General features: G+C 38.7%; 1 protein-coding gene across 1 annotated transcript; it reads right to left on the bottom strand.

Moving 5' to 3' along the window:
- Positions 1–1237: 1237 nt before the first annotated feature.
- Positions 1238–187231, bottom strand: ST6GALNAC3 (ST6 N-acetylgalactosaminide alpha-2,6-sialyltransferase 3; the record flags this gene model as incomplete). The annotated part of the gene is made up of 5 exons (XM_082287493.1): positions 1238–1424; positions 3632–3739; positions 70135–70544; positions 111862–112056; positions 187181–187231. 5 exons carry the CDS (start codon positions 187229–187231, stop codon positions 1238–1240), a joined length of 951 nt encoding a protein of 316 aa, XP_082143619.1.
- Positions 187232–242034: the final 54803 nt, after the last annotated feature.

Below are 242034 nucleotides of genomic sequence, written 5' to 3' on the forward strand. Positions count from 1 at the left end.
GGATTTCTTTCAACTTCATCTGACGCAATGCAAGCTGATAGAACTCAGTATCACAAATTATCCTCAGCAGGAAAGCGGATGCACAGAACAATTTGCCGTCAGATCCAGACACATTGTCACTTTCTTCAAATACCCAACAGACAAGAATAAATGACAGGTACCATTGTTTTTGTGTTAAGAAAAAATGATATGTAGCATTCTTCATCAGGAAAGTGCTTAAATTAAATTAAATTAGTCCTCACAACTCCCTTGTGAGGTAGACAGACACTATCCTTGTTTTTAAAGATGGAGAAACTGGAGATCTAAAATAAATTATGATGGCTGCATGGGAAATACTGTCAAAATGCTGTTATTTGGATGTTGGAGCAAGTCAAAGGCACAAGTGGAGTAAATGGAGATATTCACGAATGAGACAACTTTACACTCACCAGCTTGGGTACTGACAGCAGGCTTGGTACAACAGCCAAAGGTTCATAATGGGCTGCAGAACACAATCTTTGCCAAGTGTCATTCTGCTGGAGCTGAACTGTGGGACAACAGCTTCAAGAAGTACAAACTACATCGTCCCAGATGGTGCAGCCTGACCAGGGCGGAAGGAAGCTGCATTTCAGAAGTTAGGAATTAATCAGGAGTCTTGAGTAGGTAATATCTTCTCATTCAAGAGTTGGGTGCAGTTCAAGAACCATGCTTAGCTCATCTCTAATTTTACCACATATGCAAGTGCTCACAATATAGTGTATCAATATATTCAGGTGTTTTTTAAAATTTACTCACTCATGAACCTTTGAGGTCTGTATTTTCCCTTACACTTCTCTTGTTGATCTACTGATACCACAAATGGAACTAGTGCTTCAGTACAGCAAATGAGCTGCAAATAATAATTTAAAATATCTGAGATGATGGACAATTTTCAAAGGACCACCAAGTTCTCTGTGTGTGTTCTCTGTGTGCACCTGTATATACAGAAAATCTCGTCTGTCTTTAACTGCTCCTGTCTTGAAGTAAAATCCAGTTAAAGTGCATAGTGTGGATTAAAACCCTAAGAAATAACAAACAATGTGTCTGCCTTCCACAGATGACTAATTTTGCTTAACAGCTGAACCACCACCCTCTTTGTCCTCTGGTTTTTAGTTTAGTGTTACCTAGGCTGAGAAAGGCCAGCCAGATGTAAGCAAAACTATTGTAAACGGAGACATTTTTGTAATATGCTGTTAAGGGAGAGTTAAGTAAACCAGTATCAAGACACTGTCCAGTTGGGATGTGTAAATACTATTGTGTGCTTCTTGGCCCATTTAGCAAATACTTTCTTTTCTGTGATAAACCTATGGCCTCCATATGGAGCATTTTCATGGAGAAAGTATTCCTCACACTCATCTCTTCCTGGCTCATAATAGTGATAGGGAACTTTACGGAAGTCTTCTGACCTAGGGAAAAAAAAAGATACACTTAAGTACTATTTTCAAGAAAAACATAAATATATAATGTACCTGAATACAGGACGCAAGCATCCTGGCTTGGATCAGCAATAGTGTGGCCAGCAGGAGCAGGGCAGTTATTGGGCCCCGTACTTGACACTAGTGAGGCCACACCTCGAATTCTGTGCTCAGTTTTGTGCCTCTCACTACAACACAGACACTGAGGTGCTGGAGTGAGTCTAGAGAAGGGCAATGGAGCCAGTGAAGGGTCTGGAGCACAAGTCCCATGAGGAACAGCTGAGGGAGCTGGGGGTGCTCAGCCTGGAGAGAAGGAGGCTCAGGTGGGACCTTATCACTCTTTACAACTGCTTGAAAGGGAGTTGTAAGAAGGAGGAGGTTGGTCTCTTCCCTCAGGCAACAAGTGACAGGACATAAGGGAATTGCCTCAGGCTGCACCATGGGAGGTTCAGACTGGATAGCTGGAAAAATTTCTTAACCAAAAGGGTTGTCAAGCACTGGAACAGGCTGCCCAGGGAAGGGGTTGACTCACCACCCCTGGATGTATTTAAAAGATGTGCAAATGTGGCATTTGGGACGTGGTTTAGTGCAGACTTGGCAGTGCTGGGTTAATGACTGAAGTCCATGCTCTTAAAGGTCTTTTCCACTCTAAACAATTCTATGAATGATCTGAAATGCTTTCCATGTGCCACCACTTGAACTCCTTTGCTAAACTGTATAAGGGCTTTCACTACATCATGGTTTCTAGGAATTTTCCTAAGGAAGAAGCTCAGTGTATCTCTCAGCATACACTGTCCTCATCAGTCAGTAAGAAGATGATAGGCTGGCTCTTACAGGCACTGCACGTTTTGTTTAACCTGTGATAATTCAGCCCACAAGCGTCCCTCCCTAAGTAGTCTTCTCATTGGATGGTCCCAGCTGTTGAAACTGGTTCTTGAACTGGCCAAACAAGGCAGTTGTAAGAGTAATATCCAATATAAGTAGGTAATCCAGTCAGAATTACAGCTTTAAGGAAACCCACCCTTCTCTGCTGCCAGCAGTGCTATCATGTTGTTGACTGGTTTTACATCAGGGCTAGGCAATGCCAGCTTGGCTGAGCTCTCTGAGGACAACCTTAGCCCTGTCACCCCTCATCTCAGGGTGCCTACTGTGTGTTTTCATAAACAAAGAACAACATATGTTAATTCTGTTCATTCCATCTGGATGACTCAATCAGTGAGATCTGCAAGTTCTAAAAAGTCAGCCTCTAATGTTAGGATATCCTAATTAAACAGCTGTGACTCAAATTCTGTTTGTGAGGTTTTTTTAGGTTCTGCCAAGAATGAGTCTCACACTGAAGTGACACAGAACATGGAGTGAGAATCTGCACAAAGATTTGACTTTAGGAGCTCATGACCCTCTGGACTGGTTACATGCAGGACTTGAACCAGCTTAGATACAGTAGCTGTGTATGTGCTAGTATCATGCATTGTTCACGACATTTCCTGCTTTTCTGAAAGAATGAGGAGTGGTTCCATTTTAAATTTTTCTACCATACACAGTAGATTAAAGTATTTAACTTTGACTTTTAAAAACTGTGTTTAGAGTTATGCTTCTGACAACAGGATTAATCCACTGTCACTGTAAGGTTACCAACAGTAGTTGGTTGGAATTTATGTTGGTTTATGGTGATAGAGCTCACAGGACTTGTTTTATTATCTAATTAGAAACCTCTACTACTCAAAACAAGCCATATATAACCTAGAAAGTTCAAGTAGGTTGCTCAATGGTGGTGAAATGTAATTTCAGGTAACTATCCTGGGCTAATCAGTTTATTTCACTTCCAGGTGTATTTGGTATTCAGAAAATAATATATTAGTTTTTTCCTCTATAGATTTGTTTTAGCAGTGGAAGCAAGTACATTTTATCAAAAGAGTATGAGAATACTTTGTTTCCAGCTAATTCAGAAATGGCAAAAGACCTTTCATTAAAAATAGTTCCTTATGACATCTGATGTTAGATTTTGTAAATGTTTTTATTTTATCAAAGCAAATGCCATATCAGGAGTGAATATGCTGACAATAGTGTTGCATCAATGCAAAACACTGGGAAATGACAGCCTGATCCATTTTTTGGATTTATGATATTAAAATCAATTGTGAAATTTTGACAAGACATCAGAACTGTAGATGCATGAAAATAATTTTCTATGATCTTACTTGCAGTAGGTGTCATTTATCATCCCATAGACGTGAATTCCATAGCAGGCATCCATAGCCAAAATTAAGGTAAACCAACCCGTGCTGAGATATGAACCTGACTGGACTCTGTAAAAATACAACATACACAAAACAAATTGCAATGAGAAATTATCAACGTTTTATCAAAGAAATACAATCTATTTCCCGGGACAAAAGGCATTAAGCAGCTTGACAATCTGTCAAAACCATACAATTACTTTGAATTATTTATAGATATGCTCTCATTCTTCCTAGCTTGGGGCCTCCAGCTATTGTCCACAGAAAAAAATACCATGTTAAATATTTGAAGTCAAACAATGCATCTCCCGTAAGACAGAAAATAATTTATTTTCACATCTGAAAGATAGCAATTAGTGGAGTTTGTAAAATGAGATAAAGTTTACCAAAATACAAAATAGTGTCAGAATTTGTGGTGTGTGCATGTCAGTAGGCACCATCTTGTTCTGCAAGCAAAATCTTGATCTGCAGTAGGCTATCCTCAACCTGAAAATTCACACAGTAATGAAACTTCCAAGGATATTTTGGTACAAAACCATCTAATATAAGGTTCTGAAAACCAAAATTCTGTGCACATCCCTTTACATAATTTTGTGTTATCATTCTTTGAGATGATACAGCAGAGACTAAAGCACAAGGGGATAGTGCCCAGATTGACAGTCTTTGCTCAAATGACTAGATATGTTCAATCAGCCCAAAAGTATTACCTGCACCAGTGAGAAAAATTACATGTGTAAGGATATGGCTCACAGACTGGCTATCTGAGCAAACACATGAATTGTTAACCACAAACCAAATCCTGTTTGCTCTGCTCACACAAATGTTATCAATGGGGGACTGGGAGTCAAGAGAGCTACCCAGATAACCTGGGCATGCAAGAGTCACTGCTTTCAAACCTCACGAGTAGTGAGAACACACTCAGCCCTTGCTGCTTACAAACTGGCTGAAGTCCAGCTTTGTCCATGTATTGCTTTCAGTTTGACTGAAATCAGTGAAAAGAATTATCTTTAAATTATTTAAAAATTCCCAGTTTCCAAAGATATATATCAGAAAACTCGTAAAACCATCTTAAGAGAGCACCTTAATAGAGCTGGATATGAGTCAGAGGAGGTGATATATGAGCTTTCCGACACACCTGTAAGCTCTTAGCTTTTTGGTATGGCAGGGAGCAGTCTGTTCTCCATCCTAAGTTACAGCAGCCTAAGGTTTGCACACAATTCAGTTTTGCTGTAAAAGAACTCCCAAGTAAGCCTTTGTGCAAATCAGTTATTGCCACCAACAAAATCTTTTGAAAACATTTTCATCCTGGGGTAGGAATAAAACTTCCATGTGGAAAAAAAAATCCTATAGCAACTTACCCAGCCTATAAGCCACAACTTCCCTGTGAGACAGAAGAACCAATCTCAGGTGCTTCTTCCTGGTTCACAACAAGAATGTACTAAGGTTTCCTGCCTCCCTCCTCCTGAATAAATATACCAATCAGTGGCTTTTGGCACAGATTCTGTGTTACTTCCTTGCTCAAGTTGAATTAAATACTATTTAAGACAATGGGTGAAAAAGTAGTTGTACAACCTTTATCATGATAATTACCTGGCACATACAGGTCTGAGATTCAAATTCCTTCTCTGATTAATACCTTTTATTATGGATAGAAGAAAAGCTCCAAGAGCTTTACATTCCTAAAGAAACTCCAGTGCACTCCAGTTTAAATAAACCTTTGATTTTTTTAGTGAAAAACAAATACCTCAACTCCCAGAGTTGAGTCCAAGAACACTGAAAGTAGTTAAATATTCTCTTCCTTGTGCATGTATGTCATCCTTCATGGGTGAGCTGGTGTGAACTTCTATCCCTACCTTTCCTGAAATGTCCTTTTCCTTGGGGAAACAGCTAAGTATCTGTTTAGCTGCTTTTGTAGAGGACCATACTGGAAACAATAAATAAAGGGTTAACTTAAACTGAAGAAGGACAAGTGGGAACCAAAGGCAGGGTGTCAAACACTCACATTTCATTGGGTGGATACCAACTGTAATTGTGCTTCTTTTTTTGACACCTTTATAGCCATGAAACTGTACATCTGTTTATCTGCCCCATCAGGATCTTCATCTCTTCAACCAGAATGTTCTGCAACTGTCTAGCAGGGAGAATTCCCAATCCAATTCGTGTTATTTCAGAGTAACATTCTGCCATGATAAAAGGCTGCATTGCTTCTAACTTGCTTTCAGCACTTGCACCAGGAAAACACTGGCCTTGAGCTTTTAAAGCGTTTTAGGATCATAATAACCATTTATAAGAACACGGTGAAGATCAGGACCCTTCCAATAATGGAGGTTTATTGGACAGCACTATATTGACAGTAGCATCTGAAATTTTCTATACTCAGGAGGAAAAAGGAATTTAAAAAAAGAATTAATCAATATTTCATGTCTTGTTTTAACACCATTGGACCTTAGTCCTCTCATCTATATACTGCACTGGCAGGATAAATAAAAACAGCAGAGTGAGTTCCAAGGTACCTTCCCTGGGAGATGAAGTACATGACAGAATACAGATTATATACTTTAAACCAAAGCACTTACATCAATCCCATTTTTTCCTCTGAAGATACACAAGGATACAAGGGAATATACTTAAGCAGTGGGGATTCTGGATGATTTGGTAACACCTTAGAATTCAATCTGATACCATAAACATACTTTCAACATTCTAATGAAAGCAATATTTGAAATGTGAAAACAATTTTAGCTGTCCCTAAAAAGCCATAAATCTCTGAATACCTTTTAAAATATCATCCCATAAAACTGTAGTGCAAAGCAATGTCTCAGTCCTTGCTATTATGCTAACACTGTGCACTCAATTTCCCTCTCTACAGGAGAGTTTTACATGTTTCTTGGTCAGGGGCTTTTGAGACTCATTAGAAAAAGAGTTCCTCTTGTTACTGTAATTGCACTCAAATTTCAAATTTTACACATTGAAAGAAAAAAATCCTCCATTTCTAGGAGGATAAGGCTATAGCATAAGGCTATGTTACTGCACAAACGTGGGGGAATGAGGATATTAATCTCAAAATAGGGTAAACAGGAGATTGTTAAATATCATCTGTAGAACTACAGCAGGCAGATCTATTGTGATATATGTGTGTGCAACAATCCCAAAATTGTTTCCTATGGATCAAAGTGACTTTTTTTTAATAGTCTAAAATTAATGGGGTACCAGATCTAGACAGGAAATTGTCTCAACAGCTCAGGAGAAAATAGTGCACTATTTTTCAAAAAACACTTTTTAAGAGATGGCTTTGCTTTCAAGACATGATTTACAGCTGAATGCAGCAATAAAAAGGCAATGCTCACAAAAAGTTACTTGGTTTATCTTAAAAATGAAAGCCTATTTTGCATACTTCCTACTTTATTAGGGATTCTTAAAGAAATGTTAGTTATTGGTTGTAATTTACTTAGCTAAATACCATCTGCCATTTCAGAAAAGTACATAGGCATATGCTTAACATTAAAGACCAGTGAATGAACATGAAAAGACCAGTGGAATCATCTTAGTTAAAATGCTTGAAATGAAGTATATGCTTGCTTATCTTGCTCTTAGTGAAGGTTTAAGTGCTTAAAATGTCATTATTTAATCTCAGAATATAAAAGTAAGCTCCAAGATTAATAGTTACTTGAAAGTTTCAAGTCTCAAAACATAGAATTGCATTTTAGTAATGCCTTCCATAAGCTCCAGCAGGAAGAACTGACTACAGTTTCTCACAATGTGTTACAAAAGGCACTTGCATTCTGAATTTTAGAAGAAAATGGTAAAAGGCACTTTTAGGATTGCAAGAATTGTAATATGTGATACATAAAGCTTTAATTAAAAATTAACTTAAAATAAAAGAAATTAGGGCTCCTTAGCTTTAACTTTCTACTTTTTTATAGAAAGAGTAAGAAATTGATATAAAGAAGATGGAACAGAGAATGCACCCAAAAAAATGTTGGCAACTGAAATTCATCTTCTTTGACATCTATAACCATGCTTTGATGTAGGCTAAATGAAGGAAAAGCTAATTCTTTCTGTCACTGAGGGCAAATGGAGGAACATAAAATATTTCCTTAGTGATCCAGGGCAGGTGAGTTCAAACCGGGTAAAAGTTTTGTTGTCACTTGAGTTCTGATTTCACCAGAGAATTCCAGGAAGTTCTTTTCTTCATCCAATTGTTCCAGGATTTTTTATGTGCACAATCAATTTTAGCTCTATGGTCCAATGGACTGTAATTTCCAGTGGGGACTCCAGTGGTAAAAAATAAAAATGAAAAAAACGCTTGTGAAGGCAAAGATGTGTAGACAAGCAATTGCATGTCAATCTGACTGCAGAAAAGAACTTAGAAGCCTATTTTTAAATTCTTTTGGAAGAAACTAGAGATCACAGAAGGTCAATTAAGAGTGTTAATTAAGATAAAAAGCGGGGAAATTTAGTACTTCAAAAAGCTATTAATTAACAGAGAGCTTGCCAAAAGCATTAGATAGACACTTTTCCTTTTTGACTTAATTTCAAAATATTGCAGTAAAGTAAAATTCAACAATGACAGATTGAAATGACAAAATTCTTCAGGCCAATTAATTGACAAAAAAAGTATCTTTTCATAAAGGTTGTTTATAGAATTAATCCTCAGATGACTCTCCTACCAAACAACTGAATCAGCAGCAGCTTTATTTGCAGCAGCTTGTCAGGCCTCTTGATTAATAGATAAGTATAAATAAGAGTATTGGTCTAAACAAAGAGACCTATAATCCAAAAAGCAGAGGCTTTATAATGTGAGATGCCCTTCCAACAAAAAGGTTTTTTTAAAATTATTCAAAATAAACAGAAGTATTTTCAAAACTATGCCAGGATTAACTTAGACTGTGTTCAGGTAGAATTGTCTCTGGTACTTATTTGTATGTGGTGCATCAAGAGACCATTAATCCTCTGGGAGGGGGTCAGGGTACTCTAGGTTTGCCAGGCACTCTGTCACATGCCCTGTGTCAGCCTCATCTGTGACAGGTCCTCAGGAATGAGGATAGAATGTACACATCCCCTCTGCACTCCCTTGTTCAAGACAACCAGCTCTTTTTCTCCCTGGGTTTCTCTGGGTTTTTGCATTGCTGAATCATGGTATATTTCCTTACAACTAAAAATACAGGAAATTTATCTGCCAGTGCATACTGGTGATCCACTATGCAATTCTGTACTAACCAAATTAATGCTACCATTGAACTTATGTTGACTGAGGCTTCCCCTTTTTTTTTTTCTTTTTTTTTCCTCTGAGGAAGCATCTCTGAGTACAGCTGCTGAAAAACTCTCTGCTTTGCCAAATTAAACACCCACATTCCCCAAGTCACGGTTTTGGTCTATGCCTTCCTCTTCACATCAGATGTAGATTTGTAAATGACAGATTGGAATGAGTTGACAGAAAAATGCACCCACCACTGAGAGAACAGCAAGGCTCTCACCTCTCCCCTGAGGAGCACATACACTTCTCTTGCCAGAGAGCTGGTTTTTTGAGAGGAGAAAAGGAAGTATATTTGGTACAGGAGAAGGGCAAGACTCTAAATCTTGAAGAATATCAGCCCCAGCCTGGATTTATTTCTGTTTTCTCTAAGACATGGTGCTTTGTTGCTAATTATTTCATTACATACTTTCTGCAGAAAAAATAGCACAAGAAGAGTAAAGAAGACACAAACACAGAGAATTGATTTCGCCTGGTAAAAATGGTTGTTATTTCTGCATTATAAAGATACCTGTTAGGCAGCCATTTATCATAATTATTCATTCTTTTGTACGTGTCTGTGTGTGTGTGTACACACATGTGCTTGCTCTGCACTCCATAATGGTGCAAGACATCTAATAATAAACAGCCATGCCCCTCTAGCAGTGAGCAGGCTGCCTCACACATCGTGCTTCAGGTCATTCTGAAAAGTGAAACATTTATACACGGACAGATATTTTATTGTCCATCATGTATAGTTTTATGCAAAGCTTAAACAAGTGGAATGCATTATGAACAGCACAGACCACGTTCCAGATTCAGGCAGGGACTGTGCCCAGCAAGATGTACGTGGGTATGGAGAAGTGATGCACTCCTGCCAGCCCAAACTCTTGGTAGATCATCCTTACTGTGAATCCTGAAAATAAACTGCAGTTGGGTGGCACACTGTTCAATTAATCTCCAGAAATATTAGCTTTCTGTTTATATTAATACTGCAGAGTATTAATTAATTAATTAAGAGTTTATTTCAGTTGAGTTTGCTATAAACCTGCAGTAAAGGCTACTCCTAAGTCACAAACTAGCCCATGAGAATCTCTCCCCACAATCTGATTTTAAAAGAGATGTAATGATTAATAAATCCCATGTCAAAATGGCATCAAAAAAAAGATAGGAAGGACACTTCTGAATGATCACAAAAGGTAGCAGAGAAATGAGGGTTTTGTATTTAACTGCATCTAATTAAAAAACCACCAAAACTATTTGACTTACTCTTTACAATTTTGGGCAAGACAGGCAAAACCAACATTAGAAATAAGGACTAATCTGTTACTCCAAGTACTGAAATACCTGAGGCATCTGCTTGGGTATTTAATTTATGGATATATTTCCAATCTTTGTGTTATGTACATTTTTAAAAATTTGCTTCCTTTCTTTCTTTGGTCTATTCAATACAGTCATGGAAACCTGAAACAAAGAGGGGGAAAAAAGGCAGCAGCCTAAGAAAATTTAATTCTGCTGTCCAGGCTTCTGTAGTTTCCTTATTTCTGATTCCTTGACCTGACTTTGATGTATCTCAGTTCAGTTGTGAACTCAGGCAACAAGAGAAGGAAGTTATTTCACTCAGTCAGAGAATGCTCCTTCAGATGCCTCTGCTGCTGAGCTTAGAGAAGAAAATCAGAACTCCTGTTTAGCAAGGGTGATCATAGAGGTTCAGCTTGCTGCAAAGCACACAGAAGAGAAACCAGACTAAAGAATTATAATCGTAAACTCTGCCTTCCAGCCTATATATTGCACATATATATTATTTCGAGGTGATTCTCATGCATTCTCAAACCTGTACTAATCTCTTCAATCTGAATGGCATCCCCTGTAGAGAGCACGAATTGGTAGCTAAATTTCTTACAGCTACTGGGCTTCTGCAGGTTGCACTGAGTCTTCAGGTACGAATTGTGGTCTCGGTGCAAACCGTTCACAGAACAGTAAATCCCAATTCCAGTCTTTTTTCCTTCTCCACTCTCTTCTCTAATCATTCTGTTTCCAGAAATACATATTCTCTTGATTTCTCTTGAGATTGTTTATTTCTCTTAATCAAGATTCTTTATTTTGCTTTCTTAACTACAGACTGTGGTCTGAGCCACAGCCCATGCTACTGCATGCACTCAAGTTATTAGTAGAAGATGCCTTTTGTGAGTCCCTGGGTTGCACTTGTCCCCTGGGGTCTGAAGTTGAGCAGTTTATGCTCAACAACCTTGACCTGCTGGAGCTGCACTGTGCAGAAAGAAGCACATGGCTCCACTCATCTCCATTTGCACTTGGATTTTGTTGATGAGCAAATGTATGTTTAAATCAGGACAGGATGCACAGAAATGTTGCCCATTACAAAAATGCAAGTATGTTTAGGATGAAGGAGAACTAAATTCACATAAGCAGGTTTGAGGGCTAAGCTGTTGGCATCTTTACACGGCCATTCTACTCTTCAAAAATCACCTGAGTGAAATTCACTCCATGGTTAGGGAGACTGAGTTTATTGGGAAATGCAATTCTTCTGGTCTGTGCCAGCAGAGCACTTGCTCCACAGGACAATTACTTATGCTTGCAGTGGTTGAAGCAAATGGGAGGTAATGCCAAAATATCCATTGTGGCACCACAGTGTGCCCTTGTCCCACTGTTCCCCACTTTCTATTGGACTATGCTAGGCCAAAGACTTACTGCAACCCCTGGTGGCTGTGACAAAGGGAGTGACAGCTGAAACTCTGACTCAGGTTTCAGGGCTGGTGCCACAGTCCTCTGCAGGGCAGCTTTATGTGCTCTTCCCTTCACCAGTAGCTGCATCCAGTTTGTTGAGTCCTAGTTCAATATTTTCACACAGCGTGGAAGGGAGTAGAGAAGGACTTAGATTTTCATCCTTTGTAACCAAAAATCAATCAAAATTAAAAACTGTGCCAAGTGGAAGAAAAAAAGACAACAGGGCCTTTTCCCTGCATCTATATTTAAATCAGTATTTGCTGTCTTGGGTCTGCACATTTTTCTACAGGGACAATATAAACTAAACAGAGCTGCAGTTAATCCAGGATCCCTGAAGAGATTTAATTAAGGAGGCTTTCCCACCCTTTTCTTTTGGTATTAAAGGGCACTCACTATCCCTAGTTGCATATTTTAGTGAAACGTATTGTAGGCGAACACAGAAGAAATTTCTTGATTAGCTCTTACCTTCTCAATACGAGATACTGGAAAGAGTTCACCTAACCTTGTCTGAAAGCAGCTTAAATTTTTCATAAAAACATTTTCTATTAGGTTGGGTCTTTTTTATGTTTAAATCAAAAATATGATAAAACTTTGTAAAGGTGTACATTGGATGTCTGCGACATTGGGATGTGAACAAAAACTTTTATAAAGATATTTTGTTTTATTGCTATGGTGAAAATGAAAGAATAGCTAGCATGAGATTGTACGCTAACTCTGTCCGTTTAAGTGGGAATATACTCAGCTAACAGAACCCACACTGATCTACATCAGCTGATACCCTTTCAAATTTTCCACAGTCTGTAGTCATTGTGGTAGTTCAAGCACTACTTCTTTGATATTGACATGGAGGGGAAGGTGATGTTACATTGTTCTCCCTACATTTCACATTTATCTGAGAACTTTGCTTTTTACCAGGATGGATGCCCATACAAAAAGAAAAGGCTTATGGAGGGCCAGAATATTAACTGTAAGTTTTATTTCTGAACAGATAATATTCACCAGAAAAAGAGAATTCAAACTCTACAGATTAGACCTTCATTGGTGCACATTCCTCTATCAACAACTCGTCTGTCCCAGCTGTGGTATTCAGAAGAGTGTTTCCAGGTATTCTAAAATTAATTCCTAATTTGTTGCTAAATTACTAACTGATTATTTGCATTACAGTAGCACTGTGAATCCTCACTGAGCAAGGCACTGTACACACACGACAGTTCTTGAACCAAAGAGCTGAACTGTCAAATACCCAAGAAAACCAGATTCTTTGGAGGAAGTACATGTACTTATCCCTAACACCACATCACGTCATTAAGCCATGTGCTCTGGAATTGCATCCAGAGCCACAGAGCTCTTCTCTACACTGTCTATTTGCACTAACCCAAAGTTCATCTTAGATTATGGAACATCAATATTTTTAGCAAAAAATAAGTCTTAAATCCAGACAAATTATTCTGATACGGAAAAAGGAGGTAAAAATAGAACTTGCATGTGTCTGAATTTTAATTCAATTGCAAGAGGCCATAATGTAACCCATCAGTCAAGCTTTGAAGACGAATTGCTAATTAACACAGATGTTGCCTTCTCTTTTACTACTGTAACTTTCTCCAGATTAACTTTTCCTTAAAGTATAAAAGGAACAAAATATTTCTCTTTCCTTTTCTTCTGTTTTTTTCTTTTTGTAACATACATTTTAATGAAGCACACTCACATATATAGGTATCACATTACAGTTTAATATCAATATTAGGGTCTTGCTTATTTATATTCCATCCAAATGGATCAAGTCTTTCACTGCTTTCTTAATTAACTCACCTCTGTCCAACTATCAAGAAAGAAAGAAATAATGCTCACATCTGAGCTACTGAAACTTCCTCTAACCCCTCCTGGCTTACATAGTAGCTGGTTTTCTGATGGGCATCTTTTGCTCATGCACATTGTGGGCAGAAGAGGTTGAAGCCTAATTAAAGCCCCACTTAAAATATAGGGTCCCAAATCCTCAGGAGACACAGGATTAGCTTTTGTCGTTCCCCTTCTGTTCCCCCAGAGTCACTACATTTATTCAGTACATGCCTGCAGCCAGTGGCTCAAATATTTACATTGGAGGCAGCACCGTGATTGCAGGCAGAGCAAGAATGGCAAAACGTTCTTCTCTCAGATGGCAGCCCTCAGAAAAAGCAAGATACAGCAAACAGTTCAGAAAAGCAGGAGACTGCCACAGGGAAGCTCACAGGAAGAGAAACTATGGGTCACAGAAGATTTCCTTCTATCCCACTGAACAGTTTCTTCAACACTGGACAATTTCAGAATATTTTCTTCCAATATTCATTGAATAGTCTGCAGGAGGTTAATAATACAAGTAGAAGCCTTGAGAAAAATCTCCTTACTTATTAGAATGGCAGTGAAATGCTTTAAACACGAATTTTTATGGCTTCTCTGCTATCAACTGAAGTAGCAAATTAGTTAATTTTCCGAGTCTTTCACAATCCAGCTTTGTGAGAATAGTAAACACAAGAATCATCACACTAATCATCTAGCCAGCTCACTGTCAGTCTAAGCTAATGCTCAGGTATCAAGAACGGTGAGGACTTCAGTTAGTACCAGGAATATGATACTTTCAGTGAAGCCAAGTTACTAGAACACATTCATGAAGTGTGACAGTGGTCCTTTGCTTTATAAATAAATGCTCTGATTTGTCTTCCACATTATATTTCTCTTAGTAACATCATCTTTTCAGTGATTCCCAGTATCACCTAGGTAAGGCTTGGCTATGCTGCCACAGAATTCTGCAGGCAAGCAGCTCCTCGAGAAGGCCATACATGTGACAGGATCCATCAGAGGAGCCTGTGGCTGCTCCCCTAGCACCAAATTCAGGACATCACAGTTAAGTGATTTCGTATCTACCAGATTTGCATAACAAACATCAAAACAAGCTAATTCATTACAATTAGAAACTGCAACCCACTTGCCACAATTTAGCTGACTCAAGTCTAGACTACATCCTTTTGGCACCAAACTGCAAAATCTAGAACTGACAATGGTTATATTGCAGAGAACCTCAGGTAACACTAGGAGCTACACTGCTGGAAGGAACACCAGATTAAAAATTAAGAGTTCAATCACACACAATAGCAGAGATAGTGTCACAATTAGCTTTACAAAACAACATCATTCTTTATAAAGCTTTTTCTTTGCCTCTTCATGCTATGTTCCTGATAAGCTCTTGCCAACAAAGACATTATACTAATTACAATTAGTTATACAAAGTGTGGGACAACTTAAATGATTTATTGATTTTGCCTCACAAAATAAATGTTATTTTGAATTCCAAATTTACAGTAAGAAAAATAAAGCAGAAGCCACAGATGGCATGTTCAGTCCAGACACGTATGAATGTGAATATACTTACACGGACGCTCAATCCATTTAAAACTTTAATCTTTTCCCTGGAAAAATCAGTGCAGAGTAGGTTTTATGCAATTAAATTCATTTTTCCCCTGAGCAGAGACATTTAAGGTACAAAACCAAGAGCTAAGCTGTTTAAAAAAAAATGCTTAGAATAAAGAGGATCTTCCAACAATTTTTTTTTTTAAATGTCTTCAGGCCAACAAATAAAGTATGCACATTTCTCATGCAATATTAATGTGGCACTATGTTTGCATTTGATATAATCTATTATCTACATGCAATCTGAAGACATAAAATAATCTGAAGTTGTGTTAAGTATCTTTCTGTGTTAACTACCAAACTGTGGTAATGCCCACTTCATACCTAGGCATGGAAATAACAAAGGAAATCTTTTTGCTTCAGTTATTTGGGAAATCTTTCTAAGAATTACTACAAGACCCTCCTTTGTCCTCCATCTTGCAACATCATGAAGGTCCTGTAATCATACTGAGAATTTGCTTCTCTTGTGAATGTCCTCAGTGTTCAAGTGTATTTCCAGGAAGGATGTGCAGCACTGAGAGTCTGAGCAGAACACAGCACTTGATCCTTCGGGGGACCCTCTCGCAAGTCCATTTTGAATTCCTCTGAAGTTTAAAAAAAAATACCTAAACTCACTGAAAAATGAAGAGCTGATCCAGCCTGATGTTCTCCCAGTCCTTTTTACATGCCCCATCTCCAGAGTGCCAATGCACTCAAGCACTTAAGATGTAAACCTTCCGTGACACAGACCATGAACGTACACAAGAAGAAAGGCTTAGACGCAACAGCCACCCCCAGGAACCAGCAGGTTTACTCCCTGCTCTCTGCAGTGCCTTTTGCCACTACACCAACCATTTTGTCCTCAGTCTTGTCAAGTGAAGGCATAGCACTTAGGAAAATACATCTCTCTTTTTTTCTGGTCTGCAAGTCAGCATTATCTGATTAGGTCTACTTCCTACAGCTTGTTCAGTCTCGCTTATCAGACACACTGGAAAATATTTCCAATAATAAGCCAGTAGAAATCTGCCTTCATATCTGGTGTCAGGCTACATATAACAGAAATCTTTTCATTTTAGTTTTAAAGTATTGCTTCATTCAACAAGCCGACTGCTGGCTGACACACAATCTAACCTAAAGGCTATGGATCAGCCGGTAAATGCAGAAATTCTATTAGTTTCCAGACCTGAGGTTTACGCCTTTCATTTCAAATGAAATCAAAATCCTACACATGAATAGGTAAAGCACAGAGTAAAGATCCTTTCTTGAAACCATCCACTACATATTACATGAGTGCAAGGAAGAAAGCAGTTTCTGCATCTTGTAGATACTGTATTTCTTGTGCTCAATGACTCTGGCAAGGATGGTAAATAGCAGACATAAAAGAGATCCATTTTGAGGAAAAATTAAAACCATGACGAACATTATATTAGGCAACGTGAAATCCTGCAAAGGTACAAAGACAGGCATATTCAGATATGCTTGGTATTAACAAAACCTCTCTAAGCTTGGATAAATTTGACTTTCTTACCTAAATCCGATTTTAAAAGTCATAATCAAACTTGTCTATGCTTTAAACGTTTTGGAAATGAGCATCCTCATTTAGGACCAGTAGAAGGAAATAGTGCAAAAGTGCATATTACAAAGTATCCAGAATATTGAGAAGAGTATTTCTTTTTCCAAACTGAAAGAAACACCACCAACAAAAAGAGATTTAATTCCTTTGTCCTTTCTAGAAGTGAACATATCCAGCTTTATATATAAATACAAGAGATTTAGGAGTGATTGACTCCTAACTTCATTTTGCTGTTAGCTCTAAAGATATATGTTCACTGGAAGTTCCCAGAGCACAGGCATCAGCATTTTGACACAGTATATGGAATGAATCCCCAAATTAATAGCAGAGAGTATAATTCACTTCTGGTGTGGTTTTCCTTCACAATGGTGGATCATGATAATCTTAGAGCAAGAAAATCAATTGTGATTACATGATCACACTAATAGTGGTTTGATTATTTTTGCTGTAGGTCTTATTCTGTGCATTCAGTTAAGGAAATTGTTCCATGGCTTTGCTATTTATTCAGGAAAAGAAATACAGAATAAAAGCATGACTTTTTGTTCCTTGAAAATTTAGCTGTAATATTTGTCTTTGGAGTATGTCATTAAACAGTAAAGAAGCTTGTTGGGCTCCCTCTTTTTCATTATATAAGCCTATTCACATCTTTCATTTATACTTTGTGTTTATCTGTATTTAATCTGCATTTTCTCCTGACAATAGGTTTGATAGCCTTTTGTCTCATTTTGTGCTGATGTTATCTTACAGCTTGATGAGAATAAGTGAGTTTGTATTCTTTATCATAGCTCTTAGCCATTATAATATACAGTTCTCAGGCGTAGATATCCCATACATTTTTTCCAAGAGAGGTAGAACTGTAGGTGTTACACAAATATAAAGAAATGTTACGTCAGCTAGCTTAGACTGAAAGCAAACAGAAACATCAAGATGCAATGTACAGGTCAGCTCTCCCTTAAGTCCCATAAGTCAATTAAATCTCAGCTTATGAAGAAATAAAAAAAAGAACCACAAACATGATAATTCTTGTTTATCTCACAGACGATAGCAGAAGTGCTGCTTTATCTTGTCCTTTTGACAGGTATATGCCAGCACTTCTGATTCTGCACAAGTATTTTTGACAAGGAAACGGTGCTCTGTACTCTTCAGTCAAAGGCTGACCTAAATGGTGCTTTAAAAATAACATTCTGTTGGGTTTTACTAAACCAGGGCTGCACAAGGCTAATATAAAAGATAAAATATAAAATATAAAGTCTGAGCGGGCACCATTGCTTATGTAGTACCTTTCATCACAAAAGGTTTTTGGCAGAATACATGCACATTGACAAATGCAGCCCTTAGTGCATGGCAATGATAGAGGATAATTTAGGATGAGGATGAAGAACCACGTATCAAGTGAACTCCCCAAAAAAATGGGAGATGCTTGTTCAATGCTGGCAGGAGAGGAATACTGCTATGGAGAGTTTCCCAATGCATTCTTGAATTACCTTGGAAATTGTTCACCTAAGTACTGACTGGATCTGACTACATTTAACTTGTTTCATCTGATGAGACCAGGTTTTATGGCTGAAAGTTTGTGATAAGAAGCCAGTGTTAGAAACTGCATTATCTCAGAAAAGCAAAGCACAACCCTAAACCATTCATACGGAAATTATTCAGTATAAACAGGTAGTTTCTTCTTGAACTGCTCATATAATAGTCTGTACCCATGGATCATTAGGAAAACCACGTGCATACACAGATTATTACCATATGAAACAATGAAGACGTCCTACATCCCCTCACAGGTTTGCCAGCATTGCTCAGGGGTTCGTTATTTGAGAGCATTGTCATTATCCTTTATCTTTATGCTGTGTAGTATTGTCCTCCATTGTGCAGTATTCATTATTACACACTTTGTCATGCACTGCCTCAGCAGATCTATGTAACACACACAGATTACACCAACTGATTTACAGATACCACAGACATACACTGCACTCACATCCATCAGAGTATTCCTTACCCTTACAAGGCAAAGAGCAGAGTTACACTAGTTTATACACTGGAAGATCACACTCTGTAAATATTGAATGATTTTAGAGGTGACATTATGACTTTGTTTTCCTTCTGTTTGTTCCTAAGAGGATGTAAGAAATAAAAATGCACTTGTGGGGGAAGGACTATAAACTAAACTATTTTATAGATTTCAGCAATTGTTCAAAAGCTTGAGAACAATAATACAGGTGGAGGAACAAGAGAGAACATCTTTAACTGAGATCATTCAAGTTTGCCACTTACTTATACAAGTATAACCAGAGAACTGCTCTTCAAACAGGGAGCTGTCACTTCTCCTCTAAACATGAGTGAAGCTTTGTTCTTTTTTACCTTTGTATTTTTATTTGATTTTTCTGAGTGCAGGCAAAGGATTAGCTTGAAATAATGGTTTTTTTCCCTGCACTGTGAAATGAGTTTCCCACCTCTAACTTGCAAAATACAATGTATCAGACTCCATAACATTTAAACAGAGTTAACAGAGGCATGCAACTGGAGTGGAAGTATTTTGGGCAGAGCAGCGTTTGAAAAGATGCTAGATATTATCTCCCTCAGTCCTCAAATACCACAGTAAATGAGCACATAAGTCAGACCTCATTTCTCCCTGGAACATTTTTTAAAACTGTCTTTCCGACAGATTTCTGGAGTTTCCCCTTAAGAAGGGAGTCTGGGATGAAGGCTACAAATATAAGTTTATCTCTTCTTGGTAACTTATTTTGCTATTGCATAAATCATATGAAACGTGATTCTGAATTGCATGAACGCATGAAAATTAACCATGGGAAAACACATTGCAATCCAGAGGTGAAATCTACATTGGCAACATGTTCCTTTTTAAGCAGTTTGATGCTGCACGTAAACAAGCCCTCACAGTTTTATGCAAGGTGTGTAAGGGGAAATATTATCAACAAGCAGAAAAGCTGAACCTGGAGTGGGCAAAGCCAGGTCTGTGCAGCTCAGTTCCATCTATGCTGAGCTCATGTACCATCCCCACTCATGCTCAGCAGCCTGTCAGACCCTGCCTGAGTCAAGCTGTGTGGTACAGGATGTTACTGCTCCAATTTGTCAACACCAAACAGCTGGAGGTGGCTGATCCCACACAGTTCTGGAGCACATGGTGCAGGTGTCTAACCTGCTGCAAGCAAAATAACCAGACTAGACCAACTCATGGACATTGGAAGCACAACAGCAGGCACAGCACAGTTAGGAAGTGGCCGTGTCTTACAGCAGCGCGGCCATGAATGTGTATCTTGGCCCTCCAAGAATGTGCATTCATGAGGCCTGGTAAAGCAGCTTCCCAGAATTCTATTAATAGGAAACTGGAAAAAATAAATCCACCAGAAGAGAGCAAAATATCTGATCTTTTGATTATGGATAAGTAAAAAGCTCCAAAACGGCCTTGTGCCTATAAAGACAATTATTGGAACCACGTCTTTTCCAGCCTGGATTGAAACATGCCTGATATTCATGTACAAAGTTCATTGTTGTAATGGTAATTTCTTTGCCACTCTAGGAGCCTGAGTAGCAGACTCAGCTATGATTAAATCATTCAATTCACCTCTTTGTATCTTTTACCTGGCATGACATCGTTATTTACCTGAACAGCAGCTACAAACCCCCACAATTCAAATATTATACAGTGCAGCAGACTATTGCCAACCTGAGACAAGAGCACTAGTAAAGCACTCCTCCCTAAGCAAATAATGCTGTGAGCTTTTCAGTACTTTTCCTTAGGTGCTTAGCTTTCTTCAAAAATAACCATGAGGAGAGGCAGAAAAGATATTTGACAAAGTGGTTAGGTGGAGGCTTACATTTAAGATGGATTTTCATTCAGTAGCAGCAGGTAGAAGAGGCATGTTACAGAAAATAATATATTTTTTCTTTCCTCCTCTTCATAAGAGAAGAAGAAAGTTTCAATCCAAATTAATTTGTATCAAAATTCCATTAAAATGAAGTAAAATTATTTATGTTCGTTGTGATCTCTTTTGGTTTTTGGTCTGACATCAAACTGTAGTGTGCTTATATCCAAATGACTGTGTGGATAAAGGGCTTCAACTGCCCAAGAAATAAGAAATAGAATTTGCACAAAGTTGCATGGAATTATTATTACATTCCTTCACATTTTGGAGTGCTCCAAAATAAACAACAACCCTTTAGGGCTTTGTTCCAAGTACTTCTGCAGAATTATTAAACTGTTCACACACCTGTGAATCCAGCAGGCATTGGTTGGTTAGAGCGTGGTGCTGGTAATGCCAAGGTTGTGGGTTTGATCCCTGTATGGGATGCTCACGTAAGAGTCCCTTCCAACTCAGAATATTCTGTGATTCTGTGATTCTGAGATTCTGACTTAGTAACTGAAGCACGTGGAAGCTGTGTGAGATATCAAAATGGACTACTCATGGATAACACAGTTGTACTATCACTGTCTCCAGAATCATAGTATCAAGCCCAGAGCAAGCTGCAAATCAACAGAAGATAAATCTCAGTTGCCCTGACAATGCACCATAGACCACAGGACAACAGGAAAACAATGTGTTTGCAAAATACAAGTTACACAGACAAGTTGTGGGATATCCCACAAGGCATACACAGGCATTGGCAACATGACTACCTGTATGGAATTTGTCCTAGCAGCTCCTGAATGACTCCCTTACCGGGTGGGCAATGTGCCAGCAATATGCAATTGTGATGGCAAAGCAAATGGAGGTCCATCTAAAAAGTGAAAACCACTGTCTGCTTCTGCTCCCGAATCTCATAACTAAGTGGGATGTAGGCTTAGTTTTTGTATGCAAAGAAAAACCGTCATCCTTGCCTGAATGCTTGGAGAACTTTCCAAAGTACAGAATTTCAAACAAGATTAAACCCCAGTAAATCCTCTTTTGCTGTGCAGTCTGTCCTTTCACTGAACACGTTTGAAATATGGGGAAGCTGATTTCCCAGAGTGCCATCCTTCATTGGCTCAAATTCTCACAGAGGTTTGTTTTCTCACCCAGCCCTGCATATTCCTCCCTCTAACGAGTGCAACTGTACTACGAAACAGCCAACAAAATGACTGCCTTGTCACAGGATCCAGGCTCCTACAAACAGGAAACAGAAAAGAGACAGATATTGTTCAACCCCATCTCCCCAGATGGTGCAAAATTCCTGTCAATAAATTGACCTAATGTTCCTGAGGGTTTTGCAATTCTTGTTCTCCGTATTTTACAAAACGTTCTTTTCAATGAAGTTTGAGTAGATCTTCAAAAATTTAAATGAACTGGCCTGGAAAGGGCAAGCAATCAACTTTGAAGGCAAAAGAAATAACCAGTTTTCATTACAGAATTTATATATCATATAGAAATAGCATCCTAAATTTAACCTAAATGGCACCCACTAATCAGCATGAGCCTCACCTGGAGTAACAATATCTTGATGAAAGAAAAAAAGTACTGATGGCCTTTTTCTAAATTCTAGGAAGAGACAGAAATTATTTAGAAGAAAAACAGTGCAAGTGTTGTAAATATTGCAAATATTTCTTTAGCATGAAGCAGAAATTATTTTATAGATTTCCTGTTAGAAAGTCTGAAACCCATTTTCTTTTCCTGCAAAGAGAATTAAAATATTCTGGAAGTGTTTAACTATAATGCTCTAAAATATGTATTAGGTACAGAGATAAACTCTCCTAAGAAAATAGTAAGAAAAAAATCTATTCATGAAACTGTACATCATTTACCCTTCTGGTTTCTTCTGGAATAAAAATTAGTATTACAGCAATTAAAAGGATGAAAACCGCAATTAATTAATTGGTTTGTAAGGGCAAAGGAATAAAATCCTAGATGTATTCCCATGGGATTTGCTGAGCCATTTTACACCGAGTCATCTGCCAAGAAGAGGTCACTTGAACTAATCCATGCTTACACCTTGGCATCTCCATTGAAACATGTCATCTCTCCACTGTAGAGGTATTACTCACTGCCTGTGACACTAAGTCTCAGAAACAGGCCAGACTTGATCTGAATGGAGGTGTGACTGATGCGCATTTCACAAGCCAACGAAATCCATACACTGGGTGTCTCAGGAGACTAACAGTCCAACTTCCTTTGGAGTGTTTTCCTCTTCTACCTTTCAAAGCATTCCTTCTCCTGATACAGTAACTGCAGTGTGGAAAAGGAACCATCAATAAAAATTCAACATCAAACAATTAACTTTGTGGGACAAAACTCAAAGGAAAGTTAAATGTATTTGCTTATGTTCATTTTCCTGAAAATCAGAGCTTAAACATTCACTACTAGTTGAAAATTCATCTTCTCTAACTGTGAAACCACAGCTTTCCTGGTCTCCCAGGCTTACCTCACACAAAGCCATCTCTTCATAAACTGGGAATCCTGAAATCTCACAGTGCCTGGCAGCAAACAAACAAATGAAACAACACATCACAGAATAAAAGCAGCCATAAAAAAACCCTCATGTATAAAAATTAGTTGTCAGATAGCTGACAACTCCATTCTGTCTTCCTGTAACTTGTAATATGCACAAAACAACCCCTTCACATTTATCACTATTTACCAATACTACTCTCTCAGGTCTCAAAGCTTGGACCAGCTACAATTGCCACCCACTCCATATTCATGGAATCCATCTCCTTCTCATGCCATCTGTTCTTTGTCCTGGATTAATCATGATATATAGGGCAATACAGTTGCTACCTGTTCTGAGCACTGCTCCGAGCACTGCTCCCAGTATCACAGCAGAGGTTTCAGCAGAATCCCAGCTCTGAGGCTGTGTGTATCATCTCCAAATGCTTGGTGTGAACCACTGGAGCCCAGAGACAAGTTTTAGGACTAGTACTACTTCTGATGCTGTTATCACTCCTTATTCAATAGTGGAGGATAGTTTCTCTCATATTTCTTAGCACTACCATGCTCCAAAGCTACATTTGTTGCAAACAAATCTAGTTGGTAGTGGCCTCTGATGGATAACACATGATCACATTTTAAATTTGGACTTCAAAAGGATTCTAAGATTTACCTCTGAAAATCAGGCTTTGATTGGTCTGTTTGTAAATGTGATAATACACGCATTTTAGACTCTTGAAGAAACCTGACGTGCTAGATATAGAAATTGTAATTTTCCTCTGTGAGTATGGCTCCATTACACACACGTTCAGATCCCATTTTTTAAGCAAAAGCCCTGTTTAAAAAATAATTTTACAGGTTTTAAGATGCCTGTAGTCATTTATTCAGAATTTTTTCTTTTTCTTTCAGTCAGATATTAATAGAACAGCAAAGAAAAATCTTCCTGTGGTTCAAAGAAATAATTTTTCTCTATATCTGTCTTTGCTTACATGTGAGGGGGGAAAGGCTCTGATAACCTACAGCACAAGCAAGAAATGTGACAAAGGAAAACTTATCTTTTAAAATGCTCTCCCATTTTACTTCAGGTGAAACAGGCAGTTAATATGCTAGAGGCTGCTTTCTGTGTAGCCTGGAACAGCAAAGAGACACAGCATGCTAAATATCACATATAGAGCCTGAATCATAACACAGCAGTTTAGTTACTATTGGAAAATCTGTGACAACTTGAGACAGATGGACAAGAATAGAAGTTTTACCAGGTTTGAAGTTAAAAATTAAATACCAGTGAGACTATTTCTTATTATTCCCAATATTAAGAATGCCAAATAATTTTACAGAATCACAGAATTTGAAAAATTAGTGTGAGGGTAACATATGCAGCAAACCAAACAAGACTTTACCCTTGCAAACAAAGTTGGTGAGCATTTTTGCTCACAGGAAAAGCATCTTTGAATTTGTATGATAAGTAAATATTCCCACTTCTCTGCTGGTTTGGAAGAGAGGTTAATAGAGGTGAAACATTCAACCAACATCTCTAACATACACATTTTTCTGTGCAGGAAATCATTATTATTCCTGCTTCATGATTTTATCATCCTGGATGTAAGATCTGCAAAATGGAGAAAGGTTTAGAATTGTAAAAATTCCTTTTAGAGCAAAATAGAATTACATATTTATGTTCCTGGTCAGAAAGTAAGCTAGGGCAGTAATTTCATTGAATAAACAGAGACCAAGTCATCACCCCTCTCTTTATAGAGATCATAGCTGGGATTTGCAGATCTCATCCACTGAGGCTTGGATCTTCAGACCTATCAAGGCTGGTAAGATTCAATCCAAGCAGTAGTAACATTTAAGTGGATTCTATTTTTGTTCAGCTTGAATTAACTGTCTGAAAGATTCATTACTTACATTGTTCAAGGCTCTGAACAAATCTGAATTAACTTTAGTGGTTCATTTTCATAGGACAGAGATAGTTTGTACACACGTACAAGGTGAATTTTACCACTGACCTAGGTGGGTTTGAGATGCACAAGACAAAGAAAACTCAAGGTACTTGAGCATGTTAGAATCTGATTTCCTTAATTCACATTAATACCAACTATATGGAGTATTGTAGTTTAAAAAATCTTTGATGTTAATAGTGTGAGTGATAAAATATGGGTCTAATCAAAATGACTCAGTATTGCACATTAAACCCTGCAGTACCCAATTACTCATTGCTGTTTCTGGTGAGAAATGTGATATTCAAGGGTATAACCTAACCTGCAGCCATAAATAACACATATATTAAAAAGAACAGACTGATGGCAGGGCTACTAAATGCTGTTCTTTAACTTTGCGATCCTAGCTTTGAATCCAGTGGCAACAGTAGCAGTACAGTAGTTACATGGCACGATCAGGTCCACGGACCCAACAAAATCATAAAGTGGTTGTGCTTGTCAGAATGCAACATTAATAAGCTTGGGCTTGTTATGGAGATGATCTTTCTTTAAAAGAGGGATCACATGTTTTGAACTTGTCATTTTGATTTATCTAGGAGTCTCTTCTTGATTTGCCTTGAAAAACCTTACAAGGGACAGCAAGAGACTTTTTTGGGATGTCTTGTCACAGAAAAAGGCTTAATCTTACTGTCCATCCAGTTTGCTAAACAAGCAACCTGTCATGCTCGTATTAATTCAATCAGGCCAAAGCTGAAATTCATTTTGAAGCTCATATATCAGCATTTTTGTCTTGAACCAATTGAGCTTTTTGTGTACGAACACGAAGCAGCCTGTCATAGACAGGAAAAACAATATTTAAAAAAAAGAAGAAAAAAACCTCCTTGTCAAATACTTTGGGTTAGGATTTTTTCCCCCTTTCAGTTCAAACAAGTGTCTGTTTTGGGCTGCAGAGATTGGTACAACACTTCATCCATTTCAAACGAGAGGCTGCTTTATGAACTCATGGAAAATGGTTATTTTATACAGCAACTTGCAGATATGATCCTCTGACAAGCAGCGCTCATTAAAAGAGCATCAGCTGGCTCAAGCAGTAGTCTTGGTCGTTATTGAAGTAAGTCAGAGCCTTGGGGATTTTAACACCATTTGTTCAACAAACAGTCTCATTCTGCCCAGCTGAAAAAAAAATTTCCAATTTAGAAATAAATCTTTTGTAATGGGCTCAAGGAAATGTATGGTATGGGAGGATTGAGAAGTTATCTTTTATACAGGCATTCTGTTCACATCCAGGATGATTCTGCCTTGATAAACGAACAGTGACACTATTGGCAAACCTGGGATTTGAAGCAATGGTTCATTAATGCAACTGCACACTAAGTAATGTACTTGGGTGTCAGCATTTTGCTGGGTTTTCTTCCTCATTGTAATGCTCTTTTTACTTCTGGATATGCTTAGAAAATATCCTGGCACTCCTGTCAATATATTAGTTTGAAAAATGTCACCATGGGCCTGTAACCGTGGTATATATGTAACTGTGCATTGACACATGCATTGGCTTGATGCATTCTGGTGATGTGAGTTCAGTCTCCTGTAGAGATCCAAATTATGATACGATTGCACTGAGCTTACAGACTTCTCTCATGCTGGGATGGAGATGGTGCGAGGAGCTAAATTCACAAAACAGAGCAACATGCTCCTACTGCATGGTTTGAATAGCTCTTTCAGCTGCACACAGTGAACATCTTGCTTTTCCTTAGAGGAGTTTGCAGATTAGATATGGCTGAACTGGGGGATGTGGGGTATTCAGTTCTTCCCCCTCACTAATACAATCCTTCTCCTTCTGAATGGAGCTTCCACCCTCCCTTCCTTCCCTCTTGGTTTTTTCAAATCGTATTCAACAGCTCCCACACCTACCTGTCAGGGACCAAATGTTTAATGCAATGGTTTGTATAGTCCATGGCTCTGCTCCAAGAGGTTGAGTGCTCAAAGGCCCTGGCAAGAATATTTTGATATATCATTTAGAATTTAGGATCTATTTGAAAAAAAAAACCAATCGGAATTGGTACTGTTGGTATGGCAAGGTGTTAGAGTGCAAACAGAGTAAGGCAGGCTTTAATATCAAGGGGAATGACATACAAAAGGGACAGACATTAATTCCTTCCATCTGCTACCTATAGATGACAGAAGGTTGATCAAGACATCTTTGTGTTATCAGAGGGGAAAAGCACATTTTCAGCACAATTATGTAGCACCAATTTTAACTATTATCATATTTGTCAGCAAGAATTGCTTGCTAGTCATTGGATGGCTTACATAAATTTATTTTGTGAAGAACTCAGAAAAGGTGTGTGTAATTGTTTTAAACATGTTTCATTAGTTTTTAATTTGTGGACTGATGTGACTGGTGTGGAATAAAGCAGCCTCATGCTTCCTGCCCCAGGAAATTCTTGGAAATTAGATATTTCACCTCAGTGGGATTCACATTCAATGTATTTTAAATTACAAGAATCGAGTCTTTTGCTTGCTTCTGTCCATCTGTGTTATAGTCTTGGATTTACTCCTATACACAGAATGTATAGATTGCTTCTTATCTACATAGCTTAGTGCAGCTTACACAGAAAAATCAGGAAGGAAATCTCAAAGGCAATTATGTTGGAATTAAACAGCTGCAAGGAATTGTCAAATGCATTCTGGCCAGACCCAGCAGGAGTGTTTGAAATTGAGTTTATGTGAAAACTCACCTCACATGGACTTTCTGAAGGAAGACATAAGTCTCTGGTCAGGACTCTGTGAAATTTTACAGAATTGCTCAGTTTTCCCTAGTCCTATAAAGACATTACTGACAGTCAGCAGACCTCTTCTTTGCTAGTGGCTACTGATTGTAATCCCTTTTCCCCCTGCCCCCATAGGTAGGGAATGTGAACAAATATACATTGCAGTTAATGGGATCATCCTAAATCCTTCAGAGGAAGCTATCCTACTCCATTAACCCACTGGGGACTGGCTGTAACAGAGGCAGAGTGTGGTTTAGCTCCAAACCTGTCCCAATTGTCACAGTTTCTTAGGATGCCCTGTACCAGCGTATCTGTGTACACAGACAGGGCTGACTGCACTGAGCCAACAAGGATGACCTACTGTTCAAGCTGGAAAGCACATCAAGGAGCAGTCCTGACTGATTCCACCACCAGGCTAACATCATGCTGTATATTTGATGGATCTTTCCAGCTTGCCCAGGGGAATCTCCATTCTTATAATTTTGGCTTTTGAAGTGCAGCACCTAAGGAACAAAAATACTTAGCAAGTTGCAAACATTAAGGGTGCACTTGAAAGCTTCTTCTTCCAAGCCCACATATCTGATATTGAAGGTGCCCGTTGGCACATTCCAAGCAAGAGCAATTTTAAAAGCTGAACTAAACATACTATTATTGATCTGATTTTGTCTGCTGTGCGAGGTGCAGCCCTTCCCCCTGAGGTACCTATGCAGTTCCACAGCTGACGGCCACTTAGAGCACAAGTTGATTGATTTCCTATTTGTATCCAACAGCACTTTAGTGGCATTAAATATTTTTTAATGGCACTGATTAAATTTTAATGAAATTACAAAAAAATCTCACAACCAAAAATAACTGCAACCACGACTCCTTAACTGTAGCACTGTTCCAGCTCTGAAACAAGCACACTGTCTGGTTGCATTGGAGGGTCACATCTTGATTAAGCAGAGTGTCAAGAGTATTGATAGCATCTTTTCAGTATTCTGGGGAGCAGCCATCAACAAAACCCTAACAGAGTACAATGGCTTCTACTCTCTCTTTATTAATCATGAAAATATATTTACCATTGGAGCAGAAGTGCACTGTATGGATGCATCAGTCCTCTTTGCCCACATCCACATTGCAATCCCCTTTCATTTCACAGGAACTATGTTTAAAATGGAAGTCAGTTCACATGAATCTTCCTGTTGCAAACAATTATTGTTGCTAGAAATCTTCAAGAAAAATCAAAACAAAACTCACAGGCAAATAAAAATGACAAGTTCAAAACAAAAGCACATTAAAGCTTACAGAAAGAAAAAAATCTTTTTGCCTTACCAACTCCAACTTAATTAAAAAAAAGATTCTGACAAGCACAGTCCTGTTACATACAGGGATGCCAGAATCCACATTCCTGATTGTTTTATATGAGTGGTGTCAGGAAACTGCCCTTTCAATAGTACTAAATGGGAAACATATCAAATGTATTTACTTTAAAAATCAAATGCAGGTGAGCAGGACCCTAATTTAATTTCTTCTTTTATGGTAAAATTTCTCTCTCCTTTCTGGGCTGCAGCTGTCTGTTTGCAGATTGTTTGACTTGTCCAGAGAATGCAGAACGTGGACAGAATCTCAAATTGTCAGGGCAGAGCAGAAGGGAGAAATCTTCTGCTATAGATCAGCAGTATGTGGTGTGGGGTCAGATAAGCAAGTTTGCCTGTTCACAAAAACCACGCAAATGAAAATATTTCCCCTCGCAATATGGAGAAAATCTTTCTGGAAAGAATTCACTGCAGCTGCTCACTGCCTGATCTCTGAGTTACTTGTTTTACCAATCCCAAGAGGTGCAAATTGTCTCCTGGGATATGTCAAACTGCCCATGTCCTGCTAGGGCATGCAGCTCCCCATGGGAGATAGTCAGCATCTCATGTGATTTGGCCCTTTCACACACAGAGGCAAAAGAAGAGAAAGGAGAAAACTAACATGCCTGCATGGTTCATGTCCATGAAATTGAGAATGCTCCTGAATACACACAGGAGAGGGGAGCATTGAGGTGGGGCTCCTGCCCAGACTGGGAAAATGTTCTATTTCCTATGTCAATCCTATGGCAAATATTTGCAAGGACTAAGAAAGCACACTTAATTGGCTACTCTTTTTTGCAAGCAGAAGCCACAGAAGATGTTTATCTTCAAATCTGATTTCATACCTTAGCTGTCACTGTGGAAATTAAACATTCTGCAAGTCACTTTTGCTGTCAAATATGGAGACAGTTGGCAAATGAGGCCATAAAGCTAGAGATTAATTACTGGTTGCATGAATTGTTGCTGTTTTCCTCTGTCAATTACGTCACAGTTAATCACAGAGTGAACTCCTGAGAGTTTTGTATCACTCCTCCCTGCATTTTTCACAAATAAAAAGTAAACTAATGTAACCAGAGGCCAGGCTAAACTGTCTCTATTCATGGGCAGGAAAAAGTTCTGAGAATTGCAGCATCTCTCTCCCTCAAGACTAATTTAAAAGTTCTAATTTCATAAGATAATATAAAACTAGCAGATCAAGAGGTCACAATTTATGTTATGAATTTAAACAATATTTAGGCACATATTTACTCCTGGTAAAGCATTTTCTGGTTACTATATTTAGTCACTTCTTGCTCTTTTGGGCTCAGAGCTGCTTACATTAGGCTACATAAGATTTGTCATAACTGGTTGGGAGCAAAGAGTGAAATAAAAGAGAAGAATAGAAGGAATGTACATAATGTAGGTCAGTCTCCTTCGTCATAATTACTGAGCTAAGTATTTCTCCCTATGAGGCCACTGTGGACTGAGTTTTCCCTAGAAGGACTAGCTATAATAGATAAAAGCTAAATTTCATAGAAAGGTAGAAATACAATTTACTATTAAAGAAGGCAATATACCTGCCTATGTTGGGCAGCCAGCAGCCTATCAGTACTCCTCTAGTACTTTAGAAAAGACAAGCATCCCAGCTGCCTCCACAGGTTGTTTTTTTAGAAAATGTGTTATTACAGCTGAATTCATTAAATAAGCCTAGATATCAGCATTAGCCCATATTCACACAGAATTTCCCACAGGAGACAAGGTGAAAAGAAGATTGTAAGGATGTCATTAAGGCATGTAGATAGGTGAGGGAATGAAATCTTCCTAAATACTGATGTAGGACACCACAAAAGCACAGTTTGAGTTGTTTTCCTTGGATTGCAGGGAGAGTCAAATCCAATTCCCATATGAGTTAAGGAGTCTTCTTCCACCAACTTCAACATGTAGGACTAAAACCACCATAAGCAGGAACAGGACATTATTCACACCTGCATCAGTTCATTCCTCCCTACAGGTAGGTATGGCCACACTGTAATTAGCATAATGTCTGTGAATATTCATAAAAGGACTCTGTAAGAACAAGAATTATTCTCACTTCTACCTTACAGGACCATAAATACCTTTACCAATTTTCTTCCTTTCATTTGACACTAAGAAATAGAAAGTTAAAAACCTTGCTCTGGATCAAATTACAACTCTTGCTGACAAAACGAAAAAAAGACCTCAGTAGTTTTTATTTCAAATACAGGAAAGAAGCCCTATGGATGACAATTCACAAAAATTATTAAGACTGAGCATTAACTAAGGAAAAAACACGAACAATTGCATCTAACTACTTGACCAAAATTATCTTTGAATGGGGAAGTTGGTTGTAATTTGCACTTAGCACTGCTCAGTGATACAGCATGGGTAGAAGAGAAGAGTCTCCACACAGTTCTGTGTCAAAACGAGCCATTTGTATAATGTGAATCATTTGAGTTGACTAAGATAACAGCATCTGAGTCTTACACTGGAAGATTTGCAATGTGTGAGATAAACAAGACACGCTGCTCAGATAAAGGAATAAAACTTAGCAATTATTGAGGGGTTACCACTTGAGTTTGCTAGACATAAAACTGATTAAGGGCATCACCATCTATCTTTTCTGCATCACAGAGGTTGGCTGGTGTGAGATGTCTGATGTTTCTTGCCAACTGATCCAGGAATACTGTATTTCCAAACAGTTGTGGGAACAGAGGCCAGCAAATATATCTGCCTTCACCTGGAAGGTGAGCGTACTCAAATATGTAAAATATGTCAGGATATTACAGTGATTATACCAGTTCTGCTGAGCAAAAAAGGAGGTTAAAGAGGAGACTTTCTTTGTGTAAATATACAGAAGAAAGAGGCTCAAAAAGTAACACAATATCAGTGACATTTTGACACAGATTCACCATATACAGATACACAACTCCTATGTGCTTTGCTACTTAAGTTTCATTTCAGCTCCGTATCACAAGCTCCCCTGCCCTGTGTGGGACTGGCACCTGTTTCCACTGAAGGGAACTGTGGCCTTACATGAACCTCCTTTTCACACCTACATTCTTTATGTGATTACAATTAGATCTAAACCTTCCTACAGCTGTTGCAGAAATTCAAACCTTAGCATAGATATTCAAAATTTTATACAGAATCTTTTGTTAAAGTCTGTAATTTCTGCCTCCACAGAGATGGATAACATCAATTTATAGATACATACAACTTAAAGAACATAATTAATTTAATTCTTCACTAGAGTAACGAATAACTAAACAAATTATGGATAATAATGTGTTTGTCAGAATAAAGAGGCTGTGAGGGATATGGTGACATCCAGTCACTCCTGTGAACTGCATTTCTCCAACCTGGTGTGGCACAAACTACATGTCATTCAGGCTACAGCCAAATGAAGACTGGAGTATTGCCATGCACACTGTTAACACTGTAAAAATAATTAGTGGCTTATTAACCTAAAAAGGATTAAACTTGAACCAATAAGATTCTGCTAGTTGGACTGGAGCTGTTTGATTACCTACTATTTCTGTTTGGAGGGAATTGGGGACTACTGCTATTCACTCTATCACTCATTATGAGAAAATTACTACTTCCAATCAAGCCATTATGGTTACATGGTTTTACCTTTCCTATTTACTGATAGTATGAATTAATAAAATAGAGACTTTTTTTTTTGGTCTTATTTTATTTTAACAATTGGTCAGCTTTCAGGTTTGGCCATAGGGCTGTTAAAATTAACTGCAATATGACAATAGATGTCAAGAAACATCCTGACACGACCAAAAGAAAACCACAATAATATCAGGTAAGAAGGACGAATTATTGCAGTGGTAAATTAATATCTGAATCTGAAAGCAATACTTAGCTGGTTACATTCCTGACAGGCTTATGCTTGACAAATCTTCAGTCCATGGTGGAGAGCAGTACACTGATTATTTCCAATTCATGTCAAATTCTGGACTAGATCCATACAAATATTTGAAAACTGTGTCTGAAATAAGCTGATTGGTTCAGCATCTAATTTTCATATAACAAAAATGAAGAGTGAAAAAAAAAAAAAAGCCAAACAACATAGAAATGAGAATTTTATGGGATTGCGAGTTTACTCAGCCATCACATTTCAGGATGCCTGAAAGGCCAAGCACCTAGATTTCCTTGGTACAGATTAATTAGCTAGCTGTGACTCCCAGATCTCTATTTTTAAATAACGACTTGCATAAATCTCTGAAGACAAGAAGACTGCTACATTACACACAACCATGGCTGCAAGCTATTACTATCACTGGAGATTCAAGTTTGCAGGAAATGGATGCAATGTTTTTTCCATGAAGAGTAAGAAAATTAACCCTGACACCTATATAATTCCACTTGGGCTCACCTCGATTTCCAATAAAACACTACAACAAATTGCATCCTCATACTTCTTATACAACCACAGAGTTGGTAATATTAAAAAATCTGGCAGGGTGCCTGTGTTTTAGCTAGAATTAATACTTGTGAAAAGGGAAACGTTTGGGAAACATTGCAGTAAGCAGTGGCTGGTGCATTTGTTCCAAGACTGCATTACAAACATTCATACACGGACACTTTTACCTTCAATGAAGGTAAGCAGAACTGTTTTGCCATTTTTTTGGATTGTTTTTATATGTTTGTGCTTATTACCATAGGGCTCACAACTCTCTCTCATTCTGAGCAGATGCACTGAAGTAGGTTTAACTACCTGCAGGTTTCAGATAAGAGTTGTTCCTTTTTCCAACTCAGGTTCTGAATTCTCGCAATTCATGCAGAATTTCTGTCTGCAGTCATGGTAAAGACAAAGAGCAGGATGAAAGGAAGAGCTGCCTGCAGAGTGATCCTTGATAATTGCATACCCCAGGATACTGTCATCAGCTGGCAGGATGCAGGTGTCATTCATAAATGTGATTTTTAACAGAATGATAGTCAATAGAATTGCTATAACATTGCAGTGAGAAGAGAGAGGAGACATGAAACACTCCAAAGTTGATCTATGCTGCAATATTAAGTGAATTACCAACATTTTGCAGTAGGTTTATCTCAAGAACACAAAAATAACACAGCTTTGAAACATCCCAGTAGTTATTTAACAGGCGCAAAAGATCAACAGATAATTACAGGGTATTTTGTTAATTACAGTGGATACAATTTATGGTGTATTTTAATTACCACAGAGAACCTAGCATGAAGGATGAACACTTAAAAGTCAAGACAAATATATTAACACATCGCCTATAAAAATAAGCCTATTAGGTAACATGTACTTCACTGATCTTTGCAAGAAACTGCGAAGCTACGTAAGAACAGCCCTTTCCTGTTTGTTATGTAAAGGGCCAGTGAGTTACAGAACCAGCTCTCACTGTTTGCCAGATTCAGTAGGACAAGTTTTGTTCCCCATCATAAGCATATGCCTTTAAGAAGTCCAAAGGAAAGAAAACACCCAGTGCTTCAGTTTAAATAGGTGACATCAAATGCTATTTTCTTAGCATTATTTCAGCCTTATGCTAATGAATTTCAGCACTGCTGTAGGTGAGTCTCTCCTCAATTATGCAAACTTTGGTCTTCAGTATAGAGGTCATTATGTGACACACAGAATTTGTATAGTAATGAGGTTATTCACATTCTGTTACAGTACATAAGAATTGGAAACCAAAAGTGAAATTAGCTTTCTTCCTCATCGTTTTTGGCTTCATAGATTTAGGCTAATAACACAGTGGTATGGTATAACTGGGGTATGAGTATTTTAGAACACAGCATCGAACCAATATCACAAAGCAAACACCATAGTGGGGAGCATGGCATTAACGCCCCGCTCCTGAGCTCTGGGAAATGAATTTCATATGTAATACAGCGTGATGTTTACCAATTCATTACAATGACCTCGCTTGCTGCTTCCCCTGAAAACAGCAAAAATGGAAATGTCACACATATTTGCATTCAGGAGGTTACTGTGTATCACTGCACACTTCTCATGCTGTCTAAACACAAGTCTGTTTTCTGCTGTCAGTCCAACGGGTTGCCTGTGACCCTGCAGAACTGCCTTTGGGGGCACCAGGGCCCTGGTAGCTTGTGGCATGAAAGAGATGAGGCACTTTGTTTCCGAAAGAGAGAAACTACAGTCAGGACAACCCATATCCCACAGGATCTTCTGGAAATTTTTGGAATAGGCTGGAAGTGTGACTACAAGCAAGGGGATGTGGCAGAGGATGGCTGGTGTGAGAAGCTGGAACTAGCTTGTGCATTGGAAAGGGATTTGAATGGATGAGAGCAGGATTTCAGACTGGGAAGCTGCCTTAGTTCAAGGTGGTGCAGAATACATCTTCAAGGATATATTAGGTACATACAGGGATAAGGACATCCACACACAGCTATCCCAGCTCAAACTTCCTCTTTAAGCTCTCTATGTTGTTGGATCTTTTCATACTAAAAAATAACTTTATGAAATCTGTGTATAACATATGGTCCCAATGTCTTTAAAACAGATCTTATGCTAGCTACAAGAGTGGCTAGATCAAGACAGAAAAAAGGGTTTGGGGTTTTTTCTCCCCTTAAATGCTCATTAGGAATCTGATGAAATCTACAAAGCCAAGCAAAGCAAATTACTTCTGAGTGACATTCCAGTCTTGACAAGGCAAACTGCCCAGCACCCTAACTTTGTGGAATATCAAGAGTGATGTAGAACACTTAGTTCCCAGCAGAAAGAGAAGAGCTATGGCCAGGGCAGCTCATATCCCACAGGGTGTCTTTCTCGTAGTGATGAGGATGAGCTGGAACAAAAAAAAGAGGGCCAGAATGTGTTTTCCCTTTTATGGCAATTATCGATGGTTCAAAATTCAATCTCATTTCAAATTAATAATTTCCAAAGTAGAACTATACAAGCCGTGTCACTGGCCATTTTTAATCCTTAAGTTTCAATTTAAAGATGAGGTTTGAATTTTGATTTATTATTTTTTCAATAAAACAGCAGTAATCTCTGTTATGCACTACTTTGAGTTTAATGCAAATATGACCTATAAGAATCATGCTATATTCAGAAAACTGACATGGCTGATTAATACTCAGTGTTCTTCTGCTTTTCTGAATTAAGGATATACCTGTGTAGAACAAAGCAGTGCAACACAAAATATATTTAACTTTAGCTAGAGGAGTGAAGTGCAAACAAGTTCCATGTCTCCTGTCTACATAGTAATAAAACAATTCAAGAAATGTCTATCCAAATAGCCTGACCTTCTAAAGTAATAACTACCCAGCAGCTACCAGTGAAGTTGCTGTACTTCAGAATTAATTTAAACTAAAGCTATTTATTAAGTGGAAGATTTTCACAAGGAAAACATGTAGACATGGGAACAGAAATTCCAGATGCACCTTGGGAAATCTAATCACTGTCAGACCTTGGAGTGAACATCTAACTTTTGGTACCTAAGTGTGTAAATCTTAGTTTTATTTTCACTGTGTTTTACACACAATGGCTGACAAATGAAAGTAATTATGAATTTGTGGTGACACTTACTAACTCTTCTGGGCTATGCTAAAGTCAGAACTTCTAACCCGGCATTTACTCTCTTGCCTGTCTTTTGCTCTTGCAGCAGATCTGTGGCCTTGCCAGTATGTGCAAACACCAGCATGACATAATCCTATTATGAAAAGTGTTCTTTAAAAGTTAGTTCTTCCAAAACAGTATCTTTTGTGACTTTCTGGGAGGCGCAAGTGGAAGGATCCCATCATGTCTTAATGCACCTTCCAGAATTTCTCAGCTTTTGGGAGATAATAGCTGTTCTCTGATTCCTTTGTGTGAAACGCCAACATATTTATATTGCGATCCAGGGTCTGAGGTTGAAGCATTATTACAAAAGCAGCGAAGCAGGCAACAAGTTCTAAATGCAATTTTCTGTGAGACAGAAGTACATTCTGTTCCACGTTTACATTCAATGATCTTTACATGCTGAATGCAATACCATTATCACATCTATTTGAAATCTTTTTCTGCTACGGCACAAAAGAAATCATTCTTAATCACACAGTCTGGCAAGTCATTAGGAGACCAAAGTTTCCCCACGAGCTGAAAGGGCTGCATCAGGAGAGATGGGGAGGTGAAAGACAGCTATTGTTCAGCTGCAGGACAAATCCTGTACTCTACACCCTGCAGACTGGCAGTATCCAGCACTGGGCTGCTCTGCTCACTGGGTCAGCTCAATACACCTTCAGCCTGGAAGAATTACTCCGGATCCAGAAAAAGGAACTTCTTGTTAAGACTGTGGCAATTGTTTAGCATCCTGCTAATGGTGCTGAATGTGCCACTAGTGAGCATTTGAGATGTGGAGCAACAGCATGTTGATGAGGTTACAAAATTAGCTGGCTCACTTAAATGTATTCTTTACCTTTACTTGGCCTGGGCAGCTAATACGAGGACTCTACCTGTTGTATTTGCAAGAAAGCCTCAGCTTCCATTAGGAAATAATGTCTGAGATTTGCAAGCTTGTTTACCCAAATGCAGATGCAGCTGAAATTTGGCAATGAGAGAATTGTTGTAATTGCATTCAACACTGAGGGTGGGTTGTCCAGGGAAGTCTCTGCCTGTGCTCTTTCTTCCAGGGAAACATCAGTGAGATTCTCATTGCTTTCATCCCTCAGAGTTTTTGTGCAGGACGCGGAGAAGGGAGAGGGCCTCTGTTCAGCACAGGGAAGCAAACACAGCTTCACTGGGACAAGATCCTGGTATAATCATGCTGTGCTGTAAAAAGTAACTTGGATCAATGTGGCTTTCTGTACTGTCAGATACCAGCAGTACTGCAATGCACCATTTTCTCTGCGTGATCCAGTGCACGCCAGATGCTATTTCAAGACTACCAAAGGTAGAACTAAAGCTGATGGGCCATACTGGTATTGTGGAGGGAAGTGAAACAGTGGGGACAGAGCGGTCCCATGAGTGACTTTAGAGCTTTTGGATGTAGATCCTTTCCCTGAATCCATGAGACTGGGAGGTACAAAACTCATCTATTCAGAAATTAAGGTAGCTTCCTCATCACAGAACTGAGTTATAAATTATCTGTTCAGTGATTTCTTGGCTGCCCTCCATCTAAGACACTCCCCATTCCCTTCCTGTACCTAGAGCTGAAGTTTCAGCCTTAAGTTGTCCTTAGTATTTTTAATTACAGGCTTTGGGTTAAGTAGCTCCTGAACCTAAAAAATTCTTAGCTCAAACTATATTCCAAATTTTCCTAACCATTCACTTTTTCATTCAAATACACATAAACATATATTTGTGTATGTAATCTGAAGCACTTCTTCTGTAAATTACTGTGATGATATTTCCAGTATCTTCACTACAATTAAAGAAACTTTAAAGTTATTCCATCGTATGAGAAGTGAAAGAATCTAGACATGAGACTCAAACATGAACCCTCTTTTTTTCAAGACCATGCTTGTGGGGCAGTTTCACTATGTGACTATAAGACTGCAACCCTGAAACCTCTGAGATGAACTCTTTGCCATCAATTCTGAATTCTACCCCACTGGTGGCATTAACATGCAAAAAATCTGCTGGAACATGCAATTTTTATCACAACTATTAATGAAATGCAACATCATAAACAATAAAGCCTAATTAGTAACTAGAGTGTCTATGGCAATTAAGTAAGAAGGAAGCGTTCTGGAACACAGCAGGATACTTGGGAGTCATTTACATTGCAAATGGATTTCAAAGTTGCTATTGATGGAAGTTTGGGGGAAGTTAAGATTTTTAGAAAATGAGACATTGACTCTATGAGAGTCAAATACTTACCTTGGTTTAACACGAACTTGGGAACTGGAACTGCAGGTGGAATTAATAGGACCAGCCAATAATATGAAGTGCAATGAAGAAGTATGAAAAAAAAGGTTAAGAAAATCTAGTGCAATCTAATGCAATGACATGACTCATTAGTGTCAGGCCAAAGGAAAACTTAAAATGAAAGAATACATGTTCAGTAATACAGTAAGGAAAAATTGTTAATGTATTTCATGCCTGATTATTTAAAACTGAACACGGCTGCTTACTATACTACACAGTCATAAGTCGACCTGGAACACTTGTAACCTTTTAAGATACAGAGAAAAGGTCCTATTTCAGGACAGTTTGCAAATAACTTAAATGGACAAGTGGTGGAACACTGTCCACTTGTTTCAACTCACAGTTCATTCCACCTGAATTATTTAACCTACAACAGCAAAGCTGGATAATTGTCGGAAGAAGGCTGGGCAAGAAGAAAAATAAAGAGGAAAAGAGCGAGGCAATCTGAGATCTGAGGCCAAGATTTCTCCTCTGCAATAGGAAGGTAAAGCATGAGTGCTCTCTCTTTCTCAGAAAGAGTCAGTGAAAGCTACATGGGGAAAGAATTATGGCTGATTCACTAGGCAAGTGAGGTTTCAGTTTTGCACAGGCAGCTCTGAAAGCAAGCAAATCCTCCTGGGTTTGCAAAAGGACAGGTCACCTCCAAACCAGACTTGTCCTCAAGCACCTCACCACTGTCTGCACCAAGACTCTCTGTGTTGCCCCTGGGAATGTGCACTCAAGCGTGCTGAAACATCGCTGGTCTTGGTACAGCGGCTGTGACTGTGCAAACTGCACCTGAGAGCCTCTCAAGGGCCATCCAGCTTTTCAGCTGTCCATGAGGATATATTGAGGAAGAGGCAATTTGGGGTTCTTTATCTGCAGGGTACAGGAATTTGAATTGTTCCCACTGACGGTAGCCATAATATGCCCAGTCAAAGATTCATTTTTATGATAGAAAGAACGGAAAAATAATGGCTTTAGATTCCTTCATTTCACAGGTTACCATGAACTTGAAGTGCTTTAATTTTCAGACCTATCTAAATCTGAAAACACTGCCTACCATCTCTAATTGGCCTGCAGGACCCCTTCAAGGCTTTTTTCTATCTCTGTTTTTTTCCTGTCTCCTCCACTATCCCATGTCCAGCATATCAATCTTAGCGAAATTTAAAAAACAAAATTCTGGGCTTTGGTGCTGTAATAGAATTTCAGCTGGTTTCATAAAAATCCTTGGCAATATCTACTTTCTCCTTAAGGGAAGAGGTGAGTAAACAGAGCAAAAGGTATTTGTCAATAGCTTCATAAATAAAATCCCTTGACACTTCTGGTCCTCTCTCATCCCTCTTTGTTTGCATATTTACAAAGATCCCAGCATCAAAAGAAAGGATTTTCAAAAGCATTCAGGAAATTGTTTACTTTGCTGTTAGTGCAACAGGAGGTAAAAGCATCCCTTACCTAATGGGAGCCCTGTCAGCCTTTGCTGATAGTAAAACCCATCTCCAAGGTTTTTCTTCCCAGAATGTGTGTGGAATAAGCACCATAAGAAGCTAATATCTTAGCCACAGGGATGTCTGCTCTACAGGACGGCTTCTCCCTGGAATATCTGCTGCTCTCCAGTGAACCACAGAGAGGGTCATTACCACTACACAGCCTTGACAGGTGACAAACTTCTCTTTCTTTTGCTCTTCTGTAGTATAAGGAGACACTGACGGTACCTTTCTTCTGTTCTGAGGTACAGTGGGCACAGTGAATAGCCACACGTACTTCTGAGAACACTTTGCACTCCAACGCTTGCATCTGTGCAACATGAAAGCAATGCAAAGGCATAAAAACAGTGAAAGCAAAAAATAAAAATGTGTTACTCAAGGGTTTGAAGTTTTTGCTTTCTGCACTTCTAATAGCTCTGCAATGAAATGCCACTGGATCTTTTTAAATGTGTGCAGAAAATCTGACCTTTCAAGTGCTGGCTGCTCCTGTCCTGCTGCTGAGCGCTTCCCCTATTGCTTCGGAACTCTGGTGCTCAATACATTTCTTTATACCTGTGGGACCAATCTCAGCATTTATATTTTTACTATTGCAAGGTGAAAGAAAAAATGGAACTGCCAGAGTTTGTATTATTAAAGTGTGGAGTAGCCACGGAGCTGACTTTTGGAGCAAAACTAAGAAACTGGAGGGCACATGCAAATGTCTGAATACTAAGTGGCTGAGAGATTGTTTTTCTTGAACTCAAACTTCAGTCAAATGACATGACAGATGGAAATAGCTCTTTCAGGACTTGCTCATTAGTGCTCTTAAGACCTCTGATTCACCTTCCATTTTAAATGCAAAAACTTCCACAAGTTTTGTAAATATTAAACAAAATAACACTGTGCACAAAAATGTATGGGCAGGTTTTCAGATAGCTTGGGGGAAAAAAAGTACTGTGTTTGTTGCCACAAAAAAAAGGACTTTTTTTACCTCTGTAAGTGTAAACTTTCAAGGGTGGTGTGAACTCTGTCACCCAGGGCCAGTAAGCCCTGCATGAATGAAAAAAGATAGCAACTTATGAGACCTGAACCAGGAAATATTCACATTTTGCAAAGGGTCTTGGATCTCTAAAATGAGCCAAATATAAATCCTGACTGAAAAATATTTACCTTTGAGCTATTTGTTAGGGGATAAGCTTAAGTCATGGATCTAGTTTGAATTTTTTTGTTTCCTGATACCTGCGTTTCTTCCCTTGCCTATCAGTGCAACAAATAGGGAATAAAAGCTGCCTTATAATTATAGCACAAGGCACAGCATGGGGAGAGAGGATATTCACACAACTTCACTGAGACACTTTTCCCCCGGTTTTCCACAGCCACTGAAGAGAGTCAATTTCACAAGGCAACTCAGAGCCCCTAAGTAACCCTCTATGTCTAATCATCTCTCTAGGATATGACTGAAAAGGACTCCAGTAGCTGTGAAAAGAGGCTTTCTCTCCAATAAATACAGAGAAAGCAAGAAAGCCAAGTTGTCCTAATGTAAGTTTCTGAGTGGTATTTTGAATCTCCTCAGTTCTGTTTATGCTTATTTCACACATCTGTGCCTGAGAAGAAAAAGCAGGTGCCTCAGCTGGGTCTCCTTTCACCAGCTCCAGGGCTAGAGGTTAATGCTGAAGCCTGTAAAGCACCACAGCTGTGCAATAGAAGCACGAGAGGCAGAACAGGCAGGATGTGATTCTTCACATCACAGGATACCAGATTCTGCCTCTAACAGCAGATCTCCACAGAAAACATAACCAGAAGTAAGGTGGCACTGCCAGTCTGTAACTGCTACGTAAGGAAACTGGAATATGAAGAGAGGTGCTGTTATAAATGCTGTGTATTGTATTGAGAGGCAGTTTGCCCCACAGAAGTGCCATCCTGTACCTATTTTAAAGTGTTTTATGATTATAAAGCATCATAAAGGTCAAAGTTTAATAACTGTGGTGTATAATTCTTTCTACCTTTAGCTGTGCTTCCAGTGTTATTAACTTATCCGCAGTCTAGACATAATATGCTGTGCAGCAGTTCGAGCAATGCTCTGCCAAGCTGACAGGATCAGCTTCTCAAGGGATGTAAGGGTAATTCACCCTCCAACTTTACTGAATCCTCTTTGGACCAAAAGCTGCTAGTTGAACAAAAGTTGCCACAATGTGTCATCTGCTACAGCATATAAGAGATGTGAGATGTGGCAAACATTTGTAATTGAAAACACACAGCTGAATGCAAGAGGAAGCTGTATTTCAGAAAAGGAATGGGATGGTTCCACATGTATAAATAGCAATTTTATCTAATGTTATGCAGCTCCTAAGAATAAAACACTTGCTTTTGTTTCCACAGGAAGCAGATTCAGGCTCTAAATTGATTAGGGTGGCCACTTTACTTGTATTTATCTAAGAGCAAAACACAGCCCAAGACAACATCTCACTGTGGAGGAATCCACATCCTCACAGCCTCAACACAACCAGTCCTTTAAACTCAATTAAAACAACAATTTAGACAATTAACTTAGTCTTTTTTTTCCTAGCTCTGTTTTTTCTCAACAGCATCCATGAGGAGCCTGATCCAAAACACACTCAAGCCAATGAATGAATTGGTGGCTTCAATGGTTTTAGATCAGCAACTGTTAAAATGAACTTGGACAGATTCTTGATCTAAGAATTGATCACAAATATTTAGCAGTAAAAAGCCCAGTATTTTAAAGACATCATGCAACAAAAGTGATTTTTCACAGCGGCAGAGAAATTTTTGTCCAGCCCACAACTGGGTGAGCAGTGACACGTCTTTGCACATTCAAAATCAACACTCTTCTCCTACAAAATCTCTTATATGAAATAGCAAAATTTACTTCCTGCAAACGTTTATACCAGATGTGATTGCTTGACTGTTTGCAGATTTAATGTGAGAGTGTGAAGTAAATTAATCTAAAAATTAAAATGAATATTCATAGACATTTTTAGTTCACGTTATTCATCCAGCTTTGTTTAATAAAGAAGCCAAGGAACAAATGTGCAGAACAAAGGGAGACACGAATATAATACCAATTTCCTTTCTTTTGCCCCGATCTTCCTACTTTCTGGGCATAGCCTGTTACTCTCCAGTTTTGGCAGTCAGAACATTTATATTGAAAAAGAAAAAAAATATCCTCATTTTGCTCATCCCAGAACACAAATGTGGAAAAAACTGTGGCATTTCTTAGCTGTAGAAAAGTGCACCAGGGATAACCTCCCTTCCTGTGCTTGAGTCTATCTTCAGAATTAGTATTAATGCCATGACACACGCAACAGACACATGGAAGTGTTATTTGTTTCTCATTTACCAAACAGAAAAGAATATGGAAATAGTTTCAGTCCATTTGTTTGATGAGCTTCCTAAGCCAGTAATAAACAAATCAATACAATTAGTTTTGGCTCATCATCATTAGAAACCTTCACTACTGGGATACAATTTAATTATACCTCTTGTTCCACAGCAAAGAAAAGCCTTCGAAAATGGACTACTTTGCCAACGATCGAACCAGGAAGGAGGAGCAAGAGGATACATCAGTGATGGAGGAGTTATTATCTAAGCAGGGTGTACAACATATAAAGCATATTGTGCAATACAATTTCCCTGATTGCAAGTCTAAAATATTCCTGCCATTAAGTGCTTACGAGCAACCCAATGTGATATCCAGCTGTAAAATGACTGTGTATACGACATGCTTCATGTGAATGTTGCAATTAATATGGCATGCATCAATCACTCTTGGACTTGATTACAAATGCACTAATCCTAATTGATTAATTAAGCTGCAAAGTTACATACAGTAATGTAGGTTAAAAAAATCCTCACCATATGTGTGCTAAAGTCCCAAAACACATTTTCATTGTGGAGATTAATGCTGATACCTCACTCTCAGTTGTGCAAAAAGGGTCTAACAAGTAGGGCTTCACTAAACACAGATATCCCCCAAACTGGAGACTCTGCAGTATAAGAATGCTGTGAGCTATAAAAGCAGTAAGGGAAATAAACATTCATAGTCACACCCTCTGGAATACTTTTGGGAGAAAAGGAGGAAAGGGCTGAAATCTAAACCTGACTTTCCTGATGAGCTCAAGAACCACACTTCTGCTGTGGCAACACCGGCTGCAGAACAGTCCTCACCTTGGAAGGGGTAACAGAAAATTTCAAGTTTTAGGTGCACTGAATGCACAGAGTGGCAGCTCTCCAGCAGCGCCAACCAAAGCCTCAAGACTTTAATTGGTATTTTCACACCATCTCTTTGTGCCACAGTTGCAGTCACCCTGCTCTAAACCAGGTCTGACAGGCTTGAAAGCGAAGATTACCCCAGAAGAGGAGGCAGCTGGGGTAGGGCTGTGCCACCTGTGTAGGGAGAGGGGCCCAGATAACCTGTAGCTGGAGATGAAAGAACTACATAGGAAAAAACCTCCCGTGACCTCCCCATTGTGTCACCTTAGCAAAGGCCAGGTTTGCTGGGCTTTTATTTGCCACGGTTTCAATCCTCCAGGGAAAATATCTTTGTGAAATCTAAGGTGACTTGATGCATAAATAATGCAATTGGGATCACTCAAAACCCATTACATTCATTGCACATCCAGTGCAAAGCTCACTGTTGTATTTATAACAATACATCTTTGGATGACACATTTTAGATTGACTTGTAGGAACTTTTTACACAATCAATAAATGCTATCTCCAAATTAATTGCTTGGATATTTAAAAGTGTACTTCTGCTAGTACCTGGCATCAGGCACTGGCAATCAATGCACTCTGCTGTATAATTATTATCCCAATTTTCATTTTATTTCTGAGTGACACTAAAAGGAAAAAATACCATGTTTTTAAAATACAAGAACTGCTGCATGTGTACTTTGAAAAACTGGGGCATATTTTACATTTCTATATGAAGACTTAAGATGCTAACTTCAGACAGCCTTTTTGAGATATCTTGCTGTAAACAGACACATAAAAGTTACAGTAGGTTGCCTTAGTTGAAATTCAAGTAAGTGTCATAATGACAATAGGAGCCATTGAGATGGAGTCTTTCAAAGTATGTGAGGGTGGTTTTCACTTTCAGCTGGTCTCCAGTGTTATCAGAAAGGACCAATTCATCCTCGAAGGCAGGTATGAAAGGAAAATTATCCCAAGGTTCCCTAGTAATGCCAGAGTAACACCACCAATGCAGTATCTCAGCAGCACAGAACCAGAGTGAGCATCTGAAAATTTCCAGAAAATAACAGGATTTTTAAAAAGCCTCTTATACAGGCTTCTATGTTTTGCTTGGCAAAGTCTATGAAAAGTAATATGGTCTATTTCATGTTTGTTTATGGTTATTTTTGTCTTCAGGATGCGATGCAGTAACGTATTTTTGACTGCATACATGTATGCATATGCCCTTCCTAAGGTTTAACACTGTAGCTTCTCTTTCATCAGGTCCCTGGACCATAATCCAAAAGTAATGCTCCGGTATCACTTAAACCGTATCTGAGTACACAGCTATTAAACAGAGCCGAGCTGATAAAACGAAATGGTGAAATGTATCGATGGCTGAGCACTGGAACAAATTTGTCAGCCTCTTCTATGATGCCTTATCACCAGTAACTGGTGTGGCAGAGTGGAGAGGGCACAATCCTGAGGAGCTACTAAAAGTCCATTTTTCTCTGAGGAAGTTTGCACTATTCGGATTGAAGTGTTCCCCTTTGCTGAACTGTCTTTGTAACACCTTCCTCAGCCTTACAGGACACGACACTGGCTGCAAGCCAATAAAGCAAATCCTACAAGAGGCTGCAGTTCAAATGAAAGGGATGTGAGCTTGGGGGAGGAAATGCACATTTATTTGCATAGTCATGCCTGAAGAGCATGGGGACCTGAACCTTTGGCACAGCTCAAGGATCTCTCAACAGGACTGTGCCTGCCTCACTCATTGCCTCTGCTGAGAGTCCAGGGGAAAAGCCAGCAGTAACCTTAACTCAAATGACTCTACAGGGAAAAAAAGGAAAGTTAATCAAATCTGGGCTGTTGTGTTAAAAATGTAGCAAAACCATTTTCCAGGATGTCTTATGCTCTACAGCACTTCACAAAAATACAGGAAAACTGCATCCAAACACATCTTTTGTTTTAATGGCAAGACCCTAGGGCTGTGAGATTTCACAACTTTATTGTAAATTTTACATTATCTACCATTCTTTGAGCCCCACTTTTTGGAATCAACTGACTCAATGGCATGTGCCACTTCTGCTGCAACCAAGGAAATTTTCTAGCCGTCATGATTTCAAAGAGCAGTTGGAAAACAAACTGTGGAAGCTCAGGAAAAAGAACAAAAATTAATCAAGTTCTGTTTTTACCCTTCTTAAATTTCATCACCTCAGCTCCAGCCTTGAATACCTGTGAATGATGGCATTAAGACCCTTACTGACCCTTACTTACAACCAAGCTTCTGTTCCTGGCCCAGAATCTACATGGGGACTCAGAGAAGAAGCTCCCAGCACGTGTCAATGCAGATGTGACGAGGAGCGCAGGCACCATCTGCAAAGAGACACTTTCTTACAGCACCTGGTGTTTTTTCCCAACAGTACTGGCTGCACCAAAGAGACAAAGCTTAAAAAGCAAGAAAACCAACACACTTTGGGACTTGAAGGCAAGGCAGCTGACTGAAGCTGTGACCTCGTGTGCCAGTAAAATGTAAGGCTTGTTACTACATGTCTAGAAACCCTTTCTGAAAAGAAAATGCAAGTGCATTTATTTCAGTGGGCACCCATTCAAAGGACTGCACTCATTTTGTGCTTTTAACTCAACATCTGATTATAAACATGCAAAAAAATATTTGATTCCATCATCAAGTGACCAATTTTGTTGTTTTATTGTTTCCTTTAAAACAGATGATAGCTGCAAATAGAGAAAAGTCAGGCTAAAAGCCTTAAGTGCACAAAAGTTTACCTTTATTTCTTCTATGGTGCATCACTATCTGACAGCTCTCCACTGGTGAGTCATTCAGATCCATGGCTACAAAGTCCATTAGGATCTTGCAGTGAATTCTATTATCTGATTGTTCTAACATTTCTGAGGATAAAGTGTCATGGCCACATTCTCTAAAATGCAGTGATAATAATAGGCCCAGAACTCGAGCAAGCACTTTGCAATATTCAAGTGCTGTGAAATACCAGGAGATCTAACAGTCAAAACTTTGAGACCCCTCAAAATTGTTCTGCTTTTCAAGATTTAGTTAAGTTTATCTGGGAAATTTATGCCAGTGGGAATCAAACACATTAATCTGCAGATTCTTGTTCAAAGGACAAGTCTTATAATTCCAGAATATATTCTTCCATTTTAACTGAACACAGGATGTTGAAAGCATACAGTAAAACTCAGTGCCTTCCCAGTATCATTATTTCCTTCAAAACTGAGTGGTTTGAGTGGTTGATTGTTATGGAAATGAATGAAAAATGTCAAGAGATTCTGAATTTCGAGTGTTCTGTTCCTGATATCAGATAAGACTGTATTGCAGCATGTAATTAATGGTGTATCTGCCCAATCTACTCAATTACACTGTTTTTAGAAACTAAAATAAGTATTTCTTGTCTGTATACACCCAGATGGTTAACTTGCATTAGCTGTATGACCTATAACTTTGAGTATCTTTGTACGCAGTTAGATACTGAAGCATGCTGTTCCATCACCATAGTTTCTTGAATTTAATACGATATTAATTCAGCAAGTCACTGAAAAACCATTTGAGATGAGATAAAACAAACAGTAAGAATTTCACCTAATCTAAAAAGTCCAGTAACAAGAGAAACCTGTGGTTTTATAATCTTGCCTCAGAAGAGTCTTTCACATAATCACTCAGAATTTTAATTTCTCTGCACAGAATGAAATTCCAAATGGTTTTTGACAGTCATAACTCTTATGCAAACCTATTTCATTTTAGTAGCTGAACATCAATTCATACCATAATGAAAAGCAAATCTTCAAATTTGTCCCTCTCTTCCCTAGCATTTAATACAAATCGATGACAAAATGTGACCACTATCACAACATCTCTCCTTGCAGATTATTTTCTTAGTTAGCTTCACACATTTAATCAACAATACTAAGATACTAAAATCACTTTCCTGCCTTTTTTCAATTTATCAAGAATGAGTCTCCCTCCGCCTTTCAGTCAGCATGTGAGTTAGATATTACTGGCTGAATGTGGATTTATTTGAGGGCAATAGTTATATGTAAAATGGCATATATTGTATTTAACTTCAGAGATCTAAGATGAGCAGTAGAATTTTTGAGTACAGGTATCACAGCTGGTGCGGTAGATTATATTTCAACAGGTCTCCTGTTAAAAGCTGTAAATTTCACTCAAGCTCAGTAAAACATTTTGCATATATAAACTGACTCCTAATTGTGTGCTGACACTTGTAATAGTGCAGCAATCCCATGGATTTTTCTATTTTGTTTGGCAAAGTGCTCTTCACTGTATCATTTGCTCTCTTTCTCTCTTGAGGTACCTAAAGGTTTAACTGGAGCTCCAGGATACACTGCACATGGTCATGAATTCATCAACAGCCAGGCAGCTTCTTTGTTACTCCTTCATTCTCTGGGCTTATGAAAAGAGCTGTTAATTCAGTAGCAGCACTCTTACCTCTGTCCCAGTGCTGCTGGAGTGATCATCCTGATTTCTCCCGCACTTGCACTGTTCTAAGCCTGCAATAACTCCAGTGACATCATCAGTAAAACTGGTCTTTGCAACAGGAAAATGATGCCCTTTATCTTTCTGAGAGTAAGTGTTCTTTTTTACTGTAAAGTAGGTGCTTTTTCTGTATTGAAGCTATTAAAAATGTCAGAGAGCATTTTGCAAGGCCAGACATATTTTACTTTTATGACCAAGTTCCAGTTTAAATAATTATAAGAACCAGTTAAAAATATGTCTTCAACTAAAAGGGGCAACATTTTCATGCAAATGTTTTCCTTCCATGCTACATTTTCCCCAATGTGTCAAACACACATTTGCTCTTTTCTTTCTCTCTTAAATGTCTATGTTCCCTTTAGCAGACATTGCATTTCATCCTGGAGGTGACTGCATTACACAGTGGATAAAAGAGAATCTTTTATAAATAGTAAAGTTAATTATTTCTTATTTCTTCATTTCCACCAAGATTAGCTGTTATAAATAAATACATTTACAGCCATCAAATACTACTGCCTAATTTCCCACTAGATTCATTCTCTACATTTCTTTTTCATAAAATCAGACTCAGCTTTTTTATACAAAGAGGTCACATGATTTTTAATTCCACTAGGATTATGTCTTTGGGTCAAAGCATAATTGCCTACAATAAATGGAAGCATAAAAGAGTGACTTGGAAATGGAGACACAATATGCTGGACCCGTTTAAAAGACATCTGGTGCCCCAATTCACTGATAGCAATGCTGAAGGGTATTTGTTTTCCCCTGCTATGTGAAAATTCAATTTCCTTTGAACTAGAGGGAAATCGTATTTTTATCGATTAAAGGGAACGAAAAAAAGCAGACAGGTACCCAATTTTGTGGGTATCACACAGAGCATCTCTGGCCTTGCATATACTACTGCTTTAACTAAAATACTGTTGGTCTTAATTTCTTTAGACAGCAGCCAGATCTAGGGAGCCAAGTGTGCATCTGTGGGAAGACCAGTGGAGAAACAATTCCAAATCTTTACATTTAGTTAGCCTCAGGCTCTAACAATTATTCAGTAGAGCAGCTTGGCAGGAAAGGTATATAATGTTTTGTAAGGTAAGAAAGGGTCTTCATTCCCCACCCTGGCACCAGATGGAACTAATGAACTACAATTAAAGTAACATTTGCTTCATTCACAGATGAGCTAACAGACTGAAAACTACAGGGGAGGTATGCTCAGTACTGCTCTGAAAAGGACACGCAAAGAGAGCTTTTAAATACCAATAGTTGTGTGCTAAGTAACCTCTGCATCCCTCTCACCAGAAATAAATTCTCCTGAGTTGCAGTAGGCACCTGCCAGTCCCTAAACCACCTCCAAAAAGCTCTTCTAAATGTCAGTCACCTTTGCAGTGGCTCCCAGACACACATCTGGCACTGACTGTAGGTGCTTTGCACAATTGACTTTCTGATCCCTCAAGGTTATTCACATGAGGGGAGTAAATGCGTTTTCAATCAGCCATAGAGCAGCTGTGAACAGCTGGAACAATGAAGAACAGCCTGGCAGAGCTGGATCCTCTCGATTCAACTCTCCTACCACCGTGGCAACACCGGACACTCCACAAGGCACAGGAGAGCAACGGAGATTCAAGTATTCCCTGCCAGTGTGGGGCAGCTGCTGTCCCCTATGCTGCTACCCCCAGCACTGGCACTGCATGCTGGGGGCATGGGGGATGTGGGGCTCCAGGCAGCAACATCACAAGGATTTACTGCCTTTCCTGAGGCCCCAGCCTGGCCAGTGGGAGCACTCTTGTTAACAGCAGCAGGAAACATTTGGAACAGTAACATCCAGAACTAAAATCTGCTCACGGCCGATGGGAAAGTTAATTTACTCCTGGACAGCAGATGCCACAAAAGGTTAGTCACAGAGACATAGGTCTGAACAGGCACTGTAAATACAATCCAGCATCAGCTTAAGGAATTGTATTCTTTTGCAAGAAGAGTTTCTTTTCTATCATTCCCTCCAGTAGGTTCACTGCTCTGCCCTTTATCCCTCATCCCATGGGGAAACGTAACAGCTTTAAGTGTTCGGCAGAGTCACAACAGCCCATGGGCAAGTCTGACCCAGCTACAGCTCTGCAGGTCCAGAGGGTAAGATTACAATGCCAGGAGAGAAAGTGCCACAGAGAAAGCAAGCTCTATCCTCACCAGTGTTTCCAAATTGCCAACCTATTGGTCTGCTAAAGGCTTACAATGTGTTTTTCTAAACAAACACCTCTCAGTGCAGATGCTTCAGTCTACCTGTAACAAAGAAACGGCATCCCCACAAACAATTAGCTTTTCTCCCTTCCCTTAAAAAAGAAAATGAAAATTTATTGAAAACTAGTCAGTGTCCAAACAATGTTCTAAGAACTTAGAAGACCAAGTGCTAATGTGCCAATGGGAGGAATTAATTTCGTAAGAAAAGGCAGTGAACTAAAACTGCCAACCATACTCACAAACTTAAGTCCACAGTACTGTTGTCTTCACTGTCCCATCTGAGTTTAGTCATACAGAACTAGAACAAAGCAATTTCAGCCTTTTCTAAACTCAATTTTTGCTCTGGAAGAATTCCAGGTAACTTTGGACAATAATCCCACCGCAGTGAGAAATGTCAAGACTTTTCTATATCCAAGCAAACTCTAATACAACCTTGGATGGTTGTAGGACTTCTGTATAACAATAAAAAGCTTCCCAATATTGTTCAGTATAAATGAATCTATGGAAAAATATTTCATAGCTATTCCAACACTTGCTATCTGGACAAACTTATTTTTTTGGTCCCTCTCTCACTAATTTTTCACTGTCACTTTTTACCTCTGACCCAGGGTGGAACTAAATTTCAGACCCAGTTTTATGTTGCCAGAAACAAGTAATTCTTAAGAACCAGGATGGCAACCAGACTGAAAAGAGTATAATAAAGCAGTTGAACTTTCTGCTGTGGTAAGAACAAATCACCTCTGTCATGCCTTTACCAAAATCTTGAACCAAGTACAACAGCACATACCTGTTAGATGATACAACACATAACAAGATATTTAACCACTATTTACCTCACCTTCCTTTGCCAAACAAGAGCTAAATGTCTATGTCACTCATCTAGACCATCTGTGGTCAACTGAGAAGGGGTGGAAAATTTGCTTCACCCATCTTTACACGACTCTTTCAGAAAAACACTTTTCAGAGACACTGAAAACTGCCTGAAGGGAGGTGAGTGAACTCTCTAAACCAAACGTGTATCCTCCACACTACCAAAGTAACTCACTGAAAGTCTACCTGCATTAGGGATTTTTCATCTCAGCCTTGTGTCATTCCAATAAACTTTTCCAGATTTTATATTTAATATGTTAAGAATTCAAATTCAGTTAGTTAGCTATATTTAATGCAAGCCCTTGGTTTCACTCTTCCCTGCAGTAGCTATTGCCTTTTACATTAACATTCTGTGCCAAGAAGCTGCACCCTATGACATTAAGGGTCTAAAAGTTTTATGACTGTATTCTGTAGCATTAAAATCAGAGAACCCAAATCAATGCTTCAGATCACAGAATGCTTCATTGGGAGTTTCTCACCATTAAAAAAACATGTCCTATGATCTATGTTGTAAATACACACTGAATCAATTTTTAAAACATGTATTACTCTGAGTGTGTAGTGATGGTAATGGGATGGCAAGGATGTCATGAGATATTCCTGCCCAAATGTCTCCCCTGAGTGGAAGATGTTTTATTGAACTGATGTGTGAAACTATCAAGACAGTCATTACAAATACAGATACACTCAGTTTGTTAGTTACAGCCAGACTTTTGTAGAACTGATGACTAAATTTATTGTCACTAAGAATGTTAAAAACTGATTCTGGAAAGCCAGCACTTCTATAACCCATAATGGTGCCGATCATATGATGAGATACAACTTACCTTCATATAATCTTCCACACAGTGGCTTATAAATACATTTTCCTTTGACAGATTAGGTAATGGTTCAGCAGAATTCTGACTTTTTCCTGAAAATTTATTCAAGCAATAATGAAGATCAGGCTGTTATATTAGCCTTGATACTACATGTGATTACAGGTGATTTTTTAGAATCAGATGAAAAAGCAGAAAAGAAAATCCAGCCCATGAGCCAGTCTGAATGAAAACACACCATTCCGTTTTAAATTCTCCTCTTCTGTTGCCATGCACAGATATGTAAAAAACAAAAGCATGTGTGAAATACAGGGTGGGAATGGCTGCAGATCCAAGTGTTTAGGGCATGAAACAAAGCCAAAAGGGTCGAATGTTTCTGCTCGCATCTGCAGCCCCCTCCATACCGGGCAGTGCTAGGCTGATACAACTTCTTAAACTGTAACATTTTAAGGTAATGTGGAGTTCAATTGTACTTTAAGCGGAGACAGCTCCTCTAGGAATTAGAAGAATCAATTACTGCAGGTTAGGCACAGCAGACATAACTTTTGTGTGAACCTTTAATTTGAAACCAGTAGGTTCGGTCCTCAGTAGAAAAGCATGCACTTTGTAATTCTGACTTTAAACAGTATTTTCTCAGAAATTTTTTCACTGAGATTCTCTATCACATTGCCTTCCTACCCACTCCTTTCTTTTAGTTACTACTACTACCATTTTATAATGCTAAGATACCTGCAACACCAGCAATCATGCAGAACTTCATAATCATGTTTAGGAAAAACAGTACAAAAAATTAAGATAAATGTTACCAGAAAATCTCTGCTTCTTCAAGTAATGTAAACATCCTTCAGTAGTGTTTCCAGTTCTGATTTCAGAAGAAAATGGGAATTTCAGATACCTCAGTTAGAAAAAAAAATCAAGATGCTTAAACTATTCAGGGAACTGTTTCATTTTCAGATGTAATACAGGTTACTTGGTCAGGGAGGTGCTTTGGAAAATGCTTTTCTCTATATTTGTGCCATTGATGTCCATTGATAACAAATAGTAGTTACTGATGATCAAGAAATGTAAACAGGAATAAAACACTGGCAAAACTTAGCTGCCAGTTCTCAAATTTGCTAGAATGAATTGAAACATCTTCCTTGCTTAGAAGAGAGTTCCTGGTGCAGCATTCCATGTATCAATCCTGTCTGTGAACACAAGTGCAACACAACGTCTGACCTCCTGACTTTGGTGGGGGATGTCTGTGTTGAAAAACAGATTAGGGATCTGTTGTTCAGGCCAGGCTTGGATTTACAGGGATTTGGTGGCAGTGAGAAGAGGGGAAGAAGGTGGTAATGGCTGGCTGAGAAAGCTGTAACACCACTCAATTCACCGTGCAGGTGAAGAGAAATCTGCAGCACACAGCAAGTATGGCTTTTCTGCCTTTTCTAAAACACAAGGTTTGCATCAGGTTCTACTAATGCCATCTGGACACCAGCACAAAGGCTTCTGAATTTACAGTTCACCATGTTGCATAAGAAGAACAGCAGCATGTTGTTGACCATTTGCATGGGGATTTATTCAGCTAATTTCTTTCCTCTCCTGCTGTAAGATCACTCATAGCAGCTCAGAAATGTCTAATGAAAAGAGAAGTAGTGTATCTGATTCCAGTCATGCTGTTCTAAGGGAATTAATCGGAGTCATCATTACCTTAAACACTTCCATTCTGAGTGGGTTTTATGACAAGCTCAAGAAAAGTAAATGCTGTTTCAAACAGGTACCTCTATATATTAAATCAAATAAGTGAATGATAAAGTGCTGGCACTTTTTGGCTGTAATCCTGTTATTGCTTAGAGCCATTTCTAATGCAAATGAAGAATGATGTAGCAGAGCTATTTAGCAATTTTCTTTGATGGGCAATGTTAACTGCTGGGAAGTGGCACGAAAGCAACTGCTTGAATATGGAGTGCTCCAAGATGTCTTGTAATATTCCTTCCCAAATCTAATGATCACCCCCCGCCTCCTGCAAAATGTTATCTTTAAACAAGGCTCTGCTGAGCAATGCAAGCCTATCTTTGCACAGAGGCCAAGACACAAGAGCTGGGTCTAGTCATACAAAATTTTAGGTAACACAGAATTTCTAGTGAATTCTTTTGAGAAATCCCAGTTCTTTCTGCCCATAAAAACGCACTTGATATGGATATGGTCATCACTTGATCATCCATGACTCCCTCCCAGGTAAGCATGAACTTGCACAGGTACAAATAAACGCTCGTGCCTTCTGAATGTCAGGGTAGTACATCAGAGACAATTGGGAACCCCAACTGAGGGTTACCTTCATAGCTCTGCCACAGACTTGCAGGATGATAACTCTGTGCAACTTGACAAATGACTCCCTGCATGGGTTTTACAATTGAAGCTGATTTAACGTCCTGCAGTGCTTTAAGGTCTGTGGATGATATACACTACGAAATGCTAAATAATATTAATGAAACCTAACTAGTGAAAGAGCACTGACTTCAATCTTGAGAAGAAAGATGTCCCTCTATTTAATAAAACATTACATACGGCCAGTACAAGGTTGTCATCAAGAGCATACATACCAAACGTGGTAGATGATATGTCTATCATAAATTAAAGCATAGAAAACTTCTTCAGAGACTGCAAACTATGTGGACAATGTGAAATGGTGCATAAACATCAGCTTTAAAATGGAATAGCATGTTCTCTCTTCACGATATATATGGAGAAACAATAAGCCACATCTAACCTCAATTTCTTGGGCTTCTTTGATGTGTGTGTCATAAATGTGAGATGTGGCACTGACTGGAAACCCCAGGCTACCAGGATGTAACACTGCTGGCTGCAGCCCAGATTCCAGGCATTCAGACCCAATAACACCACATCAGGAGTGAAGTGCCACAGAGAGGTGGCAAGAAAGACAGACCAGCCCCCCATCTGCACAGTCACCCCCAGCATGCTGAACAGCCACCCTGACAGCAATGACACACTGCAGGTGGGGTCCTTTGGAGAGAGAATCCTTGGAGGCACTCAGAGACACCCAAATGTACCTTCCCCAGCCCTCAGCACACACTGCCACACACTAGGGGGGTGGGAAGTATTTATACTGCAGCATCCTAGAGAAATATGAGACATTCTGAAGTGAATGAAAACATCAATAAAACCATTTCCACTAGGATAACAGGTCTAGAAAACTGGGCAGACCTTGCTGAAGAAAATGGCCAAGAAAAAAAACAACTCAGAAAGATGTTTTCCAGTCTGACTGACCAAGCTTGAAGGATGCTAACCAGCATTTTTGTAGCACTACACTTTTGCTCAGACTTTTCCATCTGAAGAATGACTTCGGGAACGGAGAAGCAGAGCTTGCTGAGATCCATATGTTGCAGCGAGAAGAGTTGTAACTCTGAGCATTTTCCGCAAGACTGGGCAGGGCAATCTGTCCTCAAAGGGCATATTTACAGGAAATCATCAAAGATAAATTTGTGGTTTCCATGTTCCTGATTGGAGCAGATGATTGCTATTGCAGATCCTCAGGTTTCCTGCTGTTTTCAATACTTTGCACTTTAAACTGTCTTACAACTGACTTTGGTCTTTTTTTTATTTATTAAAAAACACTTCCATCCATTTAACTAGTTGATGCTTTCACAGCCCTTTGAAGTTGTAAAGCACTGCAAATTTAGAAACTGCTCTTAATAATCACTTGGACAAATGGATCCAGAAAATTGCATATTGATGGAAGGAGTTTATGTTCTTTGCAGTCAAATATTTCCTCACTCGTTTCATGCGAAATTGCTTGGCCAAACAGATTTTCCCAAGGCTCTCTCAATAATGAATGTAACTTTCTTTTGTTTCTGGCTCTTCTCCGAACCCATCAGGAAAGGGTAAAGCATAATGACAAAGGTCTGTTGCCTCCTGTAACCCTCTGGGACTGTTTTCTCTAATGTGATTGTTTGAAAATCAGCAGTTTTCTGCCAGGAAATAAAATAAGCCACTTTCCTTCCAAGTAACACTGAAAAAATCTGAATGCCATGGAGCCTGCTCATTCATGCAACATTAATTTTTAAAAGAATCAATTTCGTAATCTTTCAATTATGGTTTATTATAATGATAATAATCACTGTGAAATCAAGTTTTTTTTCCACTGCTAGTGCTGGTGGCTGTCATCAAACCACTTTCAGCAATGCTGAAAACACCTGGACTAATAAACCAGGCATTATTTATTTATACTTTAGTTTTATTTATTTAGAAATGTATTAAGCATCAATTCCCTTAGCAGTTGGTAATACTACAAAAACTAAAAGCAAATAAATTATAACTGCAGACCTAAAAGTCACTGCCAGGCTGGCTATCTTGTACTGTTATAATAAAAAAGTGCTTACAAAAGGCAAAGCACATGCACTCTGCCCATTGCTAGCACATGAAGTGAGTCTCTGTGTGAACACTCCTGTGCTGGGAGCCCACAGAAAGGCTGCCCAGCTCCAGGCAGGCAGGCACTCCCCAGATCCCTTTGCTTTTCACTTGGAGATCACACTGTGCTGGGTGGTTGGCAGACTTGAGAGCTGATGTGAAGCAACTATGAAAGCTCCTATATCCACATATATATAAATGGCCTTATAACACCTTCAAGCCTTAATCAATGCTCACATACACAGAACTACATACCTGTGTGACAGGGAACATGCACTGCTCATACAGGAGGTCAGGCCAGGGCTTAGCATTTAACAGCAGGAGCACAATGGGTTTATATTATGTTCACATTTCACAATAAAAAGTGTACAGAAAAATCACTTGGTTTCTGATCAAAATCTGAGCTCCCTGCTGTTTTAATTCCTGTAACCAACAATCATCAATAAATAATCATGCACAGCTTCTACACCCCACTGTGATATTTTGTTTTTGTTTTAAGAACTGGATGTACTAAGTTGAGATCTGCAGTTCCGGACCTGCAGACTTTCAGATGTTCTGCACCAGGATTCATGTGAATGAGGAAACACAAGGGCAAGGGCAAGGGCACAGAGGGAAAAGCTGCTCTTCATCAGATACCTTGCAGGTCTGTGAGCTGCTTTAAAAGAGATTGTGCCGAAAACAGGAGGTGTGTTTGAGGCAATACATTTCACAATAAAAGAACAAAAGGCTGAAAGAAGAAAGCTATATAGATGACATAGTTACAAACAATGAGGCAGGAAATAAAAGAGGAAAAAATGACAAAAATATCCATAAAAAATGTCAGAGAAGGAAAAAATATTTCAAGAAAAGCAAGGAACAGGTAATATAGAAACAAGTATGCCATCGGGGAAGAGTGTGGCCAGCAGGTTGAGGGAAGTGATCCTCCCCCTCTTCTTAGCCCTAGTGAGGCCACATCTTGAGTGCTGTGTCCAGTTCTGGGCTCCTCAAGATAAGAATGACAAGGAGCTACTGGAGAGGGTCCAGAAGAGGCCACAAAGATGATGAGGGGTCTGGAGCATCTCTCTTACGAGGAGAGACTGTGGGAGCTGGGCCTGTTTAGTCTAGAGAGGAGCACACCGAGAGGGGATCTCATTAACGCGTATAAATATCTCAAAGGTGGGTGCCAACAGGACAGTGCCAGACTCTTCAGTGGTGTCCAGCAACAGGACAGAGGAAGGAGCAATGGCCATAAACTAAAACACAAGAAGTTCCACCTCAAAGTGAGGAAGAACACTTTACGCTGAGGGTAGCAGAGCACTGGAACAGCTGTCCAGAGAAGTCGTGGAGTCTCCGTCACCGGGGACATTGCAAACGCGTCTGGACGCGTTGCTGTGTAACCTGCTCTGGTGACCCTGTCTTGGCAAGCGGGTTGGACTGGATGATCTCCAGACGCCCTTCCAACCCTAACAATCCTGTGATTCTGTGATCAGAAGGAGAAAGTGAAGGAGAAGCATGGAGAAGAAAGCATTTTTGACCAAAAAACAGTGACAACATTACAGCTTGTGATTTGAGTTAGCTAATCCAAATGGAAGAGTCTGAGATAGGTGTAAGAGAAGGCTTGAAAGTTGAAATGCTTCAGGAATTATTTGGGGCCAGGCCTCAAGACTCATGGACAATGCATGTCTTAGAATGTACTGAGCTGTGCTGGCATCCCAAACAGAGCCTCAGACAGTAACCAGGCTCTGAACACACTAAAACCATGTATACTGTGGCTCACAAACTCAACCCACCATTTAGCTCACTGGAACATAAATTAATTAAATATCAAACTGTTTGACCAAAGACACTTTCTATTGATGTAATTTGCTATAATACCTAGTAAAATTAATGCAATTATACTTTTAATGTCTAGTTCATTCGTAACTGCTTAATTCGTATCTCTTAATTCTGTTTTGGCGTGAAATGGATTAGATTATATAATTCCCACCTCCATGAGTTTGGCATTTAAAGGTAACATTCAAATAAATCATTATGCTTAAAAAATATGCAAAATATTGTGAAGTGGAGGACAATCTTGCTGCATCTTTAAAAATCAGTGTAGTATGATCTGTATACAAAAACACCAAAATGTCTTCATTCTAATTAGTCTTCTTGCCATTAAGATAATTTGGGAGCTCTATCTATGCATTCCTGAACTAAACACTCTTCACTTAGAGCTCAGTATCCCAACATACAAAATGAGAGGTTTCTCTATCCATGCCAAAGCCCTGTTTTGTTATTTGTTCTTGCATGTTCCACCTCTGGATACAATAGAAAAGGAACTTGCTCACCTGCCTGACAATGCCTTGTAGACAATACTGAATCAAAATTGCCACAGATGGTAGGTAATGTACCTGTTTGACATTTCTCATTCACACAAAGAAAGACAGTATTTTACTAACTGAATCAGTGTCAAGCTGCTTTCATTTTTTTAACACTTCAAACTTGAAGAAACTAAATTTATTTTAAAATTTATATTCAGTGCAGTCATGTTGCAAATTTGACTCCCCCTGATAACTTAGTTTCAAAAATGTTCTTTGTGAAGACTATGTGTCCATTTGATAAAAAAGAACATGCAACCATTGGTGTTAAAACAGTTGTAATTTGAAGCACATAGAAAGTGGACACAAGCTTTACTGAAGCATGCCAATCTACAATTCTGTGCAAAATGTTGTCTTTATGGAAAGAGAAAAAGTATTGCAAAATGTAATTAGAGATAATCTTCCCTGTTTTCATTAGCTATTAACTTTATGCAAAGATAAACTAAAGCATAATGAGTCCTTTCATTATCACGTAATTGTTATTTTAATGGTTACATTACAAGCAATAGAACACTATACATCCACCTCTCATATTAGTGGGCAATTATTTTGAAACTTCCTATTATAATCTACCCACAAAGACCAATGTATTATTGCCACCATTTTAGCATAATGATGACCGTGGTTTTGAAATCAGTGTGATAATCAGCCTCAAGGAAAAATGCAAAGTAATAATGAAGAAAATGTTTATATTATATGCCAGTCTCAGGCCTGGAATGCAGACTAAAGAAGTTTAAGGAAGTCATGTGGAGCTGCTCTTGCTTCCGCTATCCTGAAACCGGTCAAATTTATATGACAGCAGTGGTTATTATTTCAAAAACAAAGGAAAACTATCAAGTGATCCAAAATTAGGAGCTTGGAAGGGAAACTGGAATAAGCCTTTCCTCAATGTATCATTTCCAAGTACCATCCTAAACCATATCCAGAAATAGTGCCTGAAACCCTACATTTCCCACTGATAAACTGAACTGGCTTTAGTTACTCATCCTTTCATTGCCTTCCTTCTAACCCAGCAAAGCAGTGTAGCTTGGCAGGAAGTGATTAGACAGATCTAAGCAGTACATAAAGCTTGAGGATACCCTGGGGATGCCCTCTATAAAGTTAAATGAAGTTTCATATCCAAGAGGCACTCCATGAGCAAGACTCGAAATACCTCTAGGAGTGTGAAGGCTCTGGGATGTAACTGCAGCTGAGGGTCCCGGGCACATTCTGTACAGTGAAGCTGAAATCCAGCTCTCTCGAACACTGTGCATTCTTGGAAGTGGAGGTAAAGGCAATTTAAAACCATGAAATCAGCCCCAAGGAGTTAAGGACCACTGCTTGCTTCTACTCCAAACACGAAACACATTTCAACAGTGTCATCACTTACATAAAGTCAGAGCAGCACAAACAGAGCGAGCAAAAATCCACAGCCACTGAGCTCTGGCAAAGACACAATTCTCCCTTGATAAAAGGAAAAGCTACACATGACAAACACTAGTCACATTTCTTAATGGACTAGAGAAAGGTGTGTAAAGAATGCTAAAGTGCATGGACACAGAATATTGATAATACATGAAAAAACATTTGAATGCTGCTTTGCACATACTCTTCAGACTGTTTTCTTTTCCTAATATTTTGATTGATTATAAAATGCCAAGAGACTACTGTTAATTTCATATAGAAGGAAATGCTGTAACATTACCATGTTTGGCTGAAAACAGGTTACAGAGCACCAGAAATTTGTTTCATACTGGACTTCCAGACCATTCCAACACAAAATTAGGACTGTATGAGATTGAAATGCCTTCATGGTAAGCATACAATATTCAAAAAGCCCCATGGGTACGAATTTCTGCACAGCAATAGCTTCTGCTTTCCCCCAGTGTCATTTTCTCTTAGGGAAGTCAAGTTGTACAAAGGGTACAAATATCCTTTTCCTCACAAAGGCATTTTGAGGCTTAAGTGATACCTGCAACATTTTTCAGAAATGCTCTCATGGGAAATGTTTGGGACACTTTTTGGAGACAGGAGTACTAGAAAATCTAATGAATTTATTCAGGAAAATTTCTGGAACAACATATGGAGAGCAAACTGAACATAGAGCACATATTCCTGACATTTACCTTTTTTTTAATTGTTAACATAAAAGCATGATGTTTGTTTCCTACAATTTAATCTGCTAATTCTTTCTTTCCTTTCTCTTTTTCTACACTAGTGACATCATCTACAGCAATTTTTAAGGCTTTGCAGAAAATCCTGTGCTTTGAAATTTTTAATGAATCATATAGAGAATGTTATTAGATGTGGAGTTTATGCCTCCTTTCTGTAACCAGCAGGACTAGAGCAGAGAGGATATGTGCACTGGGACGACTTAATTTTAAAAATAAAAACAAAGAAAAAGAAGTCTCCAAATATAAAGATGGGATACCAACAAGAAACTCGTAAAGAACAAACATGAGCAGTTAGAAACCTTTTCTTCTACTGCAATTGCATGTTTACTGAATTCTAATGCACCGGATAGGGCTGCTCAGGTTCTGAGAAGAGTGCTGTCTCTGGTAAGTGGTCCTAACTGTACCGAATGCTCCCACAACCAGGAATTGCTTACAAAGTCTTGAAAATAGAACAGCTGAATCTTTGAACATCAGTATTAAAAAGTATTTCCCTTCACACCCAAACTAAGCCCCATGCTGGTCAATATCTGAGACATCACACAAACTGCTTGAAGACATAAGATTCGAGATTCATAATAAATCCCCACTGTTAGAGTTATGCTTTTCCAGACTGTTTTAAGTTCCAAAACCTGCTGAAGATGTGAATCTCTGAGAAAAATTGTACATGCTGCTCTTGTGCCTGTTACCCTTTAAATGCAGAGTTGCCTCACCGTTAAAAGCTCAGAGAAGTTGAGTATCACAGGAACTGTGTAGGAGCAATTATTTTCTAAACACCAGTTGCAGCATATCCCAATAGCACATCAGGTTCCCTGAGAAGCACTGCTATGAACCCTGAGTTACCTTCAAAGGCATGTGCTATAAATCCATATATTTGTACAGTTTCACTGTTCTGAAACTGCAGCCTAAATTCTTTATGTGGGATAACAGACACAGAAATAAAAAAAAAGAAAAGCAGAACATCTGCTTTGTTTTTATCTGGGTAAAAATACATATTGAAGATGTGCACAAGCAAGCACCTAGTTAACAATGAGTTCTAAATTAACATAATGACTCACAAAAATTCACCATTTCCCCTTTGTTTTCCTCCCACCTATGTCTGTGAGGTCTCACAAAGGCTTGATTCCTTACCCACTAAAATCTCCATGCAGAATTTGTTTACCAGTCTTTCTAAATTTTAAGATAAAATACTCGACCGTAAGTTCAGGCTAAACTTTTTCTACTTTCAAACAGTTTTTCTTTTGCTGTGTCTACTTGTACAAAGCTTTGAGAGGACAATCTTTTCTAAATATCATTCAGAGAGGTACTCAAAGTTAGTTCTCATACAGCTTTTCTTGTAAAAGTCTTTTCTAATAAATTTGACTAGCTAGTGGGTGGACAGATGTACAGAAACTCTTCTCCATCCAAAGCAAGAAATTACTGTAGAGTCTTATTCCCTGTCTCCTAAAGTTGCTGTCCTCACCTGAGCAGAGGCTCTGCAGCACAAACCTCCCAGTGCATCTCCTGCAGTTTGATTGCAGTATTGTTTTTTACTAAGCACTGTAAATACAGCTCAGTGCTCTTTAGGGAGCTTCCATTAGAAACCCCACAGTTACCAGTAACCAACAGGTATCACATTTCAGCAAAAGAAACATTACATTTATCTTCTAATCTATTTAATATATCTCAGAGAAGAACCACCATGTGACACTTGGTAATAAGTACAGACTTCAATGGTAATCACTGTGTTCCTCAAGACAACTACTTCAGTTCGCAGCAAGGCTGAATTCTAAAAAATAGATTAAGTTATCTTTTTTTAGTTTTTAATTTTTAAAAAAATTATATCTATTCCTTCAAAATTTTAAGCTCCTTTAGGAACATCAAGGTCTATTTTACACACTGTGATCTGAAAAGCCAAAAAGACTGAACTATGGCAGATGAACACCAAAGGCTTCATTCAAAATCTGTTTCTGCTAATTTTTTTTCTCTGAGAATTTTTTCCTTTGCAACCATAAAATATTCTCACCATCAGCAGCAAAACTGGAAGCCCTGCAATCCAGGGTGCTACCAGGATTGCCAGCATGAGTCAGTAACTTACATCATCCTTTCCAAAGGTGGATGTTCATGGGATGTGAGAATCACAGAATCACAGGATATGCTGAGTTGGAAGGGACCCTCAAGGATCGAGTCCAGAATCCCATCCATATGTACAGTTCCTTCTGGGAGGTATCAGCAATTGTCTCCTAACAATAAAAGCTGCAGAGTATTTCAAGCACAGGATGAAAAAGGTGTGCATGTGATTAGGACTATAGCGAACACTGTATAAAGATTTAACATACAGTTCATCAGGAGCAGAAAACAGATTTAGTGGCACTTAAAGAAGATGGGATAAATTAAAAGAAATAGATGGATAAATTCAAAGAACATGTGAAAATGCACAATGATAGAGTAGTTCCTGATTATATATTCCATGTCTTTAATCATTAATTAAAAAGAAATAACTCCATGGCTATAGTCAGCAACCACTACAGAATCAATAGGTCTCTAAGCTCACACCAATCTATACACAGCCACAGCTTTATCACAAAATAATAGCTAATATTGATATTTTTTAATAAAGTCTCACTTTACTGTGTAATTAGTGTAATGCAGTAGGAGCTGTGTTTCTTCACAGAAGTGCTGGTGCTTTGAGCAGCATTTACTGGCATGTTAATAAAGAACGGACTTCTTCTATTGAGTTCCATCTGCCTAATAGAGAAAAATGTTCATCTTAATTAGGAAAATCTTCATAAAGAATATAAATGCAGTTACTAATGGGCTGCAGGGAATAAATGCAGGACACTCAGGAACAACTGGTGTTTTACCAGGAAATGGAAGAGCGGATATAAACCCCCAAACAGTTGTTAACCATCTGGTGATTGACCACAAATAGCAGAAGATGCTGAGGTTTTAAGTGTTTTATAATGAAAAATCTATTTATTTCATTAAGGCTTCATGCTTTAGATCCTTGTTTTTTCAGGTAATAAAGCAGTCTTGACTGACAATGAAACTATTTAAGCCCTTTATGAATTAAGATGGACAAATTCATTAGCATTTTTGGAAGGAATTACTTTATCAAAAGAAAGGATGGAAGTGCCAAGCAATGGTTCAAGAAAGATCCACTGCCAAGTACTTGAAAAATGGTCACTATATCAAACACATATTTTTGGGGTTACCGAGGTGGTCATAGGCAGTTGAGAACTTTTTGCTGACTTCATTGGTGCAGCAGCAGATATTACATCATCATGATAAAGACTATAGCAAAATGTAAACTGCAATTAATCTTTGTCCTTAAAAATATTCCAACAGGCATTATATCTTTCTTCTGTCAGTCTGAATCAGTTTTTTCATCCTTTTCTTCCTAAAGTTCTGTAATTTAAAGACATTGATATTCTCTAACACTGCTCATTTTATATTCAAAATAAAATGAACTTTTACTAATCCTCCAGAAATTATATATATATATATATATTTTTTTTTTTTTTTAGATAAAGCACATTAATACAAAGCACTGATGGGACATATACTTCCCAAGTGCCCAAATTTAACTCTCTCAGCCAGGCTCAGTGTCAGTGTTCACAGCTTCCCAATGAAAAACTGCTTTCTGCAAATTTTAACCAATATTAGCTAAGATTTTATATTTCCTCTGAATAACTTTGATAGAGAAACCAATACATATACGGAAACAAGTGCAAAAATGAAAATATCATTACTAAAATATTTCATTCAAGCCAACAACCAGAAACATGACATAAAACTCTGATGTTCTGGACACTGACAGCTTTACCACCTCAATTCACAGAGAATATCACCAAACAATAGAACTTACAGCTACTTGAACCTCAGAGAATGTAATTTCATTTATTAATTTCAATGACATTTCTACTAGACTATAGCTTCATGTAGATTAGTCAAGACACATGAAAAACCACATATTAGCTGAGGTGAAGCTGCAATGACTGCAGTTGTCTTAACAGTGTCAATCCAAACTTTAGATGAATGTAATTTGCTAGCTCTAAATGACAGAGATATAATATAGATCTCATGTATCACCAAAGTAATAAATAACTAGTGAGCAGAACTGAGTAAAATGGCAGGCTGAACACAACCCCAAATTTTGAATCTTGATGCAGAAGTCAGTGATCAGAATGATACATCTTTCTGCCTTGAATGATAAAACAGCTTTCTCACAACCTAACACATAGCACCATCTGGCATGAACAGAGGAAACGAAGAACTTCTGGAAGAGAAGCACAAAAGCTATTTAGTTTCTTCAGAATTAGCCAAGATATTGACAGAAGTCTTTCAGAAACAGCCATTTGACTGCAAATGTGGCTCAGTGAACCTGCCTCCTGAAGACACATGTGTGTAGTTAATCTCAAAAAAATGTAGTTGAATTGAACTGATGGGGTGTGGGATGGGCACTGTCTGAGTTAAGACAGTGTATGTGGAAATTCAGCTGTCTACCACACTGGCTGGATTTTAGAACATCATCTCACGTCTCTTACTGGGAATTTTAGGAGCTCAGGACACATTTCTTCAGCAGAGCTCAGCAGGCTCTTTTCAGTAGCTGCTCACAAAGAGAGTGACTACAAACACCCAGTTAAGCTGTGCTTTGAGCAGTGCCAGCACATCAGCACTGGCTGTTTGCTGGGGCTCAGTGCCAGCCCCGAGAGGGGGTGTGGAGCTGGGCCATCACTGGCACTGCTGAGAGGTGCAGTGCTCAGGGGTTAGCCTGAGATGCTTGTAGTATAAACACAAATGGAGCCTGCAGACCAAAAAACATTGACTGCTCCAGTGATATTAGCACAGATTTATTTCAGCATTGCTTGTTGAAAGTGACTTTTAACGCAGACTGTTTTCTAAATGATCCTTAAAAGACACTCCTTTCTTTCTCATCACCTTCACCTAAGGCAAGAACATCCAGTAGCATTGATCTATTTGCAGCTAGTTTTCATTAATTTTACCCTCCCTAAGGGTGGTGCAGCTTTGGTGCCAGCTAATTAAAACCTATTTAGGGATGCTCAGTGCACTTTATCAGACCAGAATTAGCTTTGCTGCTTTAATGAAGACTGCAGTTTTCTCTGTTATTACCAATTAAATGTTATTATATCATATTGCATTATATTTGTATTGCATGGCAAAGATATAGATGGCTTTAGAACCACTTATCTGGATTGAGGTACATACAAAGATGCCACATTTAGTAATTATCTAACATTTCTTTAAATCCTTTCACTTGAGTCAATATATTTAATACACCAGCACATTAGGCAAGCACTGGAAGAAGCTGCCAGCTTTATGCTCCCTCTAGGGAAGTACCAAGTAAAATGCATTAATGAAAAATTGTGAATGTCTGGTAATGAATATTATTTATGTACAACAATTATTCAAAGTGGATGAGCATTCACCACCTTTAACTCGACTGCTTCACTAAGGAAGACTCGCAGAAAGAACATATGTTCCCCAGATTCCTAACACTCATGCAAGGTTAATTACCCAATGTGGATAGCCCATATCTGAAGGTATTTTGTACTGCTGTAGAATTAAAAAATGCATTACAAAATAAATACTGTTTGTTGGAAGTTACTTAGAGACAATTCTTGTTTCTTCCATGCATCAGTAATAAATCATTTGTCAATACCAAAGCTGTGGGTTTTGAACCTGAACCCAGTGAAGTCAGGGATAAAGCTCCCATGTCAGCACTGCAGGACCAGAGCTTTTCTGCAGTAGAGAAGCGACTGCAGCACATACCTGTTGGCTGCTTCTCACAACATCCTTTAAAAACTTGAGCACCACAAGGATGAAACTGCTGAAAAGTCTCACTAATTACCTAAAAAGATTGTACATCAAAGAGTAGAAACAGAAAACTCATTAAAGGCTCGACAGACTAGAAATCTGTTGCAATCTTACTATGCATTAATGGCATACACTGTACAGAAAGACAGTATTTTAGGATTAAACTAAAATAGATGTAGCTGCAATCTACTCAGTACATTTTAAAATATGAGTTGAAATTGGTTTCCTTCCAGAATTTCTGCTGAAAACATGTCGAACCAGACCTCTGTTCAATCTAATATTCCAAGCAAGGGTTGATGTTTCTCTGAGGAACTGAAGGAATATTTTGCTGAGGAACCCGAGTCTGTCTCAGCATCATAATAGCCTGGCACAATGTGCGAAAGTATTTTCATCACCCACAAATCTCTTGTGCTCTCCATTTATTGCTTCCACAAATGCCACATACCTCTAACAGTCTCATGATCCTCCCTAGAAACAGAAGACAGGTCCTGCAAATTGAAGATGTTACAGAAAATGAAACAGTTTCCAAACTGAAGTCCCCGATTAGTAGAGAACTGCAGGATGTTTCCTTGAGATACAAAAGGTGTTGGCTGGTGACGCATCAATCATTTCCCTTGTTTATGGCTGACAAAAGCACTAAATGATGTTAAAAACATCACTAAGTATTTGATGTGGAAAAGAAGGAAGGAAAATGAAAGTTGCAGTAGATACAAGGATGTCATCTGGTTGCCACTATAAGAAGTGGTGGGTTTTTCCCTTGGTGGCAAAGGGACGCACATGCACAAACAACGTGATGGGTCGTGAGACAGGCTTGTAAAAATTGATCGCTGCTTGCAATGTGAAACTTAAGGAGAAAGAACGTGGGCCACTTTGACATTAGGCTGCTTAAGAACTTTGTTATAAGCACTGAGAGAAGTTCAATCGGCTTTTGACATGAAAAGAACCATTTGTATTGTGTTAATTACGTAACTATAAAACCTTGAGATGTGTTAATTTGTTGAGGATTAATGGATCAGGCTGGAGAGAAGGATACTTTGACATTGAATGATGAGGGGTTTTTTTCATAGGAAAACCAGGAGATTTTATCATGGTCTGATCTCACAATAAGGATTTTGATGAAGTACAGTAAAGTCACTGTGACCTGACTGACTCATAAATATAAACAAATTTATGTATAGCAATGCAATAATGTACCCGTGATCATATTTAGCTTGATTAATATGTAAACAGGATGACTTGGATTATTAAAGGTCATTTTTGAAGAATGGATCTTGTGTATTTATTAGCCTCTGTTCATCAGTTTGTTCAGTTAAACTAAGGAAGCCATGATAACCTTGACACCTTTATGACATACACGAGCTCCCTCCAAGTCCAGAACCACAGCAGCAATATGTGTACTTGCTGAAGAAGCTGAGGGGCAGGCTCTTCCTTACATTTCAATAGTTTGAAAACCAGGAAAAATCAACTGTCACCAAATTTCAACAGATTAATGACATAGTGAAACAAGTATGTTTGAGATAATGAGCTTTTCTACTTCAAAAGCTAAGTCAAAATTTCAGACTATGTTAAGCTGTTTGTGAGTATCTTTATCTTTAATTTGGTCAGAATAGCAACAGTCCTTCCCAACCTCAAATTCATGATGTGCAAATTTAAAAATTAGTATTAATGCACAGCAGTGATCTGGAAACTCCTTCCTAGCTAGCTCAAGTGAGTATGTGTGACAGGTGCTCTTCCATGCCAAAACACAGATGACCTGAATTTTTGCAGCTTGGTTACAAATTCCTGAAATTTGTGGTCTTAATTCCACAAATCCAGTTCCTGCTTTGAACATGCTAGGCAAAACAGTGGCCCTCACACTTTCACCTCTTACAGCTTCCACTTGAGCAGAATAAACACACATTCTCAGGCATGGAAAATAGAATTTCAGTGCAATACTGGTAAAAACCTAAATCTATTCCAGTATCTCTTGATAACCCATTTTCACCAAGAAACAGAAATAATGCAAAAAACCCTGAGGTCTGTGTTTGAAGGAAAGCTACAGTGTATCTCAACAGAGAAGAAACTAAAATATCCAGAATTACCCTGAGGTTGTGCATTTGGAAATGTTGTTTGTGTAGGATTATCCTCTTCAAATAAAATGTCAATTTAATCAATAGTAAATTGAGCTGAAAACAACACACAGATTTGAAAACATTTCAGGAAGACATCCAATATTTTTGGGATTCAAGCCAACAGAAATGGAACGAACAGAAGGTAGCGTAGGTGGGGTAAATGGGGCCTAGCTGCTGCCTCATCAAGTGCTTATAAAAGTCAAACCCATATAACAATCCATTAAAAACAGATCCGGGGACTCATTTAGTAGCTGGCATCCCGCATGGACTTTTCTCATGTATCTTTTGTCAAAAATTATAATTGTTCTTCAGGTTTAAGACTTACCGGTCTTTTCCTGTCTCCTTCTTAAACACTGCATCACAGTAACTCATGCGCTTCTCCGTTGTCACGTAGATTTTGGCAGTTGGGTAGCTGTCAACAGTTTTCTTCAGCATGTTGTACACAATGCCATTTCCATCCCTCCTCATGTTTCGAAAAGGACCCCAGATCACGTAAACGGTGTTGTTGGTTTCTTTGAAAAAGTACTCAGGATTTTTGAGTAGGAGAGGCACACTTGTGTGAGAAACCACTCTTACGGTTGTCCTCTTCCCAACATCTTCCTCATAGCCCTTTGTGGGAGCATTGTTCATCCTCCATATGCAGGAGGACTTATCTATCTCAGTGCCCACCTTCTGGCCAGCCATCTGTCCCGAGTTTGAAACAATGGCACAGAGGTCACAGTCAAGTTGTAGAGGCTGGAAGACAGGAAACAATAACATATACTGCAGTTTTTCTCTGTAAAACATGAAGACTGAAAATTCAGTTAAAAGAAAGACCAGTACAGTACAACAAATTGATAGCAATGTTTCTCTTTAAAAATCAAAACCACAATCCCCATGTGGCAGAGGTGCTTGAAAACTCTACCACTGCAAAGCTCTGAATGCAAAACTTTCCAATCAAATACGCTGTTCCAATCTTTGCCTTTGTTCCCGCCTTGCAAAGTCAACTATACCAATAATCATTCCCTTTTTTCCTCTAAATGTTACTCCTTTCACTAAAAAACAAGGAAATAAAGAAGCAGCAGAAAACAATATTTAGATCAATGGCTTATCTTTTAACAAGGTGTTGTCAGCAATAGGAAAAAACCTACTGAAAAAGTAATGCTGGGAATTTAACTGTACACTGTTTGTGTCTGAATTAATAGTTCCCAAATTCGTGACAGAAGTCGAATGGGAGATGTAACTCTAAGAAGTAATGTAATAGTATGAAAATCCTGCAGTTGGAAAGGAGATGTAGACAGGGGAATATGTTGTTCTCTCCAGAGAGCGATTATGACCCATGGAAATGAGAGGCAGATGGACTGGTGACAACTGAACTAGGAACTTAATCCTGAGAAAACTGAAGTCAAAGACAGTATTTCCTGACCACATTCTAGGGTGCTATTACTCCAGTATGAATTGAAAATAGAAAAAATTATCTAACAGAGATATAAGGACCTATCTGATGTTCCATTTGTCAGAGTATAAAGAGTAAATGTCTTTTGATTCTTTCGTACCTACAGACTAAAAGGAAATGTCCTCTATTTAATTTGGATTGTATAAAGAGTTCAGTTAGAAACTGAAATCAAATCAAAACTAGATCCATCAAAAAAACCCCCACAGAAGAACATCCAGGCCAGAGATAACCTACAATTTTTTTATGGTCACAGACTTGATCCTCTGTCATGCTTGCAACTTGGAGCCAGTGACCTGAGTTTAGTATTTTTTAGGAATAATTCCCTTCATGTTCTTTGGACATTTACTCTGACAGGATGCTAGGTGCTTTTCTGATCAGACTTGTGGCTATTTCTCTTCAAAATCACACCTCATTTAGCTGATGTGGATGAATAGCCTGCCTACATTTGACCACTATAACCCTAGGATGTGGTTGCTGACAAAACATCAAATTTTTGGTAAGAGGGAATAATGCAAGGACAAGAGACAAACATCTGAAGAGAGCCAAACTGTAAGAGCTAAAATATCTCATCTTTGGGTGACAAATACTGTACTGAATTAAGGTGCATCCTGCAAGACTTCTGCAATAAATCTCACAATTTCAAAGCTTTGATTTCTCTATCGTGATTGATTTGATTTAGCTATAATGGCTGGTTCAGGAAAACATTTTTTCCTCATTTCATCAGTAGCTAAAGATTCCTGATTGAATACAAAAGCATTGTCAACATTGCCTTTACACAATGCCATGCAATTTTTATAGCTCTTGTAGTTTTAGAGAGCTGTCCTGCATGGCTCTCTGACAGCAGGGATGAAATCCCAGGAGATGCAGCTGAACAGAGCAGTCTTTCTCTTTACCACTCACTCACAGAAATTCTCTCTAAGATACATTATGAGGACATGGCTGGGTGACCTAAACAAATCCATGGGCATAACTCATATCCTAGCACAAAGTGAATTGTTACAGTCCCAGTAGATTAATTTATAGCTTTCAGGGTGAACTTTCAAACTAACAAGCGCTGAATATGAAACTGCTAGATAGGAAAAGCCAATTTGGTCAAGAATCTGGTCCCATTTAAATTTGTCTCATCCTCAATGCTGCTTTATTTCACTAAATTCTTCCTTCTCCATTAAAATGGAGCTGCTCTCTTAAATTTGGAATTGTTTGATTTTCTGACTTTAGTTAGAAATGCATCACACATTTTCTGTTCAGTGAGTGCAACTGTTCTGCTTGAATAAACTGCATACACTCACTCCTGTCCCCTGGTTTTCTAGCTCTTTTGTTGTGACTCATTTATCTTGTTCCAATTTATAAAGTGCTTTCATAATACTGAATGCCTGCACTAGGTCAACATATAATCTGCTCTTCTTGAACAGAGTCAGAGGCTCTCCCAGCTCTATCTCACAATAAATTAGAGAAATTTTACATGTCCCAATATGCATATTTTCCAATAGACATCCCAGACAAAGTTAGGAGACTGACTGACACCCAAGACAGATATTCCACTGACTACAGAATCATCCACTGACTTCATAATCTTTTTGCATCATATCTCCCTCAACATATGAGAAAACACAAATCAATATTCATTCACTGAACCCCGTATGGAGACAGGCCACCAGCTTGTAGCGCTGGTTTATAAGTGTCAGAGACAAGAGGGGTGGTTTCAGTGACACACATGAAATCCACATACAATACAAATGGGTCTGCCAGCAGTCCAGGCTGCCCTCTCATCTGCAGAGATGGTTCAGCAGCAGTGGGATTGATACAGATTGGCAGGACCACACAGAAACCTGTGCTGTTACTGCTGATCCTTTCTGGACCCAGAACATCCGGTGAAGGTTTACCTCTCACAAGATCTTAATTCACTCGCATCATAGATACATGAGTTAAAGACAAAAACATTAAGAACCATTCACCTTTTCTTCTCTTTTCATGTACTTAGACATTTATTTCACCGCTAAACACCACGGGGGCTGAGCTATTATTGCTGCTAGAAAATTGTTCATTTTGTTGCTGACCAGAAGGATGTAGAAGTCCTCAGAAAAGCAGCTGGGCATGGTTCTGACAAATTGTCCCATCTTTTTCCTGAATGATACATTGTAACTGTTGAGGAACACTTATATTTTAATCAGTAAAGAAAATGAAATGTCTGACCTTTCTATTTCCTGTGCAAGCTTACGGACAATAGAAAAGATAATTAAAACTGTGAATTAGAACTTGCAAAACAGTGCCATTTCTTTAGCAAAGAGAAATAGCTGTGTAACAAAGGTCACTTATCAAACAGTTCTAGTTATTAAATCTTTGCATTTACCACTGAAATGGCTTCACAGAATCAAAGGTTAAATCATTAAATAACAAAATCAGCCAGAATTAGAAAAGGTCACAAGCAAATCTAACTAAAGTAGGTCACAAAACATGATTCTCTTCCACATAGGATTTCATTATTTGGAAAATAGCTTACTTTCCAAATTTGACACTTCCCCACCATTTCCAATGTCTCCACCAAGAGATTGAAATTCCAGCTACAGAACCATTTGTATGGGTGGGTTTCCCAGTGGCACCTGCATCACAAAGTTTCCCAGCCACAGCCCTGGCTGAGGTAGATTTGCTGAGGTCCATGTGGGGATGATCTCAGGCCAGGTCTCTCAACCATAAAACAATGTCTGGACAGACCAGACACATGCCAAGCTCTGGTCTCAGCAGAGACTGCCAGACTCACTACTCAGCTGGACCAAATCCAGCTCAGGACCTCTGCAGATGGAATTTCCACTAATGAAAAGCTGAATTTCTCTTGTGGCTTCTTAGTACTATAGACCAGTGGTGCGCTGGAGAGCTCTCTCCAACCACCATCTCTGTTCCACTCTGAATCCCACAACTAATCATGCAGATAGTTAGGAAATTCAGACTAAACTTTCTCAATTGTTACTTTAACAATATGATTGTAATTTTGTAAATTGGACGCAATGCCCATTCACTACATAATGAGGCAATTATTAGCAGCTTGCCACATATTAATTTGCTCCTTTAATGTTGAAACAAATGAGATCTTTTCTTATAATCATCCTATTTGAGTGAATTCTAACAAAGCCGATTGAACAAAGCTCCAGAGAGACTTTCTTTATTTCAATGCCATTTATTCTTCTACTCTACTTGGATGTCTTTAGAGTTTTAGAGGATACAACATTTATAATGATGCCAATAGGGAATAGATTTTGCCTTTATTCTTCTTGATGTTCTTTTGAGGTCTTTGAAATGAAAGGTACAAGAGCGGCATTAACCGTCTGGCATTGTTTTTATTGCTTTTCTCTACTTTACAAGCAAAAAATGTATTTTAATTTTTCCTGTATTTCAGTGATTAAACAAGCTGGTTTTATCTACACTTACTCAATTTATTCAGACCTCTGACTGGGAGAAAAGACTTGCCAGGCTTCTCTAGGAAAAAATTTAGCACATTAAAAGAAAAGAAAGATAGTACTTGCATGTTCACCCAGCAAGAACTACCAATTTAGCACAGCACTGTATATAACTTACATTACTAACATCAAGAAATAAAAATAAAAATGATTAAAAAGACAGGTCTGATGATGACCCTGAGTTTGTGTTTGTTCCCTCTTCTCCCCTACGGCAGTATTGCGGGTTTTTTACCTTCAGCAGTTCATTTTGGTCCTAGCCCTCAGCATCACATCCCAGCAAATTATTTCTGTCTTCATAAAATTTAATGTTAAGATTTCATAAAGATTTTAACATTTTGACATTATTTTGAAATAAGCCTGATGTCAACATGCATCCCATTTCCAAATAAATAGAATATGATCTGCTTTTTCATAAGACTGTTCCTGAGACTCAAGTGCCTGGGATATTTTATTTAGATGAATGTCACTGATATGTACATGAGTCCTAGCAGAAAGTTTTTATTTAAATTGAATGAATTGGAAGGGAATGCATAGGAGGCACATAATGGGACTAATCTTACAGCAAGAGACTGAATAAATAACCATGGTTGGAAGCCTTTCTATATACACTGACCCAGTTGTTACAGAACTGTTTGATTTGCAGCTCTTGTTACAGCTCCTTAAAGGGGCTGTACCAGCCCTTTGCCCAAACAAGTATCTTGTGGATTCCTGACGTCAGTGGTAACGAGACAGAAAAACAAAGGAAGCTCAGACTTTGGGCAGAGGTTGAAACTTGTGTGCCAAAGTCACCCACCCCATGTACACTTTCAACCAGCAAGTGTATTTTTGGAACATTTTCGTTTTCTTTCTCATGGAAAGGAAAAAAAGAACCAAACCAGAAACTCAAACCTTCCAAACACGAACCACAGTGCAAAGTGATGCAGTGTCATCTTTCTCACTTTTGAAACAGCTCCAGACAACTCCATGCCAGCTCCTACCTCTTTCAAGATACAGCAGAGCAAATGCTCACCAGAATGTTGTTAATTTTGCGGCTGCTATTGGGAATAATATAGGCAGCTTTGCAACAAAGCAAGGATCAAGTATATCTCATGATACCAAGAGCTGAAAACCAAATGCCTCAAATATATGTGAGAAAACTCTGAATAAAAAGAATCAAGTATATGACCTATAAAGAATAAACCCGGGTCTTTTTATGTCTTTTAGGTATTTTCTACTATTTACTGTAAGGCAGAAATTGAAAAGTCAAAGATAATACCCTTCATGATAATCTCATAAAACAAAATTTAGTAAAATTGAATAAAAGCCAGGTCCAACTTGATCAAAATACATTAACTTTCTATTTTTCCAAAATTGTATTTAAATAATTTTCTAAAATGGAGTTGAAATGCTCCTCCAGTTGAACATTTTGCTTTATTATCAAAAGGTGAAAGAATGATAGTTCACATTAACAAAACAATCTCTTTCATTTTTTTCATTTTTCCTAACTTCCGGCTGAAACTTTATGGAAACTGACACCTTTTGAATAAGCCTACATTAGTATTTTCTTCTGGAATAATAAACTATTGGAAGACTCTTGATAGCTCTATTGGTAAAAATGACTTAAAAATAGAAAGGTGGCAGGTAGTAAATAAGAAGGGGAGAAATTGTTCTGTCTCTGCATGGAGGGTTAACGAAGGAAGGAAGCTGCCAGATTGAGTGCTTCAAGTACAACAGAAAGACCTGGGAGAGGCAGAGCTCTGGAGGACTATTGGGCAACAGCCCTGAAGGATTTTGAGCACTGAGAGAGTGGCAGGTGAAGAAAGTTTTGCCCTAAGGTGTTTTCTGAAGGATCTGAAGACCTGTCATGCATGTGCACTCTCGGTCACTCTGCAGAAGACCCATTTTTGTTTGTGTCTCAGGTGCCTGGCAAACTGTCCTGTCCCTAGGCAGGAGGGCAGAAGGGACATGCTCTTATTAACACAAATGGATATGCCACAAAAGGGGGAGGAAATAAATGGAAAGAAGACACAGAAGAGAGGAGAGAACGGAAAGAATTTCAGACAACCTGTGAAAGGGTAGATTGCAGTTTAGTGTTTAAAAGGGAAATGTGTAAGGGGAAGGAGGATTTGAGAAAAAGCAAAATACTGATATATAGCCAAGGAGATAAACCGTGATGCTTGGGAATGCAATCTAGCAAAGAAGAACCAAATCTCCTAAAGATATTTGTTAAGTTATAAACTAACTGTTGTGAAGAAAACTTCATCAGACATGTCAATCACGCAACTCAGGATTAGACAGGGAGAAAAGCTTTTGTCCTTTACACTGCAACTGCCCAAGCAGAAAACATGAAAATGGTTATGTTCGCTCCAGCATAGAGTACTACAGTTTGTAGGTAACCAGAAACCCCGACATCCCTAGGCATGCAGATGTCTACACCTTCAGATCCACATAATTAACACCTCTGAATTGGAGGAAAAGCAGAATACCCTTTGGCATATATATAAAAATAAAATCAGCATAAAAATACAAGTACACCCAAGAACATATGTGGAAATGCTCCTGTCAAACACTGTTGAGGATTGAATTGTTATGGAAGGGAGGCAAACCCCATCGTGCACACCCTACACAGCAAGCATGAATAGCATTCACTCTGAAAAACAGCCCATGAAAAAATTAACTTCACAGCCGTACAAAATGGAAAACCAAACAAACTGCAATAGTTCTAGAGCATTCCTAACTTCATCCCAGAGGTTTAGCTGATGACCATAAATAACCAGAATGTTTGTGACACTTCATCTATCACCCATTTACAAATACACAGGCTTTAAAATACCGTGACTTTGTAATAGTTCAAAAGTCAGGAAGTCTTCCAACCAAATACTGCTTGCTGAATGCTGAATCCAGTAAGTCATTTATCTTAACGTCCACCACATTGCTCACCTGCCCTCAGTACTACGTGATGACTCTTGAATTTTGTGCACAATAGTTACTGGAAAAACACAATGTAAAGCAGACACTGTCCATCAAACAGCATAAACAACTAAGAGCACAACACAACCAGCTGATCCTAACAATGGCACCCCTTCTGTCACTCTGCTGCAGAATTGTACTTGCTACCAGCAAAACATGTCACTTGATACAGCAGGTTATTAGTATCATAATATTTAGCTCTAATTTACCTTCAGCAATTCTCTGTCTGTATCACATTTCTTTTCTGCTTTTTACATCTAGGAATAAGAAAGATAACAACTGTTTCTTCTCTATGCAGACATATTTGCTCAGCAAACAACACAAACCACAAGAAGGTAAAATGTCACAACTCAAGGAGACACAAAACGGAGGAACATCCTGTTAGCACATGGTCTGAATAGCAAATGAATCTCAGTACGAAAGGACAAAACCAATTTTTCACACCCAATAATGTGTGTGGCAGCAGAGCAGAGGTAACATGTAACACATAATCCTTCCTTACAGAGTGGACTTTAGAATGACACCCTTGAAAGCAACCAAGGCCAAAAGAACTCTCTCCACAAATACCATTTTTTCTTTGCAAGTAATAGTAAGTATCCCTGCAAAAAAATTAATGATAATTCCTACTATGAAGATGCCTACTGGAAAACTACGTCTAAGGAATTCTCTGTCACACATGGAAAAGATGGGTTTCTCTAACCGCTGACTTTAATTTGTATTTATTATAAATACCCACAGATGGCGGTAAAGTATATAATGTATACAGCAGATTTGTTCCAAGTTTGCTTTCTCTAATAACCTCCTATTATCAGCACTCACCATTAATCATGGACCATTATCTAGGAACTTAGTTGGCTGAATCACAGATGCAGTAATGCCTGTTAGGCCTCTAATCTAAATACATTTGAAAAAATTAGACTCACAAATAAACTAGGGGACTTCTAATATGAAGCTCACGTCTTATTTCAGGTCAATTTATTTGGGATTTGATATGGGGAAACAATATCAAGGTAAGCAGCAAAAACTGTCAGAAAAATACCTTGTATTAACCCCCCCCTCTTCTTTTCCACGAAAACCCACCCAACAGGCTGGAAGCCTAACCTCTAATTTATTTTGGTTCCATACTGTCTAGACCTATTATTTAATTTTGTCTCTCTTGGTGGTCTATCTGTCAAATTATTTGTATGCATGGAAGGAAAGTGATAAGCTAAAATGCTAATTATCCATTTTCCTGAAATTAAAAAAAAAAAATCCATGCCAGGAATAAGAATAGGGTTTATTACAATAGCATTAAAACGAGTGGCATTTTTCATTGGACAAAATAAGCCATAAGCAGCTTTCTAAGTCCAGTGTTTTTAATTGCAGGACACCTTATCTAGAAGAGAATACATAGTTGCTTCTGGCCACATTCATTCAATTTCCCCTCATTGGTACACTGGGAATACTTGCAGTACCACTCTATGACTGTCATCTGTAAAAAATGCTTAAAATTTTCTCTAAAAATGTAATTTCTTAAAATTTCACTTAGAAAGTGCTAGTCCAAAAATTTCATTGTTTTAAGTATCTTTTATTTTACTGTCATAAAATCATTCAGCTGCAGAAAGATACGAGGTTAAATCATCATTTTGTCAGACACCCGAAATTTCAAACACTGTGGCAATGGGCACTAGGATAAAAATTTAACCTGGACTGGAAAGTTCTGCTTAAATAATTAGGTAGGTATGTTTTACATTTTTTTAAGTCATTAATGAAAGCTATTGAAGCATAGCTGTATATTTTAAAACGTTGAAGTTCAAGGTCTGTTTCAAAAGAAAAAATTCACTGTACATATACTCTTTTCTGACTGCTTTTACATCATCACCTTGGTGTGTATGTCCACTAACCACCTTTTAATCAGTGCAGATTTTGTGTAGACAACAGTCTGTATCATGGACTGATACCTGCAATAACTCAGTAAGCAGAAACTCAAGTGGAAACTACCAGGGTTTAATGACTTGTAAATAATTCAAAGATCCTTCTGTGTCAGTTCTCCTTACTCTTGGAGCTTGACAGCCCAGCTTCTGCTCCTGCCACATTCCAAACCAGCTCCACTTACCCCTCACTTAAAAGCCTTTACTGAAGAAAAAAGCCCCTGAGTTCAGTGGCCTCTGCCAAATCTTACTGAAGTCAAGAGGGCCTTGAGCAGGTCTGTGCATCCTCAGCACAGAGCTCAGAACAGGGCCAAGGCCTGAGGTGCTGAGTAACACACACAAACAAACGAGGTGGTAAGTTATGGCGTGAAACATGCTAGAAGCCATTGCAAAACAAAATCTTATTAAAAGATGAAAATAATAAACCCTATCAATCTTTTCTCCACTATACAGTCTGGCCTGACAGTGACATAGCTACAAGATATAAACAACACTACTTCCAAAATAGGTACTTATAATCATATAGCTCTTCTACCAATAATTTAAATTTTTAAGAGAGAAATTAATTTTTAGTCCTTCATACATCTTCAAAAGGTACACTGCCATGTACCTATACGCTGACTTTCTGGGTAAATCTACGATGCATCTGTTGCCTCCATTACAGTTAAAAGCAAAACTTCCACTGACATGACTGAAGAATTCATGGAGACTTCACCTAACACAGGAATTTTGGGAAGAGAAATTTGGATTTGTAATTCATGGATGGCCAAGATTACAAGATCATGGTGCTGCTCCTTTGCCTGGGCAGTGGTAGAGGCCTTTCAGCTCTGATTCTGCTTCAACCCACAAAAAGGATGCAGAATATTTTCTTGATAAAAGTTATCTACTCACAAAGCCAGAATACAGTGCTCCTTCTTGGTGTGTGAGCACACATACTGATGTTCTGGGCTGGATGGACTTCCCTGGTTACTACTGAAACTATTTCCTGCCCCAAGTCTACCTCTGGGATGGAAGCCTTGGAGGCCACATTAGCTTCCACAGTGGCATCAGATTCTGTATTTCCACTCTGCTTGTGAGTGCACAGAATTTATGTAGGGCTTTTTGTTTTGTTCTTTTAGGCTGATGACTTTCATGTAGCTTGTGATTCCTAATGTTTCCAAGGGCTGTAATGACAGCAGGATCCTTGAAACTTGAAAAGCAATCTTAAAGGTCAACACCTAAGCTCATCAGTGGCTCTGTAACTCACACTGATACAGCAATGACTAACACAGTTCTGACAAAACAGGTTCTTGGGGACAGCAATATGAGAAAGTAAATCAGTGCCCTCTAAGAGCATCTGCCTGCTGTGGCTTGCTGGCACTATGAATATGGCAAAATACATCTCAGCTGAGGGTCTAGAAAGGGAAGAGATAATGGAATACTGATAACTGCCTTCTAAGCAAACAAGTTGTGCCTCTCCTTTCCTCCTCCTGCTGGAGCAATGCTGCTCCATGCCACAGGCTCTGTTGCACCTCAAGCTATCAACAGCTCACAACTACATGCTGGGAACTGGGAGGGTAAATTCCACCTCACTGCCACAAAGCTGCTGTGAGAGATTACAGGATGCAGCTGAGAGGAAAAAAAAATCCACTAAAGTCAAATAATTATAAAATAATCATCCAAAGGAAATGTTCAGGTGTCCAGGTTTTGCTTATGCTGAGGAAAAGCATACAAATAACATTTCTTCATTTCTATGGATGGTATACAATGGAAAACTTTTCCACACTCACGTTAATTCTAGGTTCTCATCTGCTTAGTGACTTTAAAAAAAGTGCATACATGTACATACGTATTAACAACACCAAAAGGAGCAAGAGAGAGAGATGGAGGGTTTAGATTACATATTAATTTAATTCTAAGAAAATATTTACAAAGCAAATGTGCAAGTTTTGGCATCCCCTCTCTGTGAGTCATACGACTGAAGAATTATAGATGCAGCATGAAGAAGCCTGTGTGTGTCTGTGCTCAGCTACCCCATCATACATGATGTCAGATATTCACAGTGTTCTCATGGCTAAAAATGACCAAGGCAGATGAGCTGAGGAAAAAAACCTGATGGACTATATATACTCCATTTAAAAAGAATCCTTTTTTCAAGAAACGCACTTTTGAGACAGAGGGTAATTCAACTTTGGAACAGGTGCCCAAAGGATTCTGGAGTCTCTGTTCCTAGAGATTTTCAAAGCTTAAAGAGGCACAGACATGACCTAACCTTGATGTTAGTCCTGTTTATAGGTGATATTGGACAAGATGGCCTCCAGAGCTTATCTCCAATGTATTTTTTTCAGTAATTCTATAGTTCTATCACTTTGAGAACCATGGAGAAGTCCAATGAATTTTAATGAAAGACAGCACATATTTTTAATAGCAAGGACTATTCCATATGGTGGGGAACCCCCCAAAGATAAAAGAACTCAAAACAACAACAAAATATTGAAAATTGAATAAATAGTGAAAAATTATTTTCTTTTTTTCTTGTCTGTTCTTGGTTCTTTTTACTGCCTGTTACACACATAATCATACAAAATACAGCAGAAGAGAGAAACATTCCTAAAATGAAAAGGGGCTAAAGATTTCATCTGCATGTCCTATGAAAATCCCGCACAGAACCTACACCTAATAAATCTTCTTCCAGATTAAATATTATTAGGCACAGCTACAAGACTGGAATCCAGAATGGCCTGAGATCATAAGCACAGGTTCATTCCAGTGCTGGTTGTGGCACAGGGCATGGGCAGGCAACACGGTGCAATTTCCCTCCTGGCATGTGTGAACCAGCACCAGAACTGCTAAATGGCTGTATCCAACAGTTTAGGCTCATTGCTTTGTAGGATATTTGTAGAGAAAGTGAAGTTTAGTTGAGTCCTCCTCATAGGTCTTCTTTTTAAGGCTGTTAGCAGTGATACAGGGTGATAAATACCACGCCATACCTGGAGACCAGTGCTGGGAGTTTTTGTTACTCCTTTCAGCTCTGCTAACTGCAGCGTCTTCTTCACCAGTACTGGAGCATGGCTGAGATGCAGAAGGGGTGGCCCAAATGGACTCCGGGGAGAAGGGGGTAAAAAGAAAGAAAAAACCCCACTGACCCAGAATGAATAGGTCTTTTTCAGAACAGAAATCAAGACTGCTGCTATGTGCTAGTGTCCACTGAGCAGTAAACTGTGGCTTCACAGGCTGAGACAGAGGGGAGGGACAAGGAGGAGAGGTATGTTCAAAGAAATCCAATGCACACAACATTCCAGAAAAATGGGGAAAACTCCCATACAATCAGAGCTTCAAAATTCCAACCACAAAACAGCAGAATTATAGAGGCTATGGAATACAGGATACTGAAAATCAATTCTAAAAAAGTGTATCATAGGTAAATACTGTATTTATCCCCTCCTCTTGGTATAACTTCACTGCAGCAGCAAAACAATTGCTGACTCTGTCACAAGACCCTTGAAAAAATCCTGCAGACCCTGTTTTTCAAAAGAGCAATAATTAAAAAATAAAGTCCTGTGGTGCTTTTCCTCTATAAGCCCTGTTTACGAATTCATAGCACAGCATGAAGGTTATTAAAATCCCATATGTGAGAACCACATATGGCATAAGGAGATATGAACTGGCATTCCATAGAGATAATGCTATCTAATGGGCAAAACAAGGAGCATAGCTTCATTCCTCTTCAGAGTACATTTAAAAAGGGCAAAGCACCTGGCTGCTGCTCATGAATAGCTGACCAGACACAAGACATTTCTTCTTCTTACCTGTTGATTAACAAGTTAAATGGGAAAAGCATGGCTGTTATCTTGCCATGATATTCCCAGGACACCCTTCTACCCACAAACCATTTGATGTAGGGGGATTAAATACTATTTGGGGTGACCCAGACACAGTGACTATTAAACACATTGCTGTTTACTTCCGCATCCACGCATTTCGAACCAAAATGTAATTAACTGTGGAGATAACCAATACACCTCACAAATTAATGCCAGAGTACTGCCTATCCAATAATATAATTATTTTTTCCAAAATTATTCATTTGTTTCCCATTTTATTGTTGAAACAAAACAGTAAACGCAGTGCTTTATTTTAATGCCAAAACTGTTTTGATCCCACACAGCACAGAGCTATTTTGAACACTATCAGCAGCTGGAAAAACTTCAAGAAAAAGTCAGAACAACTGTTTTTGAAACAAGGTTTATGAAAAAACCCCAAACTGACAAAGTATAGACATGCACAAAAAAATTTCCTCAGTTTTCAAATACTCTGAAACTTTCGTTAAAGAGAAAGCAGTCCATGGTTCTAAAATCCTTGAGTCAAATTTAATGCATAAAACATACTCTACTTAAGGACACTGATCAAAGGTTTGTAAGGCAGTTTCTCTGCCTTGCATGTATGATCAATCAGTAATCAGCAGTGAGACCACAGGTGTCTGATGGGAGTCATCACTAATGCCAGAGATGGAAAACACTCCAAAATAGGAAAGGCAGGATCTGCCATGAAGCAACAGGAGACAGAACCATCTTCTGGCAGGATTAAAATCCATGTGCTTGCTTGGTACTGAGGAAGGGTTTCCTTCTTATCCATGTCCCTATGATCACACAGTGCTGCTCAGTCCTTGCACTAGAAATAACATAGTTAAAATTCAGAACTTGCATGAGAGCTGTGAAACCTGCATGCAGATATGAACTTTCTCTACTTTCAGGCCTGTTCAGACTCAAGATTCTCATTTATACCCATAATACACTCTCTCAGCTGCACCTTCCAATCTTGTCTCTATGTGATAGGCCCCATCACGATATTATACTATCAGTTTCAGATGTCAGATCCTACTTCCATGCCACAATCAACATCACTGTCAGAAATTATAACCTCTATCAATATTTTAGAGATGCAAAGGAGGGAAGACAGTGAAAAGAAATTTAGTTTCATAACTAAAATGAAAAATCCTTTCCCTCTAATGACTCCTGCCTTCCAAACTGTCTTTCTTTATGCATGAGAAAATTTGACTTGGGATTTGCTCCCTGACTAGGCTTCGCTACATACTTTGGAACAGGAGACCCACAGTGAGAAATATGTAAGACATAACAATAAAATTCTGTAGCATGCCATGCCAAATAGAGATGGTTATCCCTCCAATCACCCTCACAACTAAAGCTACAGTCAGGTATTTAATACTGCTCCACAAGCAAGAGCTCTCTCCCTTCATCCTCCCACTTCATTTCTCCCAAGTCACAGAACAAAATAAATATCCAACAGGAAAAAAATCTTCTATCGGTCTTTTGAATACTTTTGGGAGAGAAATCACCTGGAAGTGATGTGTCAGGGCACCTTGTCTTCTTCTTCTTCTTCCTTACTCAGTCAAAGGATGGTATTTAAAAAGCAAAAGCACTTACAAGTGCTGTTTGGGGCATAAAATCCCCTGCCATCCATCTCTCACTAGGAAAAATTCTGAAAAGAAAAGCACTTAGAAGTCTCTTTTTTGTCTCCATCTACATGATTCCTTTTTTCGGATGTGTTTTGAAATAAAAATAGAAATGAAATGATATTTTCACTGTTTTGAAGTTCAAATCGGGCATGTCTCCTCTAATTTCTTCCATTTGCTTTTGCTCTGTAACAAATAACCAGTTTTGGTGTATACTGCATTCCATTTCTCTCTCTTTTTAATCCCAACATCCCCCTCCCAATTCAAGTAATGAGATTATGATGCTATAATCTTATTCTGAGCATGACCTTTGATTTCTATGGATTTCTATTCCAACAAAGATACATCCATTCTGCTGGCCAGATGTCAGCAATATAAATGTTTAGCTAATTTAATTGATGCTTTAACTTTCTAAAGTGGGGCAGCCTTCAGTGACAATGGCAGTCACCTCCAGAGCTACAAGTCACAAACCTGTGCTCAGTGGCAGCAAAATCATCAATACAGGTTTTAGTAACTAAAAAAGCAAACATAATCCTGAGACATACATAAAGGGGTTTGAAATTATCTTTTCACTCTATTCAGCAGCACTGACAGTAAATTCAGTCTGGGCATTCAACTTCAGCACAGATTTGGATATGCTGCTGAAAGGCTAGAAAAAGCAAAAAGAATAATCCATGCCCTAGAAAAATTAACCAGCAATGGAAGAACTAGGTTAGTGCAGACAAGAGAAGGGAAGAGAAAATGGAGGAGATGTGATAAATGTTTCCAAATATGTAAAATATGCTGCAAAGGATTCTTCATGTCTGTTCTACATTAGCAGGATGGTAGCTAGATTTGGGTTAGACTTTAAGTAGCTTTCTACATGTAAACAGTTATAAACAATCTTGCCAGGGGCACAATTACAAACTTGCTAACTCTGGAAGTCCTTTCTTATCCTATTTTCTGTGATTCTGTGAATTTTAGTAGGTTGATGTGCACACAGCACTTCACAACTTAGCCTTCTTGGGTGACACTGAAGAAAGATGATGATGTTCTGTGCTACAGTCTCTAGCTCAGCACTGTGGTCTGCACTACATGGAAAAGTAGCTATCCAGGTATCCTTTAGCAAAAAGGTACCAGGGCAGGTGTGTGTGTATTGATGGAACTCAAGTTCTAGTAAAGCAACCGGCAATTTGACAAACCTTAATCCCCAGACATAGAAATCAGTAAAATGAGAACAGATCAGGTTATCCATAAAGCAGCAGCAGCAGCAAAGGTAACAGCTTCCAACATTTTAGAAAGTCAAGAATATTTTTCTAATTATTAACAGTTGTTTTATGTGCTTCTGATTTTCAAGTTCAAGCTACAGCAAAATGAAACTGAAATACAAATATTCACTAGCCCATCATCTTTTATGATTTATGCTGAAATCCTGCTTAAATGCAATAGAAAAATTGAAATCAACCTTTCTTTCCTGTAAATCTATTCAAATGTTACCAGAAGCATTGGTAGCAAACCCCTGTTTCTTGACAACAGTAGATATGAAGCTGTCTTTGTGTAAAAGCTGTATTTCTTCTTGGTTTATGATAGGTCTAGACTTGCCATACTTTTTTGTTTTCAGTACAAAGAATAGAAGTAATTGTGGAATAAAGTACCACTCATTGTGAGTAAGGATGTCAAATTCTTTTCTAAGTTCTGTCAAATGATAAGCAATTAGACCCTGCTTTCAAGGTTGCTTAAATAAATAATATTTTGTATGAGTTACTTTTTAAAAAGCTGCCTGATGTACATATCACAGTCTGGAATAGTGATATATCTGCACTGACTGTGGTGTTGAATGTGTATTTAAAGAATAAGAATTTCTATATGTGAAAAATAAATGTTTTTAAAGTCAGTCTGAGGGTGTGCATTTTCACATGTTTCTGATCACATGTTTCTGATCAGCTCTTCACTGACACTTTTCCAAAGTCTTTGCCATATTGTTAGCATCATCTTCATATATAGCTGCCAGTGGAAAATGAATCAGATGTCACAAATTACTCAAGGGCAATGAAGCCCTGGAGGAACCTTCTGCAGAAAGTTTCTGACTACAGAGCGTAAGCCTGCTGTGCTCTGAAGCTCCTTGGCAGAATTCTCCTGTGAAGGCAAACACACGTTTGTTTCCTGCAGAGGCAGCCCGCACGTCCTGTGGTAAAGAAATGCTATTTTGTGGCTACTACCTTTGATAATGTAGACAATAGAAAAGCACTTATGGATGTTTTAAGGCCATTGCTAGGTGAATGAGCCTACTGGCCTAGGGAAAACCCACAGGCTAAATTTGCATTTCATGTGCTGCTTGGTTCCAAGCTTTTGCAAGTTTACACGCTAACCAAGTAACTGTATCACTTGTAAAAACAGGTACGGGGTTCCACAGGCAATAACCCTTGATAAAACATGGGTGTACTGTGTGGAATCCCTGATGCCCCCCTGCATCACAGAGGTTTTGTGATTCATGACTTTCAGTGTACCATCAAACAAAACCCATCACTAGTGGAAATGCACATGTAGAGATCCTGCTGCAGCAGATTTCCACATCCATCACTACAGATGAACTTTGTCCAGAGAACTCCAGGCTGGCCTCAACATTTGTAAATCAGTTAAAGTGCTGAATGACTCCCTCTGACAGAGAGCAGTCTGCTTACAACAGCTCCTGTATGGGAAGCAAATACTGCACTCACACAGAGCTCACTGGAAACAGAACCACATGCACACGGCTACATACCGCGGGCTCAGGAAGAAAAGGTTATAAGGCAAAATAACTGCAGGCTTCAGAAAGACAGACTGTAAATGCTGATGTGCTGCAATTACTGGGTTGTGACTATTCAGTTATTGGCATTGGGATGTGAGAATCAGATTCTCAATTTTTCTGTGTGCTATCTTTTCTGTGCACTATCTTTTCCGTGCTATCTTTGACTTTACACTTATAAACATTAAATGTAATAGCACAACAAGGTCACTCTATTCTGCACAATGACATTGAGGTTTTCTCTAAGATGCAACCTTTACGCCACTGTTTTATTTATTTACTTATTTCTTCAGCAGCATTATTCATATGACCAGAATCGCTAACACTGATAAGTAAAAAAAAAAAAAAAAAAAAAAAAAAAAAGTCCAAAACCCACCCCCAAGTTTGCATGAGTCTGATAATACAGACAAAAGAAAAGGAACAGAGGACTTCATTCTCCTTTAACACTAATACAAACCTGAAGTTCTGGGTAAGTCATTTATGCCAGTGGCAGAAATAAGAAACCTGCACTGTGAATTGTAAACCACTACAGAGAGATCTGAACCAAGGATGGTAAGAGACTGCACAAGTTTCTGCTGAAAAAGTGCTGTGCTGAAGGGAGATAATGCTTCTGCTATATAACTGTACTCTTCACTTTTGTCCTTTTTGCTGAGCACAAAAATATCAATTCTGTTCCCCAAAAGCATGATACATGAAAAATAATAATTCAAACCAAGATGGATTTTTTAAAAACATCTTTATCATAAATAGGGGATATTGTTAAAGGGCTATGTGAAAGTACAGATGAGGGGTAATTAGGAGGGTAATGAAACAACCCCCATGAAGCAGCAATAAACAGCACAAAGTGGAAAAGATCTGTCTGTGGGTGCATTTTCAAATTTTGGAGTCTGAACTTCGGCAACCATGTCCATTTCCAAACTGGCCATCATGGTTACTTCTGATACCAAGTTATTTCTCAAAGAAATGTAAATTTTTCTAGTCTTGGAGCAAATGCATAACAAATGCCATGTAACTCACACTCCCTTGGACTCTAAGCCTCATAGTGCCACCTTAAACAGCACTCCCTTCTGAATAGGCCTCTCACAATCAGTAGTATTATCCCTGGAGTGAACTATTGCTTGTGTTCACTAGATCCCAAAATATTGCAGTTCGAGGCAATGTTCATTTTTTATGCAATTTTGTGCTATGCAACATTTGCTCTCTCCTATGGGGAGAATCCACAGACAGATGCAGGGAGGCAGGAATGGGAATAGAATTTAATTAAGGCAGAAGGTAGGCAAGGATGGCAGGGCCCATAAGGGGCCAAAGTCTCAAAGAAAGTTAGCAACATATAGCAATATTTACCTTGTGGATCCTGGCTCAGGGGAGCAAGTCTGAATTGACAGCTTTAAACACCAAGAGAAAGACTTTGTCCTGTCCAGAGATCTGGTATAAATACCTGACTGGGGTGGGTGAGAGTTAAGGTGAAAGCAAACTCTCCTCAGTGATACCCAGTGAAAGGACAAGATACGATGTGCACAAACAAAAATACAGGAAATTGCAGTCAGATATACAAAAAACTTCTGTTATGAGGGTGGCTGAGCACTGGAATAGGTTGCCCAAAGATGCTGGGAAGTCACCATCCATGGAGGCATTCAAGCACAACTAGAGAGAGCCTTGAGCAATCTGCTCTAGCTGACTCTGCTTCGGTGATGAAAGTGGGACTAGATGATCTCCATAGCCTCCAAACCCAGAGGAAAATACAACAATCAACCCCTAGCTGAGCTGTGCTCACAGGAAAGATCATTCATTAGAGTTTTTGTTTGGGTATTTTTTTTTTAAAGAGGAAGACCATGTGTAAAAAAACCCCTCTTTCTGTTCAGCAAAGAATAAGGTGTAAGGCTAGACATTTTTTTTTCTGGATCTCAAAAACTGATTTGATACTGCTTCATCTAACAGATTGATTTCTAAAGTGGGAAAGCATGGCATTGAAAAAGACAGAAAACAGAGCTGGTTATAAATCTTTCCATAGACAAGGAAACAAGGATGTCTATAAAAGGAACATATCAAGGTTTTACTGTAGAGAATGTGTAGTGCCATATGTGTACCTACTAGAACCACTTGAGCTTTTTTTATACCATTTTTTGCCATTACAAAGAAAAATATATCAAGGCATCTAACGTAAGTAAAACATAAAAATAGAAATGGATAGTAAAAATTTTCTGCCAAGGAGAAAGAAATGAACTTGCAACCTTCCATGCAAGCCAGTGGGCCTTTCTTACACCTAATGGAATGATTTCCAGCCTAACATGTATTTTCTGTCAATTATAGACAATAAATATCTTGATAAGCAAATAGCATGTAGATTATTTTTTTAAAAGTCTTCACTACATATTTTCATCTCTGCTAAATGTATTTTACTGCTTTTTATTGTTTGCATAATAAGCTGTATCTGTACAGAGAGCTGAAGAGAAAGATTCAGGTCCACAGGAGCTGATCTCAACTGGCTGCTTTTAAATGCGAGACTACAGAGAGCTGAAATCACAGTTTTGGGACAAAATATCAGCAAGCTCTATGCAATCACTATGCAAGACTGGCAAAGTATTATACTGCCAAAACTCAACCATCTCTGTATCCACAGTGTAGATTATTACACCAAATTGCACCAAAACAAGGAAGACTGAGAGAGAGCAGTTCATACGGATTGACTTCTGTTACTCTGTTTGGTTGCTCTGGTTTGGTTTTGCTGGTTGTTCGGGTTTTTTTTTTTAATTATGTATAGGTATCAGCCCATGTTCCAGGAAACTAACCAAGGAATCAAAATTTGTAAATATCACACATATCCAGGTTCATTTTGAAAGATTAAGCCCATGTTTTCTAAGAGGTTCAGAAAAAACGGTATGGTGAAGTGCAAGCTTCTGAGATGGAATGGTAGTAAAAATCACATAGACTAAATCATAAAAAGAAGGAATGAACAGTACAATACCCAGAACAAGGAAAGGAGTTGAAGGTTACAATAAATTATACACTAAAGCCACCTGTACAGCGTATTTTCAATTGGTGTCACTTTCTGAAACTATCACAGAGCAGAACCATGTAACAAATACTTTAGTGAGCAACCTGAGCTGCTATTTGCAAGAAGGAAGCTTACTGTGGATGAAAAATACAGCAGGAAATCAACCAAAATCATGGGGTTTTGTGATAGAAGCAAATTGTTAAAAAAAAAAAAAAAAGAAAAGAAAAAAAGGAATGAAAGAGAATTCAGGCAATACTCATCTAGTAAAAATGTCTCCTAGCTTCATTGCCTTCAGTGTACATGCATTGACTATTTCCCTTTAAAATTTTTATCTATTACAAATTGGAGGTAATTCAGCCAATACAGAATTTAGCATGTGCTAAAATGCTTTGGGATCTATTCCAAAATACATGAAAAATCAGTGGTTTTATCTGGTTTGGGATGAGGCCCCTGTTAAATATATCTGGGGCTAAGCATGAGCTGATGTGTTTTGTTAAACAAGTATCAGAGAGAAATAAAGATCTCACAGAGGTCAATTCTGTCTGTCTAAGCAGTTAAATGCTGCTAGTCCATCTGAGACAGCAAGTTTTAAACAATGTAAGGTGGAAGCATTTGGACACTACAAGACCAGCTTCTTGAAGAATCCTAAACGTAGCAGCAGATGATATTGTAAGTTCTGGGTAACTGGGCTTGACCCATCATCCTTGTTTGTTATGATCTGACTATCTGTGCTCTCTGTATTTCTCATTTTTAATTCACAGGGACAGGGAGGGACAGGAAAAAGTGACTCTACAAATCCTTAACTAGAAAAAAAGGGTCACAACATTCAGCCATGGAGCACAAACAATGGTTCTGAAGAACTTCTGTACTAAGACTGTCAGAGCCTGTATCAACCTAAGTCTCAACAAAATATTCCAAAAGGCTTCACAGTATGAGGCTCTGCTATAATGTAATTCATTGCCAAATTACTTCCATACAGTTTCTAAAAGAAAGAGTTTTATAAGAATAGAAAGCTTGGTAAAAGTCTGGTAAAATTGCTATGAAAAGTGCAATAAAACAGTAAATATAATTTCAGAGTTAGCCATGTATTTTCACTACAACTTTAGATATTTTATGGAAGGCTAGAATTCCTGAATGCTAAACAACCAAAAGAAAAAGATACAACTAAAGACAATACGAATGGAAAACTAAGATAAATACTAAGTTCTAGGTGCAAGTAAAAGGTCACTTGAATCTTATTTTCTGACATAAAACTAAAGTTATACTATGCTGCTTTTGTTCCATTACTCGACTAAAATCCATTTCCTTAAAGGAGAAAAAAAACCCCCTTCATTCCTGTGAATCAATGTTTAATTGTAGTCCACGTGACTCTTAAGCTCAAGAGTTGGTTCTGCAAAAAAATACAAACAGTGCTTTAGAGATGATGTCTGCATGGCTTGACACATAATGTAGACACCTTCATTCGTGACTTCTTGTCACCATAATGACACCTTTTTATTTCAGGTAAAATCTTAGAAAAGGGAAAGAAACTGAGTTATGAGTATCTAGACAGGGCAAGGTGAAAAAAAGGCTCAGCTTTTCAGGCTTTCTAATCCTGAATCTATCACCTGGGGTTGTGTTTTGATGCTATTACTAATGCTGAAGATTACCCAACAAAACCAGCAGTCCCTTTGGTATGAAGACAGATTTAGCACAAGTAGGAATGTAAGAATGTAGTTTTACCAGGAAATGAGACTGCTTTAACTCTGCAAGCTCTTGGGGACAGCCCGTGCAGGTGGACAGGTACTGGTGCAAAGGAGGTGCCTTCAGGAATGGATGCTGGCAAAGGTGGCTCTCACTCACCCCATATCCCCCCTTTTGCCCTTCTGCTCTGTCAGGTGGGTAAAGGGGACCTGGTGTCTGACAACAGCAACTGAGACATCCAGGGATCTCCCCTCAGCCAGGAAGCACAGGCAACACGGCCCTTGCTCGAGCCTTGGCCATATTCATACTCATATTTCAGAATATTGGAGTCCTACTTCAGGTAGAGCATTTACAGTGCAATTGTGGTGGAACAGCTCAGGAGAGCAGTATCACTGAATCACTGAAATAATTTATTTGCATGCACAAGACAAAAGGTCTCAGTAAAGCTTATTTACTATCCTGTTCCTCATTCTCCTTTCCCAGTCTCTAAATTTTTCCACTTCTCTGTTTATTGATCTTCTGTGATATTCTAAAAAGTTCCACATCACACAGACAGGTAATGCCAAGTAGAAAGCTGCACGTGAGAACCAAAGTATCTAGGCTGCAGATTTCCATTTTCCAAAAGAAGTAGATGAAATAAAATTTTAAATGAGGGCCATAGCTAAAGACTACTCACACCCAAGGGAAAAGAGTCTTATGAACACAAGTCTCATTAAAACTTGCTTCATCCAGACCATCATCAGCCATGAAGGCCTAGAAAAAACGTAACATAGTGAGTAAGAAAACAGACCGCACTGAAAACACAACTAACTCCTTTAAAATGATTAAGCAAAAGAAAACAAATTCATTACCACTGATGTAAACCCTTCAAAGCTCTGGCAGCCTGAGGTTTCCTGCTCTGCAGCATGATATCCAAGGTTCATTGCAAAGCCCTGTTTATCCAACTGCATTTCTCAGTAGTTCTACCTAATTAACATTTTGGCAATGAAGGAGGCAATGGGGGAGCGTATATATGTAAATACACCAAAAATATGCTAGGGAACATTAAATGTGTAAAATCAAGCACTGAAAATTTAGGGAAGTGTCAGAATTAGAGCTGCTGTGCAGCCCTAATTGGGCAACCTTGTGTGCACGCATTATGATACCATCTTTAATTACCCGACCACCTACTATTTTTTCCACTGGACCCCTGCCTGCACTGACTGACATAACGAGCAGCTATTCAATGCCTTTGTTTTCTTGTTATTAGTCAATGTGTCCCCATGCCTCATTTATTGAGCATTATTCACATCCTGCTCTGAGACTTATTAATTTCTGCCTGGGCTGTCATTCAGTACTTACTGTAGCTCCTCCCTTCTAAAATACCATTCTAAAGAGAAATAGGAAAAGATTGTGTTAGCCCTCTTCAACAGAAGAGGTCTGAGAAATTCAAGCGAAATTTATAATTTAAATTAAAAAGAATACACTCACAGAACCTGGAGCAATTAGAATTCTTTTGTAATTTATAAGTTCAAATAATTTTCATTGAGCTATCTCTGTGCTGCATAAATCAGACCCAAGGGTCTCAAACTAAGCATTCAGAAAGAAAACACACACAGTTAGTAAAAACATGGCTTGATTAGATTGGAATCACATGGAAATTCTGTAACAGAAGCAAGAATAGAATCTAGCAGCTAGCATTAATGCTTGACTGTGACAACCTTGCCTTCCATTCCCATAGTGTCCCAACTCCTTCACACCTTTTCGTTTCTTCAGCAAATGAGGCAGTAGTCCTAGCAACTTCTTTATACATTTCCACCCAGCACCAGAAATGGTAAAATCTGGACAATGAATGAGGCTGAACTTGTCCCACTCCGCACAGCCGTGAACACATCAAAGAATTCTGAATCAAAAGAGGACAAGTGATTTTATTTATGGCATTCCCCGGTTCCTGAACCTTGACTTTGCAACCCTAATAGTATTGTGTCAGCCTCAAAGGTACATAAGCATATAAAAAAAGCCAAGAAATCTGGTCACAGATTTCACACTGTGTTTGTCCATGGCAGGACCAGAACCTGCCAATCCTCCACACAGATTTCAGTCAGTTGAACTTATACAGCAGTAACAGCAGCAGCAGACCACCACTCTCTACTTCAGTAGCCACACTGTTTTTCCTTTTTAATGATAATGTCATGATTGTTATTGGGAAAATATTTTTCCAGCCAGCTCTAGTGAAAATATTTCCCCCGACCAATTAATATGTCATTAAGAAATAAAATATTCATATTAAAGAAACATCCAAAATTTTGCATCTAACAAATAGCCACGTTCCAAAATTCATTACGCAAACTAAGTAAGTGGTATTTATCAAGAATATGTTTTGAACTTTTTGTGTCTTTTACCCACCAGTTTTCCTTTTGGCAATACAAATTACTCCCTGCACATACAAGCCCGCCACCCCAGAAGCATGGCAAAATAAAAATCTGGAGTTTTGGAGTCAGGAAGCCTGAGCTGTGGTCTGGCCTGCTCCTGACCTGCTTTATGTCTCAGATAAATGGCAACCTCAAGGTCTCACTTCACCAATCTGCAAAACAGAACTGCACTGCTTTGTTGGTGTTACTGAAAAAAAGCCTCCTCACCTCAAACCTCTCCACATACAACTCTGTGAAGGTGAAATATTCAGCATGGTTCATTTAGTTAGAGAATTATCATGCATCCTGCAAGAGCCCTATTTGCTCCCTGAACATAGAGATCAGTGGAATTAGGCCTTCAGCCCTCCAGGTGTCACCCTGCAGGGACTGGGGAACAGACATGCAGATCAACTCCAGGGAAGCACAGCAGGGGAAATCTGAGGTATTGGCATGCGCTCCACCAGTCAAATTTAAAATTAATTAAAATTTCTTTTTGCAAAGTCCTCTTATCTTGACGTGGATTTAGCTACCAGTCAGCTCTAGACACTATGCAAGTGAATACAAAGTTCCTATAACAGCATGATGGATAATGCCTTTCTCAGGGGCTCACTTTTGTGCACAGCAGGTACTGAGATATTAGAATGGAAAATTCAAAATATTTAAATCTAAAAATCTATGCAAATATATGTTCTAGAGGAATGATTTCAACTGAGTATTCAAAAGTATAAAGACGCCATCTCACCGGTAGTAAAATATAATTAGCAAGTGACATAGCTTTTACTTATTAATTATATTTATTTTGTACCACCACTAGAGGAACTGCGGCAAAAAAAAATATAATCAGCAAAAATCTTTTCTGATGACAGGTGTTTACTCCTATCAGCTCTGCAAAACATATGAATCCTGAAAGAATGATATTTCCTTTCAGTTTTGCCTAGCAGTGTGTATAAATAAAAACGTTAACTGCCAGGACATAATTTTCAGTATGCTTGTCTTACTTCAGATGCGTGTTTTCTGTTTGGAGCACAGCTGTTCATATTTCCCAACATGAGCTCCAGTGCTGTAAATATCTTCTCTATTGAGGGCTACATTCCTAAACTACTGCACAGGGGCCACATGCACAAATTGTGTTAGTGCTAATGTAAGCTCTGTGCATGCAAATCCATGCACAGCACTTAGAAAACGCGGACCACGGACCTTGACCCCAACGCTTTGCCACTGAACCAGAATTGCTCTATTTAAATCTGTGACTGTGACATAAATCAGGTTTTTCAAAAGGCTTTTATTCAGCTAAAAGAACTCATTCTGGGATAAAATTTAAATAGCTCATGCTGCAGAACTGCATTAATGAAGCAAATTACTCCCAGCAACCTGGAAAAAAAATAATTTGGAAACTGAAGGTAAGATTGCCTAGGGTTTACTGCTGCATTTTTTTCAACAGTTAGAACTCTGTGCTGTGTTTAGCTCAATTTCTTCACTTTTGGATCTCAAAAACAAGTCCTTTGCCTGTCAGCAAAACACAGCTGGCAGCACTATTGCCTCTCCACTGGAAGGTCAGGGATTCACATCTCTGACTGAGACATGGGCTCGTGTCCAATGCTGACACTGCAGCAGAGGTTTGGGGGATGTCTCTGCACAGCTCGAGCTGCCTGCATTCAGATGAGACACCAGAGCAAGGTCACTGCTGCCCATCAGTGGGGCCCACCTGGGTGAAAGGTAACAGTCCTATGGCAATTTTCACAATGGTAGGACATAACCACAATGGTGTTAGGAAATACTGGCTTCTAACAAATAGCTTTGGGTATCAGAATCTTTGGAAGCAATTGTTAAGCAAAATAACAGAAATCCATGGGGCTATCCAAACCATGCCAATGGTATCTCCCTCCTTACTCTGCAAAGCTTTCTTTGTTTAGGAGAGAGGGCAGCCTACTTCTAATAACAATGAGAGCACAGAGTTCAAATACACATTATTACATTTTGTACAGATGTAGCATATCTTGTACATTTTTAAAACATGGATTCATGAATTTCCAGTTTTCTGATGAAAAATTTGCAACAGTAATTACCAAATTAGGTATCTTTCAGTCAGTCTGCTGCTTTAGGAAGAGGGGGGAAATGCAAGAAACATGAGCATGGTAAATAAAAGCTACTTCTGCACCACTTTTCTTTGAGCAGTCAAGTGGATTCTATGGCTGGTGACAAAAACGGTGGCTGGTGGCCATCTACCCAGTCTGTGCCCCGGCTTTGTGACTACAGGGACAGGATCTGATAAACAGACATGGGCATTTTTTCTCTCTTACAGGATCAATCTATACTGTAAGATCAAGAGCAGAAAGAAACAATGGCACAACTCCTAATGACTGTAAGGCTGTTGCTCTGAAGGCAGTGAAATACCACATCTTTGAGTAAGAGCTAGAACAATACAAAGATAACCTAAGAGGGTGTCATGGAAGCAGGGTTACTGTTCTTGGGAACTTGGGCAGTCACTGAAATCTCCCTCTGTGATCAAGGATTTCATCTGTTCCTCATGGACTACAAACAAGTAAGAAGATTTCTCTTCTTTGTTTTGTTTTTAAATCAGACACTCTCTGAAACAAAGACGAGCCTATAAAGCAAACTTTGGATACAACAAGAGATTTGATTAAAAAGAAAAAAAAAAAAAAAAAAGGAATCTGAATTGATTTGCAGGCAAGAAACTATAAAGCATGTTTTTCTTTCCAAGGAAGCCCTCACAAGGAACCTGAGACGACTTGCATCATTTCAGGTATTGAAAAAATAGAGCTCTTCATTGTGTTGACTTGAGAAATCCGAAGGAAGTCTCAAGAAAAGAAATATGTTACTTTATTCATTCATGTGACAGGGGAAATAAAAATAAAATAGTATCAGATAAAAGGCAAATTGGACTAAAGTTGTATTTGACCACTACTGAAAATGAGAACCAAAACGTAATATACACACAGTAGATAGTGGAATAAAATTAGGCATACAAATAAAATTGCTGCTTCTATAAAAATAAGAAATACACACATACTTAACATCCATCATGGGAAAAATTCCAGTGAAGTTACAATTAGATTTTGAGAGTAATTTCAGCAGCAACCTATTTCATTTCTATAACACCATAATGATTTCATCAGTAACAAATTCTCTAGGTAGTATCACACTGGAAAGTTTAAGGATGACACCATTAAATAGCATCCATAATTGTTACAATCAACTACATATTACACAAAAGGGTGCATTTCCAGATGACTGTTAAATGTACCAATTTACCAGATTAGCTTTTTGCTGAAAGTAACACTCTCAGCCTTCAAGAACCTATTACCTATGGACCAAAGCTCATGTCAAGTCCATTTTCTGCTGCAAAATTAAACTGGGCACCCTTTCACAATACAATTTATAGTACAGCCACAAATACTACTGATTACCAAGAACTGTTCTGTTATGGAGGGGCAAAATAGGGGGGGTTTAAATGCCACTGAGCACAGGACTGGGTAAGCCGATATGCTGAATATATGCAGATGTTTCCTCACCTTGTTGAGTCTCCTTTGCCCTTAGAACTATTGCAGGGAGCTGCGACCTGTGCTTTGCAAAGGCTGACAGGATTTGAGCTGTGAACCTGACAAAACACTGTACCTATTTAACAGGAAAGGAACCTTGCAGACACACACAGAGGTTCCACAAAGTATGAGAACATGAGGTTTCACTTAAACTGGTACTGGGAGCAAACCTAAACATGCAGTCTAGAAACACATTTGCCCTCCCAAATCACCACAATCATTAACTAATAGACACGACCTCTGTGTAGAGCACTTTTAAAAATTATGCTATCTCAAATACAAAACTGTAGTAAAAATCTTGGACATCATCAGGTAGATAAATACTTTTTGCATCCAGAAATAACTAATGGTTGTATATAGAGAGAGATACTCATATTGGAAAGAAACCAAAAAGCGACCTTCATGAATCCTCTAGCAATTTAAAAATTCAAACAGATTTTAAGATGTATTATGCAATAATATCTACTCACTCACATCTAACATAGAAATGCCTCTTAGTGATATGTAGTTGCTAAAATTATATTTATGTTTATAAAGATCTTGCCAGACAAACTAGATTTTTCAAAGAAAAATGACATTCTTAGTGAGTGAAGGGAAATTACTAGAGGCATTCTAAAGACTAATTAGACTAGAGGCATTGCTAAAGACTGATAAAAAGACAGATTTTCAGGAATTCAGAATACAGCCTCATAGCTAATTGGACAATTAATCTGAATGTACAAGAAATACAAATGTATATACAAATCAAGTGTTCTGAACATAAAATGAAGGTATAATTTCTTAACAGATTAACTCTGTTATTCCATAGGAAAACTGTTCCTCTAATGAACAAGAGCATTTAAACTGCAAGAATGCTACTGCAGACTGAATGGGAAAAATTATGACCAAAAATCCTATATTCAAGAATAACTTAAACCACTATAAGATTTCTGATACAGACTGAAACAAACAAAGGAGAAAAACCCCAACAAACCACAAACCAAACAACAAAAAGAAATCACTTTTCCTTTTAGTTCTAAACCTTTTTTAATTGGCCTTATACAACACCAACTTTGTGATCTTTTCCTTGCTAAATCTGTTTATCTTTACAAACAATCTTCAGGAGAAAATAAATGGTATTTTCAGAAAGAGAGCACAAGCATGAGAAAAATAACAAGCTGGGCATCATCTTGGAAAACAATTAAGTGATTCATCTCAGGGAAAAAGATCCAAGACATGTTAGGAAAAATAAATCCAAGGTAATTTGATAACTGGAAGCAGAGGTACCATGTTAGGTCATCTCCTCTCTTCCATTACAGCTCAGTCCCATACTGAGTTCTAGGAAACTGAGCAGCAAGAAGTGAGGAAAAGGTGGGCTCTTTCTATGGATGATTTACAAAAAATAAGGAAGAGTTTTGCTTGATAACATGGTGATAAAGGTGAAACTGCAAATGTCTGTACATACTGGAAGAAAAATGTGATTAAGAAATAGAAACATCTAAGATATTTTAAAAAAACAGGAAATAAAGAGATAAAAACAGCTGTACTATTTCCCCATATCTCAGTATCAGAAAATACTCAAGTGGCACCTCATGATCTTCTAACGGATGTGGGTAAAAGACCAAGAATTACAATTGTAACAACAGGCAGGTTAAAACATGAGATAACATGGAATATGGGTCAATCACATACTAGCAGGAAGATGACTGGCCAGTCTGCTTTTTTTCAGCTCTAGATCTTTTTTTTTTTTTTTTTTTTTTTTTTTTTTTTTTTTTTTTGGTATCACACTGAAACTAGCAGAAAAATATATGCATTATTCATGATATTTGTGGCAGACATGCACTGTAGTTTCAGTGAACAGGACTGGAAGTAATACCAGAGGAAATAGAGGCCTTAGAGGAAGACACTAATCTCAGAAAACTCAGAGTGTCACTGTAATTTTTTTAAGGGTTCTGTTATGGTAATAGTTATGTTTGCAGAAAATTATTTCTGTGCTATTCAGATAAACAACCTCACAGAGGGCCATTTCTTCCCCAGGAAATGAAGAGTGGATAACACCCACTGGAATGGGAGCAAGCCATTTAAGAGCAAGTGGAGGGAGCTCCACAATGCTGGTTCCCATGTCATTATCAACAGCCTATACATAACAAATGATCAAAGGAGTTAGATTTTACAGCAGAACTTACCTCGCATTGCAGCCAGCAGAGGTGGCAACTAATTTTAAACTGGAAACAATATCACCCCTGTCTATTGCTTGAAAATTACTTCTCATCTACAATTATCTGTCAGTTTTGCCTTCTCATTTTCAGCTATCACCAGCCCCCATATGTACAAAAGTCCTTTCTCCTTGATGCTTATGCTCAGCTCCAAAATAATTTATTAGGAGTTACACATGCTTATCAAAGACAGACAGGATTCATGCAGAAATTAATAGCAGTCTATGGAAGTTGCTATCTATCATTACATAATACATGCCAACTGCTGTCACAGAACATGGATTACCTCATCCTTTGTCAATCAGAATGCATTAGTGCAGTGCAAAGATTACTTCTGTTGTTGTTCTGACAATAAAGTTCTGGCTGTAATACAATGGTAATAAGGGATAATCTATCCGGAATAGTAGATTCACAACCATTTTATGACAGTCAATCTGACTAAAACTTTTTAATTTTTGACCATGACCAGAAGTAACTTGATCTAAAAATGGTACTTTCTCTTTACAAACATGAATGCTTTACAAACATGATGATCCAGAAGCAGTGAAGAGTACTTTGGTCCACATCAGCAGCAGGACAGAAACTGAGGCAAGCTCAAGAGAGTTCCAGCCTGTTTCTCTGCCCACTCCCTCCTGAGTAAAAGATCAACACTAATCATCATCATTTGCCTTACAATAATGTCATCAGCTCCATCCGTTATCACTTGTCCTGGTGGTGACAAGGCACATTCAACACCAAGGGCCAACTGGAGCAGAAATGAACAGGGTAGCTCCAGAGTGACCTCACCACCATGGAGGATCCCAAAGGATGGTCCCACTGCCTCCAAGGCACTCTCTTGTGGGACTCGTTGGAGGTCTGCCATGGAGACAATTAATGAAGAAGCACCACCTGCTTCTCATGTGTCTGAGAAAATTGCATTTTTCTGCCTTCTTACCAGAGAGCCAGTTCAGCCCTAGAAACACTGCAAAGTGCCTGTACTCTGCCTTTGGGAAACACTGACATGGCTTCAAATAAACTTTTTTGGAGCTCACTCCATTTGAAAAAAAAGTCATTCTTGTAAGGACATTAGCAAGAAACTTTAAAAGATACATGAACTCTGACCAGAGACACAATTTTGCCACAGGTTCTTCTGATATGAAATTTATTTCCAGATGCTTTTCCAAAGCCTGCTACCAGAAGACTGGATCAATGTATTCATCTTGAGGCCACATCTCTACTCCATCAGGAATCCAACCTTGTGTAGAATGCAGCAGTAGATGGCTTAAGAACAGCCTCTTATCTCCTAAATCTCCCATCTATGCCTTCAAAGCTGTCTTAAATAGTAGTACATTTGGGGGGAAAAGGAAATCTTATGATCTAGTGAAAAAAATTCTGGGAAGTAAAGAGCAAGCCAAATTGGAGGGGAAGCCTTAAGAAAAATCAGCAGTTTTGGTCACCATGAACTGGCTCTAAAAAGGAAGAGCTTGCAGGAAATAGGATCAACATTACAAATCTTTAACATGCTAGAAACAAGATGACACAAGAAACTGTATTGTAAGGTGGAAAATGCTGGTAAGTCAATAAAATTAATTACACAAAAAACACCTGAGAACAGAACTGTCATTCATTGATCAATTCCATAACATACTGGATGTCATCAAATACAGGGTTATTGTTTTTACCTAAAGGCCAGACTTTATCCTTCGCCTTGGTACTTCAGTTCTGTTTTAAGATATTTGCCTGTGCTGATCTAAGCTTTCAGTGTACTGCCCTGGAACTACTTTGGAGTAGGTCCTGTGCACACAGTCAGGCATTTCATAGGAGTCTGAAGGCATCTGAGTAAAAGCTTAGAAGTATACTTTTTCAACTTGATGCACTCCAGAAATTGTATTTTCTCTTTACAAACATGAATCCTAGGCACCAGCACTGAAAGAGGCAGAAAGGAGGGTGGGTGGTAGCATCACTGAACTAGAACCAGGGAAATTAACCTGAACCAACTTGCACTTTGGCTGGTGTAATGCTAACATGAGACCCTTGAGCATTCTTTTCAGTCTCTAACTGGAGCAAAGCAGGTTCCATCCCCTGAAGAAATACTGATCTAATACTGGTAGCATTTTCATCAATTTCAAATCCAAAACTCTGAGTCCTAACTACAGGAAACTCTTAAAAACACATTCAAGAAGTGGTAGCTCAAAAAATGATGCTATTAGTCACAGAAAAGAGGACTGGTATGAAAGGGTAAAGGCAGTAATGTGCATCCCTGGGGTTGAGATTAAAAATGGAGGATGAATTGTTGTTATTAAGAGGACAATCCGAAAATCACTCCAGTAATTTCTCTGCTCTCATTTTGGGATTTTCATTTAACGCTGTATTTATTCACCTAATGCGCCAACTGCTTTTCTAAGTGACAGGAAACGAGATTACTGTAATCTCTGACTAGCTCAATATGGAAAATATATCAACTAGATAGAAAGAAAAATAAAGATGGAAGAAAGAAATATTGCAAGTAACACAGAGTTTCATTTTTCTCCCTCCCACCCTGACCCAGATGGAATTGGTTTTCATTTTAGGGTGCAGCTGCATGGACACCATTTACCATGAACTTTCCAATATCGGTGGCAATACAACTGGTTTAGTGGTAGTTAAAAAATGATGTGTGATGAGTACACAAAATTTACAGCTACTCCCACAGAAAATGTAGCTCTCTGTAACAGATACTATAAATCTATTAAGTAGAGCTAAGATGCACACACTGCCAGCATAGTAATGCCAGTAATGGGCATGAGGTTTTTGATACAACATTCATACAGGTCTCTTACAGACCAAATAACACATATTTGGTGGTATAGACTAATGCATTCAGCCAGACAAGAGAAACTATCCCAAGAAAAGCAATTATTGCTGGTACAATTTGCATCTGCTCTAAGAGGGTCTCTGAGCTCATTTCTCCTCTATGCAGCACTTATACCAGTCCACCTGTTCCATCCTGGTCTGAGAGCAGATAGCACAGCTCAAATATGCATTTAAGGTTCATATTTTAACAAAAAGCCTAAGAGAAAAGGCTCATGTGATAGAAACTTTCCACCCACTCAGAGAACAATAAAAAAGACAAAACTCTGTGCTCAATCCGCAGAGCCGCACAGCAGAACCTGAAGCTGCCAAACACAGGCTGTGACAGATGGCCATGGGAGCAAACTTGGAAAGCAAAGGCTTTCAAGGAAGATGGCTGTGGCTTTAAAGCTAACTAGTAATTGGCATGACTGTCAGTGCTAGGAGTCTGTCCCTTGAGCGAGTTCTAGCTGCTTTGTTTACATGGGCACCCACGCACGTCTGTGTGCCCGTGTGTGCGTGGCTGGCACGCGGCTCCCTGCAGCGGAGTATTAATAGCCTTGGGTCAGCTCTGTGCTGTGCATCTCTGCCAGATAGCTGTGCTGGGCAAGAGCTCAAAGAGCTAAACTCACTGATTGCCATAGCTAGCAGAAAGCCCTTGTGTAGGAACGACTGTACCAGCAAAATTCCATTTTTAGTAACTCTTTTTACTCTGTGGTGTATTTTATACACCAGTACAGAGTGTACCTCAGCTGCCATCACCACATCCAAAACTAGTGACAATTTGCTGCAAAGGATACAATCCTTTGAATCTCTGTGAGAAATGGACTCCAGGTATAAACTTAGCAGGGTGACACTGGGTTTCTTTTGATGAGGGCGTCTTCATTTTTAAAAAGCAGTAGTGGGAGGATATTCAGGGAGAAAATGATAGGGCACTGCTCTCCCAGCTGATGAACTGGAGCACCAAAGAGACACCGTGCCTGCAACTAATGCAAAGCAGCCCATACTTCATTTGACAACTATTACTGACAAAAGAAGAAATCATGTCATGGTAACAGAAGTAAGTTCTCATCCAGAGTTCCTCCTTCCCTTGACAAGCCTCACTCTCATCTGCTCATTACATGTTTCCTATTTTCCCCAGAGGTTTGGTCTCACTCAAGAAGACATTACACCAAACCTCTCTGCTCTTTTCTTTACCAGTCCAAAAGACTACTCCATTCACTTTTCTGGTCTACCTGCCGTTCAAATGAAAATAAAACTTTGCTGACAGAAATTCGCCTATCAAGCTCGCTAACTGCAAAAGTCAGCTCTTCCTCTGTTTTCCAAATGGTCTCCAGTCAATTTTCAAGGTGGTGTGTCTCTCATTTGGGGAGACATTGTTCACACTTTTCACATGGAGAACACAACTGGCACCTTCTCAATAGGGAGACTAACATTAGCTGCTGTAGCCCTACCCTTCAGTAGCAGTAAAAAAAAATCCTCAAGAAGGTGGGAGAAATCTCTGAAAATTATATATAACCAAGGTGCACGACAGATCTTTGATACAGTAACCTTCTGCGATATAACTTATAAGCTCCATTCAACAGATCAATCCAGCCCATGACTGCATCGTAGACATTTATTTCTACCAGCCCAGATTCTTTACGGATTGACTTCTGATGGCACAGCTCACTGGCTGATAGTAATCTCTCCGCAAGTCCCTTAGTCTCTTTTTTCTAAAGCAGAGCTGCCACACAGGCAGCACTGCTTGACTCATCACACTGAGGCTCTGTGTGGAGCAGATTTAATTCCTCTGTGTAGAATACTTGATATATTTATCCTGGCACTTGACTTTTTCCTCATGAGACACCATCAGAGTTGTGGCAGCTTTAAAAACCTAAGCTAATTCCATATATACAGAAAGAAAATGGCTGAGCTGGCAGGATTTACTCCACTGAGGACACACATTATCTGTGTTCCCTTCTCTCCTGTAGGTTCATAACAGCCTGAGTGGTTTCAAGTGGACCTTGCAGCTTATTCTGATAATTCTCTCTTCTTCCAGGCCAAATGGGGGTTGGAGAGAGGAAGAGGGCAGTGAGGATCCTGGTGATAATTAGTTTAGTGAGGTCTGTTTCTATAAGATGTGCTCCAGGAGTTGCTCATTCAGTGGTTAAAAGTCTTTGGCAGGAATTTTATTTCCGAGCGTGTGCCTATGGCTCCCAGAGCCAGGAACAGGAGCTCTGGTACAGTCAGAAAACACAAGAGAGGCAGGAGGACAGGAACCATCAACCCACCATATGAACGTCTCTCAGAAGTGTAACGTGCAATGTGATTGTCATTTAAAATGTTATGTAACCAACCCTTCTGCAATACTTCCAAAGAAAGTTGCTCCTGACCATTTATAGAACAGAAGCAGAAAAATATCCAGAAGATACTGCATGTTGTACTTCCATTATTATTATTATTATTATTATTATTACATGATTTCTGAGGATGAAATAATAAGTAACTGTGCAACTGATAAAAAACTGTGTCTAAGAAGGGATATAAATGATAAATTACTATGAAACAAATGACCTTTTCTTAACAAAATATCCTGTGAATTCTTAAGTTGTAACATAGAACAACATCCTAAAGGAAGAGACAGGATAGAAGTCATCAATGTTCAGAAATTAAATACTAAAGCAGCTTTCTTTCACAGTGAATTTTTTCTGATGTAGCTTTTTAGCCTCTCTGGGACCCAGTTTTTCCCAAGGAGAGTATGAAACAAGCATCTCTGGAGTCAGCTGAACACACCATTCCAGTTCACAGTCTGGTAACCTTCTCTTCTGACATGAAACCCAGAGCTATTCTCCAAGTTTCTCTTCATAGTGTCATTTTCATCCATTACTAACAAAAGCAAAACAAACCTTCCCAGGTCGGTTGCTAGCTTTACATATTTTTAATATTTCTTACAAAAATGTCAGTCTTTTTGAAAACTTTTTCTCACTTCCCATATCTGGAGAAGAACTAATATTAAAACATTCAACACATTCTTTGCATTCCTCATGTATTTTTTAATTTAGTTTTTCAAGTTTTTTAAGCAGGGGGTCTCTCATGGTTGGTGCGGGTCCACCGTATGATTGCTTCTAACATGTTGACAACTATCTTATTGCTATTTTTGAAATTCTATGTGCCTTATCTTACAGTCACAGAGCACATCACAGCCCATATTTCTGCATGTTATGTTACTTTACCTCTACATTTCAGGTAATTTTTAAATGTACTTACTTTATTCTGTTTAAAAAAAATAATAAAAAGGACAACACAGATACGTATAAGGTCTGCAAACTTCTCGTGTTTATATTCATATCTGTGGTATTTTATTTGTGGAAACCTCCACTCATTCCAGTCAAGTTCTACTACAGAAATTCTGGGAAAATGGAAAAAAATGGAACCAGATTTAGGCAGTCCAGTCACAAGTGTTCGTAGCTGTGTGTGCCACAAGTGGTGAGCAATTAATGCTTGTACACAGGTCTGTTCAGGTTAGGGACAAAATGGTATGGGATAATATGAGCCAAATGTATTTCTTCAGTATCAGTACAGTATTGATGAATTTTTCAGTTATGACAGGATTTTTTAAAAGTCTTAAGTGCTACAATGCACATTCCTTTTATCTAGCGCTCATCACTGTAAGGCAAGATTCTTCAATGTTCGTGACACAAAGGCTCTTTGCTCCCTCAGAATTCATTTTAGAGGAAGCCATTAGATCTCACAGCTGCAGTTTAATGTAGGGATTTTAGGTCATCTCAGAACTTAGCCTTTTCCAAGAACGGTTTTAATCTTTGTTCAGTACTTGAATATACTTTTATAATTACGCTTCAAGTGTTATTGCAGCTATATTTCAGATTTTACGTATGAAGGAAAATGCTGTATTATTTTAATACTGACGGTAGAGTAAAAATCTATTCAATATTCACCTTTCATGAAGCACAATCAAATATCCAAGAACACTATTAGACTTGCCTAGCATAAAGTTTCAGACTGCTAATGGATTTTAAATTGATGTCATAATGCTGCAATTTAAATACATGATGTTCATTAATTTTGCTAGAATTCTTTGTAGAGTAGGAATGGTAGGAAAGAAGGAGGAAGGTTATATTTTCTCTACCTGCTTCTTTTTATCTGCTTCACCATTTTTGATATACAAAAAGAGTCATTACATCAGCTTGACGTGGGTAGGGGGTGAAGTTCATTCCAATGACAATAGGTTTCAATTAGGTAACTACTGTGGAGTTGTAGCAAATTAATATATTTTATGAAAAAAAATCACCAGGAATAGGATAAAAATAACTAACACATGATAGGCATGACATTTCCTAAAGACAGATTTCATGGGACCTCTCACCAAAAATCCATAGGCACAAAGTGGAGGAAATAAGGGATGGAAAGGTCATCTTGCTCATACACCTCCTTCTCACTGAAAGGTCAAAATTCATGTATTGAGCAAGACAGCAATACTGCAAAACAGACAGGCATAATTTCCCACAAATCTCAAGGAGTGACCTCGGATGTGGATATTGAAAAGGGGAAAGAGATCACATCATGGAGGGCTACTACAAGATCCTTTTCTACTGAGGGGAGTGAGGGTGGGCTCTGGATGCAAATTTTCCAGGTGAAGAATCCTCTATTTCAGAAATATCTCAAAAGTGAAACTAAAATGTGTCTAGACATAATGGCCCGGTATATACAACACTTCACATCTATTTGTATTTCAAATCTAATATATTTACTGTACATAAAGACAGTTTTTCCAAAGCTGTTGCTATGGCTACAAATCAAGGAAACCATAGCAACAACCCTGTGTTATGTACAGCCTTAATTGAAGATTAAGTTATGTCTCTCTTTGCATTTTATATTAAATACTCACATACAATCTAGGTTTAGTAATTTTAATTTTTTTTCAGACTTTTTAATAATAAAAATTCCACAATATTACACTGTCAAGTCAAATACACAACACCCTTGAAATATGTCTTTACAGCATTATTCTGATCCTACCTAATAACAGCCACATCACTGTTTTTTGAGATAAACACTAATGCTCATATCATCATATTTCCTGATCTTTTTTAATACAAATGATTGATCACTACCACTTTAACCAAACAATTGATTTTCCATCATCTCATAAGATTTTTCAAGTCTCATCCCACTAAGCCTTACCCCAAAACAAATCAGCTCCTTCTAACTTAGTATTTTATTGCTGTAGATTAAAATTTGGGGGTTTGGGCCTTTTGTGGTTTGTTTTGGTTTTCCTTTTTCTTCAGAAAGTAAGTATGCAATAGAGACAGGAAAGGCAGAGTAGTAGTTCATTCTAGATTTTCTAGAATCACTTCAGATGACTGACTGGGTTGGTGGCAAATGACCCTAGTTCCTCTGGTTCACTGACCTCGTATATTCAAATATTTAAGAACGCTGAGAAGTTGGGATCAGAGAGCCCTGGCATGCTGTATGCTGCCAGACTTTAGAGTGCACCCTGAGAGAACAGGTAAAGGAGAGCAGAATGAATGTGAAGAAAAGAAGAAGGATTTTGGAAGTGGCTGAGGAACAGGATGGAGTGCTATCAGACAGCAGGAGATACTGGTGGGGTGACAGGATTCAAAGGACACTCTAGGAGGATATGAGCACATCCAGCAGGTGTAAAAAGATTCCCTCAATAAAAGAGAAGAGAAAAAGCCAAAACTCACATCTGTAAAAGCCTTCTCTCCTATCCTCCCTTCCCTCACTTTATTTCCTGGTAATTCACAGCAGTATTGTTTCCCCACACCATTTGGTCCTTGCCCATTGACGAGACATCATGCATTCTATTTTGCAAAAAACTTGGCCACATCTGTTTGGGGCATTAGCTTGTCTCACAGAGTGGACTTTTCTGCTTATCTTACATACCACAGCAGCACAAAAACCTAGAAAATATAATCTTAATTTTATGAAATGAGCAGAAATTCGATGTATTTGACACAACAAAGCAATGAGTGATCAGCGCTTTTAATCTCTATGAATAATTGAGATTTTCTGACTATTTTAATAAAAGTAGTATAAAAATGCTTATCTGACAAGGCAATCTGTTCTAAAAATCATAGTCTGAGAAAGCTATGAGTGTGAGTTAGGAACTGGGTAAAAGCTTTCCACATGAGCAGCACAACAAAAGTTCCCTCGCACAGGGAACAATTAAGTCAAAAGTTAGTCCATTTACAATAAGCAAGCCATGTTCAGGTTCTTCATTATCATTTTAATTAGCAAATATTAACGTAATCTGCAAATACGACAGGGAAAACAACTAAAGTTACTAAGTTTAAGGAGTCCTTCATGACCTAAGCTAAATTGAGACAAATGTCTTACTACTCGATACCAGTCACCAACTTTCAGGACACTCCTTTCCATTTACTGTTAGAACTTCCAAGCGTGTTATCAAATTTAAGAATGAATTAAGGCCCTCATAAACTACTTCTAACCTCTGATGAAGGCAATGGTGAATAAAAATGTATCAGCAAGCTCCCCTCCTCTCCAGTTATCAGTTCAGACTGATAGTGATCAAGTGACCGTGGCAGCTCTACCTCATTCAGATTCCATGCCTGCCACTGTGCCAACAACCCAGGGACATGCAGAACATGCTGCCCTCTCATATCTAGAGGGATGAAGATGCTGGATGAAGCCTTAACCCTTTTGTGCTCAACAGCACCTCCCATTCCTTTCACTGGGACTACGATTCACATCTAACAGTTTTCTTCTCAGGTGCTTGTCCTTCTTCTGCTTTATCAATAATGTACTTTGGCTTCCAAAATAGTGCTGCATCTTACAGGGACAGTGATTAAAAGCTACATAAGTTTAAAAGAAGCTGCCTCCTAAAAACTGCCTCTCATTCTGCTTTTTGTATTTAACCCACTAAAGGTAGGATAATAACTAGCTAGCCCAATACACTTCCAGGACTAGCTACAATGAAGTGGTGAAGTATTTTCAGTCTCTATAAAAGCTGTTATGTAAACGAATTTCACTCATTAATAATTGCAATTTTGTAGAAAAAAATAACTAGCAGTTAGTGGAAGTCTGATAGTATTTCTTGTGACTGACAGTGCTATAACTGATCACAAACTACAGAAAGAGTTCATTTTTTATGTTACCTTATTTTGAAAGTTTCCACTTTACAAATACTACAAAGAGAGAGGAAAAGTCTGAAGAAAATGCACCACCAAAACCCAACAGTGGCTCCAGAAATTTTGACAACTAAGACACTTTAAAGCAGGAGTCCCTGTAAAACTTAATTTTGTCAGACAAGTATTTTTATCACAGAGCAAGTATTCTGCAAAGCAGATACACATCGATCGTGGCCGGGTTGGGGTCCGTGGCCCAGACCCAGGAAGCCGTGACCGACCCAGAGAGAGCGTCCCGCAAGGGACAGTCCCCCCGAGGTCTGCGGTGTTCCCTCAGCCGCCCGGCTGCCTCCGCAGAGGGGTGCCTGTCTCAGCAGGCTGCCAGCTCTTTAGTGATTCACTGAGAGTGATTTCAGCTCTTGCTCTGTGAGGCAACCCCAGGCCAGACCAGGAGGAGAGAGACGAGAGGCTCCTTTGGTGGTTCCGCATGGGGCAGCTTTATTTGTCCTGCGCCCCACAAAGGGTAGGCTAGGGACGAGCTCTCTGATCTCTAAGGGAGAACAGGGTAGCTCTTATAGGGATACGAGGGTGGGTGTGAGAGGGTAGAAGCCAATGGGTTACAAAGAGTCTACCTAGGGTCTCCCAGAGGATCATGGCTCCGTTTTTCTCTCACCCTCACCACGAAGTGCTGCCTTTTCCAAGAGGATCTTACTGGGAGGTAATGCAACCTCCTTATCTCAGCAGGCCTCCCTCCAGGGCAGGGGCTGGGCACACCCCACACACATCAATGAGTTTTAAAGTACAGAATGGAAATACATACCTGGCTTTGAAATAGCTATGAAGTATTAACACAATACATCCAGAAAAATCCAGTAAACCTCCAGCTTTACACATTTTCTAGACTCACATACGCTCTTTTAACAAATCACTCCCTTTTCTTCTTTCATGCCCATATAGACACAAATAAGCTACTTCTTCTTTGGGAAGCCTAGGCAAAATTAGACATTTTTGGGACCTTATTACAACACACATGAGAAAATTTCCATTTGCATTAGAGGGACTTAAGGATTGAAATTTATCTGAAAGATTTTCTTGTTTGTATAAACAAGTTTTCACTCAATCAAGGGTGATTTTGAGGCCAGTTCATTGCTCTCTCCACTGCATACATGACAGAAATTTTTAAAATTTCAAAGGTCATTTAAGTGGTAGCAGACTTCTAAAATAGCCACTTTTCTCAGAAACACTCTTGCTCAGTTTTCACACTGGGCAGGTTGTAAAAAGCAATAGATGGAATTGGAGAAAAAGAAACCTACTGGTCCATTTTGCCGGGCTGTTAAAACCAGGTCTTACCTCTTGTGTTTTTACATTTATATATCCATAATGAGTTCTCAGAGGCTGCCTTTGGCCATTAGAAAATGGGATCCACTTGACACTGGTTTGTCCAAAGCAGTTTAGGATCAAAGGGAAAGTTACTTCATTTGTGAGACGAACGATGATCAGACAGAGGAATGCTGCAATGAAACTCACAGCAACAACGGACTTTCTCTGTAATGAAAAGAAGAAAGGAAATAAATTATTAAAGTCTAGAGTCAATTTTAATTTAAAAATACATATCTTCAATTGTAGGATGAAGGAAAAACACTTGAGAAAGCTTTATGTGAAATTATTCCTCTGGTAGTCACCTTGCTGAAGGAGCCCAAGGAGGCAGGTGACTGGATTGTTTTATTTCAATAAATTTGCATTTCAGAGATTTGCAGAGTTTCTTTTAGAACTGGTTGCAAATGAGCCAGTTTTGCTCACAAAAAAACAGCCTTTTTTTTAAAGTTTCAAAAAACATCTATCAACTTTAAATTTAATTTGCATTTGGAATGAAGATTTTAAATTAACATCCACACCAAAGTCTCCACTCAAAATCATCAGTTCTCTAGACATGACAATACGCAAAAGGAAAATGTCATCTGCAGTGACACCACACAAATTTTACTGGGAACATTACCGTCACTGCAGATCATTCCAGGCAACAGAATTCATGCTCTAGCTTTAAATACTGTAGAATAAATTGTTGTTGAAGTCAGCACCACATTCTGCCTTATTCCAGGTTCATGAATTTACAAAGTAAGGCATTATTATCTTGGACAAGATGACCTCCATTATAAATATGTACCAGATCTGAAGCCTGTATCTAATTAGTCTTTCCCTTTCACCTCTACCCATCCAGTTGGTGGACAGGAGAACGTAACCATAGAAAGACCACAACTTTTTCCCTGGGTAACTCCCCAGTCTGCAGGTGAAAAACTTGTAAGAAATAGGATGTTCTCCTTATTTTTAGCTGGTTTTTTTAATACTGCAGTAAATTACTTCCAGACAAATTACTTAAGGACAAAACATGTTAGTCGGGATGTGTAAAGATTCTAGGTAACGATACTCTATCAGAAAGAGTATTTTCACATTTTCCCTGAGGGAATGAAACAATTATCATTTACAGGTGTTTTTACTGTACTTTAATTACATTCTAGGTTTACCTAATTTGCCACAGTTTAATTACTCTACTGAATGTAATTCTATCATTCTAAACAGTAACACTTACAGAAAATACAGGGGAAAAAAAGTCATTTGCCTAAGGGCCTATACATGAATGTATAATAACACTTAATGCTGGATATCAGGATCTGATCACCCCAATTCCCATCTACAAATACCACCAACTAACCAGCACAGAACACATTTCACACCACTCATTTTGCACAATGGCAGTAAGACCACACATGATACAATGGTAAAGGCAATCTCTCATTGAAACCAGGTAAGATGAATCTGTTCTTTGCACAACAGTGAGAATCACAACGAGCCCACAGCAAATTCAAAGGTATGTTACAATATTCCCCCACACAAGAGTTAAAAAAATAGTCCATTGCAGGGGTCAATTGCATGGCTCTGTGTTCTAATGTATTGGGAGGTTACAATTTACAAGATAAAAGCAATGAGAGACTGTGCTGGAAAACTTGGGTGAATGAGGTCACTGTGAGGAGAAAAGGAAGAGGAGGATGAAGAAGTATTGTGGCAGTGTGATTCAGTGAGGAACCTCAGTCAGCTAATGGCTGTGCAATGTAAAATTAAACCCAGCAAATCTTCAGAGGGCAGTGCAGCAGCCACAACCCAATCGCAGCTTTCAGAATTCATGGAAGCCACTGCACTTTTCATCATCTGCATTATAACAGATTTACATTAAATTGCAATAAAATGGCTGGGGAGCACTTCTGTGTCACTTCTCTTTGTAGCAGATGGAGTCAGAAACATTTAGTTATATATCAGAGACTTGTAAGTGCTAAGAGCAGCCAAGATGTGCAGTGCAAGTCATAATCATAAAGCAATGAGAGGGAGCATGGATTAGTCATATTATTTATTGCAAATCAGAATTAAAATACTGCAAATATTTAAAGGGGAATTTAGAGTCTCATTCCAATACATGAGCATGTTTCAATCAAAACATGCACAGCAGGAAGCAAGATTGCTGCCCTATATGATGCTACTACCTGATTTCCACATATCCTATCTCCTGGTTTATTGAATACCACTTTTTACTTCCTTTATTTTGTGCAGATCTGTTCTGAACTTGAAAACATTTCTAACAGCTTTATGTGCTTCTCACATGGAGTGGTTCTAAACAGTCCTTGCCCTGAGAGGAATTCAGATTGCGTAACTAGATTTCTTGGCCTTCACTAGGATGCTGCCTGATTTTTATATTTCTTTTCTTTAAATGCACTGTACTACCATATAAAAGAAAAATTGTGGCCTTCTTTTATTTTTTTATGAAAGAAAATATTGTTTGAAAAGGAAAACAGGAAGGATTTTTCTCTGTGTGTTGCTTAGCCAGAAAGAATCTGCAGTAATGAGAATATTCAAATGAGAGAAAGGAATTGTTACAACAGAAAGGAATTAAGGAATCTTTTAAAATTGTTTTTGGGGAAAAAAAAATCTAGCCATATGCAAACGCAATGTTTACTTATCAACTTGTACAAAGGACCTTCATATTAAGTATTCAGTTCCCCTGCAATTTTTGTTGAAGGCATGAGATCCAACAATAGGCATTCTCTGTGGGAAAGACTACTGCAAATTGGCATTTCAGCGCCTCTATAAATTTCACTGTAAAAATATTGAAAAACACCAAAGCACATATTTCCAGGAGTTCAGCCTTCTTAAAGCAACAAGTAAAGAAGTCAGCTCAGTGGCCACGAGTATTCTACAGGGCGCTTCAAAAAGTAACTCAATTCCCTTAAGTGCCTATGTTCTTTACCTGCTCATTAAAAAAAACAAACAAGACAACAACAAAACAACCAAACCCCAGTGCTATTAGTCATTAAGTGCTTCTTGTAAAGTCTTCTTTACTGCAGATAAATGGATTTTGTCATTGGTCCTCTGATAAAACTTAAAATTTAGCATTTGAGACTCCAGAAATTCTACATGTCATTAGGATATGACAGTCTGAAGCTCTATATAGGGATGAATATCAAATTGTAATTTGTCTCAAAATTTGTCTGCATCAACATTTTACATACTCACACATCCTACCATTTGGGAGAGCTAACCAACACTAATTAGTAAGTCTGCAGAGAAACAAATCTTATTCCTTCTTAATTTTCAGTTCTCATGAATGCAAATACGTCTCTTAACAAAAGAAATGTTTCTCTAACATGGGCATATCCTCTATATAAATCTCAATCATTCTTTATATTTTTTTAAGCTAATTTAATGTAGACATTTTGATATTGACAACATTTACATAAGAAAGGTATATTCAGTTATAAACACCTTTTAAATGTTCCCCATTTTTCACATACTCAGTGAGGAGTACACAGCAAGACATATGTTAAGGAGTTTCTTAGCTGGATGGCTTGCATGGTATATTAGCTTTTGTTACATTTTATTTCATTCACTATAGTACCTGACTAGCCTAGATGACAGTGGCAAGAACAAAATTACTCTTCTCATGAATACAGGATCCTACAGCAGAAGAGTGAAGGAATTCACCTGTTGTTAATGAAACGAAGTCTACCTACAGGCTCATTCCCAGTGTAAAAAACAACAAAAAAAAAAGTGGTAGAAGAGGAGAAACAGGAGAAACTTTGATATCAGAGTACATGAACTGTGATACCTGAGACCCCACAGGGCCAAAAGCACACACTGGAACTAAACAGGTTCTTCTAATTCTTTTTACTTAATCCCCACAACAGCATCATCCCACTTGTGTTGTCAGTTATTTCTCCAGCATCAAGCTCATTCTGTCTAGTATATCAAAATCAGTAAGTAGTAGGCATGAATCACATTTCTAAGGCTTCAGTTTATATCTATGTTGTTAAAATAAGAATTGAAATAAAAACAGGCGTATCATACTACTCTGCTGGATAGAATTTAATTAAAAACTTCATGGAAATTAAACAATAACTACTTTCAGAGGTATAAATATATGTATTTGGCAACATGGTCCCTAGCACTATTTATACGTTTCATATAATCTAGTTTTGGCTATTTACCAGTGCCAGGGTGATTCATTAGTTTCAGTTCGGCAGGAACTTGACAGTCGGAGCAAGTTTTAGTCATTTTTCTTTCATAATCTGTTAAGAAGTGTGAGATGACAAGATCGTTTTTTTATAGTTCAATAATGCCTGACAGAATAATAAGACACAAACATTTTTTTGTGTTGTATACAGTTGTCTAGGAGGGAGGGACGAAGGAAATATTTCCAGCATAGGAAAATAATTTCTTAAGTTGTAAATTTTACTGAGATCTGTACTAAGTATCTTTATTCTACTTTTTAGCCAGAGCACAGCACCCTGCCACTTGGCATGTATTATATAGCAGAGACTATCAAACCACTTCACAAGGAGGAATAAATCCCCATCGTAGTGAGTTTAACAGTAAAAACCCATTTCACAGGTGCATAAACTGAGGCTGAAAGCAACTTCCCTAAGATCACAAAGAACTCACCAGAAGGAGATTTTTACTCAACTCCTAAAGTTTCATTCTAGAACTATTTTGTTTTTCAGGCTTATCATATCTATTAAAAGTAACTGCCTGAATTTGTTAAAAGACAAAGTTGAATACGATATTATGGAAGATTCCAGTAAAGTACCGTAGGAACCATGCCCCAAAGAGTAATTGCAAATAAACCTTTTTTCATAAATTGACTTTTTACAGTACTCATTCTTTCTGTTATTTTTATAGATACATGGCAGCACTGAGCTTGGAAGGACAAATGAAAGGTAAAGACTTATGTGAGGGCTTTGGGTCTCTAGATGACACAATATGCAGTAATATTGTATTATTTTCACAATACCTACCTTTACAGGCATAGTGAGTAACTCAATCACTTTTTTAATGTCTCTGCACATTGTACTACTCTTATTATAGGACTGATGCAGGGTTTCAGTTTTTACTCAAGTATAATACCAATTGAAAACAATAATGGCTACACTTACTGAGTTTGTTTCATTTTTTTAGACCTCTATATGTAAAAAATAGTTTTATTTAATTTTCTCTTTTATAGTCTAGAGCATCCCATTTAAGTGCTACTTTCTGTTACGACAGAGCATTAAATGAAATTCTTTCAGCACTCTAGTTCAGTATACCTTACTGATTTCACTGGTATTGGAAAAAAAAATGCCTTCCAGCTCTTTCTTTTGTCCTGAAACTCCCTCTAACAGGGCTGTGGAAGAGATAATCAAACAGGGGTCCTAGAAGTTTTCAAAGAGAGAGTAAGACTATATAGCAAAGATCCTTCTAGAAACAGTCATGTGTCAAACATCATTTGCATAAAATCAGTAGCTGAAGATTTACTTTCTTCTCTTCCAGAAGTGAAAGTTAACCTGAATATGTTCAAAGACTCCACAGGAGATTGCTGTCAGTGTTTCTCTCTCAGGAGGAAAGAAGAAAGCAGGTAGGGGTTATATCACAAGTAAGATCTGGTTTGGCTTCAAAAACCAGTAAAATTAAGATTAAAGCAACTTTTTTGTTGTTTTTTCTGGAAAAGGACATCTTTGCTAAACTGGAATGTAAGCAGCCAGGAAGCTGAGAATTAAGAGCAAAAATGAAGTTCAGTGATAAAGAAGTAAGGCCAGAAACGCAGCGTACCTAAAAATAGAAGAGATACAATGGAAGAAACATGTGAGTTTTACGCTGAAGAGTGCTTCTTGTAAGAAGGCACCCTGAATCAGGACTGTGTTTTAGGAATATGGTGTTTAAAAAGGCATGAATACAAGACACATTACTTCTTTCAGCCTTCTCTGCAGGAGCACTGGCCTTTTCTATAGCTAAGGCAGCTCAAGGGCTCTCAAAACACAGCTCATTGTACCTCTTGTGTTGTCGTCATTTGTTAAAAACCTGTTACATAATCCAGTTTTCACGATGATTCACATTGCATGGGTGGTGTGTCTAGGTTTGTCGCAGCTCACATGTTCATACATATCTCATTAGAGCCAAAACTCTGTAGAATGGGTTCAGGCTTACTGGGGTAAGACCTGAGCAATGAACAAAATGGGAATCAGCACAGTCCAAATAATTGATGTAGCAGCAGCAGTCTGTATTAAAAACCTTATATAAGAGATAATCCTCCTATATGTAAACTCCTATTATTAGTCTCAGGTAACTGCACAGCTTTATTACATACAGCATTCCCATCAGAAAGAGCACACTTATTTAGGTAATAATATGAAATTATGAAAGGTGAAGAACTTCCAAGTTTCAAGGAGTAATTGTTGAAGTATTTTGAAGGCTGTCCATATGACATCATGCATAAGAAATCACTACATTTGAAAAGCCCCAATGATTCTGAGCGCTTCAAATTGGAAAGCATTGCCAGATTTCAGGAATTGTTTTGTCTCACTATTCCCTCTTGCCCTAAACTCAAAGCCTGATAAGAAGGAGAATTTATTTGTCTGGAGATACTCTTATCCCTTCAGGCTTTCCAGCACTTTGAGCTCCCCATACCCTACAGTGACTGTTCCTGCTATTCATTTCATGTCTACTCAAAGCTGAATCTGTGCTTCCTGCAGCAGTCTCCTCCTGGCCCAGGGTTCCCTATGCAAGCAGCCCCTACTCAACCAGGCACAAACACATCATTAGCACAGCCCCAGTCTCACACACCACAAGGTCGCAGTACCACCAAAGCAACCTAAACTTCTGAGCAAGGCATGCCTTTGGCTCATCTGCTACTTGATTTTATACTTGATTTTATACTTGATTTTATACTGAAAGCTGTCCAGTAATTTAAAAGATCTATCCCCATAAAATCCCTATGGCAGCAAAGCACACTTTAAATAAGCTTGTTGATTTTTCATTCTATAAGATCTGTTAAGAGTATTTAATCTAAAACTGCAGTTACTGATTCACTGATGTCCTTCACAATGACAGTGAACTTCATCAGTAGCTGTAGATGCATATTATATAAACTAATATAGTCTCTGCATGATAAAATAGTATTTAAAAGGAGAAAAAAAGAAAAGCCTCTGCAGTACAGCTCTCAAATGGTGATCTGGGGGTTTTTTCTGGTGCTGGATTATTGCCCAGCTCTTCTTATCAATACCTTGGCAAGCTTTCAGACACAAACACAGGCTGACATACGCTTCCCTATAATAGAACTGCTGGTACAAGAATTTGTGGTCTTTCAGCTTGGCAGTTGGGTGTTACTACTTATTGAAGCAGCACCTGATTGTAGCAGTTTTTCACCTGCTGAGAAAAAGTTCAAAGAAAAAAACATGCTTATGCGAGTATTAACTCTTATCCTGCCAGATATACCTCACCTAGATGACCTCTCTCTCTCCTCTCGAGAAATATATAAAGATCCATGATCAGGAACATCCTAAGATTGAATCTACAACTGAGGGATTTTCATAAGCATTCTGAAAGACACTCAACTGCTGCCAACATTTTCATGAAAAACCCTTTCAAAAAGTTGATTCTTTCAACCAGAAATAGACTAAAAAATGCATAAACCAGTAGAAAAACAACAACAAAACGCCCCACAAATGCATCCAGAAAGATTCTTAGAAGACAATAAAATACCAGCAGACCTCTGGTCAGCAGGTCTTTATACTTGAAAAAAGACGTAGTTATTAAAAGTCTATTGCATTTCTTTGCTATTCTATATGAAATACCAGAAATACTCAATTTCTTGTTTCAAAAACCTCACAGGAAAGGTAATGTGATGGTTTCTAAAGTGAAAGTGAAATAAATTCAATTTTTGCTCACAGCAGTAAAATCATTAGCGTGATTGGTATGCAGCAGGAGGAATGGATGTTAATCACATACCTGTATGTTTAGTAAATACTACACTGGGATGTAACCTCTGGAAGTACTAAATTCTAGATAAGAAAGAAAATAATAATCAGAAAAATAAAATTAAACATTTGACAGCAGCCCAGGGGCAGAAGAAATGAAAGTAAATAAAATGTTGTAACAACCCCACATTCTCAGGCTGCACATCTGTGAAGAAAATGCCTTTTGCTGGAAACCTTCACTTGCCTGCAGCTCACTTCTGCCTGCGGGGGACAGTTTATGCTACAGAGCAAAAACTGCATAACCAGAAATTCACACAAATGAAATGTAATTGCCTACCACCATCTGGACAAGCCCAGACTTTCTCCACTGAATTTTCTTCTGTAAAGATGCCACACTGGACTTGAAATTAACAAAAAATTGACACCATGCCTCTATTTCCTTCTAAAAGCCATTTAACACTGGAAGACAAAAGAGATCTTGCCCAGGCTGTTACTTGGCAAGACTCTTGCTCTGGCCCTTCACACCAGCTTCATCCCACACTATTCTTTGGTAGGACAGCACTTTTGGAAAGTTGCTCTGGATGCTCTCTTGGCCAGTTTATGCAATGCACCTGCTGCTCATAAGCATGAAAAGAAAAACAGAAGCAGGGGATCACTATTGATTTTAGTCTTGCACCCTCACCAGCCAGGGCACCCTAACACAGTGGAGTTGAACGCCTTCTTCCAGACACAGGGATGAAAACCCTGTTTAGTGTGAGGAGCCATAAGGACTCTTTAAGGTCTGGCTGAATGAAAGGCTGGCTTTGCTCTGAAATATAAAAATATACAAGTGCTAGACACCTCCTTCACCAGGCAAAGGTCCAAGTTCAGAGAGCAGAGAAAGAAGTTTTTACACATTGGTTTTCTTAAAAAAAAAAAAAAAAGAGGGCAACTGAATTAGAAAGAAGCTGTTCCTAAGCAGAGATGATGCACTTCAGCCAGGCTGTAGGAGATCCTTTGTAATCTCTTCTCTTTTTTTCCTTTTGCTTCTTTTTTTTCCTTTTACATTTGACCAAGAGACACTCCAGCACAGCTGTAGGAATGTTGTCCTGGGTTGGGAGGAGGCAAGAGCATCCTCTATGGACAGCCTTTTACACAAAGCAGGGAAACCTGGGCTCAAAATTGTTTTGGCAGTTTGTTTTCCATCAGACATGGAAATCTCCCTGTTTACTTCAGATAAACCTGTTCCAGCCCACTTCATCCATACATAACTGCTACATACGTCATCAGAAAAGCAAAATGTATTATTCAATGCCTCCAAGCATTGTCTGCTCCTGGCATGTTGAGTAACATTCCAATAGGCTTAACCATTTATAGCTGATAAAAAGCACGACCTAATTACAGAGAAGTCTTGACTGAAACCAGCTATTTTGTCATGGGAATCTGAAATTTTCTGCCATATAGCTGGACACATGCTACTTTTAGTGAGGGGAAAAAACACTCTCCCAGCTTAATTCTTGTTCTTTTCTGGATAGTGTTTTCTGTATTGGAAGCTTAGAAAAAGGGGTTGGGGAAACAAACAAACAAACAAAAAAAAAAAAAAAAAAACCCAACCAAAAAGCAGGATACCAACATGGCAGAATCCTCTCTGAGGACTTAAAACCTTCAGGGCACCAAATCTTTGAGCAAATGCAGGCACGTGAAGGATGTGGGATTTGCATTAGGGTCCATTCTGCCTAAGGAGTCCATGTTCCAGCATAAGAGCAATACACTATAGGACACTGATGGAATAGGGTCGGGGCTTACGGGGTGTGTTTGGATGAAGACATGCAGAACCCAGCCCGGCACTTTTAGTGGAAACATTAACGATCATATTATTATCACAGCACTACAGAACAGAGCTTTTCATCTAGGATGCAGATCAGCTGTGTTAAACACTGCATGCTCATAGCAGCACATCCAACTATTTTATGATCCCAATGAAAAATAGGAGGCAGGCCTACATGTTAAATTGCACTGAGCAATGCAGTGTCTGTACCAACACAGAGGGGCAAATGACCTGTACATTTTTGGCAGAGAGATTTCTTTCAGGTAGTGGCATGATCTGCCCCTGCTTTACTCACTTCTGTTCATACAATTCCAGGAAAATGTTGCAAACCAGCAGGAACTTAAACAGCATTTCTTGCCTATTTAATACAATTGTATTCCTTCTACAGGAAGGAGTCTGTTCATTATTCATCCTTAGATATGAGCAAGAGGTTATCAGAAGCCACCACAAGGGAGACTCTCCAGATAGCAAAGAATATGCAGCATTGCAGTTACAAAACACCACAACTGCTCACATACTGCTCAAGCACTTGATGACATATCCCTCTGTCGACTGGGGAGCTCCTTAAATCAGGGCACTGAAACTCAATAAAAGCACTGATCAAGGTAGTGCCTTCAACTTAATTATGAGCTTTATTGATCATGTCTCCTCTTTATAAAAAGAGGTAAAAAAGCAGGGCATGGCATGGGAAGGTAACCACAAAGCACTGAGCTGCAGTGGGACATGGCAGAACAGATTCCTAGGAGTGGGAAAACTTTGCCTTTTGTGCTGATCTGTCACTTCTAGGAATTAGGAAACCATTTTTATACAAACTACTTTTCATCAGAAGGAAGCAAAACACAATTTCATGTTCACAATAAAATCCATGATCTGAGCCCTATTTTGTGAATACATGCAGTTGAATGGCACCCAAAAGCCACAATCAGGAGTCAATCTCCATTGTGATAAAAGCTGTAAATTCTCTGGATTCATTATTTCTGCACAGCATCTCAGTAGGAGCTAGAGAAAATCGTAAAAATTGATAGGTTTCCAAAAGAAATTCTTCCAAGCAGTAAAGTTTAATCTCCCACTGATCTGTTATCCAGATAGAATAGTACAGGGACGGTAACATATACATCCTACCCAAACACACATTCCATCACCATATCACGCTCCTCTCATGCTGGGTGAGCTAACTGAATTGAACTTGACCTTCAAAGCCCTTGGAATGCAACAAAATATCTCTGTTTTCTGACATTTATGGGTGGCTTTTCTGCATGGCTGCTTTTATTGCCTGGAAAATAATGGCGAAAGCCGTGTGTACAAACCCACTACAAACACTGACACACCACATGAAAGGAAGATTTATTCAGTGTAGATTACGCCAGAGCTAATCTAATCAAATCACACTTTTACATTTTTAAAGAAGATCAAAAATTCATAGAGTTAGCATTTCAATACAATAGATATATATTACAGCTTTATTTTAATCTGCAAGTGTAATTGAACTGATTTGGATTTTCTGTGCTTTTATTTTTGCTTAAAAAAGCTTTATGTGTTTCATATGAAAATGCATCATTGAACCAGCATATGCACAAGAAAAACCCCATGAAAAAATTCATACAGAAGATTATCAATCTCTGTCTAATAAGGCTTAGATAAAAACACGTTTGGACATGATTCTACATTAAAACGAAAGTGCTAGATGTGGAAATGCAAATATATCCTATTTGTGGCTTTCTTAAACTTAAAAGAAACCACTCCTAGCCACTCTATCAGAGCTGACCCAGAACATTTTGATGGAAGAAATGTGACACAATTGGGCACCTAGCACAGTTTTCCATCCTTTAGTCCATCAAATACAGAGAGATCGTCATGTGTCAGAAATTATTTCAAACCTCTGGTTCCCTGTATCCACATTTTACTCATTTGCATGCAAGAAACAAGCAAAAGCAATACAAAACTCCAAAACATTCAAATGGAGTTTAATTTTTGTATAAGACATCATAAAGACATAATCTACTGTCCAGGTACTTTGTTCTATGCCAGCATATCCAGCTACCTGCACCAAACAAAGCAAACGGTGGAATTCTGTTCCTCCTTCATATAAAGATATCTCTAATTAATTTAAAGGAGAGCAAAAGAAAGCCAGAAGCACAATTAAATTTGAACAGGAACAGGAAGAAAAATATAATTTTTAATTTTTTGTATTCTTTCCCAGGGCCTTTATGTATGAGTTATTCAATTTGCACTCTCAGGATCCCTCAGCTCCACTTGAGCCATGTCTGGTGTCAGCAAACCCAGCTTATGAGTGTTCTTGCTGACATCTGTGGGACCCAATATTGCACCTCTATAGCTTACATAGCCACAGGGAAACTTCCTGAGGTGCCAGCTGTGCAAGCCTTGACCTGGATATGAACAAGTTCTCATCTTCATTTTTGCTGCTGGTGCAGGAAGCAGGTTCTGCCCACAACTTTTCTGTAGGATATGAATCTCTCCCACACACTAACAGCCCTGAGGCCATATATTTTCAATCATCTTTAACACCAATCTGGTCTAAAGCAGTAGAATAAGGCCATTCAAACCTTAATGAACTCATCACTGTGTCCCAGAGGTTCGAGGAGGGCTTTTTCCTTTCCAGCAGGGAAGCTGCCAGAGACACCAGTGAGATTAAATAATGTGCCCCACAACCCTTTGTAAATACCAGGCAAAGATGAGTTTTCCTGAAGTTCATTTAGAACCAGAGTCATACTCAGTTATTTCTAAAAATAGATCCTAGATACTTCAACATCTATGATATTCAAAAACCATGTATAATGAATGCAGGAATGCTACTCTTACACTTACTGTTTCATCTGTTTTCAGTGTTTTCCATTATTCCTCTCGAAGGTCTTCACTTTTAGGTAGCAGTTACCAGTTTTTATCTCTACCCCAGTGCTGGTTAGGCAGCAGCAGTTACCAACACAAGAAGGAATCTGCACAAAATACCCGACTGCCCTGCAGCCACATGTTGCTGACCATCTTTCATTGTTGCACACATTCTCTGTCAGAATATTTGGGTCTGTAGTAGTTTGCCAGTCATTACAAGTTATGAGAGTTTATGATATGTTCCAGACAATAAAAGTCATAAAATCTGTCCCAGTGCTCTGAAAATAAAGCAGCATAAGATTTTTTTCAGTGAACCACTGAGTCTTCTAGCCATAAATCTCAACAAATAATGCTGTTTGTTTAAACTAACATCACTATAGAGATAAATGAGACAAGTTGTCCACCAGTCAGGGGAGGAACACAAAGATGCATCCTAACTTATTTCATTTCCAGGTTTAATCATGTTAAGTGCTATATAATGTGACATTCACACATCACTGAAGAAGTTAAAAGAACAAAATGCACCTCACTAATCAGCTGATCATTTATCATTTGATTTTAGATGCCAAAATTAATGATGCCCTTCCTTTTTGGTTAGGTTTTTTTTTGCACTTCTTTTCATTAAATCAAAAACAGAATACGTGAGAAATCAGAATATTAATCTGCAATTTCCTCACTTCCGCACATGTAACATGTAACACGGAAAATAGATTTAATTGGTTGAAACCTTAGGTCTGTTGGGACACCCACAACTTAATGGCTAGAAGATCCAACTTCAGATGTTGACGTTCCAAGACATTAAATCCTGATATTTTCAATTTCTCATTCTTAGTTATTCCACATTCACCACAAATGTCACTGGTCAAATTTCAGCCCGTCTTACTCCATTTCCCTTTTGTCTGAAAGCTACTACCTCACTGAGTACTGCAACATCTAATTTTATACCCTCTGACTATTCTTAGATACTCTAATCCTCCAAAAAGTCACACAGTACTCCCTATTTTGCCAGACAGTGCCTCTGCTTCAGCAGCTTCTTACTACTCAACAATACTGTTTCCAAATTTTCCTCTTTTACTTACCTTAAGGAATTGCAATATTTAATTCTTTAATCCCTTTTTTTTTTGGAGTTATGCCCCAACTTCCCATTTAAGTCAAACCTCCCTGTCAGTTTCTCCTTTCATGACTGTTTTTAAGAATCTTGTACTTAACTATTTTTCATTTATACATAGTCCTCTGTCTAGCTGACTAATTCCATGCCAAATTCCCTATGAGAACACCATCTTTCATCTTGTAATAATTCTTCTTTTTATCCTACTAAACAGCCTTTCTCTTTCTGGAAGCAGGGTCCTCTGCAGAGCAGTTGGTATATGTGCCCCTTCTTCCCGCAGTTGTTTGGTTTTTGGCTTTTTGTTATGACACTGCTCCTGTGGTTGCTGTAATAGTCATGTGCTGCTGTATTTCAGCCCAGTTAATATTTTTAAGGCTTTGGTACTGAGATCCAGATGTTTTGATTGGAGTTGTATTAAGAAAAACAAAGTACTGTTCCATTTAGGCTGTGCAAAGCGCCCTCTATGACAAGAAGTAGAGTTGAAAGTTTACATCACTAGAGTGAAAGAAGGTGCTTCGGGGGGTTACTAGGGGCACCACCTTTTTGGAAGTATTTACCTGGAATGTACATATTTAAATGACAAGTGTCTAGATTAGAAGCAGTTTTCTAAACAACAGACTGCTTTTAACATATCTAATTGGTCCTGTCCATTCTGAGAAACAGAGCTTTGATGTACCTTCACTCAACTGGATTTAGCAAGCTAATTGAACCAAACTCTTCAATCTTCCAAAAAGTAGGTCCTCCATTCTCCAGATACATCAAGCTTCTCAACATCTGCTCTTCTCCTTTCAGGTGATCCTCCTTGACCACAGGTAGCAAACTCAATCTTTCCAAAGAGATCTCACTAGTATGCATTCAGCTACAAATCTTCCCCACTGAAGGTAATTCATGGTTCAATTTTATTTAGATTCCTAATAATTCTGTGAGTGATCAGCATACCCATAATGAGTCCTAACTCACTTGCTTCTAGCTAATGAGCTGTCAGTATGTCAAGCACCATTGCTTGATTCTGTTTTTCTAGAGATTGTCTAATTGACTTTTTTAATTTTATTTTTTTTACATTGCAGAACATCCTTAGAGTCTTCTGTTACTTTAAGTTTGGTACCAGCTGTAGGAGACAAATGACCTCCAAAAAGCTTTTACAAAACAACTTTCAGAAATGGTCTCTGTCATGCCAGGCAGGAGAGAAAAGGCTGCAGCAGCTGGAATAATAGGAGTTGCTGGGCTTAGGGTCAGATTTTTGGAAAGCACTTTCCACTTTCTGACAGGGAAGTTACTGAAATGGGTCTTGAAAACAGCATCTCAATCTATGTTTAAGTGTTTGCAATGGTAGCCTTAACTCAAGTACTTTGGAAGTGTCTCAAGGAAACACGTTGTGCCCGGGCTGTACCATGACAGGAAACCTGCCACAGCCAAGTCACTTTACACAGGAATTTTCACTGTGTTTTTAAACAAAGAGTTAAGAGAAATTTTGACACTAAATGATTTAGCCTCTCAAATTTTGACCAAGATTGTACCAACCATGTCAGCAGGAGTTTTACTAAGAATTCAAGGAATGGGAAGAATGTTCTTTTCCTCAGCATCCCTTCCATGTTGTCCACTGAAGAGTAGAGGTGTACACAGCATTAGAGGATGAAGTAAGCTACTAGGGTTACAAACATTTTATTTCACCCTTCTGCCTTTCTACACTAACGCTGTCACCTCCTAAAAGCCTTGTACCGTCACCTCAAAGAGACAGCAGCTGACACATCCCTTTAAAGTGAAAGGAAAAAGAGATTTTCTGATACCATAAAACTGGGGATGATAAAATAACAGTAAGTACAGCAAGATACTTGCTGCTCATCTTCCACTTCTGTCTCTTCTTGTTGTTATTGGATACTCATAGAAATGGAGAAGTAATGCAGCTTTTCTCGTACACCCGAAGTGTTTCACTTTGGTGATCCAAAGAACACCAAAATTTACAGGAAAGCTCTGCACTGGTAACATTCTCTGAGTTTTCTCTATCTTGCCTGAACACAGGATAGATTGCCTACATGATAATTAATACATAGAAAAAGCATGGATAAACTGCTGAACTATTTTACTGCACAGAGACCTAGAAGGAAGGAGAATCACACAGGTTCTGACAAATCAACTATGAGGCAAAAAACCCCCCCAAATCCAGCAATTAAAACAAAAGTCGTGGTAGACAAGCTAAGCTAGAGAATCAAGTCTGCACTATGAAAAAAATAAAGACCTTAAAAGACCCCCTTTGCCACCTGCAGCAAAAGCAGACCACAGCAGGCAACACTGCTGACTAGGGGAAAATGTTGTTATTCTATCATATAGGGGTAAATGGTTTGCTCAATAAGCTGAACTAAAAGCCCATTAAAAATGGCAACAGAGAGAAAGAAATGATACTATAATAGTCCAATAACACACAGATTCAAAATGCAAAGCAGTTCAAAAATTGTCAATTACCTACGAATCAAACCAGGTAAGGTAGTGACACCACTAAGAAAGCAAAGTCTGATTTTTTTTTTTTCTTTTTTTAATTATGCTGTTGTCTAATAATGAATAAGTTAGGTTTGATTCATTTAATTCATTCCTCCTAAGCAGCACATTACAAGAGTACTGGAATGAGATTTTTAAAAATTACTATTTCATCAAAGGTTTTTAATACCCATCTATGATTTAATTTGATCACCAAATTTGATCTATAACGATATTAATAGATAGAAAAATCCATAGTAGAGTCCATTATTGTTGAACTTTATCATCTTTTTGAAAGTACAATGGTAAAATTATCTATTAATTAGATTAATTTCAAGGAAGTGTAAATCATCCTGACCCATGATACTTGCTTGCAAAGCTATTGTAAGAGAATAATTAATAGGCAATAGTCCAGGAATATTATTCTGAGCAGATGCGAACCTTGAACTTCCAGTCACTAGACTTAAATTCTAACTAGGAATACATCATTTTATGGAAACTCCAACACCCTGGAGGGCTGCAAGAAGGAGGAGAAGAAAAAAAGATCGAAGTAGATTGCTGTTGTTATATATAGCCTGTATTATTTATTGCTTAACATGACCACAAGCTAGAAGTGGATATAAGTAAAAACTACTGAATTTTAAAAGTTCAAGGTGAGAAGGACTGTGCCACTCAAATAATGGAGCCTCGTTTAAAGAACATATCTCACAAGTAATTTAATTTGTCACCTATTCTGCCGGAAAACTGGATGGCCTTGGGCAAGTATTTAACCCTAAGCAGCAGCTAGCTGAAAATGCACACAGTAAGGAAGACAAATACAAAACTTGAGCGTGGATTTGCTATTTTTCCTCACCCTTCCATCATGACAAATCAATTTCTACAGATTCTGGATTAGATCTCTTCCAAACATGTATCTGATTCCTGGGTACTAGGTTTAAAATTTTAATTTTAAGGTCTTTATGGCACAATAGCATCCACCAAACAATGAATGGGAAGTAATCAATATTAGAATCTTTTATTCACATGTAAATCTTCAACAGAAATTAGCCTCTGTGTTTTCTGATGAACTATATGTCACACTGAAGTGTGTAATCAAATAAATGGTAAAATGTTTTCCGTATTGATGGATGGAGCTCTTATCTGTAAAACCTCTTCCGAATATACTGAGAGACTACCAAAACGTCATTTCAAAAACTGAAGAGAGGACAGAATAGTTTCCCACGCACACAGACTCCCAGAACACCCTGTAAGCAGGGTTAGATGGGAAGTGCTGTTCTGCTGTACGTGTTGACTCCTGTGTTTTGTAACATCTGAGCTTTTAACACAGACATTGTGCAGAACAAAAGCAGATCACCGAACCGAAAAACCTAAAACCATGCTTCCCAAGGCTTCAGGAAAGAGCAAACTGACTAGATGTACATTTATAATATTGTGACTAAACAAGGAAAGGCTGGAACAAAGGAAAAGAACATTCTTCCCATTCCTTGAATTCCTAGTAAAACTCCTATGTAGCACACATTGAGTAACACAACATGATAAACACCACTGCCTTAGCTATAATTTTATGACATTTTACAGCACCAAGCCAGAACACTTTTTCTTGGGGAAATACTGTGTATTTCTAATAGACTATTTAGCAGATGCTAAATGTGCTGAATTCAAATGAAAAGTCTGCACCAGAGGGTCAGAGGAAGAAGGACATCACAGCTTGGACCCTTGATCCCTTGTAATAAGTATTTGGTGCAGCACTCAGTAAGGCCTGCAGTTCTTCTATAACAAAGTTTCAAGAATAAATTCCACCAATAACACTTTCTGCTATCTCTCTGGGAAATCTAGTGAATTGAAATTGATTTTCTTTTTTTATTAGCAAGGCTATTAAGCATGAGGCACCCAGAGATGAATGGAGAGCAAGCAACATTAAGAGACAAAAGTGCCTGAAAATGCCTTTTATTTGTTGCACAGTTTCTTTTTGAGAAGAAATCACAGAATCACAGAGTATGTCGAGGTGGAAGGGACCCAGAAAGATCATTAAGTCCAACTCCTGGCCCTTCACAGGACCATCCCCAAGAGTCACACCATGTGCCTGAGAGTATCATCCAAATGCTTCTTGAGCTCTGTCAGGCTGGTCCTATGACCACTGCCCTGGGGAGCTGTTCCAGTGCCCAACCTCCCTCTGGGTGAGGAAACTTTTTGTAACACCCAGCCTAAACCTCCCCTGACACAACTTCAAGCCATTCCCTCAAGACCTGTCACTGGTCACCACAGAGGAGAGATCAATGTCTGCTTCTCCTCTTCCCCCCACAAGAAAGCTGTAACTGCACTGAGGTCTCCTCTCAGTCTCCTCCAGGCTGAACAGACCAAGTGACCTCAGCTGCTCCTCATACAGCTCCCCCTCAAGGCCCTTCAACATCCTCATTACCCTCCTTTGAGCACTCTCCAATAGTTTAATGTCTTTCTTATATTGTGGTACCCAAAACTGCCCCCAGCACTGGAGGTGAGGCAGCCCCAATGCAGAGCAGAGCAGAGCAGAGCGGGACAATCCCCTCCCTTGCCCGGGATGCCCCCCAGGGCATGCTTGGCCCTCCAGGCTGCCAGGGCACTGCTGACTCACATTCAACTTGCCATTAGCCAGGACCCCAGGTCCCTTTCCATGGCACTGCTCTCCAGCCTCTCATTCCCCAGTCTGTCCATACATCCAGGGTTGCCCCATCCCAGGTGCAGAATCCAGGACCTTCCTTTGTTAAACTTCATATGGTCAGTGATTGCCCAGTCCTCTAATTTGTTAAAAGGTCTCTCTGCAGGGCCTCCCTGCCATCAAGGGAGTCAACAGCTCCTCCTAAGTTTTGTATCATCTGCAAACCTGCTCAGCATCCCTTCCAGTCCCGTGCCCAAGTCATTTGTGACGCTAGCTGCAGGGGTGCAAGATCAGTCTCTGTCCAGGCTCTGCTAGCAGCACAGAGTGACTCCAGGAGCCTCCAGGAGCCTTCTTGTGTGCAGGAATCTGCAGGTGTAGCAAGCAACCGCTACAGGAATCTGATCCTAAATTTGTCAAAATAACAAGAAAATTTCTCTTAACTTCTGAGAGACATTTGAGCTCACTAGAGACTGTTCCAGTGAAAGTCACATATTGCCGATAGCCCACTTCTACTGCTCAGTATAAAGAAATTTGAAACTGGGGCTTGCAGATGAGGTTAAGAAACTTATTATCCATACCTCTCTCCCTTTCCATCCTTTTCTTTTAAACTCAAGTCCTCACTGCTTTTTCTTTGATTTTTCTCCTGCTTTGATCATCCAGAGCTGACCATACAGTTTGTTCCCTAGGTCATTTTTCAACAGAAGCGTAAGTGGTAGGAGAGCTGGAAAACAGACCTAAAAGGCGTAGGATAGCAGCACACTGCTGCTGTAAAACAACTGGCCCTTATTCTGATCTTGTATCTTCCTGGTGCACTGTTTTCAAGGCTTGTCTTTTATAGATAGCGTGATAAAAATATTGTAGGCATAATGTTCCATTTTCTGGGAGTAGAACTGTTTAGTTCATGGTGACAAAGAGAACAAAGGAGGATAACCCCCCCCCCCCCCGGCCCCCAACACATGCAGTTTACAATGCATTTATGGTCCTGTGAGAGTGGAATGAATTCCTACAAGCAGAATTAATATGATACCTTATTCTTTAACATCTGAAGGAGGCAGAAGTAAAGGAAAAAGGAAACTTAAAGTGTCTTTTATTTCAAACAAAAGGAGGTTATTTAAACAGGAGAGTCTCAGGGGAAAGATTTCATATCACTACAAACAGTGCATTTGTCCAGAACATACCGGCAATGATAACATTACTAACAGAAGTAAGACATCCTCACGGTTTCTTGTGGATTGTAAATTAAAGAAACAAGTACCAGAGCTGAGATACCCTTGTATGCATGTGCACGTGAGTTGCCCACATACACTGCTCACCCTCTGCAATTACTTAATTGTAATGTCAGATCAAAGATAAGGGTACAGATGGATGATTTCTCATCTGCATCTGGCTGTGGATGTTCTGTTTGTCATTGGGTCTCGGTGAGAGCACGAAGCAGCAATACACTCATTAGTCCCTGGAGGTTTCTGCAGTTTATGATCAAACGGAGATGAGTTTTCCATCTTCCCACTGCTTGTGTATCATTTAGCACTACAAGATGTTCCATGAATAATGGAAATAATAAAATTATGTCCTCTAAGACACTCTCCCCAAGCCAGAGACCACACACACTGCAGTTATTAACAAATTATATATGCATTGATTAACTGGCAGATGCTGCCAAGCAGAGTATGTGGAGTGTGTATTACAGCTCTGCTTTGCCTGCCTTTCCTCAGCCTGGGAGCCTGCTCTGGATCCTCATCTTCTAAGGGTCAGTAATGTTCACAAAACTGAGAGGAATGTGAATAGCTCTGAGACGGTCAGGAAATGCAGAAGTTATTTGGAGAAGAGGACTGAACAGACAGATAAACAGGCACAGAAGCATGGCTGTATAAACTTCAATGTGACTATTCTTCCAGTTATTTCCTTGTGGGTTTGCACAGCACAATTTTAAAACACTTGATAAGCAAAGACTGAACAGCTTTTAAAGTATGGATTTCTCTTATTTACCTACAAACTTGAGGATAACAAAGAACATCCTAGCTCTATCATAGTTCTACCTGTTCTTCCCAGGCATTTATGAGCATTTCTTGACAGTCTTCATTTCACAGGAACAGTAAGACAGGCTCCAACTTAGAGCGTCAAATAATTTTTTTTTGTAGCACTTAAGTACAATGTAACAGCATTAGACCCTTAGGGACTAATTTAATAAAGTAGGCTGAAACACTCTAATTCTGGATCCCACTGGCTTTAGCAAATTCTGTAACAAAACCAGGACTATGCGGGGATTCACAGTTGTAACTATATGGAGAAGCATGGCCAGCAGAACATTTTAAAGCAACTAAGAGAGAATTTAATCCTTCCAAACCAAAAAGAATTTTTTTCTTGAACTGTTGCCAAAAATGAGTGCACATTACACAATTTTAATTCCATTTGTTGGAAGCATATAAGCATTAAGTAGTTCACTGTTAGATGAAAACTAAGAACTACAGGCAGTAAATATCTTTAATATAAGAACTCACTACTGAAAACATGCTAATATTGGGGGTTTGGGGTAGTGGGGGGCCTTTGTTACTGGTTTTGGACAGAATAGTTTTCTTGTTATAATGTGAATGCAACTTACCTGTCTCTATCCCTTCTTACTGCCCATAGTAAATTACGTGTGCACTTGCAAATTTTGACAAAATGATAAAGAGTGCTAGGCTGGTCTTTTATCTCAGAGTTAATTAAATTCCCAAGCGAAAAAACTAGCAGCACCCACACTTGAGGTCAGATAGGCACAACTCAGCTATTCAACATTCTACTTGACACTTTGCTGGCTGGCCAGCACTTGCACACAGCTCCAGACTTGACAGGTCATTTGCCATCTTGCATGTCCAGAGTGCAGAAAGAGAGAGCAGGGGAGGAGGACAGTATAAAGAGGATAAAGGGCACATGAGATCACCACACATGGAGAAAAACTTGCTTACTCAAATATCAGCAGTGTTGTAAAGAAATTCTAAAATTCTTTCAGCAGCACCTCAGACATGACCAGCTAAAGTCAGAAGAACCCTGAGTGCCATTATACACATTTATCTCAAATTCACTTCAGAAGATGCTTTAATGCAACCAAGCTGGAAAATGCAAACATTTGTTAAACTATGTATGACAACAGTTCCACAACCCCACTGCACTGACAGAGCCTCTCTCACACACACCAGCTAATGTGATGTATTTACATCAATGGAACCATTTCTGCTTTTAATCACTGAAAAAATTCAGTTCAAGATTAAGAAAAAAGTAAGTTCTTAAAATCCCATTAACCAATGAGAGGCTGAAAGACGCATATACTACAGCTACAGTAAGTCACAGATCTTTATTGGACTGTGTTATTTTTTATATCAATGGTAAAAGTTACAAACTGATAAGGAGACAGAAATATATATTGTCAGACAATCATGCTATATTGACATGTCACTAGAAATGGAGAGCAAAATACACTCCATGAGGTTTGGGTACATGGGAGGCTTACACAAAATGCCAGGGTTGGGGTGAAGATGAACAAAACAAACAAAACCCACAAAAAAACCCAACCACAACAACAAAGTTCTGGAGTTTGGGGATGTACAATGCACGTGGATAGAACTACACAGCTCCTATTCCCAGGGATGCGATTAAATACATGCTCCAGGCAGCAGTGTGATTAGAATGAATTGGTGCAACGAAATGTTCTGAGAATGGAAGCTGATCCAGTTCAAACAAGTGAGAAATAAGGATGCTACAATGTCGAATATTTAATTAACGAAAGAAAAACAGAGACGATTCACTAGAGACAACTGTTCTGTATTCCCAGACATTGGCTAGCTGGCTTGAGAAACACTTCCATTACTAAACTCAATTTTAAGAAAGGAAAAGAGATGGAGGCGTGCAAGAATCTGATATTGTTCAATTAACATTTTGGTATAAGATTTTAATGATAGCATCTTGAAAAAGCCCATTTAATGTGTAGGAAAAATGTCTGCTCCTGATTGATTTGGCATGTTCCAGAAATGCTGTCTGTTTATACCTCAGCCCAGAAGATTGAGAAAGCTGTCTTAAAGGATTACAACCAACAGACTTACATTTCTGATTTGTACAACTGCAGGAGGGCATTGCGGAGTGAAAGCATTTTCTGAGGGTACTGTACAGAATGTGCATCTCAAGTGTTTTACACATATGAATTCAGCAAACCTGCCTTCCTGGACAGCAGTAAATCAAGCACCCAAGCATCTTAAAAAGAAATACAGGAGAATAATACATTATATAATTTTTAGCTATTTTTTCCTGTGAACACACTCTTCTGATAGTGCAGAGGTCTGTTTGATAAAGCAATTTGATTGATAACAACTGTGCCATTCCTCTGAAGAATCCACATGAGTATCACAGATGGTGAGATAACTTGCTGTAATTTTCTCAGCAAAGAACACTGAATTAAGCTTTCAGCCTACATAGCAGTCAATAATTTCCAACAAAAATCACTAAAGGAGATTTTTTTTTTTTTTTTCTAAGTAGAGAAGGAATTCTTTACTTGCACCTCTCAAATTTCGATTATCCTGGCATCCATGTTTCTGCTGTGATGCTGGAATGTGTTCTACAATCAGAATGTTGAATATTTCTGCTCTGGTAATTCTGAGTGCACATGTAGGTTAATGTCAGACTTTGACAGCGATAAAGAAGTGAAAATATGGGAAAGCAAAAGGGGAGGAAAACAGGCATAACTAAAGCTGAACTACAACTGACTGAGCTGAGATGCCTGGAATTCTATAGCACTGAGGGTCTGGTCAAGTAATCCCTTTGTACTATCTTCACATTATGCTGTACTAGCAGGGTCATGCAGTGTCCTTGTGTCCTGCTACTTGGAGCCTAACCAGAACAACTGGACTTAATTAAATTTAGACTTGATTCGTAGAGTGAGGCATCTAAATCTACACATAAGCCAACCACATTTAACATGCTGAAGTACTAGATATGTTGAGGGGGAAAATAAAATACAGCATTTCTATGATCCAAGCTACTCAACTGCAGTTATCCCTTAATGTTTTAAAGAGTTTTTATCAAATACACTGACCACAGGATGGACAAGCACAGAGTAGACCCTCAATTTGCAGGTGCACCATGGACTATAAGGATGTACAGAAGTGTCCTGTAATATCTAACTGGAAACACTGACAGTAATGGGCCTTCAAAACATGCACCACACTGGATCTCAGACAGCCTTCTGCAAACTGAATAAATAAGCCTTCTGCTTTAAAAAGAGTTTATTCCTATTTCTCTAATAAGCAGCCCTTCCTTTTTCATCCATAATATCCAACATAAGACAAAGTTATATCAAGACAAGTTTCTATTTCCAGTGACTCTCCTGTCAAGAGGTGGAACCACTATCTAGGCACTGGCTCAAGAATTAGCACACCTGGATTCTAACATTTCCATGGACTTGGGCACTTAACTGCAGTGATGGAACATGACACTAACTTGCACAGCTAGTCCAGGTTTGTTACTTGGGAGGCACATAAACAAAACCAACTTGGTCCTTACAAGTCAAATGCTGTAGTAACCTTGCCCCCATGAATCTTACAGTTTTTCTGAATAGCACAGAACTTGGTGGCACCAGAGTCTGACAGCCAGTGTTTGTCTGGCAGGTGTACCATCCATTGCCTCTTCAGGTTTCCCACATGCTCCCTCTTCGCACAGAACCCTAAAAGCATTTCCACTGGAAGCATTCTTGGAACGTGCTCAAAACCAGCTGCAAACCTTCTTCCCATTGTGTCTACGATCTGTCTGAAAAGCCTGCTTTGATTCCAACTCTCACACCTTTCATGTTACTGGCACTTAGTTCCATTCTCAGTAGCTTGCCTTCGGAGAGTTCTTTCCCTTGGGAAGAAATGCTGTAGGTACATTGATCGGCCCATGCTCTGTGTACAGCAATTTCACAGCAGACTATATAGCTTGAACTCCGTGGCACAATTTCCATTGTTTTGCAACAGCTCCAAGGCTCTCAAAGTGGTCTCATCATCATCACAATTACTTGTTTAAAAGGCTGTTCTGCTCTTCAAGTGCTGTCACTCAGTTCACCTGCACTGGATGGAATAGCATCCTTGTTCCAAGTCTAGATCATATTCTGGTTCTTGAAAAACAAACAATGCTTCAACTCAAATATAGAGCTTCAACTAAACCACCAAGGCATCTTTTTACCCCTTGCCGCTTTTGATTGTAGCTGATAAAATGCCAGCTACATATCTTTCCCTGTAATACAGCCTGGGAATTTGGTTCTGCATTGACCTGTTCAAAATAGTTTCTGCTATGACTAACACTTGCAAAGAATCCTCTGATTCAAATTAAGATTAAGAGCTTTCTAACTATTCCCCATGCAAATCTCACTTTCAATTTTATGAATAAAATTTTAAAATTGTCTTCTTTGTATAAGGAATTGTCAATCTATAATTTTAAAATCCTTAGAAATTCTATTCCCAAGAGTGGGAATAGTCCATCTTCCACAGAAACCCAGCATTTAATTTCCTTTCTGCTTTCCTGCAGTTTTATGTCAGACACTTTTCTCATAACACTGCTTCTGAATTGTCTGGATTTTACTTGATACTTCAGCATTCTCGTGCAAAATACACATTTTTAAACTCTAACAGTACCCAGTCTCCTCAGCTTCTACCACTGAAAAAGAATACTCAGTTTTTTTAATTCTATAAAATAAATAGTTTCAAATAGTGTTTTGCTGTGAAGTGCCTAGAATTTGTCCCTTGGCTTTTCTGCCATCATCATTCTTCAGAGAGAACAGAAATCCTTCTCTGACCAAATTAAAGCCATTAGTCCTTTTGTAGCCATAGCACTTGCCGGACTGAATCTTCCATGGCAGTTGAAGACAGCTATAGCCTGTTAATTGACTACCTGTGCAAGCATTTCCCATCCCAAACAAAATGCTCTGGTACACTTGCAGCTTGCCTCTTTAAGGCCTGCACAGAAGCACAAGGCTTCCCAGAGGCCTGCCCACATGGCAGAAGAAAAAAGACCTTACATCCCCTGAGGAGGGCACTGACAAGGCTGGGACACCAGGGAAGGGATGTCTGCCTTCTACACTCCCATGGCTGCCTGTCTCCTGATGCAATGATCCACTCTCTTACAGTGTTTTCTAAATCCTAGTCAACAGTTTTATCCCTACAGATACAGAGTGAAGAGGTTCTGAAGAAATATACTTATTAAAAAGTCCGAAACTGTGCTAGCAAAGTCTCTGTGCGCAAGTGGGGAACATCACCCATCATGCAAGCCCAAGCGTTTCCCAGGTTACTCATTAGGAACACAAAGTAATTCTATTTCATGTTTCTACACAGACACTCCAGACTTTAAGCCCAGTTCTTGTTGCTAACAACAATGGCTGACAGACAGATGGAGGTTACAGTGACTCCATTATAAAGGAAACCCGAAAGAATACAGAGTTAAAGGTTTCACAGCTCACCAACTCTGTCACTGCTTGATGCTTCAGCTTTTAAATTCTTGTCTTTGCATGTTCCTCTTAATGCTTTTAATGTGAGTTTCTAGCTGGACTGTATATTAAAGCAGCTGTGTCATTCACTGGATAAAAAAATCTAACAAAAGAGTTCCCTCTTTAAAACAATTAAAAATAAATGCAACAGATGTGTAGCTCTACTCTTGGCTATTGATTTCAAATCCCACAGGACTTTCACTATTTTATTATAATTTACGTGACAACTCTGGTGTCTTGGGGTGACTTTATGATGTTGTATCCCATATTACTGTTCTATGCCCAGAAACTAATTTTGTGCCTTTCTATGCCTTTAAACTATGCCTTTTCCTCCAAATTTGCCCAAACCAGCACATCAGGGTAGAAATTGTTGAGTGAAATGCAGAGATTCACTTGGGACCTGATCCTGTTGGGTTCCATACTCCTACATTTTCAATTTGCCTTCAAGTTGAATATTCATTTTTAAACCACACCAAAGTGTACATATGGCCCATGATAAAATTCTCAAGAGGAGGCCACTGGTTTCAGGAACAACAACAGCAGAAAAAATAAGAACAGAGTAGTGTGAAAAGAAATCTCAGCAAGACTCTGCCTGATTGAAGTCTCTTCTGCATTCAATATTTGAATTTTCTGCATTATTTATTTCCACCATCAAGAGTTTAATCCTTAAGGCATCATTCTGCATGCAGTTTCCTTATAAGCACATGAAACCCCAAGTAGCTTAATTCCAGTACAGTTATATAAATTATTAACATCATCTCCAAATACGATGAATTTCATCTGAGAAACTGTCTGAGATCCAGAACTTCAGTGGGGAGACCAAATTTCCTATATTCGAGCTTTTGCAAGGGCTCTGTGAAACAATCTTTCACTTGAAGGCTATACTGCAGAGAAGGACCATTTTGTAAACTGCTAGCAGGACCAATGAAGTATCTCCCAACCCAAACATTCACCTGTAAGAATCCTACTCCAACCTACATTTCTAAATTTTTCTCTCCAGCTGACTAAATATTCTAAACACCCTACCACCACTACCCCCACCCCTTTCCCCCAAACCCCAAGCAGATGAACCTACAGTTTGGCCAAATGTAAGGTACCTTGAGGTAACCTACTACTTTGAGTGCATCAGACATGATAACTTAGGACATGGCAAAGCTCACAAGAGAAAACTCTGCAAGCACCACTTCTATTATTCATTCCCTACTGTCACCCTGAGTGCTCTCAGAAGAGTTCTCCAAATGTCACCTTCCTACTAACTTTCACATAGCTACGTACATGTGGGCTAGAAATACTGCTTCAAGTATATCCCAGTGTAAGTGTTCCGTTTCCACAGACACAGAAAATGCATTAGCTTCTGCTAAATATATATATATAGATATGGAAAAGAAGGAAAACAAAAATCCCCAACAAAAACCAAACCAAGCAAAAACCCGAAAGTTGTGTCCACAGAGCTGGTACCTTCTTCTAGTTATCCTCAAAACTAAAAGTAGACAGGATGAAGTATTACTTTTAACATCACTAGAACCCGAAAGAGCTTCCTCCAAGAGTCACTGAAGTTCACAGGAAGGCATGGGTTGACTTATTTCTGCAGCAGTCCTAATCTTACATTCAGTCCACAAGTTTCTGCTTAGTTTGCCTGTATTAGTGATTCAGTTGCTATTTCTGGTATTTCTATCCAAATATCTGACAAATAGCAATGCTTTCTGCAAATATCTATATTCTGGTATATGAGGAAATACTTATATTCTTTATTAATTAATTATTTAATACTTTTTATTTCTACTTGAGAAGTTTTAGCCATCTAACTGAGAAAAAGAAATGAGATAAAATAAGCAGATTTCAAGTGGAATACTACACATCAAGCAAGGGACTGTTTGGCTAAACTCCTGGTAAGTGTCACCTGATAAATCAGCACAGACCAGAACTCACTGTTTGCCCAGAATGGGAAGAAAAAGCTTTGTCTTTTGTACAAGTGAAAGAATGCAACCACAAGATTTAAGTATCTTATGATACTATCCTCAGATGTCTTAAGAGGAAAGAAAGAAAGCATGGCAAGATTCAAGAATGAAAATGCTGATAACATCTCAACTGAACCCGTTTTAGGATCTGACCCAAAACTCAGTAAGTGAAGGACACAATGAGCTTCCATAGGGCATGAAGCTGTTGCTCCCACAGGCAGCTGCTGCTGTTGGTCAACAAGGAGTGGTTGTGAAGCAGCCAGTACATATCTGGGACATGCACTGCCAATATGTGTATTTTTTATTGTATATACTCTTTTGGACACAAGAAGTTTTAATAATTCCAACATTACAAGCATTCTAAATGGACTTCTGGGTTGCCTGAGCTAGCCTATTAAATCAGTGGTCTTTCTTTCAATCCTAGTTTCCTTGAAGTCAGTGAGTTTATTCTGCCTGAGTAAAATGGATCACATCCTGCACTGGTTTCTTTTCATCTTTGTCTTCAAAGAAAAGCTTAGATTCTATCTGGCAAGGTAGAAAATGCTTCCCAGAACCAAAATCTTTACGAACATTTTGAATTCTGTTCCATTCCGGTTTTAGTGATATGTGTGTGTTTATATCATGGTCTGTATTTTGAAATGAGAGAAACTAAGGCAATCGAGCTAGGTCAAGGAACCTGAATAAGGGTGGATGACTAAGCACACCAGATTCAACACACACACACCACAAGATCCATTACAGTTTATTTGTTTAATATTGTTTTTCAGCACAGCCTTAGCTACAAAACAGATTTGTAAAAGTAATGCAAAGCCCTCTGATTTCTATTGCATAGTTTCTTATGTTAAAAAAAAGCCAAACACCTTTTTCCTTAGAGCATAAAAGAAATGTGCTTCTTAGAGTCTGCTTTTATTAGAAATCAGGAGTAACATCAACTTTTCTACAAATTACCTTTGGAGGACACATCTGGTTAGCTTAATTCTTCAAAGATTGCCTTGCTCCGTCTCCTTGGCTCTTTCTTCCTTTGTCATACATTGGCTCGTTTTATGTCTGACAGTTCTTTTATTACCAGATTTCATTTTGAATCCGATTTCCCCCCTGTCTCATTACTTCTGTCTTGCTCTCTGTTTGTTCTCTATTTCTTTTTCCTGTCTGACAATTCTCTTATTAGTGGATTTGGTTTTGCCTTTATTTCATGCTTTCTGCTTTTATTCTCTTGTGTCTTATTTTTGCTTTTTTACTTATTTTTCTCCTGTCAAGGCCTCCTTTTCTTTCTGCCTGTTCTCTCAAAAGGTATATGCTTAGCTTTTGTTAAAGGTTACCAGATTTCAGCATGTTGTGGAGTTAGTTTACTGTTAGATACTGCCATGCAGAAGGAACCAGGTTTAAATCAGTTCCTTCGGTCTATGAGCAGCCACTAATTTACGTATTTATATAGCCATATTTATATAGCAGTAAGCTCTGCTTCTCAGCTACTAAAACATGCCCTAGACTCAAACCTTCTGGTTTAAGAGCAAGGACACTGCTTTTAAGTTCATTACTTTCTCCCAGCATTCTCCATAAGCCATTAGGTTCCCTCCAGTTAGTACAGAGAGGAGGTGACACAAGCCATGCCTTCCCTCTGCTCCTTGCAGGCTGTCCACTACAGCGTGCTCACTACAGTAAATCCTCTCCTGATGCATGTTAACAGGCACAATCAGTGTTACCTGCAGTTCCCCGTGTCTCAGCTCCTCCCCAGGCACACAGCTGTGTGTGCACACCAGGCAGGCTTGCTGTGAGATATTTCAGAGGGAAAATGAGAGCTTTTGTGTTCTTTGTTGGGGCTAGGGTGGAAATACTGTTATCGATGAGCTTCATCCAGCTGGCCTCCTAATCCTTTAAAGGGCTCCCTGTACTACCAGGATTCCATGTATTCTAGAGACTAGCAAGCACCCACTGGAAACAGCCCTAAGTGAAAGCCAGAGGACCTCAGTTATTTGCCACTTGCATCACTCATCTAATCCAGGTTCCAGAACCTGAGACAAGACCAAGAAAGCACTGCTGGGACAGGGGGCTGATCTGAAAGGAGATGTTTGGCTTATACTGATACTTCAATAGGATGTTTATTTTTATAGGAATAAAAGACACAATTGGGTGATCTCGCTGCCACTGACTACAAGGAGGAGGAGAATATTGTCTCACTGCCCCTTCAGATTCTTGTTCAGGTGTTTTTCACATTACAAGGGAGATCTTGCAGTCATAAATTTTCTCCACCATGCTTATGGATGGAGAATTCTGCTTCCAAAGGCACCAGCAAAAGGAGCTTTACAAGATTTCTGGGTGAGAGCTCAAACTGATTTATTATTTGTCAAGAGACACATTAAATAAACTTAGTCTTTTCTGCTGTCATCAGCTGTCTGAAAGACAAGCTGTAAGAATGAGAGTTTCCTTTAATGCCACAGCACTTAGGCTAGAAAAAGCACAGTTGAAGCATCTTATATTTGGAAGGAAGGTGTGATGTCAGGGATGAATATTGCTTGCTGGGGCTGTCTGTTCCCTCAGCAGGGAATTAGTTCCTGTGCAGTGTTTTCTGTGTATGTTTCCACTGGAGGTGAACAAAGTTGTAAATTGCCTTTGGTAAATTACAATTTGGTGAATTACAAGGAGGATGAAGTGTCATGTCCTCCTCACAATCTGTAACGAGGATCTCTATAAAGTGATTCAGCATTCCTTTAAAGGTCATTATTGCCCAGGTGCAAGAAGCAACCTTCTATTAGTTACTTTCAGAACACAGCCTCTCTATTACCACTGCAGAAATTCTCATGTTTGCTTTTTGTCACAGAACTTTCTCATAGTTTCTGGTTCTTTAAGTCTTAAAAATCAAAACCAGTACTCTATATAAACAGCAGTGCAGATTATCAAAGCAATGATTTCTGCTTAAGCTACTGAAAACTAAAGTAAATGGTGTGCCATGCACTGTGGGCTAGGCATGCTGGAACCCTGATCAATTTACTACTGAAAGCTAAGAAATCAAAAGGAGATGATGCATACAATTACATGGGGCAGTGCAACATAAAATGTAAAGTCATGCAGCCATACAGAATTATTCGCTGTATTTAAATCCTGTGGACATACTAAAAACTGCAGCTGTGTGAACCAGATACCAACTTGCTATGCACAAACTCTGTGTTCTTAGACCAGTATCAGATTCTCAGATTCATCAAACTAATGATGAAAGAGAAAGAAAATAAAGAAATTACTCAGAAATGCACTCATATGCTGATGGTGGGGCAGGCTTTTTTTTTTTTTTTCTTTAAACAGATGCATCTGCACGAACTTCTCCAGACTAAATGGTGTTAATCACATTACCACAGTAAGTCCCACAGCAAAGATGATTCATCTGCTCTGCTGATAAGGAAGGCCATCTCCGTTCCTGCAAACCATGCCCCTCTCCACATCACTTAGTTTCCTATCTTGTGATGTAAATAGAAGTGGGACTAGACTGCACACCCTTGACACACAAGTCCCACTAACATTTCAATAACAGTTCCCCACTATGCATAAAAGCCCTTATTAGCTGTCTTTGAGTGCTGCTGAACCTGACACAGCACTAAACTGTGGCAAACAGGGTGGGATTAGAAATTTCAAAACCATTTAGATGCCTTAAAGATGCACTATCGTAATCTGCCTTTGGGAATGATCCGCCCTCAGAGCAAAAGCTACCACATTAGCAACATACTCCAATTCCCACAGGCTCTCCTGCAGCCTCGTTATAGCTACCATAAGCCCTGTTTCAGCATTCTCCACTGTTTATGCTGGATTTAGTCACAAAAAGCACCTCATGCACCCTTCCCAGAGCAGCTAGAATCAGGTATTTGTAGACATATGCTGCTTTTAAACTAAATCTATATGACCGAGCTTTATTTTTTCCCAGCATCTCAAAAATTGGAGCACTCAAAGGGCAAATAATAAATTTCCTAAAGTAAACCTGCACACCAAAGAAACTGGAGACTGATCTGTGTTCAAATGCAAGACAAACGCTGTAGACCAGCCCACAGCTCTGCTGTACCTGTTAGTCTCATTTTCCAAACTGAGACTGGCAAGTTGCCTCTGCACTACAACTATTAGCAGGATGCAAACAGTGCAAATGAAAGATGCATAAGGGATCCAGGGCACTCAGTTTCTCAAATTCTGTGGCTTGAATTTGGGCCAAAGCAGTGACTGTTTAGAATCTGAATGCTGATCTGGAGTCAGGAACTGTTCCTAAGTTTCTGCCTGGAGCCCATCTATACCATGTTCAGAATAACAGCATGTGCCATAACCATCAAAGATCTGCACGCTTCTGCCAAAACTGTACCCACTTCACTGAAACCTAATTTGGCCCAGACTCTGAAATTACTTAATTCAAACAGCATCTTGTTATAAATTTGCTGGGATCTATCCCCTAATGTTTTATCAGCAAGATGACAAAAATTTAAAATACAAGTTTATATTTTTCGAGGCCAAGAATTTCTGGCTTTATAATAACACTATTGACTGGTAAATAAACAGAAAAAAAGGAGGGTAAAAATTTATCATGCAGGATAATATTCCTTTCATAAATACTCAAATTATATTTACCTAGCAAAGAAAGAGCAAGGCAAGCTCCTGAACTGCTTAACACTTCAACTGTTCAGAGAAATTCTTGGATATTGCTAGCAGATAAAAGATAAGTTCTGAAATGAATACCCTTTCATTTCTCTTTCACGTAATTCTCATTACTTGAGATAAGAGCAAATTACCTCAAATGCATCCCTTATTGAAAAAAGTAAGGCTATGTTTCCATACCCTTAGAACATACAGATTCTCTTCTCATTCTTCATCTCCATGTTTGTTAGAGATGCACATAGTGCCAGTGTCTTTTCTCCTGTATCCTGCCCTCAAGAAAAGCCTAGGGTATACAGAAAAGAAGTGTAAAACAGGGACAAGTTTTGGGCCAAATCTACGTATCTTATTTTTCACCATCCACTTGATCTTATTTTCTCCAGAGTTACAAAGTATTTAGAGGCAAATGTCAAGTTAATGCACATGAACAAAATACTTCAAGCAAAAAGAAAGCCACCTATGGGTAAAACACACTATTAAAATGTGTACATATTTCAGACCATAGTTCAGAACAGCTCTCCCTCAAAAAGGCTTGAGTTTGCCAGTAAAAACAGCATCCAGCAAGCAAAGAAACTCATTTATTTCAGAAGACAAAGACCAATTCACCTTCCTTGTAGGAACTCTCATGACTGAAATACTTTCCTAATTGATAGTGAGTATTTTTCTGGTATAGAAGTGTTTCACCAACAAACATGAGGTGAGCACAGCAGGCTGACTCTTACGATGTCACCCTGAAATGAGTTGACTCAGGTGGACACCCGTTCCAACCTCACACCACCACTTTTCATCACTGTAGTTTTAAAAGCCATTCCAAAATTTCCCTGGTTTAGAAATACATACTACAAGACAGAAATTGCAGGGGAAGTGGGAAAGGCTATATTATTCCTATAAAGCAAGATAAATTGAAGGAAACACTATCCTCTGACACTTTTTTATTTTCTTATCAATTTCAGACAAAACCCTGTTTTTTGTGGACAATAACTTCTGATCAATTGGTGTTAATTGTTTCAAAACCAATCACTGAATTTTTTACAAACGACAGAAAGATTGCCTGTGATATCTACACCACACCCCTACCAAAGCTGCTTTATGGGCTGTCATATCCTGCAAATTTTATTTAAAACTCAGCTCTGCCTCTGAACTATTTAACAATTAGATGAAATGTTTTGCTGCAATTTCACTGCAATTCAATTGAGATGAGAGTTCAAGTGAAAGAAAACTTCAAAATGCCACTCAATTTATACCCATCTTTATATTGCTTAAAATACCCAAGACCACTTCCAGCAAAAAATCCAATTGCTGCAAAAACCTAATGGGCCTTAACATTTCCTATTCCACAGACCCAAACACGGACAGACAAACTACAGGTTGATGTTGTTTAGAATACTGTAGGACACCAAAAGAACACTCCAGGGTAAAAAGCTCCCTGCTGCTAATGGTCTGTGTTTGAGCTGACAGCAGTGACACACATACACAGGGTGAGAACTCCTGGGGGTAAAGTCATGATACAAATGAAACATCGTCTGCAGAAGGAGGGGGCATGGATTTGCTGGTAATGGTTATTGGGAATTTGCACACGTACATGCAAATAAAAGAAAGGGTAAAAAGCAAACCAGGCTGAAAGTTAGCTTGAGGAATAAAGAAGCTGACATGTGAATTTAGAATACCATCAAAAAACAGAGAAGGAAGTACATGCGTGCAGTAGAGAGAAGGAAAGGATGCCCAGAGAGAAGGACAACCATCACTTGCCAACTGGTTTATAGAGCCACATAAATGTTTCAACTGGAAAAGACCTTTAAGATCATCAGGTCCAACCACTAACCTGACTCTGTCAAGTCCACCATTAAATCACGTCCCTAAGTGCAACAACCATGACTTTTAAAAAACATCCAGCCCCACCCCCCAGCCACTCCTCACAGCACTCACTCTCTAGACCCTTCACCAGCTTCATCCCTTCTCTGGACATGCTCCAGCCCCTCAATGTCTTTCTTGTAGAGAAAGACCCAAAACTGGACACAGGATCCGAGGTGTGGCCTTACCAGTGCTGAGTACAGGCAAACAATCACTGCCCTGGTCCTGCTGGTCACACTATTGCTGATACAGGCCAGGAGCCATTGGCCTTTTTGGCCACCTGGAGACACACTGGCTCGTGTTCAGCCAGCTGACAGCCAACATTCCCAGGTCCTTTCACACCACGGGCCTTTCCAGCTACTCCTCCCCAAGCCTGTAGCGCTGCATGAGGTTTTTGTGACCCTGTGTGTCATTATATTCACACCTGATCTGTCTGCCTAAATAGAAAGAAAACTTGTGAGTCCTACCTAGCTCTGCCCTTTCTATGAAACCATCAGTTGCAAAAACAGGTCTGCCACTAAAGCTTGGACTACTACAGAAGTAACCTAATACATGCATGAAACAACTGGGAACTGATGGAGTCTGCACTAACACAAGATTCAGCTGAAGGACCACTAGAAGTAGTGAGCAACATTCCAGTATTCTTCCAGCATTGTCCCTCTCATTTGTTATTTTTAGCTTCCTGTTCTGAGAAAAGAAGTCACAGATGTCTCTAACCTGCCTGTCTATTCACCACCTTCAATAGTCAAGATTTCCTTGCAAGTTCCATGAAAATCTTCTTGACAGGGTATTCTCAAAAGTTATCTACACCCACTGCACTTCTGGTCCACACTAATACACACAGACTAGCCAGGTACCCAGGCCTCCTGGAGCTCAGAATCTCTCATAGCACTGATTTGAGAAAGCCCTGCCACAAAGGAAAAGATCTAGACAACACCAAGGAAAAAGTCAGAGGTATGGCAAGGAGATGCTCTTTCATAAAGGATATGAGGAAGCAGCCAGAAAAGCAAGAGATATTGGGGTGTGGAAGGAGGCAAACATACAGTGACATAAGACTTCCATCCTGAGGCAAGCACATTGTATGAACTCAATTACTGATGGAATGACTTTTCACTCATTAAGAAACTCACTTCAGATAGTTTGTTGGTGTCTGCTCTCACTGCTTCCTGAACATAGAGATTCATTAAGAGGGTCAGGTAGCAATAAGTCCGTGAGACAAATGAGTCAGTGTAAGGGTGTTAGAATGTCTGCAAAGGACACAAGTAAAGCACTCAGACTCCTATTAGCAGTGGCACCATAGAGCCACCAAGTCCAAGCCTTATCATGGAGCAGCACAAGCCAGAAGCCACTAAAAGACTTTCACATAAATACATAACCTGTTATCAGGAATCAAATGTTTCCATGGGGAAAATGTAAGGTTTTGTTTACAGCAACAACTGAGACACAACAGCAAATTAAAAGAATTCATATCTCTAATAATCCTTTTTGACAGAATTCATCAGCCAACTCAGGAGCCCTGCAGTTTATTCTGATTAGGATGAGAAATTTATGATAGAACCAAGTATCCCATGCAATTTTGTCCGATAATAAAAAAAATAAAACAAGCAAAAAACCCAAGAACCCTCCCAATGAATAAAAAAAACTAAACAAAAACTAAACAAAAAAACCCAACAAAAACACTCCCAGAAAACAAAAAAAACCAAACCAAAAAAAAAAAAAAAAACCACCAAAAAACAATAAACCAAACCCAAACACACAGATTTGCCTCAAATGAAACAGAAATTAAAGTAAAAGAAGGTATTTTCTTTACTCACAGAGTACCAAACTTCTTTCTAGCTGACACTTAGTTCAGAAGGATTTTTTTTGGCTTTTACTCTGAACTTGAATGCCAGGGATTTTGTGACAACCGATGCTTTAAATACAACCCTCTCTCACTGCTCCAGCACCCCATCTACTTTCTCTTGCCTGTATACCCAAGGCTTCATAAAATCATTTGCAATGAAACCTTCTGCCCACATGCACCCTGTGCCTGCTCGTGTTTGAAGTGGAAGCTGCTATCACTCTACCATCTGTTCTGTAAAAGAGCATCTCTGTTTCATAACGATATTCCCAGATGAAGGGCAACTACTGCTTCCCCATTGGCAGCAATAGTTTTAGTCCAATTCAGAACAATATCTATTAGCAAAAATACAGAGCAAAATATACTGCATTCCAAGATAAAAAGAAAAAATATCTTTAAACAAAGTCACCTGGAGAGCAACCCTAAAGGCATTGAAGAAGTTAAGGAGAGACAGTAACATTACACACGAGTGTGTGGGTCTGTCCTATTTTAAACCCTTTAAAAGGACCTTTTTGATGCTAAAGAAAAGCATGAAAACATTTATGGTAAAAGGCCAGCTTACAATGTCCTTGGATCAAAGGCCAGCCAAGGCCACCTGCCCTTGCAAGCCTTTTTCAACATAAACCTCCACATTTTATTCATTCCCTTTCAAAGCCTGACTGAAAGTACAACCCAGCTGTGACAATTTGGAAATAAATTTAAGAAAATGTTTGAATTTTGAGTGACTGATCCTACAACTTTAGTCTTATATCAAACAACCAATTAAAGAAGGCTCTATTTTTTTTTTTTCCCGGCAAAACATCTACTCTTCAGTGCAGTGTTGTGGAGTTTCACCTATATGACCATTGTTTCTCTCACACTCAGGCCAGTATCTCTGTCCAGCCTCAGTGGCTTTCCTGTCTGATCATGAGCAGATATTATGGATCCCACACTCTGCATTCTTTGGTCCCTACCTTTAGACACTGGATTTTTTTAAACTTTTTTTTAAAAATCTGATTTCCTGTTCATTTTTAAGGTCAGACTTACAAAACATGCACAACCTACCTGTGCTTGATATAGCTTGTTAAATATTTTATTTTATTTGTGTTTTTATTAGCAGAATTCAGCCCTCTGGGGCACTTTCATGAAGGATGCTTTTGAAATGTAAATGTGATTGATTTGATATTACAGCTTATATTATTCTTACTTGCACAGTGCCTTTGGGAAGAAGAGAACAGAGTTTTCTTTTTACTGATGAAAAGGTCTATGGCAGGTATTTTCCTCTTTTCTACACACAAAGAGCCTACAAGCTTCTAAAGAAACATTACCTGTCTTTGTATGTTCATGCTAACCAACTTCTAGTGCTTCTTCCATTTTCTGAACTGTTTTGGATAACAAAACCAATAAATTTGATACTGCCATTTAAGATGCAAGTTCAAATTTATACACTATGCAGACACAGTTTCACCTTTAACAGAGTAAACAGTGCAAACCTCACCGATATTAGTCCAGTTGCTAATGAAAAGTGCATATAGCAGTTCAGCTCAGTGGTCAAGAACAGGCTGCTGTGTTTGCAAAACCCTATTATAACTTAACGCATGTAGTGAGAATTATTTGACTATTTCAAAAAGCAGTTAAATAAATGAAAAATCCTTTATATAACATTAAGTCCTTTATATAGAATGTATTCCAGAAGAATATTCAAACATCTGGAAATGATGGGCTAGCACACTCCCATTTGAAACCCATGTGTTATACTTTTCCCTGTGGAAAAGTGGGTGGAATGGACACAGATAATATATTTCACTGCAATTCTGCAATCTCCTTCTTGCTTCAAAGAAGGAATATTTGTATGACTTCCACAACCTATCAAATCCCAGCTATTTAGGAGAAATACTTCCCACAGCAATAAACAATGGTAACTGCTTCAAAATAGTGATGTATTGTCTGGGGAGATATTAAAAGTAAAGCAAGTAACTAAGAAGCTATCTGCATTTCACATGCACAGTATTAAAATACACCCGCAAGAACAAAAGGCATTTGGGTAAAATTTAAGCAATATTAAGTGTGGAGTTTTTCCACTGAATTGCTAAAGCTCAGAAGATGTAACTAATTAGAACAGAAGGCTGCAACAGTTAGACTCTTTCAAAAAGAATAGTTAAGGTACGATGCCATATGGTTCTGAAAACTCATTTAATGCAATCCAAATAGAAGAACATGTGCATATACCCCTGTGAGTTGCCCAAGCATTAATAGTGCCTTTTAACTCAGCCATTTAGTGCAGGCACAACTGTTACTGAGCTGCATGACTTTAGACAGTGAAGGTAAAATTAAACTGTGAAAAGATCACAAAAGCTGTGAAAAGAGCATAAACCAAAACAAATATTCACCTATGTGTTATATGACACATAATGTTCCATTCTGCTGAAACAAGCTATGTACAGCAAAAAACTTTTTAACTTCAAAAGAGCAACTGTATCCTTGCACAAATTTGCACAGTGGTTAGAGCAGTGTGGTCATGCAGCAGATCCTGAGGCAAAGCACTTAATCTATATAATATCTAAATTGCAAAGCTACATGCTCAAAATACAGAAAGAGCCACAGCTATAAATCACTTATAGAAAAGCCCTCATGTTTGACAGTATCAGGTGCCATCTGTTCCTATTCAAGTGTGCTCCTTGGAAAAAAAATCAAGAAGAAATTAGAGTTTAAGAAAGAAGTTGGCATGACATTCATGAATCTAACAAAGAAGTTGAGTTAGAACTGAGAAAATAGCATTTAAGACCTTGACCAGAAAAATTTGGTTGTCATTCAGTACTGTGAAACTAAAAACGTTTTTACTAATAAAGCAGCAGCATTTTTAGAAGTTAGTCCTGCCTTTAACTAGGGTATTGCACTATTGACAATGATCCAGAAATAATACCAAAAGCAGAACTTTTGCTCTTCCTCTGTCTGAGAGAGTCTGGACCTCATTAAAATCCCAAGGCTTAGTTCACCACTTCACATATAAACCATTCATCCTTCCATCCCAAAAAAAGAATTCATGCACCAAGGAGTAGTTTGAAAACCTTATTCTCTATTACTCTATCCTGCTGGAGCTATTCTTACCTTCTGTGTCAAGAGCTATCATTGTTATAAAACCTTTAACTGCTAGTTATTTTTACCATTGCACTTGGCATGTTTTGGGCATCCACTAATACACAAAATAAGCCCTTTCAATGAAGCCAAAGTAAGAACAGAAGACTATTTTTGCTATTGTTCAATTAATAAAACCGCCTCATATCAATAACCCAGACTCATCCCTTAGGAGGCAGAATATAATCCCCTGGGAGGTTTCAGTAAAAATGGAACTGTGCTCCAGTTCTATAACTGGTAATTTCCTCCCACAAGCTCAGTGTTGATGTGGACACCCTGCACAGGTTCTGCTCATGCCACTGCTGACAGGATAATGGCTCTGTATTCATACCCGTTCCAGTTCTTCTATCTTAATCACCTAGGGGCTGAAGCCACTTGCTTAATTGTGTATATTTTACAAGCAGTCAATGCAAAATTAATTACTATCTCTTCCAGTCCTCCCAAAGACATTTTGAAGCACTTCCACATGTGTAAATTTTTTTAAAGCGTCCTTCATTGATCTATGTCTCTGCCATAGATCTGTGTGCTGCTTTCTGTTCTCTTCAATCTGAGTCTGGAAAACAAGGCACCTTTTCTGCATCCCAATGCCTAAATGTATTCATTGACATTTAATAATATGTTTTACTACTCTGGCCTTTGAATGTGTTGTATTGCAACTGCCTGGGCATCCCATAGTTTCCCCATGGGTCAATGACACTTCTAAGGAGGGAATAAGCAAAATTCTATTTGAGCTGATGGTATCACTTTCTTATTGCAACACCTTTGAATGAAAGGTCGTAAATAACAGGAACAACACAAGGCAGCTCATTGCTTTTGGTGTCAGCTCCCTTCAGAAGCTACCTTATGGCTACTAGTGAGGCCACACTTGGACAACAGGCCACACAAAAAGCTGCACTGCCTTCGCTTTTAAGGAGGCAAAAGATTTTGCAGAAGGTTAATTCAGAAAATATTGTGTCTGTAAATCAGAGTTTTTGAAAGCTTATTTTGAATAAATTTCTGTGATACAGAATGTATGGGAAAACTGTAAAGAGCATTAGCTTAAGAATCATTCTTTTATGTCACTTCCCTGATTTGTAACATTTAGCTAGTGTGGAAAATTGTTATTTAAAAACCCATACTTAAATGTGCAAGACAGATATTCAGATATTCTCATCATCTTCAACACTGCAGATTCTCACTAGTAGAACTTTGCATCATTGAGCAGTCTTCCAAGAGAACAACATGAATAATATACATTAATTTATGATTTATTTATCTTTACCCCGACTGCCTTAGTGTCTATATTCTGACAGCATATTGAAATCCAGCCATCTCTGGAACAGAGAAACTAGCCTCCCAGAGCCCCAAACCAGCACACTGTGGGAGACAGCAGAGTACAAAGGTGCCAGAACAAACACTACCTGAAAGAAAGGTGTCCTAGAGACATCAGTTCTGTATACAGAAAGATATACTTGTAAATGTCTCCTCTGAAAGTCTCCAGTTTTATGTGAAAAGGGGCAATGAAAGATACCTCATGAGGGCACACAAGTTAGAGCAAGGGACAGACTTCTTCTAGGTGGGTAGTTAATATCTAGTGATCAAAGCTTCTTTTCCTTGAAATCAGCAGAACTCCTACTATTTCCATGCATTTTCCTTCCCATAACTATGTTTTGATATGGGAAACTTTAAGTAAAGGTGAATAAAAAACCACTTCAATGAGGCAAATGCCTCTTTCAAAAATAATTATTAAAGGTCTTTCTTTGTCCTTTTAGCCTTTTCTTTCCCCCTCCAGAGAAGGCATCAAAATCTGGTTTTCATCTTCTCAAATCAGCCCTGCCTGTTGTTACAACTGTACCAAAGCTGACTGATCAGCTTTGATTTTTTGGTCTGCTATTTCCCATTAACAATCTTTGTTCTGACAAATACTCTGGACAAAGTAACTCAATATCAGCTCCCTGAACACACGTGTCTACCACCACTTCACAAGCCTTGGTCTCTGGCTGACTTTCCAAGAAGGCTGTGTCACACCTACACATTTTCTGTGTTGCGGAACACATGAAATGGCACTAGACACCTGTATTGAAGCAGCTGAAGCAACTGAATCCCATTGTTCAGTATAGACCATCCCAAAGCAGAAATATTACATCAGTCTGATAAGATCTATTCCAAATTCAGCACCTGGGTCAGGACAGATGAAGAGGAACCTCTGAGCTTTAGGTACTTTTATACACAGTTTAATTCCACTGTTGTCTCAAAGGACAGATTCCCTAAAGACCATGTTGAGCTTAGAGATTTAAGACTGGTGTATTCTATAAATTCACTGTATACTTGAGTTTACATATTAGTCACTGCTATTTTGTAACAGTAGACTTATAATAATAGCATTTCATACGGCTTCACAGTTAGGGAAGATGGAATAATCATTTAAGAATCCACAGGGGGCCAGTGAAACCAAGTAAATGTTTTGCTATTCAAATTGTGGTATGAAGGCAAAATTTTTCATTGAAAGTCCTGGTATAGATTTTTCAAAAATCTCTCTAAATACCTTTCCTACAAACTCTGTCATAATACATACTAATGTGTTTTCTTGACTGTCAATCATGAAATTAATCACTGAATTACCTAATTATTTCTAAGATCTTTATGATTCTTAGCACTTTCTTTCTACACGATTTCCCTTTTCATTTTAGAACTGATTTCAAGAAAATATTTTAAAATATGCATTACCTAAGAAAACAACTATTATAAGAATAGCAAATGATTACTATCTGCTGGCAGAAAAACATTTCAGTCAAATTATTGTAACTTGTATGTTGAAGTGAAGTCTGGATTACAATATTCAGAATTAGGCAGAAGAAAGTGGGGTGAGTTAGAAACAAGGGAACACTAAATACCTAGAAAGAAAAATCAGTGAATTTCTTAATTTACTCTTCAGAAGTAAGGTCAGCAGGTCCTTGAAATTTGAATGAATGTTTACATTAAACACTGGTTGCAAAATTTTAATGTGTTTTTGGAGCAAAAAACTCCAATGAATTCTTCTAGAAGAGAAACACATTAAATCGTATTTCAAACTATTTAAAAACCTCTGTTGTTTTAGACCAGGGAGATCCTGGTGCTACTACTTCTGGTGCAATTGATTTACTTGCACAGAAATCATTCATCTATCAGTATGGAAAACATAAAAGTCAAAGCAGCTATAATATATGTGTACCAGTAAAGTCATCTGTTATGCATTCTTCTCTTTTTCCTTTTTTTTTTTTTTAAGCCCAGCAAATAAAAAAAGCTTTATTAACCTTCAGCAGAATTAAACATGTTTTTTTAAAAACAAAGGATCACTGAGTAACTTTCATGCAAGAGTTCTTCAGACGGGACAATGAGCCCAAGCTGCAGACCACCAACCAAAAACTGCCAATGCCTGTCTGTCCTCACCAATATCATTTAAACTTCCTTGCCTCAGTTTCTTATTGTGGGATTATAAAATAACAGTGTCATAACAGGGATGATTTGAGGTCAACTTATTCTTGTGGCTAATGCTGTCAGTAAATTTAGTTATAAAGTAGTTCAAAAGAAACCATATGTGTGAAGAAACACACATAGCCACATGTCTTGGGAGAATAGGTGACCCACAAAGAAGCAAAACCCACTCCCTTCCTCCATGTTTTCTAGCAGTTCTCAAATCGCTTTATTCAACTTATTCAATCATCTCCAATTAATTTTCCCCTTTAGGTAGTCTGACTAGATTAAAATAAACAAACAATTAAAAAAAAACCCTGCAACAAAATGACACAACCACACAGAGACACCTCTGCTCTAAAAAAAAAGGGGAGGGGGGAAATCAAGTCAAAAAGAACGCGCCCCAAATAGTGTAGCTCTGTGTGATGAGTTCATCTATGAAGGTAGAAAGCAATAAAGAAATCTACTCTCATCATCTACATGACAGGAATATGGCTCTAGCGAGGGCTCATCAATCATGCTCCACATCATTAGATGTTCTAGGAACAGTCACACGCTGAAAGGTGGGAAACTTGGAGAAGAAAATCAACATGATCTGACCACTTCTGAGACCAATGGGACTGAGAAGTGCCTGAGTGCAATGTAAGTTCATGCTGCACCAGGAGAGACCCCAGCCAGCCCCACTGCCCACAGGCTGCACTCTGGAGCGCTGCCTTTGCTGGGCTGTGAAGTGACACCACAGACCTGCGAGCCCTGGGCAGCTCTGCCTGAGGAGCGATGTCAGGCTATGTCCTGTGCTTAGTTCTGGGTCTTCTTATCAACTGAAAACAAAATATAACAAGAGGTGGACCAAAAGATGAGGTACTCAGTGGGAATGGAATGCTGACGATATTTTAGAAGTGACCTAGAGCTGAGAATTTCAGGGAGAAAAAAAAAAATTGAAGAAAAACTATCTGTGGATTGAATGAGGATCCTTTATCAACGTTTGCTCTGACATTTAAAAGTAAAAAAGTAACAAAAATAGAAGTTAAACTTGCTGTCTAGCAAAGAAAATACCTCATCCCAGAATGTCTCTGTGAGTTAGAAAACTTGGTATTTTTGGCCCAAAGTGTGTACTATTAAATAGTGTGATAATCACAGCTCAATATATTCTAGGATCAGTGGTGCTTGTGGAATTCTTAGTTGGTGGGGATCTCAAATTTTAGTAGACATGCCTGTGTGTCTAATGCAACGGATAGTAAAGAGAACAAATTCATACAAAACGGGTACAGCACAAGCCGGAATATTTTTATACTAATTCTCCCCCCTCCTCTGCCTCCCCCAGAAAAACCAAACAATAAACCACGCCACATTATTTTGCAGAAGATGTTGCAACTGTCTCCTACACATCCCTCCTTGGTGCTCAGCCCAAGAGTCTGCACACCCAGGGAACCTGGGGACAGAACATGGAAATCCTACTGCAGGCCAGAGAGGAGCACAAAGGCATCAGAGAACATGAACTATCACAACAATAGGTAACAGTAGTAAAAAGTAAGTTTAAATACAACTTCACCAATTGAAAATAGATTTTTAAACAGTTTTTACAGAATATGTCAAAATCAACTTAGTCTAATCCTGTTTCAACCTAATTTAGTATTCAAAATCCACTTACTTTAGCAGCTTACAAATCTACTTCTTTCCCAACACTATCAGCTTTTTCTTGTATGCTGCTTCAGGAAAGCTCTCCTGGGTCCCACAGGTTCATACCAAGAACTGAGTTGATACATCGCAGCCACGTATACGGGACAATGCAAGGCTTAGCATAACAAGGTATTTTAAATTTTTTTTTTTTTTCTTCAAAGGATACATTAAGGATATAGTTTCTGCTCTGGAATATCTTACACCCCATGCAAAACATTATGGCTGTCTTGGATTGATACAGTATCAGGGAGGTTTTTTCCTTTCATTGTCCCCCCTAAATCTCACAAATTCTAGCAGGAATAGTCTGTGTTATGGACCTCTTTATTGCTGACAGAGAAAACAGGTCCAAGTCACTGTAAGGTTAATCTTTCTTCACAGCTATCTCTCATCCCTCCAAAGGCTGCATTAAACACCTTCCAAATGACAAAACAAACAGGTAGAGCGAAAACAACAAAAAAAGAGAGACATGAAAAATAGCAGTTCTTCCTTTAAAGCCATCCAGAACAAGAACTTGAATTTTGCATCTAATGCCTACACATTGAGGCTTACAGAAACATTAAAAATGCATAAACAGAATGTGAAATAGCTTGAAGAACACAGAACACATCTGTTAACCAAATGGAAAGTATCTTAAAAATTAAAGAGGCTGTGGAAATTATTTGGCTTATTCTTCTGCATTGCACACAATCATTATGTGTTCTTCTCTTCTAATTGAGTCCTCTAAGCTGTAAGAGATTAATAAACACAAGTGTCCAGCCCTAATGTCTATTTATATCAGTCTTTGATCAAGCCTAACTGCAACAAATTAGGAAGAGTCTTATAGTAGTAATTATCAGCATTATTACAAAAGAGCAGCAAAATACTTGCATAACATATTTCTCTTGGACCAAAGCTAACAAGGGTAGTGAGGGAGGACAGTCTTAAAATGCTTTTGAAGACCTCAAAGTATACAAGAGCATGAACTGACTTGGGTAAGTACCTGGATAAAAGAGGATACAACATGCTAAGACTCACTCTAAAATAAACCATTTTTGAAGATAAAGGTGTTCTTCATATAGTATTTTCCATCTATTGTGAGGAGGAGAAAAGGATGGACATGACGCCAGCAAGAATATAAGACTGACTGAGTATAACCATAAAGGGAATTTTAGAAGGGAATGTTATCAGTGTAAGTGGGCTGTCTTTAATTTGTATTAATATATACATAACACTATTCTCCCACCCTCCCAGGAAAAAACCCAAACAAATAAAAACAAAACCAAAACAAAAAAAACCCCAAACCAAAACCCAACATACATTGCAAACAACATTTTACTATTTGCATAAGCTCCATTTTGAGGTTGTCAGTACAGTGAAAAAAAATCTACAAGATAATTAATGAGATACAGCAAACCAATAAAAAAAGGTGTATTTTTCTTCTATGTCTTGTTCTACTTCATTAGCCAGCAGGAGGAAAGTCTTGGAGCGTGCAACTCAGCAATTTGTCTGTTGTCTCAGAAACATACCAAACATATTTGATATGCTAGGGGGGGAAAAAAAAATCTCCTTGACTTCCTTATTATTAATCCACATCTGAGAAGTCATGCAGTTTTCATGCATCCGTACCTGAATAGCCAGCAGAAGTGAGAAAACTAGATGTCTGTGTCCTTTGGTGATACAATCCAGTATTTCCATTATTTAAAAAAAACATGGAATTTTTTTAAAATCTAGAATCAGTGCCATGAATCAAGGAAAAGATAGCCAGTCTTTTCTATAGCACATTAATTACCATTACACAGCTAAGATAGACACTACTACTTCATAAAAGAGCAGATAATTAATTTCACTACCAAGAAAGGCTCTTTTCTAGAGAGATCTATTTTTACTTCTTCAATACCATTAAAATATGTACACAGCCAATCCTTATGCAGAGCTAAAGGCAATTTTTAAATTACCAGTTATGATGTTAATTCTTTGCTAACAAGATTTGTGATTTATATAGCATGCACAGTTTAATATAACTATAATTTGCTCTCCTGCTGCTAATTGATGAAAAAGCACTACATACTTTTTTTAAACCTTGAAGAAAAATTAAGCATCATTTTCTAATGTGTTATTGTCCATTACTGTACACAAACTGCTTGAAATAATAAAGATGATGATCTAAAAATCAGTTCTAGGATTACCTTTAACTTCCATACCTTGAATATCTCTGTTACGTACCATCAAATTATTAATATAATCTCTTTCTTTGAAGTGTGAGTAACAGCAGAGGAAAATGGAAGGGTAATAAAATGTACAACCAGAATAATGTTGTTTAAACACAATTTCCAACTTTTTAATGTGCAATTTTCAAAAAAAATAATTATACTGGTGCTGGGGCATATATAATAACGATAAAACAAGCCTTATTTAAAACAAACAAACCCACTAATATTTCCTTTCAGTTAGTTTATAGAGCTTTCCAATTCCCTTAAAGCTTTTTATTTTAGCTAGCACAAATTCTGGTAAAGGTAGCCAATGTTTGTTCCCTGACATTTCTGCTGAGAAGAAAAACAAGTATTTGCTCATCTTGCTCTCTGAATCCACAGTACATGTGTGAGAAATAATCAATAGCTCTTGGTTGCTACTGCAGAATATTTCTGTAAATAATCACTGCAGTTGTAATCCTTGGCCAACAGATGGGGGATCATCTTTGACTCTTCTCTCTCAAGAATGAAAGCACATTTCTATGTTGTGTGCACACCAGTGCAAACTAATTTGGATCTACTATTTCAGTTTTGATGATTTTTCCCTCACACAGCTGCTAAAAATTTATTGATTTCAAATGCTCCCAAAAAGCTGCTGCCAAAATTTATCTTCTGTTTCCCCAAAGCTTTTAATTGCTTTGAGGTCAAACACCAAAAAGTATCACCCTTTAACCACCCCAATCCACCCCTCGCTCCCAATAATTAACATGAGCCAGATCTTTGCAGCTTTCAATCATAAGATCATTTTGGCCATGCTTGACCTCCCCTTTGGCTCTTCTGCTTTCTGTCAGAATTTCAGACGCTATTTTTATTCACAGAAATTTTAACAAAAAACCCCACCCAAACCTGCAGTTTTCAAGGTTGCACACAATGGCATTTTTACAAACCAAAGCCTGCCTTTGCCAGCATGCTTTGGGATGTGACAGTGTGTAACTCACCCAGCAACATAAGCAAGCTACAGACCAAACCTGAAAATAATGTGTTCAATATTAAATTCTTGCACAGGACTAAGTGATTGAGTCCAGGGAATAGCCTTTAGTAGGCATAAAATACTTTTTTCTTTATCAAGCAAAACAAAACTAAACAAACCCCACGAAACCAAACAAACAAAAACCCCAGAGTAAACATATTACAGAGTTCCTACTCTTTGGAATATTTGTATACCTCTGAAGAGAATTTTTTGAAGAAATTCATACTGTGACTTTATGGTGTACATCCATTTTTTAATGGATTTATGTATATAAATGCTGTTAAGCTCCCTGGAACAAGCACTGTGCTCCTTGCTCTTTATTTCAAGACCAAGAGGTTCTTGTCCTTAATTAGCTTCTTAAGGTTGTAAGGTTTTTACCACCACCTTGGTTTAGATGGATAAAGCCTTAGCATAATGAGATTACTAAAAAGCTCCACCTTACAATCCAGAGCATTACAACAATATACTTAAAATACACTTCTTCATGTACATGTAGTGGGACAAATGCAGAATTATGAATGACATTTACATGCTTCCATCTATGTGCAAATTCTGCAGCCACATCAATAAGGCTTTTTAACTGAGACATCTTTACAAAACACAGACATTTGCTTTAAAAGCTTAGGTTAAAGCAAGTATCTTCAGTGAAAAAGATGACAATTTCAGTTTATTTCCAACACGCTATTGAAGATATTATTTAAAATGAGAGGGATATCTATCTAGAAGGGAAGGAAAACATGACACCCAGATCACTCACAGAATTCAGAATAGACTTTTTCACAAACAGGTTCAGGCCAAGGAAGACTCCTAGAGTTAGCAGTAAGCGTAATTCCAGCACAGAAGGTCATGTGTGTGCCCTAGGGAACCAGAGAGTTTAGACAAACTTCAGTTAATGGAAACTGCTCTCTTAAGATCAAAAAGAGGAACAACGGAATTGAATTTGCTTGATTAAAACAAATTTGATCTATTTCCAGACGGGGGAAAAAAAGCTCATCTCTGATCAATTGAGATTCTTTGAGGATACTGCCAAGATGAAAATCACAGCATAATTCAACCAATTCTTTTTTTACAGAAAAAAAGAAGGAACATCTCTGAGGTGAGCTCTAAGGTGAGAGCTTAATTACAAGACAGGAAACTATTTTCAGAAATAACTAACTTTTAAATTTCAAGACAAGTCAAAGATTACAAAGTAAACTTCTAGTAAAAACAACATCTGTCCCCATTTCTGCCCATGACCAAAAGCAGAAGAGGACCTATACAGACTCAGCCCTCTCAGTGGGACACAATGGGGATCAGGCAACTGAGTAAGGTTGACAGTAAGGAGACACCACAACAGTTTTACACTCAGGTGAATTCCTTGGAAAACCTTGGACCCTTCTGAACATTAGCGCACACACATGTTCCAGTAGTTCTGTGGAATTAGCATCAATATTTTCAAGTGCGATATCAGCATTATAGATAACCAGTAAGAAGAAGATTTGACTTTTAAAATACTCAGTGGTCATAAATATGTGAGCACTGCAAATCATATCAAATGCAAAAGAGAGCAGATCATTTAAGGTGCTCAGGCTAACAGCAGTTCAATAGTGATAAGCTTCAACCCTTATATCATAAAGCAAAGAAGAAGAAATTCTTGCAAAATCATACGATAAAGCAGCAGGAACGTTTCTCCAAGATCCCAAAGTCAGTGATGGTGGACACTGGGGATTGCTGCTGCTATTGGAACATAGCTGTGGGCTACATGGACAATTGGTCTAACCAAGCAAAGTATTTATATTCTTTTTTAAAATCCAAGCTGTTGAGACTGTTGTGTGCAAAGAAGCACAGGTGAGGAGGGAAAACCATGCGCAGCCACATTAATGAAACTGAACAGGAACAAAGATGGCCATCACTACCACCAATTTTGCAGTTCAGTCAAGTTTTTCATTCCCAAGTCTCCAAGGATTACACAAGTGTTCATCAATGAGGTAACCAGTCTCTGTCCAACTCATGTTCAGATGAGTTAATGTCATAGGTTAGCAAGCATAGTCCTGGAAGGGATGTCCTTGCTAAGGGGTGCTTACAGTTTCCTCTGGGACCTGACAGAACCTATCAGCTGGCCAGTTTGAATATGGACAATTCTTTAAGCCACTTAAAGTTGTGACCACCTCTGTGATCCACATTTAAGAACAGACAAATTCCCCCCCAAGCTCTCTCTCGTTTCCGGCGCTGGCACAGGTGGCTGCAGGCCCCGTGTGGGGGCCAGCGGGCCCGGCCAGGCCCTGCTTGGGCCAGGCCGGGCCGGGCCACGGCCATCCTGGAGCCATGGACCTGTTCCAGCCGTGGAACCCCCCCCACTGCCTTGCCGTGGGCAGCCGGAGTGGCTCGGCTCTACCCCCTCTCCACTGCGATAAGAAAAATTCAACATTCCAGCTGCAAAGCTGCAAGGCCTAGGTGAGATTAACCCTTCTATTGCTGTGAAGAGCTGAAAACCTGAGGGAAGAGAGAGAGGAGATGCTTAAAGCTGAAATTCTGTTGTGAAGCTATGATATATCAGAGTATCCCGCTGTCATTTCATGAAGATATGGGGGGTGGAGTGTTCAACTCGTGAGCAAAAGCACCTGCACTGAGATAGGCAGATGCTGACACAGCTGTAATTTCATGAGAAGTTTGGACAGGGAGAGATGGACCAGATGAGGACTTTTGCTCCAAATGGGAAAGGAGAAAACCTCAGTCCCTAGAGATGCTCCCAGAGATAGTCCTAATGATGAAGATGAGGAAGACCCTTTGCTCCCAGGGAAGGAGAAGGGCCTTTGTTTTTGTTTCTGAACGGCTCAACCTTAAAACTGTACCCCAAAAAACTTCCAGAGTGGACCCTCGAAAGCAGTTGTGGGAAAAGCTGCAAGTCAGGGGAAGGGACTCACATCGTGAGCAGAGAGACTCCTCTTCCTAAATGGACTGAACAATATTTGGAAGTGGGCGGCTGTCTCATTGTGATAACGTTTTCATAGCACGAGCAAGAAGAGACTTCTCTTTCTAAATGGACTGAACAAGGTTATTATGGAAGTGGTAAATAGACTGAACATCTTAAGGGTTGTCTTTTTATCTTGTCAGTGGGAGAAGGGAGGAAGGTGGGGGGAGGAGGAGAGTTCTGAAGGTGGTATAATTTTTTTTTCCTTCTTTTAGGTCTGTTAATAAACTTCTTTATATTCTTTCAAGTTTGGTGCCTGCTTTGCATTTCTCCTAATTCTTATCTCACAGAAGATACACAGTAATGAGTATTTTGGGCCAAACCACTACACTAAATTGGTATTTCCGCCCGGTTACAAACCCAACCCGCTACAGTTAACTAAAAAGGAAAAAAAAAAAGCCAAACCCAACAGGAAAGATAATAGTTCCTCAAGCTTGATGTTTTATTAACATACTGCTATGATTTTATGGCATATTCATATATGAGGCAATATCTAGAGAGATCTCCATTTTAAAAGTGCTTGATGAGATGGGGAAATACAGAAACAGGCATGAAGTTCACATTAGACTCCTTGGCTCCATCCCCATTTATTCTCCTGTAGTGAACTTGGTGACAGAAAGGAATTAGCTCCTTCAGATACCTGATATCAGAAGCTAAAAATACTGCATCTCCCTCCTGCACACACACACAAAGAACAGAGATCATGGACCAGAGACCTGTTCCTGAGCAGACAGACATGAGAAGAATTTAGCTAGAAACCAGAAACCCTTCTGATCACAATGAAAAATTGCAGTGAAGTTTGACAGAGAGAGATTGAATAAAAGCAGTCACATTATCATCTCTAATGGGCAATGGCTGCCACAGGCAACAAACAGCATTTGGATTTTTCAGCACTAACCAGGAGCATCTATATAGAATTCTAGAAGTGTTTTAAATCCACAATTTCTGTTATATACCAACAAAGCGCAATAATGAATTTGGAGAAAAAGGAGATTGGTCGGTTGTCAAGCTGTGTGAAATGGCCAAGTCATGATATTATGAAAACTTATAAAGATAAACTAATGTGCAATAGATTAATAAGGGGAAATACAAATATAGGAAACAAGAATACTCAGGAACTCTATCATAAAGATGTACAGATACATGCAAAACTAGTGAGCAATACCACATCCAAACAGAGATGACATGTGGAACAGACCTGGAGTCCATTCATGCAGTACCTGAGAAGGTAAGAAAACAAGGAAAAAGCAAATGCTAAAGTACAAAACACAGATGAACTTAATACAAAGATGTGTGGGAATCAGGAAGAGCAATACCCAAGATAGTAATGCAAAGGTTTGTATAAAGGGTCATTTGCATCAACTGGTAGAGAGAACAATTATCTCACAGCTTCCAGACAAGCACATAATGCACTGTATTGAGGCAGGGAGCAACAGGGATCAGTGGCTGGGGAGACAACATTCTGTATGAGTAACATTCATGCAGTACCCTGTTTGCAAAGCAAAGACAACACCAGGTAGAGAAAGAGACACATACACAAAGTTCAAACAATTGCATATACTACATATCATGCAAATTTCCTCAGAATTACTCAAGAAAATAATGCAAAGCTACTGTCAGAAGAACTGAATTAAATGGTCATGAAACTGAAGGAAGTACACAGATTATAATTATATACAAAAGCACCAAAGAATAAATGCACAGACTGAAGTTTTGGAAAGTAAAGACAACACAACCACTGCCTTCAGTTAAAACAAGTGGACGGCTGCTCCTGGCAATGCTAAAACAAGTAAAGTGTTCTTATGAGAGATGCAACTGATGCAAAATAAAGATGCAGCCTGAATATGTCTCTTTTAACGTGATAGAGTCATCAGAGGTAGCATGAAGCTTATTTTCAATCATCCCACCTTGAAGCAGTACGTGAATGAAAAGAAAATCACAACATGAGGCCAGTGAGATGGTGCTTGAAGGATCATTCCTATAAAAGGGACAGTCAGTACTTTGTGTGTGAAGGTCACTATCACCAGAGGAAAAATACACACCTGATTGAAAAGAAATATCTTACAGTAGTGTTTGCACGTGAAAAGTTTGGTTCAAGGACAGGAAACCACTCTAGTGAAAAGATCATAAATCACCAGAGAGCTGCTTAAAAAAAAAAAAGTAACATCAAGAAAAAAAGACTGAGACAATATGTAACTGACTTGCTATCCAGTACAACTGAGCTTACTCAGTCTTACATCCAGCACCTTCCCAGGATGAGGCTCTTTCCCAATAATACAAGTTCCCAAGAACAGAAAGACCTTCCTTCCCTGCTTACCTGAGCTATTAGGTAATAGCACAAGGCACAGTTAGATATGGTGGTAGCTGAATCTCAGTGAGAAATTATCACTGAGAAAATAAATTCTCTAAATATAAATTCACATGTCTTTTGTAACATGAACAACGGATGCCACACAGACCTCAGTCACAACAAAAGATACCTGAGCCCAATGAACAAATGTAACACACATCATGGTGTCCAGTCCAAGCAGAAGGAAAGGCATCAGCACAGTGTAGGAAAAGCCCTCCAGATTGCTGACTAAATGGTCAGACACTGTAAAATTACCCCAACACTAACATGCAGCAAAACCAGAAGTCAAAAATTAGGACAAAAATACATATATATTACATTCCTTTGTTTAAGGGCATGGAGGTGCTCAAGAAATAACTGGATGTGGCACTGAGTGCCATGATCCCACTGACACGGTGGTGGATCAGCTAAAGACTGGACTGGAAGGACTTTTCCAACCTTAATGATTCTATGATTCCATGGCTATGCTGAATATCAGCCTTAACTTTAGCTGAGTATTAGGCCTAACTTCAGCCACATTTGAAGACAGTCAAGTCATTCAAGGCAAACCGCAAGTCTGTTTAGCAGATGCTAACTTATTAATAAACAAATTGCAGAGGGCTGTGATACATTTCACAAAAAAAGCCATGTAAATTTATTCATAACAAACCATAACTGAGAATGCTGAAGAGGACAGAATATGCTCTTGAGACTTGATCAGATGACCACAAAAGAAAATGGCAAATTTTTTCTAAAATCCTATTCTATCAAGAATTTTTTTTTTTTTTTTTTTACTAAAAGGAAGGATTCAGACTTACTTAGAAAAAACCCAAACACTAGCAGTTCCCAACACAAATTCAACTGTGAAAGATTAACACCTTCAAAATCGGATAGGCTTTCAGCCATTAAAACATCACGTAATTAAGACAAAATGAATGGCCCATTTTTTTCAGCTTTGCCTCTTCAGATGAATCAGAAGGGTAGGACAGGTTTCCAAGAGAGGGTGTCCCAGCAGGACAGTATGACTGCATTCACAGAACAGTACAGCGACCCATCTCCAGACAGGGTTCAATGGGAAGGGCCTTGTCAATCTGTGTGTCACCACTGTGGGCTGTGCCACCACATGAGGCTCTGCAGCAGGGCCTCACAGGCACAGCCCCATCCTCTGCTGTTGGCCAGAGTTGGTGGTGACACCTCCCTGCTGCTACTCCCCTCTCCCTTGAACTACATAGAGGATGCTTCACATGCCCGAGGTCCCATTTTAGTCCCTGCTGACTCATCTGTCTTTTCCTTAAGCAGCTACAGTTTATTACTCATCAGTCGGCACACTTCTGTTCACAGCTCTGACTAATTATTAAAGAACACTAATACAGAAGATTTACAAGAAAATGGACTTTGCTGCCTTGGATAAAACCAGTATTAATCATGCAAAGATCTCCTCAGTGCATTTGTAAGTGTTGTGGGGAAACCAAGAAGTCTGGCTGTGTCCCAAAAACATGCTCATAGCACTAGAGCTATCTAGTGTAAAATATCACTTTCTAAGTAGTAGATTAAATAAATACTGCATCCCACAAGTGGAAAAATTTACAGTCTTTTTTCAAAGCTCTTTTATAATATTAAAATATCATTTTTTATGCAAGAAACCTTGAATCTGGGAAGGCCAGGTAAAGAAAAAGAATCCCCTTGCCACACTTCCCAAACAAGCCCAAACAAAATAGTTTGGGCATGCTTCAGAGTAGATTCCAAGAAGTCCTCCAGCTCCTGCAAGTGGCCCAACTGCAAAAGATGACAAGGTCTGAGAGCTTTAACACAGCAAAACTTGCAACTATTGTGTTTCCTATCCCTTCAACATTATTGCAGTGTTGGAGGATCCACTTCCTTTTGAAGCAATTTGGTTCTGATCCATTCAAACCAGTTTCTGCAGTGCTAGAAGAAAGAAAAGTCCAACTTCAGAAGCAATGTGGAATAAGCAAGATATGGTCGTCTTTTTGAAAAAGTTAAATAGCTTTTTCAAACTCTTCGGTTGGTAATTCTTCCCTTGGTTGGCAGGTATTTTTGGTTATGTTGCTGAAAGAGTTGTTCTCCTTGGTAGTCAGGAAGAAAACAGTAATTATTTGAAGACATCTCAATCTGGAGAAAACATAGGCAAAAAATTAACTTTGTCCTTAAAATCACAATAAGGATTTAGCATAAGGGACCACTTGAGAGCGACTGACCCTAATTTCAGCTACCTGAAGTCTGAGAATCAGACTTGTAAAACTTTAAATTTCTTCTGCATAGCAAGGCACACATCCTTTCTGACCTCTGATCCAGTCTGACCTCTATATCATATGCAACTGTGTCTCACTGAAATAACTCCCATTAAGCTGAAAGTTACATACTTCAATTTAGGAGTGAAATACTTAGCCTACTGTAACTACAGAACAGAAGAAGCCAAGGCACCAGTGTTACACAAAGCCTTTGCAATGGCCAGGAGCTAATGAGCAGAAGGAAGTCCAGACAGTTCCAAAGCCAGACTACACCTCTGCAGCACAAAGATAAAACACTCCCAGAGCTCCAGCCAGGCTAAGCCAGAGGAAAAACCTGAATGATCACAGGTCTGCAAGCAAATCACTGCTGAGAGAGGCAAGGGAATTCTCTGCATCAGCTTCCTGGAGATTACAGTGACCTGACCTACTTCGTATCCAGATGTCAGCTACGACCTGGTTTTGATGCTCCCAAGGAACCTTGATTTCACCAAAGTCAAAATATGTAAGAGGCAGAGTGCAGAAGAGAAATTCATTCCTGGCAGGCAATTAGCAGAAACCCTGAGGTATGAAATATAATATAATCATCATATTAATGCAGAGTTCTACATAATAAAAGCTAATTTCTTTCAAGGTTCACTGGAGGAAAGAAACAGGCCAAGGAACCTTTAATTGCACACCTCCAATACATATAGATTAAAGAACATCTGCCAAAAACGGAGCAATATAGTTATTTTGAGAGAAGGAGACAATTTCTCCTTAAACACAGCGATGCAAGGCCACTGTCTCCCTAGGGCACTGTTCCATCCCTTTGAGTGCAGTGAAAGCTAACAAGAGTCACTAATGACATGCATGCTCCACAGGGTAGGTGTGTTGATAATATTACTAGACTTATTAGCACCATTTGTTCCTGCCCAGTAGCTCCTGCAACACCAGTGAGTGGTGGTGATCAGTTACATGTGGATAGTTCTGTTCAGAATTGGCTGCACTCTCACTTTTAGTTGGTGAAAGTGAATCCATTCTCTCACTTTCCCGGGTTTATGCACACAACTCACTTCTCACGTTGATTTTAAGGCTTCAAGGCCAGAGACACGTCTTTTGTAACTTTTATTTGTTCCACATAGATTCACAGGCATATTCATAAAGTGTATCTGATATTAATACATAAACACAATATCCAGAAAACTGTGAGCAACCCAGGTGAAAGGTGGCAGCTCTGAAAAGTATCACGTCCATATGACACAGCTTTCCCAAAGTCGTGTCTCGTTTAGTTTTTCCATCTCTGCTTCCCTACTTTTATTCTGCCACTAAATTGCCTGACTTCAACTCCCTCCCAAATCCTCAGCTCTTTCTCCTCCTCTCTCAGATTCAACCAAAAGGCCACCTGCCTAACTCACGTAGTGGGCTCACAGCCATATACTGCCTTTCATGTTTGTACTGCACCAGTTAACCTTCGATCTCTGTGAGGATGAACAGTACCAAAAGCACCACTGTGAAGCAACTAAAATGAGAAAATGGGACACCAAGAAAAATAAAGAAAGAAAAAAAAGAAAAACAACAACAACAAAAAAAAAAAAAAAAGAAAAAAGAAAAAAGAAAAAAAAAGAAAAAAGAGGATGATATAATAGCCCTTGTTTATAAGCAAAACGTCAAAACATAAGGCAGCTAAACTCAGCACTGTGACATAAAATAGTACTGACATCTGTACTTTCAAAACGTGTGGTCTAATCTCCACTGGAATCCCTAGTGCTTAATCTGCCAGTCACCACACATGGATTTAGTATTTACTGCCAGGTATTAACCTGCAACTCTTTCAAGCATAAAAATCATGAGGACTGGACAATACAGCTAAGAAAACATGTTTTTTTTATCAGATCTTTTCCAAACATGTCCTGCATTGTTTTAACTAATAAAAAAATCAATCCTCCGCACTAAAAAATTAATATTATGCTATGTATTTTGCCAGTATGACCATAGAAATATCTCTGAAACAGAGCAAAATGTAAGGCTAAATTCTCATTAAAAACAAAACAAATCACACAGTGCCAGATTAGAACTAAATCTCCTTTACTTTAAGTGGCAGAGGACTGTGGCGGGAAAATTTCTGGGGAGGTTTTTCACCTCTGGACCACACCATCTTCTGTAGTCCGGAAGAGCCTTTAATTTTTACCCCTGGGGTCCCTTCAATTAATCTGGATGTAGATCATGAGTTATAAGAAGAGGGTGCACTCTTTAGCCATGTTTCAAAAAGCAAAGCTTTTTCTTTCTTTCCTACTGTTCTTTTCCATTCAGGAAGTAGAAGAGTAAGTAAAATAGACTATTTTCTATTTTATAGAATAACATTTTTCTATTGCTATTTTTTGTATACCCTATTTGTATAGGCTATACAAAAGAAAAAAACAGGGAAAGATCATCTCTTTTAGGAAGGGCAGGAAACAGCTAATCTGAAACAAATGTAAGTAATTACCTCCAGTCTCTACTTCCTACAAGTAAGATCTGAACTGCACACAGTTTGAAGGGTTTCTTTGTGTTAGTGCTACAAGTGTCATACAAATACTGATCCAGAGGCCCCATTCCTCAACTGCACTAATGAAGAATCAGCTAAACTGAGAATGTGTTGCACTTAACACAGCTTACCAGGGCATACTTGCCAGAAGACAAGATGAAGAGACAAACACTTTGGTACAAATACCGGCATCCCATGACTGCGTGGTTGACAGCGAGAGAAATAAACTCTCAGGTTTATCACTAAATTTGGTTCTCCTGAGTTCCAGGGTGACTTTCCTTCCTATTGTTCTGAACTATTCACAGCATATTTTGAATATGCTACATGGCCTACACTAAACTGGCATTTCAGGACAAGGGTTTTGGAACTTCCATAGAGTAACTATAAAAGTAACTGTCATTTATGGCTGCATCACTCATTAGACACTTTCTCATTGATTTCCATTGGTCATCAAATTTCTTCTCCCTTCATCAGCATTTTCAAGGCAGAAATCACATGCTAGAACATGGCAGTTCCTTCACTGACTAAGGGAGTCTCATATACTTTATTCTACTAAATTCAAATGTCTTCTCTCCCCTCGCATTTCAAAAGGTGCAACCAGACAACAAGAATTTTTCAGCCAATTTCTTGGCAGAGCTCCTTTAAACACTACAAAGTCATTTTGCTTGCCAACTCATTTACCAAACACTCTTTTGAATTGGAACGACCCTCACTGCAGTAAATTTTTAAATGCAAATGTAGTCGGCAGGCTGCCTGTATTTGCCTAACTAAGAGCTATACATTTATGAACACTTGTGTTCAAGTAAGCAGAGGGTACAAGACTAGGTGTTTATTTTATTTTTATTGGCGATCATGTTTCTGTCTGACAGAAAATCTGGAAGCTTAAATAAAAAACCTCCTTCAAGTGAAGGTCAGTACAATCAGATACTTAGAACTCAAGGTTTAATTTACCATATGAAGGTTACTAAAGGAAACCATCAGAAATTACTTTGCACAATGTGACTAATGCAGAAAAGCCAACATACCAATTGCAGAGACAGATTTTTGTATAGGGTGGCTGAAACATTTAAAATGTCAACACAGAATCAATTTAACTCCCCACCATCCAAACAGTTGTAAAAAGCAACCCTGAGTAAGTCTGTTTGCTAATTGTGAGGTAACACACCTCAGCACTGATTCCAGGCAAACAGATCTTTATTAACCCTAGAGAAATAAGTGGGAGTGTTGGTACCGAATGAGGAAATACATTTCTTGTGCTAGGCTGGTATCTAAAAGCAAATGCATTTTTAAAAAAATATAAACTACAAATCAAATCAGTGTGTAAAAACTACAAGCACAAGCTCAGCAAAACTGTACTCAAAGGTTTCCTTCAAACACACTACACTTTCAATCAAATTTAAAGGTTAATTGTTTAATTCTGCTCTGAAAATATTCCAAAATCATTATCAACTGTATGCAAGCCAGATTTTCACAAACTCAAGCTTGTGCTGTACATAACCAGCAGACTTTTACCTGGAATAGCAAAGATAAGTAACAATTCTGTTCTTCAAGATGTCCCAGGACTTAGTTATAAATTAAATAATACATCACTTTCTTCAAGGAGAAATCATGTAGCTAGAACCCCACAAAACGTTTGATCTAGCTACAGACTAACTACAGACAGTGTTATTGTTATTGACAAAACTTCCACAACAGGGACACAACCTAATAAACCAAAAGGATCAATTACTTCTGCACTGTATTTGTTACCATTTCAGTTCTCCAAGCCCTTTAGGTAATTTCCTTAGGAGTAATTCAAAGCAATTGAAAAGAGTCCTTGGAAAAGTGTCTTTGACTTTATGAGACTTCTGAAAACTTCTGTGAGCACAGATCCGGCATTTCTCAGATATATTCTGTGGTCTGCATAGGACATGCTTACATTAAACACCAGTTTTGCTTCTCAGCAATACTTCCAGGAAAACAGTTTTCTTTTGATGGCATGGGATCATTTCAGCATCCCATGAGACCAGCATCCCCTTCTTCTCCACATCCTCCCACACTTACATCCCCAGAAGCTGGTCCCAGCAGGAACACAGCTCAGCACAGCCCATGCATTGAGGGGCACTAGCAGTCAGTCACAGATTCAACTGCTTCAGGCAGCCTCTGTGCCTGCAGCTGTATGTGGATGTGTAACTTCACTGAGAGCTCCTTCAAAAGCAAAGCACTGATAAAATAAAAAATACCAGCAGTATGTCATTAAATGCTTGTCTGCACAAAGGTATCTGATCCCTCATATATAAAACTCTGACATTTTGCCACAGTACGTGCTGGTAACTCCAAACACTTTGTTAGAAATATGAAGATATCTGAAAACACTTCTTTTCCTAATCCTTTATTTTACAGTTCCCAATTCAGAACACAGCTCTCTTAAGCACCCTCTTTTATCATTGCACTAACTTTATGCCTTTTTTTAAACCAATGAAATATAGAAGCTGTCTAGATGCCATGTCTTTACTGGCTATCTTAGATGGCAATACAGCAGACAAAACTTTCTGATTTATTTGCAGTTGATATGAAACTAATCTAAATTTGGTCAGCATAGCAATGAATGCAGAGCAGGCTACCTGCCTTACTTCATCTGATCACCAGAACATCCACCCAGCATGTGCAGCAAAACAACACAGCTGGAAAGCCTGGAAACAGGAAGCAAGTTGAACAACAATGGACAGACACCCTTCTGGAAGGTGTGAAACTGAAGAGCAGGTTCTGGTCTTTGTAAACCTTGGAGGGAGAATTTCACACCAACAAATCCAAACCTTGGTCGATCCTATCTTTAACTTTTCTTTGAGTCATCAATTTTGCTTTTCCTTAACCTGTAAGCCAAAGCAGGTATCTAGCGACGTAAGTATGAATGCAATTTGACACTCCTCAAATCACAAGCTTAGATCCTATCAGCACTCCAGTAAACATGCTCAACGTCTTGAAATTTACCTCAAGAAATCTTTCAATAGAATCAAAACAGTAAGAAAGTATCTTTGCCAAATTTCAGTTTAAAACTAAACAACCATTCTACTCACATTGGCACATAAATGAAATAATTGATCATCTTCCTATCAATGTCCAAGACACATATTGATTGTGCCATTTAAAGAGACTAAAAAAATGCTGTCTTAATTCTTACAGTGAACATAAAGAAAGAGTAATTACAGAACTACTGGATGGAAGACAATCACAGTATTTTAGTTAAAGAAGCTGAGACTAAGTAGTGTAATGTACTCATCTGTTGTCTGTCATAATGAAGGCAGTAATTTGTTCCAATAGCATTTAAGTATGTTAAATCATTTGGAATGCATGGTAAACTTCACAACAGCACTGCAAACATTTAAAAAGCTGTAATTTTGTTGGAAATATGAGTTCAGGATTAGTATGGCAACAACAGGGTGTGATTAAAGTAAGACACTTCACTTTCAAAAGTTCCAGGAGGGGTTCAGGGGCAGAAGAGGGGATGATGTTTCCTTGGAAACTAGTCTACATGTATAGTTGCACTGTTTAATATGGATTAGATGGCACTGTTACTACAAAGCAAATATAATTATTATTCTTTAAACTGACAAATCTAGAAAACAAACATTTACAATCTCTAAGAAACATAAAAGGATGCTCAATAGAAAAGCTCAAGCAGCAAGAGTGCACAACCAGAGCAACAGAGAATAGTCACCAGTGTCCAGGCTGTGAAAGTAATAATGAGAATAAATTCCATGTGTGTCCTCTTGTCTGATGAATGACTGTCACAAGCACAGTTCAGTCTTTTATTTGCTTGGTCTCCCTACAGTCATAATTAGTAGGACATGTTTCAGTTGGCATAGGTCTTGGAAACAGGCTGCCTTTCAGGAGAGCAAACTCACTTAAAGCCATTTTTGTTAACAAGTACATCTTTTATAAGGGCCACACACAAGATATTTACCAAGAAGAAAACCTTAAGGGAAAAAAAATAATGTCTATAAAATATTGTCCAATCATCATGCTTTAAGTGTATACATCTTAGCCCCCAGAAACATCTGTTCCTGACCTGGAACACAGTTCTGAATGGCCTTGATTTTATGATCACTAGAGGTCTCTAATGTCAGCAGAAGGACTGCAGCAGTCACTTACCCTGCAGACACCCATGCATATGGTTACGTGTTTGAATATGCATTCAAACAACCTCCACAAAAAACACGAGTGGATGTCAGCTGAAACAAAAGGCTATAGCTGAAGGCAAAAAAAATCTCATACAGTTTATAATGAAGTCAACCATTAATAATTTTTTTTTTTAAATCTGCACAGTTTTCATCATTTCACCTGCACTGTTAAATTACAGGAACCAACAAAAAAAGATAAGGAGAAAGAGAATATTTAAATCACTGTGGTTTTTAAGCACTTTAAGCTATTATACATCTGTGAAATAAAATGATAGAAAGATAAAGCAGTTCAGTTTTTTAGTCAGAGACAGATCAAAGTCGGCCCTGAATTGCAAGTCTATTTAAATCAGTTTTTGATACAATAAATTAAATTTTCAGATACAGAATGCAAAAATCCAATAGAAAAATTGATCTACAAAACCAGAGCTGTTACATTAAACATTCCCTGATTACGAGCCCCCTAAATAGCTGTCAGCTCTCCTAACAACTTCATGTTAAAAGACACACACTTATGACAGAACAAAAACACCACCATCACATTAAATCCAAGGCCTATATGCAATTACTGCCTTGCCATTCCTTTTTTGTTTCAAGGCGTGCAGTTATTTAGTAAAAGGCATTTGATAAGGAAACACTGAAGAAGAACTAAAAAATGTTGGTGAGTGTTCGCATGTTGAAGTGAACTTAAATTTCCATGTGGGGTGGGATTTTTTGTTTTCAGTGATCAGCAAGGCACTGTATTTTTGTGCAGTATATTGATGGTACCGAATTTCATTACAGTGTGAAATTCAAAACCAACCTCTTCTTATGAAAGAAACTCCATGAAAGAACGTAAGCAGCATATCTCATGACTTGGAAAATATTCTCAATAGTCCATGAAAATTTCCTATCACAAGTAAAAAACAAAAACAAGACCAAACTACCACCTTTATTAAAAAAGCTTCTTGACAGAAAAATAAGTTACTGCTTAACAATTAGTTATCTATACTCACAGGATCAGACATACTTCTAAAAATTACTAGCTTTTAAGCATATTAAATACTAAAATCTAAACATAGCCAGGTAAATGTTACAGGCTTGGCACCATTTAAAGCAGCTGTCTGGGAGCAGGGGTTCATCAGTATGAAAACTGTATTTTAAGCACCATCTATACAGGATTATTGTCCAGTTTATTTATTACTGCTACCATGATCCATGGTGCTGTGATGACTGTCATAGTCACAATGGAGTATGACTATGGAGTGTCACACTACTACTACAAAAAAAATTCACAGTTAACTGCACATTTCTCATTTTTAGCAGTGATCAAAACAAAGTCTTAGCAGAGTATAATTCTTGCAAAATACAGCACTGCTGATGTCAAAATCTATTGCAAAAATTTCCAGTGACTTAAACATAGTTTTTGATGGCATTGAGTAAAGAGCTCTAAATCAACTGAGCACTCCTCTTAAATATCTGTCATTTAAGATACAAGATCACAAAGAGGAGGAAAACCTCCAACATTTATCAAAGGTAAATGAGTTTCAGATAGCTTCAATACTCTGTGCTAGAAAGATACCACAGAGGTGGAGATGACATATATAAATACAGAGATGTTATTTATATTTGCTCCTTCTCTAAATTTAATGCTCAGCCTTCCAATGCAGAGTTGTCATTTTTCCTCTTGTATGGAAATCAGAAAAGGATAAAAAAATGAACCTGCACTGAACACGTGCCTTTCCTGTCCCTTTGATATGCCCATGCCCACTGGTTAAATCCTCACAAAAGCAACAGCTGACATCTCCACTGCTGAAACAGCAGTTGTACTTAAATAGCAGGTTTTTATTCTCTAAATAGATCATCTGCTTATCTGACAGGAAAATTAGCAAAATTAAAGAATTTTAAAAATTTTAAAATAAAGTTACAAAGATGGTAAATCTGAGCAAGGCATCATTTGCTTGCAATGATATAGTAAATTAGAAGAAAAAAAACAGTATTTCTCAATAAATGGCAAAGGTCTTCAAGAGGACCGTATCAGCTCAGCTTTCATTTCTTCCTTATACTTAAACCATTCCTATTTTCTGAGAACAAAGTAAGGAGGAGAAGGTAAAACAAAGATTACTGGAGAGGTATATAATCCATTACAAATGTCCACATTTAAGCTTTTATCATTTAAAAATATGTAGATACAAAATGTCTATTAAGTTGTTCTGTCTCAGGTTTCAAAACTTCTAGAAGGATTTCTTACTAGTTTTGTTTAACATCTTACCACACACCTCTTAATGTGTATCAGTCTGCAATAAAGTTGTTCTGCTGAGTTAAATGCAGCAGTAGTAAAGCTGTGCCAGAAGCATACTAAATTAAAGCATTATCAAAAATAAAGGCAGCTAAACCACTGTAATTTATAGGTGCACACTGAATAGAGAGGAACTTACTACCTGCAAAAACCCAAACAAACCAACTAATCTGTCAGTCAATAGTAATCAATCAGGTCTGCTCTCTAGGGTTTTTGGTACTGTCAAAAGCATTTAGGAAGAAGTTTAGGAAAACCTTCCAACTTGTCTGTCTAGTGAACACATCTCAAGTAGTAGCAACCAAAGTCTTCAACAGATAGTTTATTTGGAGTTCAAAAAGCACATCAAAGTACTTGTCAAACAATGGACAGAGGACAGCAAACAGAACACTTGGATGACATTCCTTATACCTTACTAACTCATGATAAAATGCACAGACTTTTCTGGCTGCTGGGGCAGGACATGGAGAACCAAAAGAGCATAAATAAAACCCAAGAGAGATGGAAATCACATTTTTTGTTTGCAACTTTTTTTTCTTAAGGTACCTTGTCTCTAAATCATTTTAAAAAATAGAAAGATTCTTGTAAAGTTTTACATTTGTGGGTACTTTTTGATATCATCTCCCCTTTTACACCCCATTTCATCATCCCATGTCCATTTGTGAAAACACATAGAAGCTCATGAGTTATTTCACTGTCATTAAATCTGCAATTTTCAATGAAAGGTCAGCTTTCAGCAAAAACATTCTCTAAAGTGAGCTGCAATTGCAAGGAGCTCCAGATAGGCAGAGAAATCCCTGCTCTTCCAATCTTTGTCTGTAAGCAAGACAAGCTCCTCACTGGTGCCAGGGAATACAAAATGATGCCCCTTATGATGCCTGGAGTAATATTTGAGGTCATGCCTTTGCTTATGCCTCTTCCTCTCTTCACCATTCTCACTTCAGCAAACCTCCCACTGGAGTCAATTAGAATTTTGCTTAAGTAAGCACTGCAGGGTAGGGCCTGTTGGCATTAAATAAGTCATCATTTTTAATTGGCATTTTAAGTTCCATCGGACTACAGACTATACCTCACACTGCTTTAGTAAATGTTTGCACAGGGTAACAATTTGGATCATGTTAATATTCGCAAGTGATCCAAATATACACTGTACAAATACTGAGGTTAGGTGAGTTATTTCAGGACAAAAGATACCGAGATCTATTTTTCTTAAATTAGTATGTATTTTGAAAGTCATAAGACAGCCTAAAGTTATTTATTTTAGGGCATGCACATATTTCTTTTAGATAATTTGGTCCAGTGCCAGTAAGTATTGTATATACTGAAGACCTTATAAAAGCTTGCTTTATCAGTAAATTCATCCTAAGCCTCTTTTCAAGTGTAGCATTATTCATCTTGAAAAGGCTGTAACAGCATGTTCACCACTTTTCATGATTACACTAGCTGCTATCAAAACACCCCAAAAGCTCTCATTATTAGGATTTTCTCACCAATATCACTCCTCCTTCCCCATTCAAAAGGGGTATTTAAACAATTTAGCTTGTTGTGTCAGCTGTATTACACACTCAGGATGTCTATCCATTGAAGCACGTGGGACTAGAATTCATATGAGCCTCAACAAATGTTGTAGAGCATAACATCAGATTTTTTTAATTTTTTTTTTTTTTTTAGGATCCTAAACCACTTAGCCTAATATCATCCTGGATATGTGAAGACAAACTTCCCACTAGCTTGCCATTTCTACTCACACACGTGCTTCTGTTACCTTCTATGGAAATACATATAAGGACCCTAAGTTACTCTAACATTCATAGCTTTTCCCCAATTTTCTTCAAACAAGAACCACAGAGACTTGAGTGAATCTTATGGCACATATTTCAACCCAGAGAGTACCTTTTTTTTTTCCCCCCCAAAGGAAGTCCCCAGTTCTTGGAGCACCAATCTATTTCAAACATCCTCATGCTCAATTCCTGATGCATGTTCAGGATTAATAGCAGCTAACACAAAGAAAATATTGAGGTTGTGTAAGATTAAGTCATGCCCACAGAGAACAGGTAACTAGAAACTTAAAGGAACACATTTGCTTATATACACTATGTTTACATACCGACAGATAAAAAAGTGAAGGGAAAATATTTTTAGAGCCAAAAAGAGTGGATTTTTTCTGTAGCATTCTTAAGTTAAAAGGCAAAGTACAATCAGTCCCTTAGCCAAACTGAATCTGACACCTCTTTTCTATTGAGATTTGGAATTATCATCTTGCAAACCCACAATTTGAAGCATCAGTGTCAACCTGTCTGGAATGCAATTTAGATTTTTCTGTAACATGAAATACCTACTCTTCTATAGTTATTAGTAGCTGGCATAAACAGTCTGACAGTATTGTAAGTGAAGGCCCCGACAGTTTGCAATACTAATCCAATATTTTGCCAGTAGCTCTAGAGCTCTGTGAGAGAGCAAAAGAAACACACCTCTTTAACCAGAATCCCTTTTAATTTTAATTTTTGTACTGATGATTTGCAAATCTTTTTCTGAGACCAACCTGATTTCTGTTGAAGAGCTAAAAAACACACAATGGAGATAAGAATCACAAACATTTATGCACATGATTTGTTTTCTGATAATTAAAAAAAGATGAGCTAATACAGATTAGCAGTTATTTCTTACAGATTAATCTAAAACCAAGCAGAGAAAAAAATGTTTCTTTTGAAATAGGAACGTCTGAAATCTCTCATTCCCTCTAGTGGCCACGGCAGCTTAGACAGAGGATTCAAAAATGTATGTGAACTGCATCCTTTCTTTTGATATATGTAACTAGACTGAGCTCTGCCGTGATGTCGCATTTTAAGTGGAACTCCCTGAAGAAATCAATGGGGAATTCTGCTCAAAAAACAGTAGCATACTATGGCCTATAGCTGCCTAAGGAAGATTTCTTCCCTGCAGGGACAAAAATGAAGGTCATTTTCTAGGCAGAGAGCACTAGGGCTGGGCTTAAAGTAATTGAAAATTACATTAACATTTTCATTGTTTCTCATGTGTTGTGCTTGCCTGGATCTCAGATCAGAAAATATAAAATAGAGATTTAGGAAATGTGAATCAAAAAAGAACTGGTGCAATTCATGGTGAAAAGCACGAAATGTAAAACAAATAGGAAATGGCAAGCTGCTTTTTAACAAGACTCACTTCGATCTGATAGATCAAGAAGCTGGAAAACCTTCAATCTATTCCTCCTCAAGGAAAAAAAAATCTACGTTTTGTGCTTGCTGATATGTTCAAAACTCCATTGAAAAGGGAGCAACACTAGTCTAAGAGTAGAACAGCAACATGTGAACATAACATAATAATTACTTAGGTTAAGGGAACAAGATAGCTAGGTAGTGGAGAAATTTCAATCATGAACTCAATTCTACCCCATCAAGATAAAGGGAAACTTTGAGGAGTGTCATATATGTAGAAGAGAGTAATTCAAACTATTATTGCTAGTTTCCAGGTTAACTACAAGCACTGAGAGAAAAAAACAAAACAAAACAAAACCAAATCCTAGATTTTACCGCTCCTGTTCATGGTGGATTAACAATTGAAGATAAATAAAGCCATTGATTTACATTGTGAAGGGGTAGCAACTACTGAAAGTATTGAGATATTATTAAACTGACAGCAAATGATACAAAGTCAGTTCTGATATCCTCGTTTTAGAAGAAACAGAAGAATTGGATTTCTATGACAGTAGCACATGTAACCGATTGAAAATTCTGGAATTAGCCTGCTTATAAAGGAAACATAAGACTGGACTCATCAGACTCAAAGTTTAAGAGCATGAAAATAGAAAAACTGAAATATCATTCTATTAAAGACCCAGTGAGCAATTAGCAACTTAAAATGCCTGTCTGCCTTGAAAAAAAAAAAATTAAGTAAATGTCACATAGGATCTCTATACAGAAGCATCTGCAAATACTTTTGTTCTACTGCAAGGCTATAAAATATCAGTTAAAATATCATTCTCACTTCTGAGCATCACACATCAAAAAAAATGGAAATGAAATGGGGAACCCAGAGAATGATAAGCAATGAGGAAGATCAGACCAGAGATTCTAAAAAAACATCAGAAAAGGCTGGGGTAAATGTTTCCATTAATTTGAAGGAGAGATGACAATGTGATATGCTTCAAATACATAAAAGTGCAAGTAGTAAAGGGATTAAGTTTCAGCAAGACCGATAAGGACAACATTTTCAGACTGTAATGAAATACAGCAGTTTAGCCTGCAAGGTCTGGCTTACTGAAGGTGTTAGGAGCTAGTTAGACAACTGCCAGCCCAAAGGACCAATACAGCTGATCCTGCCTTCGGACAAGATCACAGGGGTGATCACAGAGGCCCTGCCCAGGCCTGTAAGCCTATCAACAGGTGAAGAACAAGGCCAGTCACTGAATCTGAAAGACAGAAGATAAAAAGCAAAACAAGTGAATTAACAGCAAATACTCTCTAACACATTAGCTTACTAGGCCACAGAACTCATTACCAGGGAAAAATAGAGGTTGAATGTTAAATACCTTCCTAAAAGCAATCACCCACATTTACAGACACTGAAAAATATCCTCAAACTTACCAGGACTGTAAAGTTATAGCACTGTTAATGGGATTATTTATGGTTGTTTACATGTTAATTTTGCAAAACAAAGAATAGTTCACTTGGAAGGTTAGTGAGGGTGAGATTGATTCACTCCATGGTTTCCTGTCCTGAAAGACAGAGCACTAATCTGCATGCCCAGACATTAGGAGAAAAATATTGCCTGTCTCAATACTCACAAAAGGCCTAGAAGAACACTGCATTGCAAAACTAATGCATTAACATTTTGTGCTTAACTATGGCTTGTGCTCTGCTAAGCAAGTGTTCTCCCTTTAAAAACAGTGTAGGTAGGAGATAACAAATTCATGGGAAAGGGTGTGCGTTTCTGGAGAAGAGGAAGAGCCTGCTCCCATAAGCTCCAAAAAAATCAGAACCAGATTTAACACATTTGTCTTGCCAGAAAGTCAGTGCTCTCTCACCAACATTTAATATTTCTTACCAAGGAAATTGGTAAGAAATGGGTGATGCTAACTGACCTACACTGTCCTTCAGCTTCACATAATCCAGTTCAAGTTCCAACCAGGCTAGTGAGCATTCAAATGGCATCACATCTAAGTGACAACAAATGAGATGAGCTCAGTAAGAAACGGAATTTCCACCTTTCACAGATGTGTCACCACTCTTTATTACTGCCTTCCAAGTTCAACTACAGGCCAGATGTCCTGCCCTGTTCTGACTGTACCCAAGACAGTGATCTTAGCTGAACCTACTTCTTTAATGTGCAAACCAAAAGATAACAACAAAAAAAAAAACCCAACCCCCGCAATAATAAACAGAAGTCCTTACAGAACCACCTTCACGCTGTGATTTTCTGCGCAGATTCTGGTTTTTGCTACATTAGCCTAAAAGCAGGTGTTTTTCTCCAGGTACTAGAAATGTAACAGTACTTTCCCAATATAAGGATTTGTTTAGAAAATGAAAAGTAGGTCCTATTTCTGACTAACATTACTCAAATACTACATCTTACACAAGAGTAATCACCCACTATTTACACAGCTGTAATCAAAATCTGCATGGTTATGCTGTTCAGATTTATTGACAATCATGCCTTCTCAGTGAGTGGATTTAATGGTTAAAAGTCATAATAAGAACAGTTATTTCTATTAATTACTGTGCAGGTAAATATAGGCGGGAGACACTGCTTTCTAAGGCTCGGAGACTGAGCCTTAGTTAAAGCATGACAGCTTTGAAAACGGCACATTAAAATACACATGCATGTAAAAAAAAGTCCTAGCAGAGCCTAGTATTTCTTTTAAAATTCCCGGAGCGCCCTCTTGTGTGAGAACTGTCAGGCACTGCGTGCAATGGTGAATCATCATGGTGTTTTAAAAGCGCAACAACGTAATTACATTCCCTCTTACCACCCCGTAACTTCGCCTGTTTCTGACAGGCAATATTTTTCCCAACCTGTTTCACTGGATTTCTGTTTTGACGGACACATGAGCAGGCAAAGTCAAAGCAAAATCAGTGCAAAATAATCTATTCCTTATCTTGTCTCCTAAGTAGCTTCCTCCAGTGTTTCCCTACTCAGCCCTGCAGGAGTGATACTTCCTCCAGGCTGTAGCACTGGCACATACCAGACCCTAAAAAAAATAAGAAGAAAATATCAGCCGACACTTTGAAGCTGATAGGAGAAAACTGAAAGAATGGAATCAGAATTGAGAGGTGAGTGAGCAGGGGACCCAGCTTGCTTGTCATTGTCCATCTTCAAATCAGACAGTCAGCAACTGGAAATTTCCAGAAAATAATGGTCTATTTACACTGGAATGTCTGCAGCAAAGCATCTTTTGTCACAGAGGAAGATGAAGACTGAAAGGCATCTCAGACACTTGCCTGAAGGTAACATGCTGACTAATGCCACAGACTGCAAACTGGCAGGTGCTCATTAAAAGCTCCAAATGCAAGCAGCCAGAGCAAAGCCAAATTTACCAGGGAAAACGCACATGTTGCCTGTTAAAGCTGTCATAGGCACCAAAAGTAGAGCAGACTCCGAGCTACTGAGGAGGAGTGGTAAAAACGAATCGGGAGGCAGGCAGATGGAAGGACCTGAAGGGAACATAGAAAGATAAAAGAAGACAGGGAAAGGAGCTTACACGTTGAATCCACACAGAACGTGAAATCCTCGTCACTAGAGTTACTCCTTTTAATTCTGTGCTTGCCTTCCCCTAGCAATTACACTGAACGCCCTTGACAGCCTGCAGAACTGAAACTAGACATCAGCTTCAGCCCTTTATGGTCCCCCACAGAATTTTAATTTTCTAAATTGGAGATTTATGGAAATGCTGACATTCATCTCTCGGTTAAAATGTTATCATGTTGCTTACAAATACAGACTTTCTCTCCTTTCAGGTAGAAGGTTGACAAGGCAGGCTTAGCTGCTTTCTAATCATTTTCCTGCACATGATGAGCTGTGAATTATGTGAGCTTTATCATCTTAATGCTTACATCTCTAAAAGCATCTGGTCACAGACATGCTTTTGCTCACTGTACTCTTTAAACAACAGCAGTAATAATTAGCAACTCTGAGCAGCCTGATTATCATATGAATGGAGAAACAATTGAAAATGCAGCTGAATTAGAACCCAGCAAACATTTAAGTCTTCAAAATTACAGAATCTTTAGCAACAGATGTCATTCAAAAGTATACTTACCACCACACTATTACATTAAATACCACTAGCAGCAGGCTCTAAATTGCACCACAAGACTTCAGGCTTGATTGAAGAGACTTCATAGTGCTGACAACCTCTTTCCCTTTGCAGACACTTAGTAAGGGAACCTGAAGTTGGGTTAGCATGCTTCCAGCACCCTTATTAAATTATTATTCACAAAAATAAGTGCTTTTTGTCTCATGTTTGTCTCCTTTCAGGTATCAAAAAGTGAATCTTCATGTACTTAGATCTGCATTTATGTTGCCAAAACTACTAAAAAAAACCCCCATGATGTGACTGAGAATCTACAGTTACTAGAAACGTTACCATCTATTGAAAGTGGAAGAGAAGTGACAATCATTCCTCACATCTTGAAGAAAACTCTAAAGACACGCAAGCTAGAATGCTACACCATCCTACTGAATGACAACCACATTTATTTCTGCTTTATACTTCAGTGGGCTTCTACAGGACAAAGCTTTTAAAAAGGCAAAACTGTTCATAACAAATATGAAGCATCATTATTTCTAACTCTGCATTAATTATCCTCAAGAGAATTAAATGGGATGTCCTGCTGCAGAGCACTGGCAAAGTGTTAAGAAAGGCTAACAGAAAATACAAGTTCTGTCATCCGTGACATTCACTTTCGCAAAAAGGCAATGAAACCAGACCTAGAAACAAAATTATTGCAGACACTTTTTCATGCAAGAGGCTAACCATGAAAATTCGAAGAAAGACAACTGCAACTCAGTATGGGCTCTTCTACGTCACAGCGAATGTGCGGAATAACGATCATCTACAGGCACCAGTGCACACTGGGCTGGATCCAACGAAAAATAACGCACAACTTCCCCCCAGTATGTTGTGAAATGGGTGTGTCTGTCACCAGAGGGATTCCCAGAGAGAAAATACTACACATAAGCACCAAGGTGTGTTAAGAGCTATTTATAACAAAAGGTGTTATCTATTTTACAAGTGCCTCCATATGCCAGACCCACTCGCTGCCATGCCAGAGTCCTACTTCAATAACACGAAATTTCATTAAATCTTCAGGTAATTGCTGGCCATAAGCCAAGACACTAAGCCATTCCTCTCATCCCACAAAGGAGTGAATCCTTATGGAACATGTGTACAGTTGTTAACCCACCAATAGTCTTTCCTCTTTGCCCATATCCTCAGTGTTGTAAGAAAGCCAAAAGTAGGCTGGGGTCAGTCCAAATATCTACCTCCCTTTCTCTCATACACACATCCTTCATTATTACATGTTCTCTTCCAGACCATGGTGATACTTACATTTAGTACTCCCTGTGTGAACACTGAGAGACAGATAAAAGCATATGTTAATTTCTGTCAGAAACAGTGAAACTTCATTTTTATTAGCAAGTTTATAATCTTGCTTTTTTCCAATCCATTTGCCAAACTGTAAATTATGTCCTCCAAACTTTCAGATTTTATTTACAGAGGTATTTAGTCACCTTAGAGCCACAGCAATATTTTAATACACCTCTATAATGCCTGCCTGGTTTTGCTTACAGCTTGGGACAAAAGACAAGGAAAAAAAGAACAATGGAAAAACAGACTCCACACCAAGAAGAAAAAACAAACAAACAAACAAACAACAAACCTAAGGTGGGATTAAAAAAAAATAATAAAGAGAACAAGTGAAAAAAGCAAAACAAATTTTAACACACAGCACTGCTGGACTGTCTCCAAATCCACAGTAACATTCCTCCAGGACTTCAGGGATTGACAGACAGCACATTACGAGCAGCACCCACCACTTTTTCCTCAGAGGTTTTTAAAGCCCAGTAGTGTCACTGTCACCCATTAACATCCCAACTGCCCGAAGAACAATTCCCTTGGCCTTGGGAGTCCCACAGCACAAAGCACAGAGCTGTCTTGTCTCTCACAGGTCTGTTGCCTCAGCAAATCCAGTTTACACTTTTATTTGTTTCTTTTTTAAGCAAAATCCAAGCTGAATCACTTCCCCAGGAATGAAAACTGAAGTTATAAAAAAATCTGAATTTGTTTCTCCTGACAACACTCTGAACAGGAAGCTAAGAAATAATTTTCTCTTTATACAAAGGAGAGAATTTAAGGCTTTACCACACAGCATCTTAGATCACCCCAGCAATCAATCCCAACCAGCAAAATCTAGGTCAGTGATATGGAATAGAAGTCAGAGGGCCTCAAAGAATGAAACACTCAATTGTTAAGAATTATGGAAAAAGCTTAAGATCTGGTTAGGACAAAGGTCATATTAAAGCTGCAAGTGGAAATACAAGAGTTATCTGGAAAATAACCTCGCTCCAAATCCTACATGCAACAAATGCCTTCGAGAATTTCTCATGAAACAAGAAAAAGGAGACTTTGCAGGGTAGATAAATAAATAAATAAATAAATAAATAAGCACTGCCATCTTGGAGCTGTTAGTAAATGTTTATTGCAGTGATCACAGGCTTCACCAAGACCACCTCTGACATTATTTCAAGATTAATAGAATTAGATCCACTATTTTACTCAGGAACTTTCTACAGGACAGAAAATAGCTGCTGTTACAGACAGGGCTCCCTTGGCCTTACAAATGGCTGAAAGCAATGTGAGACTTAGAAGTTAAGACACAATACAGTAAATTAAGGTAATATGCATTATTTCATTTTCCTTCCTGCTGCAACAGGAATGTAAAACTTCCCAATACTGTTCCACATCAAGATTACTCTGTGGAAGTGCTTCGAGCAGGCTCTGCTCAACTTGTCTGAACACAAAGCTCCAGCTGACCTAGAAATCCACACGGATATTACATATCCCACACTGATCACACCTTCAGAAATCAGAGCTGCTATATAGGACTGTTGACAGAACACCAGCTACTAAATTTTGTTAGTGGTCTAAGTACCCGTCCTGGAAGAACAGGACCAGGTAATTGAAAATCCCAATTATTCAGAAGTGTCACAACTGGTCCCTACAGCCCTTTAACAATTCTTAAGCACAGCATGGAAACAACGCCATGCCCACTGCTCCCGGAACCCCCAATTAAACCTACAAGTTACAGTTAATTGCTTGTGTGTGCCTGGGGGTGGGGGGCACCCACCTACAGCTGTCTAAGTTTTTCTGCTGGAAAAACAATACCTGGAGCCCACATCCTGCAAAAGGAACAAAGAAAAGCTCAGAGCTCCAAGAACATGTACAAAGGCTCCTGAATTGTCAATGTCAGGAAAATCCACCAACGCCAGAGGTTTATGTCTAAAAAGGAGACAGAGGAGTCCTGCAAGTTTATTCGAATAAAGGGAGAGAGTCCACCCAGGCACACATCCACGGGGTTTTCTCTCTCGAGGTTTTGGAGGGCGCAGCCTCCTTTTATCACAAACTCCGGGCTGCATGTTGCCCTCTTCCTTTGCCCATTGCTGAGGTACCAGGAAGGTACAGCCTTCCCAAACCACCAGCACATATTCCCCGCTTGAACCTGCCATTTTACCCCAAAATTAGAAACTCAGGCTTGTGCAGACCCACTTGTCTGTTTCAGCAGCCAAGCTGTCTGGGCTCTGTAACAAACCTGCTGCCCAAAGTTAGTAGAAACATTAAGATCCATTTCAAAGACGTTGACACCCAAACCTTCACCCATGGAACTGTTTGCAAAGACATGAGCTTTGCTCTCATCCACATGGAGTTTGTTCTGCTTATCGCGTGAAAACAATAGAGCCTGTTCTGCTCCTTGTGTTCCTTTACAGTATAAAACAGAATCCTCCTGACCTTTCCTCATTAGAAAGCCTGTGACACTTGCAGAATTCCTCCTAAAGGGATCTGCATTGCAAGGACAGGTTACAGGGCAGCTTTTCTTAAACCCTCATTTTATGTGGCACAGAGGAAAGCTTTGCTGTAGGCAAGAAGTGAGGAATCTAGGTCACACCTTGCAGTGAAAAATGGAGACATTTAAGGGATAGAAACACTTTGATGTGTTCCATACTATTTTAAACCATGCCATCTTGTATGGACTCCTGTGAAAAAAGATCTTCAACTTGCTCACAAGCAAGATGTAAAAAACCAATTACTTTACACTGATCTTCCACTATTCTCTCAAAACTTCTCAGACACTTGTTTGGGGGTTAGGTTTCTGGGGGGTTTACATTGGTGGTGGTGTTTTGGGAGAGTTTTTTTCAGGTTTTTGCAGGCTTTTTTTCAGCTCAGCATTGTCCTCAAGCAAGTACAGAAGACAAAAAATTTTGAGAACAAGAAAGGTCAAGTCTCTTGACCCCATCTACAGAGATGGGAATAGAGAATGCCTCTCCTTGGTCCAGAGTTTTATTTTAATAAATCTAGACTTGTCACGGCATTAAAATAAATGCACAGCTATATAGTGTTATTGAACTGGAATGGAGAATATTTTTTGTGGACAAGGGAGTTTCAAAATAGATATAGATGGATCTGTTAACTACAACCCTTCTTCATTATTTCGAAGACACTTCTTGTTTCTGAACTGTATTTTTCATCAACGAAACTCTTCTAACCAGGGACGAGATCTTGTACCAGTGGGTATAGTAATAAAAAGTGATTTCACAGTGGAGTTTAATTTTCCTTATATGCCCAATAATGTCTATGTTGCTGCCTGGAAAGCTAAAGCTTTTGGAGTAGGAAAAGATCAGAAAGTCAGATTTTAAGGGTTAAGAAAATATAAATACATTTTCTAGACAACAGGAGGCCATAAACCACTGCTCATAAGCAACAGATATTGATGTTTATCTCTTTAATATGCCCAGCATTGAAGCATTTATATCCATTAGATGCCACAACTTCATCTTCCTAACCAAAATGTGACTTGAAAAGACAGCTTGAAGGTTACAGACACTATCTACAAGTTTTCAACACAATAATAACTTTTTAAAAATTCTCTAATATTTAAATGTAATCTACAGCCTTTGCAGTGCTCTGCTATTGACTACAAGGTCTTCTTAATGCAGACATACATGCAGACAGTTTAACATCAGCATTATCAAAAATATTAACATTTAAAAATAAATCAAAAGAATCAGCAATACCAAAATTATTTAAAGAATGCTCTTCTGTGTTTATAAAATGCTGGCTGGTTGATTCTCATGATAAAAGAAAATACTGTTCTCTAAACAATTGGGAGGGGGGGAATGTTTAATTGAGAAAATTGAATACAAGCAGATTGTGTCACATTTAAGAAAACAACCTGAATAAGGATAAAAATGCAGGGCTCCCCATCTCCCACCCTGTCAGGTAAGTAGAACATGGGTTACTTACATAGCAACAACTTCCTATCTCCAAGGGCCACATTTGGGGCTTTAAAGTGCAACAACCTCTTTAAATACAACAGATCTACATAATATCTAGAGCTGTTGTCCAGGTGAGTGTCATATTCAATCAGATGGAATGCTACAGTACTATTTTCCACACTCAAAGTTTGCAAATAACTGTCTTTTACTGAAAGAGAAGCTTCTCTTCAGGGTAATGGTAGACTTCTCTAGACTGCACAGAGAAACTATGCTGAGTATCTTCCTTCCCCAGGTAGCTGGGGAAATGGCATTTGGAGTGGTATACAGAGGCTAAGGAGGGATAGTTTTTCAGTGCCTATTTCAAGAACAGAAATAGGGTGCATCAAGTGAATTCAGACATGTTTCCTGTGCATGTGGCAGTCCTTGCCACAGGACACAATAAAACACTGTGGGTTCATGAGCAGACTGTGCAAGTTCATGAAGTAAGTGCATTAAGGGTTATGGAATAAGCAGAAACCACTGCTAACTCAGGAGGTCTGCCCTCCCAGATTGTTGAGAGCTGGAACAGAGCAGGGGAAGAACTGTGTGATGCTTGCTTCATTCTTTTATTTCTGCCATGTAGGCCTTTGATCTCACCTTTCACAGCCAGGCTTATACGTGCATTAGTGTAATTTCCCTCATTATTACAATCATATTCTAAAGTCCTCATGAGGACTGGAGCATCAAACTGGATGAGCACAGGGCTAGAGCTGCTTACAACATGAAAGGGATCTATGCCTTGCTGGTAGCCCTAAAGCACCTGCACAGGGAACAGAAGGGCTCAGATCTTCACATCTCACTGCTCAGACCGCCCCACACAGCAGCTGTTAAATGCTCAGTCATATCTACAAGTACCTGTTTAAACTATCTCCTTCAAAAATCAACGCCACTTCAGGTAAGATACTTGAAAAGCAACTCGGAGGCCTTGGGAACCTTATAAATAACACACAGGCTCCTATGACCTAAATTCTCACTGATACCAGAGAAACAGAAATCAGGCACCAAGGATATTTCTTATTGTGTGCCTAAATGCTTAAACTGCTTTTCAAAAATGAGATTGAGTTCCAGCAATCCTGCAAAATTTTTTTAAACCCCAAGCGTTACAGGCTTTTGTATTGTTACCCTTTGGGCCAACATGATGCCATCTCCAATATTTTATGCCTAGCCTTATCATTTCTGGCATTGCCCTGGCTTCACAGCTTGAAAATCTGTGCAGAGAGAAACATCTGGCAGCAATCTGAATGTGGCTCCTCTTCAGCTGCCTGATGAACAGTGCATGCTGGGCTTTGATACCCACTATCTCAGACACCTCCTTATGCCTCTCACCAGGCTTCCTGGGGAAGGACAGTAACAAACCACAACCCCCCCCCCCATACTCACAGAGCAGTCTCTGGAACTGAATCGTATTTTCAGTCAATATTCCTAATTTCTAAGATTCAGGGCCTGGATTTCAGTTCTTCTTACAGCAGTAGATGTGTGACTGGCAGAAGCAGGTTCACAAAGAAGGAAAAAAAAACCCCAAACCTGTTTCCCCCGCTCTCCCCACAAGTCCTTCCATCCATGCTCTGGTATCAAGACGGTCTGGCAAAAACACCTGACAGATTATTGGAGAAGAAAAAAAGCCAAACAACAAAACCCAGAGACTGCAGTTGCTATGAAATGTGTCCTACATAATCCAAAAAGATTGACACCACTCCCAGTCATCTTCTGGGACATTCTGTAGCAGATGGGAAGCTCCTGTGGCAGAGACAGACGTCTACCAGAGACTGGAGAGACCAGGACAATGCAGATTTTACCATTGTACTGTATGCACCTTTCACACATCACCATGCTTCTGTGTGGTCTCTGCCATCAGGAATCAAAGAGCCTTTTCTCCAGTTCATCACCAACCTTGTTAATTCCCACATTGTAAAAAAGCAGGATTCTGTTTGTGGTAGAAACATGGAGAGCAATAGACAAACCAAATCCAAGGAAAAGAGCAGGGTGGCTGAAAAGTCAAACAGAGAGTGAGAACAGCTGCAAGAGAGATAAATCTGTAGCAAATAGGAGTCTCGTTGTAACATCTGTCAATACCACACCGTCTTAAAAAGGGGAGAAAGCAAGGCAGGAGCATAAAACAAGGATCCAAGGCTTCTAAGATAGGTTAATAGAATATTCATAGAAGAAATGAATAAAAGGCACAGGTGAAATCTAACCCAAATAATGTCAATGCCTTGAAAAGAATGGTGCACACACAGTTGTGTTGATGCTGCTGAGAAGCTGACAAATCTCCTAATGCATCAGGCACAAATATTTTCTCATGCAATATCAGACATGCAGGACTTCTTATCCCATTGAGCTTCCCTTTCTGCTAGCAAGAGGATTGAGTTAAGATCCAATCCAGTCAATGAGCTTCTTCCCATTGACTTTTGTGAGCTCTGGGCTCAAGCCCTTACTTGTCTTTGCCAACACGTTGTGCAGTATTTGTCTTGTCACCGTCCAAAGAGAAAATTATTTCAGAGTTTTGTATATCCATTTGCTGAATCAGAAAGAAAGCAGATTTTGCTAACAGCAGTAGAAAATAGCTGGAAGGAAAGGAGACAAAATTAATTCTGGACCTCAAAAAACCAAATTACTGAGCTATTCAGTCAGTAATTGACACACTAAAATATAATAAGGAGTCCTAAAGACTGAATTCGCCGAAGTCACCTAAACAGCTTTTACATTCCAATGGGGTGGGGGGGGAAGGGAGTTAGGACAGAACAAGCCAAACTTGCACATGCACAACCAGACCCAGTATCAGACTGTCTGTAAGGCTGGATATCTTGTTTTAGTGAACAAAGAATCGAACAGGATGTCATGGATTAATTCAAATTATGACTAACACAAATGACAACAGGTCTAATAATTTCCTGTGTGCTCACAATGCCCATAAGGTAACATCATGGTACAGTTAAACTAGAATTCAAAGGTCTGAACAGGACAGATTATTTCTCCTCCATCCTTGAGCTACCTCATCTTTTCTCCATGGTGGCCAGTGAGAGGACCCAAGGGAAAAGCCTTAAGTCATGTCAGGGGAGGTTTAGGTCAGATATTAAGAAAAAGTTCTTCACCCAAAGCACGGCTGGACCCTGGAACAGGCTCCCCAGGGCAGTGGTCACAGCACCAACCTGACAGAGTTCTAGGAGCATTTGGACAATGCTCTCAGGCACATGGTGTGAATTTTGGGGATGGTCAGTACAGGGCTAGGAGTCAGTGATCCTTGTGGGTCCCTTCCAACTCAACTGACTCTGGGATCTCATTAACTTAGTAGAAGAATCCAGCCTTTTACAATGTTCCTTTACTTAAAGCACTTTTCTGTATGAAGATTTCAGGACAACACACTTGAGTCATTAGTTTAACAAAGGGTGCCGAAAATTTGTACTAGCAACACTGTACAGCAACTACTTGCAGGAAATGCAAAAAAGAAGGAAAATTGAAAGGAGGAAAGGAGAGCAAAAGTTACAGAAAGATGTTCTACAAACACAGTTGTTTAGTTTTGGAGCTTTTTAAGGAACTACAAGACAGAGGCAAAAATCTCTAATAACTCATCATGCAGCTTAAATTTATGGGCTGTAGACCACTTTTGGAACATGGAATGGTGTGCAGAAATGGATTCATCCTGCCCACCTATGCTTTGCATTCAAACATATCCTGCCAATACAAGCATCTTCACTTTTATCTGAAGGAGTGAACAAACTTCCATGCTCCTTCTCAGTAATGATACCAGTGCAATACATAATGCTTCCAACACTACCACTGTCTGCTGCCTCTGTTTACAGGGCATAGTTACAGAGAAAATGTTTTTCATGTTTGCTCTTTATTTCTTCTGTCATGCATACGGTAGCGCATCTTACACTTACAATTTTGTATGCTTTCTGCAGATACAGTCCTTGAAAAAATATTTTGACATTTGTTTCTGCTTCCATACTAGAACTCCAAATTAATTTTCATCATATATTGTTTAAAAAAAAAAAACCCAAAACCACAACAACTAAACAACTAGGGGCACAATCCACATGCAGCTGCACATTCTGAAGGTACCTTCAGCTAAGCTTTTGAATTATGAATTATTCATGTATGATACACACCATTTCGCAGAACAGCAGTCGAAGTGTAAGGTTTTTTCTATTTTGTAGGCTGCTTATAAATATCCATACTCAGCTCTGTAGTCCCATATCCCAGCCTCAGACAAGGCTTTTAGTGGGTTTTATGATGTCAACAAAAATACTTTTTGCACCCACAGTATGCTAAAAAGCTCTGTTTCAGATGCCACCCCCACATACAAAATCCCATTCATGGAGCTCTAATCGGACTCCTTTAGCCTCCACAAGGTAAGGGCACACTGGCAGGGTGATGAGACCAACTGGCTGAGGCTCAAAATAGTTTGAGGGTCAGCCAAGAACCAGACAAACTAGCTCTTTTGGATATTCACAGCCCAACTAGCAGTAATATGATGAACAATAATAAAGATCAGCTTGAACATGAGAATATGCCCTATTTATTTTTTCTCTAACTGAAGACTGCTCTGGCCTCTAAAGCAGTAAAACTGTTTTCTTTGCTGAAAGGTATGCTATACAAAAAAAAAAGGAAAGGAAATTATTCTCAGAGAAAGGTAACAATCCATCTCCAAATGTCAGTCTTAAAATATATCAAGCACCCATCTTTGGCTGGAATATAAGGCAGGACAACTTTCAAAATGCCAGAGTGCCACATGCCTTGTTTTCCTAGATGATGAAGTAGGTTTTAGTGTCGTCTTTTCCACGTGCAAGGTTGAATTCATTGTTGCTGCCTAAGAAAACAATACTAAAGTATATGGGATGAGTCCCCACAACTGCTTTTACCAGTAAGTGTGAACTACACAGAAAGCACCACACTACAGACTGACTGTAAATGTTTTAAACATCATCTACAATGATTCTAAGGATTGAAGGAATTGAATTCTGAGGAATTGAATTCTAAGGAATTGAAAAAAAAAAAAAAAACACAAACAAACAAAAAAAACCCCAACAAAACCAAAAAAACAAACCTGTGTTTTCTGATGATGTTTTAGTAACTTATAAACACTGTTCAAACAATTACAAGTGTTAGCAATACCAAGCCCTACTAGCAATGCATTCATTTTAAGAGGCAGAACATAGCTCACTAAACTGATTTACGTATGTTCAATAAATCATTTATAATGAACTGTGAAACCCTTAGGAAAAAATAAACACAATAAATTAAGTTCATTTGGTAAATGCAGCTATTGACTAGCTATTTAATAAAGCACTCATAACAGACCATATGAAGCATTTGTTTATAGCACCACATGCCTACTAAACTATTCACCACTGATACAGGCAACCTTTAATAAAAACCCACTAAATTTAATTCTGAAGATTATTGACCTGCACTAGTTGTTAAATACATCATTCATAACACATTTAATGTTTTGAGGGCTCAAAACAAAACACGTTTTCACAGCAGTTGAAATAGTACCAGTCTTCTCTGCAGTAACTACTTCATAGCTTATGATGAATGTATTAACAATTTATAGGCTACCCTGACTTCAGCAGAGAAGACATTCCTTTGGATATCCAGCAGAACTGAACAGCAGGGCAGAGAAACACCACATGAGCACCATGCCCTGGCAGACTTCCAGAGTAAAACCCCTGCTTTCTTCAGCCCTGAAAGGATCCTCTAAAACAGGGGACTGCTGCTTCTTCTTCTTATTTGTCTTTGAACTTTTGCAACTACCTTAAGACTTGCTAGTTTCACTTGCAGATTTTCAAAGCTTACCTTCTGTTTCTACAGTGTATTTATGCCTTAGAAGTCAACAATGCTTTGGACTCAGTGTGAGAAAGACACTTGGTGAAGTACCTTTAATATGACACAGGTAAAGAGTCGAGATCCCAGCACATTCAAGGAGCTTAAAAAGTTAACCAGAAAAAAAAATTCTCCATCAAGTAAGGCAGTATTAAACACCTTTTTTGTTTGTTTTGTTAAATTATGATTTGCATGTAATAATTTGATTCTTCATTATTCAAACATCAGTCATGTCCTCAAATAATAGATGCAGGTGCAGCCACTGATACATTTCCTGGCAAATGGCCACCACCCACCTTGACCTTGGGACACAGCTTTGTCACTACATCTGATTTCAATTAAGCTATGCTTTTTTCCTTGGAAATGCTGTGCAGAGCATTAGCTGTTACCTTGAAGCTTCAATAAGTGCAGAAGCTCTGAGGAATTCAATTCTACTCATTCTTACTCCAGTGAACCCTTGCTGATGTTAATGAAGTTGTGCCACTTTACCAATCTGGTTATTGGTAGCAAATAAAATATGTAAAGCAATAATACTCATTTTTAAGGAGCTCTGTGCTGCATCTTTTACACCATGGAAATGTGTTCTGACTTACAGAAGCATGCAAGCCTGTTGTCAACACCTCTGTAGGGTGACTCAGTACTGCTCAAAATACTTGCTATATTTATTTCTCTGTCCCAGCACTATTTCCCTCCCTATTCTTTCTTTTCCTATTTCAAAAATTTTTCACCCTTTCTTCTGGAGAACATAATTTGCTTCAAAAGCAACAAAATAACCAAAATGCCTTCAAATTCCTGAATGGCTAAAAAAAAATGCTAAAACACTTAAGGCAAACCCTTAATGATGTTTAAAACCCAATGTCAGGGCAACCAGCAGTCTCATTACCAAAACTGAAGAATCCTTCATGTATCTGCCCTGGAAAGTCATAGTAAGACAATCCTGATGAAGCAAGAATTGTGAATAAATCATCAGAGCACAATATTTTAATCTTTTTTTTTAAGTTACTATACTAACTGAGTGTCTGACACTCCTTTAAAAAGCAGAGCTTGAGAAAGAAGTGAGATCCTTTCTTCTGGGCAGTATAGGTCAAGCCTCACAGAAAGCAGGTTAATTAATCCCATTTGAGTACAGTCAGAGCTGACCTTGCACAAGTTTCCTAGAAATATGCAAAAGCCTAGACAAGAAGAATTCAAACCAAGAGACTAAAACTTCAAATTATTGTAGCTGATCAGAAATTTTGGTTGTTGTTAAAACCATTTGCACTGAAAAAATACCTTGTTCCATTAGAAAATAAAAAGGCAAATAAATTATCTGCAGTCTCCTATTTTCCTAGATTCTAAATTTAAATAGATGGCTCAGAAAAGAGCAGGTTATTCAAAAAGACCCTTTTGAGATACTATCCTTGACAGCCAAGTCAGACTTGCACATAATAGAACCACTTGGCAAATTGAATCAAACCGTTATTTGCTTAGATGAAAACCAAATGAGAGACAATAAACTGAATTTAAGACAGAACATTATTCTGACTTATATCCAGTCTCTGCTTATTATTTTGTCAGGGTTTTTTTAGTAATTATTCCTTAAAATACCAGAAAGAGCTGCAGGAGACAACGCTATAGTTCAACCTAGGTATCAGTAAAGGCAACAGTTTCACTTGTCCTTTAGTTTATATCCTGTACTGAAAGAAGAGATTTTGAAAGGTTTTGGGGTGAGGAAAAAGAGTAGAAAAATCTCTGACTATTGCTCCAGAGAAGCAAACCTAACAAGGAGTTTTGCTTTAAGCCACAGAAGAAAAAAATCTGATCCATTAAGCACAGAACAGCAACTAAACCAACAAACAGACAGAAAGTAGTGTTTATTTACAGCTTCTCTAAGGTGGAATGTCGACCTTTCACTTGAAAAATCTGGAGTATTTTGTTGCTTTTGAACATGAAGGCCTGAACTGCTAGAAATGAAGCTTTATTCTAGTCAAGTGTAGTAATCCACTTATGGCCTCCAGTCTAACTCAGAAAATATTAACAATATCGTATCTGTATCAGACAATCTCTAAGAAAAAAAATTTAGGAACTGAAAAAAGCATTGAGAAGACAGAAACTACCTCCAGAAGGATGGGGGATATAAGAGACAAAGCCTGTAGTGAGTGACATTTGCCCTTAGTATCTGTCCACAAGAATGTGGACATGCACGCAAACACACATTATAGGCCAGTCTTACAAACAAATCTACTTAAAACTGTGCATATTTGCCACTGTTAGTGGGTCCGCAAAAATACTGTAATAAAATCAATTCTGTGACTGTGGGATGCTTGTAATAAATTCTAGAACTTGTGTGTTTGTTTTCTGTCTTTGTGCCAAAGAAAAAGAAAGTCACCAGAATCAGAGGATGCAAAGCATACAACTCCCACCATTTACACAGTCTGACTGAGAACCCGGACTAAGTTTAGCCTTCAATCCAAGAAGACAAAACACGGCAGCATATTAGCCAGAGCATGGTCATTTGAACCTTTCCAGATGACAAATGAGAGCTGCTTCCAGGAGAGCCAAAACTGCACTGAAGCAAAGAATTGTGACCATCATGTTAGAATGAATTCATTTTTCAGACACCAGTGGATTGACCTTTGATTCCAACAAACCTTCTACAACTTTACCAGTAAGCACTTTAGCAGATAGTTGATTTTAACCTATGGTGAACAAATGGTGAATAGACAAAAAAAAGAAAAGAAAAAAAAAAGGAAGAAACAAAAAAGAAAAAAAATGTTGACGATATAATCCTGTGAAACCCGTAAGACTTTGTTTGGGCAAATCTAGCAGTCATTGTCCATGAACAGCATTGTACATTCTACCATTCCAGTAAATGTAATGTTGTGAGATTCAAGTAACACAGTCTTGTCATGCACAGCTTGGCTTAAGCAGGACTTAAAAGTTTCCTGCACCTGCACTACAACCCTTGAGAAACAAGGAAAGGTGTGGATTTCAGCAGAAACAGACAGCTGGAATAAATCACTCCTGTTTATCATACTCGTATCTATTAAAGGCATATGTATCAAGCATTCCCTCACTTATCCCTAATACCAAAAAACCCGTCTACAGAATTTTCATACTAGTAATAAGCTATAAACCTCATTGCAGGTAGCCTCTCTTGTATAATTACATAAAGCTTAACTTTCTTGGTGAAAAAGTTAATATCCCTGAATATAGGTTTTAAATAGGGTCCTTTGGGAAAAACGGGGCAGGATGAGACAGTGAACTGCAGAAAGAAAAGCTGAAAAGAGAAGGACTGAGCTTGCACTCACTCTTTCACAAACCATCAAATTACTAGAGGCTTATCAGTTTAGCTAGATTTTCCTGTCTCATTGAATATAGGCAGAAAAAGAAGAGTTACACTCCACCACTTCAGAAAATTCTCAACTGAGTGCATTATGCATGAACAAATTAAATTTAGGCTCTAGGACAAAAAACCCTGTCACATTAAAATTTTCTGCCAAATACAACCCTTCAAGTATTCTCAAGAGTACTGCAAATTGTAATTCCTTTCAGGAGAAGCTTGCACTTAATGGTAGAGACCTTAAAAAAAAGATCAAGGATGCTACACTTGTGATAGCCAGTCAGGAATTTATTCATGTCCTAAGTCAATTGGTAAATGGTTTCTCTACTTATGACTGAGGGCACACTGTTTCCAGCTCTTCAATCTACCCCTCTACATGTAAATTAAACTTCCAATGGTTTTACCTTCTGGAGGTAACACTATACCACCTCACCAAGATTAATGGAAGAACCAAAAATTCCTGGCCTGCCCACAGGTGAGGATGATTCTGTTAACACAGCTATTAGACATGCTTCAATAAACTCACCACATATGGTACACTACAATTAACATTATGAATGGCAGCAGCAGCATTGAAGAAATCATAAAATTGAGGACTAATTAAGACTGGGAGACCTCTGGAGATCACCTTGTCAAATCTCCTGCCCAAAGCAGGCCTAATTTCAAAGTCACATCAGATTGCTCAGGGCCTTGTCATGTTGAGTTTAGAGTACTTCCAAGGCTGTTTTTGCCAGGCCCCTGCCAGCAATATTCCAGTCTTGCTGTGTACTTTTTCTCCTTATATTCAGTTGGAATTTTCCTTGTTGCAGCTCATGACTCTTCCCCCTATGCTCCTGTAAGAAAATCCTGCTTCCATCGCCTCTAACTCTTTCGGAGGTAGCACTCTGCCAAAAGCTACTCCCCAGGTCTTTGCTTTCCCAGTCATTTACCAAAATATGAATATCAATCTAATATCGATATCCAACTGAGATGGACAAAAACTCTCTAACAGTTTAGAGTTAAAAAGTGCATGTTTTATTTGGTGCCAGGCTCTGCGTGGGACAGCTCCCTAAGATGCAGGCCCCGATACAAGCAAACATAGTACCTTTTATTTCCAAAAATTATGAAGATCCAAAATACAAATGCATATTCATAACACTGACACCTCCCATTCTCCACTTCGTATGGAAATGAGTTTAAATGTCATTAAGCATGCGTAGTGTGTGTCCTGAATTGAGTCTGTGGTCTCGAATTGGGTCAGTGGTCCCAAAAAAGATGAAGTAACTCATCTTTCTCATTTTGACCTTTTTGCCCTTCTGAGTTTTAACAATCCTAATTACTTTAGTGACCTCTAAGTTTCTTCTTGCATGACTTTTGGACGAGTTCCAAAAGGGAGGAAATTGGTAATTGTCTTGTTCCATACACCAACTTATCCATGTTTCTACTCCTCATTCTAAGCACAGCTAGGCAAACATGCAAATGACAGATCATCAGTTATTTGGTAATCAGTTACTAACATCTAAAACCCCATTTCAGGTCCAGCTCTCCTAACTATTTTAATTAACTCTCACTGGGCCCAAATTCTTTCCTATTCCACCCATTTCAACACAGCTAGCCTATAACTAAAATCTTTATGTTTCTTCTAAATCTATGTTTCACCAGGCTAGGCAAACCCAGTTGCCTCAGACTCACAAGATTTTTCTTTTCTAACAACTAGGACATTAGTAGGTGGTTATTTGCCTCCCAGTCTCCTTTGCAAAGGAGAAACCTCAGGCTTCAGGGATTTTTCACTTTTAACTTTAGTTCCTATTAAAAGAAGGCACACACCCCCCAACTTCCCATACACACAGACACGCCTGCAATTTGTTCTAGGGAATGGGGGCAGCAGACAGCCTTCCACAGCAGCTGATCCAACATGTCTGTTCCATTTGCTTTGCCACACTTCAGAATTACTCTTGGCCTGTGGCAGGAAAAGAACTGGGGCAAGCCCTGATCTCCACTGGGTGCCTCCATTGATGAGGGAAGAGACAAGCTCTAAAAATCCATAGAGATGTTAAAGGCCTGTCTTGTGAAGAGAGGCCTTAATTAAGCCAGATGACAGGCTGTCATTACAAGAAATGCCTTCGGGCACCTCACTTATTGAGCCTTCCCAGGTGCCATCCACTGTTGTCTTTCAGAGAGGCAGCAACCCCGGCACAGCCGCACTGCCCTGGCACAGGGGCGCTCCCGCAGGCACAGGCACGGCCTGGGGGCACTCACTTCACACCCACACGCCTGGTGTTCATGCAACAGGGTTTGTCCCTGCAGAACAAGAGGCAAAACAAAACATTTTGTCAACCAACACACATAGAACAAACACAGCTGTAACACAGAAAGGAGAAGCCAACTTTTCTTTCCTCTCAGTACAAAAAGTTCTGGAACGCCCGGTGATGCTGTCTATGGCATCACGCTTATGTCGTCATCCAATCCCACCCATGCCATGAATTACCAACAGTCTAAACTACAAATTAACACCAAGAAAACATTCAAAGTGCAGGCCCTCTCACAGTTCTGCAGTAAATCTTACTGTAGTTGCCCACACTTGTTTAGTCCTTCAACAGCAACAAAAAGATTAAAACAGAAAAAAAAGCCCAGACTACAGTCCTGTTATTTCTTCCTAATGGTTGACACCTTCCAGTTTGCATATGGCTAATCTCATTTTCCCACTTCAGTGCTGGAAAAACCTATCTCCCCATCCATATGCAGCCAGGGACTGCCCCTGATTTTGCCTCAGTTCCTACCACCACACTTAGCCCATCAGCCAAATTCAGAGAAGGATGATTGTCCTTCACAGCTCTCACTCCTCGATTTTTCCCACATTGTGGGTCTGGGAAGAAAAGGATGTACTCACACCTAGCTACTAAGGAGTTTGAAAGGTTAGTTAGTCAGTTGAGATATCTGACATCCTATTTTATTTAGAATCGTTGTGCAGGTGGAAAGAAATTACCAATTCTAAAACTCTAAAGGGTAAGAAACCAAAACTTCAGTTCTGCAAAGAAATAAAATGTGTTGTTAAAACTAACTTTATCTTACCTGCTTTTTTAATTGAACTTTCATATTCAGTCCCCTATGCAATAGTAACCCACATGTTTTCCTGTTTATTGTACAAATAAGCCTGATTTAAGCTTCTAATGTAAAACCAACTGTGAAATCCACTAGAATATTACAGTACAAAGATAGAAGAAGATTTATAACTTCTTAGGTAACATTTCTAAATACAATGTAATTTTATTTCCAACTCATTAAAGTAGTTTTTCCTGTAATTTCCAACTGAGGGCTTGTCACAGCTGATGATTAAGCTGCCATTCAGAGAATACCTTCAGGGATAGTCCAGGCTAATTCCCAGTTCTATTGCAGTTGTTTGATAAGATGCACACAGTATTTCTAAGAATTCATTTCTGACTGGCAGAGTACAATAAATTAGGAAACAGAAGTGACATCCCTTATCAAAACTTAACCCACCTGTCTATTTTTAGACCTGATTCCCAGACTCAGGATTCAGAAGATACTTTCATATAACTTCATTTAAATAACCGTAATACTTATCTATTTGCAGGCTGGCAATTCAAAGCATGCATTGGCCTTAATCTGCTTTGAATTAATCCTTTGCATCTGCTATTATAGTTCAAAGAAATTACTTCAATTAAGTTTAATTACGTCCTTCCACAGCTTTGGATACAACCCTTATTATATTTCATTACCCTTCCTCATGGACTGCATGGAAAATAGATGCCTAAGAAAAGTACAAAACCAATGAAATTATTAAGCAAGTATATTACAGATACGTAACAATACTGTAGATGTATCACATTAATTAAGTTATTATCATAGTCTGCAATCATATAAATAAGAGTATTAGGAAGGAACTTTTCACAGAAGATCAGCAAAACCTGATTCATTCTCTGAGGTTTTTAATACCTTACTACCTGAATTTATAAATACTTTTAAATTCCTGAAAGGAAACAAGCCTATTAAAGCACAAAAACAATTTCCACTTTTACTCAAGGGCATATTACAGAACATCATCTAGACAGTGAGTTGGTTACCAATTACATTCCTCAGTACTCTGCCTGTCTACTAGTTACAGAAGTATGCAAAACAGCTTTAGTCTTTCCAGTCACCTGGAATACCATACCCATGATTCAATACGGATCCCATAATCTCACTTTTTTTCCAACTACAGACGGTAAGAAAGATGAAGTAAAGCAATGCCAGTGCTATGTAAGTAAAGCAATTCTCCCCCTTTTTTTTTTTTGGTTGAAAGGTCACAAGTGTTCGCTTGGGAAACAAATCATAACTCCTCTATATAAAATGATTAATCACTATTTTGAACCAAAACAATTGCTGTGCCCACTAAAGAGAAACATTAGATCAATGTTGCCATAACATTTCTGGTCCAAGCAATGAGATAACCTTTAAAGGTCCCTTCCAACCCAAAGCATTCTATGATCCTATGAAAACAGCAATTTTTTTGTAGTTAGTAATAAAATACTGATAAACTACGAAAGTAACAATAATAAACTGCACAGCTGTATATAGAACACTTCACTGACTGAAGAAATATATGACCAGTCATCACACATCTCAGGCTGCTAGAGACATAGACCTTGGAGACTGAACAACAATTTCAAAACTCATTTTCATTTGGCACAAGAAAATAAATATGTTTCCTCCCAGTAAATATTTTTTAAATCAACTGAATGTTCAAGTTTGTGTTTTATTTTAGTTCCACACAGATATACTCCACGTAGACTTCCCATAGTTTTATCTAACATACTGATGAGTTTTCCATTTTCCTTCTTTCAAGAATGTTTATTTCCATAAATGGATTACATTTTTCCATAGATTGCTGTAGAGCACTTTCATGTAATGCTTACTTTACAAACACAAGTTACTTAATGGTGCCATTAGCAAAATCCTGACAAGCCACAGTACCTTGTCCTGAGGCCCAGAAGGAAATTCAACTCTCTGGCCTTATTCATGAGGGGCTTAGGACCACCCTTTGAGAGCAAGATGTGGCAGAAAGAAAAACTAAAAACGAGCAACACTGTCAAATCCTTTTTTCTTTTCAGTGTCACTGATAATGTTTTCCTGCAGATTTTAAAGGTAAAAACAAGTTATAATCCATTTCCACAGTATCTGTGACCTGCATGATATCTGCCTTTTGGGGGATGTGCTTTTCACTGTACAATTGTTCCTCATTGCAATGGCCTCAGGCAGATTTGGAACAGGATCTGAAGTAAAAGGCAAAAGAGAGGAGTTCTAACAGCTCTTACAGTTGGCATTCAGAGCAAGTACACCAAAGTCAGCTTCTCCCCCTGGAATCAATGAATGGGGAGTGGTAGTAAGGTCTCATGCAAAATTTCAGTGGGGGAAAAAAGCACAGTCAATCTTCTTGTTAATTCGTAAGTGCCACCAAGTGTAACATTGGCTTTAGCAAATACTGAAAGCTGAATCTTCAGAAACACTCATTTTATAAGCCTCACCAAGAGGGAAAGAATACTGTGCAAGTAAGCTTTAACAAAATGCCAGCTGAGCTTCATCTCATGTGCCTCAAAAGCACAAGCACCCATGGCAGATAGCAGGGGAACTAACACATGGCCTTTAGATGAGTCGTCAGACTTGGAACACCGATAGCATTTAGTAAAACAACAAGGGAAACAAAATGTCTTCAGAATCCAGCACAAGATCACAAGCAATTTTAATATTTGTTATTTGTCAGACAAGCATCACCCTTTCAATAAAGGCCACCTACAGTGCAGTCACTGTTGTCTCTTGCTCTCATAGGCTCCAACAAGGGAAAATTTTGTCTAGTCTTGTTTGGCCACATTATGCAACATACTAAAGTAGAGTGGACTTCCAATAGCTTCTCCAAGATCTGTGACTGACACAATAATAGGTAATCATTCTCTAATTAAAAAAATTTTGCTGGAGGATGCAGTGATAGAAATATGATCTGCAGAAACAGAAAGCATAAAAGAACCACAAACATTTTAAGGATATATATTCCCAACCCCTTCTAGGCTACTCTCTCATACTTGCACCACCTCCTCAGCTTGGCCAAATGAAATCCTAAAATACTAAGGAAACTAGTTCATCTTAAAAATAACAATCAAGACAGCAAAAAGAGTTCTTGTTGCATTTTCAGTTAATGTAGCAGCTATGCTGCACCACAGAGGGGAGATGAGCAGCTGTACGTGGCTTGCAGAGGTGCCAGTCTCTGAAGCAGAGCAGTGCTGAGGAGGGGTGGGATGTGCTGCTCCCTGGGAGAGAGCCTGCACATTGACTGTCAGACTCTTGGATTACACACCTGGCTCTGCGATCCCCATCTGTCCTCATGGTTAAGGCAGCAGTTACAGACAAGGCAGCTGAGTCTCCATATTTAGGATTCCCAAGAGGAAGTGTGGTTAGAATGGGGAAAGCTTCAATGGCATTTCCAGGTCCTTAGTTCTCTGTTTTCACCTGAAGTGACCTGGTAAAATCACTAAGATAACCTTAATTGGTTTAATGAAATATGAATAAGCAAGTGGCAGCAAACACAAAGGAAAAAATACAATATAAATTTCATTTCATAGTAAGAGTTGTGAACTGCAGAGACAGACCTACAGGTCCCTGTAACAGATACAGATAATTTAACAGTGGCTGAGAGAAGATGCACAATAAAGGAAGGATGTTGTCCAAAAAGTGCCCCCAAAAGGTGCATTTTTTCTCTCTGGTTTGGAGTATTATTTTCTCTTCCCACTGCCCTTCTCAAGAAAAACATTTAGTAGGGTAAAACTAATTTTTCTGTAAAAATATTTTTATATCTCTTGGAAGAAAATGAAAAAAAGACAGACAAGGAACAGAGACAGACAGAGATACAGCTGTCTGAAATTCTCTCCGTAATCATATGGAAAAAAGTTACAAAAGATTTTCTTTTTGCAAAACTTCCATTCCCCAGTTACTAAAGATGTGTCTTCCACTAGTTTTTTCCCCACATTAGACATTCCACAGCTCCCAAGGATCCCACAGAATGAGTCAGTCTCATTCTCCATTCCATTTTTAAATTTTGTTTGTTTCCACATAAGAAGCATTAATAGAAAGCTCTCTTCTGTTAACAGCTGATTTTAACCTGACTAGGTTGTCAGAGTTGAATGTAAACACAGGAAAACTACAACAGATCAGCTGTCATGAAGTAACTTGTAAATAATGTAGCCACATGGCTCAGGGGACTGAGGTACAAAAGTTTAGTAAAACTATAAGGAATTTCAATAATCACATAAGCTCCATTGTAGACACACATAACCTGGAATTAAAATATTTAATCCCCTGAGAAATCAAACCAAACCAAGTTTTATAGGAACTTTATTCTGGTGTAACTGCATCCCACCAGAATACAAGATACCAGAACACAAAAAATTAATCTAAAAGATAAAGTGATTTCCACTTATGGAGAAGGGCTGGATCACAGGAATTTTGAGGAGTACAAACATAAACCACAAGCACATAATTTTATAATCTAATGTAAAATAATGTAATAATAATTATTGAAAGTACACCAAGCAGCACTCTACTGGCCTCAATGAGTTAATAGCAACATCTTTGTGTATTAAAGGGTTAATAGATACACATTGTTATTTCTTAAATGTTACGTCAGCCCATCATTTGGAGAAAATAATTATGTTTAAACCTGGCTAAACAATAGATTTGGAGGAAACTAAAAGCTGATGGCTAACAAAAGGTTGTGAGACTTAAAAGAAAAAAATTAATTGGTATTTGGTTTCTGGCTTTTCCTATTTCAAATTAAATAGCAAACCTCATGAAACAGGAACTCATGTTGTAACATGCTCAGGGGCACATTCTCTTTGCCAAAGCCCTAGGAAACTTTTCCTAGTATTAGATTATATATAATTTTAAGGAAAAGAATTTAAGAAAGAGACATAAGATACTTAATCCTACACCAAACCAACACTGCAAGGAACACATCGTTAGAAGAGACGGGAACTATAAATAATTCATTCCGCATATCTTCTGTACAAATTGCTGTTCCCATGAAATAAACATGTTTTTTCTGATTACTTCCAACCACTCCACACCTGCTGTCCTACCTGCCTAGGCCAGCATTCCTCTGCCTATTGTTAATGCAAATTGCTGAATAACATATCTTTCATAAGAAGCTACTGCTTCATTTAATCATTAGCAAGTGTAGTGCTCCCATGTTAATTTTAAATGTCACACATGCTATGCAGGTAAACAAGAAGTGCTTAACAGGACTGCCTTTACATCATATGAACATATGTTTGGTGATTTAACATATGCTCCTGAACAGCATCACTTACAAGATCTCATCTCCTAAACCCTTCCAGTTCAGTTCCCGCCTCACCTTTGCTCTTCTCAATAGTAAATATGAAAAAGAATATCCAGCACGGTATTTTATCCACTTTCAAATACATAAACCAAAAACTGTCATGTTTTTCAGGTGCTTCTGCTAAAATAATCAGAACAAAATAACTGTAATTATTTTAAATACAAATCCCATTTATACAAATTTTGTACTCATAACATAATTTTAGCTAGTTGACTGACTTAAAAAAAAATATTATACTGGTCCAGCTCCCAGAAAGCATATCAATGCACCACTATAAGGATATCTTACTTGATACAATTTGGGAGACTGCTATCAAAAGCAGATATGTGACTGTGTAAAGGCAATATTTGCATAAACACAGGATGTTCCTGAAGGGGCAGGGGAAGTACAGAGAACAGTCAGCTCAATATTTAACATTTTCTGAGATGACACACAGCAATTCTCACCTCATCCAGCCATAATTTATTCTGTCCACTGATTCAGGAACACAACACACTAGTCATACATTGTCCTTTTATAGTTCCCATTCACAGAAATCAATGAAGCCACTGGAAAAGCAGTGGCCTTTCTTATCTCAGCAGTCTGCAGGTTATTTACAAGAACCATGACAAAAAAGGCAGCAGATGCAGCTTTTCCTCCAAAGCAACAGCCAATTCATTCCATATGAGTATTTGAGGCTGACAACAGCAAGGCAACTGCTCCCTCAGCTTTAAGAGATGACAGGCCCAAGGCAGAGTTTTGCCTTATTTATTGGGAATATATCCAATAAATGGAGCTGCGTTTACCCACCTTGGTTACAGATCTCCACAAAGATCGATTCTTCCTAGCACCTGGTCAGAGGTCTCAGAGAGGCCTCCATCACTAGGAAGATAAAACACACCTCCAGCACTTGTTGTGTGTGTGCACACTTCCAACCCTGTGTGCTACGAATCCGAATATGGATGGAGAGCAGCTGATAGGCAGAAGAAAGTATTGGGAAAGTGTCATGGATAACAACCACGAAATAAATTAGCTGTTTAATATCTGAAAGTAAAACTAAAAATCTAAAATAAATTTATAATCAATAATTTTTCTTGCACAAAATAGCTCTTTATATTATGATAGAACCTGCTCTGGGGAGGAGACTGGTCCAAAAATTATATTTATCCATTAGCCACCAGGAAGATAAAGAAATTCACTTTCCATTTCATGTGTAAGCATTCGACCTTTCTTTCCTAAAAAATACACAGAAAACTTTTTTTCCACTTTATGCCAAAGACACAGAAAAAAAATCCTCTTAAAGTAAAGTCAATCTGCTGCATAGATACTGCTTTCCTGGAAAAAGATGAGAGAACAAATCCTGGAAAGATCACCATGTCCAGTATTACTCTTCTGGAAGGCACATAGATACTGCTGGAATGAAACATGGCAAAGGAACAGACAAAATGCTAAAAGCGCTGCCTTTTTTAATTTACCACACAGATGTTGTGATAGTTGTGATTAAAACCTAAAATGTGGGGTCTTTTAAGCTGCATTTCACACTCCCTTAAATAATCATGAATGTTTGGCAAGAAAACAAGGTGTACTTTTCTTTTGGCTGCCATCTCACTAGAAATAGGTAAGAGCACATCTCTCCTGTATCTCAAGGAATTTCGATATGTTATGTCAAAGTATAGGAATTTGCTGCTTCCTATGATGGTTTATGTCATACTCTGACATGCCAAATTATCTGGCATTCAGGACTTCAAAAAGGAAATTGAAAAAAATGAACAAGATATAAACCACCAAAGCTCATGTACATGTCTACAAAGAGGCTGAATTTTGAGAAGATTCCCTTTAATATGTGATTCATACCCGTGATAATCATAGAATCACAGAATCGATTGGGCAGTTTGGCCAAATCAGTTTGGGCAAGGACACCTTTCCTTAGACCAGACTGCTCAAACAGTGCACAAAGACAGTGTATCCCTGGTAGGGGGAAGCCTAAAACATCTGGATGACACATGCTTCATTGTTTAAAGATGAACTGCAAAACAAAAACCTTTCCCCATCACTGCTTTATCGAATAACTACTTGAATGTACGAGACACTTCATAATCTCATGCTGGTTTTGTGCTTTTAGTTTTCACACCACCAAGTCAGACACAAAGCTCCAGTTTTAAACCAACTGAAGCACACTTACACTGGAGGTTTTCTTGGTATAGCTACATGGGCATCAAAATCAAATTCATTCAACCAAATTAAGTTCTCTTGTAGGACTAGACTGACTAGATGCTGTCTCTTTCTGGGAGGGGGCTAATATATTCTCCTTAAAGCATGATTAGTTTAAGGTCATTGCAAGCGAGAGTGAAAAGCAGTTCTATACTTCTCAGAATTTCATTTTCCTTAAATTTTCACGAAGTGAACATAATAAAAAACACATGATGGAATTCCACGAACTGCACTCCGTAAAATCTTACATGGTAATTAAGCACCACTGGAGCATGATACGGCAAATCCTAGCTGTCCCTTCATATTGGCAGGTTCATTAATGCAGCTTCATTTACTCTGGAGCAATTTAGAGGTAAACAATGTAGAATGACCAAAAAAAAAAAAAAAAAAAGTATTTTATTTAGAAACAGAGTACCTGTAAGAAATTTATTTAAAACAGAAATATCCGATGTAGAAAGAATTAAAAATGGAGTTTTGCCAGTTTTGTTGTTTGGGGGAAAAAAGATGGGAACATTAACCCATAACAAATAAGGATGGAGTGATCCACAAAAAAACTGGTTACTACCTCAGAAATCCTGATTCTTCTCTCTAACTCCTTGTTGCATCCACCTGCTACTTTCCAGCTTACTTATGCACACCTCATAAGAGGCACCTTTGCATATTTACACCTACCTTCCCTAGAGATACAACCACATAATCCTAGGAATGATTCCAGTTACAAGAGAAATGCTGCAGCTCACAAAACTGTTGATCAGGTTAAGACATTACAGCAAACCTGCAGCAAATTCAGGCAGTGCTGGAAAATGACCCATCAGTGCAGCATCATCTCCCATACGGAGGGGATGTCACCCGTGTTCCTTTTCCAAGGATCTCTCCATGTCTTGTCAGATCAGAAGAAGGAGCACAGCATGAGAATCAAACAGGATCCAAGTACAATTCTCAGCACAGGAAAACGGATGGATGCCATGCATAAACATTGCTGCAGTCAGTTTAACAGTCAAGGCAGAATGCGAATTATCTTGGACCTGATTCAAGCAGTATATAGAGGTCAACTCTATGGAAGTGCTTGCATCCTGCAAATCTCTAGTAGAGAATGGAATTATGGTGAGACTCATAGCCTACCCTGCACAACAGAGCTGAGAATGTGCTTTTGATGATATAGAAACTTGGGATGAAACACCTACACTCTTTGTCATGTACATAGAGGTATAAAAAAAAAAAAAAATCAAACTAATAACTAATTATACAAGATTACAAGCATCCAAACACTGAGACCAGATCTTTTCCGACCTTCTGCCTCTCCCCTCTGAACAGCTACTTGCCAGGGTGGAAAATTTAATGTAATGAGAACAGCTTTGCTATTTTAGTCTCAAAAGTGCAGATGGAGCATATGCCTGTAGATAGTAATGTTATCTGTATTACTGCAGTGTCTGAAGACCCCAATCAGACATAGGCCATTGAACACTCAGAAAAAACTCTCAAAGAAAATTTCTGCCAAAAACAGTTCACCATGTGCAGTAAGGGAAAAATGCAACCTGCAAATTTAATTAAACCAGTGGAGATAACAATGGAGAGGAAACATGTAAAAGTATTATAGATGAACACACAGGTATGGCCAACTTTGACAGCTGAAAACAGCTACAAGCCTGTGCTGAAGGGTTTTCTTTGTTTGCAACCTGTAAGTTATACTTTGAAAAACAGTTCTTTCAATCTTTAAATTAGATTTTAAAAATATTAAAGAAGCTATGGATTTTCATTGGCCACCTGCTTATTTTGAGAGGACCCTCAATCAGCTGTGGTAGAAAGAACGTTGCCTCACATTATGCAAATACTACTTAGACCACAGAGTTTCACTGAAGGCTTGTGATCTCTGTTGGTAGAAGGTCACATCCAGCCCCTAGGCACATGAAATCTGTTGTTCACTGCACAGTAAATACACAGCACACAAACCAGAAGGAAATGTCTTTCTAGATTTCATGCATAGTCCTCACTGTACAGGCCCATCACACATGGATTTTGTTTATTAAGCTCTACCACATTAAGCCTACACAGTTAAAATTGTACTGGGATGACAACATAATCCATCTCCATCATCCTCTTCAAACCTTCCATTCAAAAAGAAGAGTTTGGAAAAAAGGTAAGACAAACCTCCTGCGAAGTTCAGCGTGTGCAAAACTAAGTTACCTGTCCTATTTGCTTTAAAATATCATGTTCCAGTCCTCACTGAGGGATATCATGGTTTTACAGGGTGTCATTATCATTCATGTTGTGTTTATCATAAGATGACACATACTTTGAAGTATTATTTTTCAGTTATGCAAGAAGCAGAGTTGGAAGTGATTTACTGAGTAAAATTTGTCCTCATTTTCAAGAGTCACTGGCTGATACAGTGGAACTTAGGGACTTGAATATCATTAGGGATAAGTGACTACATAACTAATAATCACTGCTAATCTGGCAGCTGGCAAGGTGACATGCAGCTACCATAGTAACCAGCATAAGATCAACTGTTTGCTTCCAAGAAATACCTACACTTCACTCAGCTATTTGCCATGATTTTTAAAGTCATGACAGGGAAAATAAAAACACATCACACACTTCAGAACTTGCCTCTTTCCCTGCTTTTCTTTAACTGAGAAGAGAATTCCTCAAAATTATAGTTTCACTGGTTTTACTGAGAATGTCCCACTACTGATTAGGAGACAAAGTTTCTGGAGCCACGATCAGTAACAGCCCCAGCACTCTTACCTAGGAAAAGTGCACAACAAACACCAGAGAGACAGCAGGCACCTTTTGGAAAAATCCTCCTCCCGAGCATTTTTCACAGGCTGCACATGGAGATTATTTCATGCAGTAGTCATAGCATAAGGAGATCTTCACATCTAAAGATGATACACCTCTTCTAACGCGCTCTTAACCACTCTAAGTAACTCCAGTTAATTATTAACAGCTATCTCTGTTCTTTACACTTCACAGACACCTCTATCCAATCTCATTTATATTAAACTCTCACTCATATGAAACTCCAATACTCAGTAAGTCTCAACATCTTTGGCAGGGGGTTACAAATCTAGGAACAGAGGAGGGCAAGCCACAAGGGAGAGTCACACAGACTCTCAGGGCTCAAGTGGAAAGGATGCACAGTTGTTCTGGCTTCCCATCCACTGTGCCACTACCTGCTTCAAATCTCTCCCTACAGATTTCAATTTTTTTTTATTTTTTCTCCCACACAAGCTCAGGACAACTCCTAGGAAAAGAAGAAGGGTGTAGCTAACAGGTTTATATTTTCAGGAAGGAATTAGCCTAGTGTTATGTCAAAATATACATATTATTTCGCATTTCCTTATTAGGGAAAAACTTTGCAGAGCAGCTATAGACATTACGTTAAAAACTCATATACAAGTAAGTATCTTGAGATAGACATTTAAATTACTCCTGTGGGATGTTTGTCTGAGAAAATCCAGCTTGCCTTATGGCAGTGCTAATCTTCTCATATCTGTTTCACTTTTTATCCTTGCACCTGCCTGTATTAACAAGATTAAGAATTAAGCTGGAAGGGGGCTGTCTGTCAAGGAATACCAATTAATCTGTTGATTTAACCATCAGAATAACAACGAAATGGAGATCCAGGCCTGGGCAAACAGAAGGTGTTTATTGTACTATAATTCAAACTCTAAGTCATGCTTGTGGCAGGCTGTGACACCAGACTGCAAAGGGAACTATTAGGAGGGTGAAAGAGACACTGGAGTTTCCTTGTAAAAGGATTCTTACTTAACTGTTACAGCCAAAGGAAAGATTTTGCATGTGATCTGCCCACAGAATTTTTGAAAAATAAGAAATTCTGTCTTCTGGATCACTTGCAGATACAGCCTAAGTCATTTTGGGAGCATTTAAACAGGAGTGCCCATGCTTATCTTTGTGAAACCAGGCTCCATTCACAGAGCTCACATCTCCTCATCTCAAATCACAACTCTCAGTTGCATTACTGCTGTCCGATTAAAGGAGTTTGTTACCCCCTAGCTCCAAGGAGGACCTGCTAGTTCAGGGGAGCTTCTGCACTTGCAGCAGACTTTGCCATATTTAATAACATAAGCTACCACAACCTACAAGACAGACAAGTAAAAACACATCCATGTACCACAGACCCACTGGTTGAGAATGAATGAAGAAAAGAGTGCAGCAAAATAACAAGTTTTTTTCAAAGTTGAAAGCCCAAAAGTAGTGCTAAGGATTGGATTCATGGAGACACCTAAACGTTTATTATCCAGAAGCTGTTTTAAAGTTTTGCAATTCATCCACTTTGTTAATATGCTGAAAGCAACTGCTATCACAGCCCATCCCCAAGTTTGGGATAACCAACTCTATGCTAGAAGATCAGATTGCAAATAACAAAGAATTCACAGATTTATGATCAGTTTTACTGAATCAGCTTTACTTGCTAAAAGAAGCAAAGCGCAAATATACTCAAAGTATGCACAGAAAGCAGCAAGGCACAGACGTGTTTCAGGGTCTGAAACAGAGCAGATAAACAGACCAGGTAACAAATGGATCCGAAACAGACCACGCTGCAGCCAGGCACAGGAGAGTGACTCCTGCAAGTGACAGCGCTGCAAGGAAACAAACGCCGCTTGTTCTCGACTGACCGCACTTCCGCCTCCTCCCCTCCCATTCAATCCCCGTGCTAGTGATGCTCCCTCCATCTGCATGGCATGCGGCTTCCAAATACTTTTACTTTTTAGGTGAGGGAAGCAGGCTGGAGAAAGCATGTGATCACACGGTAAGTTTATGCTTATATTTGCTAGCGTGAAAGGGGGGGGGGGAACCCGGTATCAAATAGGTTCCTTAATTAGAAAATGCAGTTAAATACGGAGTATAATTATGTGGAGCATGTGGATCTGGAGCAGATTCAGCAGGGGAGTGTGTGCTTAAGGAGCAACCGGGACAGCTGTGGACATCTGCGACCGCTGCTTTAAGAGCAATAAATGCTGCATGGTTAGAAAAAGAAAATAAGTTGCCTGGTTTGTCCTTTGTACTGGAAGTCTGTTGCCCAAATGCTATTGCTCCTGAAGGAATTCAGCGTAGGAAGTCAGCTGAGACAAACCAGAGCCCCTCTCCCCCCTCCCATTATTCGGTACACGCTTCTCTTCCCGCTAGCTCGCAGTTCTGACAATGCAGGGAAAGAGAGAAAGAATGGCAGAGGGAAGCAGAGCACAGCTGTACGTTGCAGAATTTCTCAAATATTCATTTGCCAAACAAAGCCAGTATTCAAAAAGACAGCGAAGATGCAATAGGACCGTACCAAATCCATGCCTCCGAGCAGCGAGGGGCTCTCTAACAATGCATTCAAGCAACAGATAGACATTTACCTTCAAAATGCAGGCCATGTTCTTTCTCTATCCTTCCTACCAAAGAGCAGCAGGATTCTACTTTGTGAGCAGCAGTTCCAGTGTCAGGCAAAAGGCTGGTAGAGCTGCAGAACTGCTAGAGCCTACATTCCTGTAGATCCAAATAAAGGTACCACGCATCCAGGATCCGTTAGTCATATTAGTCTTTTTATGCCCCGTTTGTTCCACCCATCAGCTCCTGCCACTGGCTGGGAGCCAGCCCAGCACCTCCCCTCCGTCACATGACTGAGTTTGATTCATGGCTCCAGTGTGTATTTTCCTAAGCTACAGGACGCTCTCGCGCAGTACTATACGTACCGACAGCAATCTGTACCTTGCAGAGGCTTTGCAATGCCTGCAAATCAAGCTGCGTGTTTATAATTAGTCCCTGTGCAGCTCTCCCGGCGTTCTCAGGAGACAGCTGCTGACAGTTGGGCAGAAAAGTCCAAACTCTGGCTATTATTGGGGCTGTAAAAATCCTTACTCTGCTTGTTAGAGTGCAGTATTGTTCTACGTTCAGCCCTTTTCGCTGTATGGCAGGCTTCCCTTTGTCTAAATTGCTGCCCTATGAGAAATAATGATTATCAGCAACCAGCCCAGATATCCCACCAGAGGTGTTTGCATTGTGCTGTGCATGCCTTTTTGTGTAAAGAGCTGGCATCCATCACAGGGAGTAGAAGGCTTGGGTTGGTTTGTGAGGTTTTTTGCTTATGCAAGTCTCATAAAAACTCCCTGAACTTTCTTTGGACTTTCTTAAGATAAGAAAGTGAGGTAAAGTGCAGATGAATAAATTCAGCTGTTGAAGAAATCTTTCACTTTACATAATCTCATCAAATTCAAATTCTTCCCTTATGTAACATACTCAATACATCATGAAGGTTTTACTTCATATTTGTCACTTCTCCTGCAGTCTCTTTCTCCCTTTTTTACACTTTCTCAGTACTTCTCATTACTACATCTTGGAACCCTTTGCATTTTCTGTACTTGGCACCTTCCCTGTATTCCTTTTGTGCCACATTGCTTCACTCCTGCTGTTTTAGTACCAAAAGCTCTCCCTCTCCCTTAATAAATTCCTCGTAGTGGATGTCTTCATGCTCTCTGCAGCAACTCAGGGTACCTGTTTACATGCAGGCAATACCCTCCAGTTCATGTTATGAAACCATTTACCACAGAGCCCCTCAATGTGTGGGAGCCAGAAGGGGTTAGTGCTGTGCTGCACATTCAATAACCAATACTGTTCCCAGCCTGGCAAGCCTCTCCTATCCAGGTGCAATCCCTCAAGACAGTAAGTAGGTTGAAACTAAAGGAACTAGCTGTCCTTATTTGTATGCGGGGGCAAATCCTCCCTGAGAGCAGAACAGAAAGGGCCTGGGGGGATTTCTCTGGCTCACACTCCTTGGCTGCCTTCCTGTGCATTTCCAGAGAAGATGCCAATGTGTGTTTGGCCTTTGCATGAGCATCCAGAGTGCTGTAGACTTACACAGTCCTGCAAACTCCTCAGCATTTCTCACCACTGGAAATTCGCCTCCTTGTTCAATTACAGCCACAAGCCAAAGCTCTTGAGCTGAAAATTGTAGTATTGTTAGGGAGACTAATGAAAAAGAACTTAGTGAAGTTTCTAACTGTGTTGACTAACATAAGGAAATAGCTAAATCACAAGTTAGTGAAAGAAGGTGGTAAAGAAGGGACTTAGAGTGTTTTTTTTATTAGAGGCTACCACCAAGCAGTGTTAGATCATTCTGGGTAGGAGTTTATGTCTCTTTAAGTACTAGTTATTCATAAGGAGTTCTGGAGCAAAGTTCTGTTTCTTAGTGACTAAGATAAACAAATCATTCATTCATTCCTGAAATAAAAATAATTGTCTCTTTTTCTCTCCCACAGTCAACAATCTAGTTTTCCTCGGACTGAAACTATTCCTTTCACCTCTGTGATGGGCATGAAAGAAGTTTTCATCTGAGGCAAATGAAAAATATTCCACCCCCTTCTCACCCTCCACCTTACCAGCTCTGTAAGGAATAAAAGAAATGAAACTTGGAGAGAAACTGTCCTGAAAAGATCAACCATTTCCACATGTCCAAAGCATTGAGGGATTTCCAGTGAATTTTATTCCTTAAGGAAAGGCAGAGGCATGGGTAGTTGTCTTGTTTTAAGCATCTCTGACCTGCTTTGATTCTAAATATCACATCGGACAAAATTTGGTGTACTTTAACTTTTAGACTTTTTATAAATGGTTATTTATCTTACTAAACATCATTACTAGGCATCAGCAACAGCCATCCTTCCCTTTTTCTTTCAGGAGGGATAGGAGATTTCACTTTATTTTCTGCTAGGAACAGAACTGAAGATGTGATTTTGAGCTGAGATCACCACAAAGAGCAACAGAAAGTCCAGCCTTAGGCTGAGCTAATTTCTCCTCAAAGAAACTACATGAGGAAAGGCATCCACCAAATCATAAAAGCAAAGAGCCATTGTAAGCACATTCCACGAGTCTGATGAAGTGCTTTACCTGAACTTATGATACTCTTGAAATCAGCTTTAGGCCAAACATAGCTCACATAAAGTTCAGTCGCACCTGCAATTTTCCATCCAAAATTAACATGGTTGTTGTTGCCTGATAGGGATGTCAAAGATACTATGAATCTGCCTTTCAAGTCTGAGTCATTGTCACAGGCCATACAAAGTCACTACTTCTAGTTCTGAGGACAAAGACCTTTAGTTCTGAGGACAAAGACCTTGCATGTTTTCCATCTAGTCCAAATCCTTCCGATACATTCCTCTGGCAACATAAGCTTGGAGAAAATATGGTTGTGTGGGCAGCAACCCTTTTCAATTCTATGTCTTAGAAACTAATTCTGTCATGAGAAATCAATCCTTTGTGGAGAAGGCTGATTAAGCCTTAATTTGCAGAGATTAATAGAGCTATGCAATCCCAGCATCCAAGCAGGTGTTTGTAGTGCCAGTGTGGGTAGTTCTGCTGGGCAGCCTGTGCCATCAGCAGTGCTCATTTGGTTTGTTTGGTGGCTGGACACCATGTCACTGATGAAGCTGCACTTTCACCTATGGTAAGAACTTCAAATCCAAAATCTCACAGATAGATAACAGACTTAAATAGTAAGTTAATTTTTTAGTCCCACATTTGTATTTTAAAAGTGCAGGCTTAGAGAAAGTCTGAAAGCTATCATCTCACTAGTCACTGACATCAGACACTGGTTCATGTAGTGAAAATGTGCCAGAAAGGAAGAACCTGTTCTTACACTAGCTGCCACTACGAGGCTTTATCAGACAAGGGTGACATAAGGTGGCATTTTTCACCCTTCAGGTGCAACCTGAGTCAGTGGCAGAGTAACAGATCCACTCTACTGTTATCCAGAGATCACATCTTCCCAACCATCTGTATCAAGTTTTCCTTACCTCATGAAACTCACCACTATAAGTAAACAATTTAAGATACCCAGCAGCCCAATGCCATGGCAGAGGTAGAGGATGAGATGAAAAAAAACCACAGGTTATGATTTGAACAGGAAATCTTACCAGGTTATCCAAATGCTACATGGAATTTTAATTTAAAACTCTTAATGATGCTGATTTTCCAGGTAAGAAAAAAGGCTTAATCAAGCCTGAGTGCTTCATTTTAGAGTGAACTTCTGCTACATTCTGTAGTGCAGAGGCTGAGGAGAACAGGTGGGGCTTGTTACAGCCTGCATTCTGCTGTTACTTTTCAGAATATCCTTACAGCTTAAAGCAAGCTTGCCATGTGCACATTACTGAAAGAGCTGGTATATATTGCCCTGCCCGGCTTCCTTCCCAGGACAATTCCCCTGTACCTTATTCAGCTCAGGACAACCAAATTCATTAAAAAAAAAAGTTTAGTCATGGAATACTTCTGCATGTTTCACTGGCAGGAGACAAGGACTGCTCGGCACCGTTTCTGCTATTAGAAATTCAGCTCATCACCTCACTATTATCATGGTAACAATTTAGCACAGCCACACAGCACTTGCCGACCTTGCATGTTCTGGTGTTCCCCCCAGGCCCTTCCTAATGCACACACACAAGCACTCAAATCAAGGGCTCCCAATTTTCAACTAAATAGTCTTAAAAAAAAAAAAAAAAAAAAAAGTGTTGGCCACACCTAACAATGCATGAGTACAAAGGTCTGTAGAAGCTCCTGGAAGCAGAACAAAAGCAAACCCTACAAATCAGTAATCTTTTCAGACTGTTGACATTTTATTTTCAATGCATGCTCATCTGAGAGCTTCAGGTTTCTGTTTTCAAAGACGGTTATTAACCAGGGATTATTTTACACTGAACTACAGATTGTTGGGGTTTTTTTTATATTAATGAAAAAGTGTATGTCATCTGTTATTTGTAATTTTTCTTTTTTATTTAAATGTGTTTTAACAGAGACAATGGATTTTTTTTAAATGCAGGAAAAAAAAACCCAAAACAACAAAAAAACCCCCCACATACTTAGAGAAGAAGTGTGTCTGTCCCAGACAGCATTCCTCTAATTAAAACAAACTAAGCAACTCTGAAGAGTGCTGTGTCTGCTTATGCCACCAGATGTTTTGCCAGTATAAAAATAGCACAGTAAACAAATGTATAACTTGCTGCAGTCTCCAGCAGAAGAAAGCCCACTAGTAATATTCTGAAGGGCATTCAAAAGCTTAATGATGTGTTTGAAAATGCACTATCATTTGCAGGTAACTGCTGAATAGAGAATAAGGTTGGTCGATAGGTATTTCTTGTACCTTCTTCAGTCAAGGATGTATTTGGTTTCTCCACTATAAAGTTTTTACATTCTTTGCTCTGTTATCAATGCTTCACGCTCCCACTATTTTTATGAGGTACAGCTAACATCACAAAAACACTGACACTGTTTCACCCTGACATACAGCCATGTCAGTTTATCCTCTAATGAGATTTTTATCCTGGAGAATACAGCTGTGCACGTAAAAGGAGCTTAGGAAAAGGATCCAGCGACAACTTCAATCATGGCGTTGAAGGCCTTAAATTGGAACAAAACTTAAAAGCAGCATTTCAGCTTAGGAGAATGCCTTCTCCTGAACTAAAGAAGCAGAGACATACTCTGCCTCCTTTTCCAAAGATCCAGCCACTACTGTTTATGTGGGATAAGCTCTGTCATTATCCAAAGGATTTGTCTTTAAAAAAAAAAAAAAACAAAAAACAAAAAACAACCAAACATCTCTCTTTCCCTTCTCAAGGCTTTATCTAATGTTTCTTTACACTTGAAAGGAAAAACTTGAAATCACAGCAGAAAAGACAAATGTATTTAATTCAGGAGTGAATTAATTTTGGTGCAGGGTAGGGGAGGGTGGATTGTTTTACGCCACACTCAAGTAATGTCTAGAGGGTCTCAACCCCAGCAGTGTCAGATCTGAGCCACCTTGTTCAGCAACATCCTGTTCACACCATCACAAAACAGGATATAAACTAGGACCAAGTGAAACTGATGGTCTTGTTTCATGAAATGATATGAATTAGCATTATTTTAGCATGCTATACATGGATCTTTACCATGATTACCATAATTTTAGGAATAAAAAGAGGTGTTCACAGATTTTTTTTTTTTTTTCCTGTCTTGGATACATTTTGTTCAGTTATGACCACAATGTTTAGACATGCAGAAAAAAAATTGATTTGTGCAACCACAAAAGTGAACAAAATTTTCTTGGTAGCAGAAGTGTCATAGGGGGAGTCTTACAGAAGATGGTCAGAAAGTCACAAAAAACACCAATTCCTGTTTTTAAACATCATTCTATACTTGATTCCTGAGTTAAGAAACCACCCAAACTATACTGAAATCCAACTGTACTCCTTCCATTAAGATTCTCTCCATGAAATTTTGTTCCTGGCAAATCTACTGTCTTGCCTGGCCACAGCATGAGAAACAGCAAAAGTTGCTTACAGATCTGGAATCATGATCTTTACTCCTCTGAATCCAAATAGACTGCTACCCTACTGCCCTGTTAAATGCACACTCCCCTTGGAGCCTTCAGAGGCTCTAGCCAGCCACAATGCTGTGCCCTAATGTCAACAGACTTTGCTCCACTGGATATAAAGTGAAGAAAATACCTTGTTATTTAAGTTATTTTCACCCGTGAAAGTTGCCAGTAGCAAAACGTTGCCATACTTCGAAGAGTCCATCTCAAACTATTAACATATATACTCAAGGAAAACACTTCTACATCTTCTGAAACATCTGACAGATCTCACACAACTTTTTAACAAGATCTATCCCATGCAATTGTTTTAATCAACATTTTTTCAAGTTTACAGCTGACAACAGTCTTGCCTTTGACAGTTGTCTACACTGCTGTGTAATAGTGAACTAGAAGATTAAAAGATGCAGTTATAAGGGGAACTTAAGGTGTTTAATAAATTAAAAGAACTTGTGAATATTGACTTGTTGGAACAATCAGCAACCTTGAAATTGCAGCACTGAACACAAGACTAAAGAAATAGAGGAATTCAGCCTGAGCATACAGAACTCAGAACTGTTTAATTACATGATCCCACCATTCTTTCCCCATAAGAAGTTTTGAGGCTGTGGGTTGTTGTTTGGTTTTGGGTTTGTTTTGGGTTTTTTTTTAATTGGAGTGAGGTTTGGGGTTTTCTTCCATTTGTCCTCCCTTTTCTAGTTCAAAAGATGAAACTTGCAAAAGATGAGTTTGAATCAGCATTACATGAATGTGCTGTTTCCTATAGGATCGCTGCTTCATTTACTGGAAAAAGTGATACAGTGCATGAGAAATGGTTTTAAGAAAAAGCTGCAGAAGTCTGATGACTTAAATCATTGAAAGCACCTTTGAAGAGGTGGATTTTGAACTTGTCTCCAGCAGAAATCCACTGCAATGGTCTCTGATTTAATAACTAGGCACTGGTATTATTTTCCCTCATTTTCTGAACTTGGAATTTGAAACCATAAGGGCTTATTTACTAATGCACTGGGTACTTGCAGCTGCAATTAAAGGTAATAGGAGTTACACTTTGATCATATTAATTGATACATAATGCTGAGTGCTCTGAACAACAACAACGAAAAATCTTAGGCCCCCTATATTGGACAGCAGCATAAAAGGATGCCTTAATTCTTTTCCCTGTGACTCACTTGCTTTCCTATAAAACAGTCATAATTTTTAATGTGGAAGGGTCATATTACAGTGAATGGCATAAGAGTGTCCATTAGGAAATTAGGCAACCTGTCTTCAGGAAGTGCTTTCACTGTCATGAAGTGACATGTGGCACAGAGCCACACTGGGGCATGGTGGAGCAAACAGAATCTTAAATAGCTGCTCTCCACCTGCATCTTGCCAGCCCATAAACAAGTCAGAAGCATTAGAACAAAACCAAGTTATTAATCATGTAATTTAAAACTATGTTTAGAAGATAATTTGACCAATAATTAAGATATTATATAATAAATAATTAAAAATAATTAGGACTGCAGAGGTAATCCCACTGGCATTTAAAATTTTGAATGCTTAGGTTTCTTATTTAATACTATTTTTATTTTTGTATCCCACAATTCAGAGGCACATTCCATCTGCCATTACTGGCAACCCTGTCACATACCACCGTAAAGTTTTCTAAATTCCAGAACCATCCAGGACTCCCACTCCTGAGAAACCAACAAAAGCAGCCACTTCTAGACCTACAGTACAAGGCACATCCTTTCCCTGACAGGTAGCTAGGACCAAAGAAAGGAAGATCCTGTCCTGTAGCACACTCCAGTCTGGTTAATATTGAATTCTGAATCTCCCAACTCTGCCACTGAACAGGATACCACCTAAGTCATCCCTATCACAGTATTCTTTCTCACCTAGAAACTGGAGAAAGAATGTATGCTATTGCTGTGCTAAACCTTGAGAAGAGAAATCCCAAACAACCTAAAGCCTCCACATTAAGAGTCCCAATAATGTAAGAAACAGAAGGACTCAGAGTAAGTCTGTTTAACAGTCCAAATAAAGTCCATACAGTAGTCCTTGGACAATTACAAAAGTGATGCATTTGGTAATTTTGATATTTTATGACTTCTGGTGACCCTGATGTTCTGCTCAAAGATCTTTTTGAATTTTCAAAAAGTCATTAAGCCCTCTGTTAACAGCTTCCCCAAACTGAAAGTTGAAGATTCGTGCATCCACTATAGTGATAAAACACTAAGATTTAGCAGTCTGACTGTTTTTAAAAAAACCTTTTTTTGAGCAATGCAATCCTACCATAGATCACTCTAAGCCAGTAAGAGACTTTATGGACACAGTGGCCCTTGGTGTAAAATACCAGGTTTTTCAGACATAATTCAATTTGCTACATTTCCACTGGAAGCAAGTTGCACATCTCCAGGAGAAGTTTATTAATATTGCTCTATAGTTACAGCCTACATCTCAGGAGCAAAGGAATCAGAACTTGGATCTAACTAATTTGAGAACATCTAAGTGAAATGTGTTCATAATGCAGATTTTTAAAATTTATGTGCATGGCAAGTAAAGACCTTTTCTGCCCCTATATTTTGAAGATGATTTATCAGCATCTCATTTTTCTATGTCTGTTCTTATAATTGAGAGCATACCATTCATGTTGGCAAGTCACATAACAACCTGTTTCTTTTGCACCAAAAGTACAAGCAATGTTGCATGTCAACATCCAGGACAGGAAAGAATAGGCATAGAGAGACATATTTTAAATAGAAAACATTTTGGAAAGACAATCGTTTTAGTCATGGTGGTAACAGTCCTCATTTCATTTTCCCCCAGAGACATATTACTAGAAGTGGTGGTAATCTCAATAAAACTACAGTTAATCCACCAGAAAGCATCAAATTTAAAAATAGCTTGTAATTTATTATGAACACCATAATACAGTCTTATAACATTTTTATTGTTTTCAAAGCCTTCTAGGATTTTTCCTATCAAGATGTGACATAATTCTTTCCATAGCTCAGTTGTGTCTTCATAATACTGCAGTACATGATAAAGAAAATACTTTGTAGTTGGAGATAAACTTACTGTGTCTGGCTTTCCATTTTAATAAAATTTACAGCAGCATTTGGAGAAACTGCAGCACCAGATTTCATTGACTCTGAAAAAACCTTCACATTAGTAGCTAAGATTTACTTTACACCTATTTTGGTATTTTGTATAACAAGCATGGGAGCAAGCTGTCAGGACAAGGTACATTTAGGATTTTAAGGACTGGTTTAATTTAAATTCAGGGGTTCACATGCAAACAGGATTGCTGCTAACACCAGAAAGTATCAGAGTATATGGATTACCTAGATTTTTTTTGTGTGACACTAAATGCAACACCCATCTACAAACACAGAGTTCCTCCATTTTATTAATCTGAAATTAAGTTGTCCTTTGCAGTTAAAGGCTCCTGAAGTAGAATTGTATAGCTTTGGAGTTGGGATAGAGGGAGATTTTATTATGCTGGACTAATCATCTCCTTTAATTCTCTTAATGAACTATCATTCCAGAAGCAGATGCCACAGGAGAAACAGCCAGATCCACAGAATTTTGTCCAGGACCATATTTATGTCCTTCTTGGTATAAATCAAAATCTTTTTAGGGTTTTCATTAGAAGGAAGAAATAAACCTGACTGCTGGATGAAGTCATAAACAGTTGAGAGGCAACTGGTTCAGAAGTTGGGTGAGAGGAAGAAGGGACAGGTTTTCAAGCTCATAGCTCAGAGGTGGCCTGAGTTACAAAACCAATCAAACTATACTGAAATCCAACTCTACTCCTTCCATTAAGATTTGGTTTCTCCACTATAAAAGTTTTGACATTCTTTGCTCTGTTATCAATGCTTTACACTCCCACTGTTTTGATGGGATATAACTAACATTACAAAAACACTAACACCAATTCTTGGACAATTTGTTTTGCAATTTAATATTTATGTATCTTCTCCTGGTAAGAATAAAGAGAATTGCACATTGCTCTGGTCCTGTAAAAATCTTAGTCTAATATAACAACAACCAGTAAAGAGTTCCCCTTTTGGAAAAATCAAGGGCATCAGGCTTTGCAGTCACACTCTCCTGTGAACCTTGCAGTTTGCTGTTGTTGCTATAGTCAAAGGGCTGCAACATTAGTAAGGTTTCAGACTAAAGGTCTTGGAATAATAATAGATGGTGGGGTGATAAAGAAAAATGGCAGTCAGAAGATTACCCTATTGCAACTTCAAGAGCATTTCCCTCCTTCCCCTGGTTACTATTTTTAAATCCCACAAAGTGAAGCATCAGCAATTCCTCCAAGATGATAGCAGCTCTGTACTAGAAAGGTAAAGGCACCAGGCCACTGACTGGCATAGTTCAACAGACTGACATCAGGGCTGGGTGAAGAGCTGGCAGATTTGTGTTTAATTCTGTTTTCACAAACAGAAATGGAGACTGTTTTTTGCTAAAGTGAAAATCTCTTCCTTTAACATAGCTTCCCCAACAGAAGGCCTGGCTGAGTGAGAGCAAATCTGTGAATTTTCAAAGCAGTTTCTTAAACCCACTTGAGATTCTAGTGACATTTACATTTCTAGAGCGTGCCCAGTTTATTTCTACCCAGGTTTCAGAAGGCCATTATTTGCATCGCTTGGAGCTTTTCTTTTGCACAGTCAAAACACACACTGCTACACAAAGCAAGTTCACTGGAGGGGCAGGAAAATTTAGCTTTAAATATATATCAAACAGGAGCTCTGCTGTACTTTGAACAAAGCTTTTGGAGTTTTGTCATGCTATTCTGTCTCTCCTTGAGAACAGCTGCAGAAATATGTGGTATTCTCGCCATATATCTCTCCATCTTCCCCCTCCTGCTCTCCATCGTCCTTACTTCCCTGTCTCCAAGCCAGCTCACAGAAGCAGCAAGGATGCTGACCATGGCCAAACTAGAATAGTATTGGAGAATGCCCACATAGCATCATATTCATATACCCAGGTAAATAAGGAAGTGCTAGAAAAAAATAATTTTGACACCGCAAGGGGAGAAGGGGGTTGTTAGAGGAAATAATATCAGCTGGGGAGCAAGCAACAATCCAGAAAAGCCAGCATTTCTGTTTAACTGTTTGCTTGCTACAGTTGACAAAAATAGTGAATAAACTTTCATGAGGCAAAACAAAACTGTAAGTCTGCGAGGAAGAACCTGAGAGAAAGAAGACCATGAGACAACACTGTTAACACACAGATGTCACCATGACACAGATGGAAAATTAAAATACTTAAAACTTTAAATTATTTTCTGTATTAATTTATTGACTATTTCAAGGAGGCATTTTCTCAAAAGTTTAGTACACATTTGCAATTTCTTTCTAAAACTACAAAAGAATTTTCAGTGATGTGTTAAAATCACTGGAAAATATTCTCAAACAAAACATGAATCTATTTACAGGAAAGGTCTAAATTCATCTATTCCAAGATTAGTCAGAAAGTTTCCTTACTGTGGCTGAAATGCAAGTAAACAGATTTAGTCCAGTGAGAAAGAAAATGCCAAGAACTGCTCAGAAAGTTCCTAACTGTGCTATAAAATAATTCACAGAAGTCAGGATCTGCTCTTAAACAGTTTAGGAACTTAGGACACTAACTATAGTGGCTGCATGTGATGAAATCACAAAAACCCACATCTCTTTGAGCCCAGGTTTATATTGGCTCTTTCAGTTCTCACTTCAGGCTGCAGCGTCAGTATTGGAACGTCTTATTCCAAAAGCAAATTATTTACACATTGAAAAAAAAAAAGCCCCACTAGGTGGTCATGTCACCCACCCCTTTCACAGTAAGTACATCCATTTTTAGTGAGGTAAATGCAAATGAATCTTTGCTCTGCTGGAACGGAATTCTCTCCTAAGTTATTTAAACATCTTCTATGCCAAATCTGTGCTGTTGCCTGTTACTTGTGACTGAATGTTCAAGACATGGCTGAAAGGCAGCACTGACTGAGCTGCAAACTGGTTACCTCCACAGCACCATGAAGCAAGTCAAGTAATGGTGGCAACTACTTACACAGACATCAAAGTACCTCTTGTGTAAAGGCCAGTAGTTTCACTAAGTGTATAGCTGGCAGGGTTGGTTATTACAAAAAGCTCTTAATTATATTATCATCAGGAGAGCTACTTGTCTTCAGCAGCAAATACCCCCAATTAGGAGATTATTCTGCTTTAGCCTCAAGTGTACTCCAGTTTTCATGCAGTATTATTCTTTGGGATTATCCACGATACCCACACATAACAGGATCCTTGCTTCCTGTTTCTTGCCCATAGTACTACTAGTAATCAGTTATAAATAAAACTATTAATTTTAAAGAAAAACAAGGGTATTTTCCACTTCAGCCAGTATTGTTCTGCAGGAAGTAAGAACTATGGGAGAAAAGATGCTATAAACCTTTTTTTTAAATTAAAAGTATCTTGGTATTTGGAATACTGATGAGAATCATGTAAAAGAAATATTCCTAGGTGCATGTCATGACATACTAGAATGGTTTCTGTCTTCACCTTGGATTAGGAAATTTCACATCAGATATCCCTATATGAGCACTGCAACCCAGAAGAAGAGAAGGATCCCAAAGAGTTGATTTTATTAAGGGATCTACAACATAATTAGCCACCAGCAGGGGTGCACATATGTCTGGTTTTGTGCACACATGTATGTCTGTGGGTGTATCTGTATATAAAGTCCTCATATAGTTAGCTTCTTTTCTGTGGCTGTGAACACGTTTCCATTTCTTCACACTAGACCTCAAAATTGTTGTATGGTATTTGTCTCACAGACTTTAATGGCTTAGTTACCTAATGAAGTAAGAATTTAAATAGGGAACACTTAGATTTGTTTTGGAAAGTAAGAGAGAAGAAACCTTCCCAAAAGTATAATAAATAGAATTAGTAGTCAAACAGCACTCTAGCAATGATAGAGCACGAGAACAATGGTAGAGCCTCGCACTAGCAACCTCCAAGACAGATTATTTGTGTTGGGGTTATGCTGTGCTATTAGACAGAGTGCTCAAATTTCTATAGCCATGGACTTCCTCCTGGGGCTTCAAAGGCATACCACTGCCGTGGGAGAAAAGGTAGTACATTTTGGTCAAGATTCCAGCAAAGGGCAATGAAACAAAATAACACAGGAGAATAAACGTGTTAGCATTGAACCCACCAGTTCTCGCTGAATGCTTTTGCTTAGGAGCATGCATGCAGCAGAGAATGTACACTTTAAAGCAACAAATTCAAAAGGCACCCAAGCACATACACTGACCTCCATTCCCCTTCATGGTATTTGGTTGGGTACAACAGCTCACTGCAGTTCTTAAATGCCATTCAGAACTACAACAGTGCAATTCATGGCCTGTACTTAACAGTGACCAGGTGAGAAGATTGAATTACTTTTCCGAGTCAGAGCTTTCCAAGTTGCCCTCTCTAACCTTGCTGCTCTCCTTTCCTTTTCACTAGTCTCAAGTGCAGCATTCTGATAGCACAGAATATCTGAACTCAGCCTGATTTAGCCAGACATCATGTATTTTTACATTTTCAAATAGCTCCACAAATCTAGATAACAAATTGAATCAGATATTGCTATGTTACTTGTGGCCCAACCAAATTATTTTTATTAAAAAGCAAACAAACAACCAAACATAAAAATAATTTTTAAAAATATTGCCATTCGATGGCATGGACCACATCGTGTTATCTAGTTAGACTGTAAAGCAAAAACTGTCAGGGACACACTCAGGTGAGCAGAATCGCCTGGGCCTGTCTTGTCTTACTTTGAGATCAATCTCAAGAGGGAGAGTAATGGAGTAATAGACATTGGGCATCCTAGAGAAAATACCAGTAGCATGTTGAATATGGAGCAAAAGCCAATTTACTATTTCTTGTTGGAATGAAATAATAGAATGGGCTTATCTATCTGAATTTCACACTTCAATTAACTGTTGGAAACAGCCAATGTTTTCCACTAAAGTATTCACAGTTTTTAGGAGATAAACCACAGAAAAATGCATGTGATTAAAATAAATAAACTTTCAGTGGTCAGAGTCATGATTCAAATCGGATCCTTCAGTCTCTGAAGAATGACTGCCTTTTCTGCAGAATTGGGGGATACAAATCATGGCAATACTCCTGTCTGTGACTAGCCAAACATGATGCAAAAATCACAGGAAGGAGGTACCACCCCTTTGTAACGATCTAGTCTGGGTCCTCACACTAAGGAGATGTTCATACTGTCTCCATCTGTTTTCCATTTAGTTTTTCAAAATTCCCCTAAATTAATCTACTGTGTCATCTGGACTATATACCCAATATCACTCAGTCCTGCTGTGGCAGCAGATCATAACATACATATGAGAAAAGTGAATTATCTCCCCGGAATTCTTGTTCTTTAGAATTAATTATCTTTTTGCGATCCTCCCTGAGAAGGTTTTTTGAGAAAAATACTGTCTCTTTCATCTTAGCTGATCCTCACACACCGTGATGAGTGAAATTTCAAATCAGTTTAAAATTCCTGTCCTTCTAAGGACCAGATGAAAAATAGACTGTAATTGATGAGCATTTTCGTATTTGTCTTCCCAATGTTTGCCAGAGACCCTCCATGTGATTGTTCTCTGAAGCTATGAGTTCACAAGTGACCCTTACAAGCTGATAAAAGCAAAAGAAACCAAAAAGCCCTTGAGCCATTCTGGATTGCCTCCATTTATAGCATACTCCCTGTAGGAAAAGAATAGTCACATATGCTTATATAACTAATTGAGTTAATTCCAGATTTTCTTTCCCCAAGCTTAACACTCAGAACCTCATAGGGAAGCTTTTGACAGAATTTATTTCTTTGGAAAGATTACAGCCTTCACCTATTTTAGCTCTTACGCTTCTCACTAATCAAGTGATTTATCTGAAACAAAGCCTCGGATACAACCCTAACACTTTTTCTTCCACTACTACTTAATTTCATGATCATATTTTATATCAGTTATTGTTTTTCTGTTGTTTTGAGGGGTTAAGCAGCCTTGAGTTGACTGATATTAGTCTCCAGAATGAGGGTGGATGGGGACAGTGATTATTGCAGAAATCAATATGCTTTCATTGTACTGACTCAATGATTCTCCCCACCCTTTGCTAAAATGATGCCTTTAACTTGCTACAAAACTTCATAAGCCATGTCTTTGAAGATCTCATACAAGCACTTTCTGTGGTCACACACTGCCAAGGGTAGATACTTATAAGTCTTTTGGTAAAAATCTGTTTCACTAAAAACAAGGGCAAGTGTTATTGCTGCCTACTTCCTGTGTAATAGCCAGCTGCAGAACATAAGACCTCTGCAGACCTTCAGAGAGAGCATAACAACAACCTTCAGGAGTTCTTCTGTGGGGGCATCTCCATCTCTCATGCTGAACTTGGCCATGGTAGGGTTACCAGTGGAGACCAGTGAAGGTATCCATCTGCAGGTGAGGGTTTTTGAATTATCAAGCAAGTTTGAAGCTTACCTGCTTTACCCTGGAAAGCTAAACTAGGATGGATGTAAAAGTCACCCACATGCACTAGTGAAGCTTGAGCAGTAATACCTCCTCCTCCAGTTGCTTCCAATAGGAACTTTTATTGTTGGCTGCTGCTGGAAAAGCGCTGGATGTTGCGCACAAGTCACTTAATGTCTGGGAAGCAGCCAAATATTAAGGTAGTAAATGCCAGGCAAGACCCTGGAAAAAAACCTCCACACAGTTTCACTGCTGCCCATCTACCATGACAGTACCCTCTTGTTGCTGCTGCAGCATCTGAACAAGCTTTTTGGCAGTATGTAAAAAGGACTTCCAACACTGACCACCCTTTCCAAAAGTTTTCCTTTGCCGAAGTCTCATAAAGGGTGCACCTATCCACCAGGTGCCGAGCACACCAAGTTAGATCAGCTATATTGACCCATAACTTCAAACTGAAACCTTGCCGTGGAACCAAAGGGAAGTCAGAGCCCCCTGTTTGTAGGAAAAATATCCAACACAGCATAAAGGTCCAAGGCTAGCTTACCAAGTACCCAATATATACATAGTTCTCCTGATTTTGCTACCTGGCTTTCCTGGCCAATACAAGGCTCTCTATCCACTGATGGCATTCCTGGATGTTTTCATGCTGTAACCCTCTTACCTCAGTTACAAGTTCTCAAAATCTGGCACACTCACATAATGCATCAGTTTCTTTAGCTAATCAGCAAAAATAGTGCTTAAATTCTGCCTAGGCCTGCAGGGAATCAAGAATTTAGATTTTAACTCCATTTCATTATTTAGGGAGCCCTGTAAAATAGAAAATACATCTTATTATTGATAGCTTCTGCACTATGACATCATGTTTTTGGCAAGATACAAGCATTCTATGTTTTACAGCGCTGACAGCTGTATTCTGTCAAAATATATTAGCAAAATCTCTGGAGAAAGGTAAAGAAAAAGACCACAGAAATACTAAACAACTATTCATTGGCCTTTCATTCTCTTTAGGAGTGCTGGTTCCTTTGAGAGCATATTTTTCTCTTTCTTTTAGAACATCCTTCCAGCATCCTACTCAGAATGTGTTACAAGGATTATTCTATGTCAGATGAAGTTTGGTAAAATACTGTTATGTGAAAAAAAGCTGCTTGCTGAAACAAATAGAAGATCGATTTGCTTCCATCTTTATGCTGATTTATTAAATCATAGAATCAAACTGATATAAGCTACCGCTTAGGCTGCTTGGAAATGTTCCAGCACATCCAAGGAGTACTGTCTTCCTGAGAACACACAATAGCAGATGATGCACAGTAAGAATAAGGCTATGCAAATAATTTATATTGCAGTTTGCTTGGGGAACACAAAAACTCATTTCTAATTAGTCAAAAATATTCTCAGTTCTTGGGGGGGGGGGGGGGGGGGGGGGGGGGGAGAAAATAAAAAAATACCCACCTGCTGAAAACAGAAGGCAGTATTTCATACTTGAAGGTTTTAACCTTCTGAAATGTGGCTGCAGAAGATGCTAACAGAGGAAACACTTTAAATGTTTATTGCATATTCTGCAAAAGAGTCCTTAATACTGTTTTTCAGGCAGACTTTAAAATGTTCTCTGTTTAGAGAGAAAAACTAGAAGCACATCAATCCTTTGCGCATATATTATTAAGTTTCCATTATAATTTTTTATTAATGAAAGAAAATTTGCCACATGGGTTTTATATCTGCTGCATAGAATGCAACACCACAATCTATTTACTTGTACCCCCTGAAGAAAACTGGAATTAAACTGTGATTTTTTTTTTTCCCCTGGAGCACTGACAGCATATTTAGCAGAAAACTTTAACCCCTTCACATCTGTGCCATATTTTTCTACAGAATGGTATTCAGTTTGGAGGAAAAATTATAACCCTTCCATCTAACACCTGGTCATCTGTATTTCCTTGTCCTCAGGGGGTGTAGTGCACTTAATAAAGCTCTTGTGTCTTTATTCTATTGATTTTGCATACATGGATCAAAATTTAAAACAACAAAAATCTATAAAGCATTCATTATATCTGTCATCCATAACAACACAAGATCGTCCCAGGCCAAAAGATAGGCTTTGACTGCCATTCCCATCACAATCCCTTAAGCATTCTAATCCATATCAAACCCTAAAGGTTTTTAAGCATCCATAAAAGAAAGACATACTGTTTTCTACAAAGTCATTAAGACATTTTCTCTACTATTCATCCTTTGCAGTTCTCCATGGCTTTCATTTTACCTTTAAATAACAAACTCAGCGTTATCTAACACGCTGCCTCTAAAAATTCAATCAGCAGCACTTTCTTCACAGCCCATATCTAAATCTTAGCACTTGAATAGTATTCTACATCTTCAAAGCAAGCACAGTAAAAATATTTAAGCTAATCCTCATGACCCTTCAAGATCCACATTAGTTAAATGATTTAAAACAAAGTGAAAGGATTTTTAATACAAAGAAAAAAATAATTCCAAAAAAAGGGAAATAAATACAACATACGTGTACTATCCTGAACATGCATATGAAACTCTAGGCCTGCTTGAGAAGACAGCAGAGCCCACACAAGTGAAAATATTCTGAAAAGTGTTAGTAGTAGAAAGCCAGCACTGCACATGCAATGTTTCAAGGAAAAACCACTCCCAATAACACTTCACCAACCCAGCTTCATTTGCAAACCAGCTTTAATCAGCACATCCTACTCCTTCCGCACTTACCCAGCGCAACACTCAACTTGGTCTCCCGAGTGCAAACCCTGAATGAGAAGCTGCCAGAGTAGAAAGCAGCTCCCTCCTCTGGGTTACAGCTACATCAGCCATGGAGATCAACCTGCTGGGGAAGCATTTAGCAGCAAATAAACCACCCCACCCTTACTGGGTAATTGTGGGGCAGCTGTGACTGTCACAGTCAGAGCTTCTGCTCTGCAGCTGTTTTGCAAAGCCAATGTATTTGTCATGTCCTACCTGCTCACTTCTTTAGTAACTATGGGAGGTTTACAAATTCTGTGACAGCTGTAGACATTTGAGCATTTTAAGGACCAGGTTTTCAAAGGTATTTAGGCACATAACTCATTTACTACAACGAAAGTCAGACAACCAACTCTCCGCAACGCTAGGTCTTAATTCTGTGAAAACTGTAATTTCCCAACTCCAGTTAGAGTTAATCTGATTATTTGGCACAGACAGCTCATTTGTGTCACTTTCTCCAGTCAGGTTCTTTTTACTTCCTTTCCCTGGCTCACTCTGTATGTATTGGCTTCTTCTTCATATTAGATTATATAGTTCAAATTGATCCCCACTTGTAACTTGCTGCTGGGACTCTGCTTGGTATCTCATTTCACATTTAATTTATTTTTAAAGTAGATGCTAGAAAACCAAGGTGGACAATTGGGATCTAATTTAGGTAATCCAACTATGCTAATATTGCCATCAGCTGACCACTTACTTACAGAGACCATGAGAAACTCTTCTAGTTCATAAACTGTCCAAGTTTAGTAAAGACAATTTTGCTGCACCTGGCAAGGCCACCACCTCCCTCCCTCACGTGTCTCTCTGGAAAGACACTTCAACCACATAGGGGAAAACATCCTCTATAAAGCTGTTCAGGACAGATTAAGCAAAGCTCCTCAGTTCCTCCTGCAGAGAGAAAGGGCAGGCACTACTCAGGGCTGGCGCATCTGGAGCTGCATTTGCAGCGATGAATGCTGTTCTTAACCACAAAGCCACCCACAGTAAATCACTGTAGAGTCAGTCATACAAACAAGTAGTCCCCAACTTCCTTTATTTTGATCAATCGAATAGCCAAAATGTAAATGGAAAAAACAACAATATCTTTTTTCTCACTTCCTGCCAGTTGTATCTGCTATGTCAGAGAATCTCTCCCAAATTCTTACATACAAACTGTTTCCCAGATCTGCAGAGTTGGAAACTTGACTGCATAAGGGAAGGATGTAGGAGGCAAAAAGCCAGATGTTTTTATCATTTGCTACCACAAACAGTCATGGAGAACAAGAAATAGCATGACCACTGTACTTGGTGCATTGATTTGAGTTTGTGACTTGAGTGTTTTGTAGCTTTTTCTTTCAACAGATAATCACAGACCACATAATTCTGTAATGGAAAGCTCTTCTAGTGCAAATAAAGGATGTTTGGGGAGACTAAGAGGGAGCAGAAATGGAACATTTTTTTTCTAATATGTTTCTATGGTGTTGGAACCTCAACCCACCTTTTAGCTATTCATGGTCATGCTGGTTTTATTCCAGTCTGAAAATATCTTGGTTCCATTAGAAGGCACTGCTCCCAGGTGAAATAGATAAATACAAAGGATGAATTGGCAATTAAACGTTGCTTTTCTTCCTCCAGCTTCTACACAGGGTTTGTCCTTACTAGCAATCCCAGCTAGAGGACTACAGTGCCATCTCTCTCTCTGAGCAGTGTTTGCAACATCATTTAACCTGCCTTGGCCATGGGACAAAGTTGTTGTCAGGATGAATTATGTTGGTGAATGCTAAGCAGGCAATCATGCAGCTATTGTGCATCCCAGCATCTCTTTTATATAGCTACAAACAGTTGCCCCACAGCCATTTTGCTGTGGTTTCAGTAACACCTTACTGAAAGAATGTGAAATCCCATTAGCTGACATCCTCTGTGCTATGTGAGTGAAATATTGCAGTTTTGTAGCATGCCAAAACAACCGACTCCTGCAGAAACAATGGAGCTGGATAACAAGGCAATGTAGGTGAGACAGGCAGACAAATGGGCTTAGCTGGCACAGCTCATGAGCACTTTGCTGAGGAGAACCTTAGGCAGGCTGGTAATGCATTGCTATGTTCTAGGAACAAGCACACGGAGCTGCAGCCAGCACCTGTGACTACCTCCACCTTCCAGCCTGAGTAGAGGCAAAAGTTCAGTGTCTTAAATAGCAAAGAAGAGATTTCTCAAAGCAAGCTGGTAGCTTTCCTGGGAATCTTGCATGTCTGGCTCAGGAAGATCAGCTCTAGAGATGGTGAGGTTAAATAAGTTGAAAACTGTGTGGCCACAGAACTGCAGATACAGTCTTGATGGGTTAGGTCTGTCCACTGCAGAAAGTCATTGATTTTTGTTCATATAAGCAGTTACACATTTAAGACATTTAGAGAGTGTCTTTGTCAGCCTTAGGTTGCAGGTCATGTGGTGGTGATTTACCTAATGGGACATGTTAGGAAAATTGTTAGGACAACACAGGATGAAGATTACAATTCCAGCTAGTCCTGGTGACTTAAAATTCAATAAGCCTGTATGGATACCAGTGAGCAGTGCATGACATCATGCAAACAGAGTTTAAAACAAAGTATTTTTCTTCTTCTGTCTAACAGTTACGTAGTTTTTACCCTCCAGGCCACTAACCTGGGGTTAATAAGAGGAAAACAGAAAGGAAAGGGTACAACATAGAGGAACACAAACCCAGTACTTCCTTTCCCTTTGTTTCTAACAAGATAAAGTTTTTCCCATGCAATCACAAACTCCAACAGGAAATGAATTGTTGTGCTTCAGTGACCTAAGGAAGTTCAAAGCTACTAAAGCAGCAGCTCAGCTCAAGTGAGCCAGTGCTTACGAAGAACACATGCTACCAGTTACACACTTGGAGACTAATTTACAGTAGTGCTGAGTGCTCACAATGCCAGCTGCAGCCAAGTGGAATGGCAGGAGATCAGCACATCAAAACACCAGGCTCTTTGATTTAAAGATTATCCCGAGGCACAGAAAGACTACCAGTGGGATGAAACTATGGAAGACAATGACTGTCAGTAACAATCAAGCATTTTGGGAAAACAAGATGAAGCCAACAAAATAATCTGATCTGTGTCCCACTCCTCAGAAAGGCATAAAACTCAGCACTCTAAGTAAGAAATGTCTGTAGAGAATAAAAAAATAGTAAGTGTTGCAGTAGCATTTCAGGGGGGAGTTTTTAAGGTGGGACAGATGCTTGATGGGTGTACGTAAGGGAAGGGTAATATGTTCTCCACCTGGTAGAACCCATCTCTGCAAGTGGTTGGTGTAGGAATTCTTGTATTCCTGCAGAAGATAAAGCACAAGCAGATACCCACATACACAGCCCTGTAACCTTTCTGTCCAGCTGTTCAGCAATTTCCAAAACTGCATAAACATTATAAATCATATTTTACTACAAAATATATTGTCTCTAGTATCCATAAATATGTCAGTTTGTTGCAGAATCTTGATTCGAGGGTATTTCTATGCCCTCATTTAGTAATTGCCTCACCTACTGACAGCTACAGCTCTATCAAGATGATCCTAGTGATACTCAATATATAGTTAAATAGTAAATCCATGTCACTCTCTACTCTTTCCCCTTTCCAACCAAGAGGAAAATGTGACTAAAGCTTGGTATTTTTGGTAACCACAGAGGAATTGAGTACATGCATATTAAACACCAGCAAAATGTTACAAGTGCTTTGAGTTTGTAAATTAGCACATTCCCAGTCGTGTCAAACTACAGGCTCTGGATTGGATCAGTGATCTCCACAAACGTGTGAAAATGAAGCAGAATTTCATAGGTTAGCAAGCATTTCAGACTATTTTGTCAGGCTGGAAAGATTCACTGGTGACCCTCTTTTTGACTTTTCTTTTACCCTTCCTTATCCTCAAGACCATATAACAGTAGATAATTCCTTCACCTGTGCCCTGCTGCTATTTCTCTGTTGTGATCAATTTTTTCTGCTTCCGGAAATGCAGAGAGAGTCTGAGTAAACTGGACCACACCAGGATGTAGCAGTAAAAAAACCCCTCATTCTGTTGGATGTAAAACATAAAACTGGGAGAGAGAATTCCTTTGTAGCTCATCCAATATTTTTAAGACAAAAGTGTCTCCACCTGTCCTATCACTTAATAAAAAAAGTTGAAATATACACATCTGGAAAGTAGGATGCTCCCAGAGCCTGTGAGAATCACTGGAAAGGAAGGTTTTCTTTTCTCTTCTCTTTTATTTTTTCTTTTCTTTCAGTGTGACCCATGCCATAAATCTTTCAAGCAGTAAACTCCCAAAGCCACCCTGATTGCAGTTGCCTTCTGAATGCAGGCAATGTACTGCAGAGGGAGAAAAATCACAAGTTAATACAGCCTCAAATGCTTTAGATAAGTAGAGGCTTTCAGCTGGCTAGAGAAATAGATGGAGGCAATGTATTTAACCTAGGAGAACAACTCCAAGATAAGCTTCCCCTTGGAGACTGGACACAGAGAAAAACAAGGCGATTCCACAACGTAAATAGGATATTCAGAAGAGGCTTAGAGGACAGCAAGTGAAAAGGAGGTGCCATTTTCTAGTTCTTCAGGAAAGATAGTCTTTCATGCCTCCCTAGTCACTGTATGCCGAATACTCTGATAAGTACATTGCTAGTATGCTAAAACCCCAATTAAATAGTTTATCTCATCCCACCAATGTCAAGTCTCATACATTGCAGTAACACATTTTGAAAGAACAACATTTATGGTTCTTTGTAGAGAGGAGATGGATATAAATGTATATGATTTCTTTGCTGTGTTATGCATTAATGCTTGTTATCAGTTGTTACCAGAGCTGAGCAATTTGTGAATATGTTATTTTAAGCCACCCCTGCTGCAGCCTGTAGATGCCTTTAGTTTTGCCTATATTTATGCAATTAAGCAGCATTTAGGGTTCCACTGCCAGGGGTGATTTCTGTGGTAATGTGTTGTGAGCTTCTCTCCAGGACAGGCTTTCAATAATACAAATCCAGATAAAGCTTTATTGTAAACACACTATTGAACCTTGAGGATGAAATGCACAAGATTAAAGCACTGAAAATAAAGGCAGGTTGGGTATCTGTCTTCTTTTTTTTTTTCTGTGGCTGGCTGAGCAAGTTTTGCTGAACAGGAAGTGATCTTGATATGAATTTAAGTAGAGTTGCATTTTGTGTGCCCTAAGTTTCACATCTTTCCACATTTTCTCTGGCTGTTAGTGAAAACTGCAAGAAAAAAAAGCTATATTCTGATAGTCTCTGAAATATATATACACAAATTTGTATATAGCTTCTCATATGCTTTGACATACATTTGAATAGAATGGACTGTAGGTCCTACATGTCCTCAATGTTCCTTGTAAGAAATTGAAGGAAGAGGAATAATTAGAAAATAAACATAAATAAAGATACTTAGAATTAACAGGTTTCTCTAGGATAAAGGAGAACTTCATAGCAGTGCCATTAAAGTTTGCACGTGGTTAATGTTTATGGGGGATCATAAAGCTGCATGCAAACCCTTGTGCAAAGCTCCCATTGAGGCCTACAGGGGATGTTTAATGGCATTTAGTCATAACAGTCACACTTTGCAGAGGAGCTAATCAGCAAATTGATAAAATACATTGAGACTACACTTGCTTAGCGTGAAATATAAGTAAATGTCTAAACAGTGGTTATGTCTGACCAGAATGAAGATAACTCAGTTTATTCTGTACATCCAGGCTCCCAGTTGCAGTCCCTATAAGCCTGATCCACCTTGCCCAGTAGCTCAGACTGCAGCTGCAAATCAAGAGAAGACCAGTTAAACTCAAGAAAATGCATGTCTTTCTAAACACCAGTCACATTAAGCAACTTAATGGTTTTAACTGATGCACTTGAAAAAGAAATGTGGTGAGAAATTTATGCTTTTCCTCAGTTGGTGTACAGGGAAAATACCAGATAAGATAGATCAGGTAAAAAGTTCTACCAATTGTAGTTAAAGAATCTGGACACAAAATATTTGCAGAATTTTTTTGTTTGTTTTAAAGTGCAGTAATTAGACCTGTTGTAGCTGTGTCAATGTGTACATGTTTTGAGGATACTGTACTCTCATCTTTCAGGGAAGAAGGTCATGGCTTGCAAAAGAAAAAATCAACAAGGAGCCTACCCCTCATCCCTGAACAAGTATAGCTGCTTTCTGAGTGACTTAGATTGGTATATTTGTAGAAGGGTAGTCCTTCATTCTCTGAATAACCAGATTATAAAACAGTAGGCATTGCTGAGGGCAAGAAATCAAACCCGATGTTCTGATGCAATATGGCAATTCCTAGAGCACTACCACTGGTTCATTTCCATACAAAGTCCTTCAAACAGCAAGATAAGAATTTCACCCTCCCTCAGATATCTCTGTCAACACAATTTGCATTGCATGCAATATTTATTACATCCTTCAGGCATTCCACATGACTTGTCTCACACTGGCATCTGCACATTTCCAGGTGCATGTCATATTCCCTGACAGGTTATGAAGGAACCCCTTGGCAAAAGAGCTCCAAGAGGCAGTTGTGGGACTTGGTATCAAATTGTATAGTTGGGATTATACTGAGACTGTAAGATATTATGAATTAGCTCTGTGAAAATACCCGTTCAAGGCAAAAATTAAGACACAGCAGGCATTCCACATTAAGAACCAATCTGGCACACCGATAGCTAATTGACTGTTATTGTTTAGTATATTTGCAGAATGGAGCATAAGGAAACAATTAAGCCTGCATACTGCTTATAAGCTGTAAAGTGATTTTTGAAAATCTTGTTTGATAGAAAATAAGAGCAGCTTCCAGCCTGCTAAGTAGGCAATGCAGTTTTCTTCTGATCTTATGTCACTTAAGTAGCATTTAAGATCAGAATACACACTCTACCCCTGCTTTTATTGTCAATTATCTTCTCTTTAATGAAACTGCATGATTTAGAGGCAAAAAACAATCCCACACTTCTAAAAAAAGTTAATAGAACAGTAGCTGTTTACTTTGAAGTGTTTAGTAACATCAGAACAACTTCTCTTCCCTTCAAACAAAGAGCTGGATTTTAGTCTATTCCCTGAGCAGTATTTTCTATTCAAATATGTGTTAGGTAGCCTTTTCCCCCTAGTTATTGGAAAGTATGCAAAACAAATACTAAAAAAATGTAGTTTTCATTTCACTGTAGAAAGCACAGAAATGTAGGGGTTTAGCAAAAGTAAATTCTCTTTGAAATAAGGAACCTCCAGCCAAACTCTAGATGAAGGGGAAAAAAAGGAGATATAAAGCAGTTTTCTCCCCCGTCAGCATGCTAAGCAGAGGATTAACCCTTCATTTCTAGCAAATATTTTAGAGCAAGATGAGGTCTTTATGAACTGAGAGGTAAAGACAAAACATGCTCCATTGACTGAGCTCTGGAAATACAATACCATCCCTTTTGGTAAGTTTTAAGGGGGGTTTCTGTGTCTTTTTTCACTTGTTTGGCATGAAATCTATTAGCATATAACCAGACTGTGGACATATCATCATCATACCATGTATTTTATATACTTACATGTAGCATGTATTTTTTGTCATCTCTTGAATGTCCTAGAAATGCTTTCTGCACCCACCTCCCCCTTTTCAAAGAGTCCACCACAGCAAAACATACTTCACCAGTGCCAAAAAAGATATGCTGAAGCACGTTGCTAGGTTTCCTTCTGTTCCAAAAAGCTGCCTACATGTGCAGTGTATCTGCCCCTAGCCATGACTTCTTTTGGGAGTACCTTACCATCTCCTCACTGGGCTGGGATGCACCTAGCAAGGGTTATATTCATTTGTCTGCCCCCAGCACTAACTTCATCAAAATGCTTCCTAATGGCTTCTGAGCAGCCTGTCCATCTGGTGCCCCAAGGTGAACTGACAAACTCCTTGTGCAGCAGAGAACAGCCAGCAGCTCCTTTTTAATTTGAGCTGATCTGCCTTCTGTGCACAGCATTGCAACCGCTACTGAACTGCCTTTGCCTGGGTGCTCCTCCTATCCCTCCTTCCTTGGCATCATCCCCTCTATTTTTATGCTTCTGGCCATTCCACAGTGACACCAAAGGTGCTAGAGAATGATCTTGTGCTCTTTCAGACACTTTTGGACCATACTGGATCTCTCTAACTATGCCAAAGGCCCATACGCATTATTAAATCTGGAAAAATACTTGGTAACTATTCTAAATTTAATTCACCTGCACACCTTGAGCTGCACATATTCCTAATGATTCACTTTCTCTGACTCTAAACAGAATTATTCAGTGTCCTCTTCATCTTGAGGTTTTGACATAGCTTTCACCTTAGCTTGATATCCCACTCCCAGTGCCCTGCTTGGAGCTGTTCCATCTTGGTGCAGTGCTGAACACTTTCTTCCCTGGGGCCTCCTTCTGCTGCAGGAAAAGCAGCATCAAGTGCCAGCTTTGTGCTTGAGGTTCCCTCTAGCCCTAATTTCTACTGACAGTGAAACTCCTCTTGTGTCACACTGATGGCCAGAAATGTTTTTGGGGGCTTGGGCTTTTTCTGTTTGGTTGGGGGAGTTTTCCCCTTTTTTTTTGAGAACATCTCATGAAATTCATGGTGAAGGTTGTTAAGGGGCTGATACTTCTTTCTCATATTAGGGTCCTGATCCCAAAACTGAGCAGTGCAGGATGATCTATACCTTACAGAATAATTGAATTAATATTTCACTTATGATTTTTTGCCTGATGTTTCTGAGGTATTATATTTTATAGAGGCCTTGACACTTTCAGGACAAGTGTCAAAACCTGATTATAATGTCTTTTGACAATATTTCTATTAAAATATATAGGTCATCACAAACAATATTTTTGACCTTGTACTTTTTTGAGATCTGAGAGTGCACAAGACTTTACAGCAATCTGTCAAAAATATGACTCTACCTCTAACATGAACTTAAAATTGTTTCTACAGAGCCATTTTTATCCTTTATTTTTAAAACAAAAGGAAGACATGTAGTATTTGTCCCAAAGTTTAACTGACAGCAATAATTATGGCTAATGAAGACAATGGGACAACATTTTATGAAAGTTTGTCATTTTGACATGACTGAATCATCTGATGTTCTATTTTAAGTGGGGATTTTATGTTAAAATAGCCATAGCTTGCTACCATCACTGGTAAAAGGGTTAAGGTTATTGCAAGGTGTTCTGGTTTGACCAAATCTAGAAGTATATCCTCAGAGAAGGAAGGTCACAACCACCCCTCCCCCCACCAGGTTCAGGAAAAATAAATTTTCCTCAAAGGAAAGTGAAAGAAATAAAAACTATTTATTTAACCAACACACAGGAAAAGGGATAATGATGCTAAATAATAAAACCTCCCACTCTGCTGAGAGAAATCTGGGAAAATTTCAGAGTCCTTCCGTAGATCTCTCTCCCCCTCCTTGGAGCTGGGATGGGGTGGTGGGCCCACCTCCAGGGCCAAGGCTGTGGTGGAAAGTCCTCCCAATGTATTCTGATGTTGAAACAGTCCAGCAGAGAGAAAAGGAAAAAACAGAGTCCCAGGAAAAAACCAATGTTCAACTCTCCGGAGGAAAAGGAGCTGAGAAAAAAAACTGCCGAAAACTGGCTGGAAAGAAAAGCAAACCGGGTGCTTCCCTTCCCTCTCGCTCTCCTGCCACAGCTGAAAAAAAGTCTCTGTCTCTGTGTGACCTTAAACAAGCTGCAAGCTGCTTTGAAAAAGTTTTGTTCAGTTTTTCCTTCCCCCTCTCAGGCTCAGTTTAAAGGCATAGAAAGGTACAAAAATTAATTTCTGGGCATAGGGCAGCGACATGGGATACACATCATAAAGTCACCCCAAGACACAAGGTCTCTCTCATCTGGAGAGAGAGCAGGTAAAACCCAATTTCAAA

This window comes from Coloeus monedula, assembly GCF_965178545.1.
Source record: "Coloeus monedula genome assembly, chromosome: 9".
NCBI classification, from domain to species: Eukaryota; Metazoa; Chordata; class Aves; order Passeriformes; family Corvidae; genus Coloeus; species Coloeus monedula.